The sequence below is a fragment of the Lagenorhynchus albirostris genome, chromosome 13 (genome assembly GCF_949774975.1).
Source record: "Lagenorhynchus albirostris chromosome 13, mLagAlb1.1, whole genome shotgun sequence".
Lineage (NCBI taxonomy): Eukaryota > Metazoa > Chordata > Mammalia > Artiodactyla > Delphinidae > Lagenorhynchus > Lagenorhynchus albirostris.
Window position 1 is genome coordinate 36,730,151 of NC_083107.1, and position 273,985 is coordinate 37,004,135.

General features: G+C 44.4%; 2 protein-coding genes, 1 long non-coding RNA gene and 1 pseudogene across 6 annotated transcripts; 1 reads left to right on the plus strand and 3 right to left on the minus strand.

The window, feature by feature from the left end:
* The first annotated feature begins 827 nt into the window (after positions 1 to 827).
* Positions 828 to 7,116, plus strand: TMEM17 (transmembrane protein 17). The gene is made up of 4 exons (XM_060168733.1): positions 828 to 1,103; positions 4,720 to 4,823; positions 4,983 to 5,096; positions 6,054 to 7,116. The coding sequence occupies exons 1-4, from the start codon at positions 1,004 to 1,006 to the stop codon at positions 6,330 to 6,332; spliced, it is 597 nt and encodes a 198-aa protein (XP_060024716.1). The 5' UTR covers positions 828 to 1,003; the 3' UTR covers positions 6,333 to 7,116.
* A 65,423-nt stretch (positions 7,117 to 72,539) lies between these two features.
* LOC132531146 (uncharacterized) lies at positions 72,540 to 78,580 on the minus strand. Its single transcript, XR_009544028.1, has 3 exons — positions 78,471 to 78,580; positions 78,021 to 78,173; positions 72,540 to 72,710 (listed from the first exon to the last, which is right to left on the minus strand). It is a non-coding gene; the product is annotated as an uncharacterized LOC132531146 (long non-coding RNA).
* A 528-nt stretch (positions 78,581 to 79,108) lies between these two features.
* On the minus strand, positions 79,109 to 239,547 carry B3GNT2 (UDP-GlcNAc:betaGal beta-1,3-N-acetylglucosaminyltransferase 2). 4 transcript variants are annotated; one of them, XR_009544125.1, is made up of 8 exons: positions 239,301 to 239,547; positions 211,266 to 211,322; positions 207,936 to 208,026; positions 134,082 to 134,232; positions 82,537 to 82,748; positions 80,765 to 80,869; positions 79,625 to 79,845; positions 79,109 to 79,381 (listed from the first exon to the last, which is right to left on the minus strand). XR_009544125.1 is itself a non-coding variant. In XM_060169379.1 (3 exons), exon 3 carries the CDS (start codon positions 211,311 to 211,313, stop codon positions 210,120 to 210,122), a length of 1,194 nt encoding a protein of 397 aa, XP_060025362.1. In that variant the 5' UTR covers positions 211,314 to 211,322; positions 225,015 to 225,130; positions 239,301 to 239,547; the 3' UTR covers positions 208,816 to 210,119. The 4 variants fall into 4 exon arrangements, 2 of the variants coding, with proteins under 2 accessions (XP_060025362.1, XP_060025361.1); XR_009544126.1 differs by lacking the exons at positions 134,082 to 134,232; positions 207,936 to 208,026; positions 211,266 to 211,322; positions 239,301 to 239,547 and adding an exon at positions 94,477 to 94,570; XM_060169379.1 differs by lacking the exons at positions 79,109 to 79,381; positions 79,625 to 79,845; positions 80,765 to 80,869; ... (1 more) ...; positions 134,082 to 134,232; positions 207,936 to 208,026 and adding an exon at positions 225,015 to 225,130 and having other exon boundaries at positions 208,816 to 211,322.
* Positions 239,548 to 260,855: 21,308 nt separating this feature from the next.
* Positions 260,856 to 261,248, minus strand: LOC132531740 (phosphatidylinositol N-acetylglucosaminyltransferase subunit P-like; annotated as a pseudogene).
* Between the last annotated feature and the right edge of the window lie 12,737 nt (positions 261,249 to 273,985).

Sequence of the window (273,985 nt, forward strand, 5' to 3'; positions counted from 1 at the left end):
TTCCCACATATTTACACACACATTTACTAAATTAGGTTCATTCCTATTTAGTTTTACTTCTGGTTTTTAATTTTACTTAAATTTAATCCATATTATCAAATATTCAGGGCTTCCCTGGTGGCGCAGTGGTTAAGAATCTGCCGGCCAATGCAGGGAACATGGGTTCTATCCCTGGTCCAGGAAGATCCCACATGCCTCGGAGCAACTAAGCCTGTGTGCCACAACTACTGAACTTGTGCTCTAAAGCCCGAGAGCCACAACTACTGAAGCCCGCGTGCCTAGAGCCCGTGCTCTGCAACAAGAGAAGCCACCGCAATAAGAAGCCCGCGTGCAGCAACGAAGACCCAACGCAGCCAAAAAAAAAAAAAAAAAAAAATTCGTTGCAAGCATGTTTTTAAACTGCTGCAATGTATTCCATCAAATATATATATGTAATATATGGTGTATATATATAAAATATTCCTAATATAATCATAAATTCCTGGGAGAGAGTTGTGTGTGTGGCATGTATATATATGAAATATTCCTAGTATATAATAACATATATTCCTAGAAGAGAGTATGTGTGTGTGTACACACACACACACACACACACACACACACACACACACACACGTATAAGCTACTGGGTCATGAACGTTCTCTAAGCTCTGCCTTCATTCTGCATTTCCTTCCAGAAAGGTTGCATCTCACTGGCAAGGTTATTAGAGCTCCTTGTATCACAGTCCAACCCCAGGTCATTTATTATTTTTTTTATTCGTTGTTAAAGTGGTGGAGCTTAAAATAGGACTAAGGAATCCGCGGTTTTGCACCTGGCTAGGCGCTCAGCAGGAATGGGTTCCCCCGCACTCCTCTCCCTTCCAGGGAGCCCCACGCCTCGGCCGTGCAGTGCGGCCGCGCGTGCGCCCGGGCCCCCAGCGCCCTCGCCTCCCGGTTGCCGTGGGAACCTCAGAGCACCACAGCGCCCGAAGACGCAGCAGTGAGCCAGTACCAAGGCCAGAGCATGGAGCTGCCAGATCCGGTCCGCCAGAGGCTGGGAAACTTCAGCCGGACCGTGTTCAGTGACTCCAGCCGGACCGGGCCGGAGTATAACGAGGGTCCGGGTGAGTGGCGGAGGCCCAGCGCAGGACGTGTGGCCCTCGGACGACCTGGCGCGGGTTTTGGAGCGGCCAGATTTTGCCCAGACCTAAGATGGCGGTTTCGCCTTCAGGTGGTTCTCCGCAGTGCGGGAAGCTCCTTGGAGGAGGGGCTAGGCCGAGGGATGGGACTGAGATGGGGACCAGATACCCCGGCCCCGTAACCCAGCGGATTCCGGGTTGATAGTGCTGTGACCTGGCCGGCTAATGGCAAGCGGGGCGGCTGAGGTGGCGCCGGCCTTCCTCAGAAAAGAATATAAAAGCCGCCTTCGCCTTCGCAGCCCGCGTCCGGTCCCTTGCCCTCCGAGAACGCTGAGAAGGCCGACTTTGCTTTTCCTCTATGGCATTCGCCCTGGCTTTTCTGGCCAGGGTGGAGTGGAAACAGCCCAGGCAATCCCTTCTTTCCACTTACTATCCCCTACCCCAGTAAAATATCTTTTCCTTTTCTCCTTTCCTAGCAGAACAAGTACTTTCCACCACAAGTCCATTTTCTGGCAGAAGACATGGAAAGAAATTTTATTTTAAACGCTATCCAATACAGAGTGGCACCTGCCACTCTAGCAACGCCTTCAACAAAACTCGCACTCTCCCTGCCTTCTCCTTCCCATCCCCTATTTATACTTCTTGTCCTAAATCAAGTAACAAAATACCACGATGCTACATCCAACATGACAAGTGACAACGCAGTTTTCTGCAAAACAGTTTCCCTCTCTTAAATCATGATAGACAACATACTGTCAACCAAACCCACGCAGCTTTTATCACTTAACTGTGCTGGGAAATAGAAATCTTTTCCTCTTGCTTGGTTTAGGGATTTTTTAAAGGGGGCAAAGAAAAGTCATTTCCCATCGTTTCAATTTTTCACCCTGATTACTTGCCTGTCCTCTCAATTTAGGCCTGGTCTTGATTTAGGATGTACAGAGAAAAACATAATGTGAAAAATTAGGTTATTATGTTTTTGATTCTAAAGCCAAGGCACTAAAATCTGATGATATAAAGTATCAGGGGTTTTCTGTAAAGGGCCAGATAGTAAATATTTTAGACCTTGCAGGCCGTAGGTCTCTGTGGCAGTCATAGGTAATGGTAATTGAATAGACATGGCAGTGTTCCAATAAAACTTTATTTGTGAACACTAAAGTTTGAATTTCATGATTTTCAGTGTCACAAAATATTATTATTCTTTGATATTTTTTCCTCAACCATTTAAAAATGTGAAAAAACATTTTTAGCTCACTTGCTGTACAAAAACAGGCAGCTGGCTGGTAGTTTGCCCACCCCTGATTTATATTACATAATGTTTTAATTTAAATTCCGTTTACAGAAGTCAACTTGTACTTTTGCAGAATTTAGTAAATTCATGTCTTGTGCTTTCAAGGTTAATTTACATATTAACTTGATTTTCAACTGCATGATGGTAAGTTTGATCTGCTGAAATATAGACATAACTCTTAAGATGCTCATGTACAAAATTCTTAACATAAAAACTTCTTCGCAAAATTTGACTACAGTGTTTGCTCTAAAGGTATTAAAATTTTCAGCTTAACTAATTTATCACTATTTTTCCACATTTTCTTCCTTGTGGATCTGAATTAGGTTTGATTATTTGTACTGTAATTGCAAGCGTGTATTATGACCACAGCTGACCAAGAGTTGTACTATTGTTATGAGAAAATCCTAGGCAAGTGAGTTACCTTCAGATTTAACAGACTGTAAGAATGCATTCCTTTATTAGTGGTAATTTAATAAATGGGTGCAAGCAAAAGTAGACATAATAATCAGGGATATTCTTGGAGCTAAAGGAAAAACCTGGCTGTGAGAGGCCATGACTATCTTATATTTTAAAACTGTTAAATGATAGATATAAAATACTCAGATGCGGAGAAAAAGACATAAAAATCTGTTTTTAAGAAATTTATTTTAGGGGCTTCCCTGGTGGTGCAGTGATTAAGAATCTGCCTGCCAATGCAGGGGACACAGGTTCGAGCCCTGGTCCAGGAAGATCCCACATGCCACGGAGCAGCTAAGCCTGTGTGCCACAACTACTGAGCCTGCGCTCTAAGCCCACGAGCCACAACTACTGAGCCTGTGTGCCACAGCTACTGAAGCCCACGCGCCTAGAGCGAGAGCTCTGCAACAAGAGAAGCCACCGCAATCAGAAGTCTACACACCACAACCAAGAGTAGCCCCCGCTAGCCACAACTAGAGAAAGCCCACGCACAGCAACGAAGACCCAACACAGCCAAAACTACATAAATAAATTAATTTAAAAAATATTTATTTTAGAGCCTTTGTAAATTCTTTCATTTAGAGCAGTGGATTTCAAAATATATATCTGCTCTTAAATTGTTGGAATTTAGTCAAATTGAGGATGCATTTGTAGGGCCCAATTTAAAAAATCAAATTCTTAATTTAGGACCCTTCTCCCTTATATGAAAGCAAAAGGTACTATGTAATCAGCCTTAGATAAATGAAACTCATGTATCAAGAATGGCTACACTGGTAATGCCCTTATAATAGTATGTTTTCATTCATTCATTAATGAATTCATTAATTCATTCTTTCTGCTTATGCATATTTGGTATTTTCCATGTGTAAAAGCAAGATGCTAGGTTCTGTGAGGGCCTCAAATTTGGGTAGAATGTGGTCTGTGCTTACAATGAGCCTGTGTATAAGTAAAAGAGAAGGAAAAAGGACTCATATTTATTGAGTGCCTACTAAGTGCCAGGCATAGTGCTAGGGTGAAGTAATTTATATTATCTTTAATCTTCACAAGCAACCTGTGAGGTAATTTTAATGTTACTGTTTTACAGGTGAATAAATTAAGGCTCAAAGAGGTTAAATAATTTATTCCAAGTCTGGCATCTAGAGTTCTGAGGGAGTTTGGGGGGCTCCGGGTTTACTTGGACTCCAGAGCTCATTGTCTCTTCAGTAACCAGATTGTGTCTCAAGTGAGGGGAGTGTGGCTCTTTGCTAGCACTTCTTACACATAGACTAGAGTGATAAGTACCTAGAGGGGAAAGAGATTTCTGCTGGAGTGGGGGAATGGGATCAAGAAAGGATTTATGGAAAAAGTGGCATTGAATTGGATATGAATGAACAGGTAGGATTAGGATATGCTGAAAAGGGGTGTCTGTTTAATTATAATTTGGGGAGATTAGATTTTGCATGAGATTAGTTTATATGTGAGCGATTAGTTGTTATGTATTTTATGTGTTCATTTCATAGGCTCTTTACACAGAACTCTACAAAGGAGATAATGATTATTATTGTTATCTGTTCAATAGGATTCGTATTGATATTCCACATTTAATTTATACCAGTAGTATGCAAAAAAGTCAGCAGACTGTAATGGGAAAATGATAAAGTAATTGAAAAATATGAAACATACCCCCAAGTAGCCAACATAGGAACTAAATAGTATTATGATGACTATTTCCTTTCACTGTCAATGATTATAAATAGGCTTAAAATTTTGAGTTTCGTTAAGCTGCTGCTATGGTTATTAATTCTAAGGAACTAAAGGACGTATAGGGCAGAGACCAGGGTTAAGAGTTTGTTCCTTTTCTCTCTCTTTCTTCCGTAGATAATGAAATGGTTTCCAGTTTGGCATTGCAGATGTCACTTTATTTTAACACTTATTTTTTCCCACTTTGGTGGGTGAGCAGCATTACGATGCTTCAGATGAAGGTAAATCTACACTTTACTACTTCTGCTGAGGTCTCTTCTGCCGTCCCTAGCATTGTTACATTGTCAATAAAATTAAAGTTCTTCATATTTTTTTTTAATCTCAGGTCAGTCTTACTATATGTGAGATTTTATGAACATGTTTTTTTTTGTTTTTTTTAGTATTCAATCTTGCCTGATTACTACAAATTCATTGTGGTCACCGTTATCATCCTGATAACCTTAATTGAAGCTATCAGGTTGTATCTGGGCTACATGGGGAACCTGCAGGAGAAGGTAGGCTCTTCTTTCCTTTCTCTCAGTGCTACACATAAATGCAGTAAGACTTTCCTAACAAGGAAAAGGCAGTGAGATGTGATGGAAGGAGCAAAGGCCTGTAGTTAAGGCCTAACTCCAACTTCACCACATCTGTCACTGTGGTCTGTTTGCTTAATCTCTTGAGCCTTGGTTTCTTCACATATAAAATTGGGGAAATATTTACTTCACAGATTTGTTAGGATTAAGTAATTTATATAAAGTACCTGAACATAGTAAACACTTAAGAAGTGATAGTTTTCCCTCTTCTCACCAGTCTTGAAAATACTTGGTCAATTAAACGTGATTATTTAGATCCTGAATAAGAGAATGGGGGGAAATGATAAACTCATTTCCTCTGCAAGGCTTATGTTTTCTGAATCATCATGCTGCCTAAGCATTTACAGTTACCAAAATTTAGGGATAATCCCTAAAGATTTCTGTGTTCTTTCAGGCCCTTCATAAGGGCCTGTCCCAGCCTGTCCCACTGTATACTGTCCCAAGTATTTCTTGCTTTTTCCTAATCCAAGCATCCATTCCAGGTGATGTGTTGTTTCCCAGTCATACTCATTCCACATCTTTGCTTACTTAAGTTCTTGCCTCTTCCTCCTCCTACCCAACTTTAAAAGCCTACCTCCTTGAATTCTGTCTTTTACCTACCCTACTTACCCTCTTATTTCTTGTAGCATTTAGTCTATAATGCTAAGTGGTGCATTTCATTATTCACTGTAGTATTCTAGGACTGTCCCATAAGTAAGTTTTCTCTTCCAGTCTAGACTGTAAGTTTTCTGAGGACAAGGACCATGTTGTATTCCTTTTGATTTACAGAGCTCAAAATGTACGTTCACCATAGTGCCATCAAGTAGTATCACTTGCTTATTGATGCAAACAGAAGCCTGTACTTCACTGGTCTGATACTCATCATGTGTGTCATTGCAGGTTCCTGAGCTGGCTGGCTTTTGGCTTTTGAGCCTTCTATTGCAGTTGCCTTTAATTCTATTCTTGCTCTTTAATGAAGGCCTAACGAATCTGCCCTTAGAAAAAGCAGTACATATCATCTTCACTATATTCCTTACTTTCCAAGTTGTTTCGGCATTTCTTACCCTAAGGAAAATGGTAAATCAGTTGGCAACTCGTTTCCACCTCCAAGACTTTGACCGGCTCTCTGTGAGCAGAGGAGACATGAGAAGAGTGAGATCCTGTATAGAAGAGATTTGACCCAGTGCTGTTGAGTGAAAATCTGAAAGATCATTCTAGAAAACTTCAGGAATTAGGAAAACACCAGAGGGCTAGCACGAGAAAAAGGATAAAGCAAGTGTTTTGAACTGTATGCTCTCTGGCTCTGAAATTCCAAGGTTGGGGGCAATGATAAGACTATTTGCACATCACATGAAAGCAGTAAATCAACCCTAAAGCCTACGTGTTGTCTACCTGATGTCAAATATCTGAAATTTTTTGTTGTTGTTGACTTTTTCAGGTGTGTAAAAACCTGTATTGGTGGCATTACATCTTTACTGTAATATTTCTAGTTAGTACCTATAACTAGAAATGTGTATATTTCTTTTAACCTTGTTGGCTATCTATGTGTTGGCAGTATGTCTGAAGCACGTGGAAATGCTAGTCAGTATTCCGATGTATTAGACTACATTTGTAAACTAAGACACCAAATTTTCATGTCTGCTAAGGGTCTTAGCTGTTATGCTGAGGTTAAGAAGAAAACAGGTGGATTATCATGCTATTTAAGAAATGTTTTTATTCTAAAATTGTTACTTTCATAAAACCGTGTTCAGGGACTTCCCTGGCAGTTTGGTGGTTAAGACTTCACCTTCCAGTGCAGGGGATGCAGGTTTGATCCCTGGTCGGGGAGCTAAGATCCCACATGCCTCACGGCCAAAAAACCAAAACATGAAACAGAAGCAATATTGTAACAAATTCAATAAAGACTTTAAAAATGGTCACATCAAAAAAACTTTCAAAAAAATAAATAAGTAGATAAATAAAACCGTGTTTGGTATTTATGGCGGTGGTGTGTAAAATGTCTTTACAATAAGGTATAAAATATTTATGTAAAGTATCTGTAGGAATCATTCCTGTCTTGTACAGTTCTTTTGGGCTGTGGGTTTGTTATTTTTATTACAGAGTTTGCTTGGATGTATCTGAACATTATTTTTAAGTGACTATTGGATTGTCTTAAGGGATATAATGTTTTCTGTCCTATAGGGAAATGTGCCTTTATAAGTAATGTATTTTACTGAGAGATAGTTGTAGCTACCTTAAAAATCATTCTTTCTAATCTTCCTGTTCTGTAATTCATGCTTATTTTAGGACTTCCATGCTGTGCCTTATACATTCTTATATTGCTTAATTTTTGAAAATTTTTTTATTTCCCACTCTTAATCACACCTGACCAGTCTATTTATGCTCTTTCTATTATTATATATAAAGTTCAGTCAAATTTTTCTACCCCCATGCACTGGCTGATTAGCCTTTCCCCTATACCAAAGCTGTCACTAGGTATATTCCAATAATTTGAAATTCAAAATAGAATTCTGTTTGGATAGTTTACTAAAACATATTTGTTGTGTTTGTTTCCAGATAGGAATAGATAGGTGAGTTTATAAGAAAATATAAAATAAGAACACTAAATCTACATAGCAGATAAATTAAGGGGATGATGAAGAAAGAATTTTCTATTTAATAGTTGTTTCCAGAGTTTTATTTTAAATATCAGAGCCTCTGAAACATTTAAACTTTAAGGTTAAAAGAGTAATCACTAAAATGTTAAGAGTGATAATCAAAAATTTTAACAACTATAAAAATTGGGGGAAAATGTATTCAATTTATTAAAATTTAAAAAAAATTTTGCCCTAATAGCCATATTGCTTAAAATACAGATATAATAAGGATGGGAAAAAAGAAACTAAGAAAATCCATTGAGAACATGACCAAGTTATTTGTTTTTTGTCTAAACAATAAAACCATGATTTTGTGTTAGGCTGAACCAATATTTTCTTTTGGAGTATAGCTGGTTCCCTATGTAAGCATACGAAAATCAAGATAGATATTTGATTTTGTGTGTCAGCACATTTGGAGTTTAGGCAGTCCTTATTTTTACTTTATTTGAATAAGTTTGCCCATCCTTAATTCCAGTTACATCTTCCTCTTCAGGGTTCACAGCACTGTTCTGAAGTTTTCTAGTTAGGACATTGAGCTTCACAAACACTTTGTCTTTCACATATTTTTTTTTCCCAGGGTTTTTTCCTCATTATAGACAAGGTGGATGTGAATTTCTGTAAATCGGAATGATTTTTAAAAATTGGATTTTAATCAACATATGTTTGAATGCCTAGTTTGTACAAGGAAGAGTGGAGAGTTCATAGACACATAAACTCCTGTGCTCCCTGTTCTCAGGGGTACAACGTTGGAAGTAAAGTCTAACTTCATCAGGGAGGTGCAGTGAATGAGTTTCTACCTAATAAGTACCTGACAGCTAACAGTCCTTGGCTTCCAGTGCATCTCCTCTCTTTTTTCCTAGCATTTGGTGTCCAGGATTAGCACACTAGCCCTTCATCAACACCATCTAGCAATCACTATTCCTCTCATTGTCAGAGCACAGGGAAGGGACATGGGGCGGGAGGGGCAGGGAGTGCTGTTAAACACACTTGCTCATACACACTCGCTTGCGCTTGCCCGTGCACACAATAACAAGACGTTTACTGTCTGGTGGAAAAAGCAGATGGGCAAATCAGGGATAGCACTGTAGGATTACAGAGAATACATAAAAGATGAGGAATCTGGGAAGGCTTCCCAAAGAAAGTAACACTTTGGGATTTGAAGACTGAGCTGGTATTAAGTGTTAGTTTCAGTATTAAAAGACAGAAGCAATAGTGACTCTGAGTACTGCTTCAGGTATTACATGTAGTTTGATAAAACTGGTGGGAAGGGTGCATGAGAAGAAAGGACACAGAATCAGATAGAGAAGCTTGGGAGGAGCTAGTAAGCTAAAAACTCTAATATTCTGAATCCCTGAATAGTTTAAACAGTGAAATATCACATACATTTAGGTTTCAGAAAGATTTCTCTGAAAACAGTGTGGGAAATGTACTATAAGGGTTGGGCTAGAGGTAGAACTTGATGAAGCAACTTTGGAGAGAACAAACTGGCCTGGATAAAGTCAGTGGCAGTAAAATAAACTTGAGTAGAACCTATTAAGATTTTTAAAAAATTATTTTATATTTTAAAATAGGTATTAAAATTTTTTTTCTAATGTATCTTTTTGGGGATTACACACAATGGTAAACAAAATGACGTACTCACTATCTTATCCACCCCCATCCCCTGGCCATTGTTAGATTATTATTAGACTTAAATAGAGCTCTATCTGAAATAGTCTTTTATAAATTTTATTTGACGTGGCATATCTGAATAGTTCTTAATTTGCATCTGTGAAGACTATAGTTTTCAAAAACTTAAATTTAAATTTTAAAAGAATTTGAATCAAGATTTTGAGAGTAAAGGAAAGAAAAATCATCTATAATTCCATACCCTAAAATAACAAGTATTAGTAAATGTCCTCTTTCCTTGCAGTTTTCCTGTTGTAAATGCTTTTTAAAACATAGCTGTGACCACCAGCACTTACAACTTTGCACCCTGCTTTTCTGAAAACATTATAAATTTTTACCTATCTTTCTACATAGTCAACATGACCATTATCTTAAATGATTGCACAATATTCCATCAAGTAGATAGACAGTAATTTATTAAACTTCTCTCCTATTGTTGGATATTTGGGTTGTTTTCTTCTTTTGCATGTATACTGTTGGGCCTCAGAGCAGGCTGCCCCAAGATATGCTACAATGACATATTGATTAGTTTGAATTTAAGCCAGTGGAGAAAAAATGATATAGAAAAACACTCTAACCCCCTCTTTCCCCATGAAAGCAGGAAATAACCTCCCATGTGAAAGTATCCTCCTTATACCAGGAGGATAGAAAGCATCCTTATCACCAGAGTTAGGAAATTCAAGGCTAAGAAAACTCTGTAGACAAACTTTGTTACCTCTTTATGAGTCTGCTACCCCAAGCACAAGCCCCTTTGTTAAATCTTCACAAATAGTTGTTTCCTTGTCTAAAAATAATATATAAACAGCCTGCTTTGTTCACCTCGAGGATTCCATTTTTATGAGACCTCTGTGCATATGAATTAAATTGGGGTTTTTTCCTTCCTATTAATCTGTTTGCATCAATTTAATTATTAGACCGAGCAAAAGAACTCCCCAACAATACATAACATTGTAATGAACATCTCATGTATACAGCTTTTTTCCATATCTTAGATGATTCTTTTTAATTAGTAAGCTAGAGTCTCAGAAGTGAAACTGCTGGATCATAGGGTATGAACATTTTTGAGGACTGTTGATGCATATTGCCAAATTATAATATCCACTTTCTGTAATTCTAAAGATATTGCGATGAAAATTTTGACAAGGAAAGACTTAAGAGACCTTAGTCACCCACTCATCTTTGTGTTTCTGAGTAGCTACCACAGTAACAGAGTCTCCTAAGGAGGAAAAAATCTAAAAGCTGTGAAAGGAGAAGTGCAAAGAATTTAAAAAAATAAATTTTTTTTTTGAATTAAGGGAAAACTGATAAGGGACAGGAAAAGGCTTAGGCAAGCTGGTCGCAGTCAGCACAGACAGGTGTGACACAATAAAAACTGGGTCATTGAGTTGGGACAGCCCTAGGACATAAAAAGACTGAAATGAAGTAAAGCTCTGGATTACTTTGTTCTTGAATATTGAATTTTTTCAGAAGCATGGAGCATGAAATATTACAGTGATAAGCCAAGATTGGAAACATAGCCAAGAAAAAGAGGTCTTTAAGGGATTGTTTAAAATGTTCTGAAGGAATAATTTGGTTTGGTCTTAAACGGCTCAAAAAGTAAATTGACATAAAGCTTTTGCATAGCAAAATAGGCATAGAGGCAGAAAACAATGAGGCAAGTGGAATGGTTTATCCTGTAAATTCGTTCCAATGTAAAACGTTAGATTTTTGGTCCTAGAAAAGGTTTGTCAGCAAACTTTAATGCTGTATTTTTTTAAGTGCAATTAACAGTAATTTGTTATGGGTATACATCTTATTCTAGTTTTAAGAGACTCTTAATTTGAGGGTTTTCAGTCAAGAAAAAAACAAAACTAAACAGCTAATCATTCTAAAAATCATTCTAAGAATCATCCTAAAAATCTCCTGTCCACTGCATACCGCACTCCCGCCACAGTGTTTAAGCATTAAGCATTTAAAAACATTCAGGCCCTAGAAAAATGTGTTTAAAATCAGGTTTAACCACAACGTTTAAATTTATCCTGGTACTTACACAGATGTACATCTTTCTGAAAATGAGGGTAAGAATCGGTGTGTAATCATTTCAACCAAACTCAAGAAAGAATAAAACTCTTAAAAAGGCACAGACCAGAAGATAAATAAAACATATATTCTATGAAAAATTAAGACACTTGGAAGTTTAGCTTATCAACATGCTCAATCTAAACAAGTTTCACAGCCACACCCTTGTCTGGAAAGGGCTTTCTGAGCCAGTGAGGTCTGTACAATCACAGTGTATATATCACAGCTACTTATTCGTCCTTCATTGTTCCACAGGCCTAAGTGTTTAGCACTTGGCTACATTAAAAATGTAGACTTTTAAAAACAATAATCAACCAACAATGGCCTTCTCTTTTAATTTTTCAGAACTCTAATAGCACTATATTTGCCTGATAGGAAAGTGGTATTATCGATTCATCTCTAAAGGGTTTTAGTTCCTGATCTTGAGTTATTTATATTCTAATCGAAAACACATTGGAGACACTGCTCAATATTATAGCTCAAAAGAGAAAAATGTTTGATATTCAAATTCAAAATGCAAATTCAAAAAATGTTTGATATGTACATTTAATAATTATTTTATAAATGCTTGATTCATTAGTACCTAGAAGAACTAAAATGATCACTAAAGAGAGTGGAAGTTTAGGACTTTGCTTCAATAGCTTTCCTAAAAAGAATAAAAGCTGGTAAGAGTTAAAGTTTTTGCTATCCTAAAAACTAGAGCTCCTGATGCCCAATAAGCCCTTGCTAAGGAAGGCAGGAGAGCAGTTCACTGTTGATTATTTGGTAATTTACTAAGCAGAGCAGCAAAGGATATATTCATGCCTTTTATTTTTAGTATGCTATAATTTTGTTTTGCAAAGTAAACTTAATTTACTTAGCTCCAACAGTATGCCATCCACGCTATGCTTTGGTACTCCAGGACAAAAAGATAAATAGGATTGAGTCCCTGCCCTTCCAGCCAAGGGCTCGCAGAGGAGACAAATTTAAGGTGATCATCATGGCTTATGAAAATATTGTAATAGAGCTATGTAAAATATGAAGAAAAGTGAGGAATCCTGACTAGGAGGCAAGATAGTCTTTCAGACAGATGGAACAGCATAGACAAAGGCACAGACATTTGAAAACATAAGGTCTGACCAGAACCAAAAGTAGTTTGATATGATTAAAATATAAGCTATGTTGAGAAGGGCCTGAGATGAGCTGGAAAGACTGGCATCAGGATGTTATCAGTGTTTCATATAATAAAGAGTTTGAACTTTGTACTGTAGGCAAGGAATGGTGTATCTATATTGAAACAGAAGACAATGCTGCCGTATTTGAAAATGATACAAAGCTGAGAGGGAGAGCTAATTTGATAGATAATGATCACATTTCAAAAGAATCTCATAAGAGGCTGAAATGCTGGCACAAATACATTTTACACACACATACACACACACATCTTCCAACCTACACCTCTCAAAAAATCAGTTCACTAATAATTAAGGAGCTCATTATGTGCTATTTTTCAAAGGAAAATATCTGAGTGGTCTTACGCGAGGACAAGCATATCTTAATAGAAGTATAATGACCAGATCATGGAAAGGAACAATCTCACTGTTCTCTTCCATGTTGCACTAGTAAATGTCTCGTCTTTATTGTACCTTCCCTACATTTATTGAGAAATCTAAAAATAAATCTAATCATGCCACTACTCTCCTTAAAATTCCACCAGACCCTCCACTTCCTACAGCAGAACACCCACAGTCCTTTGCGTGGCGCACCAGGCCTCTTCCCGCCTGTCTGGCTCATCTTGCCACCCCTCCAATCCTACACGTGCAGCTCCTCCAGTGCACCATTCTGGATTTTGCCTCCGGACCTTTCCCCTCCATTCAGCTCTCAGCCTGAAGTAACTTTATCCACGTGGTGAAATTCTGCTGGTCTTATAATTCTTGGCTCAACTGTCATGTCCTCCATGGAAATGTTCCATTGTCTCCTACCTACTTCCAGGTAACACTTGCACACTTTTCTTTGTATCTCCGCTGCTCATCTTTTATGACTGCATCTAAAATGATTAATTATATGTATTTTTATATATTAGATTCCTACTACTTAATTGTAAGGTCTTCATGGTAAATGTCTTATTCATCCTTGTATTTCCAGTGCTTACCACATTGTAAGTGTTCAATAAATATTTGGTGATGTTGGTGAGCAAAATTTGCTGCCCCCAAATGTCTCTGGCATGTAGATGATTTCAAGCTGAAAACAAACAAGGCCCAAAAGTCTCAGGAAGAAACTTTGACCTTCTCCCAACTGCCTAAAAAGAATTTAGATGGAGGGCCTGTTTCCAGAATGGAGCTATCGCCACAGACACCTGCAGCGGATACGGGCCAGGTGTGGTGAGGGAAACTCTTAGAGATCAGAGTCTACTCTGTGTCCCCTTGTCTCTGCATGGCCCAGCAAACATTTATTTAACAAACATTTGCCTTCCATCCTCATGTTAATTGCCTTCCTCCCCTATGAAGTCCCAGACCCTTAACCTCCAACATCCTCTTTTGTCTTTAACTGAAAATGGTATTTAAGGTGAGGGTTTCAGCCATTTTGGTGATTACTCAGTTTTCCTGGGTCTCTCCCATGTACACGTTATGTACACGTTAACTTTTGTTTGGATTTCTCCCGTTAATCTGTCTCATGTCAATTTAATTCTTAGACCAGCCAGAAGGAAGATTTCCTCCTCCATGACAGTGAACAAATGAATGAACGGACTTAGTTAAGGGGAATCAGTGTTGTACGGTGGTTAAAACCACAGGTTTTGGAAGCAGACTTATGCTCAAATCCTTGCTCTGTTTATCAGTTTGGTCAAGTTATTTAACTTAACCTAATCCTTAGTTTATTCATCTTTAAAATGAGTGCTTATAGGACTTTTGCAAGAATTAAATGAGATAAACATAGTAGAATAAGCATTAACATATGGAAAATATTCTTATAATTTTATATTCTGAATTTCCTGGGCACTTTAATTCCTTCTAGGTCTTTAAACTCACTTTATTGCTTTATGGGCCCAGCAACTTGACCCTCAGGCTTGATCAGGCAGGGGTTTTGATTACCTCAATCTAAACTGATAAGACACTTACTGATAATGTATAATAGGAGCTATATAGGCTCTGAGTTCCTGCACACTGAATGCAGGCATAAGGCTTGCCCTCCCTGAGGGTCCACGTCCATGTGGGGGGATCAAGTTATAACTGCAGAGACTGCTTGGAAAGCACAGTTTTAAAAGAAGGAAATCAGATATTATTACAAGGATGTTTTTAACAAGCTAGTGTATATCCATTGGGGACATTTCCACTACAATAGGGCACATGTAAGATTTTTTTTTGTTACACCTTTCTCTTGAGGCAGTATGATCTTAGAGTTGTAAAGGTCTTTAGAAGTCATTGCTGATGTAGGGAGGTGATATAGATACATTGTCTCAGGCGGCCAGCTAACTACTTTTGGTTGTCCATGTGGGTTTAGAAGTTTGATCCTTGGCTTTTCCAACCAGAAACTCGATTTTGTTAGTATATCCCAAATTAAACAGACTCAAAAGGAGCGACCACAGTAACTAAACTTATAAAAGATTGATGTACGGGGCTTCCCTGGTGGCGCAGTGGTTGAGAGTCCACCTGCCGATGCAGGGGACACGGGTTCGTACCCTGGTCCGGGAAGATCCCACATGCCGCGGAGCGGCTGGGCCCGTGAGCCATGGCCGCTGAGCCTGCGCGTCCGGAGCCTGTGCTCCGCAACGAGAGAGGCCACAACAATGAGAGGCCCGCGTACCGCAAAAAAAAAAAAAAAAAAAAAAAAAAGATTGATGTACAAACCAGGGTATGAATTTATTCATTTATAATGCAAAATACAACTGCCAGTATACTTTCTTCCTATAGGAAATCTATTTAAAAAGCCAAATTATAATCATTAAACTTGCTTGGTAATCATGAGATCAAATTGATGTTTGTGTCATCTAGCTATGATAACTTGAGGCACTCATCTCTGCTCTACAGATGTGTCTGCCAAGGAACTGACTACTTGAATCGAGGCTGATCAGGGCTCCCTCTCCCCAGGCCTGGGGGATGCCATGAGCAAAGTCAAGGAAGGCAAAAATTTCATTTCATGTTGTGTGTAGGGAATCCCATTCAGTGTATGTCATGTTCAAGCGTGAGCTGAGAGGAAGAAAGCAGAAAGATGAGGCTGAAGACACCAGATCATGGGATGTAGAAAATGGTAGAAGGATTGACCAGGGCAGGGCCAAGAATTATTAACTGGTATTGAGAGCTCACCTGGGGGTAGAAATGATGGATGTGTGCAGCTATTCCAACCTATGCAATTGCATCATTTTCTAGAGCTTTCTGGGTACTCTTGGGCAGAAGGTAGATGGTTAAGTTGATCCAAAGTTAGGAGTATATGGAGCAAATGCAGTGGAAAAACAACAGTAAGAAGATTTTCAGGTATTGTTTATAGTGGCAAGAGGAATGAACCCTGAGATTTCTACTATGTGAAACCATGAAGGATAATCAGCAGAAAAGAATGGGGCAGAGGTCCTGATGAGGTAGAAAGCAAGTTTGAATATATCTGTCTCCACTACAGTTAACGAGCATCTTGAGGACAGGGACTAGGTCTTATTCACTGTATCCCCAGTACCTAAGACCATGCTCAGCACATCATAGGCATTTAAGAACGTTAACTGAATGTACAGATGAATAAACAAACAAGCCATGTTAGAACTCAGAGCTCCTGCCTCCTGTTCTTAATATACAGTAATTTCTCTAATAGGTAATAGATAATTTCTACCCTAGAGGGTAGAAATGCCACATTTACTCATACCTAAATCTTTTTGGCATAAAAAAATCTTAATTTTAAAACCAATAACCACTCTTAACTAAGTATAAGCTTTCAAATTTTGACGAGACTCCCAAAACTAATACAAGTAATAGACACCACCATTTAACTGAAGGTCTGCCATGTACCAGATGCTGTGCTAGGACTTTATCTCATTTGATTTGCATGACAACTCTGTAAGGCAGGAATTATTCCCATTTTACAGAAGCTAAAATTGGGACTCAGGAGAGGTTAAAGAACTTATTCAGAGTCACACAAGTAAACAGAAGACAAGATTTAAACCTAAGCCTGGGACTTCCCTTGTGGTGCAGTGGTTAAGAATCTGCCTGCCAGCTCTATTTACAATAGCCAGGACATGGAAGCCACCTAAGTGTCCATTGACAGATGAATGGGTAAAGATGTGGCACATATATACAAAGGAATATTACCCAGCCATAAAAAAGAAACGAAACTGAGTTATTTGTAGTGAGGTGGATGGACCTAGAGACTGTCATACAGAGTGAAGTAAGTCAGAAAGAGAAAAATAAATACCGTATGCTAACACATATATATGGAATCTAAGAAAACAAAAAGTGGTCATGAAGAACATGGGGCAAGATGGGAATAAAGACACAGACCTACTAGAGAATGGACTTGAGGATATGGGGAGGGGGAAGGATAAGCTGTGACAAAGTGAGAGAGTGGCATGGACATATATACACTACCAAACGTAAAATAGATAGCTAGTGGGAAGCAGCTGCATAGCACAGGGAGATCAGCTAGGTGCTTTGTGACCACCTAGAGGGGTGGGATAGGGAGGGTGGGAGGGAGACACAAGAGGGAGGAGATATGGGGATACATGTATATGTATAGCTGATTCACTTTGTTATAAAGCAGAAACTAACACACCATTGTAAAGCAATTATACGCCAATAAAGATGTTAAAATAAAAAAAAAAAAGAATCCGCCTGCCAATGCAGGGGACACAGGTTCGAGCCCTAGTCCGGGAAGATACCACATGCCACGGAGCAACAAAGCCCGTGTGCCACAACTACTGAGCCTGCACTCTAGAGCCCGTGAGCCACAACCACTGAGCCCACGTGCCACAACTACCGAAGCCCACGCGCCTAGAGCTCGCGCTCTGCAACAAGAAAAAATACCACAACGAGAAGCCCACGCACCGCAAGAAAGAATAGCCCCTGCTCGCCACAACTAGAGAAAGCCTGTGCACAGCAATGAAGACCCAATGCAGCCCCAAATAAATAAATTTTAAATAAATAAACCTAAGCCTGCTGAGCTCTAAAGCCCATGCTTTTTCACTAAGCAGTGTTACTTGTCCCCAAACTTATGCTCCAAAAATATTTTTTTGAGTTGATTTAGACCTGTCCAATCTGGAAGCCAAAGCAGGAAAAATGACGCTATTTCTCCTCTTTGGACCCCAGACCTTCAGGGGTCAAGACAAATAGTAAAAAAGGGGTACACAAGCTCTTATCATTTTTTTAAATATAATAGTATGTTTACCTATGGAAAGGCCGAGCAATTTTTAGCAAACTAGAAATCTGGGGGGGGGGGGTTGCTTTTGGTTGGAATTATACTAACTCAGAGCATTGGCCTTGGTCATTTCAGGTTCATCCAAGCTGGCTGGCAGTTAAAGAGATATGTATTTGATTAATTTTTTAAATGGGAACCCTTTTGATAAACTAATTAAAAGGACTGCTATTTTCTGATGTAGTTCCTTGCAAAAAGCTAAATGTTTTTCCTGTATTATTTACTCCTCCAAGGAATTCTAATAATTGTATTATTATTATTTTACATTAGTATAATACAGATCTTCCTCTATTTACAATGGGGTTATGTCCCGATAACCCCATGATAAGTTGAAAATATCATAAATTGAGTATGCATTTAATGCACCTAACCTACTGAACACCATAGCTCAGCCTAGCCTATGTTAAACGTGCTCAGAACACTTCTATTAGCCTGCAGTTGGGAAAAATCATCTAACACAAAGCCTCTTTAAAATAAAGTATTGACTATCTCAGGTAACTTATTGGATACTATACTGAAAGTGAAAAGCAGGGTGGTTGTATGTGTATTTGTTGTTTTCCCTTGTGATCACGTGGCTGACTGAGTCACTGCTGCCCCTGCCCAGCATCACAAGAGAGCATAATGCAGCATATTGTTAGCCCAGGAAAAGGTCCAAATTCAAAATCTGAAGTATGATTTCTACTGAATGTGTATGAGTTTTGCACCATCATAAAGTCTAAAAGTTGTAAGTAAAACCGTCATAAGCCAGGGACATCTGTAATCATTATAATAGTACCATTTTCCATTTTGCCAGTGAGAAAAACCGAGCAACAGAGAGCTCTAGTAAGTTTATCAAGATCACATAGCCTGTAACTGGCAGAACTGGGATTCAAATTGAGGTCCATCCAAAGCTTTACCTCACAGTTCAGTTCTACGGATTAACGGAAGTCCTATTGTTTGGTGGGCACATGGGGTTCTCGGATGAGTTAAGATACTGTTCAAGAGACTTATAGTCTAGTAGCACCTTTCCAAACTTGGGGTGTCAGAGAGAGTAATAAAGGGGTGCTTGTGGGGGTCTCTGGGCCCCACTGGATGGGGTTCCGTCCCATTTCAAATAGCCAAGGTGTGCAGAGCACGAACCCACTGTTAGAGGTAGGAAGCAGCAGTGCTTTTAAAGCAGTTTGGCACATAGAGCTGATTCACTTTGTGATACAGCAGAAACGAACACACCACTGTAAAGCAAGTACACTCCCATAAAGATGTTAAAAATAAAATAAAATATATTTATTAGGACAGGAACATCCACTAGTTACCAATTAAAAGAATCAGGGCAGAAAAGGTGATTGAATGGGAAATTCAGGGTGTTTACCAAAGCTAAATGGCATTTTTGGGGATACTATTTTACCTCTGCATGGGAATATATTATTTTCAAAATATTTTGTAAATGCTAACTCAAGTAATTTCTAACATTCAGTTTTATAGAGAATATTTAATAATAAAAATATTAAAAGAAGAAAATAAATAAATAAAGCAGTTTGGCATGCACACTCACTTTCTTCTCTTGAAACAAAACCCAAAGCCACATTTTATTAAGCAAAATTCCTGCAAATGCAAATTAATGAAGTACAAACTGAGAGCTCACACAGAAGCTGACAAAGGAGAAAAACGATCAGTCATACGGGGTGGTCAGAAAAGGATTCTGAGAGGCAATTTAAGTCATGGGGGCTTCTGTGCCAGTTAAGATACCATGCTTTTCTGTTCCTTTTAGTAAAGGGCCTGGCATTAAAATTTAAAAATAAGAAAACCTTTCCACAAATGCATAACTTCTTGAGTCCTGTGAATCTATAACTCAGATGTTTCTAAACTGTATTCTTTAAAATATGAGTTGCCAGATCTTTCTCAATATTTATACCTCAGCATTTATAGTAAGTTTTTCTTTTCAATATCGAGTTAAATATTTTCTGAAATCCATTTTTGGTCCTACAGAAACAAAAAGGAACTGATTCTGGATTTCGTAGATGTAAGACCGTGGAGCTTAAATGTCCAAACTTACCTAATAACATTTTTTTTTTTTTTTTTGTCCGGTACTCGGGCCTCTCACTGTTGTGGCCTCTCCCGTTGCAGAGCACAGGCTCCGGACGCGCAGGCTCAGCAGCCATGGCTCACGGGCCCAGCCGCTCCGCGGCATGTGGGATCCTCCCGGACCGGGGCACAAACCCGTGTTCCCGGCATCGGCAGGCGGACTCTCAACCACTGCGCCACCAGGGAAGCCCACCTAATAACATTTTAATGGAAGGTTTTTATCTTGTTTTGCTTTGCTTTTTAAACTTTAAAAAAAAAAAATAGAGTTAAGGGTGATGCCCGTGTGCACTAGGGGTGTTATTGTGTGGCTCCCTATCACACAAAATCTTAATAACACACCTACGGCTCGCCAAATTTCTTTTGAAAACTTCAGTCTTCTAGGTTATAAAAACAACCCCCAGTAAGCTGCTGCCTTTACTGTATGAAATGGAATGAGCCAAACACTTCTTTCCTTTGCAAACAAGCCCAAATCAGCACATAGACTGAAGAGTGAAAAAGACACAACAAAAATACAAGAATCACCAAGCCCCTCACAAAAATGCCCACGCCGATCAATCACAGGGCAATCACAAGGCAACATGATCCTCACCAAAGACAAAAGCAATTCGCTTGTCGCAAACACAGCGGCAGTTAATAACATGAATGATATCAAGAGCAGATAGGAGTGCACACATGCCAGATTTTCATGATTTCAGTAGAGAAAACTCCACCTTCTACTTCATTCAGGGCCAAGAGTAAAGACAGGCAAATGGAAAATATGCTGGAAACTGTTGGGACTCTCCAATGAAAACATTCCTTCCCTTTTCTTTTTAGCTATCTGAGACAGCCAAGCTCCGGAGCTAGAAGAAGAATCAGTCACCACTTACCCCTGGGGTAAACCCACCCTAGGAGTGTTTTACTATAATGCTTTCTGAGATGCTGGGCCACTCCAGAATATGGTTACCCTTTCCAAAGCCTCAGGGTGTCCATGTGGTGTGCGCTGCCAACCTCAAGTCACCCGGTAAAGGTGTCCATTTGTAGAAGGCATGTTGTTTTCAAGTTTAATTCCTGGCTTAACAGTGTAAGCCCCTGTATTATTGACAAAAACATAGCCAAATACCCACACACAATAGTGTGTGTTTGTGTGGTTTTGTTGTTTTTAAATCTGGCTCCTGAGCAGAGAAATTGTGCTAAGGATGGGGAAGTCTTTAATTCCACCCAAAAAAGAACAGAATAAAACAGAGGAGTGTCAGCAAGCAGGATCTCAGTATAAGCCTTTTAAATCCAGCCTCTTAGTAGGTTAGGAACTTTCTGTTTCTTTCTTCATTGATTTCCCTAGATTCTGGATTCAATTCCTGACTTTCCCAGTCAAAATACAAACGAAATTTAGCTTTTAGGAGAACTGCATAAATGAGTCCCATGTGTTTGAATGGCAATCTTGGAATGGCAGTCAGAGTTGCTCCTTGCTAGTTGCTTTTAGGATTGCCCTAAATATCACAGGTTTTCTAATTCTTTTTCAAAAAGCTCATTCGTTATTTACAAAAAAAAAGTTTGTCCATATCTTGACTGATTGATAAAAATAGTCTATTCCTTCATGTAAAATTCAGCAAGGTCAGTACCAAGGCCGTGGCATTTATTGCCCACGTGGCATCTTTCTATGGCATTCACCTTAATAAATACAAATAGCTTTGCATTTGGGTCATACCTTTCCACAGTAAGTATCTGTGTTTAAACTATCATCTTTTTTAAAAAATGTATTTATTTATTTACTTACCTATTTGACTGCGCTGGGTCTTAGTTGCGGCACACGGGATCTTTGTTGCCACATACCGGATCTTTAGTTGCGGCATGCAGGATCTTTTAGTTACAGCATGTGGGCTCTTAGTTGTGGCATGCAGGCTCCAGTTCCCTGAACAGGGATCAAACCCGGGCCCCCTACACTGGGAGTGCAGAGTCTTAACCAGTGGGCCACTAGGGAAGTCCCTAAGCTATCATTTTGGTTACTTTCAAAGCCACTTGGGAAGGCAAAAACAGGGGATCACAGACTCTGGAAGAGGAAATGACATACTCAGATCAAGTTCATGTGAATACACAACTTGGATCCAGGTCTGACCACTGGTCCTGAGGCAGGAGATAGATGGGACCCAGGCTGAGCAGCTGGAGTTCATCCCCTGTGGACAGATACTCCAAAATAGCAGGAGGGAGGAGAAGCTAAGCCCTGCCCAGATAAAAGATAGAGACCACATATTCCTCATTCTCAAAGTCAAGGAGACCTTCCCAGCTACACACGCACAGAAAGGTTCCTTGAAGGTCAAAAAGGGAGGGAGTATCACCTCACAGTAAGCAATGTCAACCTACCCATAGGCCTCTTCACTAGAATCCATCTTAGCTGAGAGATCCACAGGCACACACACGGGAGGACCCTGAGATAAACCAAATACAGACTCAGAACCAGGCAAAGCAAGATGATTGGCCAAAGGAAACCCGGAAGAAACGCCCCATTAAAGTGATTCAAACTACCATGAGGGCGTGACTCTCTCTCTCTGAGCCCTCCTGTGTTTCTCTCCACATGTACCCTTTTCCTCCTAATAAACACTTTACTTGTTTCACTACTTTCCATCTCTCTGTGGAAATTCATTTCTATACAGCTGACGGGCCAGGGCCTTGTCACTGGCCACTGGTCCCTGGTGGTCTAGTGGGTAGGATTCAGCACTCTCACTGCCACAGCCTGACTTCAATCTCTGGCTGGGGAACCAAAATCCTGCTTCAAGCTGCTGCAGGCCAAGGCCAACGGAGATCAGTCCTACAAGGTCATACTTTCCCTATGCTCCTTCTCTTTTATATGCATTGCTACCTAGAGTTATAGCCTGGACATGCACTGAATACCATGACCTGTATCTTAACTATTCTCTATTTCAAAGTGAACTCAGGGTGAGATCTGTGCAAGTTTTGTTTGCTTACTTTCTTTTTTTTTTTAACTTCAGTTTTCTTATTATTAAAAAACATTAATCCCACCCACTCACCTATCTCAGAGGCATTTTAGAGTCAAATGAGGTGTATAAAAGGCTTGGGGAAAGGTAAGGGTTTATGATTAAGGTGAGCAGAACAACAGTCCCCCAAAGATGTCCACATCCTAATCTCTAGAACCTGTGAACATGTTAGGTTACATGGCAAAAGGGAATTAAGTTTGCAGATGGAATTTGGGTTGCTAGGCAACTGGTTTTGAAGGAGAGAAATGATCCTGGTTTATTCAGGTGGGTCCAATGTGATCACAAGGGTTTTTAAATGTGGAAGAGGAAAGCAGAAGAGTGAGATGCATTTGTGTGGTTTTAAGCCACTAAATTTGTAGTAATTTGCTACGTAGCCATAGGAAATTAATACAATTAATAAAATATTTGAACTTCCAAGGACTGAAATAAATAATCAATGGATTATAAGAGCTGAGTGAAATACAGTGAGTTGTTCCCCAGTGTCTGCCTGGTAGGTCACCAAACACTAGTAAGATCTCAGGGCTGGCAGGAGCACACAGCCAACCAGGAGTGGTTAAGCCCTAACTGGAGCTGTCCCCAGGATACCCTGAGTAGGGGCATGTGCTAAAAATGACAAGAGTTTGATATCCTTCCCCACTGTTAGGTGGGAACACCCTTTCCCATCTGCACCCCCCGCCTACCAACCCTGCTGTCACCAAGGTGTGGGCAGGTGATCCCCCTCTTGCTTGTTGTCCCTCCACTGGAGCTGCAACCACTTTGTCTCTCTCTTTCGGTCCCCCCACTATGCTTTTCAGTCCCTTCCAGACTGCTCTCAGCTCATTTCCCAGGCAGCAGGAGTCGGAGCTCTGTGATCCTCCCTGGGGCCAAATCCCCAGGGACACCTCTGCCATCAGGTTCCAGATTCAGGAAGGGGGCAGAGTAACTGAGCAACTTCATCCTTACTCTATTCTTTTTTTTTTCCTTACATCTTTATTGGAGTATAATTGCTTTACAATGTTATGTTAGTTTCTGCTGTATAACGAAGTGAATCAGCCATACGTATACATATATCCCCATATCTCCTCCCTCCCACCCTCCCTATCCCACCCCTCTAGGCGGTCACAAAGCACCAAGCTGATCTCCCTGTGCTATGCGGCTGCTTCTCACTAGCTATTTTACATTTGGTAGTATATATATGTCAATGCTGCTCTCTCACATCATCCCAGCTTCCCTGTCCCCCCGCTCCACCGTGTCCTCAAGTCCATTCTCTACGTCTGCATCTTTATTCCTGGCCTGCCCCAGGTTCATCAGAACCTTTTTTTTTTTTAATTCCCTACATATGTGTTAGCATACGGTATTTGTTTTTCTCTTTCTGACTTACTTCACTCTGTATGACAGACTCTAGGTCCATCCACCTCTACCTCAAGAAACAAGAAAAATCTCAAACAACCTAACCTTACATCTAAAGCAACCAGAGAAAGAAGAACAAAAAAACCCCCAAAGTTAGCAGAAGGAAAGAAATCATAAAGATCAGAGCAGAAATAAATGAAATAGAAACAAAGAAAACAATAGCAAAGATCAGTAAAACTAAAAGCTGGTTCTTTGAGAAGATAAACAAAATTGATAAACCAGTAGCCAGACTCATCAAGAAAAAAAGGGAGACGACTCAAATCAGCAGAATTAGAAATGAAAAAGGAGAAGTAACAACTGACACTGCAGAAATACAAAGGATCATGAGAGATTACTATAAGCAACTCTATGCCAATAAAATGGACAACCTGGAAGAAATGGACAAATTCTTAGAAAAGTACAATCTTCCAAGACTGAACTAGGAAGAAATAGAAAATATGAACAGACCAATCTCAAGCACTGAAATTGAAACTGTGATTAAAAATCTTGCAACAGGGGACACACTTTCGTGCCCCGGTCCGGGAAGATCCCACATGCTGCGGAGCGGCTAGGCCCATGAGCCATGGCCGCTGAGCCTGCGCATCCGGAGCCTGTGCTCCGCAACGGGAGAGGCCACAACAGTGAGAGGCCTGCGTACCGCAAAAAAAAAAAAATCTTGCAACAAACAGAAGCCCAGGACCAGATGGCTTCACAGGCGAATTCTACCAAACATTCAGAGAAGAGCTAACACCTATTCTTCTCAAACTCTTCCAAAATATAACAGAGGGAGGAACACGCCCAAACTCATTCTACGAGGCCACCATCATCCTGATACCAAAACCAGACAAAGATGTCATAAAAAAAGAAAACTACAGGCCAATATCACTGATGAACACAGTGATGCAAAAATCCTCAACAAAATACTAGCTTACTCTATTCTTGTTGGAAGATCACACCTGCTTCACATACATCTCATCAGAGGGCCTCCAGGGACAGAGGCAGAGCAAATGTCAGATTTGAAAATTATTTTCCTCCAGCTTTGCATTAATATTTTATTCCAATCTTGCCCCAAAGTCTGCTCAAGATGAAAAGCTTGAGGGGGTTCCAAAGGCGGATCAGAGCCAAACTGATTTCTGTCCATGTCTCCAGCCGCACCCGACCCCACCACCAGTAGCCTTATCATTAAAATGACAATCCTGCCCCGAAGAGTCCTCTATTCCTGCAGATTTACACACACCCGGCACCCCAGCCAGGCTTCTGAGGCTCTTTCCTGGTCAGTTCAGCTTCCACAGGAGTGTCCACTCTGACCCACATTCCTGGAACCGTTTCTTTTGCAAATCAGCAGGTTTTAAGCAAACAAGGGCACATTTCAGGACATGGAACTGCGCAATTAGCTGAGAGTAAATCTGGCAAAGCATCTGGTCTGCTCACCAAAATAGAAATACAAAAAAAAAGCAGCTTTTAAAATTAAACATTAACTGTGTAAGGTTAATTCTGTGCAAGTCTACTTGAAATGGAACAGAGTGGCACTGGCTCTGTACAGGGGGTGGAGGGCCTGGGGTTCCTGGGCCTGCTCAGGAGAATCATCGTTTGATTGGGGCAGATGCTGAACACAGAGACAAATATAATTCAGCAGTGCCAGAAAATGACAGTACATAGCTGGTCATCTGTTGCCATCTCCTAAAATCAGCTTTCAGTAGGTTTTAGCACTTTACTAACTGTAAAATTAGAATTGTGCATTAGAATTGCTAAAAGGACACACTGGATTAATCAAATTAAAGAAACACTCCCTGATCTCTTGGATCTTAGAACACATATCCTATGTAAAATCCTTATACCACTCTTCTCTTGCATAATGCAAGGTCAAAAGCGCAGGCCAGTGGAACAATAATAGGGCAATGAAGAGAAGAAAGTGGTGGCAAACATATTTACCATAAGACCCTTGGAGCTGAGAGACCCTTCCATTTCATGAATATTTTTCTTGAAGTTTTGTAACCTCCCCCCTCTGAGAATCAGAAAGACCAGTTTCACATAATATTTGCAAACATTAGAGTAAAATAACACAGGTAAAAAGCAAAAAGATCAGGCAAGGTTTTCAGGGGAAGAAGCAGGGAAGCATGGAAGTCAATATTGTCTTTTCCCCACTTCTGCAGCAATAGGAAGCCCCTATAATAGAAATTATGAAACAGTTAGGAAAGTCATGACTGCTCTTCTCCTATCCCTCATTCTGCTCATCTGAGGAATTCTTATATAATTATCCACCAGCTGACTTTACAGTATGACCATCCTTTTGGGTCAAAGCCAAACTATTCCAAACAATATGAGAAACAGGTAGAAACAGGTTTCAGTAGAGATAAATACAGACTTGGTGACATGAAAAAAATATCAAAGCACTCAAATGGAAGCTGGAAACTAAAAGGTCACACAGAGTAGAGGGTCCTAATGGACCACAAACTGAACAAAAGTCAGCAGGTCTTTAAAGGACAAGGATAATACTCGGGAGGCCAGAAACAAGATCAGAACATGTATGTGCTATATACAATGGGGCGAGTTAGCTACATGTGGCTTTTTAAATTCAAATAAATTAAAACTAAATAAAATTTGAAATTCAGTTCTCCAGTCAGCCTAGCCACATCTCAAGTGCTCAATAGCCTCACATGACCTCACATAAGGCTACTTATTGGACAACACAGATCTAGAACATTCCCATTAATGCAGAAAGTCCTATTGGATGCTGCTACCCTAGAGATAGAGGAGCCTAGAAATAGTCTGGACAAGTACCACCAAGGTCATTGAAAAATAGAACCTTTGAAAGAGGCATTAAGGCTAAATTAAGTTTCTTAAACTTTGAAAGGAAAAAGGTGAGGATTGACTGTGGGCTTTAAAACTATGTTAACTGCTGAGCAAAGCCCAGACATTTTCCACTTGTTTGAAGAGCTCCAACAGGAAGCTTGCAAATTAGTCATAAAGAACCTCTAATTGTGAGGTGACTGGACACTGGAAGTGAATAGGAAGGAACACTGTCAAATTTGTATCCAGGGAAAGATTTAAAAATAGAGTAGCAACACGACATCTGGAGTGACTAGAATGAACTTTGTCTTAATCACCAATTTGATCAGTTCAAGTCCAGGACACAGAACACTCAAGTGACAGGCATAGAGGTGGGTGGCTGCATGAATCCAGGAGGCTTTGGTTTTGTTTTGATCCCTTGTACATATGGGGACTGCAACCCCAAATCATGGCCTTAGATCTTGACCTCAAAGTCTGGCTACCTTTGTTTCACCCTACAGACTCCCTTTGTCTCCAAAGGGAATTAGAAAAGCTCAACTTGTGGTTCAAGGGTACAGCAAACTTTAGACAGTTGAATGTAGAGACTCAAATGATATTTCTCTCCATCCTCAGATAAGCTTGTTCTATATGGTAAGATGACTACCAGAAGCCAAGCCCCACACTTAATCTAACAAACCCCCAAGAGAAAAAGATCACATCTTCCCTAATAGAAAATTCCAAAGAAAGGTTCTGATTGGTCCATTCTGGGCCAATGCCCATTTATGGGTCAGTCACTGCCCAAGAGGATGGGGCTCTCTGATTGATCAGTTCTGGGTCACATGCTCATCCCTTTGCCTAAGGGTGGATTGTAAACCCAAACCCAAACTGCACAGGATGAGTTCCTCATGGGAAAGAAGAGTCTTGTGTACTGTATGGTCCATAAAAATGTGCTCACTGCAACTTCTCAGACTTGGTTTCCTCATCTGTGAAAAGGGGATAGAAAATCTGTCAGCTTGGCCAGTCTGAACTACATCTTCCAGAATTCCCTTTCCTGTGTGTCTCTGGTTAGACTGAGCTGCAAGAGAGATTCACAAGGTAGAAATGAGGTAGCAGCCATTTTGTAGCTCACACACATTGTCACTTAATCTGCTGGCTCACTTTGTCAAGCCTACAACAGTTCCACCTTCCCCTGGAACCTTCGTCAGCTTCTCTGACTCTTGGGCCAGGTGTGTGTTTGGTTCTGAGACAAAGGGCACCATCCTCTCCTGCAGGATACTCATACCGTCAAGTCAGAGGCAGTGAGGACTGACATGGGTTTCAATCCTTCTTGGGCTCCACCTCATGCTTGTGGGTTTCAGCTTGTCCTTGTTTTCTACTTCACACCCACCTTCCCTTCCCAACTATCTTCTCTGAAGACCAAACTCAAGCATTAGACATGAAAAAAAATAGCCTTACAGAAACTCTTTAACCAGCCGCATACTGTATAAGGTCAAATTCTCTCTCTCTCTCTCTCTCTCTCTCTCTCTCTCACACACACACACACACACACACACACACACACACACACACACATACACACATCTCTAAGTGGTTCTGCCCCTCTTATTGGACCCTGATTGATGATAGCAGAACCTATTTTTTTATAAACTCCCCATAATGTCCATTTGGGGCTTAAAGGAAAGAAGAATCTTTAGAAATTGTTTCAAAAGAAGCACAAATTAGGATAAAACTAGAGCTAACCGTTAAGGTAAACTTCAAAATACTAGTTAAAAAAAGAGAGAGAGCTAGGAAAAAAAAACTACCATAGCACCAACCACATTCTGACCCCCCCCACCCCTCCAGATGTACAGTAAATGAAATAAATGGGACCAGCACCCTTTGTTATTGATCCTGCATTGGCTCGTACTTGCCCGAGGTCAGTAGCAAAGCCCATGAAAGAGGCAATGGAGTGTAGGGCCAAGGGGATGAGTTCGATTACCTAAATCAAGCGGGAATTCTCTTCAGTCTACAGTTACATATAAGCTTAAGACCAATGAATGCGGGTATCCGTGACACCCGTGTATATGCACCATGGGAATTTCTTGCCATGTACCTTTCTGCACTTGGAGACTTGGCTGGGTCCCCAGTGGCAGCTGCCAGGACAGTGTTCTCTGGACTTCCTCATCCCTGCTCTCTCTATACAGGAAGCAACAAAGCAGTACATGCTGCTCCCTTCTCTGCTCTGCAGGGAACTCATAACAGGCAACACTGGCTAAGAAAGGAAGTATTCCCATCCCGTCACATGAATGCCTGAGGTGGATTTAGGAAAAAGTGATTTCACTTTGGATCTCCACCAAGGCATCTCTCAGGATAGGGAAGCTCATTGGCTTCTCAACGTTCCTCCCAACTCTGTCTTCAAATCTCTCTTGTTTAGATGCGCCCACCTGAAATTTACCACTAGTGTCATTTAGCGTGGACCCAAGTCACACCATATGAGAGAGCTTAATCATCTTTTTGCCTTGTAACAGTAAGTAGAGATGTTTCCAGCCAGGAGTGGGGAGGTTTAATGGCAGCTGATGGGGCTTTGCAGGGTGAGGTTATAGGGTCCAGGCAGTAGGGCACGGGAGCTCTGAGACAGGGGGCGATGAGAGGGAGTTCCAGGAGCTGCCACAGCACAAATGCCTTGCATTGCTCCGGTGGTGTGTGGGGCTGTCAGTCAGGGGGCCCATCAAGGTGGGAGAGGGCACATTAAGGAATGTAGAAGGGCCCTGAGCTTCCCTCTGCCACAGCGTGGCTTAAAGCCACATATCCTTCCTGCTTTGCATCTCAGTCATTTCATGGGTTATGTCAGGGGCGTGGCCCATGTCTCCTGTGATGGTAGGTCAGATGCCTCTGGCTTCCTGACCCCAGTCCTTGACCTCATCTCTGATTCTAACCACAGTCTGTGCTGGCCTCACCCTGATAGCATCTTGTCTCAAGAGCAGGCCCGTGTCTCTTGCTTCCTCTATTTGAGGATTTCTGTGACGCTGCGGACACTCGTGGGAGCCCCCTTGAACCCGTATATGCACAGCCTTGACACGCAGGGGAGCTAATGCCTCCAAAAGAACCCTCAAACAACGGGCAACGGGAGCTGATGATGAACGCCTCTCTGGCTGATCATCAGGTGGGCCATCCTGAGAGACAATCCCAGGTGGGATTAAGCTCCACTTACAGAGCGATGACCTTGATAACACACCTATATTGGCTTTTTTCCCCCTTCCCTCCCTTTCCCCAGTGCCTCGCTTCTGCTCCCTGGGATCACGTCCCATATAAACTACCTGCACACACAATCTCTTATCTTGGGCTCAGCCTTCTAGAGGGAGGGACCCAGGAGAGGAAACATAACATTTCTGTGTAATCTCAACAAACCCCAGGGCCACAAGAGGCTCAGTCTTGGCAGGAAGTCCAGCAAACAATAATGGCATCATGCAATAAAAGGAATTTGAACCTTCAGTATTTATAAAGATACATCGAAGAGGAGTCAGCACTTTCTAAATGCCCCCTGTCCGGGCCCCAGATCATCTCACAGCTACTCCATACCCCTTTGCATGCCATTCTTGCTCTTCTTTTCCATCTCTTTTACTGCATGAATGCATTTAGCTTCTCTGGCTTAAATCTCTCTCTCTCTCTCTCTCTCTCTCTCACACACAATCTCTGTCTCTCTCTCACACACACACACATACACACACACACACTGTAGTCCCATCTCTCTGCTGTCCTCCTGACTCAGTTTCCCTGAAGAGCCAGCAGCAATCTTTTTCACTGGTGGTGGCAGCATGGGGGACTCTTGCTCCCTCCCAATGTCCTCCTCCATTGGTTCTGGGATAAAAGTTACACCGCAGCCTTCTAGGGCACAAACACAGAGCCTGGCTTGCATAATCGCTACAGCAAACCTGCAGGGAGACCTTTTCCCTGTCACGACACACATAGAAACAGGCATTTTTGTACCACAGACTCACGTAAATAGCTAAAACTGCCATCCCAAGGGCCAAGGGGCTCCCTATCCTGCTTAGCAGAGTGTCCCTGTTTGCTGCACCCCGGCATGTCAGACCACCCCAGTTTGGAAGGCGGGGGGACGTGCAGGCAGGGACTAGGGCTCCCACGCTGTGGTAGGTCCTGAGAACACGTGGACAGCTGGCTCTCTCTCGGCTCCTAATGAACACGAGCCCCACTTGACATTTTCCTGCACGTTTTTATATTTCCCAGCTGCCTCCCTGCCCCCATCCACACGTTCCCCGACACGGCAATTAATTGTTCTCTGCTGTTCGGCGGTGCTGGTGTACACAGCCAGGCCTGCAGTCTTGCTTTGTTCCCAGTTTAATCAGTGGCGGTCCCTGGCTGTCCCTCAAAAAGCAGACAAAACCAGCCAGCTGCAGACCCAGCTGTCAGCGAACCCCGACACTGGCATTCAAGTGGCCACAAGAGAGCCTACAGAGCGCCCGGACAGGGCCCGTTCTTCGCCTTTCTCTTCCTCACAACCGACAGGCCCTGAGGACGGGAACGTGCACGCTGGGGCTTGGCAGTGGGCAGGAGGCTCTTGTTCACAGCTTGCCTTCCTGTTTACACGGGGTCTGGCAAAACTGTTAATTTCTTTCACAGAGGTGACAAATGGGAAAACCAGAAAGCCAGGGAGTAGCGGCCTGGAAAACAGCCTCAGAACGACTTCTTGAATCAAAGCAGGGGGCGGTGGGTCAGGGGGAGGACCACCTTGGGTTCCCAGGCCTGCCAAAGAGGACCTGGTGTGCTTAGCTGTCTCTCCAAGAAGACGCAGTGAGCCCCACCGTGCGGGCATGCCTCTCCTGCTGTTCTACTTCCCACCAAAGTGGCCCACGACAGAAACTGTAAAGTCCCTGTGGAGTGAGCATCTGCATTAGGACCTGCGGAGTCTGTCCCCATCGTCCATGAGTAACCCCTGATCTGGGTCTGAAGCTGAAACCACTCCAGGAAATATATCAGGGTTTGGTGGCCCCTGCCCACTGCTTGCCTCTGGCATCCTAAATCCTGGACAGCGTTCCTCACCCTAGCTATACATTGAAAGCACCTGGGGAGAGTCTGATTTATTATTCTGGGGAGAGACCTGGGTGCCGATCTGTTTTAAAAGCTCCTCAAGGGATTCTAATGAGCAGCCAAGGTTGAGAATGTCAGGGAGGAAAAACGTCTCCTCTACCCTCTTAGGTTCTATATTGAGGGGCTGCAAATTTAACTGACAAATACTGATTAGCGGGAGAAAAGGCATACAAACTTCTTAATATTTTGCATGCATGGGAGCTCACATAAAAGAAGTGACACTTAAAGAAGTGGTTAGATTTGGGAGCTCATATGCCCTTCCTAACAAAGGAAAGAGGGTTTGGGCTTCAAGGGACAATAAATTATGGGGAAGTGACAAGGAAATATATGTGGAAAACCAGTGGAAGATAAGGGTAATTTTAGTAAGGTTTGCTTATGCAGACTCATCTCACTGAGGACTCTTGGCGATAAGAGTTGCTCTCCTCTTCCTGGTATGGGAATGGGTATCTCTTCAAAAGAGAAATTTATGCCCCACTTTTAGGTAGATATGGAGAGGGCAGAGAACTCTTCTTGCAACTATTGCTTCTCAATTGCCTTCAACTTAAAATAATCCTTATTCCAAAATGGCATCTTTGGGGGTGGCATATCCTGATCGCCTTCAGGAACTACTAGTAAAGGATAAATTATTGTTGTTTTCATTATCAATTATTATTATTATGTTAAGTGCAATGGTAGCTTCTCTCAGAAGGCTGTTTGTAGAGGTGAGGATGGAGGCAAGGAATGAGTTGAGGAGGAAGTGAATTCCAACAGTCACAGCCCCCCGCTAGGGTGAACCACAGCCCTATTCGAGTGGGGTTGGGGCGTGGGTTTTCCTGGTATATGGGACTTTGGGTGCTAAAAGTGGAAAAGTCAGTCCGCACCCCACTAGCTCTGAGGGTGCCATGGGCTGTCTTTTACCATGTGGGTTCCCTGGGCCCCTGAGCCTCTTGAAGAAAGGAGTGGAGTTATTCATGCCTGTATTTCCCAGTATCTGCCATGCAGTAGGCGCTCAGTATCCATTTCCCAAATTTGCTGCCTCCTGTTTAATTCAACTAAGGTCCCTAATATTTTAGGTAGAAATGTTACCATGCTTTCATGGCCTGGAGAGAGACACAGTGTTGTTTGTTCCAGAGAGGGAAGCAGCTTCAGAGTGGGTGGGCAAGCAGGCTGCAGGCTGAGCTTTGGGAGAGCATTTGCAAGCCTGTGGATACAGAACACCATGGCTGCAAGCATCACAGAGGAATGGAGCTATTCTCACCACAGATATAGAGCTCATTTAAATACCCCTGTGCACACAATTCCTATCAAAGGAGCTGGATTGCAAAAAGTAGCTATTTTGGAAGTTTTGTCTCTTATGGAAGGAAAATCAAAATTTTCTCTCTTTCTCTCTCTCTCTCTCTGCTTCAGTTTTACATGGAGAGAGTGAATGAGGATTTGTGGAGAGCACTGCAGCTCTCTACTTGGGCTCTTGGAGGACTCTCAAAGCCTGACAGGGAGGCCCTCCCAAAGCTGACAATGAAGGTCTCCCCATACCCCCACACTGCCCCCTCCTATCCTCAGTGTGGCCACCCCAGGTCCCTGCACAGCCCTGGGCACCTGCCAGGATCCTGCCCATCACTTGTCTGGGAGGCTCCTACCCTGCCCCCTTACTTCTACTCCTTCTGCAATGGTCAACTCAAGCCTATGCTCCTCCAGCAAGTCCTACCTGCCTCTCTCTCTTCTGGAAGTTTCCAAGGGAAGCAGAGTCCATATCACACCACCCAGCATCCCTTTGTAATCCCTCCTGGAAGTAACCAGGTAATTCGTTCTGCCAACATTTGCTTTGCTGACATATTCTCTGCCCCGCCTCCACTACTCCCCACCCCCGACCATCAGTCCCGGTATCCCTGGAACTATGTGAAAACCTGGGTGGCAATGGTGTGCCAACCTGTTCACCATGATGTATAATCAGTAAGAAAGAAGTTGGGGGTGAGGGCGGGGGAGCATCGTGCTGGCTCTGCTGCTGTGAGGCCCTGCGTGTGAGTTCTCTGTGTTGGGCATCCCTCCAGAATGTCAAGGGCCACAGGCTATCTACCACCTCTGCTGCCATCCCACTATGTTCTCAACTCCCAAATCTTGGCCAGATCCTCAGCTCAGCCCCACAGGAAGCAGCAGAGCACATGATCAAGAGCCAGACTCTGGAGTCAGCTACCCAAGTTCTGGCCGTGTGGCTAGCTCCTCCCAGTGCCTTAAGTTTCCTCATCTATAAAATAGGGATAATAACAGTACCCACTTCACTCCGTTATTGGGAGGATCAAGTGACCTACTTTTGTTAAAGCAGAATGGTGTCTGAGACATAAGAAATGCTGGTTATTATTATTTAACATTCTTTGAATAGAAGGGAGAGAGGCCACCTGATTTGTATGAGTCCTGTTCCCTGAACTTTTCCCATCTCTGGGTTTGGTTCTTCTTCTTTTTTTTTTTTTTTTTTTTGCAGTATGTGGGCCTTTCACTGTTGTGGCCTCTCCCGTTGCGGAGCACAGGCTCCGGACGCGCAGGCTCAGCGGCCATGGCTCACGGGCCCAGCCACTCCGCGGCACGTGGGATCCTCCCGGATCGGGGCACGAACCCGCGTCCCCCGCATCGGCAGGCGGACTCTCAACCACTGCGCCTCCAGGGAAGCCCTGGGTTTGGCTCTTATTGTTAAGGCAGTTCTGACCTCTCTAGGAACTTTTTACCCTAGCTGCTCCTGGGTTTCCTCCTGTATCGTACTTTGCCTCCCCAAGAGGCCAGCCAGGGCCAAGTTCTAAAAGCTTGTCTTTAACTGCCACCCTGATATAGTCTATTTGTAATTGCTTTGAATGTGTTAGTCTTGATCTCCTAAACCTCTGTGTGCTTTCTTGAGGGAAGCAATTCCGTCGTGTGCATTTTCTTTATCTCCCAACTATGCCTAACATAGTTCTAGGCACTGGCTGAGGGACACGTGAGCACCTGGGAGAACCCAAAGGCAGTCTTTCACCCCACACTGCCTAACGTCCATAATACCAGAAGTAACACTGGAGGGACCCCCTTGACTTTGGCCATCTGGGTCTGGAACAGGCGGATTGGCAAATACACGTGCCTTGGATTTGGTAAGTTGGGGTTACCAAATAACCCATAGGACATACAGCCGTAGCCTCTGTCCACTTCCTGAGGTTTGGAGTAAGCTCGAATACCTTTATTGGGAGGCAGACAGGGGAGACGCCAGCCAGAGGCAATAAATAGATATCCTCTCTCCCTTGGCTTGATTTCCTCAGCAGTGTACCGAAATAAGGCTGAGCCTAAAGCCTGCAGTAATAAAATAGACACAGGCAATGAAGGAGCTATCATTTCAGGCTATAGGGAAAGTTCCCTGGCTCTGCTGTGGTTCTCCATGGCCACCCTTATTTTACTGGAAAGGGAGCTGTTTGTGGCATCTCTAGGGTCCTTCTGGCATTTTAGAGCCTTTGCTGGAAAATGCTTTTAGATCAGCATTAAGTCTGTGTTGCAAGACTGGCTGAGTAATAAGTGAGCTAACCTATCCTATTTTCCATAAAGAACTCCAAATTCCTCCTACTTCTCTGAACAAAATATCTGTATTCCCACCCACACTCCCAGTTACCTGCTGCGGAGGATGAAACCCCACCAAGTTCTATTTTAGCATTGCCGCTCCTGGGGCTGCGGGCCGGTCCTCCCTTCCAGCCAGGGTCCTCCACTCTGTGTCTGAGTTCTTGCTCTGCTCCAGTAGGGATAAAGGCATGTTAATGGGGCCAAGAGTCCCTCTGTCAGATGGGCTGAAACACCACAGCCTTACTGCAGTCAGCAGCCCTTGGAGAAGAGTCCAGACGTGAAATGCTTTGCTGTGCAGAAATTGTCAGCAAACAGCAAGATGGGCCCCCACCTGCCATGCACACCATATTCCTGCCTGGGCAGCCGGGCTCAGCCTGTCCCTTGCCTAAAAGGCCCTCTATTCTCCTAGGCACCTGTCAATCCTACTATCTTTCAACACTCAGCCCTAGCTCCTTCCTCTCTTGTATCTATTCTTTCAGAATGCATTTATTGAGAACCTGCTGAACTCCAGGGAGTGGACTAGGGATGAGGATACAAAGATGAAACTCACAGACCCTACCTGCAAGGAGCTTCCAATCTAGGAAGGCTTCTCTGACCACTGAAGCCCACTGCCTTTTTTGAACTCCTTTGAACATCACCTGGTTGGTCCAGCCTTGGCCTTCGTTAATATTATCCCCAACTTACAGATGAGGTAACTGAGCCCCTGAGAGGTTAAGAGCATTGTCCATGGTCACTCAGTCAGTTGGTAGCCCTTAAGTGCTCAATAAGTTGGTCTTACTTCCCCAACTCATCTCTAAGCTTCCTGGGAGGGGACCAGACACTTCAGCTCCTCTACCCACAGCTTTCCAGCCACTCCTTTGCAGACATTAAGTCCCCAGTAAAAGCTGATAACTTGCTGATTGCTCTTGGGCTGGCCCAAGGTCAGGGGGTTGCTCCGCTTGGGACCCCAGGCCATCCCTGCATCTTGAGAGGCTGAGTTTCTTCCCCAGTGCTCTGGCCTCACACTCACCTCAGTGTGGCCTCCTCTTGAGAAGCAGCAGCTTTCAGCCTCCAGAAGGAGACATACCCCTCCCTGTGGCAAATAGACTTTGCTTGCTCCAAAGGCCCTATTCTCAGGACAGGCCCAGGTGAGAAGCCCTTGGGGTGGGAGACCCTTACTTAAATAGGGGTCTTGGTTGCAGTCTTCTTCCTCAAAGAAAATCAAGTTACCCTGATTTCTTTTTTTTCCCCATGAACCATTTGTGGGGAACAGGAGATAATAAAGAAAGCCGACGTTTCCTCCAGAGGAAACTTCTCAGGCTGCTTCTTACGAATGACTGTGGTCTTGTCGGGAGGATGCAGTGTGAGGGGGGAGCCGGTAGAACTGTGCTGGGAGCTCAAGCGGACCCAGCCCCCAACGGTGATCTGGCCATAGGGAAGTCACCAAGGACCCTGGGTGCCTAGGCCTCTGGCCAAGAAGGTCAGGCCTGGTTGTCAGCCAGCCAAAAGCTTCTGTGCCCGTGAAAGAGTTCATCCATAGACACAGCCTCACCTGAAATGCCACAGTCCGAAGTCTACCTGTGGGTGTTTGTTCTGTAAGGACAGATGTACCAGGCAGGGGAATTTAGGAAGCAGGAAGTGAGGACTCTGCATGGGAACGTTTAGATCTCACGATTCAAGTCAGAACCTCATTGAGGATTTGTTTGCTGTCTCTGCGGCAATTTAAATGTCCATTTAAATCTCTCTCCAGAGCTGGCTGCAGTATCTGGTGAGTTGGGAGAGAAGCCTCAGGGCCTTGGAATTCAATCCTGGGGGTGGAGGAGCAGGGAGGGAAGTGCTCAGAATAGAGAGAGAAAAGGTGCCCCCCAACACACTCAGAGACGCACAGACAAGCAGAGGTGGTCAGCGCCCTGGGGGAAGCTGACTAATGAGGCCTAATCATGCCAAAGGGAAACCAGCCAACTGTCGGGCTATCTTCCCAGAGCTTGAAGACCTGAAGGAAGGAGCAGCTCGCTGGCCTCAGAGGTGACCTTGCTTTCAGGGGCCAGGGAAAGGAGAGGACACCCTCTGGAGGAGTACTCAAGGCCAGGAGGACGTCAGGATACGAAGGTGGAGGTCCTATGACTAGGGTGGGGATGGGCTTCCTCAAGGGCAGGGGAAGGGAGAGAGACAGGACAACTTAAGACAAACTGGCAGCCAGTCCACAGGACCCAGGCTGGCCGGGCGGTGACGGCCAGGAGACAGCCTGCTTCTGGGGCACCAGACACAGCCTCTTCCCGAACACCACAAAGCTCCAGCCAACAGAAGAGCCACCTGGGCCTCCTTGCACACTTTCCTGCTCAGGAGCCAGGAATGTGCTGCCTCCTTCCCTGACCTCACAGACTGTACTCGGCAAAACAGCCGGATGTTCTCCAGATGCTATTTGCCTGCCATCACCTGGCAGCAGGCAACAGGCAGAAGGAGTAACTCTCACCCTTATTTTCATTTCTGTTTTCTTGAAATAAAATTCCTTAGAAAGAACTCTGAAAGCGAGGAGAAGAAATCCTAACTTGGTAACACCATTGAATGTTTCCATTTTTCAGGGTAAACCAATGGATTTTTGATTTTAATTTTTTTAGTTAAAAAAATAAAAATTTTATTTTTAATTTATTTATTTTTGGCCTCGTGGCATGCAAAATCTTAGTTCCCTGACCAGAGGTTGAACCCGCACCCCCTGCAGTCAAAGCAGGGAGTCTTAGCCACTGGACCGCCAGGGAAGTCCCCCTCTGGATTTTTAATTTAAAAACAAAAAAAAGGGGGGGGGGGATAAAAAGAATTAACTAAGGAAACTATAAACAAAATGAAAAGATAACCTACAGAATGGGAGAAAATATTTGCAAACGATGTGATCAACAAGGGCTTAATTTCCAAAAAGCTCATACAATTCAACAACAAAAAAAACAAACAGCTCAATCGAAAAATGGGCAGAACAGACATTTCTCCAAATAAGAAATACAAATGGCCAACAGGCACACGAAAAGATGCTCAGTATTGTTAATTATTAGAGAAATGCAAATCAAAACTACAATGAGGTACCACCTCACACCAGTCAGAATGGCCATCATTAAAAAGTCTACAAATAACAAATGCTGGAGAGGGTGTGGAGAAAAGGGAACCCTCTTGCACTGCTGGTGGGAATGTAAATTGATACAGCCACTATGAAGAACAGTATGGAGGTTCCTCAGAAAACTAAAAATAGAATTACCATATGACCCAGCAATGCCACTCCTGGGCATATATCCAGAAAAAATTCTAATTCAAAACAATACATACACCCCTATGTTCATAGCAGCACTCTTCACAATAGCCAAGCCATGGAAACAACCTAAGTGTCCATTGACAGATGAATGGATAAATAAGACGTGATACATATATACAATGGAATACTACTCAGCCATAAAAAAGAATGAAATAATGCCATTTGCAGCAACATGGATGCAACTAGAGATTATCATATTAAGTGAAGTAAGCCAGAAAGATGTACCATATGATATCACTTATACGTGGAATCTAAAATATGACACAAATGAACTTATTTATGAAACAAAAACAGACTCACAGACATAAAGAACAGACTTGTGGTTGCCAAGGGGGAGGGGGTTGGGGGAGGGAGGGAGTGGGAGGTTGGGGTTAGCGGATGTAAGCTATTGTATATAGAATGGACAAACAACAAGGTCCTACCATACAGCACAAACAACTATATTCAATATCCAAGCATAAGCCATAATGGAAAAGAATATTTTAAAAAAAGAATGTATATACGTGTATAACTCAATCACTTTGCTATACAGCAGAAATTAACATAACACTGTAAATCAATTGTACTTCAATTTAAAAAAAAAAAGAATTAACTGAAAACGACAGTGGCAAGAAGCTAAATTAGCCCATACAGTTTGAAAATGAAGATAAAGGTCTTAGTGAAGTTCGTACTTCCCCCAGACGACACATGGGACAGGGCCAGGTGACCTCCCAGCCTTGCTCACCACATCACACCACCCTGGGCCCGTTTTGAGGGAAGAGCTTAGCCCAACCACTCCTACCAGGTCTAACCTGAGATGGGAATATGCCACTAGCCATTTTAGGGAAGTACATTCATGTATGCTAAGAGTTGCATAGATAGCATATAAATTTATACAATATAAAAATTACATGTGTGCCTGAAATAACATAAAGTGCATTTGCACATTTTCTGGAAAAATAAAGGTGGTGTTCAGCTTGGCCCTCTGGGGACGCCCTGACAGAAGGTAAAAGAGGTGGCTGCCTGCCATGGCTGGGCCTGACGTGACATAGAACTGAGCTGACCCCATCGTGCTCATTCGGTGATGGGGTGTGGGGCTCATAGGTTACCCACCCCGTTCCAAAGACAACACTCAGCTCTGTCAAGCTCTCCTCACTGCCTCTAGCGAGTCTCCCCACAACCCCTGAAGGCTCCTTTACTCAATTCTGCAGCAGAGATACTCTGTGAACACCCGTCTTTGAGGTCAGACCTGCTGCCACACAGAATCCAAGCATCTTTGGGGCTCTCCCATGTGCCTGCTCTGCTCTATTAGCTGGACCATACGGTCCTGGCAGTGAGGGGTCTTACTCTCCCTCTCGCCCGTGTTTCAGAGGTGTGTCTGTGATGAAGACCCAGTTTCCACTCTGACAGCCCCACTCCCCCCCAACACCCGCTAGTTCTCTCCAGTGGTCTGGAGATTCCAGGCACAGGTGATGACCACAGGAACAGCTCGAGTCAGGGCCCCAGTTGTAACTCGCCTGGCAGCTACTGCTTTTTTAAGGTGAGGAATATGACTGTCCCTAGGACTTCAGGCTAAACATCAGATGAAGATGTGGAGTCCCTGATCCTTTCATTCTGGGGTGTGGGCCAGTGAAGCAGTGTGCTGACATACCCCTCACCTCCTCGCCCCATGCACAGCCCTGGTCCCACAGTAGACTTTTTGGTAGAGCAGGAAGGAGGTAGTGCTGGCTGCTTCCACAGAGTGGTGTGGAAGACCGCCAGGATTAGGGCCCACCCCGGCCGGGGATGAAATGGAAGGGAACTGTAAAAGCAGGAGAGGAAACAACTCCAGCCTCTGCACATTGACCACAGCCGCTCCAAGCCCGGGCTCCCCCCAGCTCCGGGGCTGCCATACCACTGGGGACCCCCAGCTTTAGGATCCAGACCCACGCGACCATCACACTGAGGGTGCCGAGGATTCAACAGCACCTGTTGCATGGTGAGGACCTGCACTCTGACTAGAAAAGAAAGCAGACAGACATGGTGTGTGAGAGGCCAGCAGGCAAGCCCCTGGGGAAGCTCACCCACCGATGGGACCTGCCGCCTGGCCCTCAGAGAGCAGGAACCTCTGTGAACATTTGCCTCCATGCCTCTGGAGCTTGGAGGAGCCCCACAGACCACAGACTCCTGGCTGTCCCAGCCCTGAGTCATCACAGCCCCAGCTGGTCCTGCAGCCAGAAAACCAAACCACTGAATTTCAACCAAAGGGCCTGAGAGCTTGAGAGGATTCAAACAGGGCCACTAGTGGGCGGTCCTGCCACGAGCCTAAGCAGAACAAAGCAGGATAGAGCTTTGCCAGGAACCAGAAGAAAAGAAACCCTCCACTGGCACCTGGGCTGAGGCCCACTCTGCCTCCGGAGACCTTGGCTTGGCACCAGGGTGAGGCTTCCCAGAAGTGCTTGACAAAGATACTCCGGAAGTCTCTATGGTGCTTCCAAGTTCATAGAATGTTAAAGTAGGAAGGGACATTTTGTGGGATTTTCACAACTCCTTTCTCTTCTCTGGGCCACAGTTTGCATATCTGTGTGAAGAAGAGATTGCACCAGATCTGCAGACCTCAACCGTGTCTGCACATGGGAACCGCCTGTGGATGCCCCAGTCCACAGGTGAGCATCACGAGCTCCTGATCTTCAAAGTAATCCAGGAGGCAGGTGTGGGGAGCTGTGGAGGAAGTGCTGCCATCAGACTGGCCAAGAGTTGAAAATTGTTTAAATGGGATGATGGGCAAATGGACCGGGGGAGGAAGTATTGTTCTGTTCACTCTTGGTTTTTAGAATAAAAAGTTAAGAAACCAAAACTACTGATACTCTAAAACTAGCTGTGCCTGGGTGTCACCTGGAACCTATTAAACTGGAACGTCTAGGGGCGGGGGCCCTGGCACTGAGGTTTCCACAAAGGAGTCCCCAGGTGATCCGGCTGTGCAGCCAGGATTGAGAACCCTGGGCTAGACACTCTCCCTGGTCCCCACACGCACCTGAGCGGCTGGGCCGCCTGCACCTTCCACCAGACACAGCAAGTCACACTCTGGTCCCATTTGCTCTAACTTCCTGCTGCAGGAGCCCTTCCTCTCAGAGGGGAATGATGGGAGCTGCACTTGGAGCAGGGGGTCCCTGCCAGGCCTTCACCCGGGTCCTCTAGTCAGTCCAGTCTGCCCCACCCCCTGGTTATGGTGGCCCCTCAAATTGGCTGCTCCCCAAGGCCTCCAGGGGAGGGAGCTCAGCACAAGCTCAGGGAGGGTGCAGGCTGCTCCTCCAGGTGCATCAGGAAGCTCAGGGCAGGACCATTCCCTCTCACCCACACAGTGAACCTGAACTTGCGCCTCAATTTCAGTCTCCTCACGTGGCCAGGTGCTGTCAGGCCTCCCACCTCTCAGAACACAGTGAGTCACATTCCTATTGCATTTGGGTTGACCTCCCAGCAGACACTGAACGTTCCTGGACTGCTTCCCAGCATCCTTTTCCCAGTTGCATTTCAGCGTCTGGGACCAGGAAGGAGCAAACAGGCTCAGTTTGGATTTCCACACAGGATGCTCAGCTTGCTGGGGCCCCTGAGAGTTTCCACCTGCTTTCCCTGCCCCCTCAGCCCAGAACACCAACTGCTGCAGCACGTCCCCACCTGCAACATCACCCTCCGCGATCCTCGATATTGATACATGCCGGATTTCCCTGCTGTCTCCCCGACACTGGTGCAGCCGTTTGCATTCCACACTCCTGGCAAACTTCTCAGAACGTTCCCTCCCCATCCAACCCTTTGTCCTTTGTCAGTAACTAACCAGCTCTGCAAAGCAGTGTGGACCTTTCGGAAATTAAGGAACTACTTAGGTGATGTTGCCACTTTCTCACATAGGTACTTCCTACTGCCTTTCTGGAGCTGAAGTTGGTTCTCCAGTTTGGCATTGGAGGCCTTTCCTGTCTCATTTCCCATTACTTCCCTATTAAAAACAAAAACAGGGACTTCCCTGGTGGTGCAGTGGTTAAAAATCCACCTGCCAATGCAGGGGACACGGGTTTGTGCCCCGGTCCAGGAGGATCCCACGTGCCACGGAGCAGTTGGGCCCGTGAGCCATGGCCGCCGGGCCTGCGTGTCCGGAGCCTGTGCTCTGCAATGGGAGGGGCCACAACAGTGAGAGGCCCTCATACCGCAAAAAACAAAAACAAAAACAAGCCTTCTGCTTTAGTCAGTCTGGTCTGCTTATATCCCCACAATGTACCTTGAGGTCTCTGCTCAGGCTAATTCTCCTGCTTCGAAGAATAGATTGCCCTTCTCTCTACCTGCCATCCTCAGGACCTGTCAGACCACTTTAACAACACTAGTAGAGGGTAAACCTTCTTGAGCACTTACTGTGTCAGCAGTGCTAAGCGCCTCATTTGCATCATCTCATTTACTCCCCACAAAACCCTAAGTCACTTAAAAAAAAAAAAAAAGGACAACACTTTAGGTTTAGGTTACAGAGAAGTTGCAAAAACAGTACAGAGAGCTCTGTGTACCTCTCACCCTGCTTCCCCTAATGTTAACATCTTATACAACCACAGTACAATTATCTTTTTCTCTCAAATGTCCTTTTTCTGGTCAAGGATCCCACATTTGAGTTGTTGTGTCTCCTTAGTCTCCTCCAGTCTGTGAACAGTTCTTTTGTCTTTCATGATTTTGACTCTTTTGATGAGTTGCTTTGTAGAAAGTCTCTCAATCTGCGTTTGTCTGACGTTTTTCTCATGATTAGATTGAGATTATGTACTTTTGGCAAGAAGACCACCGAAGAGATGTGATGCCCTTCTCAGTGCATCGTACCAGGAGCACATGATGTTAATTTGTCCTATTTTTGTAAATTTGTCATGTTAACCTTGATCACTTAAGATAGAGTCTGCCAGGTTTCCCCACAGTAAAGGTACTTTTTCTCTTCATAATTTGTAAGTACCTTGGGGGAGACACTGAGATTCTACAATATCCTGTTTCCCTTCCAACTTCGGCCCCCTGAGTTTGGAACCATCCGTGGATCTTGCCTGCAGTAGTTATTACTGTGATACAGGCCTAAAGGTGATTTTGTATTTCACGAGGGTCCCTGTTTTCCCCACTTTGTGGACGAGGACACTGTGTCTCAGATCTGTGATGTAGCCCAAGGTCCTAATGCTAGTAAGTTAGAACTCGGGCACCAAAGCACTGCCTCTGATGCTAAGCTCTTTATTCTCCTCCTCAGGGAGTGAACCACATGCTGGTGGGTGGCACCTCTTGTAGTCACCTGATCTTCCACATGGTCTCCTCCCCCAGACACACAGTTGGTTTCTGGAGGGCAGGAACTGGATCTCCTATCTAATTGCCCCAGATGCTCAGGGCAGGGCCTGGTGTCCAGCATTTGTGGACTGAGTGGTCCTGGAGGATTGAAGAGGTCACGCATGACAAGGGGAGAGGGTGGAACCAAAAGAAAGTCCAGCTTCTTTCCTTTCCGCCAGCCCACAAGGTATTATGGCCACAGATACACCCAAGTCTGTGAACCAGGAGGGAATGGTGGGAAGGGGACTCAGAAGAGCAGACACCAGCAGGGGTGTGTGAGCCAGAGGCTGACCAGTGGGTGGAGGTGGGAGAAAGTTCGAAAGAAAAGGCAGAGGGAGGAAGAGGGACCATCTTACCCAGCCCATCATTTTGCTAATGAGATGGCCAAAGCCATTGTTTCAGGGCGTTATTGATTATAATCAGATCCTCAAGAGCAAAGCGGGGCTTACTGAAAGGATTCAGAGGAGGAGTTTACTGAACTCATTGGCAGGAAGTACAGCCTGGAGGAGGCTTTTCTACTGAAGTTCTCCCGCTGATTACTAGCATCTCTGCGCCTCTACATTCACATGTACCTGTAGTTCCACAAATACTTACTGAGCACCTTTATGTGGCAGCAGCGTGCTGACTATGGGGAAGAAAACTGTGAGCAAAACCAGGGGTCCCCTTGGCACATTGGAGAGGGGCTGGTTTTGTCTGACTTGTCTTCTCAGGTCGTGGGTGGGGCGATCTAAGCCAGAAGGAAAAGCCAAAGTGACAAACATACTGAGTGACATTCTGCATGGGCCAGCAAGGGCTGGTGACGTGCTCAAGGTGGCACGGGGCTGCAACTTGGGTCCTTCAATGCTGATTTCAGGGCACATTCCTATTTGCTCACTTTCTGATGCAGGGGGCACACAGTGGAGGGGCTTGAGTGTGAAGCGGGGGTTTATGAAGATGTGCATGCATGTAGGACCAGGGCTGAGGGCAGGTAGCTGGGCGTGTGGGAGGACTGGGGGCTGGATAGAGGAGGGGACTGTTCATAAGGAAACCACAGGCTGAAAACACCGAGGATCAGCCTTCGGGGGCCAGTTTCAGGCTTCAGTTTCCAGCTCCTGGCTTCTCTGCTCCTACGGCAACCGTCAGCCCTCTGAGCTGGCAGCCAAGGCTGAACACTCACCACCTGAACTCCAGGTTTGCCCAGTGAGAGGAAGGTGGAAGTGAAGAACAGGCGTGCTGAGTGCGGTGACCAGCACTGGACTAGACGCGGCCTTGGGCTCTCGTCCTAGTACTCAGGACAAATCCCTTCACCCATCAGACCCCAGTCCACTCACTGGATGCAAAATGAGGGCTGGCTCAGAGTTTTCCAGTCTGAATCACCCGGAGACCTTGTGACCTGGTAGATCCCAGACCCACCCCAGAGATGGGGTGCCGGGAGCCTGGAAGGAGATTCAGGGACATGCCTGGCTAACCGGTGCTCTCAGGTGGCCCTGGGCCATCCTCAATCCTGGACCACACTTTGACCAACAGTGGACTTGGTCATCTCTGGGGTCCTTCACAGCATTTCCCTGAAAAAGCCAAGTTTCTTTGGGCCACATAGAGGGAAGGCCACTATCTTCCAGATGCCCCTGCCTGTTGGTGTGGGGTGGCCCAGCAGAAGTGGCCAAGCAAGATGCCTGCCTACAGGGAGCCAGCAGTCACGCCTGGGGGAGCTGAAGTGGAGCCACGGAACCTCCATGCTGTCTGCTCAGGACCCTGAGGTCACGCTGGCCTCCATCCCCCATTCCCCGGGCTGGCCTAGCCACTTCAGATCCTTATCAGGCCAAAGCTCATTTGAACATATTTGTATGCCAGAGAGCAGAGTTCAGGGCCCAGTCCTGGAAGCACTTTGTGTTTTCCCAAATTCCGGGAGATCAACATGTTGATGAGACCTAACAGGAGCCCAAGGGGCTGGCCGGAGACCCCAGGACCCAGTTCCTCAGTGGAAAATCCACACTCACCAGTTTATACCTTTGAATCTCAATTTGCCCACTCTGTATGCATCATCAAAAGCTCCATCTTCAAAGCTTCCTTATGCCATAAAGCTGTCCCCAGCCCCCCAGCCAAAATTACCTGCTTTTCCTTCTACAACTTTGTTAACCATTTTAATGCTCATCTCCTACCCCAGCTGAAAGTAGGCATTGTCCCATTTTTGTTTTCCTGGGAGTCTGGCACATAGCAGGTGTTCATCAAATTAAAAAACAGAATTGAATGAGACAAGGGGGTTAGTCTTCCAGTTCAAAAAATGAAGAAATTACTGTGGTTTGTTATTATATTAGATCAATCATTGATCTAACGTTATAGGTGACAGAGTTTATTAAAATAACCATTTTGCAAAGAATATGCTACATTTCCTGGCAATACTAACTATTCATAATTTATATTAGGGGTATCTACAGGAGCCCCAAAGATGAACTGCACAAAGTAGGAATGGCAAGTGACAATACTTAGCATCTATTTTTTTTTCTGAGCTTCACGTTGAGTGAATGGTATTCTACCTTATAAAACCAAAAAGGACGATAAACGGGGAAGGAATTTTTCCCAGGAAGACACACAAGCCCACAAGAACTGCACGCACAGCTAGCAATTATGTTGGAAGCATGGTCTAAGAATGAGAGAGTTCCTCTTGACTCTATGGACTCATATGTATCCCACAAAAGACACGGAGACAGGATCCTTGGTGCAGGAATACTGGCAGAAGGGCAAAACCTATTTCACATCTGGGTCTGAGGTGGGCCCGGTAAGGGAGGTTTGGGACACCAAGTTCTCCAGGTTAATGGTAGTGCCTGGAGTCAACAGGGCTGTGGAGGAGGCATCTGCAGCTCATACTGAAAGAACTATTTCTCCTCAGAGAAAGCACTATTCACAGAAATAACTGAAAAAAAAAAAATGCAACCTTTGAGGGCTTCCCTGGTGGCACAGTGGTTGAGAGTCCGCCTGCCGATGCAGGGGACACGGGTTCATGCCCTGGTCTGGGAAGATCCCACGTGCCACGGAGCGGCTGGGCCCGTGAGCCATGGCCGCTGAGCCTGCGCGTCCGGAGCCTATGCTCCGCAACGGGAGAGGCCACAACAGTGAGAGGCCCGCGTACTGCAAAAAAAAAAAAAAAAAAAAGCAACCTTTGGGACAATAGTTGCTTTGGGGTCTGTCTGATAGGCTCTGAGCAACTACTTCTGCGGAAAGTGGATGAAAATGAAAGAAGATGCTGATGTGGTCTAGGACTCAGGTGGGATACCCAGGCCTGATAACCAACTTCCAGAAGAGGGGATGTGAAGGTGAAATCTCTTATTTTTTTTAAAAAAAGTAGGGTAAGGGGTTTGTAAGAGAACCAATGGCCCAGAGACATTTATGACAAAAATGTGGGAACAGTGTGGCAGAAAGAAACCCTGAAGCTCAATGACTGAGTCACACTCCGGGGGCATCCTGCCCGATGGTTCCCCATGATCAGCTCAACCACTAAATTGCAGCAAAGGGAGGAAGGACAGCTAGTCTACTTCATGGAGCCTCAATTTTGTCACATGTGTACAACAATCATTTCTACCCACAGGTTTGTTTACAAGGATTAAATAAGATCACAGCAGGACTAGTAGATGCTTTTCCTGAGACCAGGGCCAATAGTACCTTGGCCTGGCTAAATAACGTGTAATGGTTTGCATTCTAGTATAGAAAACACATGTGCTCTGCAGCTATTCCTGTAACTGAATGGGACGTGAGCTCCATGCCCCCGCCTATTTTTAGCATTTTTTTGGTTTTATGATTTGTCCTCATTGCTTGCTTACTTAAGGAAACCCATTTCATCACGGCCTGAGAAAAATGTAGTACTCAAAAATGTTTATGGCAATACAATACTTTTTATAATGCTACAATGACATTTGGGCTGATTGTGAATGTCCTCTTTTCCCCTCTGGTTAGGAACACATGAAAAGCCAATTAAGCAGCACAGTTTGTTTTGTAAGTTAAGTTAGTGTGTAAGGCAGTTTGGGCACTGTTTATGGAAATGAAAAGTCTTCGCCCGGTTTTGACTCCTTTACAGAAGTCTCTTGCTGTGACAGGCTGGAAAATGAACTAGAGGAGAATGTGGGTGCTCCACGTAGGGACTTGGTCAAGAAACTTGGCCAGGAAGCAGAAACACGGCGCTGCATAAGCGCCATGTGCCTGGGGCCGAGGGCCAGCCTTCAGTAGAAGGTCTCTTAATTCTGAGTGACTTTGCCTTGAACCAAGCTGACAATAAAGAAATTCCAAAGAAACAGCCCCTTAAGCCCAAATGAATGCAGATTTCAGTGACATACAAGAATGGACCACTGAGGGACCAGGCCAAGGCCCTTCCTCTCTGCAGCTTCAGTAGAAGCCCTAAAAGCAGGTATGCCCTGGCTTCCCCGAGACAGCGTAGAAGGCAACATCCCGGCTGCCCCTAGCAAGCGCATGTGCACACACACGCACACGTGCGCACGCACGCACGTGCGCACACACGTGCTGCTTGTTATTCACAAAAACAGCCCACTGACTCCCGATAATATCTGTGGTATTCTCCCTACTGTCACATCTGATTGAAATTTCTCCCACGAGGGCAGCAATTCTCCAACTATCTCACAATTTTCAATCAGAAGTTCTACAAGCATAGAAACCACATGACCCCCAAATCGTACTTCTAAATATTCGCCCAAGAGAAGTGAAGTTGTACATGAACGTTCATAGCAGCTTTATTCATAACAGATTGTAAATCCTCTTTAAAAACTGAAGCTAATTTACTTCAAAACCAGAATTAAGTTTTTCTTCGAACTGTCTATGGGAATACATATTGGCAGAGTGTCTGGGGTCAGCTGTCATGCTCACAAATGTCCAGGAACCCTAAAGCACTGCCCTGGCCTGGGTTTGCTGTAGAAACAAGCAAGTGGACGAGCAGTTGCAAGAGCCTCTCCAGAAGGCCCAACTTCTCTTTGGTTTTCTACTCAAAATATTCTTCTGCCTTTAGTATCAAAATCCATGTGTTCACCATCTGGGTCCTCAGTGCCAGGTTGCTGAGGGGCAGGTGCCCAGCTCAGCAGCATCACGTGTATTACCTCTTGATCTCTGTGATGTAACCAGACAGTGGGTTATGTTATACGGATTTTGCGGATGAGAAAACCAATCCCCACAAAGGAGAAGTAACTAGCTCAAGGCCACACAGCTGGTGAGTCTTGGGCTGGGATTGAACCCACGTGGTCCAATTTCTGTAGTTGCTACAGTTGCTGCCTCACAGGCGGAATGAACCACTGAGGATGATCTCCGAGCTGCACCGAAGGGGAGCATGAAGGCCTCCTCCCAAGAGGGTATACACTGCAGAGTACTGCTCTGCCAGGTTGGCCAGGCTGTATTTCCTGCCCTGCAGTGTGTGTGTCACCCGGCCTCCACACACAGGAACGGCCTCACCCATCAGCTGGCCTTAGTGCCCTCCTGGGATGCCCACACCAAGAGACGGGGTTTTAAAAGCCTGGAGCTCTAACCTTTACAAGTACCGGGTAATTCCTCATAATAGCCCTATGTAGTAGGTTCTGTTAGCAGCCCTCACGTAACAGGCAAGATGATGGAGACATAAAGGGGTAAAGAAACTTCCCCATCATCTCCAGCTAGTAAGGGGCAAAATCAGATCTAACATCCAGACCTTCTTCTGACACCAGAGCTAAGCTCTAATCTCTGTCTTCTCAGAAGTTAGAGAAATAAACCATGGGGGAAATGCTGGTGCAAGAAAATAAGGTCTTAGCTCCTTTGCAGTAGAATAGCCACTTCCAGGTTCAGTGGCAAAGCAGTGGTGGGACCAGAGGCTGCTGGCAGCAACCCCTCAGGTCAGGCCACAAACAAGAGGGGGAACAGCCAATTGGAGGAAGGCTTTAATCACAGTCCTGGCTCCGAGCCTATAGCAAAGCCAGCAGCAGGTCCCTACTCTGCCCCAGGGCTAAGAAATTCCCACTGGGCTAGCCCAGCCCTCTGCATCCCAGCAGCACATCTCCACCCCCATCTTCTGGAGATGGGCACTCTCCCACTGGGAACCATGGGGACTTCCTAATCAGATTAATTTTGGTCAATAATCTGGTTGGGAAGCTCTGATGAGCTTAGTGAGAAACTCATTCCAAATCTAATACAGATCTTCCTCCACTTACGATGGGGTTAGGTCCTGATAAACCCGTCCTAAGCTGAAAATATCTTAAGTGGAAAATGCATTTAATACACCTAACCTACCCAACATCACAGCTTAGCCTAGACTACCTTGCCTTACACTTACATTAGCCTGCAGTTGGCCAAAATCATCTACTATGAAGCCTATTTTATAACAAAATGTTAATTATCTCATGTAATTTATTGAATATTGTATTAAAGGTGAAAAGCAAATGGTTATCCGGGTCCAGAATGAGTTGTAAAACTGATGGGTTGTTCACCCTCCATGATGGGGCAGCTGACAGCGAGCTGGGGCTGCACTGCCCGTGCCCAGCATCACAAAGGAATACCGGCACATCCCTAGTCCGGGGAAAAGGCCCAAAGTCAAAATGCAAGGTCCAGTTTCTACTGAACGAATATCACTTCTGCACCATCATAAGGTCAAAACATCCTAAGTTGCACCATCCTACCTCAGTTAGAACCATCTGCGGTTCATCGCTAACAAGAAGTCCTCCCCTGCGCTTTCAGCGCACAGTCAAACTGCTGCCTCCCATCCTTGCGCGCATTATTCCTCACAGCACGACCACACCCAGCACACACTCCTTCCTCTTGCCTTTGGGGACAAGGCCGCTTTTCCTCCAGGCCCAGGGGAGGAGGAAGCCCCCTCCCCCAGCCCACTCACTGGCTGCTGTCTGATGAGACAACCAGGCGGTTGTCGGCCTGGTCTAGCGTGAGAGGCCGAGCGGGCCGGGAGAGGCCCGTTAGGGTAATAAATTAAAAAGACGCAAAAAAAAAAAAAAAAAAAGACGCAAAAAGCCTTCTGGCTAAGACGGTGACGCAGCAACAGAAACAAAACTGACGGCGGCTAGAAGAAAGGCGGCGAAGAGTCCCACCCCTCGGAGGCAGCCTTTTGCGCGGAGGATGCTGACCCCTGCTGGCCGCGCGCGGGGACGCAGCGTGGCTGCCGCCGAGACTGTAACAGTGAGTCACCTCGTGAGGTGCTGAGTGGGGGAGCACCCTGCCTGGGGGCAGGGGGCCTGGAGGGGAGGGGAGGGAAAGGCAGGGACGCGGGCAGAGGCCCTGAGTTCTAGTCCTGCCCCCCACACCATCATCCAGTAACAGGGCTGGCAGCCCCTCCCAGCTCTCAGATGCCATCAACTCCTCGTGTTTTAAGATATAAGCAAGGAGGAAAAGGTAAGAGATATGCAGTATAAATGGCGCTAGCAACCCTCCAGGGCCTACCTGTGCCTCCAAAAGGCGTCCCGCGTTAGGGTCTTCCCCGGACCAGCCAATTCCAAGTCCAGAGCGAGTGAAGCCGCGTTGGCTTAACGGATGGTTACTGACTGGTGGGCTGCATAATGGCTGCCAGAGCTAATCAGGTCCTAATCCCTGGAACCTGTGAATGTTACCGTATAAAGCAAAAGGGACTTGACAGGTGTGATTAAGTTAAGGTTGTTGAGATGGGGAGAGTACCCTGGATTTCTCAGGTGGGTCTTAAATGTTATCACAAGCATCCTTTAAGGAGGGAGAAGGAGATTTTTCTACAGCAGAGAAAGAAAACCATATTACAAAGGAAGCAGAGAGAGAGATTTAAGATGGTACTCAGCTCATTTTGAAGATGGAGTCATGGACCACAGAATGCAAAAAAGGCAGCTCTAAAAACTGGAAAAGACAAGGAAATGGATTCTTCCCCGGAGGCTCTGCTGACACTTCGTTTGGCTCCATGAAACTGATGGCAGATTTCTGGTCTCCAGAACTGTAAGAGAATAAATGTGTGTTGTTTTTAAGCCACGGAGTTTGTGGTAATTGGTTACAGCAGCCATCAGAAACGAATACATGACCTTCTCCTCTCAAACTCTTGTGCTGGGTGCTTGGGATAAAGCAGTTAATGAGCAGGACAGAAAATCCACTTCCACCCCTAGAAATGTTTATAATCTCCCTCTCTTGGGATTTGAAAAAGCAACAGCCAAAAAGTCATTAATCTTCTGTGGTGCAATATATAACCAATAAGCACATGGAAGATGCTCAAGATCATTAGCATTAGGGAGGGCAGGGATCATTAAAACCATGGTGAGATACCACTGCTATGATGGTAGGAGAGCTATGATGGGAGAGACAGATAATAATAAGCTTTGGCAAGGATGTGGAAAAACTGGAATCCTCATGTGTTACTGATGGGATTGTAAAATGGTGTAACCACTTTGGAAGATAGCTTGCCAGTTTCTTAAAAAGTTAGACATAAATTACCAGTTGACCCAGCAATTCCACTCCCAGAAATCAAATTACCAGTTGACCCAGCAATTCCAGTCCCAGAAATCTGCCCAGGAAAAATGAACATTCGTATCCAGAGACATGGACATGAATGTTCACAGCTGCATTACTGATAATAGCCAAAACCTGGAAATAACTGAGAAGTTCAACAGTGAATGAAAATGTGGTATACACGATGAACTATTATTCTGTAAGTGCCAACCAACTCTGTTGACACATCTGCTCCATCACCACAGCACTCCAGGCCAGTTTTACACTTGTTCACATCAAAAACCAGGAGAAATAGACTGTTCTGGTTAGCCTCACTATCTAGTCCCTCTTGCCACACTATCTTCCAGACTATTCCAATGACTCTTCCTCTGTCCTTCCCTCTCTTGCTGGTCTCCATGCTGCTCTCTGAACACATCAAGCACAACCCTGCCTCAGGGCCTCAATGCCATCTGGAATCCTCTTACCCCGATGGCTAGCTTCATGGCTCACTCCTCTCAATGAGGCTTTCCTTTACCACCTTTTAAAGACCATAATAACACCACCCCTTTTCTATCCTCCTTTCCCTGATTTTTCTCCACGGAACTTATCAATTTATAAAGTCCATAGTTTTGACTGTCTCCTGGCTAGACCATAAAGTCCGTAAGGAAAGGGATCAGTCTTTTAGGTTCCCCAGGACCCAGGACAATGCCTGATCCACAGAGGGAATGTGATAAAATATATGACATAAATGGATGAATTCATAGCCAACTCTTCCTTGGGCTTGGGTACAAGCATAACTTTTCCATGATGAAGACTGAGAGGGGGCCTGCTCTCCACAGTAAATGACATAGACTAGCACTAGGGACTTGCAGTTCACTTGATTCTGGCTGAAGCACGCCTAATCCTCCAAGCACAGTAAGTACCGACGGCCACCAATAGCCAAAAGACCCATCCACACCTTTGAGGAAGGGCCATCTTTTCTCTGCCTCGTGGGTTCCTAGAGCATCCTGGATGAGGGTCCTTAGCTGGTAAGACAGGAAATTAGTCACACCTACCGTCTGAGACTGTAAGTGTCGCCAGAAAACCTATGTGACGTTCACAGCATCTCTTCTAGGAATATTTTAGAAGGGAGAAAAAGAAAACACAACCTAAATACCTCTTGGTAGAGAAATGTTAGCTTTTAAAGAGTCTAAGGCTAAACAATTTAGTTATGAAACTATATTGTAGACTGTTGAATTCATTTAGTTTCTTATTTAAACTCACATCTTTTCCATCAAGTAAGAAGTGTTGGTTCATGTCTGTATGAAAATTCCTCTCTCTCATGAAAATTTAGCAAAGGAGGTGGTTTTTAACCACACTCTTCCTGGGACATTAGTGATATCAGTGGTTCTGGCCATAGTTCATTGTGTTTTACCAGGTTGTTCTCCCGTTTACTACAAGGGAAGGGAAAGCTTCGTGAAGATCTCGGTTGACACTCTGGTTTTAACCCTTGATGGGGTTTTTCCCTTTAATTTGGGCACTTGGACATAATAGAAATGAATTAGGCTTTTTCCCTTGCAAATGGAGTAACCACACATTAACATATCTTGAATAAAACAACTACATTTACAGAACATGTACTGTTCCATTCCAGTCAGCCTGCCTTCATTTGGGGCTGAATAGAGTCTTTTCTTCCTAAGAGCTGTAAACAAAAGTAGAGATTGTGTGAGACCACCTTTGCTCTTTATTACAGCTGGTCAAGACTCAACACATTCCTATGATTATGGAGGCTGCCTTCAGCCCTGGAACATAAGGGAATGATGCCCCCAAAAATGACCCGGTGCACCGCAGCATTAGGTAGATAGCTGTTGCTTATCTCTAACAGGATTGTCCTTTTCTGAACGAACTTTCTTCAAAAATAAAAATGAGGGCTTCCCTGGTGGCGCAGTGGTTGGGAGTCCGCCTGCCGATGCAGGGGACACGGGTTCGTACCCCAGTCTGGGAGGATCCCACATGCCGCGGAGCGGCTGGGCCCGTGAGCCATGGCCGCTGAGCCTGAGCGTCCGGAGCCTGTGCTCCGCGACGGGAGAGGCCACAACAGTGAGAGGCCCGCGTACCGCAAAAAAAAAAAAAAAAAAAAATGAAAGGCAACTAGTTTCAGGAAAAACTGCTAAGTGACAATTATCATTAAAGTCAAGTCTTCCTGAAAAAAAGTAAAAAAACTCATTGTCTTCTGTTCCCACTTTTGGTTTGATTTGACTATCTTTAGCATGTGCTGCAGATCTCCTCTTTCGTTATGAAAGAAAAAAGGAAAACTCACAAGGCCACGGCCCACACCCTCCTGTGTGCGCACCCATTTTTCACATGGAGTGTTCATCACTATACTTATGTGCACACAGGTTTGTAGATTGTTTTTAACTTGTATTGCTATAGTCTTTTAGCAGCTATAAAGGAGTCCATCATGTACAGGGTACCATGATTTATTTGACCCATATGATTTCAACATTCATATTTCTAACTTTTATTATAATAATCCTGTGAGAAATATATTGGTATATGAGTTTAACAAGTAATATCTTTCTGAGATTTCTAGAAGTTGGATATGTGGGTTTGAGAGCCATTTGTTTTGGGTTCTTGATATGTCTGTTACCCTGTTTTCCAGCAGGTACATGGCAATTTATAGCCCTATAAGTAAAGTCTTACAACCACTAACACTCTGTAACATGTATTACATGCCATGCCCTGTTCTAAGCTCTTCATAGAAACTCATTTAATCTTTATAACAATCTTATGAGGTAGGTGCTATTATTGTTCCCATTTTATAGAAGAGGAAACTGAGGCACAGAAGTTATGCCAGATCTTTTAACAAGAGGAAAATTCGTTTGAGAAGCATAAGTTTTGTCAACTGAAGGTGAACAATGAGGGGCACCAGAGTTGCCACAATCACTGATGTCTGTTACAGCAAAAGACTGTATCCACCTGAACTGTGAGGAGATAAGGAGTGTGGGATGGGTCGGGGGGGGGTCCTTTGTACTGTCTAAGTAGCTATGGTCCTTCCCCAAACCAGCTCAGAGATTTGGCAATAATGCAGGTAGTAGTAGTATTCCTGGTCAATTAGGTCTCAGCAAGTGAGTAACATTTAGAACTAGAACCTTTGTTAAACTCACATGTGGATTTTACAGAGCTAAGAAAGCAGATTTGGAATGGACACTTTGTCCAAAAACCTAGGAGGGACTCATCTGGGACTAGAGCCTAATCACCTAAATGGTCTGACACCTCCCCGTCATGCCTGGTGCCCCTCAGTTGTGTTCCCTGATCCCAGCCAGAAGGTGGGCCAGCAAGTCAGGATGTAGGAGAAGGTTTCCCACCTGGGTAACAGCCAAAAGCCAGGAGTAGGGGAGAAGGGGGGGAGTAAAGGGGGGGGAGGGGGAGAAAATGAGAATGTGCAGGGGGTGGAGATTCCTACCAGGGACTGTTGACCTTGTCACCAGAACAAGAAGGGTCGACGGGCACACGGCCACTTAGTTCAATCCTCAGCTTACCTCCGGCTTAATTTCTCTCCCCACAGATTTTAATACGTTGGAAGAGTCCCCACTCAAAGGCTCTTTCAGGTGCTCTGACTTAACCATCACCTTAACCAAGACATCTTCCTGAGTGGGGAGGGAGGGAACATATCAACAAAACATACCAACAATGCTTCAACCTCACAAGCCCCTTGGGGACTTTTACCTCCCGAACTGACATAAAGCACATTCTCATTGCTTGCATTGATGTTTGAGTTTACACTAGACTTGGGAATGAATTCTGAGACAATGGCCCTGGGTGATGTTGCTATTCAGGTTAAGCCTGTTAAACAAAACCTTAGACATTATGCTAAATATACTAAATATATTTAAAATATATATATTATAAATACTAAAATATACTTTTAAAAAATGTATTGTTTAGGGGCTTCCCTGGTGGTGCAGTGGTTGAGAGTCCGCCTGCCAATGCAGGGGATGCGGGTTCGTGCCCCGGTCCGGGAAGATCCCACATGCCGCGGAGTGGCTAGGCCCGTGAGCCATGGCCGCTGAGCCTGCGCGTCCAGAGCCTGTGCTCCGCAGCAGGAGACGCCAAAATAGTGAGAGGCCCGCGTACCGCAAACAAAAAAAATAGCCACACCTGTGATACCAGATCTCATCTCCTAATCCAATTACCTTCCATCCTCCAAAGCTGCCTCTTCATACTGACTACAAAGCGGCGTGAAAATAAACACCGTGATAGCTCTCAAGGCCAGAGCAGGAGAACAAGGTCATGAGACCAAGTTTTTGTGGCCCTCAAGCCCACTAAATGGTTAAAACAATCTGGAGTCAAAGTCTTGGAGCTCCGCAGTGTGAACCATTCCGAAGCCTGAAAGGCCAACTCAGTCAACTCCCGTTACTGACTTTGGGGCGGCTCTCTGTTTCCAGCTCTTCCCCCTCCAGACACTGTAGGATTATCCTTCCTGACCCTCTTGTTTTGGGGCATGCTTGTGTGACTACTCCCAGCCTATGAGTTCACTGCTGGGCCACAGCATTCAACTGCCAGTGCAAAGACAGACCCTGCGGCGCTCTTCCCCTCTGGCGAGGCATCCAAAGACCACCAGCTGGGTCCCCCAGGGCCTCCTGTGAGCAGAGCCCACCTGCCAAATGGGATGGACTGTAGCCTGAGAGAGAAAAAAAAGTCTTCCTTTGTTTCTAAGCCACTGGGATGGTGGTGGCGTTTGTTACCGCAGTGTAACTTCGTGTACTCTGATACAACTCCATTATTAAATTCCTGAAAAGAATGGAGTTTCCCCCTCAACATTTCCTAGATCCTTCTCACACCACCTGGCATTGCCTAAGAGCTGACACCATCCCAACCCTTTTTCTTCCCTCTTTTTTTCTGATTGGGCTTAACAGCTTTATTTGAAATGAAAATGCCATAGAAGCCCAGCAGTTACTGAGAAACCAGCAAGAAGACCTCCTCCCGAGGTCTTAGACAACAGCTATTCCAGCAGCTGTAGCAAGAATCCAGTCTATGACTACCCTCAGTGAGCCACTGCCCTCTACCTTCAGAGGTGCAGGGGGCCACCCGCCCCGTGAGCCCAGAGCGGGGAAGAGCAGTTGAAGGGAGGGAGAAAGATATCATCAAGAACAAACTGAGATTTTTGTGCAGCCCTGTAGTTCAGTTCAATGTCTCCCTAGGAACGGCCCTCTGCTTGGTGAAACTGGTTCATTCCAGGCAGAGCAGACGCGGGGAATGAAATTCCGTAAACAGCCTCCTGGAACAAGCACCTCTAGCTACAGATGTGCAGTCACTGTTCCCGACAGGTCCCGACGGGAAATAAACGGTGCTGTCTTATCTTAAAGGTTAACAAGTTGCTGCAATTTTGTTTTTTGCTCTGTGAGTCATGGGGAAGTGACACTCTGCAGAGCACCCAGCAGATCCAGAATGTCTAAGTCATAGGGCTGTCGGGCAGTTGCCAGGCTTCCTTTCCATATGCTACACAATCACTTCACTGGAGGGAACCCGCCTATGCCCCTGTACTCGGGGGGCCCCAGGGTACCCAGCACTTGCTCTTTTAGAGTAGAATCAGCTTCCCGGGCTCGGCACCAGGAACCCACCAACTTCAGACCGTGGGCTTTGGGGGAAGTAACTTAAATCTGATAGGATTCTAAAACCTAATGATTTGGAAGAGTTGGGTAGAGGGGATTCAAAAGATGGAATAAATACCATCTATCTTCCTGTAAGGTATTTGAGAAGGAATAACTGGTACTCATTCAACTCACTGGATCCCCATTGATGTAAATAAACAAGGCCCCCCAGAACTGAGAAAATGCCTCTAGAGCATTCATTAAGACCCTTCCCCTCACTCAAAGCCCTCCCTCATTAGGATTCCATAAAGTCTAAAAGCATTGAGTTTATCATTGTATTTCCTGAGGTTCCTAAACATACTGAAAGGAGAGGTAGCATTCATCCACCAGTTATAAGCTATGTGCCAAGAGCTTGCTGGGCCCTGGGGATACACGAGTGAACAAGTCAGGGGACGTGCCTTCGTGACACTGGCATTCCAGTGAGAGAGGCAGACGGTACACAAGAAAACTGCCGACAGCAATAAGTGCTCTGAAAGAACTGAATGGGGTGACGTGACAGTAACTGTTGATGGCATCTGAGCTGAGACCTAGAGGATGAAAAGGAGTTGGACAAGTAAGGAGCTATAGCCAGTGACAGAAGGCAGGTGATCTGGGAAGCTGGACTTGGTGAGGGACAGAGGACAGGTAAGTTTTGACCAACAGGACGAACCTCAGGCCCAGTTCTCTTAGGCCTGCCTCGCTGCAGGACAGCACTTAAAACCACCCCACAGCTCAAGGTGTTGGTCCCTGGGTCACCCTCCCACGTGTATGTGCACAGGATGCCAGCCCCTTGTGGCCCGTCCTCCCCACCGGCCTCTGTCCACACCCAAGGTTGAGATGGACAAGCCATCGATGGTCAAGTTCTTCACCCTGGCAGGGGAGGAAGCCTGTGGGTTTGTGCCTTGTGTCCTGGCTTTTGTGGAGCTCTGGGTGGGACAAGGGTATGGTCTCCAGCAGTACCTGCTGAGCGATTAGCCGTGAACCTACTGAGCAGGCCGCGGCCAGGTGACAACCTTGTGTTCTGCACTCTTGCCCTTCAAACCCGAAGGCTTGGACAGCAGGGGCTATTGAGAACATGAAATGTGGCTCGTGTGACTGAGGAACTAAATTTCTAACTTCACATTTTAATTAACTTTAATTTAGGTAGCCACACATGGCTAGCAGTTACCATATTAGATAATGCAACATAGATTAAGATCAAGTACTTTTAGCAAAAGACAACAAAAGCCAATTGACACCCAAAGAATTACTGGAATTGTCAGATAAGCATAGTTGTGTGGGAAAATGGTAAAAGAAATAACATAATCAAAGCAAAAAGACACTATTAGGAATAAATGGGCAGATTAGAAAATAAGCGAACTTCTAGAAATGAAGAATTGAAATAAAACTCCATGGCTACTGATACATTTCAAGTAAATTGCAGATATCAAAAAATAAGATGGGACTTCCCTGGTGGCGCAGTGGTTGTGAGTCCGCCTGCCGATGCAGGGGACACGGGTTCGTGCCCCGGTCCGGGAAGATCCCACATACCGTGGAGCGGCTGGGCCCGTAAGCCATGGCCGCTGAGCCTGTGCGTTCGGAGCCTGTGCTCTGCAACAGGAGAGGCCACAACAGTGAGAAGCCCGAGTACTGCAAAAAAAATAAAATAAAAATAAGATGGATAGACAAACAGATATGATAAACTGAATAAAATGTCACGAGTAGAATATTAAAAAAAGAGTAGAATATAGGTAGTAGGTATATGGACATTTATTGTAAAGGTCTTTTAACTTGGTCATGTTTGAATATTTATAATAAATGTCAGAAGAAAAAAAAACCTTCATGAACCAAATAAATGCCCCATGAATGCAGCACAGAGACAAGGAGATGAAACTATGAGAGAAGAGATTTGGAGGATTGAATAAGAAAGTCTTAGCTTTATAATTGGAGTCCCAGAAGAAATGAGTGGAAAATTGAGTTAAAGAAATACCTGAGGAAGAAATGCCTGCAAGTTTTCTCAAACGGATAAAAAACATGCATCCACAAGTCCAAGATGCACAAAGTAGTAATTAAAGGTGGCCATAAAAACTCTGCTACTCCACCCACTGAAAGGGAAAGTCTTGCTCGTCTCCCCTTGAGTCTGCACTGGCTTGATCCATAGGCCACAGCAGAAGTCACACTGCATGACACCCGAGGCACCGTCAAGACCATTCAGCTTCTATCTTGGTTTCTTGGAAAGTTGTTCCGGGGAAATCCAGCCACCTTGTAGAAATGTGACTAAAGAGTTCTCAAAACTATATAAAGAGGGACACACAGTGCCCAGCCTTCCAGCTGTCCCCAACAACATTCGTATTATGAACGCCTATGAGCAAAGCCATCCTGGACCCTCCAGACCAGCCCAAGTTTCAGCTAAATACCAGCAGGAAACTCCAGTCAATCCCACGTGGAATGGGAGAATCACTCTGCTGAGACCTGCCTAAATTTCTGACCCACAAAAGAGAGATGAAAAAATGGCTGTTTCTTTAAGCCACTAAGTTTTGGAGCAGTTTGCCATGCAACAAAACCAGGAAATTAACTCAGAAGCAAAAGGACACACAGCACCATCTAGTGTTCTTCCTTTAAGCAGTCCTGCTACTTCTGTGCTCTCTCTTCGAGGGTGTAGTTGGAAGCAAGTTCCCACTCCTCAAATAGTGAGGATAAGCCATTGCCCCACTAGGAACTGCTTCCTTGGGCTCAGGCCATGGAAGCACTCACTAAAGTTCTAGATGCCATCTCTGCTCAGGCCAGACTTGCAGAGGGAACTGGAAAAACCAGTGAGCTCTGCAGAAGGAAAGCGTTAATCACAGAAAGCTTGAATTGCAGCTCCCAGGGAGCACAGCAGAGAGGCCAGCAGCCACTGTGTTCTTTCCTTGACTGGACAAGCCCTGGGGCATGGCTGGCCTTAGGGAGCTGAGGGGGAGGTATCACTGTCTGAGACCTGCCCTCCAGTCTCAGACAGGGCATCCGAAGGCAACTGTAAACCTGACACCAGCCGTGAAGGGGGTGTAGACGTCCCTGTGGCCCCCTCTGGTATCCCAGGACCTCTGTGGTAGGCGAGGGCGGGAATACCAGTGAGGGTTGGGGAGCATACTCAGGGGCAGCGGTGGCTGAGGAACTCAGCGGGAGGCCACTGTCAGCGTCACTCTGGCCAGGCTCCCCCGTGGCTCTGTGGCCAGCCCCTCTGGACTCCAGGAAGTGTATATTGGGTCTCTTTCCGGAAGATGCCCATGATACCATGAGGAGACACACTCAGAGGTCACTCTCCGGGGCAGGCTCTCTGTCCTGGCTCTGGAAGTGCTGAGGACAAGCCCATCCAAGGGACAAGCTACGCCTCTGCCTTGGAGGGAGCCACTTGAAGGCCACGGAGAGAGTAGGTGGTGACAACACTTCACCACCCAGAGGTGCAGCCACCACGGTGACCCCTGCCTCACTGGAGATGAGCCCAGTGCTTAGCCAAGCACACCCTCGATGCAGAAGTTAGGGTGTCCGCAGGAGCAGCAAGAATTCCCCAAAGAGAGCTCTCAGCCTGGGACACAAGGAAAAAGGACTTGGAGATGTGAGAAAGCTGTGTGATGACAGGGAAAGGATACAGCCTGCCCTCCAGGGACAGCTGGGCCTCAGTGGCCAAGCCTGCCCTTCATCCCATAGCAGCACGGTGTTTCACCAGGCAAGACTCTTGTCTGGACAGGCGTTTGCTGGCCTCCTCCAGGAATGCTCTCCACCACCTGAGAAGGAATGGGAGAAAGCAGCTCGCCTTCCTGGGGTGCAGTCCTTTCCCATAATCCCAAATCTGAGCGGTTGGCTGACCTCAGCGAGTCCACAGGGGTGGGCCTCGTGGCTGGTACATCCTCTAAAGTGCCCTCCAGCCTTCGCCATTCTACAGGCGGGGACCAAGCTGCCAGTGAATGGCTGCCGCAGAGCTTGTTACAGGAATCACAGCGCTGGAAGGGGCTTCTCCACTGGCTGAGGGCCCTGCAAAGATACTTTTTTCTGGGATCTCTGGCCACCTGGGATCAGAGACTGCTGTTCCCCTGGGGCTGGAGAAGAGGCTATTTTTCAAAGATCCTTCCCACTTATTTCCGGATTTAGTGGCCAGGCTGCCGTCTGCTGCAGGCTTGGTGAGGAACATGAGGAAGCCTGGCTGAACCAGATGGGGCATAGAAGTTCCAGAGACCCCAAGTTTCTTCTCTGCTTGAGTCTTTGGCCCAGTGGTGCTAGCAGTGGGTTTGGAGAAAGGTCTTTGAAATTAGATGGGAGCCTGTGTAACCTGGGGCTTCATGATCTTTTCTCCTGAATCTGCTCTGGGATCTCGGAAGACATAACACTTCCCCCTGAAAGGCCTGTATCTCCCACCTCGAGCATAGTTCTGAGATAGCAGGACCACTTGCACAGCCAGAGCTTGGGTGGCATAAACATGCACCCTTTCCTTTCAATAGGCATGGACCATACTGCTTTCTGCCAGAGGGGAGACCCCCTGGAACACAGTCTCGTCAGGGTTTGGCCCACAGTCATCATTTCCTATGACCTTAAACACACTGACATAGACAACAGCATGGTTTTGGGGGCCAGCCCGGATGGTCCAGCTGCACCAGAAGTTCTGAGGAAACTGACTTTGCATCATTGGGATGGAGAATTCACCCATCTTGCCTTTCAGGATGACACGGCGTTTCATGAGGATGTAGATTTCTGTCCAAGAAGGTCTGAGTCCTGCAGGAGAAGAACCGGGTAGAGGCTTTGGGAAGAAACCCTGTTCAGATGCGGGCTCTAAAGAGCAAAGCTCATATATTTTTTTCACGCCTTTCCTGTGCCTGGCCCAGGAGACTAGCGCCTTCAAGCTGTTGAGGGGAAGGTGTGGGGAGAGCTTGTTTAAGAAATAAGAGCAAAAAAAAATCACATCCAACTTGTAGGAGATGGTGTTCCCCTCAGCTGGCATTTAAGACTGATTTCCTCCAAGGGGAGGGATGTGGGGAGACGAGGGATGAAGTCACTCACAGAGGAAAAGCATCTTCATAGAAGACATTGCAAAGGCAGCTCTGGCACCTGCTGAGACTAGATGGGTGGGGACAGGGGACAGTGATGCTCAGCATGAAGACGACCTGAGAAGTTGTAAGGCCTACACCTAGCTCAGCCATTTGCCACCTGTGAGACTGTGATTTATAATTGTATATTTGGTTTTTGCCGCTCCTGGCAGAGCTCCTAAAACCCTGGAATTTCCTAAGTGAGGAGACTGACTGATACATGCTGATACATGTGTCTTTTATGTTAATGAGGTGGCTTTTGGAAAGCACCTAGTTCACCTAAGGATGTTTCTAGGGGAAACAACCAGGTGATTAGAAGGTTGGAAATTTCAGTCCCTCCACAGGACCTCTGGGGCGGAAAAAGGGGGCTGGAAATTGAGTTCAGTCACCAATGGCCAGTGACTGAATCATTCATGCCTATGTAAAGAAGCACTCAGAAGCACGGGATGCAGAGAGCTTCCAGGTGGGGAACACATGGAGGTGCTGGGAGAGTGGTACCCTCAGAGCTGCAAGCTCTGTGCCCCTTCCCCATACCTTGCCCTGTGCATGTCTCCCTTCTGGCTGTTCCTGAGTTACCTATAACCAGCAATCTAATAAGTAAACTGTTCTTCTGAGTTCTGAAAGTCACTCCAGCAAATTAATCAAACCTGAGGAGGGGGTCATGGGAACCTCCGATTTACAGCCAGTGAGTCAGAGGCACAAGTAACAACCTGGACTTGTGACCGGCATCTGAAGTGAGGGCAGACCTGTGGGACTGAGCCCTTAACCAGTGGAATCTGATGCTATCTCTAGGTAGTTTCAGAACTGAGTTGAATTGTAGGACACCTAGCTGGTGTTGGATAATTGCTTGGTGGTGGTGAGAAAACACACACACACATACACACACACACGACCATCCAAACCTCCCTAGCAAGAAGGAAGCTCTCTTAATGGGTAGCTGTTATCAGGCTAGTAGCTTTACTCCCTGAATCTCAGTTTTCTTGTCTTTAAGACTGCCATTTCTACTTCAAAGGGTTCTAGCCAACGTTTCATCCATGGCATGCTTTTCTATGTTCTCACAACTGGTTTTATTCTACTGGGAATGGATGGGGTGGGGAGATTCAGGGAAGCTTAGCTATAGCCCTTGAGAACACAGTTCAGTTATGGGAAAAGAATGACATTTATAAGGAGAAAAAAGCTTACGAGGCAGCCTCCGATGGCCAGTGCAGAGTTTAGAGGAAGGGAGAGATCCTCTGAATGCCTCCAGGTTGCCCCCATCCCTCCTGCGGGTGTAGAACTGTGGGAAGACAGAGGCCTTTATTTTGTTAATAGGATTTTATTTTATTTATTTACTTTTTTGGGCCACACCACGTGTCTTGTGGGATCTTAGTTTCCTGACCAGGAAACAAATCTGGGCCCATCGCAGTGAAAGCGCAGAGTCCTAACCACTGGACCGCCAGGGAAATCCTCAGGGGCCTTTAGACCAGAGAAAAAGGTAGGTCCAGTCACCTAAACCCAGAAGCCACTGTCCAGTCTTCTCTGCCCCAAAGGAATACATCCGCATGGACTTCGGGCTCCTCCTTCAAAATACCTAGACTCCAACTACTTTTCATTCCCATCTCTATACCACATCTCTCACTTGGGTTATTCTAGCCTTCCTAACTCACCTCCCTGCTTCTACTCTTACGGAATGGTCCATTCTTCAGCATGAGTTTTGTTCAGAGAGATACCACATCATTCACACCCTCAACACCCTCCAGTAGCCTGCCCTCACTTATAGGGAAGTCACCTGAACAGGATCACTAAGTTTCTTTCGTGATCTAGCCATTGCCTCCCGGGCCTGTCTCTCTCCACCTTGTACTGACTTCCTCTCTCATCTTAGAACATTCTGTTCCTACCTCAGGGACTCGGCACTTCTGTTCCCCGTGCCTGGGCACTCTCCCTCAAATTCATGTGGTTTCTCCCTCATTTCAACCAGGTTTCTGCTTGAATATCACCTCAGATAAATATTCTCTAACCACAGTCGAGAAAACACCCCTCCCCATCACTTATATTTTTCTTCTCCAAATCTAGAACTTATAGATATTTTTATGTTTAATTGATGGATCATCCCCTGACTAGAACATAAGCTGCATGGAAGAACACACTTTGATTTGTGCACTGTTGCATTCCCAGGGCTTAGCATAGAATAGCACCTAGCAAATGGCATCTGTTCCATAAAGGCTGGCTGAGTTATGTGAATAAGGGTCTGTCGACTATTTGACTCTGTGTCACTTGGACAGGACAAAAGGTCAGTAATAATATGACCATCGACCAGTGGGAGGGCAGTGACATATCCCAGAATAAACAGGTCCCTTGTCTCTGACAATAATAACCAGAGTCCACTTAGCAGATAAGGGTGCAGAGTAGGACAGTGGCCTTCAAACAAATGAGCTTCAGGAGGGCTTGGAAAGGGAGAGATTATTGGACCCCACCTCCAGAGTCTGATTCAGTAGGTTGGGGCCTGAGAGTTTGCAGATCTAATAAGCTCTCAGGTGATGCTAATGATTCTGGTCTGGGGATCTCATTTTGAGAACTATAAAAAAAAAAAAATGAAAAACTTTTTCATTTCTGACCAAAGAATCCCAGGGTGAGACTTATTTGAAGAAAGCCAACCTGCTTGCCCCTCCTTATACCACATGGATCCTAATAGCTGATCTTTGTTTATAATTTTGTCATCTCCTCTTTCAACATCTTCACTCACCTTTGCTAAAAGTTTCCCTCCCCTGATCCTCATAACTAAGTTCTTCCAGACTCCAGTCTCACCTCCTCTGCGGAGCCTTCCGTGACTGCACGGGTCCCCGATGCCCTCCCCCTTCTTCATACCTGTGGGACTGCTCCCACAGTTTAGACTCTAGATCATCCTTCTAATCACTAGTTTTCCTAGTCACTCCACAGGCTTGTTTCACCTCATCTCAGACCAGAAGAAGAAGAGCAAGTCCAAGTTGTGAGTATCCACTTTAAGGGCTCAGAACTATGGCAGGAACAAGAGTCCACAGAGCCCGCCATGTGCCCCTACCACCTGGAGATGACCCCCAGCCTCGGGAACTCACCACCCACTGGGCGATCTTTAGGGGTATCTAGTGACCACCAGGACATGACCTCATCCTGGGTCATTAAGACCCCCCGATACAGCTGGAGACAGAAGAAGGCAGCAGAAAATTCATTCTTCACCCAAAGCTTCTAAATTCTGGCCTGCCAGAAATACACCACCCAGAAACATACCAAGAGCAGCATTCTCCTTTGTACTTTCTCCTCGGACCAACACAACAGACGTCAAAGACAGAGCGTGCACCAGAAGCCGTGCGGATGGGCTTCAGCCCCGACAGAGACGCCAGTTGGCCAGCCAGGTGTTAACGTGGCTCTCAGTGCTGATGGCGGCATATTAGAGTCACCTGGCCCAACTCGAAACCAACTTAGAATCTCTGGGGGTGGGACCTGGGTCTTGATATTTTTTAAGCTGCCCAGGTAATTCCCATATTTCAGCCAAAACTGAGAAAAGCTGCTGTACTCCCTCCTAACTCAGGAATGTCAGTGCCGACGTGGCGAGTTCTCTGTTTTACTTGGATCATTCACTTGGGCCCTCTCATGGCCCTGGTGCTTGGCAGTCCCGTGTGGCTCAGCTCTGAGAAATGACTCCATACAGGGACAAGGAACACTTAAGCAGGGGTCAAATACCAGAGGCCAATGGGCTTCTCCCAGGCCTGACCTCAGGATTTTACTGCTATACCAAATGGTGTCAGCTTTGAGTTCCTAAGGTCACGAGCCATCCCGCGGCCCTAACTCTAAAGCCAGTGTTTGGTTACAGGCAACACTGTGTAGAGGCTGGTGGGAGCTCCTTCAGGGAAGGATCAACCAGCCTCAGCTGCTTGTGGGCAGTCTTGGCCCCAGGGCTGACTCTGATCTTATTTCCTCTTGATTTTCTGGAGTTTGGGAGTAAAGACAGAGGTAGATACCAGAAAAAAAGAATTCGTCCTGGTCTTAAGGGTCACGATTTGATGGCCACCTCGCTCATTTCCTCGAAGACCAAAGTTCCCAAATGTTGATGACGAAGGAGACTTTATACCCATTTTGGGAACCTACCTGACTTGTGTCATCCACCTCTTCTATGAGAGTTTTTCCACCTGGGTCACTATTGTTTCTCTGCCTGAGGTGATGGCCTAGCCTCCCTCACAGATGACAGGTGTCCTGAGGTCAGCAGCTAAGCCTTACCGTGCAGGGTCGTAACCATGCAGGGTCTCTGAGGCATTGATGTTTTGGCAGAAATGTTGGAAGAGAAGGGTGTTCTTCCCCCCTGCAGGGCTCTTTCAAGACTTCAACATGATTAAAGGCACAGGGGCAGCCTGTAGCAACAGCAGGCAGTAGATGTCACAAGTGTCACTCTCTACCGTCCAGGGGCCTGAATCCAGCAGGAGATGTGCTTGCTGGTAGGAACAGGAAGCACCTGTTTTCCAGAGGCCTTTCTCACCCCCTTACTTCCTCCTCACCTTCCCCGCTTATTCATCTAGCAAATGGCCCCATGAACCTAACCCCCTGCTTCATTTCCTTGTCCGGGAGCCCCCAAAGGGCTCTGAAAAAGATGCTGGTGTGCAATGTGTGGGGATGAGGCCGGCCCCATCCCCACAGGGGTACAGCCATGTGCCACCCACTCCTGGGTGGACCCCTCAACCTGGGGCTCCCTGACAGCAAGAGGGTGGCAGACCCGGTTCTCCCTGCACGAGGAGCTGGACAGTCCCTCCACACTCACCACCTTGTCCCAGGGCCTGGGAGCCAGGCCAGACGTGGAGTTGGACCTGAGACCTGATTGTGGACAAGGGCTGGGGCCTGGCCTCTGAGGAGCTTCTATTCCAGCCATCAAGCAAGAGAGGGAGACCAAGAGGAAGAAAGGCCGTGTGGAGGCCCATTCCGACCGGGGCTGCCTTCCCTTTCCAAGTAGCAGAGGTCTGAGGCCAGACAAAGCCTCCACTGATGCCTCCTTTAGGGCAGCCCTGGCCTGAGGGCTGATTCACCAATAAGGCACCTGTTCTGTGTCATCCAATGAAGGGCAGGATGCCTCAGCACAGCTGGGATGTGATCAATACTGGGAGAATGGAAATCAAGAACTCCTGAGGAGAATAGGCATTCTTTCCAAAGAAGACATACAGATGGCTAACAGGCACATGAAGAGATGCTCATCAGGAAAGTGCAAACCCAAACCACAATGAGACATGACCTCACACCTGTCAGAATGGCTAGCATCAAAAATATAACCAAGTGTTGTCGAGGTCATGGAGAAACGAGAACTCTCGTGCACTGTTGGTGGGAAGACAGCATGGAGGTTTCTCAAAAAACTAAAAATAGAACTACCATATGACCTGGCAATGCCACTCTTTGGGTTTTTTTTTTTGCGGTACATGGGCCTCTCACCGTTGTGGCCTCTCCCGTTGTGGAGCACAGGCTCCGGTCGTGCAGGCTCAGCGACCATGACTCACAGGCCCAGCCGCTCCGCGGCATGAGGGATCTTCCCGGACCGGGGCATGAACCCATGTCCCCTGCATCGGCAGGCGGACTCTCAACCACTGTGCCACCAGGGAAGCCCTACTCCTTGGTTTTTATCTGAAGAAAACGAAAACACTGATTTGAAAATATCTGTGCACTCCTATGTTCATTGCATTGTTTATCCATTCATCTGTTAAAAATCTTCCTTTAGCTTTTAAGTTCTTAAAATATTTTTCCCTATGTATAAATTTAGTAAACAAAACTATAACAAACATCTTTAAGGATTTCTTTGGCTAGTAGTTACTTGGTTAATATTTGGTCCACTTTATAAGCATCATTAATTTAACACATTCAAACATTTATAAATTTAACACATGCAATTTTTTCTTAAGTTCCTCAATTGTCTGCGCAAACAAAATCTTACCAAGAACTTTTGAAAAACATATAAATCTAGTAAGTTAAATGGATAAATATAGTAACAATTTAGGTTTTCCTAACTTTCAACACCACACATAAATTTATTAAACTTTCAACTCAAAATCGTAAGTCTAACTCATTTACTCAATTACACTTTAAAATCTGAACTATAAGTCTCACCCTTCCCCTAATAGAGCAAATTCTCTTCGACATTACAAGTACTTAAAATGCCAAATATGCATAGGGTATTCTTAGAACAAAAGAATCAATACTATAGGTTTACCTTTAAATCATTTCTATACTTGGTTATAAATCTTCCTGGGCCGAAAGAAGTTTTCCCAGACAGTGGGATTTTCCAGACTTCCCAGAAAATGAGAACCATGTGGGGCATTTCTTAAATATACAGATTCCTAGGCTCCAACCCAGATCCAATGAATCTGCATTTCCATGGAGAAGACTAGGTAATCTGCATGATCATAAAAGCCCCAGGTTTATCTTAGAAGTTTGGAAACACTTTACTTCGGGAAAAATTGCTTCTCAGACATCTATAGACCAGATTTCGGCCAGGCTCTGACTAGAGTCTTGTGAGTAACTGAAAGGACACCTCAACCCTATGTATCTTCCTCTGCAGGGTCACTGTAAGCTAGGAGAGGTGGCCTTCCTGCCTTAGAGGTGTGTCACCGCTGCTTAGGAGTTCAAGTTAGATTACAGCCAGTGGGCTTTGTCACTGGATTGGACTTTGCATTTCCCTGGCTCTCTAGATAGTATAAATGTCTTCTCCTATCTCTAGAACTTTGAGTGTCATTCCTAACATATTTCTCCAGGTTCTCAGGACCATACATCCTTATAGACACTAAAATGCTGCCCCATTGAACCCTGGTGTCTCCCTCAGCTTTGTCTGACTTGTCAGTCATGACTTCAAGGTCATTTTCCGGACAGGTTCCTAACTGGTGCCCTGATTCCAGCCCTAACCCCTCCACACAGCAACTAGATGATCTTCCCAAGATGCAGGATCAGGGCACACGCTGCTAAACCCTCCCTTGGCGTGGCGTGAAAGGCCTGGCTCACGAACACCTGCCTGCCTCTCCGTGGGTGCATCTCAGGCTGCTCCCAGCAGGCCCCAGGCCCACAGAACGCCCCCCGCAGGACTAGTCAAGCTCCCCTGATTCTGGCTGGCACAGGGGCCAGTGTTTGCCAAAGGAGTGGCCAAAGATAGTCTGCATCAGAATTGCTGGGCAGAGAGAGGCATGTTTACTAACATGCAGATTCCTGGGCCCCACCCCAGACAATCGGGCTCTGAACCTCTAGGGAACGGGGTCCAGAAATACTCCTCGTTAACAAGCTCCCATCCCCACCCCCAGGTAATTCTTGTGCTCGCTAATATTTGCAAAGCATGGCCTGCCTAGTCCAAGAGCAGTAAAAGCAAGCTTCACTTTCCTAAAATAGGAAGAAAAACATATTTCTGTTGCCAGGGTCCAGACTTCAGCAAAGTAAAAGAGCCACAATCATTAAACCCCCTCCACGTGAGCGTTACGGCTGTGGATTTGTCACAAAGGCACAAAAACCCTGTGCGTGGGTGCATACGCCTGGGTGTGTGGTGGGGATGGTCTTTGCACTTGAAGGAGGTTACAGTGGAAGGTGGCAAGGAGGAAGCAAGAGGAGCATAATTAGAAAGAAAGGGGGGTCTCCAACGGGACTACTGGGCAAAGACAAACCCAAAGCCCACGGCCCTTCAGGCTGCAGGGTCACGGGAAAGATGAAGGCTAAGGAGGGACTGCCTGAGAGGTAAGACAACACACCACAGCAGGGCTGCGTACCAAACACACAATACTGAGGGAAAAGAAAGCATCACAGAAGGAGAATACAGTGCATTCCATTTACATGAATTTTTTAAAACTAGCAAAAGCAAATAGCATGTTGTATAGGCACGCATACTAAGGTGGTAACACTGTAAAGAAAACCGAAGAATGACGCACTGAAATTCAAGACTGTGATCCCCGGGGCTACCTCTGGGAGAGAGGGGACCACAGGGGACTTCAAAGGTACCAGTAAGTTTCCTAAGAGGTCGGGGGGTGGGGGTGGGTATTCAAGCGTGGTTATATATACGTAACACGTATCATTTTGCATGTATGATATATTAAGGTTTTTAAACATATATATGAAATAGTGAACAGCATGAATAAAATAAACCACTTGCTCATCAAATTCTGAAATACTAGGAAAAGGCGTCACCTTCTGGAATTTGTGGCAGGTATGGCTTGAGCAAATAAAATGAAGCCCCACTGACCAAGTGGATCATGAATGTTCAGCACCTGTGCTGGCTGACCGAGCCTCCGGGACAGCGAAGGGCAGGTGAAGAAGGCCTGGGGGCCCGACTCGGAGAGGAAGTACCACGTCCCATGTCCAGGGCTGAGGCAGTGTCCTGTGGAGCGTGTGAGCCCAGCTTGGCACCCACCTGCACGGAGTCCTATCTGTTCCAGAAAGGGAGGTGGTTTTGGACCCCCTAACAAAGAAAAACAAAATGCTGTTTCCATTTACAGATGCCTTCTTCACTGCAGCCTTTACTAAGGGTCTGGCGTTTCCTTAAAAGTTCCTTTAAAGCAAACAGGGAAGGATTTTATCTAAGAGAGAATCCTCTGCAACTCCCCACCGTGAGCGTGCTTCAGTGAACAGTCCAGAATGGGCAAGACTGCAAACACGCGCCCCTGGGTGGGGCTGGAAAACCTCCCCATGAGCCGTGCCCATCACGTCTCTTCTGTCCCTTGGTGCCAGAATGGGATTTGCCAGCACACACCAGCAGAACCACCTGGCAGTTTCCACTCACTTGAAAAGGGTTTCCTTTCAAGTCTGGTTTCCTTGCTTAGTCCCAGAGTTCTCCCTCTCTGGACCCCTAGTACTTGTTGCTCTTGCCTGATTTTGTGCAATTCACTGTGCCCTGCTGTAGGACAATTCTCAGGCTGCTGGCCCTTTGGGTTATCTAGTTATATCCCTTGCATTATTATTTTCTACTAATAACAAAACAACAGCCAGCTGTGCCTATGGGCACCTCCTGCAGATTTTTTGTAGGAAGAAGACTGTGCCAGGCCTCCTCCTAGCTCCTCCTTGGATGGCTGTTGGGTTAAATTACAAGGAGCGATTTCTAATCCTTTCTTCTAAAATGACTTTTATTATCATCATCTCTTTTTTTCTGACTAAAAGAGAAATTTGTTTTATTAAAATCCTATTGCTGCTGTAACCAACTTCCACAAACCTAGCAGATTAAAACAACACAAGTTTATCACCTTAAAGTTTTGGGTGTCAGAAGTCCAAAATGAGACTCACTGGGCTCAAAGCAAGGTGTTAGCAGGGCCAAGTTCCTTTTCTGGAGGCTCTAGGAGAGAACCGGTTCTCTTGCCTTTTCCAGCTTCTAGGGGTCGCCGGCTTTTCTGGGCTTCTGGCTCCCTCCCGTCTTCAATAGCTGGTGGAGACTTTCTCCCAGGGCATCAATGTTCTGCCTCCCTCTTCCACATGTAAAGACCCCTGTGATGACATTGGGCCCACCTGGGTTATCCCAGCTGCTCTCACCTTCTCCAGGTCAGCTGATTAGCAGTGACAGTTCCATATGCAAACTTAATTCCCTTTTGTCATGTAACCTAACATAGTCACAGACTCCCAGCATTAGGATGTAGACATCTCTGGTCATTATTCTGCTACAACATATATGCTCATTGTAGAAAATTTAGAAGCACAGGAAAAGCATAAGGGAGAATATAGAAGCCACTTCTAACCCCACTTCCCAGACATAACCACCACCAATTTATTGTGTATTCATCCAGTCCTTATTTTATTTTTTAACATCATTATTGGAGTATAATTGCTTTACAGTGTTGTGTATCCAGTCCTTTTAAGTGCATATGTTTCCTTTTCTTTGTAAACTAGGTTTGAATAATACCATATATGTTTATATAGACATATATATAGTGTTTAGTAATTTTCCTTAATAGTATGCATGTATTTCTATGCTATTTACTATTTTGTTACATTTCATTTTTTAATGGCTACCTAGCATTCCACTATGTGGATGTACTATAATTTATTTAACTAATTTAGTTAATCCTTTATTGTAGGATTATTGTAGATACATAACGTATCTCTAACTTTTCTTCGTGCCTAGTAGCCCTGTATTAACATCTCTGGAAGCTACATCTTTGTACACATTCTTAGGATACATTCCCCAAAGGTACCCCAAATATTGGGTGGCCACATCATTTATCCCCCAAAGCAGGACATTTTTAAGAATGAAAAAGGGTAATCTTAAAATTTAACAGTAACTGATAACTAACAATAAGCCAGGACGGACCTGGGCACGATACGTTCGGCAAACTGGCCTCGTGAAATGTTGCCGTGGTTTAGTCCTGTGGGCAGCACCCAAGAATCCTGCTGTAAGTCCTTGTCAAAATTGTCAGGCCTCCCCGTGCCCCCAGCTCCCAAACTCCATCTTCCTAAAACTGAAAACCACACAGAGGCAAATGTCACCCTCACTCTCACTGGAGAGGTAGCAACGGCAGGCCTGTTTCTTGTGGCAGGGAGAAGACAGCTAAGTCCTGCTTTGCCCTGGTAGCCAGTGATTTTACTCTAAGTGAGTCTATTATAGCTTCTGATCCAGGTAAGGCTGGGTTAGCTTCGAGGCAGCAGTGACCAACCTGCCTTCCCTACACACAGGCCGAGGTACAGGCTCAGAGAGGAAGCATCTCCCAGGGCCTTTCCCCAGACCCAGTCAGGTGCCCCCTGTAACAAGACAGTATTACCTGAACAAACTTACCTGCCAAACTTACCTGAGCAGAAGACACTGACCCTGAAGAGCCCAGAGCAAGAGCTTGGAGCTGCAGTCAGCCCAAGTTCCCTAACATGGGGAATGTTACAAGGAACAACTTACACTTTCTCGTCAGAGGACTTCCACTTGGATAGAACCCTCTGAAACCATCAACCATCAAGAACATACCCAAATAAAGCAGTCGCCAAAACCACAAAAATGAAAAGACTAGATTCACTGTTTTGTAACATTCCCGTGGATCTTGTTTTGTTTTTTTATTTTGGTAGCAGTCATTTGACCTGGCCACCCAGGCTACTGAATGCTCTCAGGGAAAAGACTGGGGCCCCTGCACAGGATTGTGAATGCAAACACTGAAAAAAAGCTATCAAGTCCTAGGGTTTCTTGTTGCGGGCATTTCTGACCTTCTGAGTCAAGTAACCTGACGAAACAGTCACCTCATCTACCCAGAGGCCACTCAGGAAGCATCTGACTCATTCTTGTTGACTCATATGCTGGAAAAGCAAAACCAAATGGGCTCTGATAGCAATCTAGTTTGGAGCAGTTTTACTTGTAAGCAACTGGCTCCCTGCCTACAGAGAATATAAACCTACAGAAATAAATTAAAAAGCTTAGCAACCCACGCCCTACCCCCAAATAATGTTCCAGGTGATATTTTGTAAGCACAGCTGCAAACTGTGCTCTATTAACCTGGAAATGGAGCAAAACACACCTGGACACTGTGCACCATTTGTGAAATGAGCAAGGGGCAGAGCAGGCCAGCCCGGAACACGAACTGGCCAGTAGGCAGGTCTCGAACACTTGGGCGTTCTCTCTCTCAGAAAGAGCTGCTCTTCTTTTATTTCACCTTTGCGTTCTTAGTGGACATGTCATTCAGCTGGAGATTTGGACTGTTTGATATAAGCAAAGGCAGAGTCGTGGGATCACCACTGGCCACATAAGGGAGTCCAACAATTTGGGGAAAGAAAACACCGGCCCAGACAGTGAAGCGTGTTGGATTTCTCACATCAAAAGTCAGCTTCTCAAATAGGGGAAGACTAGACGTGCTTGCCTCTGGAGAAAGGGACTGAGAGGTAGAAAGGATGCTCTTTTTTATTACAAACATCGTAATACTATTGACTTTTAAACTATGAATATATATTACTTTGTTTTTTAAAAATTAAATGTTTCTTAAAAAAAGGAAGCAGAACTGAAGCCCTAAGAAATGGGGTCAGTTCCATTTTTATGGAGTTTTAGGGGCATCTTTTATTTGAGGCTCTAGAAATTGTAATTTTCTTGTTGTATGTTAATTAAGCTTCTCCATCTGGCGGGAGAAAGTCAGCTTCTGGATTTGGAAGGATGGGAGCCAGAAAAGATCCTGACTGTGGACCTAGAGCATGGCCATCCCACGTGCTCTGTGGGTGGGCCCTGGGCAGGTGGATTTCTCTAAAGGTATCTTTGGATGCTGACAACAGGGCTGGCCAGAGAAGGGATACATGTCAGATCTATTCTTAGTCCCTAGACTCTAGACCCCTAGATCATTTCGTGCGTCATCTCCTACAGCTGCTTCTGCTAGAACCACAGCCCTGAGGAGATGCACACATAAGCTTCAGGCCTTTGCATCCTTTACACTTGGCGATTCCTTCTTCCCTCGGATATGCACTCGGCCTGCTCCGTCGCCCCCTTCAGGCCTCTGAGCAAATGTCAGCCGCTTAATAATAGTTGTGCCTGGTCAATTACTACCTGAAATGGCCTTACAATTCTCCTGCTAGATTTCTCTTCCTTACACTTATTAGTACTTCCCATTATGTGATCTATTTATGTACCCAGTAGAGAGAGACAGAGGTGGGGGTGGATAAAGGGATGGAGGGAAGGAGGGAGGGAGGGATGTGGGGGGAGGGAGAGACTGGTTGTAATTCCTCCTCATGACCACAAGATGGCACCATTGCTCAGAGTCTTTACTCTGAAAAGCAAATCAGGTAAGCAAAATCTACCTGGGATTTTGCTTTGGGATTTGGGATTCCGGGCTTTGGGATTCCGGGCTTCCCTCCCTCCCTGTCTGTCCGTCTATCTGTTTCAGTCTTTCTTCTTCCTTCACTCCCCCTCCCTCTGCCCCACCCCCCTTCTTCAATACCAGCTTACAGACCTTCTGGTGGGGTTGGGCAATATGATAGCAGAGGCCCTTTTGTGACGCTCAGAGCAACACAGATTCCTGAGACTGATGTTTGTCTACACAAAGTGCAGTGGTTGGCTCATGGGGTACGACTGGAAAAGCTCAGTCCACCTGCTTTTTCTTCTCTTTGGACCCTGCTGGTACTGCCCTGGCCCTTGGCAGCTTCAGGGACAATCTGTTCTCTCACCCTTCCTCTTACCACGTTCGCCCCACCTCCCAGCACACACATCTTGGAAGCTTTTGCCCCGAGATCCGGTTCTAGGGGGTCATCGGAATGACTCTAGAGAAACTATAAACACGTACAAAATGTCTCCTGGTGGCGGTTCTGAGGGCTCCTTTGTATTTTAGCCTGAGGAAAAAGCAGCCAGTGGCTTGGGGATGCTGGGTGGAGCTTGCAGTATTTTTCTAAGATTTTTGTAGCTGGGGAATAAATCTCCAGGGATGGGCAGGGCTGCAGGCTAATTCCAGTACAGCAGGATCAGGGCTATGAAAACATGCACACAAAGGAAACTTCAAAGCTCTTCCTTGAATCTGAATGGGAAGGGGCCTGCGGAAGGTCGTGTTAACTTTCCACCAAACTACCTCTTGCTTTCAGATGGCCCTGGAGCTCTGCACACACTTCTGGTCCAACCCTCTCAGTGGGGTCAGGGTTCAACAGGGCCCTGAAGGCAAAGAAGAAGGCAGAGCCCAGAAGCTGGGGTCTGGGTCGAACTGTTCTCTGGCCTGAAGAGCTGAGGCTGATTTCCTCTTTGCAAACTGAGCCCAGTCACCAAAGGAACTCTCCCCACTTCGGTCCGGCCTCTTCCCCAACCCTGGTCAAACCCCGACACAGCTACTTTGCAGGGAGTGGTGAGAATTACTACTGCTGGAAGGTCACTTAAGGTAATAATTAGAACAGTCATTAATTCCTGAGGCCTAAGTGACTCATTTATCTCTGATAGGCACAGGGATCAAAGGACGGCATTTATGGCTTAGAAAGAAGCTTCCCATTCTTTCCCCTGCTACAGTAACTAATAAAGAGCTCCCAAGCCTGGCTTCTTCGCCCATCTCTTCCCGGTGGGTTTTCTGTCTTTACCGTCCCTGTACAGAACAAACCCACCTCTGCCTTCTCTCCACTCCTCCCTCTTTAAGAACCATGGCAGGTCAAGCTGCTCTCTGCCCAGCTCGGAGAGTCTTTGTCGCAGCTGTGCAGTGGAGTGGTGCTGGATCCCTCCGTCCCAGGGGAGGGCGCCAAACCCCTGACCTCCGGCAGGCCCAGGGTGGGCATCAGGCGGGCTCTCCCTGGAAACTTGCTATCTTTACTTTGCCTGGGTATGTACATCTGTGCCATCGGTCTGCATGGGTCAGCTGGAAACCTGGCCCTGTCACCTATTAGCTGTGTGACCTTGGGTGAGTTCCTTAACCTTTTTCAGCCTCAGTTTCCCAATCTTTGAAATAGGGATAATAATAGCATCTAAGACTGGTTTATGAAGATTTCCTAAGATAAAATATGTGAAATGCTTACTTAGCACAGAGCCTGATACAAAAGAACATCAGCTATATTTGTCAGTGCCTCAAAATTCTTATTTCCAAAAACTTGTAGCTGCAGCGCAAACTGAGTCTTTCATGTTCTGAGGTGGCCTCCAAGAGATGCTGAGGTGAGGATGCATGTTGCCCCCACCCCCAGGACCCTGGACCACCACTGTAACAGAAATCAGATCGTGTGTGTGTGGTGGAGGGTCCTCAGCCTCAAGGAGGCTGTGAGATGGGCCCCGGTCAGTTTCTCAACCTCGGCATTGCTGACCTTTTGGACCAGGTAATCCCTTTGTTGTGAGGCCTCATGCTGTGCATTTCAGAACGTTTAGCACCATTTTTGGCCTCTACTTACTAGGTGCCAGTAGCAGCCTTCTCGTCACAACAATCAAAAACGTCTCTAGACATCACCACATGTCCTTCGGGGGGCAAAATTGCTCTTGGTTGAGAACCACTGGTATAGGCAGATGGGGAAGTGTGAGGGTCTCTCCGCAGGTGCCTGGCTGAGCTAAGGGGAGAAGGCAAGAATGAGCGTGGTCAGAGAGGATATCCTCCTGCCCCAGGCAGGCCTCAGGCAGACCCTCAGGACTGAGTACAGAGGTTGACCTCAGAAGGTAAACCCCTGTGGTTTTCCCTAGTAAGGATGTAACCTGGCTTCCTCAGGAGGCCATGCCCAGCTGGGATGTGGACCTCTGGATTCCCTATAGCCAGAACTCAAACACATAACCCTGTCCAGCCCCAGGAGCCCTGGCCGAGAAACAGTGCCCCAGTGGCACAGAATGATCACCGAATGGACAATTCTTACCTCAGGACAGAGTGCACAGCCAGGCTGCCCATGTGCGAATTCCTATGCTGCTACTACTCGCTGTGTGACCTTGAGCAAATTGCTTAACCTCTCTGTGCCTTAGGATTCTTATCTGTAAAATGAAGACAATAGCATTGACCTCATAGGGTTGTTATGAGGATTAAATGACTTAATGTACTTAAAACAGAGCCTAGCACAGAGCAAGCACTAAGTGTTTGCTAAATAAGCCAAAATCTGAAAAGAAGCTGCTACAGACCAGGAGATGCAGCTTCTGTAAGTCAGAGTTTGCCCTTGCCGTGACCTCAGGTCCAGCAGTTGTGTTTCTGGGGGCCCCTGGCCACCCGTGCTGGGGTGTGGGGTTGAGACTCCCTGGGGCAGCTGCCCTGCAGAGATGGCTGTTCTTAAGGAAAGTGCACGTGACCAGAGAGCAAACTCAGTGCAAAGGGCTCCAGAACTTCCCAGCTGATAGCCCCTGGGGATTCCTTTGATTAGAGAGTATCGGGAGGAAAACCTTTTTTCTCTACCAATTTAGGTTCGAGGGTTGGGGGTAGGGGCTAGATTAACAGGAGAAAAGACAAAGTTTATGCACACACTGAGTGCAGGAGCACTGTGTAATGAGTAACTCACTGAGGAACCAGAGGCAAAGGTTCATATACCAACTTAACAAAAGCGGGCAGGGGAGGGGGAGGGCTTCAAAGGATGGAAGGCTCTGATGAGGCTTGTTTACACAATTTCTTTGGGAATGTCCTGGTGCCCAAGGTCGGTGCCTCCCTGACTGGAGACCAGCTGGAGGGTGGAGGTGGGGGGGTGGCTGCTGATTCTCCATGCTCTGTGCCAGGCAGATAAGGAAAGTTCAGAGGAGAGTTCTTCTGCATCTGCTGCTGGGCTATTGGTCCCATCAAGGGAAGCACCTGTGGAAGGAAGGAACGGGGTGAGTGGCTGTGACCTTTGGGAGCCCTCATATTTCTGCCGTCAGAGGAGGCAAAACCCCAGCCAGGAAACCCCCAAACCCATAGCAGGAAAAGCCACACAGTATTGCCAAGTGTTTTGTGTTAGTTATCTATCACTATGTAACAAATTACCCCAAACTTCATGACTTAAATGATAAACACTTATCATCTCTAACAGTCTAAGAGTCAGGAATTTGGAAGCACCTGAGCTGGGTTGTTCTGGCTCAAGGTCTCAAGATGTTGAACGGGGCTGCTGTCATCTGAAGGCTTGATTGGAGCTGGGGGTCCACATGCAAGATGGCTCCTCTCATGGCTGTTGGCAGGAGGCCTCGGTTCTGTACCACATGGACCTTTGATAGGGCTGCTTGTGTGTCCTGACAACATGGCAGCTGGCTTCTTCCAGAGTGAGCAGTCCAAGACAGAAACTAATGCAGAAGTCATAGTGTCTTTTATTGAGCTAGCCTCAAAGGCATATGCCATCAATCTGCTGTATTTTGTTGGTCATACCGATCAATCCTGACACAATGTGGGAGGAGACTGCACAAGACCATGAAAACCGGGAGGTGGGGCTCACTGGGCACCATCTGAGAGGCTGAATACCAGGGCTTTCAGGTCTCCCTCTGAGAAGAACATTCACCTGGGCATTGGCCCAGATGACAGCCCGGTCAGACATATCCCTACAGAAGCCGCTCAGGTTGAAAACCCAACGCACTATGTGGGATTTGGTGCTGCTACCCACCGCCTCAGTCTGCTTCCCCACTGAACAGTACACCCACTTGGAACTGGGTGAGCCACCCTCTCGGTGGGGTGAAGGCTGGATGCAAGGCACTGGGTGGGAGAAACCCTGGGCTTGTGGGCCCCTCTCCAAGTTGAGACTGGGAAACAAAACCTTCACACACACACACACACACACACACACACACACACACACACACACACACACACACACACACCATAACAGTAGGGGAACATGCAATTATAAAAGGTTGGTCCAAGATTTCAGAAGAGGGGGATCTGGCAGGACTGGGGCAGTTCTGCAGGCTTCAGGGAGGAGATAGAACATGAGCGAAGTCCTAGCACCCAAGGCTCTTCCGGAGCCCCAAATCCAGACATGATGAACTGCTGACAGCTCCCTCTGTGTCCTGCTGTTTCATGCCTCCCAGCCATTGCAATAGAATACCTTTCCCCCATTATTTCCCTTCTTGTTACCTCTATTTACCCTTTCAGACTCAGCTCAAGGAGGACCACCTCCAAGAAGCCTCCCATGTGATATAGCTGCCCGCCTCTGTGGTCTCATAGCTCCCTCGCCCCTCACAAATCCCTACCATGCTTGACCACACTCACCGCTTGCTCCCCCCCGGACTTGACTCTCCTTGAGGGCAGGGACAATGCCAGATTCAATGGGGGCTGCCACGTGCCTTGTGCACACTCAGCACTGAATATATGTTTCTAAGGAAAGGAGGGAGGGGAAGAGGAAGAGAGAGAAGGATGGATTAGGGAGACAGCAAATAGCTCCTCGTCCCTCTTTCTCCCCTTCGCTCCCCAAGAGTGGGGCTTCAAGCGGAAACAGAGCTGCTGGCCAGAACCGCTCACCTCTGTCCTCCACACCCCAAGCAAAAAAAGCTGGACCTCATATAACACTCTGTCTGAGAAAGTTTTGGGTACTGAAGGCGCATTAAAAAGGAGGCTTCAGGGGCTGGAGGAGTACTTGTTCCCAGGATATCCTGACTTTGCTGGAGGAACTCGAGGCTAATACAGGTTGAAAATACCCCATGGTGACGATCTCTGTGGGAAAATCTCGTGATCCAACAGTTTTCCTGAGAGCAGTCAGCGGTGCTGGGAGGCTGAAAGTCTGTGGATAAAAGCAACTCAAGGCCAAGCTATGGAGTGACCCCAGCAGGAGATCAGGTGGAGGGAATCACAGGGACTGCAGGACTGCTCGGTCACCTCTGGGCACTCATCAGACCTCTGGTTATTCACAGAGTTCTCTTTCCACAGGCATCAGGTTAATATTTTAAACATTAACTGATGTTTTGTTTTGCTGTAGTTTTCTGTTTGCCGAGACCTCCTTTGCTCAGGATCAATTAGCCACATGCATACCATCTTTATTAGCATACGCAGGGCTCACTTTTATTTTACTTTATTTTCTTGACCCCTTCACCCCATCCCCAATCTCATTTTTCTCCTCTTACGTCCTTGTGATTCTTTGTGTCTGGCCAATCTATATTTCTATGTGTATCTAGGCCCAATATTGGTATCATTTTGTGCATATTTTTAAAAATATGCTTAAGTAGTCTTTGGTAAACATGTCATTCTTTTCTCACTTTTTTCCAGTCAAGACTATGAGATTTTGAGATGGCTCCAAGTTAATATAAGTAAATATGGACCAGAGCATTCCTTTTACCTGCTGAATGGTACTCAGCATTTTCATATAACCTTTTATGTAACTACTTTCCTATGAATAAACTTCTAGGTGTTTCCAAATCTTCATTATTACAAACAATTCTACAAGAACAAATCCACACATGTTTCTTTGGGGGCCTGGGCAAGAATGTCTCTGGGCTCAGCGTCCCCAAGTACTGGGTTGTAGGAGTGGCCCATATTCCACATCACTTAACACTTTCAATCTGCTTCCCAGAAAGATTAGTTAACATTCCTATGAGATATTCTGCTTTCCTTCACCTTTTGTGGCACTTGATATTATCCAACGTTTTAATAGTTGCAAATCTGATATGTCTAAGACCCATATCTCCTTCTTAACCAAATTTCCCCCCTGGTTTCCTTCCCATCCTGGTCTGCTGTTTCCCCTTTTAAAGCCTCAGGCTGTTCTTTCGCACTCCCTCAGGGAAGGGATGTGATATGAAGCACTGCCCCGGAGGGGATGGAGGAGGGAGAAGTGTCTCCTTCTGGCTTTTGAGTTTCAAAATCCTCCACTCTTGGGGGACCACAAAGGTTTCAGAGCACAGAAAAACGATTTGGTAGAAAAACATCATGAAAAGGAAGGAAAGTCAAGCACCCACTTTGGCCCAGCCCGACCTGACCCGTGATGGCTGGGCCCAGTGAAGGAGAGTGAAGGCCCAGAAGGAAGGAAAGGAAAGTTCTTATGGATTGCAAACCAGAGGCTGATGTTGAGGCTGAAGCACCGATACAGGAAGTGGGCTTTAAGGGCACCAGGGAGTGGTGGGGTCTGTGGTTCCCTGGACGGCATGTTCCTGTAACACTTCTCAATTCCGCTGGTTGTTACACGATGGAGGTCTGGGCTAGTGTTACCAGGTATTTCCATTTTTCCAAAAGAATCCAAAATCAGAATTTTTATGTGGAAGGTCTCCTTCAAAAAAAAGAAAAAGAAAAAAGAAAGTCACTACGGCAAATTTCAAAACATATGCAAAATTAGGCAAACTAGTATAATGAACTTCCTTGTACCCATGACTGAGTTTCAACAATTGTCAACTCATGGCTAATTTCGTTTCTTCTATAACCCCACCCTTTCCCAGTCCTGAATGATTTTGAAGTAAATCCCAGACTCATCATTTTCTCTGTAAAGATAAGAACTCATGTTTTTTTAAACCATAACACAATATCATCACTAAATAAACGCCAATAACTTCCGATCAAATAGCCTGTCAGTGTTAAAATTTACAGTTTTCTCGTGGTGGTCATAAGTGTTTACTTTATATAATTTTATTTTTATAGTTTGTTTGAAATAGGACCCAAAGTCCACACAGTGCAAGTGATTGATGTTTTTAAGTTTCCTTTCATCTCTAGGTTTGCTCCCCACCCTTGGGACTCTTGCGATGTATCTGTTAATGAAGCCAGGTCCTTTATCATGTAGAGTGTTCCACAGTCTGGATTTTGTTGGTGTCATTTAACATACTTCCTCTGTCTTCTGCATTTCCTGTAATTGGTAGCTGGATCTAAAAGCCAAAACTCTCATTTTAAAAGATGTTCATAATCTTTTCAAAAGAATCTTTAAATACTGTCTGAGCCAGATAAAAACCTCCTGAACTGGATCTAGACTGTTTGCTACCCCCATCTTAGATGTTAGTGGATCATGGACAAGAGGGTTCGGGGACCTGTGTCCTGAGCAGAGCCCCAGGGAGAGAGCAAAATCCTGAATGAACATGTAGGATCTGAGACCAGGGGGCCTGTGCCTCATTTTCCACATAGAATCCCATTCAGAGAGGTGCCAAGACCCCATAGAAGGGAGGGGGTGTGCAGTGTGTCAAGGCAGACAGAGCCTGGCATGCACTCAAGAGCAGCACAGCAGTGGAGGGGTGCCCAGTCCCCAGCGACCCTGCATCCCCATAGCAACCAAGGAGCACCTGCTGTGCCATCCTCATGCCACAGGAAGTCCTCCAGAACTAGACACCCGGAGGAAAAGGGGTGGACCGTATATGGCTGGGATGAATCGGGACACCTTGATGGCCTGGCAGACTATACTAGAAGTTCAGCTGCATCAAGGAAAACAGAGAAGCTTCTGTTTCTTCTTCACTTGAGTTGGTGGACTGAGGTTTGTACCCACTACAAGGGGAGCCTCCAGGGACCCCTGACAGCACACCTTAGAGCCGAGGCATTTGGGGGCAGTGGCCCCCTCTCCGTGGGAGAACCGGATTGAGGAGATGAGGGGCCCTCAGAGGCCACTCATGATTCTAGAAACCCTCCTTTCCCTTCTTTCTGTTTGATTTTGATAGAAATAGTCATCTAACTTTCCAGGTTTTTTCTTTTAAAAAAACCTTTGAGTGTACCTCATAATTTACTAACGGATTTTGTTTTTCGATCTGAACTGGGGTGCTTTGTATGCAGTAGAAGAATTTTGATTGTATTCACTTACTCTCTTGTTTAGTCATTTCCTGGGTTCATATTTTATTTTAATTTTTATATTTCCTTATCTCTTTTCCATTATGTCTTTTGCTTATTTGTATCTTGCAAGTAAGTACGTGTGGTAAGTCATTTTTTTTTTTTTAGCAGTAATGGGCAATTACTTAAAACAAACAATAAACATTTCCTTTTCTACATTTGGTCCTAACTAACGACAATCAGAACTTTTAACTCTCTTCTATGAGAAAATTTTTTTTTGCTTTTCACTGCCTACCAAATAAAAGGAAAAAGTATTCAAAAGAATGAAAAGATCATCATATAATAGAAAAGACATATTTAATAATAAAATATTAAGAACATTGAATATATATGACCCTAAAATATAGTTATAAAATGCAGAAAGCAAAAATGGGCATAAATACAAGAAAATTTCATTTTAGAAAAACAATTATAGTAAGAAATTTTACTGTCCTATCCTCAGTGAGGCTTGAATTCAACTGCATAATAATAGAAATGCAAATATGGCAGATTAATCAAATGGAGTATTTTTCCTAAGTAAGGTAAAGTCTGGCAGGCCTCCAGGGCCAGTGCAGAGGTTGTGGAAGTTAACAAGTGTTCCGGCTCCTCCTAACTTCAGGCTCTCCTACAGTGTGCTGTTCTTGACCTTGAAGGGTAGCAGAAAATGCCACCCCAAAATATGCCAGAGAGATCCACCGCTCACTCTTTATCTCCTCTTTGACGTCTTTGCTTGTCTACTGTTGGACCTGCCTCACTGTGCATGTGACACCTTATTATTTCTCCACCTCTCTGGCCTGTCGTACCAGCTATTCTCTTAACTATTCCCCCTCTATTTCAGCAACACACTCCTGCCCTTCCCAGCTCAGCCTGGAACCAGAGTCCCCCTGCTAATACAGTTTTAGATATTCCTCAACTCTCACTTTAGTTCCTGAGACTGTCCCAGCCCTTGAGAAAAAAATCTCTTAGAGATAGAATTAATGGATATCTTGTACTATGTATAATTTCCAACTGTCCATGGCAGTTGCCCATATGGTGTCATACACCACATGCTAGACCACAGACATAATCTCTACTAGTTCAAAAAGAACAGAAAAGAAATGTGCTATGTTCTCTGGCCAAAATAGAATGAAATATAAAGTAACAACCAAAACAAATAAAAATAAACCAACTACTTGGAAATGTAAAAATACTTACTGAGTCAACAGTTGAATTGGAAAGGAAATAAAGAACACAAAAGGAGTTTATTCAGAAAACAATGTTGGTTAAAACATGCCACAGTAATCTCTGTGGAATGTAGTCAAAGCAGTACTTTTAGGAAATTTTATGATTTAAAATTTTCTCTTTTTTGGTGGTTGATAAAAGGGAATATTTTAGAAAGAATTCAATTGACAATATGAGAAAAGGAAGGAAAAGACAAGCCAGACTAAAGAGGAAGAAGAAAATACAACCATAAAAGCAGAAGGAAATCATTTTGAAAGTAAAAAATAATTTCTCTGGACGCAGTAAATAAAACCAAAAGCTAAGTATTTGAAAAGTAAAGGCATTTCAATAAAATCTGAATTGAGAAAGGAGATACCAACCAATATACAAAATTTAAAAATAAGAATAGAACACAAAAGCATTTGCTAATAAGATTTGAACATATGAGTGAAAAGAACAATTTTTTTCTTTTTTTTTTTACAATATGGAAGTCCATACTTAACCTAGTAAATATTAAACCAATAACTTGGAGGGAGAAAGAAATTTAGAAAGCTACTCAACAAGAAGTGTCCAGGTATATAGATATAGATCGATCATATATATATACACACACACACACACACACATATATACACACACACACACACATATATGGCAACAGTGTTCTGTTGCTGCATAACAAATTACCACAAATCCAGCGGCTTAAAATAATACGTATTTATTATCTTACAGTTTCGCTGGCTTAGAAGTCCAGGTACAGCTTAGCTGGGTTCCTGGCTCAGAGTTTCACAGGTGGTAATCAAGGTGTTAACTGTACAGTGTTCTTATCTGGTACCTTGATGGGAAAAATCTGCTTCCAAGCTTATTGGCTGTTGGCAGAATCCATTTCCTTATGGCTGTTTGCCTAAGGCCCCAGCTTCTTACTAACTGTTGGCTATCCTCAGGTCCTAAGGCCACCTGCTGCTCCTTGCCACGTGACCCTCCCCATAGGCAGTTCACAACATGGCATTTTGCTTCTTCAAGGTCAACAGAAGAATCTCTCCAGTCTGTCTGTCTGTCTAGCTAGCTAGCTAGCTATATCTGTATCTATCATATGTAATTAAGGAATGACACCCCATCACCTTTGCCATGATACACTAGTTAGAAGCAAGTCACAAGGTTCCACTTACATCTAACGGGAGGGGATTACTATACAGGAGTGTTATTTATTGGAGGTCACCTTAGGGTGTGTCCACCACAATATGGGTGAATACTAAATCCTCCCAAACTTTCCCAGACTAATCACCTCCCTTGAAAAATGGAAATTAAGGAGTTCTAGCCCTTTAAGACAGGACTGAAGCTACAAAAGAGGCATGTGCTACAGGCAATATAAGCCTTTGAGAACAGAGCCTGGGGCTCTCACCCTTGTGTACTTTAATACCTATTGCAACATCCCAATCTACAGCTCAGCTGGTGACTCCAACCTCTGCCCTCCACTTCTTCTCTCTGGGTTCAAACCCAGCTACTGTACTGTCAATCCTTGGCTTCACTTCTTGGCTTTACAAGCAGCTGCCCCAATGGAGTCTTGTTCTCCATGGCTGCCATGTTCTCCTGCTAAGCAATGCATACAGCTTTAGGGGTCTAATGACATTCTAGGCCCTCACCCCTTGGTTTCCTCTCCTGTCCTATAACCTGTCTTATCCACTAAGTATTGCAAATACTTTGATCCACATGCTGAAGGGCCTGAGATTGATGCTGTGAAGAAAAGAGCTTGTGGGCTACAATTTACAAAGTCTTGCTTGGCAAAGTCTCTCTAGGAACGGACTGAACTGGAATTGGAAGGCCCTGGGGCTAACTTTGTTAGTGATGACAAAGGTCAAATGTATTTCTTGGTCTGTTTTTATTAGGATGGTCAGAGAGGAGCTGATGAATAGACTTGGTCTTTACTTAAAGCAGCTCTTACTATTCCATACATTGTTTCTGAACCTTGAAAAGTGTGACCTATTGCATAGTTCATTCCAAGATGGGAAGATACACAGGGCTTGATCCTGAAATCTAATAAAGGTAATGTACAAACAAAGAATACTATAGGCCATGTATTCACAATGGGGTGACAGCTCCATGCATTCCAATGGAGCAATTTGGTTCTTGAAGGGGCTAAAGAATCTTACTCTCTTTTATGTAGGAAGTGCAGATATACAAAGAGTACAAATACAGATAGATAGTGTATCTGTGGAATTAAAATTACATGGGGGGACAATTAAGGAAAAAAATTCTTATTAGGGGGACAATAGTGATAAAAAGAGTAAGAAGCACGGTCTAGGGAATCTTCACCTATAGATCAAAGCCACCCACAAATCTCACATTAAAATATACATAAATTTCATTAATATTTATTTATGGCCAAAGAGGCTCCCAAGAATGACTGAAGGATTTGACACAAAGGCAACTATTATTAATAATAACAATAAAATATCATCCAATTCACTGGATTAAATAATGAAAATGTGATGATTTCAACAGATGCTGAAACAGCACTTGATAAAATTCAATAGTCACTTTTCATTTTAAAAAAGAGGAATAGAAATATATGACAATAACATAATACAGAGCTATTTAAAACAGAGCTTGTTTTATCTTTAATGCAAAGCAGACATTGTTATTAAAAATAGTAGCAAAACAGGAAGCCCTATGAGTCCCACCTTCACCCCAGCCACCTAAAATGATCGTCTGGCCACTGTAGCCATGCGGAGGCTTTATATGAATTAATAAAACAGTTGAGTAAAGTGGATGAATATAAGATTCAGTGTATATTCAAAACACAGCTTAATTCCTTTGAACTGATTAGAAATATTAAAAATGAGATCCTATTCACAATAATAACAAAGAAGAAAATACCGAATTTAGAATTTCAGTCGTATTCAGTATAATCTAATTCATGTTTTCAAAAATTATGTATGTTCCATGTGTTTATAAATGTATGTAAGTGAATAACAGAGAGAGACCTGAAGTCTAAGACAAGTGCTTTTCCCAAGAGAGGGGAAGAGGATGGAGAGAGTAAGGAGGGGCTCTCTGCTTCCTTTGAATTTCTTCCATTGATAATGTATTAACACAGAACTTTTAAAATCTTAAAACTTTACAAAACAGCATTTATGACCTCATTTTGTCAAATTACAGAAACATTTATGCACACTTAGAAAATGTCTCAAAAGATGATTACACAAATTTTATAGTAGTTATGTATAGATGGTGGGATTTTAGGTGATTTTCACTGTGATTTTTCTTTTTACACTTGATCTTAGCCAAAAGGCCGAGAAGCGATGATTTTTCTTTTTAATATTGTTTAATATTTTTACAATGAGCATGTGCTATTTTTTAAATAAAAAGTCATAAAGATATCTTCATTTTGAAAACAAAGAGAATCTAAGGAGTGCTATTCATGATATAAACAAGGACACTTTTAAAACTAAGATAGCAGAAGAATATAAACAAATGGAAAAATAGATTATGTTCCTATTTATAATCACATATAGATATAATACAGATAAATCTTCCCAAGCTATAGAGTCTATTATCAATTAGCATTTCAAGACCAGAAGCTTCCTGTAAAATATTTATTCCACTCTCCTCTTATGAAACCAAATGAACAAAGCAAAAGAAATGAAAAATAAAGCGAGGAGGCCTCTGTTTTCAATGAGACAAGGAAGGACCAAAACTGTCAATGAAAAACCATGAGTAAACCTGCTGATTACTGTGGGATCAGAATTGGAATAGGGAAGAGAGATGCCAGGTGCCTCCTTGGACCCACGGTAGGACCCATATCTTTCCAAAGGTCCATGGTGGAAGGTTGGCTGATGACATCTTTATTCCATCTTTGAGATGTGGTAGCACAGGCTGCCTCCAGAGACTGGGAAATGTCCTGTAGAGAGTGGGATTCATCCTGCAGAGTGGCAGGGGAGGTAGGCTGCAGGAATCACCTTGCTGACCTCGCCTCCAGAGAGAGAGACGTGTGACAACAGTGCGTGGGGTGATGCAAGGGGATGGTGCAAGTGAGGCAGGGACCACTGGATTGCACCACAGGAAGCTTATGAGACTAAGTCACATGGCTTTCCAGAACACTAAAAGCTAAGAGGAGATGGTCCCCAAGGAAAAGGAAATAACTGAAAGGGTGTGTGAGACAATAAGACCTGTTAAAGTTGAAGGACTTTAATTCCTCCACCAACTTCTCTACCTGTCATACTATTATTCAGCCAGTAGTAGACCTCATTCAATGATAAGTAATAATCAAAAAGAAACCATAATAGGATTTACACATAGAAATTGTAGAGAAAGGGAATATACACAAAAGCTGCTTTAAAAATAAATATCACAAGGAGAATTACCCAAGGAAACAGAACAGATGTTCAGATAAATTTTCTATATTCTCAAAGAAATTTCAGATAACACTATCTTTCTAGAAAAAGACCCTAAAGAAAAGACATAAGAATTCAAAGAAGTGATTTTAAAAATGAAAGAAAAAGATAAAAAGCAAGCTAGTATATTCAGGATAAAAATGGAAGAGTAAACCTTGATAAAGATGGAATCTACATTAGATGCAACAGAAAATAGGATACAAATAACTGCCTGTAGTTTGAACCATAGTGGAAAGAATCTGGGAAATCACACAAAATGAACAGCAACAACAAAACCAAGATTTGTTAATGTTTCTAGAAAAACTGCCATTGTTATAGAAGACCAATGGGATCCTTGGCATTTCTGAAGGAGCATATGCATTTCTGAAGAAGGAGAATACAAGGAATTAAGTATAAATTATTTTCAAAAATAAAATTGAAGAGAACTTTCTTAAAACAAAGATGACTTGAACCTACAAAGGACATATACATTCCAAGAAAAACTGATATAGACTCTTCAATGTCAGAATATATCCTACTGAAGTTATAAAACATCAAGGATAAAGAAAATCTCACATGGATAGTCAGATAGTTAATAAACCATATAAAGAGAGAAAAATCAAGTTTCTTCAGGCTTCTTCTCAATGCCAAAAGACAGAGGACCAACATCTAAAAAGGTCTGAAGGAAAGTAAATTCAAGGGTTGTGTACATGCCAAGTTATCCTTCAAGTACAAAGACAAACATTCTCAGGCATGCACAACCTTAGGGAATAAAGCATCCAGGAGCCTTATCAAAAAACAACTTTTGAATGAAATCTATCCAACCAAGGAAGGAGTCAAAATAAATTCTAGAATAGAGAACCTAGGTGCATTAGTTTCCTAGGGCTGCCATAACAAAGCACCACAAATTGGATGGCTTAGAAAAATATTGTATCACAGTTCTGGAGTCTAGAATTCTGAAATCAAGGTGAGGGCAAGTCCATGCTCCCTCTGAAGGAGCTAAGGAAGGATCCTTCCTTGCCTCTTCCAGCTTTTGTAGCCCCAGACGTTCTTTGGTTTGTGGCAGCATAACTCCAATCTTCACCTGGTGGTCTCCCTATGTCTCTATATATGGTCTTCCCTCTGTGCATATCTGTGTCCAAATTTCCCCTTTTATAAGAACACCAGTCATACTGGATTAGGGCCCACTCTAATGACGTCATTTTAACTTGATCACCCTTGTAAACACTCAATTTTCAAATAAGGCCATGCTGAGGTACTTGGGAATTAGAACTCCAACATACCTTTTTTGGGGAGAATACAACTGAACCTGTAACACTGAGGTAACATGAAGGGGTGAGCACTGAGTTCATTAAATACAGAGCTAAAACTAAACAACAGAAAGAAGTACAGTCAGAGAACAAAATGAAGTGAGAGAAACAGTAACAGTGGAATATAATAAAAGTCAAGAGACAGAGTTGGGCATGGGATAAAATGTAAGAGTGGGTAATTCCTCATCATTTACAGCAGAAGATCAATAAATATTACTTAAAATTGAAAATTGTCTTTTTTTTAAAGCATAGAAAATTCAATCTTCTAATGTTTTTCATTCTTTTTTTTAATTCTAAAAGACTCTTTTAAGAACTTGTGGTGAAGAAACAACCAATTTAGGGCTTTCCTGGTGGCGCAGTGGTTGGGGGTCCGCCTGCCGATGCAGAGGACACAGGTTCGTGCCCCGGTCCGGGAAGATCCCACATGCCGCAGAGCGGCTGGGCCCGTAAGCCATGGGCGCTGAGCCTGCGCGTCCGGAGCGTGTGCTCCGCAACGGGAGAGGCCACAACAGTGAGAGGCTCGCATACCGCAAAAAAAAAAAAAAAAAAAAGAAAGAAAGAAACAACCAATTTAGTCATTTCTAAGTTTTGCTTCAATTCTTCTGACATTAAATTCAAGTAAAACAATATTAAATTTTTTTTCATCTAAAATGGTGTGCAGAGTATAATCCTATTTTTATAAAATTTTTTCATTATATTTATTCACATACCAACAGAGTCTCTAATGATGCTTTATAAATGTTGGGAATGTTTGGGCAGTAGGATTCATAGTGAGTTGTTTTTTTTACTCCTTTTACTGTACTTTTCTATATTACTTGAACTTTTATAATAAATATGTTATTTTAAACAAAAACAATAAAATCATTGTTTCACATTATTTTCCCAAAAACTTTCTTGGTAGGCATTAGGGGTGGGGCTCCACTTCAGGTCCCAGGAGGTGGTGGGTCTAGAAGGCAGGAGATAGGATCTCAGGGTCCTGTGACAGCCGACACAAGGTGACCGGGTTGTTAGGAGGCCCCTTCCCAACTGGGGGTCCGGTTTCACAGCCACTGTGGCAGAAAACTCCTCAACGGCAAATGCCACTACAGGCATTAAGGACTTTCCACAGTCAGACCCAGTCCCCAAAGAAGCCACATGGCTTTAGGTTCAGCAAAGTGAGTCAGGCCTGCCTTCTAATTTTTGACAAAGTCCAACATTTGCTTTATTGTGACATCAAAGAAGCCAACGCTCCCAGAAGTCAACCCGGAGGCTGGCTCTGTTCTTCTGGACCCCCAAGCAAGAGAGCTGCCCCTGGGACTGTCCTGCGCTCACAGCTGTGTGACCAAGTTCCCCACTCCACCCTCCAAGCTGGACTTTTTCGACAGGAAGGGCATCTGGGAGCATAACGGTCGTCATCATTTTCATATTTTATTGTTCCTCTCCTTATACCTGGTCGTCACCAAACGTTCGACAGGAAAATTTTCTTTGATTACTTCCCTTCTTGTATTTTAATGGAGGTGGTGGAGCTTTCTGTGGACACAGCAGGCAGTCAGCTGAGGTTTTGTGAGGCTGAGCACATCACAAAAAAGTTGCGGGCTTCCAGCCTTACTTCCTGCAAGTTGGTGCTGGCCCTCACATTCGATCTTTCTAGCCTGCATAACACAGCTGGTGTCCCAACAGGAGACACCAGCTCAGGAGCAGCAGTGGGTGCAGGAACAAGCTTGGGAGCAGCGGCAAGGGAGTCTGCAGTAGGAACAGGGTCCCGACCTAGGCCAGCAAGTCCTGTGGGGCCTGAAGCCCCAGGAATGTTACCTAAACCTGAACGCAGGCCGAGAGTGTGGCCCGGAGGACCTGCAGACTGGGCTCTGCCAAAGGGCTGGGGATCACATGCAACCGGTGTCTCCAAGGGACAGAACCACTGGACACGTTGTCATAGTAACACAGTCACAGAGGGAGGGATAGGCCTTCAGGGAACACAGAGAAACACAGCAAGAGTTTCTGCTGTGTAGGGTAGCAGCCCCTACCAGCGGTCTGGGAAAACTTCTTAGAAAATGTTGTCTGTACTCAATTTTTAAAACAGAAAGATTATAAAATAATTGATATTTGTTAAAGCACACAGAAAATCAATGTATTTGAAATAAAATAATACTACAAGTCCCATGTTCTCTGTGTTCTGAATCTAAGTCCTAGGATTGTCTGTTGCAATTTGTTCATCTCCTCTTTGCTCTCTAGATCATCTAAGACCGGGGCTGATTTTTCAGAGGCCAAGTGTCTCAGAGGTTATTGCATTTAGACAAGGCAGCAGAGACCATCTTATCTCCCTCCCTGACCTATGGATTACTTGCACGTCCCTCACCACATTTTACCCTTTAGTTCTTTGATTCTTGATCAGCTTCTTGTGTGTCACCGTGCCTGGCAAGACTTTTTTCTTCTGATAGTTCTAATTTGGGCGGATGGCTTTTGCTCACTTAGCTGCATCTTCTCCATACCAAAGTTTATATCTGTAGAGAGCTCCCTCAGTTTATTAAAGATATGATTTTATTCATTCAGCGAAAGTAGGTTATGAACAAACAGCAAAGTGAGAATGGTCCTTTCGCCACAGCCTTCCAGCTGCCTCTTACACTCCTGCCCACGATATGGTTGAGAGAAGTCTCTACCTCATCTGGTTTCAAATCTTGGGTGACTCTGTTTAGCCATATACCCGTGAGCCACTTCCTCAGCTCATTCACTCCTCAGCCTGCTCGAATTGGCTTCTGTCTCCTCTATGCCACTGATATATGCTCTTTCCAAGACCATCAGTGAACCTTACTCATGCTAAATACAATCGACATGCTTCAACTGTCACTTCCCTAATCCATCTGCTCACATTTGAAACTACTTTCTCTCCATCTTTAAACTCCCTTGGCCATTGATTTCTCTCACATCCTTCTCTCTCTTAGTTCTTCTCACCAGCTTCCCGACCATTCCTCCCACACTTCAATGGGCTTCTCTTCCTCCTCTACCCACAAGCTTTCAGGGTTCCATTCTCTGCGAGCAAGCTCTTTTATCCTCGTGTTTTAACTACTCAAAATCTCCCAACCCAGACCTCTCCAGAATTCCAGTCACATATATCCAACCCCTATAGGATGTCTTAATTTGCCCCAAATTAACACACCATGGTGCCCCCAAAGCTCTCTCTCTCTCTCTTCCTGGGTTACATTTCCTGCATTGCATTACATACATTTCTGCAGCCCAGAGAAACCGGGGAGTGCCCATGAATAGAACTGAAAACCATGCTGGGTCCCTAAAGCAGAAGTAACTCAGAGCCGCAATTACTGTTTGATCAGAAATCATGGCCTCCAGGGATTCAGGAGATACTGACCTCAGAGAGGAAGTTTCATTGCTTTTCCTCCTGTGTCTGTGTCCCTTTTGACATCTTTATCTTCCCAAGTAGAAAACGGAGAGGAATAACTATGCTTCTCCTTTGCACCAGTGATGTCAGCCTGGAGATGGGTATATGTGAAAACATGGTCTGGGGGGCTCAAGGGGATGAAAAGCGAGCTCAGTAGGATTTTCCCCAAAGCGCCAATGTTTCCCGAGAATACAAACCAGGCCAACTCATTCAGCTCTGAACTCTGGAGCTTTAATCTTTCAAGAACATACTTCCTTCCTGTATTTCTAGTAATTACTGTTTGACTTTTCTGGAAGTCCCACCAGTTACCCTCTCTCTTCCAAAAGAATGGAGTCACAAAAATAGAACCATGAGAAAAGTGAGTTTGACCCCTTTGCTCTTTGAAATGTGCTGGGTGGAAAGAGCCTGGGGGAACTGGGTGGGGGCGAGGGGTAGAGGTGTGGGGCAGGGAGAGTTCTTCTTTAACAGATTCTTCTATCTCAAAGAAAAATAAACTGAGGGAAAGAATTTTTAAAAAATGCTTTAAATTAGTCATCCACAGGAAAAGGATTCTGTGGGAAACAATTTATACTTGGACTATTCTAGTTTTAGAGAAGGCATTTTAAACCTGAGATCCATGAATGGGCTTTATCAGAATACATGATCCTCGAGAAACTGTGAGCTACATGTTTTTGTGTCTGTGCATTTTTCTAAGAGGGTTCATAGCTCTTATGGGATTCTTAACGGGGTTCCTGATACTTCACCACATGTTAAGAACTGCTTAGAGGTTAACTTAGTTGCATTGGTTATCTATTGGTGTATAACAAATTACCCCAAACTTAGCAGTGTAATACAGCTGACATTTATTATCTCACAGGTTGAATGGGTAAGGAATTGAGCAGTGGTTTAGCCAAGTGACTTGGCTCAGGGTCTCTTGTGACATTGCAGTCAAGAAGTCAGCTGGGCAGAGGGAGGAAACTCATTCTATGAGGCCACCATCACCCTGATACCAAAACCAGACAAGGATGTCACAAAAAAAAGAAAACTACAGGCCAATATCACTGATGAATATAGATGCAAAAATCCTCAACAAAATACTAGCAAACAGAATCCAACAGCACATTAAAAGGATCATATACCACGATCAAGTGGGGTTTTTTCCGGGAATGCAAGGATTCTTCAATATATGCACATCAATCAATGTGATAGAGCATATTAACAAATTGAAGGAGAAAAACCATATGGTCATCTCAATAGATGCAGAGAAAGCTTTCAACAAAATTCAACACCCATTTATGATAAAAACCCTCCAGAAAGTAGGCATAGAGGGGACTTTCCTCAACATAATAAAGCCCATATGTGACAAACCCACAGCCAACATCGTCCTCAATGGTGAAAAACTGAAACTATTTCCACTAAGATCAGGAACAAGACAAGGTTGCCTACTCTCACCACTCTTATTCAACATAGTTTTGGAAGTTTTAGCCACAGCAATCAGAGAAGAAAAGGAAATAAAAGGAATCCAAATTGGAAAAGAAGAAGTAAAGCTCTCACTGTTTGCAGATGACATGATACTATACATAGAGAATCCTAAAGATGCTACCAGAAAACTGCTAGAGCTAATCAATGAATTTGGTAAAGTAGCAGGATACAAAATTAATGCACAGAAATCTCTGGCATTCCTATACACTAATGATGAACAATCTGAAAGTGAAATCAAGAAAACACTCCCATTTACCACTGCAACAAAAAGAATAAAATATCTAGGAATAAACCTACCTAAGGAGACAAAAGACCTGTATGCAGAAAATTATAAGACAGTGATGAAAGAAATTAAAGATGATACAAATAGATGGAGAGATATACCATGTTCTTGGATTAGAAGAATCAACATTGTGAGAATGACTCTACTACCCAAAGCAATCTACAGATTCAATGCAATCCCTATCAAACTACCACTGGCATTTTTCACAGAACTAGAACAAAAAATTTCACAATTTGTATGGAAACACAAAAGACCCCGAATAGCCAAAGCAATCTTGAGAACTGGAGAAATCAGGCTCCCTGACTTCAGACCATACTACAGAGCTACAGTAATCAAGACAGTATGGTACTGGCACAAAAACAGAAAGATAGATCAATGGAACAGGATAGAAAGCCCAGAGTTAAACCCACGCACATATGGTCACCTTATCTTTGATAAAGGAGGCAAGAATGTACAGTGGAGAAAGGACAGCCTCTTCAATAAGTGGTGCTGGGAAAACTGGACAGGTACATGTAAAAGTATGAGATTAGATCACTCCCTAAAACCATATACAAAAATAAGCTCAAAATGGATTAAAGACCTAAATGTAAGGCCAGAAACTATCAAACTCTTAGAGGAAAACATAGGCAGAACACTCAATGACATAAATCACAGCAAGATCCTTTTTGACCCACCTCCTAGAGAAATGGAAATAAAAACAAAAATAAACAAATGGGACCTAATGAAACTTCAAAGCTTTTGCACAGCAAAGGAAACCATAAACAAGACTAAAAGACAACCCTCAGAATGGGAGAAAATATTTGCAAATGAAGCAACGACAGAGGATTAATCTCCAAAATTTACAAGCAGCTCATGCAGCTCAATAACAAAAAAACAAACAACCCAATCCAAAAATGGGCAGAAGACCTAAATAGACATGTCTCCAAAGAAGATATACAGACTGCCAACAAACACATGAAAAAATGCTCAACATCATTAATCATTAGAGAAATACAAATCAAAACTACAATGAGATCTCATCTCACACCAGTCAGAATAGCCATCATCAAAAAATTTAGAAACAATAAATGCTGGAGAGGGTGTGGAGAAAAGGGAACACTCTTGCACTGCTGGTGGGAATGTGAATTGGTACAGCCACTATGGAGAACAGTATGGAGGATCCTTAAGAAACTACAAATAGGGCTTCCCTGGTGGCACAGTGGTTGAGAGTCCACCTGCCGATGCAGGGGACACGGGTTTGTGCCCCGGTCCGGGAAGATCTCACATGCCGCAGAGCGGCTAGGCCCGTGAGCCATGGCTGCTGAGCCTGCGTGTCTGGAGCCTGTGCTCCGCAACAGGAGAGGCCACAACAGTGAGAGGCCTGCGTACCGCAAAAAAACAAAACAAAAAAACTACAAATAGAACTACCATATGACCTAGCAATCTCACTACTGGGTATATACCCTGAGAAAACCATAATTCAAAAAGAGTCATGTACCAAAATGTTCATTGCAGCTCTATTTACAATAGCCAGGAGATGGCAACAACCTAAGTGTCCATCATCGGATGAATGGATAAAGAAGATGTGGCACGTATATACAATGGAATATTACTCAGCCATAAAAAGGAACGAAATTGAGCTATTTGTAATGAGGTGGATGGACCTAGAGTCTGTCATACAGAGTGAAGTAAGTCAGAAAGAGAAAGACAAATACTGTATGCTAACACATATATATGGAACTTAAGAAGGAAAAAAAAATGTCATGAAGAACCTAGGGGTAAGACAGGAATAAAGACTCAGACCTACTAGAGAATGCACTTGAGGATATGGGGAGGGGGAAGGGTAAGCTGTGACAAAGTGAGAGAGTGGCATGGACATATATACACTACCAAATGTAAAACAGATAGCTAGTGGGAAGCAGCCGCACAGCAGAGGGAGATCAGCTGGGTGCTTTGTGACCACCTAGAGGGGTGGGATAGGGAGGGAGATGCAAGAGGGAAGAGATATGGGAACATATGTATATGTATAACTGATTGACTTTGTTATAAAGCAGAAACTAACACACCATTGTAAAGCAATTATACTCCAATAAAGATGTAAAAAAAAAAAAAAGAGAGAGAGAGAAAAGCCTGTAAATAAATTTTAAACTCCAGCTAAAAAAAAAAAGAAGTCAGCTGGGGTTGCTATCATCTGAAGGGTCGACCAGGGCTGGAGAATCTGCTTCCAAGATGGTTTGCTCACATGGCTGTTGGCAGAAGGCCTCAGCTCCTTCTTGGCTGTTGGCAGGAGGCCTCCATTCCTTGCTACATGGACCTCTCCACTGGGCTGCTTGAGTGAGTATCCTCACAACATGGCAGTTGGCTTCGCCCCGAGTGAGTGACCAGGATAGAAAGCAAGGAGGAAGCCACAGTGCCTTTTATAACCTAGTCTCAGGAGTCAAACACTGTTACTCCTGCCACATGCTATCCTATAAGCAAGCCAGCCCACACTCAAGGGGAGGTAATTCGGCTCCACTTCTTGAAGGGAGAATTATCAAAGAATTTGTGAATATATGTTTGAACTACCAAAATAGCTAAGAGGCCTTACTTGATAGTCTTGCTGAGAGGCAAATCTGCGCCCCCGTACAACTCTTCCCCTTCTTCTACCAGATCATTTTGCAGTGTTTGGGACTCCCCTCAGTTAGGGTTCCCCCATGACCTTGGACAAATTACTGAACTTTATGGTGTTGCAATTTTTTCATTGGTTACTGGGGAAAATAATAGTTCCTACTTCATAGGATTGTTCCATGACGATGAAGTGAAATGCTAGATTAATAGATGTTAAAAAATGTTAGTTATAATAATGGTGCCCACCACTCAAATCTAGAGCTTTCCATTTCCATTACTTAGAACTGTACACTTATGGATTATCAGTCTTCCAGATGGGGTAAGAAGTGATTGTTTTCTGAGGATTTATTTGTAGAGTAGGTGCTATAAGGCAGGGAGATACAAAAGAAGCTAAAAATAGACGCTGCCCTTGAGAGGTCTAAAATGAAGTTGGGGAGAAAAGATATCTATACATGAAGCAGAGGAATGCTTTGGAAATCCATTGACACTCATCTCTGTTGAGAACAGGGGAAAGTCCCTGCTTTGAGTGTAATTTTGAAGGTTAATATTCAGGCCAGAGGGACTTCCCTGGTGGTCCAGTGGATAAGGCTCTGCAGTCCCAGTGCCAGGGGCCTGGGTTCTAGATGCTGCATGCCACAACTAAGAGTTCGCATGTCACAAATAAGAAGCTTGCATGCCACAATCGAGACCCAGCACAGCCAAAATCAATCAATAAGTATTTTTTTTAATGATTAAAAAAAAAAAAAGATTCATGCCAGGGAATGTGAGTAAAACTTTAAGGAACAATGGATGCTGAAGTTTGAAGGGGGACCACAGAAAGCTTTTTAGAGACCATAGCAGGCAAAAATAAAGGGGACAAGAGAAAGATTTGTGAAGTCAAGATTCCACAAAGAAAGGAATGGACTTAAAGAAAAGGGAAAACCACAGGGGTTTCTCCGAGGGAAGAACTAGTTTGTGCTGTGGTAATCCCTGAAGGAAAGCTTTATTATATTTATCAATCTATTTATTGAAACAGAAAGATATCCTGTTAATCTTTTAAGGGCAAGGAACATGTCTGTAGGTTTCTGTAATCTAGCACAGTGTGGAGGATACTTTCCCAAAATACACACACTGAAAAACTACTTCTTTGACTAATTCCGAATTTAGATTAAAATGTTTGCTGGCGAGCATTCCACTGGGCTGGTTCTCTGCAGCCCAGCTTTTCTGTGTGTTTCCTATTGTGGGAGGGGCCAGACTTACAGGAGCTGCCTGATTCTACTGGGCACGTGCACATTTTCAGACCTCACAAGCAACCTCCAAGGCTGGAGGAGGGAAGAGAAGAGAGGGGTCTCGAGTCTGGTCTCAAAGGCCCATCTGCAGCGTGGAGGGCACGGGAAGCGAGGATGATGGCGTGCAGACTCCTGAGGCCTGCAGTTACCACCTCTCATTTTCTTGTGGTTGGGAACTGGCCTAAGATCATTTTCGTCTATAAGTAGCCCAAACATTTTGAAGTGGGTGAGAGTCAGCTGCTCACTCACTCACCACCTGGCTATTAAGTTATAATGAAAGTAAATCTCAGACCAAAATGTTCCCCCTATATAGACATTTTTTTTTTTTTTGGCCACACCATGTAGCATGCAGGATCTTAATTCCCTGACCAGGGATCGAACCCACGCACCCTGCAATGGAAGCATGGAGTCTTAACCACTGGACCGCCGGGGAAGGCCCCCCTATATAGACATTTTTTTAAAATTAGTTATCTATTTTATACATATTAGTGCATAAATGTCAATCCCAATCTCCCAATTCATCCCACTACCACCACCCACCCCCACTTTCCCCCCTTGGTGTCCATATGTTTGTTCTCCATATCTGTCTCTATTTCTGCCCTGCAAACCGTTTCAGCTGTAACATTTTTCTAGATTCCACATATATGCATTAATAGATGATATTTGTTTTTCTCTTTGTGACTTACTTCACTCTGTATGACAGTCTCTAGGTCCATCCACATATATAGACATTTTTTAAACAAATATTAACGAGCAATTAGGCACAGAACATTTCATGCAACTGGCTCCATAGGTTCCATGAAGTCCCAGCTCTTGTCCTTTTAAGGGATCCAACCACTACCTGGCATGAACAGTCCACTGGAGGCATAACCAACAACATTTCAGAGGCAGGATTTCATTATCCTTGTGGTAGCAACATCAGACAACCAGAACCCTCCTAAAGCTACGTCTGGAGACAGGAGTGGCTCAGGATCAAGTGTCTGGCACCGTCCTCACAGGTTCATGTTAAGGTCTTGCTAGGCTCTGATACTCTGTCCAAACAAACGTGAGGAGTGCCTCTACAATATTTTAGCCTATTCACATACTTGACTACCTTTAACTTTGTCAGTGAGAACCCTTTTCTATCATTCCTCATGCTAATTACCAAGCCACTAATTCCATCACATAAAGTCCGTTTAGGATATTCATTGTGCTGATTGGCAGTGTCTGCTGTGGATCAAAATATAAATTAATTTATATTACTTTCTTTCTGATACAATGCTAGCTGATGCCCTGGGGTGTAGACTGCTCCTAGAATTGAAGTTTAATCTAACTAGCAAGTACGCAGCATTACACCATCTATGCTGCAGTATTTTCAAGTAAATTACTGACATCAAGACACTTGCTTTGGCCTGGGAGGAAAAAAACAATCATTTTCATAAGTTTCAGTAAAAAGCTAGTCAATACCAGGACCACCAGTCCCAAGTTCTATGACTATTTCATCAGTTATAATTTCTGTCTAGTTAGAAGATGATGAATACGAGATACGACTGAAGTCTGTGAGACTGTATTGGGGACTCCAAATTCCTAAGCATTATAATTCAGGAAGATACTTGTTATTTCAAAGAGGTTATTTTAGTACAAGTAGGAGGAAATATTATTTCATATGATTCTTATGAAACTGGTTACTCCCAAAGGTAGTTCAGGCTGTAAACAAATAATTTATTCTGGGCTAAATCAAAGGTCTTAGAGTGGCAGCCCACAAAAATATTTTATTTGTTCCGAGCAATATTGTAAAAGTATTGAATTTGATAGCCAGTACTTAAAAATTAGTTGCCATTCCCATAAAAATCTAGATTTCCAGGGCTTCCCTGGTGGCGCAGTGGTTGGGAGTCTGCCTGTCAATGCAGGGGACGCGGGTTCACGCCCTGGTCTGGGAAGATCCCACACGCCGCAGAGCAACTGGGCCCGTGAGCCACAATTACTGAGCCTGCGCGTCTAGAGCCTATGCTCCGCAACAAGAGAGGTCGCGATAGTGAGAGGTCCGCGCACCGCGATGAAGAGTGGCCCCCGCTTGCCACAACTAGAGAAAGCCCTCGCACAGAAACGAAGACCCAACACAGCCATAAATTAATTAATTAATTAATTAATTAATTAATTTAAGAAATCTAGATTTCCAGGTTTTCTTGGGAAAAAAAAATCTGGCAACACTTGATCTGCATTCCCTGCTGACATCAGGAAGCTGGAATTGATGACCCATGTAACAGGCATTTTCTCTCCAGCTTCCTACAGTCCTCACTGTGCCCTAATATTTCACAACACCATTTGCCACTTATACTCTCACCTGCACTGCCGTGTTTCTTATCATAGAGTTAAGAGAAACATGAACTATTTCTTATACCCAGAGCAGCATTTAGCATCATAGTTAAGAATATGGGCCCTAAAGGCAGACAGCCCTAAGGTTCTTTTGAATCTTGGTTCTTTTACTTTCTAGTTATGTGACTTTGGGCAAGCTGCTTAACTTCTCCAAGCCTAAAATTTCCTTATCTGTAAGATGAGCTTAATTCTGGAATCTACTTCATAGATTAAACCGCTTAGGGCAGCCTCAAATAAGTGCCTCTGAGAGGGCTACACATCCTACCCAGCCTACTTTAATCTTTTATGTCACCCACCTGGCCCCCTGCAGGCGTTGAGTTCGTAACCTCTGGTTTGAATAAATATGTGTGTATCATTTCATAATGAATTATGTTAATAATTCAAAGCATGTCCGGAAGATTCTCTTCACCTTTGAAAATTATTTTATGGAGCACCCCTTAATGATCTGCACCAGCTGAGCCTTGAAACTAAGTAATAGACCAGGATCCTAAGGGGATTGTGGAACTTAATTTCTGCTCAAATGCTGCCTTGGAGTAAGATGATATCCCTGCCTCAATAGACAGAATGTCTTCATGAAAAGCAAACCACAAAGTGTGAGAAGATATTTACAACATATGTTGCTGCAGAGGATTTAGTATCCAAAATAATAATAAGGAATTTCTATGTACTAATACTAAAAAGCTCTATAGAAAAATGGGCAAAAAGATGAACAGGCAATTCACAGAGGAAGAAACAGGGCCGATCTATAAACATAGGAAAAGATACTCAATTCCATAAGAATCCAGAAAATAAATGTTAAAACCAGAAATAAAATATCATTTTATACTGATCATATCAGCAAAAATTTTACAGTCTACCAATACTACCATCACTACCAAGTCTATGCAGTGCCAGTTGAGTATAGATTGGCCTGGCCTCTTTGAAGAGCATTTGGAACTCTCTGGAAAATCCATTTATCTAAGATCCCAGGGGTTTCACTCCTAGGAATCAACCCTAGAGAAATCCTTGCAGAGGCGTACCAAAAGGCAGGCACAAAAATGTTTACAGCCCCATTGTTTGCAATAGCTAAAATTGATAACAACTTAAATGTTTATCAGCAGAATAAATTATGACATATTTATACAACAGGGTAATATGCAGTCACTACATCCATCAACAAAAATGATTCTCAAAACATGTTAGATACAAAAAGTTGCATAAGAATACATACATTATGATGTCATGTATATGAAACAGCATGCAAACCAGTACTACATAGTGGTTGGGGACACAGGTATAAAAATGTATGGGAATAGGGACTTCCCTGGTGGCGCAGCGGTTAAGAATCTGCCTGCCAATGCAGGGGACACGGGTTCAAGCCCTGGTCCGGGAAGATCCCACATGCCATGGAGCCACTAAGCCTGTGCGCCACAACTACTGAGCCTGTGCTCTAGAGCCTGCGAGCCACAACTACTGAAGCCCTTGCGCCTATAGCCCATGCTCCGCAACAAGAGAAGCCACCGCAATGAGAAGCCCGTGCACCGCAACGAAGAGTAGCTCCCACTCGCCACAACTAGAGAAAGCCCGCGCGTGGCAACGAAGACCCAACACAGCCAAAAGTAAATAAATAAATAATTTTTTTTAAAAAATGTACGGGAATAATAAATACCAAATTTAGGATATTGATTACCTCTGGAAAGAAGAGAGGGAAATGAGATCCGGGGTGGGTCTGCAAGGGGCTTCGGCTGTATGAGAACTGCTTGATTTCTTGAGTCAGGTGAGTACATCTGGCTGTGTGTTGAATTCATCTTTGTACCTTTTTGTATATGTTAAATATTATAAAACAAATTTTTAAATAAATGACATTTCTTAATTTCTATAGTGCAGTTTTCCTTTTTTATTTCAGAATTAATTAAAACTTTTTCCAGGCTGTATTAGTTTCCTGTTGCTGTTCTAACAAATCGCTAGAAATTTAGTGGCGCACGCATTCATTATTTTAGAGCAATGGCCCCTTCCTCCATCTTCAAGGCCAGCAGCATAGCCCCTTCAGATCTCTTTCTGGCCTCTGTCTCTGTTACCACATGTCTGAATCTGACTCTCTTGCTCCCTTTTTAAGGACCCTTGTATTACACTGGTCCACTCAGATAATCCAGGATAATCCTCCCATTACAAGTGCCTTAACTTTATCACATCTGCAAAACCCCTTTTGCCATGTACAGTGACATATTCACAGGTTTGGGAGTTAGAACACAAACACCTCTGGGGACATTTTCTGTCCGCCACACGGGCCTTAAACATTTTATAAGCTCTAGTGCAGGGCCTATTATGCCCAGTGGAAAGCCCCTGGCCTGCTCAGCATCTAAATATCTGAATCGGTTTCCTTGCCCTGGTAGAGACCCTGATAGCCACAAAGCAATTAAAGGGTAAGCCCCCAAGGCAAGGAATCACAGAGGCTGGAAATTCCCAAGCTGGAGAATGAATGGGTCCAGAACTACCTTCCTAGGAGCAGCCCAAGCGATCACTTTAATACATAAACTTGATCATGTCCTTCTCCCATGCGAAACCCCATCATGGCTTCCCCTCGGCTTTAGAATAAGGAACAAAGCCCTTAAAGTGGGGTCCCACACAAAGGTTTCTCAACCTCAGCACGACTGACATTTGGGGCTGGGTCATTCTTTGTTGCCGGGGCGTCCTGGGCACTGTGGTTTGTTTAGCAGCATCCGGGCCTCCACCCACTAGATGCCAGAGGCTCCCCCACCCCGGGCCCCTGCCACACACACTTGTGATAAGCAAGTTGTGACAACCGTGTTAAATGTCCCTGGGGCACAAAGTCGCCCTGTCCCCCACTCCTGTCCAAAGAGATCCTATAGGATCTGGGCCCTGCCCCTCTCCCCACCCTGGTCTCTCTTCTTTAGCCACCTAAAGGGCATCTCCCAGCTTAACACAGCAGGGTCCAGCTTTCTGCATACACTGTTCCCTCTTCCTGGATCGCCCCTTCCCACATCTCCTCACCTGGCAAGCTCTGTCTATATGTCTCAGTCTAACCGTCTCCTGCTCAGACACCCCTGCATCCCCTTCTCAAATGACTGCTGAGTTCCACGGCAGCCCACCGCCTCTCCTGCAAACCCTCTTCACACCTGCCATCATTCGCCTGCCTTCTCCAACAGACTGCCACCTTCAGGAGGACAGGGCCTGTGACTGTCTGGTCCCACTGACTACAGTGCTTATTGATTAGTGACCACATGGTCTGTCCCATAATCAGAGGCCCAGGAATCAGACCCTGAAGCCAGATAAATCCTCAAGGAAGAGCTGGGATTAATTACCTGCTCTGGGTTGTGTCTGGACTCTGCTGACCCCATTAAAGATTAAACAGTAACTCGGGGTGTGATCTGGAAAAGAGCCTTTTCCTAAGGGCAGTGAACTGAGGATTCAGAGGGCTACGCATCAGGAATCCTTTGCCCCAGGGGCTCCTGTTAAATTATGCCCCCACCCACCACCGGGGAAGGGCCGGCACCGTGAACTGGCACCAGCTGCCAGGACTCTTTGGGAAGAGAGCCAGACAGCGGTCACCTGCAGACGGGGAACAGCCCGGCAGGGAGAAAGCTGCCACTTGTCAGCTCTGGGACGACAGACCTCTGAAAGAACAGCACTCTCAAATAAGAGATATCTAGACCCCAGCCAGGTTCCCTTTGTGCGCCCCAACCTGGGGCATGTAAATGCAGGCAAGGCAAAGATCTAACACACCACAGAAACTTGGCCACATCTCGCCAAAGGATCCATGCTTTACCTGATTCAAAACGTGTAACTGAGACTCTAAAACAGAATCGGCTGAACAATGCTGAAGGGACAAAGCCCAGTCTCTGGGCAGTAGGTGCCTGAATTTCCCACGACAGGAAAGCTGTCCTTGCCCTTTGCCTGGGTTCAGCCTGCTCTTCCCCCTTCCTCAGTCTCCCAGAGGCAGCCCTACCCCTGGCTGTCAACTATGTCACCAAAGCCATAGTCCTTGTGTTATTCTATACTTAATATGTTCCTTTAAACATACTTCATGTAAACATACATCCTCTCTCCTTAACAAAAATAGTTATTTTCTGATTATGTAAATAACGTATGCTCATTGTAAAAAAAAAAAAGCAAACAACACAACAAAATATAAGGAAGACAAAAAACCATGAGATCACCACCATCAACATACCTCTCTTTATCCAAATGCACACATAAATGTGATTTTACATACATAAAGTGAACTTCTTTGCTCAAATATCAAAAAGGGAACTTCCCATGAGCATCACTAACAGCAAACTGCCATCACTTGCCAGAATAGAAGGCAACTCCCCCAAAATAAATACAGTGAAAGCAAAACAATGTGATTGACTATCTAGTCAGATACCATAGCTCCCAAGGGCGCAAAGCCTGAGGTCCAATCTCTAGGAGTTAAAAGAGGGGATTAGCAAGTGTTAGACAAGTCAGACCAAAGGGAGACTCTCTCCCAGATACAATTAGAAGGATTGAAAGAGAATTAAAAGAAAAAAAACCTTACTCTACTCTGTTATCTGTTCCAAGTCTATGCAGTAGCTTAAACTTCTGGGGTGCCCTCAAGACCTCCCACATTCTGTGGAGAAGGCAGGGGCAGAACCCACCAGTACCAGACCCTGCAGGGTTTGCGCAAGGCCTCGTGGAGGGGAAAGGCCCCCTAGGCACCAGCCACTTGCCCCCAGAAGCCTCAGAAAATAGCACTTCAGGGGCACCAGTCCCAGTCTGCCCTTCTCCCCCAACCCAGTCCCAGGCACCCCTCCTTCCCTAGCCCAAGCCGGGGCTGACAGGAGATTCCAGGCTTCCTTTTCCTTCTTCTTCACAAAGATTCTTCTCTCTCGGGAGCCAACGTTGCTGGGCAGGAGACCCAAAGTCCATGTGTGTCGTTTATCAGGACAAGCCTTCCTGCCACAGTCTGGGTCCCCTGAAGGGAAGGGGACAGCGAGCTCAGGGCCCAAATAGGATGAGGCAAGCAAGGCACCCAGGGCGCAAAATTAAAGAAAGCGCTCACTCTCTGCTGCAGACCCTCATGCCCCGGAGAGTGGGCACCTCGCTTATCTCACCCTCTCCTGGGCCCTGGGCACCAGAGCCGAGCCTTGAACCACTCAATATGTGGTGCTGGGACAATTGGGTATCCGTGTGAAAAAGATAAAATCAGAGCCAATCTGATCCTTCCTTATCCTACACCATACCCCAAAATAAATTCAGTGTGCAAAGGCCTAAAGATGAAAAAGAAAACATGAAAACTTTTAGACAATATAGGAGAAATCAAACATACCTTGATGATTTGAGAGCAAGAAGAATTTCTTAAAGAGATATCAAAGAACAAACCATAAGTTAAAATGTTGATAAATTCAACTATGTTAACGATTATCTGATTGCTTTTCTAAAGCCACCATTAACAAAGTTAAAAGATCAACTACAAGCTGGGAAAATACATGTGTACTGCATGTAACTGACAAAAGATTAGTAACCAGAATCTATGGGTTATTTAATTTTTTTAACAACATAAGAAAAAATAGACAAAAGACTGAACAGCAAACTCACAGAAGAGGGAACATCCAATAAATATACAAAGAGATGTTCAACCACACTACTAACCAGGGAAATGCAAGTTAAAATTGCAGTGAGGGCTTCTCTGGTGGTGCAGTGGTTGAGAGTCCGCCTGCTGATGCAGGGGACACGGGTTCATGCCCCAGTCCAGGATGGTCCCACATGCCGCGGAGCGGCTAGGCCCGTGAGCCATGGCCGCTGAGCCTGCGCGTCCGGAGCCTGTGCTCCGCAATGGGAGAGGCCACAACAGTGAGAGGCCCGCATACTGCAAAAAAAAAAAAAAAAAAAAATTGCAGTGAAATGCCAATTCACACCCATTTGGTTGGCAAAAATGCAGACATCTGATAATGCCAAGTAATAGTGAGATTATGAGGAAACAAGAACTCAGCCTGCTGGTGGGCGTGTGAATTAGGACCATCCTTAGGAAGGCAGTGGTGCTGTCCTGTAAGGGCAAAGATGTGTGTGCGTAGCCCCTTAACTGGCTTCTTTTGTCCTCAGTTCTTCTGAAACTTGGCATCCTACTTCACCTTTCTAGGGTCCAGCTCTGAACATAACCCTTTCCTCTTGAGATGCCTTCAGTGATCCCCCGTGGCCTACAAACAAGCAACAAATTCTTTTTTTTAAAATAAATTTATTTATTTTATTTATTTATTATTTTTGGCTGTGTTGGGTCTTCATTGCAGCACGTGAGCTTTCTCTAGTTGCAGCGAGCAGGGGCTACTCTTTGTTGCAGTGCACGGGCTTCTTGTTGCGGTGGCCTCTCTCATTGCAGAGCACAGGCTCTAGGCACGCGAGCTTTAGTAGTTGTGGTGCACGGGCTTCAGTAGTTGTGGTGCGTAGGCTCTAGAGCGCAGGCTCAGTAGTTGTGGCACACAGGCTTAGTTGCTCCGTGGCATGTGGGATCTTCCTGGACCAGGGCTCGAACCCGTGTCCTCTGCATTGGCAGATGGATTCTTAACCACTGCGCCACCAGGGAAGCCCAAATTCTTTAATGACATTTTTGTGATGTAACCAACTCACCATCCGGTTTATATCCCACTCTGCCCTACGTTCTTAATGTTCCTCCTGTAAAACTAACTGCACAGGCTGAAATATCTCTTAATCCTTAATCATATGAATCATATGAAATGTATAAATATGGGAGAGGTGGAGCTGGGAGATAATCTCATTGAATACCTTTATGTTACAGATGGGAACACTGAGGCCAGGCAGGCTGAATGTCTACCCAAGGCCACCCCGTGAGACAGAGAATCAGAAGAGACCCCAGCTTTTCCGAGTCCCTGATCAGGCGTCTTATCACTGTACATCTCCTCCCGGCCTGACACATCGCAGGCCTGGCTATGGGGGTACGAGGATCCCAATCCCCTTGGCTCTCTCCACATCACCCTACTTGACACAGCCGAGCAGTGACAGCCACCATTTGTCACGAAGTAAAAATATGCCAGAGAGCTGGACAGGCAAGTACTTTCTGTGCTGGCAGCTCGCCGGTCCTGAAGCATTATATCTCTGAACTGAGATGCCCTTGTGTTCCCTTTGTCAGCAGGGAGCAGCCAGATTTCTCTTTTGCTGTAACTGGGTTAGTCTTGTGGGTTTGCCCTCCTCTCAGCTGTCAAAAGAGATTATACAGAAAGGTACTGCTGCATCGACCACAGTTCAGGTGCTGGCTGAGGCTGAAGCAGGAGGAAATTTCCAAACGCATTCATTAATCACCCTAAGTACCCGGTGGCTGCTGGCTGCACTGCTTTCTTCCAGCTGCAATCACTTTTGCTCCAGCCAGAGCTCAGAGGTCTCCCTGTCAGCTGCAGCGCCCTCAGCATGGGCCTGGGCACAAGCTCAGGAAGGGTGGGGATTGGGGCAGAACCCCAGAAGCCTGTGAGGGTCTGTACTCACCCCGCAAGTATCCCCTGCCTGAGAGGGCGTAACATTCAATAGCAAATTTTAAAGCAACAAGACATGAGGGAAACCACAGAGAAAAGAAAAAGGCTCTCCTCCTGCTTTTTGAACAAGGCGCCCTGCATTTTCATTTTGCACTGGGTGGCCCTGCTCCTAGCCCAGCAGTATCTTAGTCCATTCAGGCTGCTATAACAAAATAGCACACAGTGGGCTGCTTAAGAACAATAGAAATTTATATCTCACAGTTCTGGAGGCTGGAAGCCAGAGATCAGGGTACCGGCATGGGCGGGTGAGGGTCACAGACTTCTCATTGTAGCTTCTCCAGGTGAAGAGGGCAGGGAGCTCTCCGGAGCCTCTTGTAACCACTAATCTAACTCACGAGGGCTCCACCCTCAAGATTTAAGCAGTTCACCAAAGCCCCACCTCCTAATACCATCACGTTGGAGGGGTTAGGATTTCAACATACAGATTTGGGGAGACACAAACATTCAGACCATAACAAGCAGTTTCTAAACTCTAACAGGTAGAAGCGGAACATCTGATTCCTCCAAACCCCATCAGTGCCTATACAAGTGGAGCTGCTCTGGTGAGGCCCAGCCCTTAGGCCTCCTGCATCAGTACCTGGGAGGGGGTCTGTGGAGCCAGGTCTGTGAAGACCTCTGGCAGTCCACACCGGTGATCCTCAAACTTCAGTGGGCAAAAAATCACCTAGAGAATGTGTTAGAAAGGCAAATTCTCAGGCCCCAGACCCAGAGATTCTGACTCAGTAGGTCTGGGGCGGGGCCTGAGATTTTGCCCTTCAAACAGGCTCCAGGTGATGCCGAGGCTGCAGCCCCCGTGGTCCACACTTGGAGGGACACCGGTAACCGCTCCACTTCACAGAGGAAGCAGCAGAGACTGGGTGTCTTGCCCGACAGCACACCCGTTAAGGGCAGGCACCACGGAACCCAGATATCCACACTCCCGACACCTCTTCGTGGCTCTCGTAGTTTGAGGAAGGAGGGCATAACTTAGCACCAGACTGAAAGTTTCCCTCAATGCTTGTTAAGCAAATGAGTATTTTAGCAATTGTATAAACAGCTCCTCACTTCTCCCTCCGATCTATCTATGAGACAAGGCAAGTAGCACTGGGGAGCAGAGAGATCACCCTTCATCTGCTCTAAGCCTCAGTTTCCTTAGTGATAGCCAGTATTCATGAAGCACTTCCCAGGCATTTTACATACGTTGATCCTCTCCAAGAACCTAGGGAGTAGGTGCCATTATTGCCTCTATTTTACAGGTGACGGAACTGGTACTCAGGAATGTGGTAATTTGATTAAAGTCACACAACCAGGGTGCACAGGCAGGATTTTAACAGATGCACTCTGACTCCATAGCCCAAACTTCTCACCACCCTGCCCTAAAGAAACTACCTTGTTGGGAACCCACAACTCAGTGCTGGCTGCCTTGCTGGAGGCCTTCCCATTTCCCTGCTCTCTAAGCCCTCCCACCTTTAGGGTCCAGCTCAACCCACAGCTTGCTTTGAAGACTGTGCTCAGATGTGGGGCAGCTCTGCTCATTTACGCTCCTCGGGTAGCTCTCTGGGTCTGATCCAATCCACCTGGCCCTCAACCAGCACTTCTCATGAGGGCAGTGCTGGCCTTAGAGTGGGTGAGAGGAGTCCCTGGCCTTGGCCCTCTGCTTTGGAGGGCCTTGCTCTGCCCCGTCTCTAGCCATGTCCTTTCCAGTGGGGTGGGAGTTGGGAGGGAGGGGGCAAGGACTTGAATCCCCTCTTCTAAAATGTTCTCAGTACCCGGGACCCTGGAATTCCCTGCATGAATGGCCGTGAAATCATCCCCTAGCCCACTCTTCCAAGGGCAGCATTGTTCTTAAGCTGGTTACACCAGCTTAAGATGTGCCCCCTCTAGGCCTGAAGGGCATCTAGGAGTAGGGAGTGGGGGAGGCAGAACTCACATGGAAGCTGGGGTGTCTATAAAGATGAGCATGAAGCCCCTTAAGATTCCAGATGAAGAGGGGTTCAGAACAGAAAGTGAGTAGCTAACTGGGGGCCGTGACTGAAGTACAACTCTTCCAGCAGTGCCATTATATTAGTTTCCTATTGTTGTGTAACAAATTACTGCAAACTTAATGACTTAAAACAACACATATTTATTGTCTCACAGTTTCTGTGAGTCAGGAATCTAGGCAGGGAATAGCTGGGTCCTCTGTTTCATGGCCTCTCACAAGGTGTTGTCCAGGGCTGAGGTCTCACCTGAAGGCTTGTTTGGGGAAGCATCTGCTTCTAAACTCATGTAGCTATTGGCAGAATTTCAGTTCCTCAAGGGTCATTGGACTGCAGGGCTCAGTTCCTTGCTGGGTGTTGGACAGAGACCACCCTCATGTACTTGCCACAGAGGCCTCTCCAACGTGGCAACTTGCTTCATCAAAACCAGGCAGGGAAGGAGTTGGCTAGCAAGAGAGAAATCACTATCCTGTATAACCTAGACATAGATGTGACATCCCAACCCATTTAACACATTCTACTGGTTAGAAGCAAGTCATGGAAAACAACTATACTTAAATTTAAAAAGAAAGAAGGAAAGAAGCAAGTTGTGGGTCACGTCCACACTCAAGAGGAGAGGATTCCACAAGAGTATAAGAGGTGGAGATCAGTGGACACCATCTTAGAAGCTGCCTGACACAGCCTTACCCAAGCAGAGAACTCCAAAGAATCACAGAGGGAATTCTACATTCAAACCTGGCCTTCTCTGGTGCTTTAAAGTTATATTTATTAAGGGAGGAAAATAAATATTTTAGTCAACAGTATGTTAGCTTGAGTTACAGCTTTTAAGTATTTGACATATGGGATGTAGGCCACTTTTGATACTCTCATCCTGGTCCCATAAATATTAGGACAGTCCTGCTTCTGTGCATTTGTCCTGGCTGCCACTTCAGACAGGCAAGGCCTTGTTGGAAGGGTCCTGTCTCCTGATTGTTTGCCCTACACACAGCCTAGCATGCCGTCATGTGAGAAGCAATCAGTAAAGTCTGCCTGGCCATATGCTGGCAGCTGCCCGGCTCCAGTGGTGGCCCTCTTCCAGCCGCTGCCATGAGGCAGCTGTGCTGATTTGAAACCTCAGTAGTTTGGTTTCCTCATGAGCAAGAAAAGAGGATCCCACATGGTACAGAAAGAAAATGAGAGGAGCAAAATCTACCACATCAGCAAGGCAAAGATGACTCCTGGGCTTCCCTGGTGGTGCAGTGGTTGAGAGTCCACCTGACGATGCAGGGGACGTGGGTTTGTGCCCCGGTCCGGGAGGATCCCACATGCCATGGAGCGGCTGGGCCCGTGAGCCATGGCTGCTGGGCATGTGCGTCCGGAGCCCATGCTCTGCAACAGGAGAGGCCACAATAGTGAGAGGCACGTGTACCGCTAAAAAAAAAAAAAAAAAGACTCCTTCCAGGGGAGCAAAACTCTGCCTCTAGATAGGGTTTCCCTGGTGACTCAGTAGTTAAGAATCCACCTACCAAAAAAAAAAAAAAGAATCCGCCTACCAATGCAGGGGACACGGGTTCAAGCCCTGGTCCGGGAAGATCCCACATGCCACAGAGCAACTAACCCCGTGCACCACAACTACTGAGACTGCGCTCTAGAGCCCGTGAGCCACAACTACTGAGCCTGCACCACAACTACTGAAGCCCGTGCGCCTAGAGCCCATGCTCCACAATAAGAGAAGACACCACAATGAGAAGCCCGCAACGAAGAGTAGCCCCCACTTGCCGCAACTAGAGAAGCCCGCATGAAGCAACGAAGACCCAACATAGCCAAAAAAAACTCTGCCTTTAGATGAAAACATAATTATTAGGTTTCTTTCTATTTTTTATTTTATATTTATTATAAAAATAATGAATATGGTTTATTTTTTTCATCTATAGGAAACAAAAGAGCTACAGTTTCACCATTAAACTCCCTTTGTCATGTGTGTGTGTACACAGCATATACATATATGTACATGTATACTCATATATACTTATATATGTATTTTAATTTTGTAATGTAATATATTACATTAACATAATTTTGTATGTAGTATATTTTAAATTTCCTTCCCCAGAAAATGTTTTTTATGCATAGCTGCTGCTGGTGGTATTGTTGTTAAATTTGTGTGATTTGGGGGCTTTAAAAAAAATAAAAGATCATACTGTCTATTCAGTTATATATCTACTTTTTCAGGACAGTGAATATTTTTTCTAGATTAAAGAGGTAGAATTTAAAAATAACTTAAAAATAGATGATAGATTCACAAAGTCAAAAAGTACTCAGTGAAAAGTCTCCCTCCCTATCCCCAGTTCACATCTCTGGCAATGTTAACAGATCCTTCTATGTTCTTCCAAAAATAATTTTATATACATAAGCAAATATATAAATAACTTCTCTTCTTTTCCACCTTCTACATAGTGGTAGTATCTTATGCACACCATTCTGCACTCAATATATCTTGGAGATAGTTCCATATCTTTATATACCAATGGTTCTCCACCTTGGCTGAATATTAGAATTATCTGAGTAGCTTTAAAAAATTCCGGATGCCCAAGCCACACCCCAAACCAATTAAATTAGAATCTACGGGGGTGGGAGGCACACACATCGGGATTTTTTAATCTCCTTTAGGTACAGCCAAGGTTGTGTACTACTTATATAAAGAGCTTCCTGAGAAAGGAAATGAAAGGAAGAGGAAATATGATACTTCCATTATTGCTTATAAAAGAAAATTAGGGTGACCAACTGTCCTGGTTTTCCAGGCACTGAGGGGTTTCCAAGGAAAGGTGAGCTGCTTACCTTACAAAGAAAATTTGTAAAACTTCAATTTAATATAGTACTAGATGTCTTTAGCCAGAGCAATTAGTCAAGAAAAAGAAATAAAATGAATTCAAACCAAATTGGAAAAAAGGAAGTGAAGTTATCTCTGATTACAGATGACATGATCTTATATATAGAAAAGGCTGGTGAGGGGTATGGTAAATAAGACTCTTTTGTACCCTGGTGGTGCAGTGGTTGAGAGTCCACCTGCCGATGCAGGCAACACGGGTTTGTGCCCCGGTCCGGGAAGATCCCACATGCCGCGGAATGGCTGGGCCCATGAGCCATGGCCGCTGAGCCTGCGTGTCCGGAGCCTGTGCTCCGCCATGGGAGAGGCCACAACGGTGAGAAAAAAAAAAAAGACTCTTTTGTTATGTGGTCAAGCGTCTCTCAGGTGATAAGCATTGTCTCCAAAGTAGCTCTCTTCTTGGTATGGAGACATCTTTGCAAATGGAAATTTCCTTCATAAATGTAAATTTCCTTTACAAAAGGGGAAATCCTTTATTTTTAGACAAGTGGAGGAGGTAAAGAGCTTTTCCTGAGTCTTCTGGTCCTCAATTGCTTTTAAATTAGCTCAAAATAATCCGTATGTGCTAAAGTGGCATATTTTGGGGTGATATTCTGGTACCCTCCATAATTCTTCAATAAGAATTTATTTATAAATTCCAAAAAGAACTATAGATACCATTCTCTAATCATAATGTAACAAAACTAGAAATTGATTATAGAACCAGAAAATAAAAAGACCTTACTGCTTGGATATCTATAAGCATCCCTCAACCCAAAAGCCCAAAACCCTCTTTCCTTTGTGTATATATTTGTGTACATCTGTGTAAATTCCTAAAATGGAATATATGAGCCTCATCATCTGGCCTCCTTCTTGAGTCTCATATCTTTGTGAAACGCCTCCTGCATATCGAACCTAGGAGGGTAAAAGAAAAATTTTTTTTTTCTACTACAATTACCCTACTTTTGAGTTCACTGAAGTTTTTTGGTGAACTAATTACTGTAAAGTCAATTTAATTTCATGTAACCAGAGATACATGAAAATAAAATAAATATTTAGTTTTCAGATTATGTTTAATATATATCAAGCAGCTCTATTTAAAAAATTATATTATTTAGGTCTTACCTTAGCATGGCCTAAAAGAGAGGTAAATGATCTCCCTTACTGATGTTTCCATTTTTCCTTGTATTTCCTCTAGCTTTTGCTTTATTAATGTGTATTATTTGTTACATAGATGTTAAATGTTATATATCACGTAGATTAAAAAGAGTTATATCACGAATTTCACAACTTTATTATCCTAGAACTCATCCAAGTCTAGTATTAAGATAATGATCTCTGCTAAACTTTTACACTTACTTGGTAAAAACACATTTTCTCATCCTTTTATTTTCAATCTTTCTTAATCATTTTATCATTAGGTTTTACTTTGTGATCTAATATTGAGAGTCTCTTTTAACAGGTCAGTTGGGCCTAATTACACTTATTGCTATGACAATTACGTTTGGTTCTATAGGTTTTGTTTCATTATTGTGTTTGCATTTTCAGTGATAATTTGGAAAGTTGGTGTTTCTTATGTGGTAATTACCTTTAGGGGCTTGTTAAAAAATAACTATCCCAGAGAGAGGGGGAAGATGGCGGAAGAGTAAGACGCGGAGATCACCTTCCTCACCACAGATACATCAGAAATACACCTACACGTGGAACAACTACAGAACACTGACTGAACGCTGGCAGAAGACCTCAGACCTCCCAAAACGCAAGAAACTCCCCACGTACCTGGGTAGGGCAAAAGAAAAAAGAATAAACAGAGACAATAGAATAGGGACGGGACCCGCACCAGTGGGAGGGAGCCGTGAAGGAGGAAAGGTTTCCACACACTAGAAGCCCCTTCACGGGCGGAGACTGTGGGTGGCGGAGAGGGGGGAGCTTTGGAGTGGCAGAGGAGAGCGCAGCAACAGGGGTGCGGAGGGCAAAGCGGAGAGATTCCAGCACAGAGGATCGGTGCCGACCAGCACTCACCAGCCCGAGAGGCTTGTCTGCTTACCCGCTGGGGCAGAGGGGCTGGGGGCTGAGGCTCGGGTTTCGGTCGGAGCGCAGGGAGAGGACTGGCAGTGTGAACACAGCCTAAAGGGGTTTGTGCACCACGGCTAGCCGGGAGGGAGTCCGGGGAAAAGTCTGGACCTGCCGAAGAGGCGAGAGACTTTTTCTTCCCACTTTGTTTCCTGGTGCACAAGGAGAGGGGATTAAGAGCGCTGCTTAAAGGAGCTCCAGAGACGGGCGCGAGCCTCGGCTATCAGCGCGGACCCCAGAGACGGGCATGAGACGCTAAGGCTGCTGCTGCCGCCACCAATAAGCCTGTGTGCGAGCACAGGTCACTCTCCACACCTCCCTTCCGGGTAGCCTGTGCAGCCTGCCACTGCCAGGGTCCCAGGATCCAGGGACAACTTCCCTGGGAGAACGCACCGTGCGCCTCAGGCTGGTGCAACGTCACGCCGGCCTCTGCCGCCTCAGGCTTGCCCCGCACTCCGTACCCCTCCCTCACCCCGAACCTGCAGCCTGCAAAAAGGAGACCCCAAACAGAGTAAGATAAGCAAAATGAGAAGACAGAAAAACACACAGCAGATGAAGGATAAGATAAAAACCCACCAGACCTAACAAATGAAGAGGAAATAGGCAGTCTACCTGAAAAAGAATTCAGAATAATGATAGTAAAGATGATCCAAACTCTTGGAAATATAATAGAGAAAATGCAAGAAACATTTAACGAGGACCTAGAAGAACTAAAGATGAAACAAGCAACAATGAACAACATAATAAATGAAATTTAAAATACTCTAGAAAGGGGCTTCCCTGGTGGTGCAGTGGTTGAGAGTCCACCTGCCAATGCAGGGGACACGGCTTCGTGTCCCGGTCTGGGAGAATCCCACATGCCACGGAGCGGCTGGGCCCGTGGGCCATGGCTGCTGAGCCTGCGCGTCCGGAGCCTGTGCTCCGCAACGGGAGAGGCCACAACAGTGAGAGGCCCCCATACCGCAAAAAACAAAAAACAAAAAACAAAATACTATATATCAAAACCCATAAGATATAGCTAAAACAGTTCTCAGAGGAAAAATATATACTAAAAAATACTTTAGTTATATAAATAAATAAATTAAGCATAAAACTCAAGAAAGTCGTGGGGAAAAAGAAAATTATCCCAAAGGAAAGTAAAAGGAAGAAATTAATAAAGGAAAAGTGAATTAGAAAATATAAAAATTATAGCACTAATAGATAAATTTATTAGCTGGTTCTTTGAAAAATCCAAGAAAGAAAGAAAACAAAAGAAAGAAAAACAACATCCCCAAAGAAAAGCAAACAAAGGACATAAACAATTCATAGAAAAGAACATATGAAGGGTTCTTAAACATATATAAAGATGCCTAACCTTACTCATAAAAAAGTGATATGTAATTTAAAACTATACTAAGATAAATAGGCACATGAAAGGATGCTCAACATCATTAGTCATCAGAGAAATGCCAATCAAAACCACAATGAGATCCAGCTTCATGTCCACTAGGATAGCTGTAAAAAAAAAAACAAGTGTTGGCAAGGCTGTGGAGAAATTGGAACCCTCCTACATTGTTGGTAGGGATGTAAAAATGGTGCAACCACTGTGGAAAACATTTTGGCAGTTCTGCAAAAGATTAAACATAAAGTTACCAGCAGACCCAGCAATTCCACTCTTAGGTATAGAGCCGAAAGAATTGAAAACATATGCTCACACAAATACTTGTACCCAAATGTTCATAGCAGCATTATTCATAATAGCCAAAAAATGGAAACAACCTAAACGATTAATGGGTAAATAAAATGTGTTATACAATTGAATATTATCAGGCAATAAAAAGAAATGAAGTACTAATGCATGCTACAACATGAACCTGAAAACATTACGCTAAATGAAAGAAGCCAGTCACAAATGACCACATATTGTATGATTCCATTTATATGAAATTTCCAGAATAGGCAAATCTATAGAGGCAGGAAGTAAATTAATGGTTGCCTAGGACTGGGCAGTCGGAAATGGGGTGTGACTGCTAATGGGTACAGGGTTTCTTTTTGGAGTGATGAAAATGTTCTAAAATTGATTGTGATGATGGCTGCACAACTTTGCTAATATACCAAAAACCAGTGAACTGTACACTGGAAGTGACGGTACAGTTCCAAGATAAGAGCTGCCTCTGCTCTTCCTCAATGACTCCTTTGTTTTAGAAAACTGAAAGTTTTCTTCCCCTTCTTTGAGACCTCTCTCATTCATGAATGTTTCCCCTATTGGCCTAGCCTGAAAAAAATGATCTCCTTGGGGCTTCCCTGGTGGCGCAGTGGTTGAGAGTCCGCCTGCCGATGCAGGGGACACGGGTTCGTGCCCCAGTCCGGGAAGATCCCACATGCCGCGGAGCGGCTGGGCCCGTGAGCCATGGCCGCTGAGCCTGCGCGTCCGGAGCCTGTGCTCCACAACGGGAGAGGCCGCAACAGTGAGAGGCCCGCGTACCGCAGAAAAAAAGATCTCCCTAATTGCCAGGTGCACTTTGCCCTAGATGGCATTTAGTCATAGGGTGCTCTTTGCAAGGATCGGTTAGATTTTGTAAACTAGAGAATTAGTGGAAGTGCCAGTGGTTTTATGTTGGAATTCTAGGTCTGAACAAACTGGTGTTGCAGATCTGAGTTTCGATAGTATGTGAAGCATACCATGGCTCGGTCTGGCACAGTATATCTGTTCTGTGAGTCAGGATATGTTTGACAAGTTGGAGTTTCTGTTTCAATTCTCAGTCCTTTACATTTACTTGGTCCCTGGTAGGTGCTCAATAAATATTTGTTGAATGACTAAAAAAATCAATATGTTGTTGGCAGTGGCACAAAAATAGTACAACTTCTTTGTTGGTTACAGTTTGGCAAAATCTATAAAAAATACAAATACACACCCCCTTGACCTCCTAGTAGTTCCACTTCTAGGAATTAATCCTGCAGATAACTTCAACATGTGCAAAGGGCCACCTGATAAGGTTATTCATTGCAATCACAAGAGACCAAAGTCTCCGAAATTTCCATAATAGGAGACTGCTTAATTAAACTATGATACACACACACAATGGAATAAAACACAGATATAAAAAATAATGAGAAAGTTCTCATGATACAGAATATCTGAGATGTATTCACTCAGTTCCAACTACAATGGCTGTCTTGTTGATCCTCACAGCAAGTCTTTTCCTCCCTCAGGGCCTCAGCATGGGAAGTTCCCTCTGCTTTGACTGTTCAACTCCAGATACATGCATGGCTCACTCCCTCATTTTCTTCAGGCCTTGGCTCAAATACCACTTAACCTGCAAGGCTTCTGCTGACCACACCATGTAAAATAGCAACAATTCCTCTACAAACACACACACACACACACACACACACACACACACACACTACCTATCCCCCTATCCTGCTTTTTTCCACAGCACTTACCACATATCACTATATATTTACTTGTTTATTTATGTCCCACAAAAATGCAAGCTTCATGAAGGGAAGAAATGTTTTGGTCACTACCAAATTCCAAATGACTAAAAGAGTGCTTGGCACATAGCAGGTACTCAGTAAATATTTATTGAATAAATGAATGTATTATGTGAAAAGAAAAGATGCTGGGTAGTGTTTTTCAATATGCTTCTATTTGTGTTTTTTAAAAGACTATCCATGTAAATGCTTCTATGTGCATGAAATATCTTTTAAAGTGTTACAGAAGAAGTAGGACATGCTGGTCGCCTGCAGGAAAGAGAACTTGATGGCTGGGAGACAGAGTGGGAAGCCGGCTTTTCACCATACTCTATTTGCAGATTATTAATTAGCCAAAGACTTTCAAAGTAAAAAGGAAAGCTCTCGTGTCATTTCTTTCTCTTTATGCCTCCACAGTAGGCTGCTATGTGTTTGTAGGATAAGCCATTTCATCAGTCCTCTTCTGATGGACAATTATTTCCAAACTTCTGCTATCAAAAATCAGGGAGTCTAGATATTTACTTTTCACATGTCATAACAAAAAGGATGCTGAGGTCTTTTTATGACTCCCTAACTTTGGTTCTAAATCCATGCAGTTGAAAGTATAACCCACACCCCAGACTAAACAAAAGTCTCCTACAGGATTTGATGGCTGGAAGCGGGGCTGCCTCAGCAAGCAGCGGGTCCTAGAAAAGGGAGAATGTCATTATCTTTATTTAAGATTTTTATAATCTCATTCGTAAATTCACCCAATCCCTGAGCCTGTGGACATTTACTAATTACCAGGATAGTAGGGCTGTCTTACAAAAGGGGGAAAAACCAAAACAACAAGCTTCTATCAAGATGTGAAGACAGCTCAGTAGTCCTAATTCTCACAACGAAAGAGTCTGAACTGGACATTGAGAGTCTTGGTTCTGCTACTGAGGAGCTGTGTGATCTTGAAGAAATCACTTCCCCTCTCTGGGCCTCCACTGCCTCAATCCAGGGATGAGGAACCTGTTCTACTTCCTTCCATTCTACACTGAGTGACTTGTGGCAGCTACTAGATGTACAGATCTGACGGGGCTGTCACTTTGCAGTGGTTCCTGTAGGTAAAGAGGGCTCTGGGCTGTGTTGGGAGGGAAGTGGAAACAGAAAAGCAGCTGCCTTCATTTCCAGAAGTGACACCTGTACCTACTCAGGGGGATGGGCGAGCAAAGGCCCAGGTGACTCCAGGGGTGCAGAGTAGTGGGCAAGAGCATCAGCCACAGGGGCATCAGGGCCCAGGCCCCACGGAGTCGCTCTGGCAGGAGTCTGTGTGGCTCTTTCTCCAGCCCCATCAGGGGCCCAGAGTGTCCCAGGGGTCTCACCCCCGTGAAGAGTCTGACAAGCACAGACTTCTGGAAATGACTCTGCACTGTTCTGCTGCCTAATCTGAAAACAGACGCTGGAGAGAGGCTGACAGGCACATTTTCACCACCCCTAAGTCTCTCAAGTGCAAATGAAGGCCACGTACATTCTTATTCTTTGGATCTGTAATTAAATCTTGATTTAGTAAAAAAATATAAAGTTGCAGGGATTCCATTGAACCTGTTCAAGTCATGAATTTGATGAGAATACTTTTCTTGCTCATTTTCAGTTTTTAATCAGCAATTAAATGTTCATTAGATAATTTCTGAAGTTCTCTGCTCACATATTCTATGAGAAACCTACTCAACAGAAGATTGCACTTTCAGTGTTTCTGGTTTTTAAAAATTTAAGCAGATCATCTTTTTGAATACCTTTCCTTTCTGGCTTTTTTCTTTTCTGGGCTACACAGTCATATTTTCTAAACCAATCCCAATGCAACTTGTACTCATTCCCAATGATCTAAGAGTTTACAAAATAAAGTCGTTCTTCTAAAACATTCAAACTTATTGATATTACAAAGCAAAACACAAGAACTTTAATTAATAAATATAAAATTTAAAAATCAAAAGTATTTAAATAAAGCTGAATTTTTTATTTATATGTTTTACTTTTCTTTTTTTTTTTTAAATGTGGGGCAATGCCTCTTCCCCTGCTTTTTTTTTTTTATATTTATTGATTGATTGATTGATTGATTGATTGCTGTGTTGGGTCTTCTTTTCTGTACGAGGGCTTTCTCTAGTTGCGGCAAGTGGGGGCCACTCTTCATCGCGTTGCACGGGCCTCTCACTATCGCGGCCTCTCTTGTTGTGGAGCACAGGCTCCAGACGCGCAGGCTCAGTAATTGTGGCTCACGGGCCCAGTTGCTCTGCAGCATGTGGGATCTTCCCAGACCAGGGCTCGAACCCGTGTCCCCTGCACTGGCAGGCAGGCTCTCAACCACTGCGCCACCAGGGAAGCCCTGTTTTACTTTTCAATATTGCTTCTGTTTTATGTTTTGGTTTTTTGACCCAGAGGCATGGGGGAATCTTAGCTCCCTGACCAGGGATCAAACCCACACCCTCTGTATTGGAAGGCGAAGCCTTAACCACTGGACTGCCAGGGAAGTCCCTTACTTTTCAATTAAATCTTATTAAATATTATTATAAAAATAAAACTTCGGGGCTTCCCTGGTGGCACAGTGGTTGAGAGTCCGCTTGCCGATGCAGGGGACACGGGTTCGTGCCCCGGTCCGGGAGGATCCCACGTGCCGTGGAGCAGCTGGGCCCGTGAGCCATGGCCGCTGAGCCTGCGCGTCCGGAGCCTGTGCTCCGCAACGGGAGAGGCCGCAACAGTGAGAGGCCTGTGTACTGCAAAATAAATAAATAAATAAATAAAACTTCGGAATTCTCCGGCGGCAGCTGATTGAGCAGGATGAGATAGGCCTGATGGGGCTCATCGGGAAACTCGGTCATCAGCTGGCCGAGATCAGGGAGCGCACTCTCAAGAATATTCTCTGCAAGACTGAGCACAACTTAATCTGCTGTGCTGATCTGTTTCAGGAGAGGCTACTTTTTCTCCATTTGCTGGAATGGTTCAGTTTTCTGTCTGTTCCAATGAAAGAAGAGGCTCTGAGTCTGTCGAACAGATTGGTTAAGTATCCCCAGCAGTCCAGCATTTGGTTGGTCTTGGTGCAGCCGAATTCTTATCTAAACTTCATTCTAATGTGGAGCCAAATCTACAGGCCGAAATTGATGGCATTTTGGATGGACTTTTTATTCGTCCTTCAGAAGTTCCTGAACTATATTCTGCATCTTACCAAACCAGTCAGACTGGTAACTCTTTGAAATCAATCAATCAAGCTGTTAAAATATAAATATATGGGTTCTACTGGTTAATTCTAAGGAAAGGGACCTTAGATTTAAAAAAAAAACACACACAAAAAAACCTCCCCCCTGCCCCCCACAACTTGTGTCAATTTACATGAATTTGACCTTAATTTCCCCTCCTCTAATGTTATACAGAGGAGGATACTTGTGTATTTTTGATTTTTTAGTCAAGGAGCATAAAAGATGCAAGTGACTTTCTTTTTTGTGAGATTAGTCTGACAGATTTTTTTTTTTTAACAATAACAGCAAATTTTTATCGAGCACTCATTACTCTGTGTGGGATGTTGTTTTAAATGTTTTATACTTGCATTTTGGAGCTGTGTTCTTCATATAGTGACCATGTTGGCCCTGCTCATGCTTTTGTTATGGGGTCCAATCAAAATGTGCTACACAAGGTATACTGGCTAAAATCAGAGTCAAAGAGACATGGATTTAAGTCCCAGTTCTACCACTAGTTGTGTGACCTTGGCTAAGGCACTTAATCCCTCCAGGCTTTAGTTTTCTCATCCAAAAACTGGTACAATAAGCGAGAATGTCTTATAGGATTTTTGTGAGGATTAAGTGAGACAGCGTCTGGACAGTGCTCAGCATAGGGCCCAGCGTATATTAAGCACAGAAGCCTTGTCTGCTATGGTTACTTGTTGCTCTTGTTATTTGATGTCCAGTATAGTGCCTTGCTCATAGAAAGCATTTAAATTGATTTGAAGAAGAGAAAATGCTCTTGAAATGTATGTGATTGAGTAGTAAAAGTATTAAAAAATATGTTTTTGCTCATTTAATCTGTTAGACCCTGTTTTTTTCCATGCCAGTGCTGTACTGCTCCTGCTGTGACCTTCGGTCCTCCTGCTGTTAACAAGAACAATAGCAGCTGCCACTTAATGAATTCTGTGATTGTGATTTTTCACAATGTATTTTACAATTTCTGTCTAAGCCATAACAAATAAAGTAGAATCTCAAATCATGAAAAAACCACTTCACAATTCTGGGGTTTTAATGTGCACTTAATAAACAAAGCAAGGAATCTGTATTACACTTCAAATACCTTACCACTACAACTACATGTATACAAATATAAGAAAAATATAATTCTCTAATATGGCAAAATGTTCCTCAGACACCATGGTATATTTTTACGTAATGGTACCCAACACATCACACCTCCCTGCATCCAGCTCCTTTGCAATAAGATCAGGAGATAGAGTTTATTACCGCTGCTACCTCCTACCTTGGATCTGGGTGTTCCTTAAGGCTTCATTTGGTCAACAGAATGAGACAGAAGTAACACTGTACAACTCCCAAGGCCAGGCCTTAAGAAGCTTTTGCTTTTGCTCTCTTGGAACATTTCTACCATTATGTGAAAAAGCCCATTCTAGCCCAGAGGATGAAAGGCCATTTGGAGAACTGAGGTATCCCAGTCAACAGCCAGCATAACTGCCAAACATGTGAACAAAGCCATCCTGGACCATCCAGTTCCAGTAGAGCTGAGCAGCTGCCTAAGTGACCTCAATGGAGATCAGAAGAAAAATTGCCCAGCTGCTCCCAGCCCAGAATTGCGAGCAAATAAATTGCTATTGCTTTAATCCACCAAGTTTCAGTGTGGTTTGTTACACAGCAATAGATAACTGACATAGACACCATGTACAACAGTTTTGAATATTCAGCTTACTTGTGACTGCCTCCAGAATCACAACTTAGACCAAAAAAAGAAGAAAATAGACCCTTGGCACTATTGAAAAATAATATTTCGTTATGCCAGGACCTGCTGAACTCATGCTCTCTGAGAGGAGGGATGCAACAAAGGAGTATTTTATCTACAAATATCAGCCCAATAAATTCTTTCTCCCTCCAAAGCAGTGACTGTCTCCTAGGTCAGCAGGGGGTCAGCCCACAAGGCTTCACAGCATTTGGACTCAGCTGTTTTCTGTTTCAAGAAAATAGGAGGGGGCTTCCCTGGTGGCGCAGTGGTTGAGAGTCCGCCTGCTGATGCAGGGGACACGGGTTCGTGCCCCGGTCCGGGAAGATCCCACATGCCGCGTGGTGCAGCTGGGCCCGTGAGCCATGGCCGCTGAGCCTGCGCGTCCGGAGCCTGTGCTCCGCAACAGGAGAGGCCACAACAGTGGGAGGCCCGCGTACCTCAAAAAAAAAAAAAAAAGAAAATAGGAGGAAAGGTGGAGACAGTGTTAATCACGAGCTTCCACGTTCAGGGTTGCAGGTCACACTGTGCCAGCCCAGTGCTGAATGCAAGATCCCAAGCGAGAAAAAGTCCCGTGTGGCCTTTAATAAATTTAAAGTACAAGGGCCCAGGACAGAGGCCTCCTTGTCTGACCTAAGGGTAATCTTACCCTGCCCTCAGTTTGGGGAAATGATTGAGACCTTGTTTCAGGATTTGCCTGTGAACTGTGACTAGGAAAATTTGGTAATGGCCATTAAATGTAAAATATGCCTATCTCTTGATACATCAACCCAGCTTTAGGGAAAACATCCTATAGAAATAAAAGAACCAACATATTAAAGTAGCTATGCAAAAATGTTTATCACAAATATTGTTTAAAGTAAGAAAAAGTAGAAACAACATCATTAATAGGGGCTGGTTAAGTCAATCATGGTCCATCCATATTAGCAAATGTTAGGCAACCTGTTAAAAGGTTGTTACATCTGTTGACTTGGAGAGATTTATTTATGTTTTCACTTACTAAACATTTACCAAGCATCAGTTATGAACCTGGCAGTCTCCTAAGTACTAGGGATACAGCAGGGAAGAGGACAAGGTTTGTTGCTTATGAAATTCACATCTTAATGGGGAAAGACAGACCATAAATAAACAAATAAATAGGTAGTATGTCAGATGGTGTTAAGTGCTATGAAGAATAATGAAGGTGGGTGGGGAGATAGAGTCTGGAAGGAAGTGAGGGAAGGAGCTCTGTGGCTACCAGGAGGAAGGGCAGTTGAGGCTAAGGAGACAGCAAGCGCGAAGGCCCTGATTTGGGAGTGTGCTTGGTAGGATTAGAAACCTCAAGGAGGCCAGGGTGGTGGAGGGCAGGGCTCAGAGGTGAGATGAGAGAGGAGAGTGGTAGACTGGGTGTGTGTGTGTGGGTGTGTGTGTGTGTGTGTGTGTGTGTGTGTGTGTGTGTGTGTGTGTGTGTACATGTGCACGTCCACGCGCAGATCATGTAGGGTCTTGTAGCCCCTGGTGAGGACTTTGGTTTTACTCTGCATAGGGTGAGAAGCCACTGGGGGAGTTTTGAGCTGAGGAACAACACGACCTGACTTAGGTTTTTAAAGGATCCCAGCAACTGCCATTTTTTTGATTGGGTTGTTTTTGCTTTGTTTGTTTTTTTTGATATTGGCTGCATGAGCTGTTTGTATATTTTGGAGATTAGTCCGTTGGTCTCATCATTTGCAAATATTTTCTCCCATTCTGTGAGTTGTCTTTTCATTTTGTTTATGGTTTCCTTTGCTGTGCAAAAGCTTTTAAGTTTAATTAGGTCCCATTTGTTTATTTTTGTTTTTATTTTCATTACTCTAGGAGGTGGATTCAAAAAGATATTGTTGCAATTTATGTCAAAGAGTGTTCTGCCTATGTTTTCCTCTAAGAATTTTATAGTATCTGGTCTTACATTTAGGTTTTTAACCCATTTTCAGTTTATTTTTTGTGTATCATGTTAGAGTATGTTCCAATTTCATTCTTTTACATGTGGCTGTCCAGTTTCTCCAGAACCACTTACTGAAGTGACTGTCTTTTCTCCATTGTATATTCTTGCCTCCTTTGTCATAGATTAACTGACCACAGATGTGTGGCTTTATTTCTGGGCTTTCTATCCTGTTCCACTGATCTATAAGTCTGTCTTTGTGCCAGTACCATACTGTTTTGATTATTGTTGTAGCTTTATAGTATAATCTGAAGTCAGGGAGCCTGATTCCTCTAGCTCTGTTTTTCTTTCTGAAGGTTGCTTTGGCTATTCAGGGTCTTTTGTGTTTCCATACACATTTAAAAAATTTTTTGTTCTAGATCTGCAAAAAATGCCATTGGTGATTTGATAGGGATTGCATTGAATCTGTAGATTGCCTTGGGTAATATAGTCATTTTGACAATATTGATTCTTCCTAAAACTTCTATAACTTTTAATGCCTATTTTAGTTTGTCAGTTGTTCTTTTTCCCATTCAGAAATAATCAACTTTACTTTAGGACAAAATTACTTCCTTTTCCTTCAACAAAACTGTATCTCCATCCCTCATACCTTTTTTTTTTTAACCAAAAACACATATCCTACTTTCCTTCCATATAGAGTTGTTTCCCTTATTATTTTTAGAAGCTTTAATTACATATACAGGCCTACCTCATTTTATTGTACTTCACAGATATTGCATTTTTTTTATAAATTGAAGGTTTGTGGCAACTCCACATCAAGCCAATCTATCAGTGCCATTTTTCCAACAGAAATTGCTCACTTCATGACTTCATGTCTCTGTGTCACATTTTGGTGATTCTCACATTTCAAACTTTTTTATTTAATAAATATTTCTTAATGATGATCTGTGATCAGCAATCTTGGATGTTACTATTGTAATTGTTTTGGGGCACCACAAACCATGCCCATATAAGACATGAACTTAGTTGATAAATATGGCGTGTGTTCTGACTGCTCCACTAACCAGCTGTTCCCCTATCTCTCTCCTTCTCCTCAGGCCTCCCTATTCTCCAAGACAAAACAATATTGAAATTCGGCCAATTAATAACCCTACAATGGCCTCTGAGTGTTCAAGGGAAAAGAAGAATCACAAGTCTCTCACTTTAAATCAAAAGCTAGAAATGATTAAACTTAGTGAGGAAGGCATATTGAAAGCCAAGATAAGCTGAAAGTGAGACCTCTTGTGCCAGTTAACCAAGTTGTGAATGCAAAAGAAAAGTTTTTGAAGGAAATTAACAGTACTACTCCAGTGAACACATGAATGATAAGAAAGATAATCAGCCTCATTGCTGCTATGGAGAAAGTTTTAGTGGTCTGGATAAAAGATCATACCAGCCACAATGTTCCCTTAAGCCAGAGCCTAATACAGAGAAAAACCCCAATTCTCTTCAATTCTGTGAAGGCTGAAAGGAGCGAGAAAGATGCAGAAGAAAAGTTTGAAGTTAGCAGAGGTTGTTCATGAGGTTTAATGAAAGAATCCATCTCCATAACATAAAAGTGCAGGGTGAAAAAGCAAGTGATGATGTGGAAGCTGCAGCAAGTTATCCAGAAGATCTAGCAAAGATCATTAATGAAGGTGGCTATGTAAACCACGGATTTTCAATGCAGATGAAACACCTCTCTATTGGAAGAAGGTGCCATCTAGGACTTTCATAGCTAGAGAGAAGCCAGCGCCTGCTTCAAAGCTTCAAAGGATAGGCTGACCCTCTCGTTAGGAGCTAATGCAGCTGGTGACTTTAAATTTGAAGTCAATTCTCATTCACCATTCAAAAAATCCTAGGGCCCTTAAAGATTCTGCTAAGTCTACTTTGCCTATGGTCTATAAATGGAACAACAAAGCCTGGATAACAGCACATCTGTTTACCACATAGTTCACTGAATATTTTAAGACTACTGTTGAGACCTACTGCTCAGAAAAAGAAATTCCTTTTTAAATGCTACCCTGGCAATGTACCTGGTCACCCAAGAGCTCTGAAGGAGATGTACAATGAGGTTAATGTTGTTTTCATGCCTGCTAACACAACATCCATTCCGCAGCCCATGGATCAAGGAGTCATTTCAACTTTCACGTCTTATTACTTAAGTAATACACTTCATAAAATGATAGCTGCCATAGATAGTAATTCCTCTGATGGATCTGGGCAAAGTAAACTGAAAAACTTCTGAAAAGGATTCACCACTCTTGATGTCATTAAAAACACTCATGATTCATGGGAAGAGCCAAAGTATCAACATTAACAGGAGTTTGGAAGAAGTTTGTTCCAACTCTTGAGGGGGTTCAAGACTTCAGTGGAGGAAGGAAGGACAGATGTGGTAGAAACAGCAGGAGAACTAGAATTAGAAGTGGAGCCTAAAGACACGACTGAATTGCTGTAAGCTCATGATAGAACTTTAAAAGTTGAAGGGTTGCTTCTTATGGATAGCAAAGAAAGTGGTTTCTTGAGATGGAATCTACTCCTGGTGAAGATGCTGTGAAAATTGCTGAAATCATTTGAAGGCAAATGTTGCAAACATTTGAAGGCAACAAAGGATTGAGAAAATTACATACACAGTGACAGGGTTTGAGAGGTTCGACTCCAATTTTGAAAGAAGTTCTACTCTGGGTAAAGTGCTATCAAACAGCATTGTGTGCTACAGAGAAATGGTTTGTGAAAAGAAGAGTCCATCAATGTGGCAAGCTTTATTGCTGTCTTATTTTAAGAAACTGCCACAGGCACCCCAGCCTTCAGCAGCCACCTCCCTGATCAGTCAGCAGCATCAACACTGAGGCAAGACCCTCCACCAGTAAAAAGATTATAACTCGCTAAAGGCTCAGATGATAGTTAGCATTTTTTAGCAATAAATTATTTTTAACTAAGGTATATACATTTTTCTTTAGACATAATGCTATTGCATACCTAATAGACTACAGTATAGTGTAACTATAACTTTTATATGCCCTGAGAAACCAAAAAATTCTTGTGACTCACTTTATTGCAATATTTGCTCTATTGCAGTGGTCTGGAACCAAACTCCGAGGTACGCCTGTACTAATTAGAATTCTCAATCCTTAAAAACCTTAAATTCTAGTGAAAAATAAGAAGTAAGCAATTGTGAATTGTCTGTTATACCAAGATACTATAGTTAGGCAAATTTATGAATACATTTCATAATTTCTTAAAATATGCATTTCCTCATAGCTCAGTTTTTCAATGTGGCACAAAACATGTTTACTAAGAGACTCAAGTATCTTTAGCCTCCAAAATAAAAGGTCAAAAGTAGGTAAACTTTGGGCTTTCCTGGTGGCACAGTGGTTAAGAATCCACCTGCCAATGCAGCGGACACGGGTTCGAGCCCTGCTCTGGGAAGATCCCACATGCTGCAGAGCAGCTAAGCCCGTGCGTCACAACTACTGAGCCTGTGCTCTAGAGCCTGCAAGCCACAACTACTGAGCCCATGTGCCACAACTATTGAAGCCCACGTGCCTAGAGCCTGTGCTTCACAACAAGAGAAGCCACAGCAATGAGAAGCCTGTGCACCACAAGGAAGAGTAGCCCCCGCTCACTGCAATTAGAGAAAAGCCTGCACACAGCAATGAAGACCCAATGCAGCCAAAAATAAAAATAAATAAAAAATAAAGTAGGTAAACTTAGATTGGTTTTGCAATTAATGTTTCAGTATTTTATCTTATTTGGAAATGATATAGACATTCAATGAATTCCCATCATTTAATTTAACTTAGCAAAATTCTAAGGGTAGAAGTTACCAAAGAGACTTGGGAAACTAAGTAGACTTATCATAAAACAGCCATGGCTAAAAAGTTTACCTGAAACATCTCATTTACATCTATTTAATTCATTTGTTCTTAACAATCATACTCATGAAAATCTCATGATACATTAAAACAGGTAATCATTACGTTGTTATTTTTCTTGCTGAAAAATTTTGTAACTGAGATAACATGGTCTTATTTGACCTAGGTAAATTAAAAGTATTATACTTAATGCTGATTACTCTAACAACATGCCTGTATTAATTAAACCAACAAACTTAAACTACCTTTTACTTACTGAAAATTATCCTAGATCATGTAGATTTGAAAAATATTTGAGTTAGTTTCTATTATATTTCTGAGACTTAGAAATAATTACTAAGCACATATTTTAAGCCAATTAAATAGAGCTCTTTTACAAATTAAGTTTGGCAATGCCATCCAAAAGTAGAAAAATACTATACCTATAACACACATACATAGACATACATAAAAACAAACGGAGAGAGCTTTCCTGGTGGCGCAGTGGTTGAGAGTCCGCCTGCCAATGCAGGGGACACGGGTTCATGCCCCGGTCTGGGAAGATCCCACATGCCGCAGCGGTTAGGCCCGTGAGCCATGGCCGCTGAGCCTTCGCGTCTGGAGCCTGTGCTCCGCAACGTGAGAGGCCCGCATACCGCAAGAACAAACAAATAGAGATCTTCATTTTAAAATTTTAGTCATGAATCAAGTATACTGATTCAGATAACAACAGTATATTCTAGTGAGTTTATAAATAATAGTTGGAAAAAGTTGAGTTTATCCGTCAGATGGCTAAAGCTTTTTACTATTTGTGGAGATAACTTTTAATATTTGTATTTGTCTTTGACAAGTAATCTTAAAGAGGCTGTGGTCTAGAGTTTGGGCAAGAGAGCTCTTTTATCAGTTTGTATTTTTAAAAGACCTCTTTCCTCCTTTTATTTTTTCCTTCAGTCTCGGGCAATTGAGGGCTGTATTTACTTTTCAAAGACATGATAAGATTTACAACTTTAAGAGCCAGAGAAAGAATGTAAATTTTCTCCTAGGAATTTTGGGTTTATTTTTCTATTACCAGAAGTTTAGAGTATTTACTATTTAAAAATTTCCTTCCTTTTCTTAAGTGCAAAACAATTGTACTTCCAATGTCATGGAATATCTGCTATATATATATATATATATATATATATATATATATATATATAGCATATATATATAGTAGATATATATGTATTTTTAATATATATAAAATAAAAATATATATATATTTTACAATATCTGCAAATATTTGAAGGCAATTAGGACGAGGTATGAGTGGATTTTGAGTTGCTTTTTGAGTTATGCTTTTGTTTTTGTAAAGAGTCAAGTTGTAAATTAAGAATTGTTGATTTTAACTCTTTTTTTCATCTGTGTTCCTGCAAGGTACCTTCAAAGAATTGGGTAGACTTTTCCATTATAATGTTTAGAGGTTGGTTTGCTCACTCAATCACACTATTTTGAGTTTGCCTTTTTTATACCATGGAGAAATTTTCCGACTAAATGGAAATCAAAAGATCTCTATGTTTCGTGGCCCAGGAGAAATAAATTCTCTGGGTGGAGATCTAGGATATATCTGCAAAGGACGTTGCATAGGAAGGCCTGAAGCTGGCAAAGCCTGATTATAGAGCCCAGCAAAACGAGACTTACTGTCCATTCCAGACGCTTCTGCTAAATTTATTTCCTGGCTTTTAGCATTTATATGAGTTACTTGTAAACCCTGGGCCTAGAGATTAGGCTGGAGTGCTCTCTGTAAATCTTGTAAGGAAAGGGAAGTTAAAACAAGCAGCTGAGTGTTTAAGGGATTTTCTGAGGAAGGTGGAGGAGTTTTGGGATTTAAGGGAATTTGCTGAGGAGATGGGGTCAGATTTTTAAGAAGGGGAATTTAAGTTGAATGGGACAATTTTTTTCTACGTTTAATTTCTATTCTTTCATCTTGTTATGGAAGTCCCTAAACTAGGTGTTATATTTCTTTGTATCCACTTTTTAATTTGGTCTTTTTTAAAATAGGTACAAAGAAGACAATTGTTTAAGATAGGAGTTCTCCCCACCACCAAATTTTTTTCAAATATAGAAGCTTTTCCACTTTAAAAAGGTTCATCATCCTGGTCATTGATGAGTAGGATCTATTAATCTTAATAGCGACTCAGTCTGACAAGCCTTTTTATAGCTTAACCAAGAACGCAAGAGACCTCCACAAAAGACTGCAAGAGATGCAACCCTCACAAGATCCAGAAAGTTCACTCCCAGATAGCCTAAGAAAGCAAAGGCCTTTTTTGCACAGGGTAAGGATGGTGTAGTGAAAATGGTGTCTCTGGTCTCTTACAGGAATGTGAGACACCTCCAGTGACAGACCCACTAGTCTGTGACACCAGGCAGGCACTACTGGAATGGGACTTTTCCAGCACTAACAAAGCAAGGAAGGTTGAGAAGACAAAGGCCCCTTATGGATCGGGACCCTTTATACAAAGTTCCCTGAATGCTAGCACGGCTGCTTGTGAGTTCGTGTTTTGGAACCCCAGTCTATTCAAATGGCCACCAAGGGGCACCCCAGACCGAATGGCAAAGACCAGACAGAATATTCTCACTGGTTACAAAGCCAAGCTCTCAGAACATAGAACAAAACAAAAGGAAAAACCTCATCTGGTTTTTACATAAGGGACCCGCAGCATGGTTGGTCTAAACAGGCACCAGTCTGGTGAGAACCATGAACTTAGCAGTCTTTGAGGTCCGCTCAAACAGCAGGCTTATAAGGCCTCTGCCTGTGTTCTGCCCTAAGGCTTTTTTTTTCTCCTTATAACACACAACACAGCAGAGACGAAGAAAAACGGTGACCATCTCCGGGAGGAAAAGGATCAGTTAAACCAAGAGTACCCATGTACCAAATCTTTACCAGGGTCACTGTACACAAGGAACTAATTCCACAAATATTTTCTCCTGCTAATTTAAGTTTAGAAAAGGAGAGAAAAGGACTCTTACTACTTTCACTTCCATCAGACCCCCAGAGTCAGAGATCCAGGAGGCTGACATGGCAAGAATTCTTACCTTCTGCCAGGTTTTTTTCGGAAGTTCCAGGATCTCTTTATCTGCAACAGTCCCAGGAGCAAGCAGTAGCCAAGCAGTATCCAGCCAGCAACACCAAAACTGTCGAGGAGGGGAAAATTTCCCCCTAGCCCTCCTGGTTCTTTTGGCTGATCTAAAAATTAAATTGACACAAAACAGATTAACAGGAGGGGAAAAAAATTCAATTTTGAACATGCAGAGGTCTCATAGCTATAGGACCCAAGAAGTAGCCAAAGCAGGCTGTTTATATACCTTTTAGATAAAGAAACAATAAATCTGTGAAGAAGTGACAAGACAAACAAACTTAAGGTTTATGTACTAATTAGTGAAGAAACTAAGCAAAGTTTGTTTATAAGCCATCTTGGCCCTGAATTCCCTGTCTCTTGTAATAAGGATGTCTCTCTACCTCCTGGTACAAGGAGGATACCTTTCACATGCGAGATTTATTTTCTGCTTTCAAGGGGATAGAGGAAGGTCAGAGTGTGCTCCTTGCACAGGCTGTTTCTCAAGTAACTTTAATTCTAAATAACCAATATGCCAAAGTGGAATATTTTGAGGTGGCCTGCCCTGAGCCCTATTACCTACAAACACAGAGCCCATGTGTTTGAAATGCTGGTAAACCCCTCCCAACTGCTGCCCTAAGAAAACCCAAGGAAGCAGAATTGTCAAAGAGAGAAAGAGAGAGAGGCAGTATTTAAACTTGGCAACCAGTATCCACGTCTTCTACCCACAGATTTTCTTTCATTTACCCAGGCCTGCTCAGCATTTCCTGGATATGTGATGTCTGGTTTCTTTTATTTGTCTGTTGAGTCGACATTTCCTGAGGTGCCCTTCCACCCAAAGCACCTTGTCCTCAGGGTCAGCTCACCCCTCCTCTGGGGTTGTCTTTTCTGGTATCATTTCCCAGCTTCCTGGGCTAAGCCACTTCCACCTCAGCCCAGGGCAAGGACTGCCCTCCTGCTCTGCTAGGAGGCCACGTGAAGGCCTGAGGCAGGTGCTGGGGCCTCGTGCCCTGGGGGCAGGTGAACCTGCACCCTGCAAAGGCCTTGCTAGCTCTGCCTAGCCACCTGGGAAGGTATGGACCGCTACGCCAACTCCAGGCTGACAAAGGGGGAGAAGTGTGAGATTTTTGTGAGCACTAAGAATCCAGCATATGCAAAAAGGCTTACATTGTCTAGCTTAACCTAAACCATACCATAAGAGTTGAAAGTGTTGTACATAGTGGGAGTAATGTTAGGGAACCATTGACTGAAACTGCCCGCCCTGGCCAGGCACGATAAGAACCACTCACATGAGTTGTCTCACTACAGGAGGTCCCTCCAGTAAGGAACACGGTGCTGCCACCAAAAACTAACCAGGAGAATTCAGGAGGGACCAAAAGAGGGAGGAGACACCGGCGCGTAATATGTCCTGCCAACCTCCCAGAAACCCTCACACTAGAATCCATCTTTGCTGAGAGTGTGCCTGCCACCAGGAAGGACCCTGAGTCAGACCAAATATGGGCACAAGCAAGATGACTGGCCAGAGATGACCCGGAAACTAACTCCATTACCATAAAACCTGAGACAGAGAGCCACGTGGCAGAGCAGTTCTCCTGGGTTCCCTTACCCTACTGCTCTCCCCTTGGGCGCCCCTTCCCAATAAAGCCTCTTGCTTTGTCAGTACGTGTGTCTCCTTGGACAATTCATTTCTGAGCGTTAGACAGCAGCCGACTCACAAGCCCTGGAAGGGGTCCCCCTTCTGGTAACACTAGGAGTCTGGTGTGGGTGAAAAGAACACTAGGTTTAGATTCAGGGCTTTGCATCCAAAATCTTCCCTTTCTGGTCGCGTGACTTTGGGCAAAGCTGCTTCAACAATATAGACCTCGGTTCCCGCATTTGTGAAAAGGGAGTTATTATTTCCAGTTTGGGGTCGTGTGAGGATTAAATGGGATAACCTATGCTTTAAAACCTGCTTTGTAGGCATTAAAGCATTACACAAATACTTATGCCTGGGAGGGAAGAGAAGGGGCTATTCTGTTAGTACAGTGTTTTTCAAAGAGCAGGTTGTGAGTCATCAGCAGGTCACAGAAAAAAATTCGGTGGGTCCTGATCACCATTCGAAAATGTTAATAGAGTAGAAAATATCAACGTGTGTCCCAAGTAGGAAGAGTAGGTATTGTTTCTTTTATTTAAGTTGTGTGAGGGTGTGTATTAATTAGTATGTGTTGTGATGAAAAGTCTATGTCTTTTACAAAACAACACACATACTAGCACTTTCCTTCAGTGGTAAATAATGGAAGTAGAAATAAAGGGAGCTGTTTGTGCTTTGTTGTATTTTTTTAACTGCAGCGTTTCCACATTCCAAGAGTGGGAGAAGAATTCCTCTTGGCAAAGAATCTTATCTTTTGTTTGGGAAACACTTTAATGGGCCCTTCGGTTATGCAAAGGTAGGGCCCTGAGGCCAGGTTGAAGTGAACCGTGTCTAAACTGCTCTCCACAATAAAAGTCAATATTCCACAGCTTCTTTTTTCTTCGGTGGTCCTAGAAGCAGCAGTTTGGAGCCTCGGGTCTCAGAGAAAAGGGGGGTTTAGCTGGGCCCAAGAGAAGCCCTGAATAAAGGCCTCAACACAGTGTGACCGAGGATGTGGGGACTCTCCGCCCAGATTACTAGATGGAGTTCACCTGGCCTGTGTCATTAAGCCCTAACAAGGGTGATTAAGCATCCTAACCTGGTTCTCTCCAGACAGCTCTGCCTCCGGAATGATGGGTAGAGGGCAGTGTGTAGAGCCTGTGACGGGGGAGTTAGGAGGATTCAGGAGCAGCATGGAGTGAGAAAAGACAGGCCATGAGTGTGGACGCACATCCGAGGATACTTAGCAATATTTGGGAGGGGACTGGAATTCCTCTGGCCTCAGAGCATGAGTTATTTTCTTTGAATATTTAAGTGAAAGGTAATTCTGAAAGGCTGGAAAATGTGGGAACACCAACCACATTAAGGGCTGATGAGGCTCAAACACAGCTGAAAATTAGGAAGGTACTGACCTTCAGCTTCAAGCAAGAGGCAGCCGGACTGTGATCTTCACGACCGCTATTAGTATGATTATTACCACCCTCTCTTACCGCAGGGCATAGGCTCATGACCCTGGTAGGCAGAATAATGGCCCTCCCAAAGATGTCTGCATCCTATCCCCAGAACCTGTGAATATGTTAGCATAGGCAACAAGGGGGAATTAAGGTTGCAGGTGAAATTAAGGTTGGTGATCAGCTGACCTCAAAATGGGGGAGAGAATCCTGGATTATCCAGGTGGGCCCAATGCAATCACTAGAGTCCTTAAAGGTGGATGAGAGAGGCAGAAGTGATGTGACTTGAAAAAACTCAACCAGCCATTGCCGGTTTTGAGGATGGCCTTGACTCAAGGAATTTGGGCAGCGTCTAGAAGCTGCAAAAGTCAGGAAAACGTATTCTGTTCTGGAGCTCCCAGAAAAGAACGCAGCCCTGCTGACATCTTGATTTTAGTCCACTGAGGTTCTGATCTCCAGAAATGTTAGATTTAAAAAAAAAAAAAAAGTATTGACTTCATTTTTTAAAGAACAGTTTTAGGTTCACAGCAAAATTGTCAGGAAGGTACAAGGAGTTCCCATATACCCCCTGCCCTCAGACAGGAATATCCTCCCCCATTTCCACTTCTTCCGGCAGAGTAGCGAGTTTGTTACAGTTGATGAACCTACACTGACACATCATCACCCCAAGTCCGTAGTTTACATTAGGCTTCACCCTTGGTGTTGTACATTCTTTGGGTTTTGACAAACGTATAATGACATGATCCATCGTTATAGTCCCACACAGGGTATTTTCACTACCCTAAAAATCCTCTGTGCTCTGCCTATTCATGTCCCTGCCCAACCCCCTGGGAACCAATTTATCTTTTTAGTGTCTCCATAATTTTTCCTTTTCCTTTTCCAGAACGTCATATCGTTGGAATTTCACAGTATGTGGCTGTATCTGATTGGCTTCTTTCACTTAGTAATACGCATTTAAGGTCCCTCCCTTGCTTTTTATGGCTTGATAGCTCATTTCTTTTTAGTGCTTAAAAATATTCCATTGTCTAGCTGTATCACATTTTATTCATCCATTCATATACTGAGGACATCTTGGTTGCTTCCAAGTTTGGGCAATTATGAATAAAGCTTCTATAAACATCTGTGTGCAGGTTTTTGTGTAGACATAAGTTTTCAAGTCCTTTGGGTGAATACCAAGGAGTATGATTGCTGGATCGTATGGTAAGTGTATGTTTAGCTTTATAAGAAACTGCCGAACTATCTTCAAAAGTGGCTGTACCATTTTGCATTCCTGCCAGCAATGAATGAGTTCCTGTTGCTCCCTATCCTCACCTGCATTTGGTGCTGTCAGTGTTTTCAGATTTTGGTAGTGGTATCTCATTATCTCATGGCTGTTTTAATTAATTTGTGTTGTTTTGAGCTACTAAATTTGTGGTAATGTGTTACAACAGCAATAGAAAACTAATACATTGACACTGTGCAAGGAGGTGACAAGGGACCAGGAGATAGGAGGCCCGACTCAGTGCTGCCACAAGCTCATTGTGTTTCCTTGTGTAGGTCACCTTACTCTTCTGGACTTCAGGTACCTCTAGACTCAACTAGGAGCAGCAATTCCTGCCCTAGCTACAGCAGGAAGTGGTGAGTCAATCTGGGGTATGATGCCTGGAGTAGCAGTAACATGGGAAGCTGCCAGTGAAGAAAGCTGGAAAGGCCAAGGGGATGGTTTTGTGGCTCCATCAGTAATTGGTGCTTTTGGTGGGTTCAGCCTCCTGCAGAGGCCATCAGCCCATGTCATGACTTAGCCCATGATGACTCAGTGCCTGCCAAGAGGAGCGAGCAGGGGCAGGAGCTGGCCCTGCTGGGGAGCCCAGGCCAGGCATGAGTCAGGCATGGATGAGGTTGGGCAAGGCTTGCACCCAGACTTCCTTTCTATAGTAGGAACTGCCTTAGGGCAAGGCCTTGCCGACGTCTGGATTTGGTACAACTAGAATTCCTGGCAGACCATGCTTATTCACTGAAAACATGCAGTGCTCAGCAGGACTTGAGCCAGACGCAGACTCATAGGAAGCATCATTTAATAATAATGGCCAGGTGTTCTCCACTCACGGTCCCTAATCCCCCAAGAAGCCTGCACAGGTTTTCACCTTTGACGGATGCGTGAACAGGTTCTAGAACTGGCACAAGGGCATGCAATCCTTAAGAGGTAGAGCCAGATGTAAATTCAGATCTGCTTGGCCACAAAGTATCCTGCATCTTGTGTTCCTAGCTGACAGAGAGTGTGATATCAGTGAGTCCTGGCCCTCATTTTACAAATGAAGAAGAGAAACGACTTGTCCAAGCTTCCTCAGCTAGTTAGAGCCAGCCAGGGTTAGGACTCAGTTCTTGACTCCTGTGCCATTGTGCTTTCCATTAACCTTTGGGGGTCATGGACTTCTTTGAGAAGCTAGTACAAACTGGACACATCCTCTCCCAAAATGAACATCTACACAGATTATTTAGGCTACAATTTTGGGATGAGTTTGAGACTCCTCTCCCTCTATCTATGGACCCCAAGTTAAGAGCCCCTGCATTGTCCCCTCTGTGTCTCTTGAGTACAGGGCTGTGAATGGGGTGGGAACTCTAGGGTGCCTGTATATTATCCAACCTCGTAAAAGAGAGGCTTTATTTTCCCTGTAAGTTGTATACCACCACCTCCCTTCTTTCATCAACCTTTAATTTTTTTATAACAGCTTCGTGAGATGTTATTCACATACTATATTGTAACCGAGCAGGACCCTACGGGGCCTTCCCAGGACAGGCCTTCCCCCCATCCTCTGCTTTAGCTTCTCTCTGAAGTACCTAGATAACTGTTTTGATGCACATTTCCTGAGTTGTTTTACAGATGTGAAAACCCCCCACCAAAGGGAAGATGTTAACTACTTGATGACCATGAGCACATAGCCCCAGGCCTCCTGGAGCCTAAGGACTGATAATGTTAACCCCTGTGACACCACCCTGTTACCTCACCATCAGCCAATCAGAGATTTGAGCGCAAGCTGATCATATACCCTGTGACTCCCTCCCTCACCTGACCTTTGAAAATGCTTTGCCAAAGCTCGAAACTTAGGGATTTTGGGGGCCTGAGCCACCCGTCTCCTTGCATGGCCCTGCAATAAACCTTTCTCTGCTCCAAACTCTGACATTTCGGTTTGTTTGGCCTCACTGTGCGTCGGGCACACAGACTTGTGCTAACAACATAACAAGCTCTTCTGCCATTGCTGCCTCCTCAATGCATCTGGAAAATGAGGATAATTCCACAACTCCTTGCATCATTGAATAGCTAAGAAAACCTTTAAGGTCATATTTATCTGTAGTAATCATTAGTGCTTTTTCCAAATAGTCATTTCAGTTTTTTTCCCTTCTGGGCACATTTTAGGATTATACTTCTTGATGCCCTTGTGGCCAGTTCCAGCCAATGATTTCCTTTGGCCAATGAATTTTGAGCAGAAGGGACACATGTCATGTGGGGGCCAAAGGTTTAACTTCTGAGTGAGACCTCCTGTGACATTACCGTGACCACCAGCAATGTTCTGGATAGTGGCTGCCCCATTGCCCTGGGTCTTAGAGTGAGAAGGCAAAAGGCGAGGGAACAAAGTACCTAATGCGTCTGTAGTAAACATGTGCTGTGAGTGAGAAATGAACCTTTGTTGTTTTAATGTACGGGGATTTTTTTTTTCTTTTTTTGACGTATAACCCAGTCTATCCTGACTGATAAAATACATAACTGTGCTTTAAAAGCTACAGGACACTTACAAATATAAGGGATGCTTATTACCTCTAATTGTACTCTCACTGCAGCTTTTCCTGACATTGCCAAAGTCCTCACATTGGGACAACGTACATTCTGTCTAAATGGATGACTGCTCAGCAGCGTCCTAAGGATCAAGGGGCTGTTTGCCACAGTCCCCAGAGTCCAGCTAAAAGGGAGACATTTTAGACTCCTTTGGAGAGGGCAGCAGTACTGACCAGTCACTAAACAAACATCCTCTGATTTAAAGAACACTTGGGTGATTTCATCCTACAAAGACAGCCGAAAAAGGAGTTTGGGGTAGCTGTGCTACTCATTTGACCTGGTTTCTTCCCTGTAAACTCAGCCAAGACACTGTTGATGCTGTCAGCAGCCTGGCAAAAATTAACACAGGTCATCCTAGGGATAGTATTTGAGATGCTATACTAAAGAACCAAAATAACCAATCATGAGAAATAGAATGAGAAGGTGGGGAGGGGAATTAAAAAGAAAAAGGAATAGAATGATACAGAAAAATAAGTTTTGGGGTCAGATGGACCCCTTCCATTCAGATCTCAATTCTGTCACTTACTGGCAGTATAATCTTGGACACATTACATAACCCATCAAAGCCTTGATTTCCTAGTCTGCACAGACGTCCCCCACCTCACAGTGAACCCTGCCTCCTCACAGTATCACATTCTTCTGTGGTTCTCATCTTGGAGAGGCAGCAGTGAGTGGTGGCGTGAAGCGAGACCTTAGTTCCCTGCCCAGGAATTGAACCTGGGTAGCCTGGATGAAAACCAGGAATCCTGGGCACCATACCCCCTGGCTCTTGCCCCCAGTGAAAAATGCATTTCTCACGGAGGCAAAAACTGTAAAAAGAGGTACAAAGTTTATTATTAGAGACCTAGCACAACAACAACTGGGAGAGCACCCAGAGCAACAGTTTGTATAGTTAAGACAGAAGCAAGGCAGAGATGCACACCTGGAGAGAAAGTGTGTGTGCGTCCCCCCAGTGAGGAGGAGCGCAGTAAAGAGGCGGTGGGCTTCCCTGGTGGCGCAGTGGTTGAGAGTCCGCCTGCTGATGCAGGGGACGCGGGTTCGTGCCCTGGTCCGGGAAGATCCCACATGCTGCGGAGCGGCTGGGCCTGTGAGCCATGGCCGCTGAGCCTGCGCGTCCGGAGCCTGTGCTCCGCAACGGGAGAGGCCACAACAGTGAGAGGCTCGCGTACCGCAAAAAAAAAAAAAAAAAAAAAAAAAAAATCATTTATCTAGGGCAGGTCTTCTGGGTCTTTGTTTACCTCTGGCCAATTATCTGGCTTCTTTTTCCACACCTGCCCTGCCCTAGGACCCGCCCCAACTTGTGTGGGCAACTTTTTTCCAAGATGGATTTCAGCCCAGAGGCCTATGGGATGGCCTTAGCATCACATATTATGGGGTAGTACCCCCTCCTTTTTGACCCCCAAGGAGCCTTTCTGCGCATGTTCAATGTCTCCCTTGCCCCAAGAATGGGAAATATGTGACCTGTTGATCCTTTACTCAAACAAGGGTTAGCCCCTCTCTGTTCCTGCCATGACTGTTATCTTAAGGTGCCCACAGGAGACAAAGCCTGGCTATCTGCCCTGTTTCTGTTGTTACTTCCATTTCGGAGAGCAAACAGGAGGCTGATTTTTAAATGTCTAACCTGAAGCCCATCTATCTCCTGTCTCAGGAAATGTAAACAGGAGGCTAGTTGTAAGTGTCCAGCCTGAAGCCCACTTTTTCCTGCTCCGTGAAATGTAAACGGGAGGGCAGTTGTAAATGCCTAACTTGAGGCCCATCTACCTCCTGCCTCAGTTCCCTCCCACATTGAACTGGACTGCATATAATGAGCAATGGGATGCAGCAGAAGTGATGCTGGGTCATAAGAAGCCTGGGTCTCTTGGAACACTAGCTCTGGGGAAGCCAGTGGTCATGTAAGTCCGACTACCTGGACACTAAGATACTGGGAGAAAGCCCAACAAGGAGAGACTGTGTAGAGACAAAGATGCTCAGCCAGCCTCCCGCTCTGCTCCCATCATCCCAGCTGAGGCATCAGACAGGTGAGTGAAGAAGCCACATTAGATGTCCAGCCTCATTGACTCCAGGTCGGGACACACAGTCTTGAGGGCATTAGGTCCTCTGTGACCCCCTTCACCTGGCAAAGCAGTAAAGCTGTTCTTTTCTCCTTCACCCAAAACTCTGTCTCCAAGATTCAATTTAGTACCTATGTACAGAGGCTGAATTTCGGGTACAGTCGCAACCATGTGTGAGAGTCCAAGAGAGAACCACCCAGCTGAACCCAGCCGACCGACACAAGTGTAAGCATATGATTATAAATAGTTTTAATCCATCAGATTTTGGGATGACTGTTATAGATAACCAGAATGTCATCTGAGAAATGGGAATAATAATCCCAAACTTATTGGGTGAGAATAGAGAAAATGTGTCTAAAATGCCTAACATAATGCTTTTGCACTTTATAGTAGCTATTTGTAATAAAAATGGTATGTCTGCGTAAACACAACCAAATGGAGCAATTTTTATAACTGAAAACCACTGATACCCACAGTGAGGCCATTCTTGTAATACATACACATGTGGCAGGGGAAGAAGCTAGAAATGGGTAAGCTGGGTAAAGACTGAGGCTGTTTGCTGTCACGGCAGAGCAGAGGAGCCACGGGACAAGATATATTTGGAGATGGAGAGTCAGGCACCTGAGGGAACTCTGAGTCTCAGGCTTATATTCCCTTCATATCAATAATAACAAGAGGAAACTAACATAAGAAAAAAATGCAATATTTATTTTACTATATTCTGTGTAGAACATGGCCATTTAAACTTAAAGTTGGGGCTCCCCTGTTGGCTCAGTGTTTAAGAATCCACCTGCCAATGCAGGGGACACAGGTTTGATCCCTGGTCCGGGAAGATCCCACATGCCACGGAGCAACTAAGCCTGTGAGCCACAACTACTGAGCCTGCGCTCTAGAGCCCATGAGCCACAACTACTGAGCCCACGTGCCACAACTACTGAAGCCTGCATGCTTGGAGCCTGTGCTCCACAATAAGAGAAGCCACCACAATGAGAAGCAGGCACCACAATGAAGAGTAGCCCCTGCTCACCACAGCTAAAGAAAGCCCGTGCACAGCAATGAACACCCAACGCAGCCAAAAATAAATAAATAAATTTTAAAAAATAAAATAAAATAAATAAACTTAAAGTAGGCTCTCTGGATTAATTAAAAAAGCTTTTATATTCTAAGTGAACCTTCTGCTGCTGTGTAATTGAAGAATAGAAATGAGAACTAACCCTACAATGGGTTCTAAATGGCTCAAGTTCAACAAGGTCCCTCAGCCTCCAAGAGCTGCTCCAGATAAGGTTCATGCTTTCAAATGTCAAGGACACTGCTCACCCAGGAGCTCCCCAGTTAAAATTCAGATTGTTTTTCGGGGCTAAAAGTCACATTTCACTGCGCTCTGAGCTTGAGAAATGTCATCAGAGGCAGCTGCTTGTCTCAGGAGTTAGGCTGAAAGAAAAAGGAATGCTTTGTCCCATCACCCATGATACCACAACTTAAATGTAGGTGTGGAGACAGGATGGGAGAGGATGGGCGGAAAGGAGGGGAAGAGATGCTGGGGGTGAGGCCGACAAGTGGGCTTGAGGAGTAGCAGAACTACCCCGCTGAATACCTCCCAAGTCCTTCCTCCACCTCTCTTACTCCCTCCTGCACCCTTCCTTTGAATTCATGCTCTGCCCTGTGCTTTCCCTATTAAAGCTCTTCTCAGGATGGAATTTAACAAGCAAACTTGTACTCAGGGGAAATGATCGCCATAGTTTAAAATAAAGATTTTTTCAAGACCTAGGAGACCTTTGAGCAGAGAACAAAGCCTCAAAGCAAAGCACTCATTTCTCATCTTGATTTAAAGGTCAGTGAGCAGACAGAAGAAGAATGTTTTCAGAGGGGCCTTCGGTGTCCCTGAAAGGGTGGCTTCCATTCTACCCACTAAGAGCTGGTCTTATTCTCACTCGCTCTCTCTATTCATAGGTTGCCTAGTTACATTGCTGTAATTGGGTTTGTTAATAAAATCATCCATTCCTCTAGGATTTTACTTTTTTTTTTTTTTTGGCCTGCTAGATCTTAGTATTAAGGAGTGTTTTTAAATCTCCCACCAAAATTGTAAATCCAAACTTAGAGGATAAATTCCTGGTCACTCTATCATTATTCATTTAGATTTAGGTATACAAAGGCATAGTAGGCTTATTTCTCACTATTACTATTTCCTCTCTTCTTCATCTTCCCCTATCCTGAGAGTTTTGCTTGATTCATTTGTTGCTTGGAAAGGGGTTCTTCGTTTGAATAAATTCCTCAAATGGTGTGTGTGGATGATATACTCTCTGCAGCCCATCATATCCATCCTGATAGGTGAGATCCTCAGGTGAGGTTATAAAATTCTTAGGTCAAGGTCCTCTTCTTTCATTAGATGTTATTCATAGCCTTCTGACATCCAGTGTTGCAGATGAAAAGCCTGATGACAGTCTGATTCTCCTTTATAAGTTATTTGTTCTTTCTGTCTAGAAGCTTATAGAAATTTCTTTTTATCCTGGGAGTTGAGGAATTTCACAGGATATTACTAGATGTGTGCCTTTTTCCTCAATCCCAGCCTGGAATCCACTGAGCTCTTTTAAATTGCAAGTCTTTCTTAAACTCAGAGGTGTTTTCTTGCATCACTTATTTAATTCCTACAGCTCCTCCAACAATTACTTTCCTCCTTCTTGAATTTCTGTTCCTCACATTAGGTGTCCTGGCTCTGTCTCCCTACTTGTTTATCACGGCAGAATAGCATGGGCATTAAGAAGCAGAAAATGTGATTAAGAACAGTACTGAATACCTGGGACTGAATACCAGCCCTGCCACAGCTGAGTGACCTTGGGATAGCTCCTTAACCTTTCTGGGCCTCTGTGTCTTCAGCTGTACAATGGGTTGAAGAACAACAGTAGCCAACGCACTCTTTTTCCACTTTGCCCATGCACTCTTTGAATTAATCCACTGAGTTTTTAATGAGAGAATCATGGTTTTAGTTCCAGAAAAAAAATATTAATGCCTCTTAAGTCTTAAATGCTCTGAGGTAGATCTTATCACTGTTCCCAATCATTCTGCTTCCTCTGCGAGATGCTTGTTATTTTCTACCCCGTTGACAGGGCGTTTGGAAGGCGACTTGCTTTAACTTCTGAAAAGAAGTTTTAAGAGACTTCATATGGTTCTGTCATCTCTCTTTCTCTCCTCCACAAGCTGGCACATTCTAGATAGGGGCTGTTCCTTTACCTTGAGTCCAAAATGAAAAAGGCATGGGGCCTAGCCAAAGCCAACTCACGGAGGAGAGGTATTATGACTGAGAAGTAAACCTTTGTTTTTGTATGCCGTGGAGCTTCTGGAGTTGGTTGTTATCACAGCATCACCCAGCAAAAGCCTACAAATACAGTGAAGGTTAATTTTTTCTTCAAATCGTTCCATGTTTCCTACAGCAGTTATGCTTTGCTCAGAGCCACTTATTCTGAGTCATCTCCTAGTTTTCCTTTGCCTGATTGCTGGGTCTCCCTGCATGCATTACTTTCATTTGCTTACATGGCTCTAGTCACCTTTAGGGCTCAGGTCCAGTTGGCTAGGATTCCTTAGGTGTAGCAGACCCGCAGTCTCCACCCATAAACTAGTAATATAACCACCAGCAAGTGGTAGTCCCCTGTCCAGGTAACAGGTTCAGACATTAGGAGGTAGATTTTCTCCCCCTTTCTTTTTATATACTTATTTTATTTATTTAATTTTGGCTGCGTTGGGTCTTCGTTGCTGTGCACGGGCTTTCTCTAGTTGAGGCGAGCGGGGGCCACTCTTGTTCGTGGTGCTCAGGCTTCCCATTGTGGTGGCTTCTCCTATTGCAGAGCATGGGCTCTAGGCTGGCGGGCTTCAGTAGCTGTGGCGCACGGGCTTAGCTGCTCCGCGGCACGTGGGATCTTCCCAGACCAGGGCTCGAATCCGTGTCCTCTGCATCGGCAGGTGGATTCTTAACCACTGTGCCACCAGAGATGCCCCCCTTTTTCTTTTCTACTACAAAGCCCAGCCTCACAGGCAAGGAGGATTCAGCCTATTTAGCTTCACTCATACAGTCTGGTACCACAATCTCTTTTCCTCTGGATTCCAGTCATTTGCATATTAGACCATTTGATATTGTCCTACAACTCTTTATTCACTCTTTATTCTGTGTTTCATTTTGGATAATTTCTACTGACCTATATTCAAGTTCACTGTTTTCTATCCTCAGCTATGTCCAGTTTACTTCTCAGAGGGGTTTGTCACTCTTTGGAATTTAGTTCATTTTGGTTGCCTTGTGACCTTCGTTTTCTCATGGATTCAGGAAAAGTTATGACTTACAGACTTTCTTCTCACTGTTTGGGTGGGAGCTATGTTCTTAATTCTCTCACAGCTTTCTACATCCTAAGTAGAAACATAACTTTTTCTGTTAGAATTTATTTGGGGCCTCGAAGGGAGGTAAGAATGCTGTTGGGCTACAGATTCCCTGCCATTGGGTAAGCTGGTGGTGGACAAGTGATTATCTCTGGATGGTGTGACTCTTTTGTCCTCCTTTTAATTTGACTATAATTTCCCAAATTATTTTTACAATGAGCCTATTTGATAAAAACAACCAGAACACCAAATTTTGCACCATTTCTTTCAAACAATTGTTTTAAATGACAGTGAAACAATTCCTGAGAGCTCCTTCTCTGGACTCACCAGAGAAAACAGCATATTTAGAGGCACCAAGGGATGCTGTGCAGGAGGTACAGGCACCAAATGAACAGAGGTCTGCTGCTCTAGGACGAGGCTCCCTCAGTCCCCGCCTTGGCTCAGGTGGCAGGAAAGCCACTGTCTGCATATTTGCTTTCAGAGCCACCACTTCCCCGCAGCTGGGGAGGGCCAGGATGCCACCCCTGTTCCTTTGCTCCCATTCTGCCCTGGTGGGAAAGGGCCGGATGCTAGCCCAGGGGGTAGGTGGTCGTTCCATGCTTTCGTAGCACCCCTCTGGGAACTGCCAAGATCTTAGTGAAAAATAAACAGCATGGTGTAAGAACACTGGTCAGGGAGTCGGAAGTCTTACTGCCAGCTCTGCTACTGAGTCTATGACCTTAGACACGACACAGCCAATATAAGCATCAGTTTCCTCACTTGTAAAATAAAGGTCATAATCACAACTACCTCAAAGAACATTTTTAGGAGGACAAAATGATTATGTTATACAGAACATTTTATAAACTGTAATGAAACATCATCATTCATCTTGTTAAGTAAATTAGGCCTGGGAGCGGAATAGGATGGGGGAAAATAGGCCCCAGAGTCACTTGCAAACCTCATAGTTTGGGGCAAAGTTTGGAGATGAAAACAATATCTCTCTGTTCTCTTGTCTCTTAACCACCCTGCTCCCCACCCTCCTGTGGAATCTCAGCGTGTGTGTGTGGTTGCAGGTGCAGGTGCCCCTGTAATCACAATACTCAGGGGGCCTCCTTCCTTCCTGTCACCTTCTACCCTGCCTTAGTGGGCATGTGTGTTGCAGGGCATGTATGTAAGATCAAGAGGAAATGATTAAGTTCCTGGCAAGTGCTTCTCTGCTGGCCCATCACTAATCCTTTCATTGAAAAGGAGGGCCCCCTTAGTAACAATGGCCGTGACATCTCCTCTGTCCCTGCCATTGTGTTCAATGAAGATGCAGTGAAGATGCTGCCTAGATGATCTCTCTGGAAGGGAGGGAGCTCCTCCCTCGAACAGGAGGTATGCTCCAGTCTCCGGGCCACAGAAACACACCTCCCTCAGCAGCTGGACTCCCAGATGCCGTATGGACTCCCAGATGGCACTACCCAAGACTGGGAGGAAGCATAGCCAGGTTTCCCATGATGGGAGCTGTCTAGGGGAGGATTGGGCCAGAGATGGATTTGGCACTACCAGCTGGTGGGTGATAGAGCACATTTTAAAAGGTGCTTCCCTTTGATTAATTGTTCTTGGTGTCATAGAGCCTGACCACCTGACCATTGACAGCTATTTCCTTTTTTTTTTTTTTAGCATGAGAAAAGGCTTTCTTTTATCTTAATTTATTAATTCATTTCAAAACTACATGTATTTGAACATCTCTGAACATGTCTCAACCCAAGACCTAAAATATTAACAGGGACTTCCCTGGTGGCACAGTGGTTAAGAATCCGCCTGCCAATGCAGGGGATGTGGGTTCGAGCCCTGGTCTGGGAAGATCACACATGCTGCAGAGCAACTAAGCCTGTGCGCCAAACTACTGAGTCTGTGCTCTAGAGCCCGTGAGCCACAACTAGTGAGCCCACGTGCTGCAACTACTGAAGCCTGCGCACCTAGAGCCCGTGCTCTGAGACAAGAGAAGCCATCGTAGTGAGAAGCCTGTGCACCACAACGAAGACCCAATACAGCCAAAAATATATATATATATTAATAAGTTATTTTACCTATGTTTCTCTCCACTCCTTTGCCTTCATTTTGTATTTAGAATTTCCTTCCTTTTCAAAATAGTTTAATGCTATGCTTAATTAATTTTTCATTAACGTTAACTTATATTTAATTAGTGTAAGGCTGATTTAATGTTTAGTTTTCACTGTTTTTAAACTTTATAGAAAAGTTATGTTATATGTAGTCTTCTGGGTTTGCTTTTGTCACTCAGCATATATAATAAATTATACTGTAAGAACTATGTTGCATGCAGTTGTATATAGTTCATTGTTTTCATTGTTGTATAATATCCCACTGTGTGAATATATCAGTTTATTTATCCATTTACCTGTCAGTGGGCATTTTAGATATTTCTGGGGTTTTTATTTTTATTATTATGTAAGGAGCTGCTGAGAATATTCTCATATGTGTATCCTGATGTAAATGTTGAATCATGGAGAATGTGAATATTCAATTTTACAATATATTTAACATGATCAAATTTATCAATCTTTTCTCTTTTTGGCTGGTGCTTCTTTGCACTTTATTAAGGAAATTCCTCGCTTCTCTAGTGCAAGAAAGATAGTCATTTATCTTTTCTACTAAGATTAACTGATGAAGGCATGCTTTGACACTGTCCGTAATCCATTTAGGGTTGATTTCATGTGTGGTGTTAGATGGGTTTCCTGTTTCATTTTTATCCATGTGGATGTTTTTCTAGCTTCAGTTATTGAATAGTTACTCTTTTTCCCACTGATATGACATAACTATTAATATTGTATTTCACCCTGATTCTTCATAGGAGAAACATTTTTTACTCATAGTCTTAGGAAAACATTATATTGACATATAACCTTTAAAACATTATGTCAACATATTACCATTTTAAAAAACTGTTGAAAAGTTATCACTTCCGGAAAATGTATTCGCACTGGCTATGCTTCCAGTCCTTCCCTCACAGCATCAGGCGAGTACCTGCTTGGTCCATTGCTCTTCACTGAGGCTCTGAAGGCATGAAGCCAGAGGGAGTTTCTGCTATCTGTTGGCAGGGGACTCACAGGTTCTTCTGTACTAAAGTCAGAGACAACTTTACAGGCCTGAGGGAACCAGGTCTGGGGATAGGAATGGGCTAGCTCAGAATAAGGCACTCTTATGGGCTGGACACATCCCAGAAAGATATGTCCTAGCCTCTGAACCTGAGAATATGAACCTATTTAGAAATAGGGTCTTTGCAGATGTAATCAAATTAAGACGAGGTCATACTGGATCAGGGTGGACCCTAATCCAGTGACTGGTGTCCTTATAAGAAGGAAGTCTGAGCACAGACACACATGGGAGAAGGCCATGTGAAGACAGAGTTTGACATTGGAGTGCTGCATCTACTAGCCAAGAAATGCCAAAGGTTGCCAGCCACCATAAGAAGTTGGGAAGAGGCAGGGAAGGATACTCCCCTACAGCCTTCAGACAGAACATGGCCCTGCCAACACCTTGATTTCTGACTTCTAGCCTCCAGAACCGTGAGAGAATACATTTCTGCTGTTTTAAGCCACCCAGTTTGTGGTATTTTGTTAGAGCAGCCCTAGGAAACGAACACAGGCACCTTGTCGCTTACCAAACAATGGCCAGGATTGGTGTGAGGGGATAAAAATGGCTGGCGACTGGCGAGTTCCCAGCCTTTCCCATCCCCAGAGTGTCCTGGCTCCGCACTCCTCCATCTCTCCTGGACCTCAACCTCCAAGGGAAGGAGACCTGCTTTGCCAGCCATTCTTAAGATAAAAAATCAGGGGAAGGAAGGAAATAGCCAGGGGAGGAAGGATCTGAGAGCCGGGAAGAGGGCAGGGGCACCTGCAGTGAGATCAACGGGGGAGAGGCCAGGAGGGAAATGGGAGAAGCACTGAGGGTCTCCCAATCGCGGGGAGAAATCAGAAGTACTGCTAAAGGCCATGTGTTCACTTGGCGGTATGGGAGAAATGCACGTAAGTGAAAAACAAGTTATTTTTAAATGACTTTTGGTTTCATGGTCTCCTGGCTGCGCTGGGGCTCCTAGCATAGAGCTAAGCCCTGTGGCAGAGGCCACGAGAGCTTTGGGGCTGAGAGCTCAACAGATGCATCTCCTCTCTTGCTCCAGCAGCCCTCTGAGGAGAGCACTGAACTCAGAGATAAAACTGAGGCTGGGGCTTCCCTGGTGGCGCAGTGGTTGAGAGTCCGCCTGCTGATGCAGGGGACACAGGTTTGTGCCCCGGTCCGGGAAGATCCCACATGCCGCGGAGCGGCTGGGCCCGTGAGCCATGGCCGCTGAGCCTGCACGTCCGGAGCCTGTGCTCCGCAACGGGAGAGGCTACAACAGTGAGAGGTCCGCGTACCGCAAAAACAACAACAACAACAACAACAAAAAACTGAGTCTGGTGAGCATCTGTTCAACGGCCAAGTTCAAACAGCTCAGATTGCCTTGTGCCTAGCTCAGACCTAGAAGTGGTCTGGAGTCTCAGGGCAGCTCCTGGAAGCTGGCTGCCAGTCCTACAACTGGTTTGCACCCTCAGGACCGCCTTGTCTCCTAGGATGATGGCAGCTTTGTTTCCCTCGAGGAGACTGAACGAGGGTGTTTCTGGCACTGAGGCCTGACCAGGCAAGGCAGGCAGAGGTGGAGGCCACAGGCTCTGGAGCCAAATTGCCAGGGTTCCGCCCAGCTCTGCCTCTTTCTAGCTGTTTGAGCATGGTATCCAACTGCCGGGGCCTCTGTTTCCTTATCTATAAAATGGACGTGATAATAGTTCTCACTTCAGGAAATACTTGTGATGATTGAGTTAATACAGCAAATGATGCACTGGAACTAGCACTGACACAGAGTAAACATTCAATAAAAATTAGCTCTCATAATTGCTAAAAACACGATGCGCTCATCAGATCTGACCACACCTTAGCTACAAATAATATATATCATCAAGGAGACTCTGATAGGTAGATTACATTCAGTGTAAGAATAAATTTCACTCTAATTATATATTGTACCTTAAAATATTAGTTAATTATAACGTTACATGTATATTTTAACATACGAGTATTGACAAATCTCTCCATGCAGGAGAATTCCAAATAATTTATGTAGATACACCACCCTGGAGGGGAGTATAACTCCTCAGTCTTTAAAGCATGGGCTGCGCATAGCGACTTCCTTCCAAAGAATACAGTATGGAAGGGGGTGGGGGTAATTTCACAGGGGAAAAACCTGCCTAGCACTACCTCAACCAGAGGTCAACCCAAGGTCAACATCAACAGCAATAAGTCACATTGACGGAATGTACCCTTGATGTATGCGATGAGGTAACACTTTACCTCTGTGTTTTTCCTCCCCAGAACCCAAAATGTCAGTTTACAATAAGAAAAACCTCAGGCAAATCCCAGTTGAGGAAAGGGATCGTTCTACAAAATACCTGACCAGTATTCCTCAAAACTGCCAAGGCCATCAAAACAAAGTCTGAGAAACAGGCACAGCCAAGAGAAGCCTAAGGAGACACAACTAAATGTATGAAATGTATGAAATGTATGAAATGTATGAAAAAAAAAAAATGTAATATGGTGTCCAGATGGGATCCCAGAACAGAGAAAGGACATTTGGTAAAAATCAAGGAACTATGAATAAAGTATGGACTGTAGTTAATAGTAATGTATCAATATTGGCTCGTTAATTGGGACAAATGTATCATACTAATGTAAGATGCTAGTAAAAAGGGAAACTGGGTATGGGCTATATGGGAACTGTGCTGTGTTCACAATAATTCTGTAAATCTAAAACTGCTCTAAAAGCCAAAGTTTATTTAATAAAAATATTGAGAACACATGCTTTTGATGATTGATAGGATGTTCAAAAGTCTACACCACTCATTTGTAACCCATACTGCCGCACGGTCTTTCTTATGGTTTCATCATGTGACCATTTAAGATGGGAAAGCAGGCACGGAATTGGCTATTTGGCGCTGACAGTGCCACTCTCTAGCTGTGTGACCTTGGCCATGTTTCTAATCCTGAGCCTCCCCTTCCACCTGTGTGAAGTAAAGGAGGTATGCAAGACAACAATGGTAATATTAACAATAGCTAATAACATTTACTCGGCACTTCTTATGTGCCAGGCACTGTTGAAAATGCTTCACCTTAATTAACACATGGAAGCCTCACAATGACCCTATGACGAAGGTACTAGCATGATTCCCATTTTTCAGAGGAGGAAATAGTTCATATCTAAGTCCTTCCAGCTCCTAAGTGTATGAACCACAAGGCTTCTGTCCCCTTCTCTGAAGGCATCTCTCAAGGTGAATCACATGAGTTCTGGAGTCCGGCCAGCACCAGCTGTGGGACAATCAGCACAATCTCGACCCCTCCAATCTCAGTTCCTGCTTCCATTTCCACCTACAATCTACAGAGATTTTGTGAGCATGAGACTACAACATAGGACTCACAGCAGGTGATGAATAAGTTTACCTCCTTGGTTTAAAATGGCCAAGCTCATATACCCTCAAAATAGGTTCAGGGGTGAGGAGACTACTAGTAAATATGGTGGCCTGGGTCAGGGGCCAGTCAGGAGAGGGTTATGGCCCTCCAACAGCATGATGGTCTGGGATGGTCATGGGGACCGTGTGGCTGATTCCTAACCAGCTTTCTAACCAGTCAAAGAGCTGGAGCAACCCCAGCTCTACTGCAGCAGCAGAATGGTACAGTGGGGTCAGACAGACAGATGCACTCACATCCTGGGCTCGTTCCTTTCTGGGGAACTAAATGATTCTGGTCACCAATTCCTATGTGTGTGTGTTGGCGTGGGGGGTTTTCTCCACATTAACAAGCAATTTTCTGACATCAGCTGGTTTGTCCTACAATTCAACTCCGTTCTGGCGCTATCTACCTGAAGATGGCGTCAGATCCCACAGGTTAAGGGCTCAGTCTCACAAGACTACCCGCACCACAACCCCCCAAATTCAGAGGCCAAACGCAAGTCCAGGTTGTCACCTGTGCTTCTGACCAACAGGCCATAGATTAGAGGTTCAGTGACAGTCCCTTGGGTTTGATTAATTTGATAGAGTGATTCACAGAACTCAGGAAATCCATTTACTCACTAGATTACAGGTTTATTTTAAGAGGACATAACTCAGGAACAGCCAGATGGAAGAGATGCATAGGCCCACTCTCCTCAAATCTCCACACGTTCACCAGAAGCTCTCAGGTCATTTTTGTTGTATAAGTTTCACAGCTAATAAATACAGGAAGCATGAGATGGTAAAAATAGCAAACCTGGGGAAGTTACAAAGTCCTCCCAGGCTAGACCTTGACTTTCTGGGAATAGGAATTGTCACTTCTGCAGACCATGGGAACTCTCAGGAACTTTGCATTGAACACGGGACCAGACACAGAGGAGCAGGTCACCGACAGAAACTTCATCCAGTGCCAACTGCCTGCAAGGAAAGGCAGAGGGGAGGCAAGTGGCCTCCACTCTTCACGAAGGACACAGAATGAATTCCACTAGTATAGAAATGCCCAAACCCTCTCAGGTCCTGGCTGAAGACAGCCCAGGCAACTGGTGATCTCAGGCACCCCAGCCTGTTCCCTGGGGATGTTGGGCTGGACAAAGAAGGAAGACTCGTCAGTCTGGTGCAGAGAAAATGGGGGAGGAGAAAACTAAGCCAAGAAGTATCTTCCCCAAAAGTTTTTACTTGAAATATTCACAAAAATGAGTCACAAAAAGAAAACAGAGAAAGCAGCGAGATGTGTGACCAGGTTCTCTTTTCTGTTCCACAGAGCAGGGCAAAGTGATGGCAAGCAGTACCAGCGAAGAGAGCATGCTCTGAGGAGGGCCCCTGCTTGAGATGTCCACGCGCCGCCTCACTTCCGGCCTTGGACTGAGATTAAGAGAGGAAACCGAAACTGCACAAGCAGAAAAGCCCCTGCAGGAAGCCAGCCATTGTTCCAGGTTACCACAGCCACCAGCCGGCAGATGCTCTCGTCCCTTGAGAGCGGATGGGCCTGTGGAGGCTAGGATATGTCCTGCCCCCAAATAAGTGGCCTTTACCCTTTGACAGCATCAAATAACAGCACTTCCTGTGCATTCCCATCTCATTTAATCCACCTCTTGAGGGAGTTAGGTCCAGGGTGTTTATACCTATTTGACAGGTGAGGAAACGGAGGCCTTGAGACATTAAGTACTTTGCCTAAAGTTACATGACCAAGAAGTAGCTCAGATCCAACCTGAGTCTTTAAACACCGAGTCCAGGGTGTATTCCCCTAGGCAGCCTGCCTGTTAAATCAATAGCCAGTGGTTTTTTCAAGTGCTCTTACATCCATGAGCGCACGCATTCTAGGTGAGAAATACCAGGCATGGATCACTTCCATCTCCCACATCAAAGCTGAGAAACAGCTGTGCAGGGAGGCGGGGCTGCCAGCAGCTGCAGTCTGTGTGGTTAGCCAGCCTCTGACCAAGACTCGAATCCAGGTTTTTTCCATGATACCAGCGGGCTGCCTCCCTCCAGCCCCCAACACCACATCTGGAAAAAATGACTCAGGTGACAGTGGGCTGCTCATGTCATCCCCGTGTACAGAAGATGCCATGTCATTTATGAGGCATTTCAAAGTGGGAACACTTGCCCTGGCCTTCCCCCAGGCCTGTATTAAGTAAAGGTCATGATGTTTGTTAAAATGTGAGTACACGGGTGCCTGGCTCACAGGAAAGGGTTTCAGAGGCTGTGCCCGAGATAAGGCTGACTTCTGGAAGCCTCTCCGCAGACAGGCACGACTCCCCTGGGCTCCCACCCCTCGCTGGATAGTAAGCCTCAGAAGCTCCAGCTCGGCCCTTCCTGCCCCGCCTTGGTGAGCCCTGTGTCTGACGGGACTGCCCCTTTTCTCACCTGCCTGAGGTCTGTGCTGCAGAACATTCCAACCACTCAAGAAAGGCAGGACCGAAGAGGGGTTCAGGCCCAAAGACAACCTCCAGTCTCCTCTGGAATAGCAATTTTTCTGGCTGTGAAGAAAAGTTTTCAGTCTTTCTCCACAGAGGGCCCCTGTTCCTCATTCTCTGCGGCTCTTGATTCCAGATTCAGGACCCCAAGGAGGCCTGAAGCCCTCATGTGGTCATTGCACTAAGATGGGGCTCGTGTATTTGGCCTCCTTCTCTGCCCAGCACAGAGGTCAGGACAGCCGCAGCAGCCTCTCCAAGGCAGTAACAGGAAATAATCCTTCTAGCAACTCCCTTCCTCCACCCCGGTCCCGTCAGGTGAAAATTGTAGAGGTGGTTAACATGTAAGGCGGTGGGGAGCTGGGCTGAAACTTCAATTGGCCTTGAATCACCCATTGGTCCTGCCTTTCTTTTTTTCTTTTTTTTTTTTTTGCGGTACACGGGCCTCTCACTGTTGTGGCCTCTCCCGTTGCGGAGCACAGGCTCCGGACGCGCAGGCTCAACGGCCATGGCTCACAGGCCCAGCCGCTCCGCAGCATGTGGGATCTTTCCGCACCGGGGCACGAACCCGTGTCCCCTGCATTGGCAGGTGGACTCTCAACCACTGTGCCACCAGGGAGGCCCGGTCCTGCCTTTCTTGAGTGGTTGGAATGTTCTGCAACACAGACCTCAGGCAGGTGAGAAAAGGGGCAGTCCCGTCAGACACAGGGCTCGCCAAAGCCGGGCAGGAAGGGCCGAGCTGGAGCTTCTGAGGCTTACTATCCAGCAAGGGGTGGGAGCCCGAGGCGAGTCCTGCCTGTCTGCGGAGAGGCTTCCAGAAGTCAGCCTTATCTCGGGCACAGCCTCTGAAACTCTTTCCTGTGAGCCAGGCACCAGTATGCTCAAAAATAAATGTTTTAAATTAAGACAATTTTTAAGAGTAGTTTTAGGTTCAGAGTAAAATTGAGGGGCAGATATAGAGATGTGCCATATACCTCCTGCCTCCACACGTGCATGACCTCCCCGATTATCGACATCTGCCACCAGAGGGGTACGTTTGTTACAAGTAATGAACCTACTCTGATCTATCATAATTACCCAAAGTCCATAGTTTACTTTAGGGCTCATTCTTGGTGTTGTCAAGTTTTAATCATGTCAAACAGCACTTGCAATCAATCAGATGTGAGGCAAGCAGCCAGCATTGTTCTGGAGGAAGCCCAGATAGGGTGCTTCTGATCTAAGAAGTGATACGTCCTGTCTGGGAACACAAATTGAGTATAGGAGCAGAACTGGCCCCCCCAAAATTAGACACATGTTTTAGGTGTTCTCTTTCCTTACATCTGGGTGTAGGATGCTCTATGGCTATAAATAATTGTTGGTTCCTGGGAGATGTAGGTATTGAATTGTTCAAGATTCGTTCATGGGAGATGAGGTGATCAGATGATGGCAGACTGACCCTCTCTTCATTCCCGGTTAGAGGAAAGGCTGTGACAATGCACTGGGCACAGAATATTGCTACTTGGACTGGCCCCTGGCTGAGACCGAAACCTTCAGACTGGAGACCATGATGGTTCCCTTCTCTGAGCCAAGGGGATGAGGCCACACCTTTGGGTATGTGGTGGGAGGGGTGTTGGGGGGCATGGGGAGACACTCCTTAACATAAAGGGTGTTCTCACTGTCAGTCATCCTGTGGCAGGCAAGGGAGAATGCCTTGGGCTGGGGGAGGAAAGGATCTCTCCTCTCCGTGCAGTAAGTGGGCCTGGAGACTGCTATTGGTAGGGGTTGAAGTGGCCCTTGCCGGATGGAGGCCTGTGGGTACCAGACACGTCTCTTCTAAGGCAGGTGGAAATTACTCTCAGGAGCCTGTTGTCATAGGGGCGATGGGGCTGGGAGCAGGGCAGTGTCCTCTCCCCCAGGCCTGGCAGAGTCACCGTGGGACCAGTCTCATGAGCTACAGAGGCATAATCATGGCAGCAAGGTGAGAAGGCTGGATGGAAGAGGCTCTCTGGAGCTCACATCAGGCTGTGCCTCAGGAAACGCTCAGAAATCATCGAGAAGGAAACTCTACACTTTGGGTGTAGGAAAGAAGTATAATTTCATTTTAGACACAGTGAAGTTTCAACATAAGTTACTTGCATATACAACACACTCATTTCACAGATGAGGAAACCAGGGGTCGGAGGGCCTGAGAAAGAGACTGAGAGGGTCTGCTGTCTGAGGACCATGAACCAGCCCCTGGAGGTAGCGATAACCCAGGAGTCCCTGGGATCCTATGAGGCGTTCTCGACGGCTACATCTGCTTAGACTTTGGGTAAAGGTGGTACAGTGATGCCAGATCACACAACCGTCTTCTATTGGGTTGGCCAAAAAGTTCGTTCGGTTTTTTCCGTAAGCTGGCTCTAGTAGCACTTAGTTGTCTTTAACTTCATTCAAAACAACTTTGTTAGATTGTATGTGACAGCTGTCATAGCAGCATGCATTTAAAAAAAAAGACATCAAATTTGGTGACTTTTTGTGTAGTCATTTTAATATTGAAGGTGGAAGAAAAAAGCAACATTTTCGGCATATTATGCTTTATAATTTCAAGAAAGGTAAAAACGCAACTGAAATTAAAAAAAAAAAGTTGTGCAGTGTATGGAGAAGGTGCTGTGACTGACAAATGCGTCAAAAGTGGTTTGCAAAGTTTCGTGCTGGAGATTTCTCGCTGGACAATGCTCCACGGTTGGGTAGACCAGTTGAAGTTGATAGCGATCAAATCAAGACATTAATTGAGGGCTTCCCTGGTGGTGCAGTGGTTAAGAATCCGCCTGCCAACGCAGGGGATACGGGTTCAATCCCTGGTCAAGGAAGATCCCACATGCCGTGGAGAAACTAAACCCATGAGCCACAACTACTGAGCCTGTGCTCTAGGGCCCATGTGTCACAACTACTGAGGCTGTGTGCTGCAACTACTGAAGCTTGTGTGCCTAGAACCCATGCTCCGCAGCAAGAGAAGCCACCACAATGAGAAGTATGCGCACCACAACGAAGAGTAGCTCCCGCTCGCCACAACTAGAGAAAGCCCGCATGCAGCAACGGGCTAAACTAATTAATTAATTAATTAATGCAGTCTAAATTAATTAATTAAATTTTTTTAAAAAGGACATTAATTGAGACCAATCAACGTTATACCACGTGGGAGATAGCCGACATACTCAAAATATCCAAATCAAGAGTTGAAAATCATTAGCACAAGCTTGGTTATGTTAATCACTGATGTTTGGGTGCCACATAATTTAAGGGAACAAAATCTTCTTGACCATATTTCCGCATACGATTCTCTACTTATACGTTTTTAAAACGTTCCATTTTTAAAACAGATTGTGACGGGCAATGAAAAGTGGATTCTGTACAATAATGTGGAACAGAAGAGATTATGGGGCAAGTGAAATGAATCACCACCAACCACACCAAAGGCCGGTCTTCATCCAAAAAAGGTGATGTTGTGCATATGGTGGGATTGGAAGGGAGTCCTCTATTATGAGCTCCTTCTGGAAAACCAAACGATTAATTCCAACAAGTACGGCTCCCAATTAGACCAACTGAAAGCAGCACTCAACAAAAAGCGTCCAGAATTAGTCAACAGAAAATGCATAATATTCCATCTGGATGATGCAAGACTGCATGTTTCTTTGATGACCAGGCATAAACTGTTACAGCTTGGCTAGGAAGTTCTGATTCATCTGCTGTATTCACCAAACATTGCACCTTTGGATTTCCATTTATTTTGGTCTTTACAAAATTCTATTAATGGAAAACATTTCAATTCCTGAAAGACTGTAAAAGGCACCTGGAACAGTTCTTTGCTCAAAAAGATAAAAAGTTTTGGGAAGGTGGAATTATGAAGTTGCCTGAAAAAATGGCAGAAGGTAGTGGAACAAAAGGGTGAATACATTGTTCAATGAAGTTCTTGATGAAAATGAAAAATGTGTCTTTTATTTTTACTTAAAAACCAAAGGCACTTTTTGGCCAACCCAATATTTTACTCATCTTTAAGTGATTGAAAAGTAACTTTTTTAGAAAAAAGCCAAAGGTTAACCAGAGTCAACCAAATATGGAAAATAGATCAACCTCATAAGACTGAAAATGTGTCAAGAGAAAAGAAACAAAGAATTCCAGAATGGAATGTTAGTTGTCTCTCCCCCTCCACACACCTGGAGCTGAATGAGAAGAGAAGGTTAGAGAATAAGACCCCAAGGAGTATCATCAGTTCCTCACAATTTGGCAGAGAGAGGGCTGAGGGGTTGAATAGGCAGCCTGGGGAAAGTCGAGGAGAAATCCCAGGGAGAAACCCATCAGGGAGGCCAACAGGGGCTGGAGGAGAAGCTGCACTTGTTTTTTCAGGGCTCTAAGGTGCCTTCCAGGAACAAGCCAAAGCTCCAGGAGGAGGTCACATCCCTGTTAGGTAAAGAGGATCCTGGTGTGGGGCACTGAATGGATTTCAGGAGAGACAGCAGAGCCCAGATCTGTCCTTCATCTGTCCCTGTAACACTCAGACCTCAGTGAAGCAGGAAGTACTCCCATCCCCCAAACTCTAGTGTCAAGGGAATGACAGGTAGGTAGAAAGGGTGTCAAGGGGAACTCGCTCTCACACTTTCAGAGCATTGGATCATCTGGCCAGACCTACCCATGCAAAATTAAAAGAAATGTTAGGGAAGCTAAGCCAACATGCTAGATTTTTAAAAAGAAGAACAAGGAGAAAGCAGAGGAGGGGAAGAGAAGGAAAATAAACAAGAAACAGAATATGAAAAAGATAAACAAAGCCAGTCTAGAAGTAATCACTGTCCCGGTTACAGAAGAAAACTCCTGAGTGCTTCACACTATAGAACCAATATGAATATTTAATATTTAATTAATTATATTAATTTAATAGTTAATTATATTAATTTAACATTTAGTAAATTATATCCATTTAGTGTATAATTAATTTAAACATATTTAGTACGCTTATGAAACAATAAAAAAGAGCCCAAGGATGAGCTGATAAATCAACTAAATAAAATAAAAAGGAAATCTAGAGTGAAGGCAAAAAAATTAAGAACAAAAACAAGAGATTTATAGATCTATTAGATAAGTTAGAAACATCAAGGAAGCTAACAAATTTTCTGGCTCAGAGGAAAAACTTGAGATAATTATAGTGAACATGGAGGAAAATGACAAAACAATTAAAGCAATTAAGAACAGGTTGCTCTACGGAAGACAAGCGCAAATCACCCAACATAGGGATAACTGGTATTGAATTTCAGGTCGAGATGATGAATGCTAGGTGAACCTCCCCGACTGCCCTAACTTCCTATTGCAAATACACAGAAAAGCTTGATAAAATATGAAAACACATTTTAAAATGTCATCTCCAAGCGCCAAACAAAAAAGGCAAATCTCTAGGGACAGAGTAGGAATATTACCAAACGGAACTTGGGTCTGCTTGCCTGACACACAGCAAAGCCAATCCACTGACACCGGGTTGTGGTGAAAGAAAGTATAGCTTTTATTATAGGGCATCAAACAAAGAGAAGTGGCAGCTCACGCGCAAAAGACCCCAACTCCTCGATGGCTTTCCAGGGAAGGGTTTTTAAAAACAGTATGAAGGAGAGGGTTGTGGGGCGTATGATCAGCCTGCGTACAATTCTCTGACTGGCTGATGGTGAGGTCAACGGGTGAATGTTTGGGGAATCTCAATCATCAGTTTTCTGGCTCCAACCAGTCTGGGGGTCCTTGGCTGGTGGTCAGCATACAGTTAACTTCTTCCACCTGGTGGGGGTTTTAGTACCTACAGAAACACTCAAAGATATGGCTTAAGATATTATCTATAGCTCTTGAGGAGGAACTGAAGGTCCTTGACTTTGTTTTATGGCTAAACTATTATTATTTCGTCTTGCTTGACTGTTTTTATTTTTTTCTGCATTTTCTCACTTCTCTAGTTAAATTTGCTCTTTGGAACTCAGGGGAGGCCTAGGAGACTAACAGCTTTCTACAAACAACAGACAGGGGACACAGGGGAAGGGGGTGTCCTGTCCCTGGGAAGGCCCCACAGGGTCCTGCTCAGTTTCAGGAATAAAGATTTAAATGAGAACTGAAGTTGCGAGACCCACAGGGGACTCAGACTGGGTGACTGGGGTTGGGGTTTCAGTGAGCCATGAGCCCCCCCATGCAGCAGAGAGTCATGAAGTCAGGAGACAAGGACCATGCTGCCCCTCACTGGAGAGGACCAGGCAAAGATTATACTGAACACAGCCATCTGTCCAGCTACGGATGAAAACAGTCAACAGTCCTGGTCCACTAGCCTACGGTTTGGTCTGGCCGTGCTATATCCTAAAGGACAACACTGAAACCTCCCTTGTGGGACTCCTCCCTCCATAACCCAGAGAACACAGGGGAGACATCCTTGGAAAGATGGCTTCTGTGGAAGATGAGCTCATAGACAAGAATTACAAAATCTATAAGGAAGACCAACAACACTAAAGTCTCTAGACCCCCAAAACAAGAAAATTTACACATAAGGACCTGGAGATGATACGCAATCTTGAAGAGATTTTAACTCAAAATGTATATAAAACTTCAGAGAACTAAATGAATAAATAGCCACCACCATAAATAAGAACAGGTGGTTATGAAATAAAAGAGGCAAATATTTTACAAAGTTGAAGTATTAGAAACAAATAATGTAGTTATTGAGATAACTGGACATAGCCTTCTTTGCGTCCTATAGGCATGTGAGTGCTTTTTATACACAAGCATTCATGTATCCTTTCATAGAAGATTTGGAAGAATATACATCAAGTTGTGAATAGTGGTTAAGTCTGAGAATGGAACTGGGGTGTTTTTTATTTTCTTCTTTTGCCCAACTGTATCTTTTAACTTTTTTTACAGTGAATGTGTAATGTTTTATCAAAAGAAAAATCAATAAGGGACATATTTTAATCTTAAAAGGATGGGGTGGGAGGGTTGGCAGGGCTTCTGGCTCAGCCCACGTAGAATAATCATGAATTAAACTGTGAGAAGTTAATGAAATTGTATTATCACATGAAAATAGTTGAATAATTTTTGAGCAAATGTTTAGAGTATATTCAGTATTGCCTAACTTTATATAGACTAAGTGTCATGCCCAAAATAATTCACTTCAAAGAGAGATAGGCAGGCATCCTCTAGAGTGGCTACAACTGAGGTCCAGGGAGAGGCTGGTATGACTGCAGAGAAGGGAGACACGCCCTGTATAATCAGGCCCTGTGGACAAAGAAAGCAAGTAGTAGTTCTGAGTATGAGCCACACATCTAAAGTCACAAGGGCAGGTGCTCGAAATTCCAAGCGCTGATTGGGGCTCAGCTTGCTTCTCACATGGTAAACTGTATCTTCTGGGTGAGGAAAAGCAAAGGTTATTTATTTAATGATAGCTGATGATTCTGCCTGCAACACCAGGTAAGGCCACTTACAAATTTTAATGATTTAAAGAACATGGCCTTTAAAACAGTTTTTCCAGCCCCAGTGTAATAAGTTCTCCCCCAGACAGAGTGTCCTAAGGGAATGGGTCACAACTGCAGTGTGGCAGAAATATCTTCAACTCCAGTCCACTGCCCTGTCCTTTCCCAGATAGGACTTCGGTATCTTATCAACACCACCTCAGCTGATAAAGCCTTCCTGTACTTCTCTTTGGTGCCATTCTCCTCTTTGCTTCAACGGGATTGCTGTGGGTTTTGACATGAAATGCAACCTAGCTGTCACCAAGGTCAATGTTGTTGACTCCATACGTCACGGCTGGTGTTGGCCATTAACAACACAGCTCCCAGGTTTTTGTTGTCAGTGTCGCTGCCCAGTGGGGACATCGCCCTGTTCTCTGACCTTGGCCACCACTACTCTTATTGTGCCCCTGTGCCACTTAGACCAAAGGGTGCCCTTCCTCAAGACACTGGACTCCCTCTAACAGAAGCCATCATGATAGCCTGATTTTGTTGGGATGCAACACTTGGCTGCCATTTGCTGGAAAGATCTGTCTCTAGTGTCTGTTGTGTGAGTGCGCTTCCTTCGACGTGGCAGAACACAGTCTGCACGGCCTTCTGACCATGCTTGGGAGAGGTGTCTCTCCTCACCAGTATTCACAACTTCTTTATAAGGCTCCAAAAGGAATACACAGCTATTTCCATTTTCTTTTTAAAATTAATTAATTAATTAATTAATTTTTGGCTGTGTTGGGGCCTCGTTGCTGCATGTGGGCTTTCTCCAGCTGCGGCGAGCGGGGCACACTCCTCACTGCGGCACGCAGGCTTCTTATTGTGGTGGCCTCTCTGGTTGCGGAGCACAGGCTCTAGGCACATGGGCTCTGGAGCGCAGGCTCAGCAGTTGTGGCACACGGGCCCAGTTGCTCTGCAGCATGTGGGATCCTCCCGGACCAGGGCTCAAACCCGTGTCCGCTGCATTGGCAGGTGGATTCCCAACCACTGAGCCACCAGGGAAGTCCTATTTCCATTTACTTGTGGCCTCCTGGCTTCTTCCACCCACAGCGGGGCAGAACTCATCTACCATCAACCACCATCAACCAGCCAGGGGTACATTCAAGAGACTCCTCCCCATCAATTTCAAGCCACAGCCTTCTACGTTGGAGTGAACTCTTTGCCCGCCTAGGCTTACTCTTCAGAGGTCAAGGTCACCTTTTATTTTTTTTTCCTAGAGATGTCAACCTGCTTTCCTAGGATCCAGCAGTTAATTCTTTTTGGTTTTGTTTTTTGTTGTTGTTTGTTTTGTGGTACGCGGGGCTCTCACTGTTGCGGCCTCTCCCGTTGCGGAGCACAGGCTCCAGACGCGCAGGCTCAGCGGCCATGGCTCACGGGCCCAGCCACTCCGCGGCATGTGGGATCCTCCCGGACCGGGGCATGAACCCGTGTCCCCTGCATCAGCAGGCGGACTCTCAACCACTGAGCCACCAGGGAAGCCCCCAGCAGTTAATTCTTAAAGTTCTTTTCATTTCTTCCAGCAGTCCTAGCAGGTTCTCATGCAAAGCAGAGACTTGAAATCCCACCTGGGTATGCCAACACATACTCCTTCCCTTACAAACAACTGTGGTCCCAGGAGATTCTGCCACATCGATTGTGATGTGTCAGACAAACACTATGCTCGGCAGCCCAATCCTAGGCTGCTCTGAAAGGGTCCACTTCCCAACATGGGTCACGTGCTGTCTCTTAGTGTTTATTCTCAACTCGTTAACAACCAAAGCCAACCCAGCCTACATTAAGGTGTTTGAACTAAACTGAGAAGCCTCTCCCCCTAAATTTGCCCTGGGCTAGATTTCTTGGGAAAAGAGCATCTTAAGGAGGCAGACATCAGCCAGTGTTCACTGAGCATCTCTGTGAACAAAGCTCCAGGATGGATACAAAGGGGCCTCTAAGATGGATAGACAAGGCCTCTTCGTGGAGGAAGCTCCCAGTTGGTTGCCACAGTCCCAGTTTACACATATTGTCCCAGTGTAATCAGTATTTGCACCCCCTTTCACTCTTAAAAATGTCACAGTTTGGGGCTTCCCTGTTGGCGTAGTGGTTGAGAATCTGCCTGCCAATGCAGGGGACATGGGTTCGAGCCCTGGTCTGGGAGGATCCCACATGCCGCGGAGCAACTAGGCCCGTGAGCCACAACTACTGAGCCTGCGTGTCTGGAGCCGTGCTCCGCAACAATAGAGGACACGACAGTGAGAGGCTCGCGCACCGTGATGAAGAGTGGCTCCCGCTTGCCACAACTAGAGAAAGCCCTCGCACAGAAACGAAGACCCAACACAGCAATAATTAATTAATTAATTAATAAACTCCTACCCCCAAAATCTTCTTAAAAAAAAAAAAGTCACAGTTTACTCTGTGACGACCTAGAGGGGTGGGAAAGGGAGGGTGGGAGGGAGGCTCAAGAGGGAGGGGATATGGGGATATATGTATACATATAGCTGATTCACTTCGTTGTACAGCAGAAACTAACACACCATTGTAAAGCAATTATACTCCAATAAAGATATAAAAAAAAGAAAAAAAAAAAGAAAAAGCTTCCAAAACAAATGTCACAGTTTAGAGGCTAAAGTTATAGTCACCTTAGCGATAAGGCATATTCATATGAAGAGGACTTAACAAATCCAGGGTGGAACGCACCATCAAGTGTTAGGTAAAGTGCTGTCATAGTTTCTCAGAGGGGAAACTGAGGCTCCAGGTGTTTAAATGGCTTCACAGGATGATGAGGCCTTTGGGCATTGCTGGAACCAGTATCTAAGGCTCCTTTCTTTACCAGCCCCATCACATACCTCTCCCAGGAGGGGAAAATGAGGCTTTCAGAGAGGGAAACAGATGCCTGGGGGTAGACACAGCACACCCCAAGAAAGTCTGCTTCCATTGCTCATAAAGCCAAAGAAAAGGTTCAAAAAAATTTTAAGGGGGCACTAGAGAGAGTTATGAATTTTAGACCTGTGAAAACTACTTGGCACTTAACATACACCACAGATTCTGAATGCTGAGTGGAAGAGTTTAGGGTCTGTGTGTGTGCATTGCATGAGGGGAGGGGGCAGGAATGTGTCTAGCTGACTGCATTTTAGAGGCCCAAGTAAATCATTTAGGGGTTTTGTCTGCGCCCCTGGCCCTGCGCTGGTCCTAAGTCTCCTGCCGCTCACTCCCCAGGTTTGCCGAGCTCCTCCTACAGGCCACGCTCCTGATTCTCCTGTTGCGGAGGAAAAGGTGAAGGCTCTCATCACCAACGTCTTCTGCCTTTGTCTGAAGTAAGGAGCTAATCGGGGGACATCTGGCTTGGGTGTCCACGTTCAGTTTAATTATTTACCCTTCGTGTGGTTAACCCCGCCACTCGCACCCCAAGATGTCCCGAAGCACCCTGCTGATTGAGGGGTTTTCTTCTGTTGAGTTCATTGCATCCTGGGAGCCTTGCAAGGGAGGGCAAGCAGTGGGGCAAGCAGGACAGAGGCACACTCTGAAACCCCAAGGCTTTCCCCGGGCTTGACAGAGGGGGCAGATAGGGAGTTCCCTCAGGCTGGGGGGACTGATAAAGACAGGCCAGCAACACCCCAGTCACGGACATCTTTCTGCATTCTGTCAAAGAATGATTTTCAAAACGTCGAAAACATGGTGCAACATGGATGACCCCTGAGGACATTATGCTAAGTGAAATAAGCCAGTCATAAAAGGACAAACACTGTATGATTCCATTTAGGTGATGTATCTTAACTAGTCAAATTCACAGATCTAGAAAATAGAATGGTGGTTGCCAGGGGCTGCAGAGAGGGAACACAGAGGAGTCACAGTTTAATAGGTACAAAGTTTCAGTTCTGCAAGATGATAAGGTTCCGGAAATCTGTCTTACGACAATGTAGGTTTATTTTTCTTTCTTTTTTTACTTTTCGGTCACACCACGTGGCACATGGGATCTTAGTTCCCCAAGCAGGTATCGAACCTGTGTCCCCTGCAGTGAAAGTGCAGAGTCTTAACCACTGGACCACCAGGGAAGTCCCACAGTGTAGATATTCTTAATGCTATTGAACTGTATACTTAAAAATGCTTAAATTTTATGATGTGTGGGTTTTGTTTTGTTTTTTTTTTACTATACACACACAACATCAAAAACATGATTCTGCAGGGATGGCACAGGGAGTGTTTTGTGGGGGATGAAACTGTTCTGTATCCTGATTGTGGCAGTGGCTGCACTCTTTAAATGGGTTAAAATTCATAGGACTATGTATGAAAAAAGTCCATTTTGCTATACGGTGATTTTTTAATTAAAAATTTTAAAACATGGCTTTTGTACAAATGTAGAATGAACATGTAACAAAAATGTATTTCATTAATTAATGAGAGAACCAACAGGGTGGTTCAAAAAAGTACAGGAGATACTGAAATATTTATAATAACTGAAAGGAAGAATATTGAAAGGATTGCTAAATTACATTATATAAAATAAAACCTTAGCCGTTTGACTAAAATATTTTTATTTGCATCACTATATAACAGTCCTGTATTGCTATTAGTTTTCTACGCCTTCCTTATAAAGTTGTAAAATACCCTAATCAATAGTAAACAGCAAGTTAGACAAAGGTCTACTCGCCTAGAAAACCAGATAATCTGCCCAGGGCAGGCCTGTCAGGGGTCCCCAGCTCCGGGGCCTCAGACCGCGTATCGGTCTGTGGCCTGTTAGGAACCGGGCCGCGCAGCAGGAGGTGAGCGGCAGGCCAGTGAGTGAAGCTTCATCTGCCGCTCCCCATCGCTCCCCATTGCCCCCTTACCGCCTGAACCATTCCCCCACCCCACCCCCGGTCCATGGAAAAACTGTTTTCCACGAAACCGGTCCTTGGTGCCAAAAAGATTGGGGACTACTGTGCTGGATGACTCCCAAGCCCGGAATGACTCCAGGGCTTTTTGGAACTCCTTTGGTCCCATCTGCTACTCTTGGACAATTTTTCCTAACTGTCGAGATGAAGGGAAGCAGGGGGATATCAGGCCCAAAGCTGGGCCAGGGAGGAAAGAGTAAGTGGTGCTATCAAAGAAGTGAGGGCCCAGAGATGCCCTGCCGCCCCAGCTGGTCCTCATCTTAGTAGCATATCAGTTTTCAGGAATATGGGCATTTAGAGAAAGGACAGTAGGAAAGAAAACCAGGAAGGGGTTGCTGGTTCCAAGAACCGCCAGATCATCCTTGGGCCCTCCAGGCTCATTCTGGCCCGGGACTCTAGACCCGTGACAGAGCAGCACCGGCACGGGCCTGGCCTCTCTCTTTCCAGGCTTCACAGGCACCATCTTATCTCCTTGACTTCAGGTGGATCCCTCTGCCTTTCTTCCCCAGGCACTGGAAGTGGGGCTCTTATGGGGGTTCCTTAACCCTAGCTGCTCAGAGGGGAACCCCAAAGCCCAGAACAGATCTGGGAGGAGGTCCGGCCTCCTCGGTACACCTCCAGCTGAATGGGGGTTGGGGGGCTCTTGCCAGCCAGCCCCAGGCTGACATCTGAGTGCAGGTGGACCCCTGGGCTCTGGAGACCATGGCTCCTGGGCGGCTGCAGGGCCTTCCTTTGCGGGGAAGGGAAGAAGCCAAGCTGCTTTGCGGGAAGGGGAATGTGGAAAATGTGTGTGGCAGAGGTGAGCTGGAACCGGTAAACAAAAGGCCCTGAGAAACCTGGGGCATGGGGACAGGAACAGCCTAGGCCAGGGTCCCTCCAAGACCAGCCAGATGTACTTTTACAGCTCTGGTCACACTGGGGCAGCCAGCACTGGAAGTAGCTGAATTCTTCACCTCCTGGGCAACTGTGAAGACAGGGTGATCAGTTCCCCCTGACGCTGGTGCCAGCCGGCCTCTCTCCCAGGGCTTAATAATTCAGGCCTCTCAACCTAGTGGGCCCCAGGCCCGCACCCAGGCTGCGAGCTGAGGACGTGGTGTCTGTTTCCTTGGCTGCCTCTTGCACAAGATCCCGAAGGCTGCTTCCCCCAACTCTAAGCTTATGGGGGGCGGGTAGGTCTCAGGCCAACACTGTCACTGATAAGACCCTCCTGATAAGACCCACCCACCAGCCCGAGTTGTCCTGACTGACCTTCAGCCTTTGTCTCAGCTGCTGCCCTGCTGGCCCCTGGGGGCTGTCCCAGAGCTCTGGTTACCGGTCTCAGGCAGCCACTCAACCCCTCCCCGGGGAGGCTGGAATCACACCCCACTGGACACAGTTCAGAGAAGTGATGTTCTCATTACCCTCCCTCCTCCCTGCCCATCTCCTCAGCTTCCCCACCCCCCTTACTCCCCTGCGCCAGCCTCAATCCCAGCCCCTCCATTACCAGACCCGAACTCACTGCTGTGCGGGGGGACCTGCATGGCAGATGGCAGGACTCTGGCCCTCCCCTTACTTGAGACCCCAGACTCTGTTCTGCAACTGTCGAGAAAGACCACACACCACTGATGTGAGGGTGAGGGGTGATGGTTCTGTGGCCTGAGCCTGTGGGCCAGTAGGGAGGGACCCTGCAGACATCAATCCCTCCGCAGAGGGGTGAGGAAGGGGTGGGTTCCTGGCATTCCTGTCAGATGCCTGAGGCAGGAAAAGTGGCCACTGAAAGAGCTTCCACCCCAGACACAGGCTGGGGCAGAGGGTCCATTACCGACCCGGCTTCTGGGCCTCCCACCATGCACTAAGGACAAGCAGGGGTCTGAACAGAACAGAGGGGGAGGATTCCTGGGGGTGGAACTTTTCACAGGGAGCTGAAATGGGGCTGTTGCTATAGCAGCAACAAAAACAACCAGCTCACGTGGACCGGGTAAGAAGCCTTCTGCCTCGGGCGGTGTAGTCACCAGCAGAGGTCCTGGCAGGGGCAGTTCAGGGCTTGCAGAGAAACCAGGAAAGGCCTAGAAGACAGCCAGGAGGAATGTGGGAATGCAGAGGAGACGGGGGTCCAGAGCGGACCCCAGAGAGCCTCGTCTCTCTCTCAGACAGCAGGAGCCATCTCAGTGGGGCTGAAAGTAGAAACTCTTTGGTGAGGGACAGCAGAGCACTGCTTTGCTGACTTCGGCATCCAGACAGAACCTGCTGGCTGAGAGGCAGGGAAAACACCTCTTGCACAACCTTAGTTCGTGGCTGAAGTTTTGGAACGCCACAGCAGGCCACTGATTCTTAATAAGATCACTTTGATCTGAGGCTGCTCCACAGTTGATCTTATCACTAAGCCTCCTTTGCACGGAGCAGCAGCGGGGTGCCAGGCCTGGGCTGGTCCTTCACATCCTCACCATAACCTTGTGACCTGGGAATTAGCACCCTGAGACAACGGAGACTCCAAGGTCAAGTTACAATTCCCAAAATATCTGTGCCCATCTTGTGTTTCTGCCAAGCATGTTTTGGACCCAAATGTAGGTTGTCACATTTCCATTCCATTCATATGAAAGGTCCAGAAAAGGCAAATCTATAGAGACAGAAAGTAGATTGGTGTTTGCGTAGGGCTGGGGGAGGACTGAAAGGATGGGGACCTAAAAGGTTCAGGATTTCTTTTTTGGATGAAAATTGTCTAAAATTGACTGTGAAGATGGTTGCACAACTCTGTGAATATAATAAAAGCCATGAATTGTATAGTTTAGATGGGTGAGTTGTATGGTATGTGAATCATACCTCCATAAGCTGTCAGAAAAATATAATTTTGGCATATTTTGACTCACAAGATGATCTGTGATTTGGCAAATGGGGTCTGCATCCAGCCTCAGGTCAGCTGTCCCTCTGACCAGCACCCCTCCTCAAATGCATTTCAAAAGCTCCTGGTACAAAGGGCTGTTGTCACTCATCCTCTCCCTTCCTCCCTGTATTCATGGCTGTCACACGAGCCTCAGCTGTAGCAGGGCCCCACTGAGCTCCATCTGACGCTGCCGCTGTGTTTACTCAGGTGGAGGTTACAAAGGCCCGACTGGCATCCGACCTGCCTGCGGCTGCCTGTGAGCCTGGAAGGGGAGTGAGCTGTTTGGGCCATCAAGAACATGACAGGAAGAGAGGAGCAGAGGCTCCAGATGGAGGGAGGACAAAACTGTGGAAGACTCCCTTGCACCCCACCCCAGACTCGACACCCAGAGCTGTGGGCTTGCGCTAGGCTGGTGGTAAAATAAGGCCTTCGTTTCCAAAGAAAAGTCAACAGAGGATCTCTTAACGCTGTACATGCTGCCATCTCAGGGTTGGTGCCAAGGCCTTTGCATGGTCTCCCAAGAGGATAGTGTGCCTTAAGATATTGATTCCCTTCACTGGCGGGGGCCTGGGATGGCCGCAGCTCCTGGGCAGGTGACTTCAGGTTGTCAACAATCTGGGCCAGGGCTCCAAATTTCCTCCAGTTCACGAGAGCGAGCCGGGTTGTACCAAGAGGTAAAGATGGTTGGGTGAAATGGTTGCCTAGATGGGGGATTCTCAAAGGCTGGTCCCAGGACCAGGCAGCATCAGCATCACCTGGGAACTTGTTAGGAATGCAAATTCTCAGGCCATCCCAGCCCTATCGAATTGGAAACTCCAGGAATGGGGCCTGGCAATCTGTGTTTTAACATGCCATCCAGGGGAGTCTGATGTGCATTAAAGTTTGAGAACCATGGTATAGATTCCAAGGTCCATGAGGCAGAGGCTGTGCCTTATTCTGGTGTGTATCTTCAGCTCCTAGCCAAGTCTGCTGGTATATAGTAAACAATCATGGACAGTTTATTGAATGAATGGTTTAGCTCCACTTGTCACTAACTGCTTCTCTCCAACCAGGTGCCAACCAGGACATTTGCATGCTGATAAAAAGAGAAGGGTGTGGGTATATCTGATAATTTGCTCCAGCTTCTTGTTGGCTCAGTTTGGTCTCTGAATTATTAAGCAGGATTCTCAGCCCATTTCACGTTTTCTTTTTACAGATAAGGCCTTGGCTCTTTGACAATTTTTTTTTCTAATCTCAAGAAACAAAAACACTTTCCATTTGATTTCAGAACCAAGCTCTCCCGCTACATTATCCTGACTCTGAAAGAAAAGGAGGATGCAGCTGGAAGGATGTTTTTACCTTTTCAAGTTAAAATGTACCCATATTATTATACATCTGGTCCCAGGAGAACCAAGAAATAGAGGCCAAGCATTTCTTAGAAATCCTGGAGTGGGCAGGTTACATACAAGGAACAGATCTGCTTCCCCTTAGTGCTCAGTTGGTGGCCAGAGGCCGGGTGGGGTTCCATGCCTTCCCTCATCTGATTCTGAATCACCAGCCGACTTTCCAATTCTCTGGTCCTGCTACCTCCCTCTAATGCTCCAAAGCCCAGATTTCTCTGGGTGCAGACCTCCTGAAACCACCCATTTTGTTACCCAACCCAGTTCCCTTTCTCCTAAACCACATGTATTTCAGCTGGAAAGATGCTGGCCTCAGACAGGTTGGGCACAGTGCCAGGACGCTGAGATGCTGTCTATTTCCAGAGCTGTGGCTACCTGCCATTGGCCCTACCCTTACGAGGTTGCCACACTCAACTGACATACACTGACCACTGTCTGGGGCCATCTAACCTCCACCAGACATCCAGCACCTTCCCTTCTGTGTAGACAGGACCCCTGCAGCAGTGTGTAACAGAGCAACCAAGTTGAGAAACTAACTTGCCCTTGTTTTCTGTCGGCCAAAGGCTCATAATGAAAAAATAAAGCATCCCCCTTCCTCCTAATGGATAACCAGGGCTGAAGTCCTGGGCCTTGAGTTCCCCTTGCCCAGGGAGGTGAGCCTTTGTTCTTATCAAGTAGTTAAAGAGCTGGTGGGAGGACTTGGCAGGTAGCTGGGGAGGGGAACAGCCCAGAGTGCAGGAAAGGAAGAGGGGCCTGAGTCATCCACCCTCAAAGGTCTCCTGACTCATAGAGATCAGCACCCCAGGAGTGGTGGTGCCTTGAAGATGAGAGAGAGTGGCACTGGGGGTGGTGGCCTGAGACTAAGAGGAGGAGCCATAAGCCTAGAAGAGATGGTGACAGCTGTGGTAAGAGGGCACTAGGAGAAGCCACCAATGCTGGACTGAAGACAGGGACTCTTCCCAAGCCTGTGCAAGCCTACAGTTCCTCTGCATGCCCACAGGCTGTGGGGACTTGAGGGCAGTGGGATGCAGTAGGAGAAGAAGGAGGGAACCCCAACAAAGAAGAGAGTCTGTCTTGCCTACCAAGCCTAGTGGGCAGGGGCCGGGTGAGATATATTTGTCTTTCCTCACACTTTGGGGATCTTGAAGAGTATTTCATCTCTCCAACAGATAGTAAGCTCCTCGAGACAGAGGGCTGGTCTTGCAATTTTATATTCCCACCCCAGCACTTAACAGTGACAGGCACACATATGATCCAGCAATCCCACTCCTGGGCATATACCCAGACAAAACTATAATTCAAATAGTTACATGCACCCCTATGTTCACAACAGCACTATTTACAATTGCCAAGACATGGAAACAACATAAATGTCCATCGACTGATGAATAGATAAAGATGTGGTGTGTGTATGTATATATATATATACACACATATATATATATATATATACACACAGACACACACACAGACACACACACAGACACACACACAGACACACACACAGACACACACACACACAGTGGAATATTACTCAGCCACCAAAACGAATGAAATAATGCCATTTGCAGCAACATGGATGGACCTAGAGATTATCATACTAAGTGAAGTAAGACAGAAAGAGAGAGACAAATACCATATGATATCACTTATATGTGGAATGTAAAATACTACATGAAAAGAATCTAAAAATAAAGAGTGGATATATGTATATGAATAACTGATACTTTGCTGTACACCTGAAGCTAACACAACATTGGAAATCAGCTATACTCCAATAAAAATTAAAAGAAAACTATGACACAAATGAACAAATCTACAAAACAGAAACAGACTCACAGACATAGAGAACAGACTTGTGGTTGCCAAGGGGGAGGGGTATAGGGGAGGGGAGGATTGGGAGTCTGGGATTAGCAGAGGCAAAGTATTATATGTAGAATGGATAAGCAACAAGGTCCTACTGTATAGCACAGGGAACAATATTCAATATCCTGTGACAAACCATAATGGAAAAAAATATGAAAAAGAATATATATGTATAACTGAGTCACTTTGCTGTACAGAAGAAATTAATACAACATTGTAAATCAACTATACTTCCGTAAAATTAAAGAAACAAAACAAAACAGTGACAGGCACAAGGTAGGTGATGAGTGAGCTGGGAGTATGATCATTTCTATGTGCTAATTTTCTTCCTCCACCTCCTCCCTCTCCTCTCCATCTTCCTCATCCCCCTTCCCTCTTCCTTTTTTCCTTTTCCTTCTTCTTTTTCCTATTCCTCTTCTTCCTCCTCTTCTTCTACTTCTCTTTAAAGCAACTTGTTCAGGTGTAATTTATACACATTGGAATGCACCCTTTTTAGTGTACCATTCTATTCCTTTTTATAGACCCATCACGATCAAGTTATAGAACATTTCCATCATCCCTAAACGTTCCCTTGTGCCCCTTCACAGTCAGTGCCTTCCCAAACATGCAGTATCGCTGTTTCTGCGACTGTTTGCTGGAAAACATTCGTGTATTTGGTGTACTTTGGTTTCAGACCTGTTTCTAGCAGAGCCAACAGCCTGGTAGGAGGTTGGTGTGAACTTTGAAGGATCCCAAACGAACCACAAGAACCTGAGGATTGCTGAATGGTCAAATCAGCTTCTCTGGGTTTCCACTGGAAGGAAAAGAAAGGAACCATTCCAGGCAAACTCTACAGAATTATTGTGTGGATGTCTTCAAAATGAGAATTCTAACTGAAGGAAGGATGCCTTCTCTGTTTTGGACAGTGTGACCCACATCAGGCCCCCAGGTTAGGCAGGAGCTCCGCATAGTTGGGACGGGGACCCTGAGCCTCAGAACAACTTCTCCTCCGTGGCCGTGCCCAGCCCAGCTGCTGAGACGCTCTCAGACCTGACTCTACTCCACCTGCCACCAAGAGCCCTGTCTCAGATTCAAATTCTCTCTCTATGTTCAGGACCCACCTCTGATTATTGTCTTTTCCTCGTGATAATGTGCCCCTCAGCCAGGGCCAGAAGGGTCTCTGCCACTCCAGGAGAATCATACCTGGCCAAGTGGGTGAATCCTGCCGGGAAGCCAGTGCCCAAGATAGTGGCTCTGCCTTCAAGGGGCTCTGAAGTGGCTGCTGTGCAGCCACATCCAGCCTTTATCTTGATTCTTTCATTCATTATTACACGAGCAGCCCTTGTCATTGCAGACAAATCAGAAATGTGGAAAAACAAAAAGAAAACAACCAAACTCCCACCAACTGGCAAAGGATGTGAACAGACATTTCTCCAAAGAAGATGCATAAATGACCAATAAGTATGTGAAAAGATGTTCAACATCATTAGTCATTCAGGAAATGCAATACAAAGCCACAGTGAGACACCACTTCACACCCATCAGGATGGTTATTAACAAAAAAAACCCCAGAAATTAATGTGTTGGTGAGGATGTGGAGAAACTGGGAAATCTCATATATTGCTGGTAGAAATGTAAAATAGTACAGCCGCTATGGAAAATAGTTTTGGCAGTTACTCAAAAAATTAAATATAGGAGCTTCCCTGGTGGCGCAGTGGTTGAGAGTCTGCCTGCCGATGCAGGGGACACGGGTTCGTGCCCTGGTCCGGGAGGATCCCACATGCCACGGAGCGGCTGGGCCCGTGAGCCATGGCCGCTGAGCCTGCGCGTCCAGAGCCTGTGCTCCGCAACGGGAGAGGCCACAACAGTGAGAGGCCCACGTACCGCAAAAAAAAAAAAAAAAAAAATTGAATATAGAATTACCATATGACCCAGCAATTCCACTCCTAAGTACATAACCAACAGAATTGAAAATATATGTTCACAGAAGAATTGTACTCAAGTATTCATAGCATCAATATTCATGATAGCCAAAATGTGGAAACAACCCAAATTTCCATCAAGTGTCCAATAAACAAAATGTGGCATATCCACACAGCATAATCTTATTTGGCAATAAAACGGAATGAAGTATTGACACATGCTACAATGTGGCTGAAACTTGAAGACATTACGCTAAGAAGCCAGACATAAAAGGTCACCTATTGTATGATTCCATTTATAAGAAATGTCCAAAATAGGCAAATCCATAGAGACAGAAGAGATGAGTTGTTGCCAAGGACTGGGGAGAGGAGTGACTGCTAGTAGATATAGGGTTTCTTTTTCAGGTAATGAAAATGTTCTGGAATTAGATAGTGGTGATGGTTGCACAACTCTGTGAATATACTAAAACCCACTGAATTTTACACTTTAAAATGGTGAAGTTTTAGGGCTTCCCTGGTGGCGCAGTGGTTGAGAGTCCGCCTGCCGATGCAGGGGACACAGGTTCGTGCCCCGGTCCGGGAAGATTCCACATGCCGCGGAGCAGCTGGGCCCGTGAGCCATGGCCGCTGAGCCTGCGCGTCCGGAGCCTGTGCTCCGCAACGGGAGAGGCCCGTGTACCGCAAAAAATAAAATATAAAAATAATTTAAAAATTAAAAAAAAATAAAATGGTGAAGTTTTAAAGTGAATACTGAAGTTGATGGTATGTGAATTATATCTCAAACGAAAGCAATCATAAGCTTTCGTTTGAGATATAATAAGCAATCATAAGCACTGAATATTTAGATAGATATTTTTCCAGGTCTATATCACATATATATGTACTTTTTGCAGAGAGACTATATAATATTTACATTATTTGTTAACCTGCTTTTGTCACATAACATTTTTGGAATATCTGTATGTCAATAAATTGTCTACTTTTATGACAACATATATGTTGTCATATGGTTACAACAATCTCTTATTGTTAGATATTTAGGCTGTTTCCAGTTTTTTACAATTTATTGACAGCATCCTTGAATACACATCGTGATTTATATTTTTAGTTATTCTCTTAAGATAAATTTCTAGAGGGAGGACCACTGGATATTTAAGATGTTGAGAAAATAACCTGCCACCCAGAATTTTGTGAGATTTACATGCCCACCCAGAAAGCTCCCAAATCTTCAACACTAGGCACTTATATCCATTTTCATCTTTGCTTATCTGTACGTGGGAAAGTGGTACCACATTCCTATTGGATTTCTAACCACTTTTGCTGCCTGCTCTTTCCTTTTGCACCAAGACAATTTGCTGCTAAGTTGTCACATTTCATTTTCTAGAGCCCTAACCCTCCTAAGCCATCTTCTCTGTGGTGGGATATCTGTATTTATCAAATATCTATTTATTGATTGAATACCTTTTTATTGGATATGTATTTGCTTTATTTTCTTAGTTATTGAATATTTTGATATTCACTTTAATATTAAATGTGTCTTTTGTTGTGTCCTAGTTTACTCTTCACAACACCCTGGGTGGTAAGTGTACACCTCCTTCATAGATGACTGAATCTCAGAGATCACTGACCCTACAAGTGGCAGAGCCAAGATTCAAACCCACCACTGTCTCATTCATCCACAAGTGTCCACGACTCAGGACATGGGATCATGCCCATCCTTCCCTGAACTTCTTTGAAATCTCTCTTCCTCAGGTCTAGGGTGCACTGACTATGTACATGTCACATGCTCTTCCCGAGATTTCATGCATAAGCTTGCTGCTCCTTTTTGGCCAGAATTCAATTCCCAGCAACAATTCGCTTGATGTCCCTACATCTGAGAGAGCAGGAGACTCACCCTCAGATGCCCAGGCTCTGAAGCGAGGCCTTATACCCCAAGTCCCTCTGGATGATCATCATTGGAAATCAGCTTCAGCAAAGTATGAAGCTCAGAGCTAAAGGCCCCACAGAAACCGAGCCCCAGGATACCCAGAAAAACAAGAAAGTTTTTGTAAGAGTGAGGTTTCATCTAAATTGTGCCAAAAATGTTGACTCTTCCTGGTGCAGTGGGCAGTTTTCCAGAGCAACTCAATTCAAGACCAATGTGTATCTAATAAGAACTTGGCTCCTAAAACACAGAGTTCCTGTAAGTGAAACGAGAGCCGCTGCAGTCTGCAAAGCTCTGCAGAGCAGAGGACTGAGCAGGTAGATGAGGAATCCAGCTCAGCGTGAGGAGCGAACCATGTGCCTGATCCATTTGATCCTCCGACAACATGCTAAGCCAACCACAGTAGGTCATTTTAGTCCCACTTTACAGATTAAGAAATCGAGGCTCCCAAGTTAAAAGTGACTTGGGATGTCAGGTAGAGCCTGGACAATGCACATCTTCAGTCCCTAGGCCTCATGCATTTCTGGGACACCAGGAACTGAAGGACACTATTTAACTACGGATTGCTAATCCCTTGCCCTGTTCCTGGGCCTTGGCTACAGTCCCTGGGCTGTTCTCTTCATTGACTAACTTCTGGGCACTGGGGCCTTTGGGTTTGGAACCCTACTCTAGCCTCCTCTTAGTATATTTCACTTTCTTCTGATTATCTATTGCTGCATAACAAACCACCCCAACTTCGCAACATAAAACAACCTTTTTATTATGCTTCTGGATTCTGTGGGTTAGGATTGTGGATTTGGTTAGAGCACTGTTAGGGTGTCTTTTCTACGTAATACCTGGGGCCTTAGCTAGGAAGACTCGAACAGTTAGGGGTGACTCCAAGAGCTGAAATCATCTGGAACTGCAGAGTCCAATAGTAGTCCCATGTGACCACTTAAATGTACATTTAAATTAATTAAAGTCCAATAAAATTTAAAATTCAGTTACTCAGTGGCACGAGCCACATTTTAAGGCTCAAAAGCTACATGTGGCTGGTGGCTACCATATTGGACAGCATAGATATAGAACATTTCCATCATCATAGAAAGTTCTACTGGAAAGCCTGCTCTGGAGGCACCTTTCCTCATATGCTTGGCGCCTGGATTGGGATCTTTGAGTAGAGCATCTACCTACATGAGGCTTAGGCTTCCCACAGTATGGCTGCTGGTCTCCAAGAAGGTGCACCCTGAGGGACAGCATCTGCAGACCAAGTATTCTAAGAGCCCAAAGCAGAAGCTGCAAAGCTTCCTTCAACCTAGCCTTGGAAGTCACATGCATCCCTGCTGTCACATTCTGTTGGTCACATGAGAGTAGCGTTGCCAGATAAAATACAAATATTGCATGGGACATACTTATAAAAAAAAATTCACTGTTTATCTGAAATTCAAATTTAATGGGCATCCTGCACTTTGATGTGCTAAACCTGGCAACCTTACATGGGAGTCACTAAGGCCAGCCAAGTTCAAGGGGAGGAGAGTTAGACCCACTTTTTGATGAGGGAGTGGCAAGGTCACGTTGCAGAGAGCATGTGGGTTGGGAGATATTGTCATGGCTTTCAGAAAATGCATTCTGCCACATGCTTCCAGGTGGGTCCTCATAGAGTTCAGTTCAGAGACGTTCATGGCTCTCCATCACCTAAAAGATGACATTCAAGTTTCGTGGCCTGGGTGGCTAGAATTGGGAGAAAGGATCCTCTTTTATCTATTTTCCCTTTTACTCTGAGCTTTGAGGCCAGCTATCTTCAGATGGTAGCTCTAAGCCCTATTGACAATAGGCATTCGTCTCTGCTGACACCATGACCAAAGTTATAAATAATAACAGATACTCCATAGCACCACTGTAGATGATGTTTTTGCTAAAGTGAGGCCACCTGAGGTGACAATGTACTGTGGACACACTGAGTAATCAGGGAACTTTGTTAGAGACAAACGGCTTTCCATCTGGAGCTCCCAAAGGTCCAGCTCAGCAGGAGAGAGTCTCCTGTCCTCACTTCCCTAGAGCCAACATAATGACACACTTGGGCACGTTCTGGACATCCTCAGAATAAAGACAAGGCTGGAGCCTAATTTGTGTCCACCAGCTGTGCTTATTCCTTACACAACAGTTGGTGCTATCAGGTCCTATAGAAATACAAGTGTCCTGTGGAGGCCTGCAAGGGTGAGGCTGGGACTTTCCAGGAGAGGAAGGGCACTCCCAGTGTGAAGCCCTAGTCAGTCTGAAGAATGTATTCTCTCTCTCTCTCTCTCTCTCTCTCTCTCTCTCTCTCTCTCTCTCTCTCACCCTAAGTGTCCTGATGTCCTGGGAGTCTGAAAGGGAGCCCCATGTGGAGAACAGTTAGGAGCTAGGAAGTCAGGACCTTCCCAAATCAAAAGTGACTTTTATCTCATTAATCAATTCACGGAGACTCATCATGTATTCTGTGCTTCTTTGCCTTTCACTTGGACATGTGTAGGACCAAGAGGGGAACAGCAAGTTCAGCATAAAATGGTAAGTGAAGACAGGATTCTAAACTAAATTATATATAATACAGTCTCAATTCTGTGTAATATCTATATATGTACATATATATATATATATACATCTATTGATTTTTATTTTCTTCTATGTATCCTATAGTCTCTCCAGTGAGCAATCAGTGTATATTACTTTTATAATAAGAAACACATAGACATTATTTTTAAACAAGAAAAAAGAGGAACCGACTATAGACAGAATTCCAATTTTAAAAGAACGCCAACAAAAGAACTATGAGTGGCAGTCATAGCTGACTGCTTACTCAGCTGCCATTTCCTCTTCTTTTCTATTAACAAAAACCCCTTTTGATTCAGAGTAGGTATGCCCAATTGAAGAAGATTAATTATAATTTGTCCAAAGCTCTTCCTCTTTGTCAGCAATTGGCCTAAGGGTGGGTACAAAACCCAGTTCTGGCCAATAGAACATAAGTGGAAGTCTGCTGGTGGCTGTTAAGGAAGATTTTACTCTTTGTTTAAAAATAAGAGAGAGAGAGAATCACAAGAGGAAAAAAAACCCTATGTCCTCCTCCTTAGCCTTCCTGTTAGGATGCTATCATATGAAGGCAATACTTGGTGCTACAGCAGCTATCTTGTGACCTAGAGGGGAGACACTGATGACATGCTGAGAAGGCAGAAAGAAAAGATCAGAAGACTCCAGGTCTTCAATGACGTCACTGAGCCACCAAATTCACCCTTAAACTACCTACTACCAGACTTGTTATATAAAATAATTTCTGTATTGTCAAAGCTATTTTAGTTGATATTCTGTTATCTGCTGCTAACTAAATCCTAAATAATATTCACTATCAGGAGATAAGGTTAGAAACCAGGAGTTGAGGATATATTCAGATGGTTAAAGCTACTAGAAGAGCTAGGGTAAAGCCATGTTGAGTGGGGCAGGTCAGAGATGATATTCAAAATATTTGATAACTGGTCCATTATGGACACAAAACGAAAGAACACTGGCCCAGTCAGAATGGATGCCAGCCATAAATAATGATATGCCCATGCCAACGTGTCCCAGCTGAACATCAGCCTCAGCACAGTTACAAAAGGCAAATCAGGAGACTCAATCAAATCTATGTTTAGTGTTGAATTTGCTTAGACCGGACTCTGCCCACAATGTGCCTCTTTTGAAAGTCCTAGCTCTACCTTCTGAAGCTATGCCTTCTATCAGCTTAAACTGAATCAGTGGCTGGTTCAAGTCCAAAGACAGTGCCCGGAGTTGTCAGCTTATACACTGAAGTGCTATTAATGTGGCTGAGCTGGTGGTGGTTTTGAACTGTTCATTGTTTTTTTTTTTAATTGAAAAAGTAATACATGATCTTGGTATAAAAATACAAACTCTTAATAATAATAAAAAGTGTGTTTCCCTTCCATCCTGCCACCCCCAGAGATACATTATTAACATTTTTTGCATACATTTGTATAAATTACACAAACACATATCTGTACTTATATATCTATGTCCATATATTTTTATTTTTAATTTTTATTTTTTTGCGGTACGTGGGCCTCTCACTGTTGTGGCCTCTCCCGTTGTGGAACACGGGCTCGGGACGCGCAGGCTCAGCGGCCATGGCCCACGGGCCCAGCCGCTCCGCGGCATGTGGGATCTTCCCGGACCGGGGCACAAACCCGCGTCCCCTGCATCGGCAGGCGGACTCCCAACCACTGCGCCACCAGGGAAGCCCTATGTCCATACATTTTTTTAACACAGACATGCATTTGGACTTTGTTATTCCCACTATCTCTTAGAGCTTGTTCCATATCTGCATATAAATCTACTTCCTTTTTACAACTGTGTAGCATTCCATTGTATGGATGCTTTGTAACTTATTTAATGAATGCTCAATTGATTAACATTTAGGGTGTCTGCTATTACAAACAATGCTGCAATCCACACTGTATCAGAGTGTTTTAGGATGCAAGTAACCGAATACAGAACTAAAAGTAGTTTAAACCATAAGGATTTATTATTTTACATAGCAAGAGATCTAGAGCTAGGTGGTCCCAGGGTGGGTTAATTCAGAGGCCCAACAATGCCATTAAGGGACCAGATGCCTTCCGTATTCCTCTTGCCAACCTCAGAGTGTGGCATTTTGTGCCCTGGGTTTGGAAGTAAGAGGCCTGCCACGGGTCCAGACATCATATCATCTTCCAACTCTGTTCAAAGAGAAGAAGTCAATTTCGCCTTATACAACTCATTTTCTCCGGGAGGAAAACTTGTCCCAAAAGCCCTTCTGCAGACTCCTCCTCACCCGTCATTGGCTGGAACATGCCCATCCAGAAACAATCATTGGCAAAGGGGAATAGAATGACTATTACTGGCTCATATCAATCGAGATTCATCCCCCAGTGCTGGGGAAGGACATGCCTTCCCTGAGTACAGTGCATCCTGGTACTTGAACCAACTCAAGGTCCTATTGGGAAACTAAAAGGCTGAAATGTTTACTGGGTAGCAAACCAGAGGGTTCTCCACTAACACTCTGATATATACATCTATGTGTATATATGCAAGTATAGTCACAGGTCAAAGTCCTTGCAATAGACTTGTTGGGTCAAAAAAGTTTGCTGAAAATGCTGATAGACATCAGTGGATAAGTAGATAAACAAAATGTGGTATATACAGAAAATGGAATATTATTCAGCCTTGAAAGGGAGTGAAATTCCAACACATGATATGACACAGACAGACCTTAAAGACATTATGCTAAGTGAAATAAGCCAGATACAAAAAGACAAATATTGTACAATTCCACTTACATGAGGCACCTAGAGTAGTCAAACTTAATAGAGACAGAAATGAGAATGGTGATTACCAGGAGCGGGGGGAGGGGGAACAGGAAGTTATTGTTAAAATTTCAGTTTTGGAAGATTAAAAGAATGCTGGAGTTGGATAGTGGTAATGGTTGCACAGCAATGTGAATGGACTTAATAGCATTGAACTGTACACTTAAAAATGGCTAAAATGGTAAGTTACGTATATTTTATCACAATTAAAAAAAAATGTTGATAGATAGATACTGCCAAATTGTCCTCAAAGAGGCTTTAGCATTTAAATCCCCCACCCCTAGTACGTAGGGCAGTGCTTGGGTTACCCATAACGTGTTGAACCCAGTGCTAGGTCAAGGGTTCCCAAGTGGTGGCACAGAGGGTCTTGGTGGATATAAAGACCAGCGGTACTTTTATAGGATCAGTAGCAGAAAGGTCCAGTTTTAGAAATAAAAGAAGAATCCCCAGGAGGGGAGGGCTAAATAGTCATTTCCTCATCTTCCTGGAGTTTCAGCCACCTCTGGACTTCCTTTCCTGAATCACTTCAACCCCATCATCATGGCACCAAGACTCTGCGGCTCCTCTTTAGTCATCTAAGTGAGGACAATGGTCTAGGGCCCTGCTTCCCCTAAAGAAAAATTATCCAAAAATTGGAAATTCAGCAGAATGATTACTGTATGACCTTTCAAAACCACATGACTCTGTGTAACAACCTGCCTGTGAGTCATCTGATTTTCTAAGGGATGTTTGACCCACAACTTACAACTGATTAGGCCAGGCTCTGAAGTTACGCTTAATGTGTAAAAGAGTGATATGTTTTGCAAATGACTTTTTCCCCTGTAAAGATGTAAATGACATCTGTCTGGTAGAAAAGATAGGCCCAAAGGTGACAGTTTGATTGCCCTATAAGGACATTAACCTCTTTCATATCTAACTCAGCCATCTTATTTTAGCATTCTTCTTTTCACTGGCTGTATATACTTCAGTTTATTCTCCTTTGAACTAGCTTTGTCATCATGCTGGTTCCCTCCTTCGTGAGCTAGATAAATATTTGACAAGGCTGCTCACTGTATGCTTGTATGAGAGCTATGTTTTTAACTTCTTGAAAATTATACTTTGACATTCTTAGCCCAGCTGTATCAGGCTTTCATAATGATTTTGCTAAACATGAAAGAAAGAGAATAAACAGAAGAAACTTAAGAAGTATCAAAACAGTCTGGCTTCTGATCTTATCACAGTTAAGATTTTATCTACTTCACGCCTTGCCTTGTCCCCAAAGATAACAAGTAGTTGCTGCAGAAGACCCCAGTGACCCACCTGTGTTTCCTTCCTACCTCCTCACCATCCACACAGACGGGATCATGTGACCAGCTGCCAACTCCAGGCTCTCTGGTACTTCCAATGTTAGACCACGAGAGTGTCAAAGTCTACCACTCAGGTTGGGACCCTGCTTTGAGATTTGGGGCTCGACTCTTCCTCAGACGGTGAGCAGGACTGTAAAAACTGGTCCTGGCTGTGTCCTCCCTCCTCTGGACTCTGGCTGGGATGCTCCCAGGGCCCAACAGTAAAACCACATCCTCACTACGCCTGACTCAGATGTGGGCTGGGAAGTCCTCCACCTCAGGGAGTGGCCCTGTCCTTAACCTTTGCACCTCAATGGTTCAATCTGTCCCTTCCTAGAGTTTTCCCTCTCGTGGCCACCTCATTCTAGTTTCCTATTGCCACTGAATGCCTATGTCATGCACTGCGGCTGTCCCCTTCTCTGGGTCTTACACCTGGAACCCAGCTCCCTGCTGATTTTGCAGAGCCATCACTTGCCCAAGGCAGCTGTGCGTGGCACACCTTTATAAAGGCTGGAGAGGGGGCCACTTTGTAGCACTGCCAGCCACTATGTTCACATCTGCTATTTGAACCGTTGAGTATTCCTACCCTTTCGAGTGTTTCACTGGCTTCCCCTTCTCAGGCCTCACTCTGTGCTATCTGGACATTAAGTCCTCCATTTCCCTTTCTCTAAACCTCTCCGCCTTCCCTCCCTTCTCTTCCCTGCCCCTCAGCCCCTGCTCCAGGTCTGCCTCTAGGAACTCAAAATTCTTCCCGCCTCACTGGGGAAGACATAGCCCCGTGCATTTGGCCTGGATCTGAGTGAGTGCCCACCTTCAACACCGAGACCAGCCAGGGACTCACCCAGTCTGAGAACCATTTCCCCTCAGACAAAATAAGACATTTCTCTAGAACGGGAAGGTGGCAGCAGTTGGTTCTTGTTCTAAAAAGCAAAATTTTCATCTCCCACCACACAAATAAATAGTAAAATGGAAGAAGGGAAGGGGAAATTTTTTCTGTCACATGGCTCTCAGGGAAATTACTCTTTAATTTACCATATTTATTATATATTCTCCCTCTCAGAGCCCAAAAAAGAGCTGAGTTAAGAATTGCCTTTAGGGGACTTCCCTAGTGGTCCAGTGGTTAAGACTCCACACTCCCAATGCAGGGGGCCCAGGTTCAATCCCTGGTCAGGGAACTAGATCCCGCATGCTGCAACTAAGACCCGGCACAGCCAAATAAATATTTTTAAAACAATAAATTAAAGGGAAAAAAAAGAATTGCCTTCAGGGAAGAACCTAGTTGTCCTCAAGGCTGAGGAAATCCTCAGGGCATAGGTCATTTGTGTCCTACCCCAGGCACATGGTCTAAGGGCTCTTAGCTGAAACATAAAATGACAGGGCCCTCAGGAGAAGCTCTGAGCAGCTGCTGAAGTGGTCAGTATCCAAACAGCAGCGTGAAACCTGCTGAGACAGCAGTATGTCCTGTGCTGGGTATGAACTCATCATCTCCATCCTTTAGCCAGCAAAGAAATCAAGGAACATTTGAGCAGCCTATTGCAATTTCTTAAAATAAAACTAATTTTGAGTTTCATCAAGGCTTCATTTGCAATACAGGCACACCTCGTTTTTTTGTGTTTTTCTTTATTGCACTTCGCAGATAATGCGTTTTTTACAAATTGAAGGTTTGTGGCAACCCTGCATCAGGCAAGCCTGTCTGTGCCATTTTTCCAACAGCATTGGCTCACTTTGGGTCTCTATGTCACAGTTTGGTAATTCTCTCAATCTTTCAAACTTTTTCATTATTATTACGTTTGTTATGGTGATCTGTGATCAGTCATCTCTGATGTTACTACTACGACTCCCTGAAGGCTCAGATGATAGTCAACATTTATTAGTAATAAGAATTTCTAAATTAAGGTATGTACTTTTTAAAGACATAATGCTACTGCATGGTTAACAGACCACAGTATAGCTTAAACATAATTTTTTTATGCACTGGGAAACACAAAAAAATTCATGTGACTCACTTTATTGTGGTGGTTTATAGCCCAACCTGCAATATCTCTGAGATATGCCTGTATTACATATATGTTCTTTAGTTCTTACATTGTCTCAACTTTCACAAAGAGACTTAATTCCCTTTGCTTGAAGAGACTGGCCTAAGAAAGCTCAGCGTTAACCTTTATGCTGACTTTGACTATGGGAGGATACCAGACTGTATTAGTTTACTTGGGCTGCCATAACAGAATACCACAGGATGGGTGGCTTAAACAAACAGAATTTTTCTCACAGTTCTGGAGGCTGGGAAGCTCAAGATCAAGGTGTTGGCAAGGTAGGGTTCATTCTGAGCTCCTTCTCTTGGCCTGTCGGCAGCCACCACCTCACTATGTGCTCTCTTGTTTTTGTGCACACAGGGAAAGAGAGCTCTCTGGTGTCTCTTACAAGAGCACTAATCCCATGATGAGGGTCCCACCCTCATGACCTCATCTAACCCTAATCACCTCCCAAAGGCCCCATCTCCAAATACCATTACACTGGGGGTTAGGGCTTTAACCTATGAATTTGGTGGGGGGCACAATTCAGTCTGTAGCAGGGTCTCAGCCTTTGAGGCAGTCTCTTCAATTCCCAATCACATGATGTGAAATGACAACCAAGACCACGGGTTGCATTTTAAACTCCATGACTAGAAATAGGAAAACATCTTAAAAATTATTACCCTAGTTTCTAAAGTTTTTTATAGACCTCTTCAGGTACTTCATTAGAACAGTAGGTAGTAGGGACTTCCCTGGTGGAACAGTGGTTAAGACTCCGCGTTCCCAACGCAGGACCTGGGGTTCAATCCCTGGTCAGGGAACTAAATCCCACATGCATGCCACAACTGAGAGTTTGCATGCCACATCTAAGGAGCCTGCCTGCCACAACTAAGAAGCCTGAGAGCCACAAGTAAAGGAGCCCTTGAGCCACAACTAAGACCCAGCACAACCAAATAAATAAATAAGTTTTTAAAAAAGAACAGTAGGTAGTAGTATTCCTTTGAATTTCAAAAGTGTCTGCCAAATGGCCTTCTTCTGAGAAAAAGAAACTCATGCTAGTCACAGGAAGATGACAGTAAGTTCCTCTCTGTGGTGATCTAAAAATATCATAGGATGCTACATGTTAAAATGCATTAAAAATGCAAAATCACTTTCTTTCTACCCTATTATATCTCCATGTATAGACTGTGATCCATAAGAATGCTCTGTCACTAGAAAAGCATAAAAGTCAAATTTCAGCATGGCATTTTTATGATCACTACCAGGAAAATATGTAATGGTAAGATAATGGGTGATTCTTTATCCTTTGGTCTTTTTTTCTTTTGTGTGTGGTTACAATGTTGATTATACAAGCATTTATAGAACAAGAGTAAATAATGATAGCTAACAATGATTGAATTATTAACACGTGCCAGCAACTTGCCAAGTGTTTACATTCTCTACCTCTTCTAATCCTCACAAAGCCTCATGAGGTAGATAGTATTATTATCTATGAAACCACACACCAAAAATTAAATGTTAAGTATTCATAATTGCCTCCTTGCTCTTCGCCTTCCAAGTAGGTAGATTACTTGGAGGACTCTTTCTTTTCCTTGATGAGGTGCTGTTGGGGATAGGAAATGGAGAAGCCAAGAGAGAGGGCTAAACTGGAATAAAGTGATGGAGACTCTGAGGGACTGTAGGGAGCTGGAGATTAAGGGGGGAAGGAGAGGGGAAGGAGAAAGTAAGGACAGGGATGAGGGGCTAGGAGAAGCCTGGGAGGGGCTGGTCGGTGGGAGAGATGGCTATAGCGATAAAAGAGGAAAGTGTCAGGTCACTACAGAGGGGAGGAGAATTTGGGGGAAAGAATAGGATATTTGGAGAGGATTTTTCAAAGTTCTGGTACATGAAATACAACCTATTCCTTTTTCCATAGCTCCAGGAAAACCTCAGTACAAAATCTGCGAGGTTTCTTCTAATCTAAGATACCACTGACTATAAGATGCAATCAATGGCAAGATACATCATTTATGTGCAAGGAATGAAGGAAGGAAAGCTATCAATTACAAGTTCCCATGGGTTGAAAATACGTCCTACTTTCAAAGAAACACAGTAGATTATTCTTTAATCCCTTTGTAGTCAGATTTATGGGGTTTTTTCCCCGTCTTTTTCTAATGTGTCATTATTTGGTGAGGCCAGATCTGAGCTGCCCGGGAAGGCTTGGTTATATTTTAGTTAGACCCATTTCTCAGATGAGAAAACTGAGCCTCAGAGAAGGTAAATTACATAACCCTGGGTTCACAACTAATAAATGGACAGCCAAGATTCCAACCCAAGTCAGCTTGATTCTGAAACCTGTGCTCTCTACTTTTTAAGATACACAGTCAATAGTTGGCCAGTATTTCATTAAATGTGTAGTTGGTAACAAAAATAACTCTTGAATGAAAAAATAATGGCTCTATATAACACCTTTTATATGTTGCTGTGATTCAGAACCTCCTGCCCTATCTGGAGCAAATTGTGAGAAACCATGATTTGGGTTTTGTGGCTCAAGAATTCCTTTCTCTTCTTTTCAAATTATCTTGAAACAAATAAGAGTAGAATGGTCAAATGTCCAAACAGCCATCAGGAGGGTCTAAAATCAAAGCAGATTCTGCACCTCTACTGAGCAAGCATTTTCTTTCCAAGACAATGAAAGGAAAGCCTTTTTGTGATTCACGGAAACAGAAGAACATTAGGCTCCGGGGCTAAGATCTAAGGACAAGTTCTAAATCCAAGACCAAATATATAAAATGTAAACAGATGAGCAGACCATGAACGTGGGAAAATCTGTTCAACCACACCAATAATTACAAAAATCCTGGAATCTCCAGTTCCATAGCAGGCACCTACAACGTGGTTTTCCAACGCTACCTGTTGCTTTTAATAATCTGTGGATCAAAAAAACAATCATCTGGGCTTCCCTGGTGGCGCAGTGGTTGAGAGTCCACCTGCCGATGCAGGGGACACGGGTTCGTGCCCCGGATCCGGGAAGATCCCACATGACGTGGAGCGGCTAGGCCCGTGAGCCATGGCTGCTGGGCCTGCGTGTCCGGAACCTGTGCTCCGCAGCGGGAGAGGCCACAACAGTGAGAGGCCCACGTACCGAAAAAATATATATATATATCATCTGTGAATCACTGCTCCCCCTCATCCTCCATCCAAGCATGCTGTACACCGGGCTTATCAAAATCCTTCAAGGTGGGATCAAAAGCTGCCTTTTTTGTCAATCCCTCCCAAATCCTCTGACAGGACTAATGGCTCTTTTTAGAATCTGCTGTCATAATTCTGATATTCTTCCTCTTTGTTTTATAGGGAGTTGAGGAAAGACCCGTCTCTCAGATAGATTACTGGCTCTCTCAAGGCAGGTCTGAGGCATCATTTGCTTGTTTGTTGGCTTTTTTTTAACGAAGTCATGTTTGTAAAGCTTGAGCACAGTGACTAGTGTATAATAGGGGAACTGACTGAGGTCCAGAACAAGGGCTACTGTGAGAGAGTAGAATATGCCACCCCAAATATGCCTCTTTGGTTTAAGGATTATTTTGAGCTCATTATTTTGAGAAAAAGCAGACAGAGGAGAAGCACTGAAAACAGAGTAGAAGTTACCCTTTCATAAGGGAAATTTACGTTTATAAAGGAACTCTCCATTTGTACGGGTGTCTCCCTCTCTGTACCAGGAAAGAGGGTGGACTACAGATCACAGGAGACTTATCAGTGACGAAGGAACAGACTTAAATCTGCATAATAAATCTTACCCTTATTTACTGTACCTTTCCTGGTCACTTCCCCATAACTTGCTTCTCCCACACTTTTCTTCCTTTGTTTTAGCTGAAAATGGTCCTTAAGCTCAAGTTCTAGCCACCTCTTTGAGGTACTCTTTCCTGAGTTACTCTTCCTATACATATAAGGTACATGTTAAGAAACTTCTGGTATGTTCTATCTTCATGTCCTATCAATTATTGAAGGAAGAGTATTGAAACCTCCAACCATAATGGTGGATTTGTCTGTTTCTCTTTGCTGTTCTACCTGCTTTTGCTTCATGTGTTTTGAAGATCTGTTAAGTACATAAATATTTAGGATTTTTACATCTTCTTGATGAATTGACCCCTTTGTCATTATGAAGTGACTTTATTTCTATGAAATCAACTTTGTCTAATATTAATTTAGCCACCCCAGCTTTCTTTTTTTTTGCAGTACGCGGGCCTCTCACTGTTGTGGCCTCTCCCGTTGCGGAGCACAGGCTCGGGACACGCAGGCTCAGCGGCCATGGCTCACGGGCCTAGCTGCTCCGCAGCATGTGGGATCTTCCCGGACCGGGGCACGAACCCGTGTCCCCTGCATCGGCAGGTGGACTCTCAACCACTGCGCCACCAGGGAAGCCCCCCAGCTTTCTTTTGACTAGTGCTTGCATGTACATTTTTTTCCATCCATTTTTACTTTTACCCTATTATCTTGATATTTAAGAATGTTTCATGCAGGCAGCATATAGTTCGGTCTTGTTTTGATAATCAATCTGACATCCTTTATCTTTCAATTGGGGGCGTTTAGGCCATTTTCATTTAATGTGATTACTGATGTAATGAGGCCTTGAGTCTATCATTTTGCTATTTGTTTTCTATTGGTCCTATAAGTCCTTTGTTTCCTTTTTCTGCCTACCTGTAGATTAATTGAGCATATTTTATGATTCTATTTTATCTCCTTTATTGGCTTATTAGCTATAACTCTATTTCTTTACTTTAATGGTTGCTAACTTATGACTATCTACCTTCAAGTGATATTATACCATTTCATGTATCATATAAGTACTTTACAGTAGTATACTCCCATTTCCCCGCCCCCAGCCTTTATGCAATTGTTTTCATGCATTTTACTTTTACATATGTTATAAACCCCACAAAACATTGTTATTGTCTTTGTTTAGTCGATTTTCTTTTGAGATGTTAAGAAATACAGTCCTGCTAAGAGAGGCTTTCTCAACCTGTGATCTGCAATCTATGTTGGGCTGAGAGTCAGGAAATGACTGAGGACCCAAGCCTTTCTCAAGAGCTTCCTTTTGATATTTCTCAGCCAGCATAAAAAGCCTGAGAGGCAGCATAGTGACAAGGATCAGATTAAGGACATTGTCTTCCTCTTAAGTCTATTGTTTCTGATGGTCTCAAGTAGCTACCTTTACGTTAAGGAAGAGAGAACTGTAGAGCAGATCAACCAGTAAATGAGATTTCAGAATTTTGAGCAATATTTAAACGACGTATTATGAGATATTTCACTGTGGTTACTCGCTCGTGCAGCTGACAGGAGGCAAAGAGCTGGAAAGACTCCTAAGTGTCAGCAGATACTCCTATTGCCAACAAGACAAGTCAGGCCTGTGAGCTGATCTCGAACCAGGGGGTTCCATCTGATTCCCCCAGAGTCTGGCGTTTGATTTTGCTTCCTTCAGTTACTATCCCCTCCCCCGGGCTGGCCTTCTGATTTGCCTGGAGCCCCAGGTCTGTCATAGTGACCTGCTCAGCCCTCCCCACATTCCCATACCAGATTCCTGTTCCAAAGCTCCAAACACCCCTCCACCACTCCTAATAAGGTCTCCTTGACACCATTCATGGGCCCAGAGGTCTACCTGCTGGACTAGACTTACAATAGGGCCTGTGCCCCAAGGTGCACCCTGCCCCAAAGCCAAGTCCAGTCTCCAGATACCAGCTCCCTTTGTCAGGCCTGAACTGCCACCCTCAGCATCCAGGTATTGAATGAGGAGACTTCAGGTGTCATGGAATCCACCTGCCTGTCCAGGTAGGGCCCTCAGTATATGGTCAACTATTAGAAAGGTGTTTCTCACAATTAACTGAAGTGTCCCTGAATATAACTTCCACCTGAGATTCTGATTCTGCCATCTTCTCAGTTTATAGAGAACTTCCCTACTTCCTGTTCCACCCGAGCACCTTTCGGACAGAAGACCCATTTAATCACGTGTTCCTTTTGCCTGCTCTCCTCAAAACAAAAGCATTTTTAGCTGAATTAAATTTAGAAAAAAAATATTGCTCTTCTAAGGATATGTAAGATATAGCTGGTCTCAGAGTGGGGGAAAGTAGGAAGAAGAAATCCCAATCTTTTTTTTTTTTTTTGGCTGCATTGGGTCTTCGGTGCTGCGTGCAAGCTTTCTCTAGTTGTGGTGAGCGGGGGCTACTCTTCATTGCAGTGTGCAGGCTTCTCATTGAGGTGGCTTCCCTTTGTTGCAGAGCACGGGCTCTAGGCACGCGGGCTTCAGTAGTTGTGGCACGTGGGCTCAGTAGTTGTGGCTCGTGGGCTCAGTAGTTGTGGCTCTCAGGCTCTAGAGCACAGGCTCAGTAGTTGTGGTGCATGGGCTTAGTTGCTCCATGGCATGTGGGATCTTCCCAGAGCAGGGCTCAAATCCATGTCCCCTGCATTGGCAGGCGGATTCTTAACCACTGCACCGCCACCAGGGAAGTCCCTCACAATCTTTGCATCAAGCAATTTTCTCTCCTACTTGATAGGAACAGGAGTAGTCCCAGGCTTTCTGGACCCTGAAGCTGGTGCAATTTTGTGACCCTCTTAAAAGAAAGAACACAAAACACCAAATACACACAAAAAAATTTGTCTTGAAATAAGGAAGCAAATTGCAACAAATTAAAAATTTGTGTATAGCTTAGAAATAAAAGAATCATAAACCCCCCAAATTAACATATTTTTATAAACTGCCTGAGACACCTCTATTGTACTTTTTCCCTATATTTTTTGGTCTGCACACTCTGATCGTAGTTCACAGAACAATTTTGTAAAATGATTTTTTACAGAGAGAACAGAAGGATCACTCAGGCTTTCTTCTAGCATGTTTGATCAAAACCGGCTTTTCACTGATGGTTTAGAAAAGTCTTTCAGCTTCACAATTCATTATTTGTAATACCATGTATATTGTTAGGATTTTTCCCAAATTTGGGGAAAACTATCAAGTTCCCTTTATATAGGAGCTGTATCTAATTTCAGGGACTTTCAAGTTTTCTTGTTCGGTGACTCAACTTATTCTTGGAATTGACTACACTCAACACCCATTTTGCCACCAATATCCTCACAGTGGCTTAATATGAGTTTTATGTTATGTCAGTATTTCATGTCAAGACAGCAAAAACTTAGGAAGACTCTATATAGGCGTGCTTGCAAGAAGCCATTTCAGACTGAGGGAGAAGTATGAGCACAGGCAGCCCCAGCAAAAAGAGAAGTTCCATGGATCAAGCAAAGGGCACGGGGATGGTGCCAATGGGTGATAAGACTAGGGTGTTAGACCAGGTGAGAAGGTGGAAAAAGTGTCAAATGTAGCACATATCTGAAGGCAGAGTCTCATGCCTTTAAGTTAAGAAATCAAAGCCACTAATGAATCACTGAGAAGATGAAAGTCAACCTAGTCTAGTGCTAAGTCCATGACATGAACCTTGGATTGAATCCTAACTCTGCCAAGTACCAGCATGTGAAACTTTGCTAGCAACATGACTTGACACAGAAGCGACTGCAAGCCACACACATGGACAACCTCAAGTCCCACTAAATGTATCTCAAATCAACTTCCCCTTAGTCAAATCCTCAAAATGTCCTCCCCCATTGCCACACCACCAGACTCAAGAGGAAGGCTGAAGTAGCAAGAAGCACCAACCCTAACTAATTGCAGTTAAAATATTTCCTATAAACTTTACAAAAACATATGACCATGTGAACACATTGCTAAGGGCTCTCCCAGGGCTGCACAAAGGGATGATGCAAGTGAGGGGCCCAGAAATTTAAATTTCACTAGCTTCATAGTAAATTTATTTCTTGGTGGAGAGCATAAAACAAAACAGACACAATGTATTAGTTATCTCCAACTGAGTTACAAATTATACCAAATCTTAGTGCTTTCACATACACTTATTATCTCACAGTTTCTGAGGGTGAGGAGTCCATGCTGCCACCAAGGTGTGTTGGCCTCAGGTCTGCAGTCTCATCTGGAGGCTCAACCGGGGAATGAGCCAGTTCTAAGCCCATTCGTGCGGTTGTTGGCAGGATTCACTTCCTTCAGGGCTGATATACTTAAGGCCTCATTTCCCAGTTGGCAGATGGCCACAGGCCACTCTCAGTTTCTTGCCACATAGGCCTGTCCAACTTGCTCCATTAAAACTACCAAAAGAGAGAGTTTGCTAACAGGAAATCATTTATAACCTAATCATGAAAGTGACACTCAGTATCTTTGCCGTATTCTACTGATTAGAAGCAAGTCACTAAGTTTAGACACTTGGAGTCTCCTCCAAGAAGAAGCTCATCTCCAGATTAATTTTCTATCTTCCTCCACTGGCAGGGACACTGGACAGGATACAACCTGGCTGGTTGGCCTACAGGGTAGGGCAGAAATTAGGAGTGTCTCATCCACTGTGACCATAGGCAGGGCTGGAGATTAAATGCCAGACTCCAGTCAGATGTCTCAGGCTGAGATTCAGGTCTCAAAATGAGTCATTAAATGCAGGACTGGGACAGATATCAAAGCTAAGAGCAGAGGCAAATGGGAGTTGGAGGACTGGACAAGAAGTGATCCAGGTAGTCCTTGAGGTAAGTGACTGCCACCTGTGGCCAGGTATTTACTATCTTCAGGTTATCCTTGTGTAGGCAGTCTGAGTCCACGAAAGGGGCCAGGATAGGACAGAGAGAAAGGACATAATAAAGAGTTAGCCAAGAGGGGAGAGGAGTGAAATAGGTGAGGGAGATCAAGAAGTACAAACTTTCAATTACAAAAAAAATGAGTCATGGGGATGAAATGTACGGTGAGGGGAATACAGTCAATAATAATATAATAACTTTATATGGTGAAAGATGGTAACTAGACTTATGTAATGTATAGAAATAGTGAATCACTATGTTGTGCACCAGGAACAAATATGGTGCTGTACGTCAATTACACTTCAAAAAACAAACACACAAATAAACTCATAGAAAAAGAGATCAGATTTGTAGTTACCAGAGGCAGAGGATGGGGGAAGATGGAATTGGATAAAGGTGTCAAAAGACATAAACTTCCAGGTATAAGATAAATAAGTACTAGGGATGTCACGTACAACATGATTTTTATAATTAACATTGCTGTATGTTACATATGAAAATTGTTGAGAGTAAATCCTAAGAGTTTTCATCACAAGGAACAAATATGTTTTTTCTTTTTCTTTTATTTTGTATACATATGAGGTGATGGATGTTGACTAAACTTATTGTGGTAATCATTTCATGATGTATGTAAATCAAATCATTATGCTGTACACCTTAAACTTATACAGTGCTGTACATCAATTATATTTCAACAAAACTGGGGAAAAAATCAGGTGACACCCCCCCATCAAAATAAAATAAAATAAAAAATAGACTTAGCAACTGTGTGGAAAGAGAACAAATACCACCTGATATCACTTATAATGTGGAATCTAAAATATGATACAAATGAACTTATTTACAAAACAGAAACAGACTCACAGACATAGAAAACAAATTTATGGTTACCAAAGGGGAAAGAGGGTGAGGGAGGGATAAATTAGGAGTTTGGGATTAGCAGATACAAACTACTATATATAAAACAGAGAAACAAAAGGTTTCTAACAGCACAGGGAACTATATTCAGTATCGTGTAATGGAACTCATGGAAAAGAATATGAAAAAGAATATATATATATATATATATATATATATAAAAAACTGAATCATTTTGCTGTACACCAGAAACTAACACAACATTGTAAATCAATTACGCTTCAATTAAAAAAATAAAAAAAAGAGTCAGCAACTGTGTGGAACAAACACTCCCCTGCTCTTTCTCCCTTTCCTCTCTGGGGACATTTTGCTTGTTATACTACCTTTGCTTCCTTCAACAAATATTACCTTGTTCATCTATTCATTCATTCAACAACTGTCTATTAAGCTCCTATTATGGACAAGATACAGAGGTAAACACAACAGATACCTGCCCTCAGAGGACTTTTCACCTACTTTCATGTGAAAACTGAGTGGAAGAGAACAAAGATTAAACTCAAATTAAATCAGTCAATCTGGTTAGTAAAAAAATCTTAGGAAAAACACTTGGGAAACTTATCTATTCACTCACATACATCTTCTATGGACAAATATTACTATGTTTCACATATTCATTCATTCAACACCCACCCCTTGAGCTCCTGTCATGGGCAGGTACAGAGGTGAACAGGACAGACACACCTCTGCCCTGTGGGTGTGGATGGCAGACTACGTGCAAAGAAACCAGTGCTCTGGGCTTCCCTGGTGGTGCAGTGGTTAGGAATCCGCCTGCCAGTGCAGGGGACACGGGTTCGTGCCCCGGTCCGGGAAGATGCCATATGCCGCAGAACGGCTAGGCCCGTGAGCTACAACTACTGAGCCTGCGCGTCTGGAGCTTGTGCTCTCCAACAGGAGAGGCCGTGACAGTGAGAGGCCCGCGCACCGCGATGAAGAGTGGCCCCCGCTCGCCGCAACTGGAGAAAGCCCTCGCACAGAAATGAAGAACCAACACAGCCAAAAATAAATATTTAATTAATTAATTAATTAAAAAATAAAAAGAAACCAGTGCTCTGAAGCCAATAAAGTGGAGGAACAGGACAGCAGGCACCAGGGACTCAGGGACGGACAAGACAGAACCGGCCTCATCCAGGGTGCACACCTAGTCTAACAGGGTGACTGATGGGAAAGCAGCAAAGTGACTGAGCCCAGAGACCACCAGCCCTTTGCCCTGACTGCACCCCTGATTCCAAGCAACCAGCTCACGGCCAGGCAGGGGTCTCACAGCATCATGGAATCACAATTACAGAATTTCAACATTGGAAGAGGCCTTAGGCCTCTGTCTCCAGAACTGGGAAGGAGTATATGGACAACTGGGGGGAAACATTAAAAGGACACGTCTAGTGGGCAGTAACCGTCGTAGAGCCCAACGTGTCCGTTACTGGTATTGGGGGAACAATGTGAGTCAATTGATTTGGTCTGTTTTGTGCAAGACTTGGAATTGAGGCCCTGCCTTACCCTTTTTCCCCCTTAAAATTTGGTGAAATTTATTTTTTTTAGTAGCAACTTTATTGAGATATAACTCACATACCACACAATTCACCTTTTTGAAGTGTACAATTCAATGGTTTTCATTATATTCACAGAGTTGTACAACCATCACCACAATGAATTTTAGACCATTTTCATCTAAAGAAACCACATACTCCTTAATAGTCACTCCCCATTTCCCTCCTCCATCACCTCCAAGCCCTAGGCAATCACTAACCTGCCTTACCTTTTACTGCCTATTTGAAATGAAAAGGTCACATGCTCTGTGAGCCTCAGTTTTTTTCACCGACTAACACATCTTCTCGGTGGCCACACACCTTCATCAACAAACACTGTGGGTCTGTGAGTAGAACCCCAGGCTCTGCACAGTGGGGCACCAGGGTGGGGCTGGGGTCAGACTCTCGGAAGACAAAACCTGAGTTAGGTGGCCCATGGAGGGAAAAATATCTCTGGACAGTGGAGTCAGAGGCCAAAGGGCAAATACAAGTTCAGGGCCGGGGACCTGGGCAGAGATGCCACAGCGCTAGTGGCATTTCCTGGGACAGTGATGGCCTTGCACGTCCTCCTCTGGCAGGCCCAGGGAGACAGTCCCACAGCGAGGTAAAGCCCTTACACTTTGGAGTCAGACGCCCCAAGTATAAGTTCTGGGTCCTGACTTGCTGGTTGTGTGAACTTGAGTTGACATAACTTCTTAAGCCTCGCCTGCCTCATCTGTGAACTGAAGGAGGAAACCGGGACTGGGCTCAATGGATCACATCTCACAGACGCACTGAACTCCCCTCCCAGCAGCCAGAGCACTTTGCACCCAGCGGCAACGCAGTCACACCCTCCAACAGGCCCAGAGGTCTCGCCTCCCCACGCCTGCCAACACCAAGCACACTTTCAGGAATGGTCACATCGATTATGAAAGCAGGGGATGGTTCCAACCTCCACAGCTGTATGCTGCCCAGCCCCAGCTCGCTCAGGCCCCGGAGAGCCCTGTGCAGCTTGGAGCACAGAACCTTCTAATGAGCACCCACCCACCTTCCCCTCACAGCTGGTACCAGCTGCTCGTTACCCCACTGCAGCTGCCAGGGTCTCCCTCACCTGACTGTGAGGCCCCTTGGGGGTACCCTCACCCCACACACTGGCTGTAGACGCAGCTAAGCACCTCCCCCTCCCCAATCTTCTCCCAGCCCACCAGCATCTTCTTCTCCCAAGGAACTGGATTTTACACACGCACACACTCACGTGAGCGTACACATGCCTCTTCCTTTTCTTTTTTTGGCTCTTCACATGTCAACCAGAGCTAACACTTATAAACTGAGCCTATAAACTTGACCCTGAAAGAGAAGCTGTAAACTCTCTCATCCGGGGATCTCCAGACCGGCGCTGAACACACGCTGGGAGAAAGGAGATTACTTCCTACTCCCTGCTGCCTACTTTCTAGATCTTTCCACCCAGATTCTTTGGCCTAAGACAAGTACATCAACTCCCATCCCCAGCTGCCTCCTGGGAGAAATCGACCTGAAATTGGGTGCCTTGGTGTAGGAATCTGGAGGCATCCACAGCTGGGCTCAACCTAGAACTCAGGGAAGGAACGAGGCTTCTTGGCATCAGCCAGGACCAAGAAACCCAACCCCGGCGAGCTTGAGAGGAAAGGAAAGCATTGACTCACATAGCTGGGAAGGGCAGACGGGGGACGTGGACCCAGGGCTCAAACGCTACCATGTGTCACCATCGCCCTCTCCACCCCCGCTTCCTGCTTCCACACGAGTCGCCCCTGTTTGTTTCCTCTGCCGATGGGAAGCTTCATGAAGAGAGTCAGGGAGCTGGCCGGGCAATTCCATCAGCCCCGAAGAAGAGCACCCCTCTCCCAGCGCTGGGAGGACTCCCACGGGTCCTGATTGGTCACATGCCCAACCCTCCAGTCCCAGGGCTCAGTCTGCTTCCAGAAGGAGGATAGAGAAAAGTGTGCTGCAGGCAAAAACAGTAGCTACAACAGTCCTCTGCATGGCAGCTATTTTCAAACATGCAAAACTTCATCTCTGTGTCAAAATAGAGCCCGAGTGCTCTAAAGTACGGGAAGAGTCTGGGAGGCTGAGAAGGCTGCCAAGAAAAGCCATTCTGCAAACAAAACTGTGTGTGCTAGAAGGACAAGGAACCTCCTGGAAAGCAGTTTGTAGCAGGCTTCCTTGAGAGCACTGGCATCTCCTGACCTTGGCTGAGGAGCCCCTGCTCTCATCTAGCTGGAGCCAGGGTTGCTTCACTTGGGCATTGTGCAGGAAGGGAGGGGTCAGGGCTCCCTCCACCCCGACCCTCCCCCTTAGAATGACCCCTGAAGGTGGCTCAGAGCAGCAACCCACCGCCTCGCTGGAGAAAACTCCACCACCTTCTATAGAAGGAGGTCTGCCTCTGGCTCATTCCTGCTTCAAGGTCTCAGCCAGGTGGGCTCTCCTTCATCCTGTCCCTGCAGGTCCACAAGGAGTGTGACCGTGGGTCCTTGGGTTCTGGTCCAGACTTCCACCGTGAATGATATGGGCCAGCCGGCCTCCCCAGCCAAGGCCCCCTCTAAAGTAAGCACATCCCACAGAGACATGAGCACTCCTCCTGTTAGCAGGCTTCCCCCTCACCCTGGAGTAACAATAGGCTCTTGCCCCGCCCTGCCCCCCATGTGCCAAGACGCCTCCAGCTCTTCTGTGCCCTTCCTGAGGCCACAGACAGGAATGAATGTCTTTTGAATGAGAAAGCCAACCCCAATGTGAGGAAGTGACCAGTGCAGGTTGGATCAGCAGGGTATGCAGAGGATAATGACGGGAACAGTAAACGTAGCCAACACCAGAGGAAAACCAGGGACAGAACTGGGATGGAGGCAGCAATAAAAGTGATGACGAAAAAAACAACAGCTATATTCCTTGAGCACTTACTACACGCCAGGCCTTAAGTGCTTTAGATGCATTAACTCAGTCATTTGTTAGTTTTAAATGTACAAATGCCCTCCAAGATATTTCTTAACTACAAAGAGAAAGTACCTTACAGAGGAGAAACCAGGTTAAACAAAGGTTAAAATTGCCAGGAATGGGACATATTGACACCAGGAGCCCCCAAGAGAATGCACTGAGGACAAAACACCACCTCTGTGGTATTCTTGCCAAAAATACAAAACCTCCAACAGGCCCAGAGGTCTGCAAATCGTGAGAAAACATCAGACAAGCCCAAGTTGAAGGACATTGTACAAATAACGAGTACACTTCAAAAAGATTAAAGTCAGGAAAGGCAAGGAAAGGTTTAGAAACTAATAGATTGCAGAAGGCCAAGGAAAAATAACTACATGTAATGTGGGACCTTGAACAGGAGCCTAATGGACATTAGTGGAAAAAACTAGTAAAATCCCCGTAAGGTCTATAGTGTAGGTAATAGAATTAGAGCAGTACTGATTTCCTGTTGTTGGTTGGTTGATATTCATTTTGATCGTGATGTGGTTATGTAAGACGTTAACGTTAGGGAAAGTTGGGTGGACATATATGGATACTCTCTGCTCTACAACTTTTCTGGAAACAAAAAATTAATTCAAAATTAAAATTTAAAAATTATTTTTGAATTTCAAGTTTTCTAAGTGCAAGATTCCCCAAACAAATCAATCCCATCTCAGAAGAATAACTTACAGGGTTGGTCTACCAGCAATGAAAAGTGCCCAGACTTTGAGTAAAGCAGAAAACATTTTGTTTGCCATATTATTAAAACTCTGCCACAGCCGAGTTTTTTAAATTGTTATAATAGCTCCTATTTGTTGAGCAGGTACTCAGTTGCAGGGATCGTGCCAGCTCATTCCGATAAGCACCTCCGCAATTTCTGGAAGTGTGACCAGCAAGACAGGCCATGAAACGCCCCTCCCCCACCTCATGGGCCAGCGGGCTCTCCATGGGGTTGTGCTGCATCTTCTGTTCATCTTGTTCTCCAATCCAGCAGGACGCCATGAGTGAGAAGTTTCTCTAGCTTTTCTGACCATGCATCACAGCCCCTCCCCTCTTCTTCATTCCTTCCACAGTGACTCACTCTGGGAGGCTTTCTGAAATCAAATAAATAAAGGCATTTCCCACCAACTCTAAGCCCGACAACTTTGGCCCTCAATACTCATTTCTTACATCCCACAAGAGGAAAAATACATGTGAGATTACTGCTATTTAAGAGGTTCGGGATTGCCCAGGTCTGATCATTTTCTTGGTTCTTTTCTCCTTGTGCCTCTCTGGGGTTCTCCCATCTCACCAGCCAGGAGGATAAGAGCAGACCAGAGGCCACACAATTTGCAATTCTGGCTCCTGACTGACTGTCGCTCCGGTGTGCTGGGCCTCAAGGTTCTGACGGGCAGAACAGACGGGACTTGAACCTTGTTGCCATTCTGGACCGTGGCACATGTTGCCTGACCCTGGGTCTCTGCACAGTGAGGTTTCCTGCTAGGCCCCTCCAAGCCTGTCCCTTGGCTAACTTTGCGATGTGCCAACAAAATTCTGTTTCCATCCTCTTCTCTACCCACAGACTGGAAATAAATCATCCGATGATTGGTATACATGTCATGACTGTATCCCATTTTGCAATGAGGTGGGGCAAGTGGGAAAAGGCATTCTGAGCCCAGTGCCTTGAACCCTTGAACGAGAGGAGAAGAATCCAGAGGGCCACTGATTCAAAGGAGGCGAGCGCCAGGCCTTTGTCCAGGGAGAGCTTGGGTAGGACCAGACCGAGGCGAGGAAGGCCTGGCCACTCAGGAATTTTGGGCAGCTGAAGGGGTGCTGCCTGGGCGGGACTGGGTGTCTGTGAACAAGCCCCAGAGCCCCCTTCCCTGGGCCGGCCCTCACTCCCACCCCACCCGTCAGTAGCTGCTGCACAGGGGACAGCGTGGAGGACAGGGCAGGGGGAGAGAGCTCTGGCCCAGGCCCTTTCAGGCCAGTTCCCGTTGTCACCACCAGGATAATAAAGACAAACAAGGGAGGGAAGGAGAGGCCTCGTGCCAAGGCAGTCAGAGGAGGGTTGAGGGTGCTTTGAGGGGGAGCTCAGGGCAGATATCAACAAGGACAAGGCAAGGTAGCAAGTGCTCTGCCGCGACAGCAAAGGAACTGACCTTGAATACTAATCTTCTTCCTTGATCAGAGGGGCATTCACACATCCACCACGCTCCTGGGCAACCCAGAGCCACTTGGAGGGGAACTGAAGGTCTGCACCCGACCCCTACCTGCCCCAGAGGTAAAAGCATTCAAAGAGACCAGGAGCCAAGGGACAGTCCTTTTAAGTCAGGGGAAAATTTACCGTAGAAACCATAAAATGGAACCCCTCCCATTTCGTAAGGCCTCCCCCAGACCTGGGGCCTCAGAGACCCATTTCCCCAGGATGGGGGGTGGGGGCAGGGGGGACATCTGAGGGGTCTGACTGTGACCCTAAGTCTGTAAAGTGGACAAGTGTGACCCCGAGTGTGCTCGGCTTCAAGGCAGATCTGTCCCTACAGGGAGAAGCCAGGTAGGCAGGTCCTGCAGAGGAGGAACTGAGTGAAGGGCAGGAGGGTGGCAGAGGAGGAGAGGTGGGCAAGAAATGAACTTGAAAGGTTTCCCACTGGTTTCTTCACTGGAGGTAGACTGAAGAGTGGGGTTCAGTGGTGGGAATACTGGGTGCAGCAGGAGGACCCTAAGGGAGAGGCCCGGCAGGAGGCTGTGGGAGCAGCGTGGGCAGCTCAGAACCAGGGAGCTGACAGAGAGCTGACAGGATGACAGGATGAAGGGAGCTGACAGGATGAAGGAGCAGTGGATTTTGCGGTGGCGCATATGGGTGAGGAGTGCCTGTCGCACAGGGTGGGCAGGAGAGCGTGGGGTGAAATGCCGCAGAGGTCAGGGGCTAGGAGGAACAGCCTGGGGACCCCAGTTCAGAATAGAAGCGCTGGCCTCCTCCCACTACTAAAATCACCTTGAAATGACAATAAGGGAGACAAAAATGAAGAAACCCAAGGCAGCGCTGGCAACGAACATGGTACCAGCAACAGAAAGATTTCCTCTCAGAAAGATGGAAAACACACGGAATTGTATTAATGGACAAACAAGAAGGAAAGCACAGTCCAGAACATGAATGAGAAAATGCTGCAGGGGATACGCGGCCGGCCTTCCCATGGGAGCCCCACAGAAGCTCCCAGGTTCGAGGAAGCAATGGGGGTGATTTGACTGAGGGCCTGGCTGCACACCATCTGGACCAGTACTGCCCCCCACCAAACACACACACACACACACACGCACGCACGTGCACACACATATATACACAAGTTGGGTGAGCATGAGCTCAGATGCTTACATGCTTACATGGTAGTTTAGTTTCCCTAAACTGAGCAGAGAGATGCAGTATGTGGGTTGGGAGAAGCTAAGCAGAACACCCCAAACAAGCCCAGAGCAAAAAAGGGAAAGGCAGCTCCAGCTTTTGGGGTCAAATCTACCTGTTCCCCACCTGCTCAGCCCCTGAAAGGACATCGGCCTAAACCAAGACACACACACATACAAACCCTCACTCCAAATGCAGGGAAGTGGCCTTTTGGGTGAATAGCCTTGAAAAAGAAATCTTTCTCAGGAACTTATAAAGTCAGTTCAATCCTTCGTTCACAAAAATGGCAAATAATCACTTAATATTCTCTTCATAACCAAGCCCTTAGAAAATCTGTGGATTATCAAAATAAAAGTCTAATTTATTTTCTTATAGGAAGTCATTGCATCCATAAAGAACAGGCGGCTATGGAAAGAGAAGCATTCAGAGAACAAGATATTGCTTTGGAAATTTTTTTAAAAAGTAAAAGACATAGCCAAAAATAAATAATTTCTGTAAAGGGCTAAGTAATAGAACAGTTATGACTGAAAACTAAATTGTTTCTGTCATGGACTGTAATGATAGTTACAGCACAGCCCTAATCTACTCAAAATCGTAGCACACTTGAATGTCTCAATAGAACTGTTACAAAAAATAGCCCAGCCCCTCTACCCCCCGCCAGGGATGGAGGAGGGGTCCTTCTGACGCAAGTTTTCTGGACTGTTCTTCAGAGATGCCCCAGGGGCTGAGCTCCAGTTCCATGGTGCCCATTGGCTTAACACACACTCCTATTGGCTGTCTGCCTTCCCAACACCACTTCACCATGGACCATGCACCTGCATTTCCCAAAACACTAACTTGACCTAGAATCCTCCTCTTTACGATCTGTTTCTGGAAGAACCCCAACCAAGGGTAGGATAATATCTTTTTATTTTGATATAATTATTTTAAAAGAAGAGGTGGTTGAAGTTGGTACCAAGATCAGAGTTACTGATGGCCTTTCAATAGAATGGTTAGGAAAGCCAATTTGGGGAAGGGCTTGGATGATGAGCTAGAAGAGAGTGTTAGTTGAAGACAGGCTAGCGATGGGCTGTATACAGGATGGTAGGATTCCAGAGCAATGAGTGAGCCCATGCTGACACTGAGGATGCAAGTTCTTCATGTGGCCGGCTTACTGCTTGCGTAGGATGAAAGAGCATTTCCCTGATACAGGGCAGCTGTCGGGAAGCTGCAAGCACCATTGTTCAACCGCCTGGCCCCTGACTTCGAAATAAGCCCTTGGATTACAATCAAATTAAAAACTCTACTTCTGCTGCTTCAGCACAATCAATACATTCCCTTTCACAATGCACAACAGACAGGAAGAAAACAACTGCCAAAGCTCAGAAGCCACTACTATGGTTGCTTGGGTGAAAATTCCTAAACACAGATTAAAGTGAGAGAAGCAGGAAATAAACCCAAACAGGGCTCCATCTTTCAAATAAACCTAAATGAGGCTTCATCTTTCAATTTAAGGGCATACACACACACACACACACATATACACACACTAATGCAGTACTTCAATTATTCTAAGATGTAATATTTCATTTTTTAACACCCCCACAATTGAGGCATATTGTACAATTGATACAAATCATATTGGGCTTTTTAGTGGTATATAAAAAGTACTGAATCTTACAATTAATAAATATGGAATTTCATATGTGATGTGAACAAACAAGATTTCAGGGCCTCCTTAAAGACAAAAGTGCCTCATTCTTGGCCTCTACCTTTCAAGATATTAAGGGCGGGCTTCCCTGGTGGCGCAGTGGTTAAGAATCCACCTGCCAATGCAGTGGACACGGGTTCGAGCCCTGGTCCGGGAAGATCCCACATGCCATGGAGCAACTAAGCTCGTGCACCACAACTACTGAGCCTGCGCTCTAGATCCTGCGAGCCACAACTACGGAGCCTGCGAGCTACAACTACTGAAGCCCGCGCGCCTAGAGCTTGTGCTCCACAACAAGAGAAGCCACCACAATGAGAAGCCCGTGCAGCGCAGTGAAGAGTAGCCCCCACTCGCCGCAACCAGAGAAAGCCCACGCACAGCAATGAAGACCCAACGCAGCCAAAAATAAATAAATAAATACATTTATAAAAAAAAAAAGATACTAAGGGCAAAAAAACTTTCAAGTGTATTGAGACTTAAATAAATCATGATAAATATTTTAATTTTTCAGATTGTTAACCCTAATTAGGTAAAGCTCAGTTTCAAAATTACTTGGCAGATGACCCTAGCATTTAAAAAATAAAACTAATATAGAATTAACATAAAGGAAAAATGAATTTATCCTATAATCTAGACAGCCCAGCACATGAAGTATTTACTTTCCTGTTCTAAACAAGAATTTTTACTTCATCTGACATTTTTCTTAAGGCAAATCACAGAAAAGTTAACTTTTGGCCCAAGTAAAGGCTTCTTTCATTTCAGCTTTCCTGGAAGTGAAAATAAGCCATCCTTTACCTTCATAAATGCTTTCTTCCTTCCTGCATCTAAGGGAAACAAGATAACCCAAAACATCAGACTTCCAGACCATACCAATCAGGAGTAGAAAAGTAGTAGGTGGTCACCCTTTGGGTGCCTTTAATTCTGGATTCAACTTCAAGTGAGACTCAAACTTCCTGCCCTTCTTTTCCATTCTCTCTCAACCAACTCAAGAAAGGAAAGCAGGGTCAGGGATGGAAATGAGCCATTCTGGTCTCTTTCATCCTTTTCCTCTTAAGGTGTGGTTGGGTTTATGAAAAGTCCAAACTCTGGCAATGCTCATTTAGCCTTTTTGACCCTCAAACTCAAAAACCCTCAAACTCAAAAACAACATGACTTGGGAGTAACCATGAAAAAAGGTCCAAAAAGCAGTTTCCACTGAGGCCTCAGTTATTGAACAGTTCTCCAAGAATGAATTAGGCTGTGATGCTTACATCCAAGAGATGGAAGCTCAGGTGAGAATCCAGCTCATGGGCACCAAAAGCCCTTGCACGGGATCAGTCAGTACCAACACTGAGCCCAAGCATGTGGAAAGCTGTAACATCTAGTATCCCTTTGCTGAAAAGGGTCATCCCATGAGGTCGATGACCAGTGCTGTGGGCTCAGGTGACAACTGCATGAGAGCTTCTGTCAAATAAAGAAGAGCCAGAGAGCATCTCACCCACCAGACATTGTCAGCACCAAGGACTGATGTTCGAATAATGGCACATGTCAAGAAGAGGCTCACCAAAGGCCCTCGGTGGTCCTCCAAACATGTTTCAAAACCTGCTACATCTCTTCTTTCTCTGTAGACTTGAAATCTCAGTGAAGGAGACTCCCTAAAAGAAAAAAATTAAATCTTCCTCAGAGGAGAAATCTATTACTTAAGAACACATGGTCAAGTTACATGGACACAAGCAATTTGTGAACCAAATGCCTATGAATGCTCTGAGAGCTTCATTACTCGTCTCTAAACCTGAGGTGGTGATGTGGCCACCACCCTCTACTCACAACCACTGGAGCAGAGAGATCAGATGCAGGCACATGAACCCTTTAGAAGGACCAAGCTTACAAATCTTCAAACCCATATCACGTATCTGTGCCCTCATACTCGCTCACATGTATGGCCTCAACATTCCCACTAGGAGAGGACAGTGTGCTACATGTTCTCACAACACTAATCCTTCTGTTTTTGGAGTTTCATCCAATGCCTACTTGTTTTTAATTGAGCTTTAGCAGTTTCTTCTCAACAAAAGTCTAGGAAAGAAACTTGAGTGGTCAAAGCTGCTCCATGTTTCATCACCGTGGATACAAACCCCAAAATGGACATGGCTTAGGATGATAGAATCTTTAAGACGCTGCTCCATTCCACTCACTCCATTTTCAGTGAGTATAAAGAGTTAAATCCTTTATACTCACTGAAAGTGGAAGCGTAAATAAGTATTCATACTCCTCCCTAAAGACTCTACATGGGAAAGCACTTTTAAGAATTTTAAATACAAAGACAGATGAAAAGGTATAGTTCAATATTACTGTAATAGTTTCTGGGGGAAAAAAATGGCCTATTTGGGGAAAATGTAATTAAATGCTGGAAACAGAGATTATAGGTTACACATTACACGTGACAATTAAAAATATGGTGACTTTATTTCCATCTTCTTACAGTCCCCAGTATCACATGTGGTAAGAATCTTCATATCTATAACACAAAAATGTCTCAAGAAAGCATGTTACAAGACAGTATATATAAGCAACAGTTTGGCAGAATTCTAGTTCATATCCCCCCCAAAATTTTTTAATTCAAAAATAACAATTAACTTTATTTAACATATGTTATACTTACTACTTAAAATACCATGCTCTAGTTAAATAATTAATCAACAACACTGTATACAAATAAAATATTACACAAAATATATTTAAGAAAATGTTTTGGTATTTGATCTGAACAATAAATAAAAACACAGGCACTTCTACACTGAAACAGGAAAGCAGTCACTACTCAGGATAATAATTTTGTATAAGCAACACGTAATCATGTGGCAAGAACAGAATTCTGCAGTTTTAAACTGACAAACCACTGATAAAACGGTCTGCAACTTCAATCTTTTCACTTAAAGTTCAAAAGTTACATACGCTTTCCTGGTCCACAATGAAAAATCATAAACACAATATGGTTACCAGGGTCAATTCAATCTTCAGTTTGAAGATTATGGAATCATACTCATTATTTTCAAATACTAAAAAAGAGAGAACTATCACGATACCACCCAGCAAATGAAATACAAGATAGTTAAGCTTCCTCCTTATTATGACCAAAAGACCATAACAAGATAAACTGGATGAATGTCACACGGTGATTCCCATTTTGCAAAACTGATTAGATTAACCCAAGGAAATGTTGGGGCAGCAGGACATTTCAACAGAAGTTAACTTTTCCAGACTATTTAAAAAATTCATCCAAATTTCATGAAAATAAATGTAATTCCATTTCACAAAAAGCATTGAGTCATATATAACAGTGTCTTTGTAGCCAGTAGGTTTATGAATACCTAAATTGCAGATAATTCACTCATTATAATGGGAAATAGGATTACCATCATATGAGGGCAAAACAAAAATAACTTAACACGATCAGATTCCAGAAACATGATTTCAGATGACAAGGGGGACAAGTTAGAAAATAATGACCACTAGCCAGCAGGAAGGGTCAGAACCATTCGTCCTGTCATATCCTACATAAAAATTAGGATCTTCTGCTTTCCCTCTTCAGAAAGTACTACACTGAAAGGTTTAGAGGCCCTCATATGGATACTACTCATAAAGGCAGTTTTGATGGTTTTACATAGAAATTACCTCTAATGTGAGAGAACACAACATGGGAACTATTCGAGATACATCTTTCTATGCAAAATTTAGTTTTGTACATAATTTAGCAACTTAAATGAGCATTTTGCAACCGAGACCAAATATCAATCATCTCTTGAGGTTTTCTACTATGTACCAACATCAAACCTACATAGGAACAAATGTTATTCCTGTTTTTCTCTTCTATATCAAATGTCCTGAAGCCTTTGTGTTTCTCTGGAACGAGGCCAAGTTTCTGAAGGCACATTCCAGTATAAACGTCATCGATGGGGTAGAGAAGGACCTGGTCAGTTACATTGTATAGCCTCAGGGCCAGGTGGCCGGAGTACAGGAATCCACCTCCCCCTGCATAAGGTGGGTAGACGCCAGTGTAAACAACTTCCGGGATATAGTACTTGAGTTTCTTATCCCGATGAGGTCCAGCATTGTGAATCACATCACCTATAAACAAGTCTTTGGCTTTGTTCTTGGATAAGCTATTCAAGTAATTCAGGATGTGATGGGTGTTCACAAAAACATCATCATCACCCTTGAACACGAACTCAGCATTTGGGCAGGAAGTGCTCACCCACCTGAGAAAGAGTACTTCTTTCAGAGATAAGTTGAAGAAGGTGTCTCTGTAGTTCCACATAAGAATGTCTTGGTGTTTCTCACTCTCAAATTTCAGCATATCTGAAAGGTCAGGATGGTTGTCCTCTGGGGAGGTCTGGCCCAGTAAGAAGACTCGCACCACTGTTTGGTTCCCCATATTGGTTTCTTTGCCCCAAGATTCCCGAATTGCTTGCCTTCTGTCGAAATGTGAAGTAAGGGACTTAATCGCCAGCAATAAGAAGGGCTTCTTTGCACACTTATCAGGTTGATCTATAAGCAGTGAATAATTTCGACATCTCAAATACAACAGAAAGTCTTTAAATCTGTCTGGCAAACTGTCGAAACCTGAAACTACTGATGTGACCCTCAGGTCAGGTTCACAATAATTCAGATGGCTTATGTTGGAAAATCCGTATGCTTCCCCTGTCTGGTTGGCTAACATGTTCAAAATGGGATTGTACTTCCTGTTCAGCTTTTCTTGTTCCCTGTTCCAATATGCCTTGGGAGGGTCAGATATCTTCCAGAACTTGTCTTTGGGTATTATTACTTCCCCTTTTCCATTTTTTTCTTGGCTACTGCTTTTGGAGACTTCCACAATCAAATAAATGAAGACATTTACCATCATCAGGATTCCCAACAACTTTATTCTTCGACGTCCAACACTCATTTCTCATATCTGAAATAAAAGAGAGGAGCATTGTATTGATTAGATTATTATTAATTGCATTTGCTCACATGCCACTTGCCTCTTTTATGTCCCCCCGAATAGCGGTTTAGAGCACAGATTCTAGACTTGCACTGCCTGGGTTCAAATCATGGCCCTATCATCCTAGACTCAAGCTCTGTGACCTTGGGCAAGTTGTATAACCAATGTCTCAGCTTCTCCATCTGTAAAATGGGGATACATAACCCATTTCATAGGACGGTTTTGAGAGCTATATGCCTTTATATGTAAGCTTTTAAAACAGTGGCTGGCCTATAGCTAGCTGTGTATAAATGACCCTTAACGCTGTGGCTGTTTTGGACACTGGAGGGCAAAGATATGCATTAACTAGATAATTCACAGGTGCTTCAACTTCCTTGCTTACACAAGGACATATACAAATCAGTGTGCTGCAAACGGATGTGCTCACAATTCATAATAACAAATACAGTTTATATTTGTTATTATGGACATACCTGCACACACACATAACTGTATTTATGTGAGCTGCAACATGTGCAGTTCCATGTCATTTACTTTGATCCCCTATTTTACTCTATTTTTTTTTAAATGGTGGCCACAACCTTGAATTGTTTCCTGACCTTCCATTTTACAGATGAGGAAACCAAGGCAGAAAGATTAAGACACTTGCCCAGGGCTGCAGGGTTAGGAGGTGGAGGAGACACTAACCACACTGAATGTTCAGAGAGATGAAACCAGCTTCATACCAGCTTCATCCAAATCGCCCACAACTGAGACCAACCAAAATGTCATCAACAGAAGTTTGGATTATGAAACTGTGCTATATTCATACACTGGAACAACCCCTAACAATAAAGAGGAAAACTACTGCTACAAGCAACAACAGTGTAGTGAGGGAGAGAGAGACCTCAAACTCCATTTATGTTAGGTTCAAGAAGGCAAAATTAATCTAGGCCCTAGAAATCTGAAAGTGATAGGGGTAGGGGTTTTGAATGGAGAGAGTCAGGAGGGGCCTTCTTGGGTATAGAAATATACTGTGTATGTCTTGATCTGGATGAGGTTTCATGGGTGTATACATTTGTCAAAAGTCAAACTGTATTCTTAAGATCCCTGCTGTTTATAGCAAAGAAGGAAAAGAGAAATGAAAATGACATTTTAGTGAAATATCAAAGGCCAAGAATAGATTTTAGGCTGTAGGCAACAGAACAAAGAAAGAGTAATGAGATGGTCTGCTGGGGTTGTAACTGCAGAGTTCTAACACTAGTGAGACAGATGGCCCAAGAACAACCAGTTAGATAAGCTTGACATTAAAAGACAACCCCAAAAAGTGGAATGGCAATACTCGGTAAAGAATTTTCTTATCAGGCTGGGACCTCCCTGGTGGCACAGTTGTTAAGAATCCGCCTGCCAATGCAGGGGACACGGGTTTGAGCCCTGGTCCGGGAAGATCCCACATGCCACAGAGCAACTATGCCTGGGCACCACAACTACTGAGCCCACGTGCTGCAACTACTGAAGCCCAGGCGCCTAGAGCCCGTGCTCCACAGCAAGAGAAGCCACCGCACTGCAACGAAGAGTAGCCCCCGCTCGCCACAACTAGAGAAAAACCCGTGCACAGCAACGAAGACCCAATGCAGCCAAAAACAAATTAAAAAAAAAAAAAGAATTTTCTTATCAGGTTAATTCTACAGCTGAGAATTCATCCTCAGAAAAGAATCCCAAAGAAGTATTGCTTCTCAGGCAGGGTGCATTATCTTGATACAGGGAGCCTCTGAAGAAGGTATTGTTACTTTTATTCCCATTTTATACCTGAGGAAACAGATTTAAAGAAGTAACTGTGATAAGGGCAGAGCTGGAATCCTAGCCAAGGTGATGGGGGTTCTACGACCACCATGTCAAATGGTAGCCACTCTTCTCTGACCTCTAGAACAAAATGGGTTTCTTTATTGGGGGGGAGGGCTGCAGTTAATAAACATTGATTCTTCTAAAATTTCAATACAAAATGTGAAAGTTCAAAAAGGATGGTGTGAAGGAAACAGTTTGGTATCACTGGAGAAGCATAGGATTTTTTTTTTTAATTTATTTATTTTTGGCTGCGTTGGGTCTTCGTTGCGTTGCTGCGCGTGGGCTTTCTCTAGTTGCAGTGAGCAGGGGCCACTCTTTGTTGTGGTGCGCAGGCTTCTCATTGCAGTGGCTTCTCCTGCCGCGCAGCACGGGCTCTAGGCACGTGGGCCTCAGTAGTTGCGGAACATGGGCTCAGCAGTTGTGGCTCGCAGGCTCTAGAGCGCAGGCTCAGTAGTTGTGGCACACGGGCTTAGCTGCTCTGCAGCATGTGGGATCCTCCCAGATCAGGGCTTGAACCCGCGTCCCCCGCATTGGCAGGCGGACTCCCAACCACTGCGCCACCAGGGAAGCCCTGTTTGTTTTTTTAAAATTGAAGCATAGTTGACTTACAACATTATATTAGTTTCAGGTATACAATATTGTGATATGCTACTTATATAGATTATACTCCATACAAAGTTATGATAAAATATTGACTATATTCCCTGTGCTGTCCATTACATCCTTGTAACTTATTGATTATGTATTTTAATCAAGGGTAGTGTTTATTTATTTATTTGTTACTATAAGATTTAAAAATTCACTGGGTTCTAACAAATAGTCTCAAGGCAGAAGTATTTGCCACGCTGAGAATGCTGTGAAGTTATCACTATGTTGAACAGCCCAGATTAGATCAATGGGAATTCACAAACTGTTTTGCGTCTCTTAAAATCTGTCCAGTAGATCCAAATCTAGTTGCTTGTATTTATCACTGCTAAATAGTTTCGGTTAAGGACATATAAGTAAAAGATGTTTTTATAAAACCAGTCCCTACACCATACCTTCCACTCCCCAAAGCCTCTACACAGCTAGAGAACATGGCAGATGATAAAGTTATGTGGGTGCTCTCAGCTCACCCAGGTAAGCAGCCTCCCATCACCACTCCATTCTCCCCTCACTTCTCAACCACTACCCACCCTCCAACCCTCAAGAATCCCACTACTGAGGTACCAAGAAAGGGCCTTCTTAAACTTCCTCCAAAGAAGGCGGTAAAAAAAAAAAAAAACCCACAAGATATTCCCTACTCCTTAATTATAGGTTTAAAGGGCCCCAAGTCACACACAACCTGAATAATCCATAAGTCTATGGTCCATGCCCTCCTTAGGTCAGCTCCTTTCAAGTGAGCCTCTGAGCACACCTTTTATGCAAACTGAAGGCCAGTACATCTTCGGCACCCTAAACTTCTTTGTTATGGGTCTGACTTGCCAGGACAGGAGAGCTCAAGTGGACACTTGGAATGTATTTGTGTGGGTATCTGATACAATTAAAGAATTAGTCATCTTATTAGCAAATAAATCATGGATAGTTTTAAGTTGGTTTTTTTTTGGCCTCCAGATTCGAGACAAAACACTTTCCAAAAACAAACCATTCTCTCTAAATTAGGATAACTTTCCTAAAGCTGAAGTAGCACTTGACCCAGTATCACTGGTCTTGCCCTTCATGTGAACAGGCTGAAAAGAGGACAAGGAAAAGTATGAGGGTGAACAGAGAAAGACTACAATGAGCAAGAAGATCTGGAAGGAAAAACAGCACACGCTATGAACAGCTAACTACTTGGCAGAAATTTTCAATTCAGAAAAGGAGTATGGATCAGTAGACTATTCCTGAAATTTCTACAGTAAAACAGGACAGCTTAAGGGAGAAAAAAAGAGAGGCACAGTACTTTTACATAACGGGTCGTGAAACTGTAAGTTAATTTTCCTAGGAAAAGATTCAGGGTGAATAATATAATTCCAGATAAATGAGCCAGTTATGCATCCAGACCTATGGATACCTGCAATCCAGACAGAACCATCTGAAATGACGGTGTGACGTTTCGTATCATGAAAAGCAACAATCCTTCTTTCAGGAATATTTTGAAGAGTGCATTAAGCTTGCTGACCCTGGCCAAGGTTTCCAGCTTTATCACGGCAATTCAGGCTTTTATTTCTGCCATCAAGACCCAGCCAGGACCTCCCATATTCTCGGCCAAGATAGGGCTTTGTGGCTCTCAAAGGGACACCATCCTCACCTTGTTTCAAGGATTCAAGTCCTTGATTCAAGGATTCCAGAACATTTCCTGTCCATTTCTCATTTGTGCCCCCTCAGGGAAGCTGAGAGGATACCACTTTACCAGGGAGAAAAAGAAAGGCTCCAAGAGGGTTATAACTGGGCTGCCTAAATGTCACCACAGAGTTAAGAGGTAAGGGCAAGATGACAGAGTCTTCTGGCTCCTAATCCAGGGCTTTTGGGATCTCCTCCTTTTTCTACAAGCCGTGGCCACATTCTTTTAACCTGGTCCAGGTCAACAGTGAAGTCTCAAGGGCTGGCTCAAGGCTGAAAAGACCCAAAGCACTGGGTCATGGTACATTTGGTTGTTACAAAGACTTTCCAAAGAAAGGGAAATTGGAGCCTAGAAGCTCCCAGCCCCACTTCTGACAAGGGGCCAGCCTTCCTTTTCTAAATTCCCAAACGTGCAGCTTGGGCTAAACTCTTACCACTATTTCTAAAGGGCATTTCTTCCAAACCAACCTGAGAAGGAAGGGTGGGAAAACCACCCAGATTCTCAATTATACATTTCCATCGAGTATAAATGTCAACTTTCATTTGTGACCGAGGCACAGTCCCTCGCATGAGAACTAGACTCTTAACAATAAACCAAAGTTCATGGAAAGGAGGATAAAGCAGTGACCTCCATAAAAATATCTGTGGGAAAAAGCTCTCTGAATATTTGACTAAATATTCCCATTACAGACATAAAACCAATTCCGTGTCCTTTTTTGAGCAGGAAGTTACATTGCTCAAAAAGAATTTTGAGTAAGAAAACCTACCCTGAAGCTAGAGAAGATGTTATACAACCCTCACTGTGAAACACAGAATTTTTTTGTAACAGAAATAGAAAATCCCATATGCAGACAAAGAACAACCTTAGCTTTCACTTTGTACTTGGAAGTAGACTCTCCCCAACAGAGACTGAACAGTCTTAAAATTTCTAAAACACTTCAGTTAATTTTGTTTAACAACAACTTCCTTCTTTATTTTGCAATTAAAATATTTAGAAAGGTAGACACACACACAAAAAAATTTGTGTTAGCTGAAAATGGATAATAAAATAGAACAGATGCCATGCTTAAACTATGTGAAAATCCAGATAAGATACCACACAAAAACAAAACCGGGTTAATCAGGGTGGTAGGATTATAGGTTATTTTCATATTCTTTAGTGCTGCCACACCATCTTCCCCCTTCAGCAGCCTCTACCACTCACATCTAGACTGGCTGGGACGGGGGCTGGGGCACGTCACACACAAATCCTAATGCCAGGTCCCCATTTCTAGAACCCACATCCCTAGTCTGGGCCATGGCCCCCCAGTCCCAGACACTCCAGCCCTGTACTGGACCCTGCGGTGTTCAGCACAGGCTCTGTCACAACATCCATCCCTAGATCACTGCACACCTTTCCGTGGGCCCATGCTCTCTGCCTGAAGCCATCTATCAAGAGGACTCCTCAAAATAATAGTAAAATATGAACACTTAGGCTGTATTTTAATAAATACTTAGGTACCACTGGCTATGTGCCAGGCACCAGTGATGCTATGAGGCAGATACTCAGAGAGGAGATTTAACTTGTCCAAGGTCACACAGCTGGCAGATGGCAGAGCCAGGATTCAAACCTAAGCGGCTCCTCCTAAAACTCCAGCATCTGAGTTTTAAACCATGATACAAGTGAACACTGCAGCACAGGCTTAGGACGTAAGGAACTAAAAGGATGATGGTCTGATTTTCAATGGTTAATCTTCTTAAAAGATTATTTTAAAAACTGTTTTTATTTAAAATTTTAAAATATTTATACATCTGAACCCTCAAAACTACCATCAGTCAAAGTCAGATATGAGAGGTAGGGCAGGGTCATAAGTAACATTTACTGAATGGCTCTTCTGTAGTCATTTCGTTTCCCAATACGCAATCTAAACAATCCCAATGTTTCATTCCTGGACACTAGACTGGGAACCACTAAAGAGGATGGTCCTAAAAGGTTCCCTCCAGTTCTGAAAGTGAAGCGCTGGCCAGAAGACATTTGAATGTGGCCACTGACAGCCACAAAGACCCATTCTCACAAAGCTCTGAGTCAGAGCCTGACTCCTCCACCCCAAGGGACTCCGGCATGCTAGGCAGACAGCCACGAGTAGCTGGTCAGGGACAGAACAGCAACCACACCCGGACCCAGTCCAAAACCTGTGCCCAGGACTGCCTTTGCCGCCCACACCCCCAGTACCAAAGTGAAAGATAAAAGAAAGGCAGCACCTTCCTGTAATCAGGAAATGAAATGACCAGCCACCCCATCTAGTCACGCTGAGGCTTGGAGGCGAGAAATCCAAGTTCCTGATTCGGTCACGGGAGTCTGAGCAGGCGGCCTCCGTGTCTAGGGGTGTCCTGCTTCCTGCTCACTCTCCTGCACAAACGGGACCCACAAATCCTCCAGGAGACAAAGAGCCCAAGCCCACTGCCATACCACGGGAGCAGGGGACGTGTACGTCATTCTGCCTGCCCAACCTCCCCCATCCTCCCTCCAGAAGCCTGGTGAGAGTGGCTAAATCCTTACTTCCCAGGCTTTTAACATCTGTTGCCTGGTCCTTGCCAGACTTTTCCAGATTCTGCTCAGATAAAGAGACAGGGAGAGCTTGCAGCTAAGTGGGGCCACCTCCCAGCGCTCAGGGCAGACAGTGGGGTGGTGACAAGGGTGTGAGTGCAGCAGCTCAGTGGGACCAGAAGAGCTGGGCCATACCTAGAGCTCGTTCCTTAATGGGAGCAAGAAGCCTGGCCTCGGTTCTTGCCTGGGCTGGTGCCGGGGAACCCCAGGATTCCCCCCACAAGCTCACCTAGAAGCTGGCATGAAGCGAGAACATGCGTCTGACTGCTTTCTGGTCTGTAAGTCCTAGAACAACTATCAGCTAAATTCAAGGAATTTGTTTCATAGTCATTAGCAGTACCCTTCATGTTCAAAATTTAAAGGGAAAAGTACATATGATGAATCTATTTACCTACATTCCCCCACAGGTGACATTATACATCAAAGTGTCTATAGGACGTGTTTTGGTCCCCATTGATTATAGTTCCCCCAAAACCCAATGTGGCTGATTTTCTCAAATGGTATTTATCATTTAAAATAAAATCAATCACTAAGTTCATCCTTTAAATAAACATGCATAGAATTTTCAGAAAAGGAGAAAGGAAAATTTAGTAAACAATGACAGGGAATTAACCCTCCCAGAGGCCATCCTGCCCCTGCCTTTAGTAAAACTGGTAAGAATTTCAGATCTTCAGTGTATAAGATTATGTCATTATAAAACAAGGCTCGTAGATGTTTTGAGGATGGAAATGTTCCAGATCCATAGTTAGTCTGGTACCCGGAGTCAGAGAGCCCAGAATTAAATTCTGGTTATGCTACCTACTACTAGCTGTGTGACCTTATGCAAGTTGCTTGACTTCTCTGAGCTCCAGTTCCCTCATTTGTAAAATGGGGATGATATAACCTACCACACCAGGTGCTGTCTACTGTGCACTGGGCTTTCAATAGTTTTCCTTCACAGGTTCTGATTCCTCCTCCAAACACTAAGCATACTTCTCAAGTTTTATCATTCATTGCCTCTTTTACAAATATTCTCTCTCTAGAAACCCATCTATCCATTGTCTTAAACATTACCTCCAGAAGAAGTATCACAAGTTGACCCAGCTAACTCCAGATAGTAAATGCCGTGTGGAGTTTCTCTTCCTGGGACCCCCATCTGCAATGGATCAACTTCCCATGTGCACTCCCCAGCAGGACCTTGAATTGCTTCTTCCCCCTGCTTTACACATCCAGCACATCTGTGTTCCCACCTCTGTAACATCACTTGCACCTCCTCCTCACCTGTCCTCTATCCCATTCAGGCTCTGCCACTGGCTACTGCAGGAGCCCAATGCCTTACTTCCCACAGCTCCCAAATATGCCCTGTTCCCCAGCTACTCAGTCTTCAGCCACTGTACATACATTCCCTTCTCACGCTGTTCCCTGGTTTGGTCACCACCACCAACATGGCACCGCTCCCTCATAGCCTACTGTAACTGTGTTGTCTTCTAAAACTCCTCTCTGCTCCATTCTTGGAGCTTAGGGCCTCATGGCCTCTTCCCCTCTTCTGTGAGTTCTCCTGCCCAAGGATAGGCCCCAGCCTAAATACCAGCCTCATTCCTCCAATCTTCTCACTCACATGCCCTTCTGGTCCCTTTATGATGATTTGTGCTTCCTTTCACACCACCTCCTGCCAACATCCTCCATCTCTATACCATATACACTTGAACCTCCACCAGAGCAAACACATTTCTCTTCCAGAAAAATCGCAGCTTCACTCTGCCACCTGAGGAGTGCCCTCTGTCTGCCATGCCTTCCTGAAGAGCTTCTACTCCTAAATTAGGTCAAGTGTCACTCCTGAAGAGCCCACCTCCCAGGAGTTAGGGCATCCTCTGTGATCAAGGTCTTCACCCTGTACCACCATTACCCCAGTACATGGCATCTGAGAGTCATTCAGCATTTGCTGAATAGAAAGGTATTTGGGTCATCTGGTCAAGTTCACTGAATACAGATGTTCAGTAGAAATTAGATTACATATACATGCCCTTTCTCCAAAGAGATGACATAGGAAAAATCACTTATATGTGTGCTAGTCAACGACACATATGTATTTATAGAAATCTGTCTCACCTGGGCGGGTGCAGGCAGGATTTGAAGAGGTAAACTATGGTGAAAAGCCCAGTCCAGCCCCTCATTTCCCACAGGCAGCCCAGGCCCTCCAGTGTGGGAATGCAGGAGCGTGGATTCAGCAGTGCTTCTAGGTGAGGGCTCCATCCCTCCTCTGGCAGCACACCCAAGCCAACTCTCCTTCATCCCATCCCCACAGAGAGGAGCCTCCACATTCCTTCCTGGTGAGGGGAGGACCTCCAGCAAGTGTTACCCCCACCAAGGCCATGATAGCAGAGGGACAGGGTGAACGTGCGTAAAGGGAGGCAGGCCCCAGTACAGACTGGAAGCTTGGAGGCATCTATTTACCTAGGTGGGAAACCATTTTAGAAAAGAAATGCTGCAATGCAGGCAGTCACTTCTTGGGGAGCTTCATGTGCTTTGGAAGCCCTTGTTAAGACCCTGTACATGGCTATGGTTTGGTAAGTGTTTCCCCTCCAAGCTCCAGGACCTATGTACAAACCAGTATAGTCTGGCAGGCTCTCAACAAGCCCTCAGAGAAATCCCTAGAAGATTTCTCTTTGATTCATCCTTCCGTTTGCTTAGTTGGGTTACATGGAATGTATTTCAGTCTGGGTCCAATCAGGAGGCAGAAACCACACAGTAATTCAACCAGGGGAAGTTTAAAAATATAATAATTGAGTAACTATAAAGATGGAATAGAACTCTAATGCCCTGCACCAGACAAAAAGTACCCAAGAAAGGACAAGCGTGGAAGAAAAGTTCAGAGCTTGTTGAAGTAGGTATAGGGGGCAGTTCCTGGGTGCCCAGGCCAGAGATGGTCCAGTCACCAGGAGAGCAGGAACAACCCTCTGGGATGCAGGCACAAAGCCTGGAACACGCAAGAGTCCCCACCAGGAGGGTTTCAGGAAACAAACCTTGCAGACTGCTGGGACGGTGTGCAGAGAGAACGAGGGTGCGGAAGGAGTCATGCACACACAGGGAGTCCAGCTGCCGCTGGAACAGGAACTGGAGAGGCCTCCCTCTGCACGAGCTTAGCACGTCAATGCATGGCTCGGACAGGAACAGCTCAGGGCCACTGCTCAGGACAAAGATCAGGTGGCCAGCTCACTAGACAGCCAGGATCACAGGGCTCCCAGTGTGTATACATGTGGGGGCTGAAGAGAAGCAGCGACCTGGGCTGGGCACAGGCTCCCCCTTCTACCACGGCTGCCAGAGCCAGAGAGAGGGCACAGCAGCCACATGCTAGAGAGCTGTGGCCTGCAGACCCACAGGAAAAACAGCAGGCTCTACAGGAAGCCTGGCTCTAGACTCTGGGAACCAGGAAGGAAAAGCTCTTTCTCCTGCAACATCCTCTTCAGAGCCCTCAACTTAGAGAAGGCAAAGGAAAAATATTTGAAGGCTCTGATCCATTTTCACAGATCAGGCAACAAAGGGTGAATTTGGAGCTGACAAGCAATAGTTAAAAACTGATACAAGTTAGAGATCTCTATATCACCAACCTGAAGTCATATTCCAACCATGAACACCGTTACTCAAGTCTGGAGTTAGGGGAAACGTGTATAAAACATGGGTCCTGTACAGTGAATTGATAGACAAGCAATAAATACGAGACAGTCCATTTGTCAACAGCAGAGGACAAGGCAGGGACCTGAGTGGGGCTTGAAATAGGGTAGATTTCAGATATGTGAGGAGAAGCAAGGCAGGCAAGAGGTGGGGGGCTGGGTGGGTAGAGGGTGTCTGCATGCAGAGACCAACACAACCAGTTTGTGGCAGATGGGTGCTGAGACCACTAGAGAGAATAGATAAGCGCTGTTGAGCCCAAGGGCTCTCCACGGGATGGGAGTGTACCATGCCTACAACTAACGTTAACAAATGCTGCTGCCAGAGGGATTGTAGGAATGTGTTTTCTTTCACAGCCCCTCTATTAAAAACAAACAAACAGAAGACTGACTAAATCACACAAGAATATGAAATAGGGAAAAATGAAGAACTTCCAAATTGGATGTCCATGTTGATTACAAATACAGTTGTATACTGTGTTCAGAGATTTAACTTCTATAAAGCAGATTAGGTTCACAAGCGGAAGACAGCATGATCTGAGGGGTCCATCTTCTATCATCAGATCTCTAATGCACCTCTGACAGAGTACAGGCATTTGGCCTGGCTTACTAATCACTAACCCACGAGTCGGGGACTTCCCTGGTGGTCCAGTGGGTAAGACTCCACACTCCCAATGCAGCGGGCCTGGGTTGATCCCTGGTTGGGGAACTAGATTCCGCGTGTCACAACTAAGAGTTTGCATGCAACTAAGAGTTCGTGTGCTGCAACTAAGAGCCCACGTGCCTCAACTAAGACCCAGCACAGCCTAATACTAAAAAAAAAAAAAAAAAAAAAAAAAAAACCAAACACAAGTTGTTTCTGATTTTCCCTATAATCGAAAAAGAAAAACTGATGAACAACCTCATATGTGCATCTTTGTCCATTGTCTTATTATTTCCTTTGGAAAAATTACAAAGAGAACATACATTTTTAAAGTCATTTAGAATATAATCAAATTATTCCCCGTCCCACCCATCCCCCACCAAAAACCATCCCCCACCAAAAACAAAAGCCAGATTGATTTATCCTTTCACTGTACACACCCAAGAGCACAGCACTCTCCATGTTGACTGTGGACACTGTCCTTCTTTTTAATCTTCACAAAAAAAGGACTTCTGCTTGTTTTAACTGACCCATCGTCATTCATGTGCTTCCTTCCTGACTTCCCACTCCTCATGCCCTTTGCCCATTTTCCACACCGGGATATTCTCACCTCATTTAATCTTTTTTTTTTTTTTTTAATTTATTTCTGGCCGCATTGGGTCTTCATTGCTGTGCACGGGCTTTCTCTAGTTGTGGTGAGGGGGGGCTACTCTTTGTTGCAGTGCACGGGCTTCTCAATGCAGTGGTTTCTGTTGCAAGGCACAGGCTCTAGGCACGCAGGCTTCAGTAGTTGTGGCACACAGGCTCAGTAGCTCCGCAGCATGTGGGATCTTCCCAAACCAGGGCTCGAACCCGTGTCCCCTGCATTGGCAGGCGGATTCTTAACCACTGCGCCACCAGGGAAGTCCTCATTTAATCTTTACAAACTCAAATATGTGAAGCAGTTACTCTGAGGTCACAAAGCTAATCTGGGTGGAGCCAGAACTTGGACCCTGGACCCTGCCCCCAAGTCTAAACTCTTTCTACCACACAACCTCGTTGCTCAAAGAAGATTTCAAGAATCCTCAAATAAAGTTGCACTTTAAAAAAAAATTACTTAGGAAGTGAAATCATTGCATCTGTGGATACCCAGAAGATGTAGGCCGTTTCAAAGAAAGCCAGGCAGTTGCGTTTTGTTTTTAAGCAACATGAGAAAGGAATAATGTAGACAGAATCTCCAGAAGGGAACCAGTCGGTAGTCTTAAGGTGCCCAGAGGTCCTGGTCTGGTAAGGCGGTCCCCGTCCCTGCTTTGGGCGGAGTCCCTGCAGGTCTGTGGTAGGTGTTAATCCACACTGAGGAATGAGAGATCAGCAGCAGTTTCAACCAGCCCAATCTAACAAACCTGTTGGGCAAACCCTTTTGGCAAGAGCTTTTACACAGAAAAAGCCCCGCCTCTCCTCTCCCCCTCCCTTCCCGGGGGCACCACAGCCTGAGGCTGAAGGGATCCCAGGACGATCCTCCCACCTGCTAGAGGTTAGATCCGAGTGGGCCTGCAGCCCAGCTCTCCAGGCTCTGAGAGGAAGGGACACTGGCCGTGTCAGAAAAGGTGATGGAAGAGCAAGTGTTGGCCACAAACTGTACCCTCTCACCCTTTTACTTGTTTTCTCCAGAACATGCACATGCATTCCACACACAGACCATATCCCGAGTTCATTACCAAAAAGAAGCTACAAGAATTTCTTTTCCAGGGCCTTATAGCTCAGCTACTCCAACCACCTCCTGTACGGAAGAAGAAACCAAGATGCAGAGAGGCACAGAGGCTTGCCCAGGGTCAGCATAGGTAGGAGTCACACAGTGAGAATCATCATCACGGACAAAGTCGCATTCTCATAGCTTCTTGTGAGCCATCAACATAAAATACAAGGCCAGCAAGGCGGACTGCAGCAGCACCACCGTGAACCCGCCCCGCCCCCAGACAGTGGTTTTATTACTTCCTTTTTGCTGTCTTTAACACTTCACACACATTTATCTGACTTGCCACACCTCTTCGGTAACAAGTCTTACACAACCCACAGGGCACATGGCCATCAAGACCAGGGGCTGGGCCATTTCATTTCAGTCTCTCTAGCGTCTGCCACTCTGACAACATATTGACAGTCAATACATTTGAGGACAAGAAGGACATAAATGGGGAGGGACAGTAAAGGAACGAGGATTAAATAAAGGAAAAATTTCTATTCCTTGACCTTCTTCAACTTTTGCCCCACACAAATCATTGTTGAATAATTACACACACAGGCCCTGCATTTCCAGGCCCCCCAGAGACCCTCCCTGGCCCCTGGCTGTCTATGTGTCAGGCCAGGACACTCCTCTTCACAACTGTCATAAGCCTTTTCCAATTCCTGTCCTTTCCCCTCCATGCCTCACCCTCAACCATCAGGACAGCATCACTGGGTGTCATCTCAATGCAGGACATCACCTAAAAAAATCCCAGGAAACAGTCTCATATGATTAAACAAATCTGTAAACAAACTAAGGCCCAAGGGATGGGAGGAGTGGAGGAAGAAGGCAATTAAAAATTAATAAAACTGCTCAAGCATAAATTACAGTACTGGACTAGAAACTAAGTTATCATTATATAATATAAACTATATTACATAAACTAAGTTATCAAACTGACCTTGTATAAGTGCTTCTGGAAACAAGCAGGCCATCAGCCATGGCTTGGCAATCTTGGTGGACAGAGATGGGGCGGGGAGGAGGTAACTTGGGGCTTGCTATGTGGGCTACTTCTGCCTACAGTCACACATAGAGAAAAGCTGGTGAAACCAATTAAGAAAGAATATTTTCACATAGGTACTGGAAAAGAGATTATTGTCATTTTACACAGTAAATGCATGAAATACTCAATTAAAGACTAATTTAACGGGACTTCCCTGGTGGCACAGTGGTTAAGAATCCACCTGCCAATGCAGGGGACATGGGTTCAAGCCCTGATCTGGGAAGATCCCACGTGCCGTGGAGAAACGAAGCCCGTGCACCACAACTACTGAACCTGCGCTCTAGAGCCCGCGAGCCACAACTACCGAGCCCGTGTGCTGCAACCACTGAAGCCCACACGGCGCAACAAGAGAAGCCACTGCAATGAGAAGCCCGCGCACGGCAACAAAGACTAGCCCCCACTCACCGCAACTAGAGAAAGTCCGTGAGCAGCAGTGAAGACCCAATGCAGCCAAAAATAAATAAATAAATCTATTTAAGAAAAAGACTAATTTAACAAAATCAAAAGTTGACTCTCCTCAAAGTTTTAGGATTGACTTTCAGAATCACATCACTCCTCACCACTTAATTCCATGGGCTATAATAAATGACCATAAAGAGAAGTAAAATTTTTTAGATTTTAAAACAATCACTTTAATGTTAAGCACTTGGGCAGCCAAATTCAATCTGCCATTTTCCCCGACAGAGATTCACCTATGTCACTTCCGAAAGGTACTCTACAAACTCTTTCAAATCACCAATGCCCTTCCCAATTCTATTAAATTTGGTAATCCTTGTCCCCATGAAATGTAGGGTTTGAGAGCACCTCCATCAACTCTTGCAAAATAAAAGTTTACATTTGTTTACATTTATTTCCAAAATAAAAATATATCTCCCCAAATAAACATTGTTTGAACATGCTACAAGCTGGGATTGCATTAATACCCGTGACATTCACTGTGTTTTTCTTAAATAATTTAATAAATTGCCTTGGGAAGTCTCAATTTCTTGGCTATTTGGATGAAGGTTTCCAGTGACAAATTTCCTTAAAGAGCATTTGCCCTTGGGTACAACAAAGGGTACAACAAAGGGGACACAAGGGGACACCAAGGAGCATAAAGTGCCATGCCTCGGGCTCCAGGACTCCCTCCTTAGCCATTTGGAGTCTCTTAGAGAAGCAGCTCTGAGATAACTGCCTGACTCACTCTTTCAAAAACATGCATGAAAATCACAGAGTTGTACAGAATTGGCATGTGCAGAAATGTAAATAATGCTGTATTAAAATAAAAGGAATCAACAGGTGTGACTTCTTGAGAGAGGAGGAAAAAAGAAATGAAATGAAGAAATGGGGTGGAGGTACCAAGGACACTCCTTACAACAAGAAAAATTAACAACTGCACACCAGCCTCTACCCACTCACCAGCGGCTTTTGTAATAGGGAAGAAGAAACATGACTCCATATTGAATCTGTTTCTTTTACTTTAAACTTTGCGTTCTATTGCTTTTGCTACAAGTTAAGAACGTTGCCTATAAGCCTCCAATATACAGGACAGTCCATTCTCAAGGCTCTGACCTTTAAAGGTACAACACTTTCCCATTCATATAAAAAGCTGCAGAACAGAGAAAAACGTTTGTCTTGTTGGAGGTTTACAGGAGCATCATGACCTTTAGACACCTACATGGACAGCTGCAAGAACAAAGGATTCTGACACCAAGAAGTCTGCAACAACCAGCCACATCCCCTCCCCTTCTAGCATAAAAGCAGCCTGAATCCTAACCCAGGTAAGATGGTTCTTTTGGACTCCAGTCCACCATCTTCTCAGTCTGCTGGCTTTCCGAATATAGCCCCTACTCCTTGCCAACAATTCATCTCTCGATTTACTGGCCTGTAATGCAGTGAGCTGTCCAAGCTTGAACTCGGTAACATTTGTCCATGTGCCAGGAATTGTGCCAAAGGTCCAAGGGCATACACAGTGGTTACTGAGGTATCCTCATTTTACAGATAAGTGAACTGCTTCCAGAAACTTGTCTGAGGTTCCCAAGATGGAGAGTGGAGGGAGGGGGCAGGAACTGGGAACCCAAATGGGCAGCTCCCGGCCTGCAAGTCCATCTCAGCTGCTGCCAAACTTGAAGACAGGCAGAGGGCTGCATGGATGGCACAGCTGGGATGGAGGAGCACTTGGCACCCTGTCCTCATTAAGTGCTCTCACAAAGACCCCATCCTAGATCCAAGTATGCCACCCTCATAACCCCCTCCTGGGACCCAACAGCCCTTAAGAACAACTGCTGTCCTCACTCACACCATCGCTCATGCTGGCTCTCCCAGCCTGAGACATCCATTCTCTTGCTTCTCAATCCTGCCCCCACGCTTTAAGGTACAGGTTCAAATCCCACTGCCTTCTCCATAAGGACACCCTTGGTTCCCCTAGTGCACTGTATCTAATCCTCTCCTCCTAGCAGCTGGGACTCCCCAAACTGAAGCCCCTCAAAAGGACTGCCAAGAGCTAGTTACCCAGAACCTCCCTACCCCCAGCAATGCTTCCCAGCCTGAACAGTTCCAGGTGAGCTAAGATCCACTCTCCTCACCCTGGAGGGAGGCAGGACCAAGAGGCTCCCCAGCCCACAGGCTGTAACTGTGAGGTGAAAGCACCCCAACTGCTGAGCGCCAGGCTCTGCTCTTCACACACAGAGTATCCAATGAAAATACGTGCCCCTGGGAGACCACCTCTTCTTCAGAGTCAGAGGCCATCCTCCTCCCAGAAGACAACCTCTCTAGTGACAAGTGACCCTGGGGTGGCAACTTCAGGACAGGGTACCAAGCAAGCAGAGTGGCTCCCCTCTCTCCCAGCCTCCATCTCCCAGATTCCTTTCCTGCCCCTTCTCCCTTTCTCAAATGTTGTTAAATTTCACCAAGTTACCGATGGGTGCTTGAGGACTATTCTTAGATTTTTTTTAATATCAAAATTAATCACATGGATTTAAAATATACATCCTCAAAACAGTGACCTTTTGGCTTTTTGTCCAAATGTTCTATTAAAGGGGAAGCTGTTCAACCAAGACTTATGTCTACATATTTAAAGAAGGGATGAAATAGTAACATCGCTTTCTCTGGCCACCTGCCAAGAAAAATTTATGTTGTCAAAATAAAAGAGAACATGTTGTTTGCTCAATATATGAGCACACTGCTGAGTAGCTTAGAAATTGGGCCTCTTTTACAAAGCAGTTTAAATCACCTAATTTTATTTACTTTTAAAATTTTTTATCGGAGTATAGTTGATTTACAATGTTGTGTTACGTTTCAGGTGTACAGCAAAGAGAATCAATTATACGTATACATATATCCGCTCTTTTTTTAGATTCTTTTCCCATATAGGCCATTACAGAGTACTGAGTAGAGTTCCCTGTGCTATATGGTAGGCCCTTATTTGTTATCTATTTTATATATAGTAGTGTGCATATGTCAATCCCAATCTCCCAATTTATCCCTCCTCCCCCTTACCCCCTGGTAACCCTAAATTTGTTTTCTTAAATCACCTAATTTTAAGTGTCTCTGTGAATGTCACCTTCATATATCATAGATTATCACCTCCTTGGAAATATCGGGGACCACAGCAATCTGTGTCTCTCAGTGTCATTTGCAGGCTGTGCCCACTCCTTCCTCCCTCGGGGGGTCCAATCACTCCCAGAACTTCTGTCACCTCTACACTGATGACTCCCACACCCACACCTGGAGGTCCAGCATGAGCTTGCCCTCCCACTCTGGGTGGTGCTCACATAGCATCTTAGTCACGTGTGGGGCAGGGACAAAAAAAAAAAAAAAAAAAAAAGAGAGGCCATCATGCTGAAACCAGAGATGGCTGCCTGAGGCTTCATTATATCACTCTCTGTTATCTGCACTTGTTTAAAAATTTCCATTATAAAGAGGCTTTTTTTTCTAACGAGGATCCATCAGAACCTTGAGGAAAAAAAATTCAAAAGAGAGAAACAGTCAGTTAAAAATAGGAGTATTCATGAGAGATATTTTAAGTTCATCTGAAGGAAATAATTCCTTTTGTGGTGAAGGGAGAAGAAAAATAAAAGGGTTGCATCTCATTTACTTAAAGAATAAAAGCTACATAAGTTCCTTATAAACAAGCATTAAATTTAGCCATAAAATAATAAATGTAAAATACATGTCATGAGTCCCAAAGGTTAAATGTTTATAGAGGATGGTATTTGTAACAAACCCACTTTGACCCTTTCACTGTTAAGACAAATAGATTTGATTCTGAAAACATCACCAGGCTTTTCACTGAACAATCTATACCCAGACTTGAAGTTGGTTTTTGTTTTTTTTAAACAACTGTGTTACTCCCTGATCAGGACTCAAAAAAACAAGAAACACTTCAAGAAGCACTTGGATGTTAAGTGCTTTTCAAAGAAAATAAACAACAACAGAATTCTAAAGCACAAATTATAAGCCTTAGCAAGTTAATGGTCCATGGACCATAAATATGGTCCATATTCATGACTGCAGTGGATTCAAACAATCAACATATGAGCCTGGCTGTGCAGGTTTTTTCCTATTATGCAGGGGGTGGGGATGAGGAGGGAACAAGCTAAGTGGGTTGCCATGGTTACAAAGATATTTAATGTCAGCTCAGGGACCAAAATCTACTTCAAGTTCTCCACATGGACCAGGCTCCCTTTTCAGTAAGTCAATCCCCAGCCCCCACAAGATTACTGTCCCCTGGGACAGTCCTTGCTGCTGCTCCCCTGGGGTCCTGTATCAATGTCATCGTCCACCTCAAAGCTCTCCCTCTCCAGTAGCTCCAGGCACAGGCTGCTCTTTCCCTATCCGACAACTTCCTGAAAAGGTTCCATGTCTTGTTACGGCCCTTTGTTGTGCCTTGACCTTCCCAATCCCCTTCACCCCTCTAGAATCTTCACAGTCCGCTGCCTCTGCTGACTTCCCAGAGCACCTAACACTGCTGGCCACCATCCCTACTCCCACCCCAAGTTCAAGACCATCCATCCCCTAACCCCAATTCTCTACTGGTTCTCTTGCATCTTGGCAGCCTTTGCTCCTGGCCCCATCCCCCAAAATGGGCACTCTCCACAGTTCTGGGTTCAAGCCTATGGTGGGTCTTCCTTCACCCTACACTCCTGTCCTCTGGACCCTCCTTCCACACCACTACAGCCTTCGAGTCCCAAGGTTATGAAATGTCCCAACGTACCCCTATCTGTAGCTCATTTACTTCACACCTCCCTGGATTGGTTTCCAAATCTCATCCCATCCACTATCTTTTTCTCTCTCACTCCCTTTCAAATAAATAACACACACAGGCACACATACACTTTATTTTTTTATGTACCACATCCTCTTTATTTTTTTTAACATCTTTATTGGAGTATAATTGCTTTACAATGGTGTGTTAGTTTCTGCTGTATAACAAAGTGAATCGCTATACATATACATATATCCCCAATCTCCTCCCTCTTGCATCTCCCTCCCTCCCACCCTCCCTATCCCACGCCTCTAGGTGGTCACAAAGCACCCAGCTAATCTCCCTCTGCTATGCGGCTGCTTCCCACTACCTATCTATTTTACGTTTGGTAGTGTATATATATCCATGCCACTCTCTTTGTCCCAGCTTACCCTTCCCACTCCCCGTGTCCTCAAGTCCATTCTCTACGTCTGCATTTTTATTCCTGTACTGCCCCTAGGTTCTTCAGAACCTTTTTTTTTTTTTTTAAGATTCCATTTTAATCCTGTACCGTCCTTGACCTGGTTTGGGCCCTCAGTTTTCCCCCAGCAAGACTGATGAAGTGACCTAATTCAACAAATATCAAGCACCTACTTAAACCAAGCAATGTTTCAAACAGACCACAAATAAAGAAGTTATATGGTCAATTATCATAAGGTTGATAAGGGCTTAGACGAAATATAAAGCACAGTACAGGGGATAAGGATGGGGACAGTCAGAGAAAGCCTCTCTTCTCAGAAGGAAGGTGGAGGGAAAGGGGCAAGACAATTCCAGGAAGGGGGAACAGCCAGTGTAAAGGCCAAAGGCTGGATAAGGTCAAAGGCCATGTGGCTGCAGAGACTTGAGCTAGGGGCGAGGCAGGAGAGCCAGTGAACTGAGCCAAGGGCCTGACAGGTGACAGAGAACTTTGGCTTTACCATGAGGGAGACTAGGGGCCAGTGGAGGATTCTAAGTAGAAAAGTATGTAAAGCAATTTCAGTTTTTAAATATCCCCCCAGCTTCCTTCTGAGAATAGACTGCTGTGGGGCAAATAGGAAGCAGAGAGCCCCGTTAGGAGGCCGTAAAATGACCTGGAGCCATGATTACACCTACCTCACGTCCACCTCTCTGGCTCAAGTCATCCTCCTCAACACAAGCCTGACCATGATATGTCACCACATCCTCTCCACAAGAACTTTCCATGGCTCCCCATCACCTCCGTAACTATCAAGTGTCACTTCTTCACATGGTCATCAAGGCTGCTCTGTGCCCTATTACCCCTCCCTAAGCAGCATGCCCTCCAAACCCACAGGATCACCTGCTGTTCCCCTGACACATCGCTACAAGCCTGCAATCCGCAATTGCCTCTGCCCTCCTTTCTCTACCCCTAAGTTACTTATTCATCCATCAGGGCTAAGCCCAAACACAACTTCCTCAGGAGCCTTTCCTAGCTGACCCCAACACTGCACTCTTCTTGGACCTCTACCAGACCGCTGTTTCATCAGTTCCTGGTTAGAGTTCCCACCAGATTGCTAACTCCTTGACAGCAAGAACTGTGCCTGACTCATCTAGGAATACACAAGGGGCCAAGCACAGTGCAAGGCTTCCACTAAGCGCTCAATCAACGCATGCTGGCTAAATGAACAAATTGGCCGTTTTGTTACATATCTTTTTGAGGTCTTGGGGGGTGGAGGGGTGGGCGGAGTTGTCCAAGGACAGGTTTTCCTGCTTGGCTACTGTAATCTGGAGGACAGGGGTCCCTCTGATGGAGCCCCTGGGGACTCCATGGTACAGTCACAAGTAGGGATGTGGGGATGGATCTGAACCCAGACCTTCAAAGTCTTCTGTCCTCTCAGCCAGGTATCTCTAGGAAGGCCCGTACAATTTGCTTTACATTTGCCCAAAGCGTTGGCAACATGTTTTTCCTAGTCTCATTCTAGAAGTATACAGATGTGCACAAAAGCACCTAGAAGGATCTCAACCCAGTTAACAGTAATTACAGTATTAAGAGATGGAATTAACTTTATTTTCTTTTACTTTATCTTGATTTTTCCCTAAATAAACATAAGAAAAAAATCTCTTAGAAAGAATGCCATAGTAACATCAAGTTACATTTAAAAAATGGTTCCAAAGGGCTTCCCTGGTGGTGCAGTGGTTGAGAGTCCTCCTGCCAATGCAGGGGACACGGGTTTGTGCCCCGGTCCAGGAAGACCCCACATGCCGCGGAGCGGCTGGGCCTGTGAGCCATGGCCGCTGAGCCTGCGCGTCCGGAGCCTGTGCTCCGCAACGGGAGAGGCCACAACAGTGAGAGGTCCACATACCGTAAAAAAAAAAAAAAAATGCTTCCAAAAATAAAAAGTATTAAAAAAAATGAAAACAAAAACCACATACACTGGAGACATGAGACCACTGAATATACAATACCAGTTACAGAGGAAGACTGTAAAAACTGAAAACATTTTAAATGGGTTGTATGAAGCATGCAATTAACAACTGACCCTGTGTTTTCACTTCTGAAATAATTATTTTACAAAACATAAAATAGTAAAACATTGTTCTGGGCATCCTGGGCACTTACTGATGCCGCTTATCTAAATTAAACTCTTCCATGGGTTTCATAAACACGTGTAAACTAGCTGTCATCACTGCACCTTAGCTCACATCACACAGGTGACCAATCAGCTCTAAATGGAACATTTCAATGACTGTCATTTTATGACTTACAGAGGAAATGTCAATTAAAAATAATAGGGGATCGAGCTTCCCTGGTGGCACTGTGGTTGAGAGTCCGCCTGCCGATGTAGGGGACACGGGTTCGTGCCCTCGTCCGGGAAGATTCCACATGCCGCGGAGCGGCTGAGCCCGTGAGCCATGGCTGCTGAGCCTTCGCATCTGGAGCCTGTGCTCCACAACGGAAGAGGCCACAACAGTAAGAGGCCCGTGTACCGAAAACAAAAACAGGGGATCAACTATCAACAAATAATATGTCTTATTTAAGCTGATGCTACATCAACAAAGCATTGACTCAACAAAGATTTGGCTTCTAACTTTCAATAAAACACCTACACAACTTTTATAGTGAAACAGCATATTAAAACACAGAAGATACATTTGCTTTAGTTACCATCTTTTTAAAGAAATAAAAGGGGGACAAAGGCACTGTGTGTATGTCAGGCACAGTGCTAGGTATTTTAGGTGCATGATCAAATTAATTTTCTTAGCAAATCTGAGCTAGATTATCTCCCCTATTTCACTAATGAGGAAACGGGCTTAGAGTAATTTATCACACAGTAGCCACCGTCACACAGTAAGTGGCCAAAATGGAACTCAAATCCAGGTCTGTTTCACAAAAGATTACACATTCTATGATTCTGGAAATGCCACTTACATGAAGTTCAAGAACAAGCAAAACCAATCTATGACGATATGCAGCACATCTAAGATGATATACCAAGTCAGAATAATGGTTCCCTTCAGGGGCTGGAGACTGACTGGAAAGGGGCACAGGGACCTTCTGAGGTACTGAAAACGTTTTCTTCTTGATTTGGTGCTGGACACATATTCATGAGCTGCACGCTTAATATTAGTGCACTTTACACACTTTACTGTATGCTATGCCTCAAGTTTTAAAAAAAAATCCTCATTTGATTGACTCCAAGTTCATGTTCTTTAACCACTAAACCATCATACCACTATTTGACAGAACCTGACCACACTCTAGAATTGATTCTCTTAGATAATCAGTTTTTTTAAAACATTCTGATTAAGTGAAGTACACCCTAATCACATCAGAGTGAAGGCATCTGAACAATAAGCTTATTTTTAAATGCCACAGAATGAAAAGTAGAAAGTATCAATTTCCTTGCTACTGGGAATTTCCTGTCTGTAGCCACATCAGAATAAAAATAATTTTAAACCTTGCTCTAAAGGAATGTTCATAGATGTACAGAAAATAATTTGTAACAAAATTCTTAATGGGCTTCCCTGGTGGCGCAGTGGTTGAGAGTCCGCCTGCCGATGCAGGGGACACGGGTTCGTGCCCTGGTCCGGGAAGATCCCACATGCCGCGGAGCGGCTGGGCCCGTGAGCCATGGCCGCTGAGCCTGCATGTCCAGAGCCTGTGCTCCACAACGGGAGAGACCACAACAGTGAGAGGCCCGCGTACCGGGAAAAAAAAAAAAAATTCTTAAGAGTTATCTATGGAAGTACCTAAATAAAACTACACAAAATATTTCAAGACATACATTATAATTTTATCAACAATGTTGACCCTCAAAGGAAGTTTGAATTTTGTTACAAAAACTAAGAAAAGGCAAGACAAAACTGGTGGGCAAAGTGCATAAATCTCACAGTAGAGGCAACACAGTGAGTGTAAAAATCTCAAAGCAGAGTTATAACAAACCGAAAACTCAAGTAACTTTTCCCAGCAGTAAGGTGATTGTGCCACATATGCCCTAATAACAAATTCTCCATCGAGTAGAAAGTTCTTCCCATCAAAGCTTTGTTCAGACTAGCAAAAACTCATCATCAGCTGGTGATGATGAAATCATTACATCAATTCGCTCAAAGCCTCACCCCACACATACATATACCTCTTAGTCAAGCGGTAATTGCCTCTCCTGAGAGAGGAATTTATTCATCCACAATTTGGAGACATATTTGGCAATCACCTAGTTACAGTTTTACCACCTTTGGAGAAGTGGGGAGGGACAGCTGGATCCACACCTGTTGGGTGTATGGTCTTTACTGGGTGCTTTTGAGTATGCAAGCCAAGAAATCCAACCTTCAAACTCAGAGCCCAGTTTAATTCATGTTTTAACATTCTGTACACACCAAAAGTGCCAGGCAGGGCTTCCCTGGTGGCGCAGTGGTTGAGAGTCTGCCTGCTAATGCAGGGGACACGGGTTCGACCCCTGGTCTGGGAGGATCCCACATGCCGCGGAGCAACTAGGCCCGTGAGCCACAACTACTGAGCCTGCGCGTCTGGAGCCTGTGCTCCGCAACGAGAGGCGATAGTGAAAGGCCCGCACACCGCGATGAAGAGTGGCCCCCGCTTGCCACAACTGGAGATAGCCCTCGCACAGAAACGAACACCCAACACAGCAAAAATAAATTAATTAATTAATAAACGCCTACTCCCAACAACAACAACAAAAAAGTGCCAGGCAATTGACCGAAATGATTTTAGTTTCTCCTGAGCATTTGCATATAAGACCAAAAGGCCTTTATGAGAATTTTTCAGTATCGACAACTTATGCACCACTATGGGGCATGCGCAAGATTACATAACCAAATATTATCCCAGATGCAAGAATTTCAATGTTTATAAAAGTAACCATTTATATTTATTAATTTTTAAAGTCCTTAACAAACTGCTCAATAAAACTGTCAAAAAAAAAAAAAACCTGAGTCAAATATTGTAGCTATTAAGCAAGCTAGAATGAATGAAAAGCACTGACCCGGTATGTTAAGAACAGAGTGTGTTTTAAGTACATTCACAGTCCTGGTTCAGCATTCCTAAATTATGGTTGGAGGGGAAAACAAAACAAAACAAAAACAAAAAAAAACAGCATTGTCAGAAAACATTAAAAGGGGAGCAGAATATGCCACCCCAAGATATGTCACTTTGACACAATGATTATTTTGAATTAAAGTTACTTGAGAAAACAGCCAGTGTAAGGACATTTTGATTCCCCTTTGTCCCCCTGAAAACAGGAGATAAATCTTCCGTAGGAAGGTACCCTCCCCTGCACCAGGAGGGTAGAAGGCATTCTTATCACCAGAGATAGGGAATTCAGGGCTGAGAAGCCTGCACAAACCTTGTTACTTCTTCACTCATCAGTCACCCTAAACCCAAACCCCTTTGTTTTGTCAATTCTTCACAAATGTATTTGTTTCCTTGTCTCTTTAAAAGGTACGAAAGCTGCCTGCTTTGGTCACTTCTTTGAGTCACATATTTTTATCCTTGTACATATGAAATTTGTTTTTCTCCAATTAATCTGTCTTATGTCAACTTAATTATTAGATCAGCCAAAGAACTTGGAGGGGAAAAAGAGAAAAGTTTTCCTCTCCTACAGTTTCAAAGTTTGAGAAACAAAGGATTCACTTATCCCTGCATCAGCTGAAAAAGCCCCACACATTTGTATCCAGAACATCTTAGCTTTATACCAACAATGCACTGGGTAAAGCAAAACGATTTTAACTTTTTTGGGTTCTCATTCATTTCCTAATGTAACTTTTTTTTTTTTTAAGCCATGCATCTGGGCAAACTGTACAGTGAAAAATCCACCACGAATTATCAGTTCCACTTTCCTATTTTTAGCAAACCTTTAGTATCTTAGAATTAGAGAAATCTAAATTGTGGGTTTTTTTTAAAACAAGGAAATTTTCAAAATTATAAGCCACCTATATATACTCAACTCTCCATCCAGCAAACCCAGGAAAAAAAACCAATTCATAATTTTTACAAGCATATTATGTTTATTTTCCTCAAAAGATTACCTCATTCCCTGGATTTTAAAAACTATCTGCCATCTGCCAAATTTGGCTGATTTCAGTCTCCAACAAATCTAAATGGTTACTGTTGTTGGTAAGGGGAAGTTGGTGCCTGGAGGAACTTCTATATTGATTACACAACGACCATCACTTATTAAGCACTTCTTAAACCCCACCCCCCATGATGCACAGCTAGGAGTTTGGCAAACATTATCCTATTTGTCCTCAAAAACAATCCTGTAGACCAGACACTACCATCCCAAAACCAGACATGGAAAATGAGGCAGGGATGATAAACAACTTGTCCAAGGTCATGGAACAGTATGTGGCGGAATCAAGACCAGTGAACAGTGAAGGTGGGAACTCAGAACTCTTACGGAGAATTAGGCCTGCATCATACACATGCCATCTGCACAAAAACTAAATGAAGAGCAGTGAGCCCCTATTGCAGGAAGATTCCCAAGGGAAAAAGCAGTATCCCAAACTGAAAAAGTACTTCCTAATGGCAGATCTAAAGATAAAGACATTTGTAAAGGCTTGGCAGTAGGAAAAGGTTTACTCAAGTATAGGGCTCCCTAACTTCCCTGGTCTTAAAATCCAATCTGGTTTAAGAGCACAGGGACTCTGTGTAACATTCTCCCAAATTCCACCAGTCTTAATAACCTCTATTTAAAAGAAACAGAAAGGACTTCCCTGGTGGCGCAGTGGTTGGGAATCCACCTGCCAGTGAGGGGAACCTGGGTTCGAACCCTGGTCCGGAAGGATCCCACATGCCGCGGAGCAACTAAGCCCCTGCGCCACAACTACTGAGCCTGCGCTCTAGAGCCTGCAAGCCACAGCTACGGAGCGCACGTGCCACAACTACTGAGCCTGCGAGCCTAGAGCTCGTGCTCCGAAAGAGGAGAAGTCACCTCAATGTGAAGCCGGCGCACCCCAACAAAAACCCAACGCAGCCAAAAGTATAAATAAAAATTTTAAATAAAGAAACAGAAGAGGGAACTAGGGCAGTGGGAAGAAGGGACTGCCCAGCCCTATCCTCCTTCTGGGGCAGCTGTCAGATAACACCTGGGGGAGACCACGCAATGGCTTGGGTTGAGAGCCCTAGGATTGGGCTGGGTCCCCGCCTTCCCAGTCCCATTCTTGGCCCTGTCGGCCACCTCTTTAACCAACCCATTACCTCCCCGGAGCAAAATTACACTGGAAGGATCTGTTTTAACAAGTAGAAGCCCATATTCACCAACCGGCTTTGCAATCTGAAATCTACAGCAAGGCTCCAACAGGGGAGCGGCAAGAGAATATGGTATAATTGTTCCAAACTACCGTTCTACGAAGTTGGGGAAGTTCAGGAGGCCATGGGGGGGCAGGAGAGAAAAGACAAACATACCACCCCTACGTTTTAAGAAGGAGAGGGAGCCTCCTCAACAAACCAGGTTTAAAACGTATATATTATTTTCAGAGATGAGCTTTCACGCTCTGACACTTGTGGGGAGTATCTCGGCTGCTCCTCCCCACTTGATGGGGAGCCAGTAGGTTCTGCGGCTCCCCAGCCCTAAGTGGAAAGCACTGTGGCCTAGAAATTAAGGTGACTTAGTTTTATTGCCTCCAGAAGGGTCCGCCTGCCGTCCCGGGGCAGCCGTCAGGACCCGCGCCCGCAGCCCTAGAGGAGTCCGCCCCGAGCAGCCCCCCACGTCCACCCTCCACTCCAGGTGTTTCGCAGAGGCCGGCTAGGCACGCTCCCGCAGCACCCACCCTTCCCCCTCCCCAGGTTTCGGTCAAGTAGCCGGGTTAATCATTCAACGCGGGCGGTGTGGAATATTTTTGTAGAGGTCAAAGCAAAAGGTTCTTTCTAAGTTTCACAGAAATCAGCCTTTAGGGACCCTGAGGTGGCATTGGCAGGCGGATGGGGCTGGGGAGCGACTGCTGGCGGCCCTGTAGCTCACAGAACACCTGATCTCCCCATGCGGCACGGCAGGCAGCGCAGTGCGAGGGTGGGGTGCGGGGGTGTAACGCGAAATCCAGCAGGGCCCCCTCCCCAAAACGTCTGTGCAACCCAGATGAGGACGCCAGGCCTCAGACGCCCCTTCCCAACGCCTGCATCACCCCGACGCGCGCTCCCCCGGAAGTTGGGGTGCAGCGGGGAGGCGGAGATGTTCCCAGTTCCCGGGTCCCGGGGGGGGAATGTGGAGTGGGGCAGGAAGCTCAAAAGACAGGCTGCCGCGGGTTGCGTTATCCTCTTCCTCTAGGGTAAGGAAGGTGGCGGGGGGGCCGAGGGGGAGGACCGGGACGCCTAAACGCCGCAAGAGCCACCTAGAGACTGTTTCCTGCTCTGGGGCGCCAGTACGAAGCCGGAACCGGCGAGGAACGGGGCTGTGGAGGGAAAGAGGATGGGCCAGTGGAGGGGGAGCCGGGGACCAGAGAGGTAAGAGGGCGCAGAGCCTGCCTGGGGAGGAGGGAGGCGGCGGGAGTGCACACCCGCCCGGCCCTACCTTGTCCGGGAGCAGCTCCTGCTCAGCGGGGCGGGGGCGGGAGATCGCGGCTGCATCCACGTCCCGGCCGCTCCGCGCGGCTCAGCCCGGCGACCGCCGCCGCTCTCGCTCCATGCGTTGCGCCCGCGATGGGCGACCGGGTGGTGTCCGCGGCAGGACGGCTCCGCCTCCGCTTGGCCCCGGCTCGGCTCAGCTCCGGCACTTGTTGCCGCCTCAGCCGCTGCGCCTCACTCCCGGCTCCGGCTCCGGCTCCGGCTCCCGGCGCCGCCGTCGCCGTCGCCGCCTCAGGGCTCCCCGGCCCGGGCCCGGGCCCGCCCCCGCCCCCGCCCCACGGGCCAATCAGGCCCGGCACCGCCCCTTACGTCACCGCCCCGCCCGGCCCGCCGCCTCGCGCCCCAAGTTCGGGGCAAGCACAGCTCCAGTTTGTCGGGCGGTGGACGCGCGGGACCGGCGCAGGCTGGTGCTCCTCTTGGCATCCGGGGACCCTCCGGGCCCTCACCTGGAAAGCAAAGGCTTAAACTGGGGGAAGGGAACCCCGAGAACTAGACCGTCGGGGGAAAAGGGCGGCTTGAAGTTCAAAAGAACTATTTTCCAACTCCAGTCTAACCTTAATCCCTCTTGTCGCCCCTCCTGCAGTACATCTGATGTTGGGAAACTAAGCACATGGCCTGGTGAGGACTCCAGTGGCGTCTTCTGGCCGGAGTCAGTTTGTGACGGGTCCTAGACCGAACCCCGGCCGCCAAGTGCTTGGGCAGATGTGTCTCCGCAAAACCCAGGGTTGCACCATGGAAGATGGGGGTAGCTAGGGGGAACCGGAGCCAAAATGGGACTTGACCATTGCTCTCTGCCCATCCAGTAGCTGCCGCCACCTCTTAGGTGCCCAAATGACACCTACTTGACACTGCCACGCCATCTTCGGTTTTATGAAGCCTCCCAGAACATGGGGAGAGGTTTTAGTTCTCATTGTGGTGTCCTGTAGAGGGTTTCCTCGAGGTTCCAGGCGAGTCTCGGGAAGCCAGAAACGCAAGATGCCCAGACGCTCGGCCTCGAACCCGCGCCGCGGCCCAAGGGACAGGGCGGATACCTAGGTGCAGCCTTAATGGCTGAACTGTGACATACATTCCCACCGCAGGATGGGGGCTTGGCGCTAACCACACCCAGCCGCGGGAATTCCGGGGACCACGACGCACCCTCCTATCCCAGCGCCCCCGCCGGCTCGCCAGAGCACTGCATTCTTAGGTGAGTCCAAGTTGCTGTTGACACAGCTTTGAGGGCCCCAGGTAAGCCTCGCACGACCGGATGGAGAGGTTGCCCTGGCCTGAAAGGCCCAGTGCAGTGCAGTCAGCTCGTTTCCCTTGCGCTCCGCCAGGAGGTAAGCCTGGCCAGAGGCGCACTTGAAAGCTCCCCCCGTCTCTTGGTATTTATCTCTACACGAAGAAAGCAAGCCCCTTTAGATAATCAGACTAAGGAATTAAGAACACCACACCCTCAATTATTTGCATTTTTCAGAAGGCTTTCTGAGGCGGAATTAGTTGAAAGAGAAGGAATTGCTAAAGTAGTCATTTCAGGCACCTTTGAGCTCAGCCTACTCAACTATGGGCACTTAATCCAAACTCAGAGCGAAAAGGAAGAGCAGGTGGATGCACTGCTGGATGCACTGAGCCACGTGGGTGCGGTCCTCTAGAAACGAATTCTGAGTCAGATCTGGGAAAGTTTTGATTTGCAGCCTTCAGTCCTTTTTGCTTTTATGTTGATCACATGATTCTCCTAAGACTGGGATGTAAAGTCCAAACAGTCAGATTTTTGTGTACTCATAGAAAAACATCTGGAAGATACAGACAGGCTGTTAACCACCATTACCCCAGATGTGGGATTGGGGTTTCAGAAGGAGGGGAGATGAGTTTTATACCCTTATTGACTTTGAGGTTTTTTTCCAGTTATATTAACTCTCATAATTTAGAAAACTAATGAAACAGATTTAAAGAAATAAAAATATTAGAAATTCTTTTAAGAACTCTTCAGAGTGTATAAATTAATAAACAAATGAAGCCTGAGTCTTTCATTCTGTGTCAACATAATTAATCCTGAGTCCGTGTTCCTTGGTTTAAATAAAAATATCTCTGGCAGCTCTTCTGATCTTTAAACGCTGTGAGGGGACAAGACTGACATCTGAAGATTTTTTTCTGCCATCAGATCAGTATATTGTTTCTACACATATGCCTTCCCTTTAAATGCACTCGCACTAGCCACAGACATACTTTCAGGGACTGCCAGCCAAGGGGTTTTAGTAAAGGAACTGCTACAATGTCAGCTGGCAACCAACAAGGAAATTAAGCTGTATCCTCTGCAGCTGCCAAAAGCTGCCCAGGCCCTGAAATTAAAAAATAAGGGCATTCTCTTCATAGTGCCATTAATTAATGCAGCTGGGAGTGTATCTGTAAATGTTACACTGTGTCTTTGGGGGAATTACTCAATGCTGAATTCCACTATTCCGCTAAATTACTCCATGCTAAATGCACATTTGGCTGCAGTCTCTGCTCTTGGTCCATCATGAGTAGGTAAAGATGTACTGTTCATTTATTTAACAAATATGTGTTGACCACCTACTAGGTGCATGGCACAGGGCTAGGCACTGAAGTGGTGAAGAGTGTGTAGCAGACACACTCTTCCCTCTTGGAGCTCACAGTTTAGCTGGAGAGAAAGGAACTTAGCAATTAAATGCACTATCAATTGTATAATTACAGTTGTGATATTGGCCAAAGGGAGTGCAAGGTAGAGGGACCATTTGTCTGGGGAGTCCAAGGGGAGGTGACATTGAGCTCTGAAGGGTGAGCAGGATTTACTCAGGCAAAGAGGAGAGGCGAGTGGAAAAGAGTTCCTGGCAGGTTCACACTACGAAGGGGGGTGTGGTTGAGGAGGATGTTGGAGAGGTAGGCAGAGACTAGATCATCCAGGGTGTACTGTACCATTTTCAGTAAGATCACCCTGATTGCAATGTGAAGAATGAATAGGGAAGGGGGAGGAGGGGGTGGAGGGACAGTTAGGAAGCTGCTGCTGTAATATAAGGGAAAGGGCTGTTTGTCTAAGCAGTTGAGCAAATGGAGAGAAGTAGATACCAACAAGACCTGGTGATTGTTTGGCTAGGGAGGAATCAAGGAGAAGTCCCAGGTCTCTGCTTCTTCAACCAGATGGATGGTGGTGCCGTTTTCTGAGTTGGGGGACCCTCAGGGAAAGAGGATTGAGAAAACCTTGCCAAGGTTCACATTTAGTCAAGGTGGGTTTGAGATGCCTGTAAGATGTCCAAGTGGAGATGCTGAGTAGATGTTTGGCTGTAGGGTCTGGTTCTCTGTGGAGAGGCTGGGGATGAAGTAGCTGGTGTAAAGGCAGCAATAAAGTCCCGAGAGTGAGATGGTATCCTAGGAGAGTATAGAGTTCTATCAGAAGAGGGCCTAGGACTGAGCCTGATGAGCCCTTATCTAAAGGCTGGCCAGAGGCAAACTATCTGGCAGAGGTGAAGGAGCAGCCAGAAAGGCAGGAAAAAAACAAAACCTAGGAGTTTGGGAAGTGGGGTCATGGAGCCAGGGAAAGGATATGTTGTAAAGAGGCAGTAGCCAACAACACTCAAAATGGCGGAGAGACCCAAGGGTGGAGTGAAGGGATGAAAGATAAACTGGAGTGGATTGAAAAGTGCGTGAGAAGTGGAGAAATGGAGAAAGGTACTGACTACAGGCAAATCTTGAAAGGGTTGACTGTGAAGGGTCAGGGATAGAAATAGCTGGAAAAGAATGTTTTGTCACCAGTGGGTTTATCTTAGTTTATATTTATTAATTTTAGGGTGGAATAAATTGAATGTGTTTAAATGCCGATGGGGAAGACCTTATAGAGAAGAGGAAGAGAAAGGTACAGCAGGGGAAGGATAATGGACAATAAACGTGGTTCCTGTGACCATGGGAGAGGATGGAACCAGAATCTGGGTGGAAAGGCTGACCTCATGCAGGAGGCCACCTCCTCTATTATAACAGCCAGGGCGCAGTTGGAGGTCAACTGAACCAGGCAGGTTTGGTATGGGACGTTGAATCCCTCCACCTGATGCCTTCCTCTTACTCTGGGGAGGAGACTGGGAGTAGGGCAAGAGAGATGAGGGATTTGAAGAGAATGGAGAACGTTTGACACAGTCATTGCAGAAGGTGAGAAGGTTGAGATGACCAGAGGTACGGCAGGATGGCAAGGCAGCATGGCAACCCTCCTAAGGTTGGTGGCTTGCACTTGTAAGGTGCCCTTTGGTCCTCCTCTGTGATTTCCTCCAGCAGAGCTCAGCTGTCTCTGCTCTGGTCCAGGCTCAGATGAAGGAATTGCTGGGCAGAGGAGCAAATTCCTTTTGCCAAGGAATTGAGAACCTCGGCAAAAGTGGGGTTGATATGATGCATGATCAGAGAGAAAGGACAGAAGTCAGTGGGCTGGAAGGGTCAAAGGGGTCAAAGCTCAGTCATGCTGGAAGGAGAGGGGGTTGAGTCAGAGATTTTGGATGCTTAAGTTTGTGGTTCAGGAGGTGGAGAAATTTAGGACAATGACAAAGCCAGGTTGTGATGGGGGAGAGTAGAGGAGAAAGTCACTGGAGAATATAAGGTCAAGAGACTGAGAGGCAGGGTACTGCGTGGGTCATCTGTGTGGTTAGTGAAGCCATCCAGGAGCATGTGGGCAAGAATTGGGGTCAGGGTCATGGTGTGAAGGCCACGGCACCAGGAGCTAAAGTCTTAAGAGAGTGAGGAAGAGGGAGTGACCAGGAGTTCAGAAGATAGGAACTCCCAGTAAGGGGTGGGCACTGTGGGCTGATGGCAGGATAGAGGATGCGTGAGGGAATGACACTGAAAGCAGAAACAAGTGGCCCAGTCGGTTTTGCCCCAGTTGTCTCTATGAAGCCTGACCCAGGAGCTCTGCAAGCCAGGGCCACATCCCCCTGACTAACTTCTCCTCCCCAAGATTCCCATCAGGGAGAAAGGCATGTGGAGGCCTCCCTTCCTCCTCTCCCTCTTTTCCACCGGGGGCTTTTTTGTCCACCAAATGAACCCCTACGGGGCACTGGCTGATTGGCAGTCAATCAGGAATCTCAGGCTTGTCTCACCTCTGCTACATACCTTCTGTCTTCCTCAGGTGGGTTGTTGACCCCTTCTGTCTCGGCTTCATTGTCTGTAAAATGAGGACGCTAAAATACACACCCCTCTCAGGGCAATTGTAAGGAATAGAGGAGATAACTTAAGTAAAAACACTTTCTAATCTGCAAAGCACTGTAGGAATGTGAGTGATTTACCTGTTCAGAAGCCCCTCATATACACCCACATCTCTCCCAGGAGCCCTTCCCAAAAGATTGTGAGTCCCTGCTCCAGAGGAAGCTGTAATCTTGCCCCGGAGACAGGACAAACACACACAAAACAATTAGAGAGGAATGCACAGCTGTGTCTGATTAAGTGCTAAATTGTAAGGTGCAGACAATAAGAGCTCTGAGCTCAGACAAGGGAACAATTAGCCAGAGTTGGAAAAGGCTGGGAGGCTTCCTGGAGAAGGTGGGGTGGAAGGGGCCCAGACTGATCACTTATCCTGAGGAGAATATTTGCAAATATGCCCATTCCTTTGTGGCTGCAAAGATGTCAGTCTGACATGGGTCTACGAAAAGTTCCCAGGTCAAGCGTTTTGTCTTGGTTTCCCTGCTTCTGTTGTCACTCCTATAGCCTTGCTCCCCTCTCAGTCACAGACCTGTGCTCCACCTAGCTGGTTGGGCAGCCTGGGCTACACAAATGGATCCTATGTGCTTTGCCCTGGCCTTTCATGTTTGGGTCTCTCATGTCACCACCCATTTCCTGGTGAAACAGAGGTTGATCTTCAGCAAGTTTCCTGTGCCCTGTTTGGTGCCAGCACACACCTGGTATTTTTGCCCAGCCAGACTGTGGGCTTTTGAGCAAGGAGTCCTGGATGCCCCTCCTTCTGCCATCTGCCTCATGGCACCTGGTCAGCCTAGGGCACCTGCATGTCCATAGAACAAAAGCCCTGAGCCAGTTCCCACACCTGCCTCCTTTGCTTTTTACTGCCTTTGCCTCATTGTCCAGAAGCACCCAGCAACCTGCCATTCAGATACAGGCCCCACAGAGCTGCCCCCCGAGAGCCCAAGACCTGCAATGCCAGAGCTGACTTCCACCTCCTTTGTTATTTTGAACCCAACTCCTGCAGCCCTCTGGACACTGTTCAGAATGAGGGCCTTCCTCCTCAGTGGCTAGCCCCCATGGCCTGGTTGGTGCCTCTGCCCTGGACTTCCCTCCTCCCTTTACCACAGGCCTGGAAAAGATCCCAGCATGCCACAGAGCCAAGTGCACATGGGTAGCATCAGAAGCAAAAATCCCCAAATCTTATATATGCTGTGGACGAAGGTTTCTTCAAAAGGATAGCAGTGACTGGCTAGTCTGTTAATCAGTTCCAGTTGGGGCCATGAAAACAATAGCCACCTTCTTTCAATAGCTAAAATATTAATTTCTGATGGAAAGGGTGAAATTCTTAGAATTCTAGTCCAAATCCCTTGGAACTTACAACTGAGAAAAAGAAGGCCCCAAAAGTAGTTTTCTGGAGGCCAAACACCTGAAACTAGAGATAATATCTTAAATGTTGACAATTAAGTCACATGTTAAAAATCACCTGACTCCTAAAGCAGACCCTTTCTCCCAAGGTTACTTTGACTTTGCAACAGCAGAAAAACATAAAACCTCATTATCAGATGCAGATGCTAGAAACCAATGTCATGATTCCCAGGGGATTTGTTCCATAGCCCACAGAGTCCTGATGCAGGAAAAACTCAGAATTCCCAGGTGAGTAAAGTCTAGCTTGTTCATGCCATTGTAGTGATGTATAAGGTCAGCAATTTGAAGGGGCACAAGAGTCATCTCTATTAAGGGCATCATGTTGTTTAGGGAATGGAACTCTTGTTAAAGAGAAATGCAAAATCATATTCTCAATTATTATCAAACTCCAAAATTACATTCAAGAGGAGAGGCCCATAATTGCAGCATCAAGCATGAGACAGTGCCATTAATACGATTATCAGGGCATAAGCCTATTAGAGAACTTAATGCCTCTTTGCTGGCATCATCCTTTGTAAAGCTTCCCCGGGTCTGGAAGCTCTCTCAGTTGTAAACACAATTGTTACACAACAGTAATTTCCAAGGGTCATAACAAAGATCTGCTGGCCTTTACCAAAAGTCAAAGTTGCCTGGCTAAGAAGAATAGAGAACATTTCTGAAAATGAAAACTCACCTGCCAACTCTAGTGGGAGTTATTGAGAAAGGAAATACATCTAGCCCTGAGTCCTCTCCAGCCCTGCAGCAATTCAGTCATGGGTGTACCTGTCACCTGGAGATATGCATGTGCCACCTTAAATGGACATAGGAGCTTAAATTTGGGCTGCTGCTGGTAAAAAATCATGGTATGGAAGCCAACAAACCCAGGTTCAAATCCTACTTTCAGATCAAGCCCTGTGTGTCCTCATGGGTATAGTAACACCTCTCTCAAAGCGTTTCCAGGAAGGGAAATTAAGTCACTTATGACCAAGTGCCTGCAGACACTTTGTACTTAATAACTGTTTGTTTCTCCCTTGGCCTTGGCAGTGAGACCAAGTCCTCACCAGGACGAAGTTCAGGTAGTATCTTGGCATAGAATCCTGGGGATTATCAATCTTTGTCCTGGGAGCCCATAGGAGAAATTACTGTCTGTCTTCACTCCAAAAAGTTCAGACATCATCAATCATTATCACCATGTAGAATGGAGAGATCAATTGGCTGTCCCTGAAAGGAGCCACCTGATTTGTCTTTAGGAATCAGTGACTTATGAAGCTCATGTGGCAAATTGTCTCACAGTAAAACCACCACCAGGAGGGGCAGGGCCTCCTCCTTAAACATGACAGAGAAATCTGAGAGCAATGGACCCCATGGATAGTCTTAAAAGGGAAGCAGGCTACATGTAACAATGTGGGTGAATCTCAAAACCACATCTTTCATGTTGAATGAAAGAATTCATACACCAAAGAATATATATGACGTTCAAGAAGACATGAAAACTAATCTATGGTGGTAGAAATCAGAACACTAGTTGCCTTGGAGATGAGGAGAGAATTAACTGGAAAGAGGCTTGAAGGAACTTTCTGAGATGAGAGAAATGTTCCATCTGTTGACTGGAATGATGATTTCATGGGAGCATACCACTGTCAAAACTCATCACACTGAACACTTTGCATTTGTGAATTTTATTGGTTATAAATTAGACCTCAACTAGCAAAACAAAACAAAAAGGGCAGCAGCAGTGTTTAGGCAGAGGGGAGTACAGGCAAGTGAGAGAAAGAAGAGGGCTCCCCACCATCAGTCCAACTACGGTGCTGGGCAATTTCTCCAGCACCAAACTCTGGGGAAGCTATGAACTGACTTGTCAAAATAAACTACGGAGAGGATGCACTTTTCTAAAAATGAATACCCTATTCTGGGCCAAACATTAGGTTCAAGCCCTTATTCCTCTACAATTTGAAAACCTTTCCGTCACCATTTCCTTCTTTTCTCATCTAAAGCCATCCCAGAACGTGGTTTTCTAGAATCAGCCTCCTTTAGAAGTCACCCTCCCTCCACCCCCAGCTGCACATGCACATTATTGCATAACATTAACTCTATAAACTCCATGCCCATAATGCCATAGAAGAAGGAAACAGAGTTTAATTGATCAACAAAAGTCAAATTAATGATCATCAGAAGTCAGAAAAAAGAGAGTTTGGGTCATCAAGAAACTTCCAAGAGAAAGAATCCTGACAAACATTTCAAAAAGCAGAGGCCCCCAAAAGGTGGGAAAATGGAATGGGCAGTTGGAACCGGAACAAAACTCACAGATTGTAGAGCCAACTCCATCATCAAGTCCTTGTGTGACAAATCCCTAGTGTGATGTCAAAGGGGATTTATCGCAGATGACAAAAAGATCATAAGCAGGGTGGCTTCTGCTTCAGTTTGATTTCTCTGCTGTTCTCTTGGCTCTACCTTCTTCCCAGCTCTGTTCCTTTCTAAAAGCATCTCATTCAGATAGAAAAGGGTCTCTTCTTCCCCTTGTCTCTTTTTATGATTCAGGAAAATTTTCCTATGAGATTCCCCTTTGCAACACATTTGCTGGGATGGAGTCACATGACCCTTCCTAAGCCAATCACTGGCTAAGTCAATGGAACCACCTTGACTAGTTTAGACTAATTAAGGTTTACTCCTGAATCTTCACATGAAGAAGGTATGGACCCCAAAACACAGTGCTACCAGCCAGGACAAAGGGGGTGTTACAGGTAGGGTTTCCCTGGCCCTGCGTGTAGGAAGTTTATTGGGGAGTACTCTCAGCATCAACACCTGAAAGAAGTGAAGTAAGCAGGAGTGGACAAAGGGAGAAGTTGAGCTGCAATGAAATCACAGTAAAAACCTTAGCTGATCTTTCAGGGAGCTCTGGTGCTGGGCTGGCTCAGAGTTGTCCCAAATTGAGGTGAGAGAGCTAGGTCTTTTTACTCCTGTATCAATCAGACATTAGATGTGGGCTGCCCCTGGGAAGGGAGCATTACCTGGGGCAAGGCGGCTCTTTTCGGCTGAGGAAAAATCTCAGAGAGGGACTCAGCTGATGACTGCGGCTGTCAACCTTCCCAGGAGATGGGGAAATGAGTGCTTCAGTCTTGGAGGGGGGATCTGGGTGGCTCAACATGTCATCCACTGTAGGAGTGATGGATGTTGCATGGGCAATCCCTCAGATCTCCTAGAAACCAACTAGGAGTCCACGCTCATGTCTAGAGAAAGCATTATATGTCAGCCTTTACCGGAACCATCTCTGGAACCCAATTACCTCATTACCCTTCCACTTCCTTAGGAAGAGATGACAGGAGAGCCTCCAAGTGTCAGCTACCATCCTGGCTTTTAAAAGTGGGACAGCTGGGAGATGGCTATGTGGACTGAGTTTGGGTGGGACCCAAACCCTCAGACTTAAGAAACGTGATGCCCACAAGAATGAAAATCCACAGGAACAGTCTTGAACAAGCCAGGAGCCTGCTAAGCTCTGGCATCTGCTGAACTTCCCAAATTACACACATTAAGCTGTTCAGTTCCACATTTCTATAGTGTGCTTCCTGCCAAGCTTCCTAGCACAGTCTACACAATGGGAAAATCAAAACGAGCAGTTAGACCAATTACGGATACGACAGGTCAAACAAATAAGCCTTTATCTAGGACTTAAGCAGACACAGTCAACAAGGGTCTAATCCAAAAATTGAGATTTGGACAAAGAAAGGCTTTATAAAACAAAAAGGGGGGGTGGGGTGGGAGTAGAGATATTTGCATGAATTTTTTCTCTGTCTCACTGAAAATACTAAAATAACATTTTATCCAGCCTCTCCATGCTGCCCTGTCCCCCCACCCCTAGCCTCTTGAACATTCTCTAGGTCTGTTACTAATCAGGCTGTAGAGCCAACTCACAGAGAAGTGTTAAGCTAGGGTATGAAAACAGTTGTCATTGAAAGAGCTGGATAGTTTACTTTGTTAATTGTTATGTATCTAGTTGAATGCCCAAGAATTAAAGCTATACACAGGAGTGTTTGTGTGTATATTCAGGAAGTACAGAGACTATGTGTTACAGAAACCCCAAGCATTTCAGCTAAGTGAGAAATTCTAGGTAGAGTAAGGGACTTGAATCTAATAATGCCATTGTTGTAGTCAGAAGCCAGATACGATAGGACTTTATTATCTTATTATTACTTTTAACAAGAAAAACTGTTTACAAGTTTCTGGTCACTCTCATTCCAGCAGGAGAGACCTCAAGTCTTGTGGATACTCATTGTTCTGTGGAAAGGGAAATGCAGAGAAGTTTTTGTTATCCTTTTTCCCCCTCTGGACTAACAAAGGCCACGCCTCTTCATACAGGTCCATAATCTCTGCAATTCTGAAGTCCATAAGTCTCTGGAAAATGAAAACTTTTTTTCATAGTGGCACTATAACTAACTTGGTTATTTTGGCAGTAAAACCTGATTGGAATTTATGGGGGGGTAGTTACAGTTTTCATTTATCCCATATTTCACTATAAATATGTTAATGTGTTTGATCACAGGTGCTGCTCCAGGCATATTAATATATCTGAATGAAGATATATATTTCAGGGAATTATCAGCATATAGATGGTATCTGAAGTCATGGGAATGGTTGACATGGTCCAGGGAATGAAGAGACTGAGAAGAGAAGAGGGCCGAGGACCAAATTTAGTGAATGGGCCTGAGGGAGGATCAGAAAGCCAGGAAGAAGTGAGAGAGGAAATGGAATCAGCTCTTTTGCCCTTTTTTTTATCCATTTCTGTTTCCCTCAAACTTTAAAAACTTAATTACAGATGTGAGATTACTAGGCAATAGTTAACCTAACCCCTGTAGCTTGTGCCCCATGCTTCACTAATTGGATAGCTTTTGCAAGTCCCTGATCACACAATGCCTGGCTTAACATGTAGATTCTTTTCTTAAATTAAAGAAGTAGAAATGAACAATAAGTAATTAATGGATGACTAGATCTTTTCCCCAGCTTCCCCTTCGGTAATCCTGCGAGCCAAATGTGTGAACAAGATAGCATCTAAAGAAAGATCACAAGGAGTCAGCAAGTCTGCACCCGGTGAAAGATGACGAAGACAGTGACCCCCTCCCCAAATGATTAAGTGAGACTAGCTTCCCTTTTTTCCCTTTAAAAACTTTCATGGCCAAGCAGAATCTTGAGAGTTGGTTCTGGGTCATGAGTCCGCCTTCTCCGTAGGTTGCCAGCCTCCTGAATAAACCATCTTTCCTTTTCCAACCAACACTCTTCTCTTGAGTATTGGCTTTTGAGCAGCCAGCAGCCGCACCTGCGTTCAGTAACAGAAGGTGGAAAACAGGGTGTGGAGATGCAGCAGCCCAGGGAAGAGAAGGTTTCAGCGTGACAGATGGTTATCAGTGTTGGCTGCATGGAAGTCAGTGGAGGACTAGAAGGTAGCAAGGGGGTTTGCAGCCTTAGAGGTCTTGTCTCCTAGGAGGCTAAGAACACATCCTAAACGTATTTTATGTTTTTAAGAGTGCTGAACTCTGCTTTGTTTATTGTCGGTGCACATTAAAGACTTGTTAATTAATTGAATGTGTCAATTAAAGCCCTTGATCAGAGGGGCAAACCTGCTTTTGTGAGGTCTCATTTGGGATAAAAGGCTGGGAACACAATAGAAAGAGCATAGAGAAAGAGAATGGAAATGACTAAGAAGTGAGATGAGTTTGCTCACTGACATGAAGAGCTGGAAAGGAGAACATTTCGCTCCTTACTACATGGAAGAGCGGTGGGGCTGGGTAGCAGGAAACAGTAAAATTGGTAGGTCTTTGAAATGAAAGGAGTGAGAACCATGGTGGAAAGAGAAAGTAGATTAACCAAATAAACGTTTATTCTTAAACTATGGGTCAGGGCAATTTATAGAACCTTAGCGATAACCAAATCAACTATTATTTTACAAATGATAAACACTCAGAGAGGCTGAGAGACTCTCTTAAGGAAATAGCTAGTTACCCGCAAAGCCTGGATTCAAACTGAGGGCTCAGCCCCAGTCCAGTGCTAATTCCGCTATAAACATAAAATCTCACCTCTGGGCCCCTCTTTCCATTTCCTGCCTGTCTTCCCACACTTTTATTAGTAAAAATCTGGGTAAAATGAACATCTGGGCAGCTACGATCATCTGCATAAAATCACAGGCACTGGGGCTAAAGCACTCTCAATGGGCAACAGGTACCATGATGGATTCAAAGGCCAGAGATGGAGGGATTTACTCATCTGCCTCTTCCAGAAAACTCTGGGAGGGAAGAGCCAAGCATGGCTTCAGAAATTCACCCTGGAAAATCATTTTTTAAATGTATTGGGTGTGTAGAAGAGTTTATTCTCTTTTCCAAATGGTATTTATTACTTTCATAATCAGAAAACATTCATTAAAAAAAAAACAACTTTTTTTTAAATGAGAGAGTAGGCAGTGGGGAGAAAGAGTTAGGGTGAAACAGGCTTTTTGCCAGTGTGACCAGCAACCTCTTAGAATCAGGTTGTGCCAGATGAAAACCAGGCAAGGCTCAAGGGAAACCAATTTTACTTTACTTTCCTTTCCCTCTTTTTCTCTTCTGGTTTGGTTTGTAAGGTGAACTGTTGTGCAAGTCAGCAACTTGCATAGGGAAGACTATGAATGTATTTTCTTGACTTGGTGAGATAGGAGATCAGTTAAAGGGGGGAAAGGGAAAGAAAATGGACACTGGTGAATGGGAGAAGCTGTGACTTTGGGGGAACCATTTCAGTGAAATACTATGTGAATGTCTGTTATAAGCAAGACCGGGGAGGATGAAACATGGTCCTTGCCCTTAAAACGTGTGACTGTTTACTGCTCTGTCCTTCAACCACCAGCACTGACAGTACCTGATGGGCAAAAGGGGTTCAATCAACACCCCCTGAATGAAAGAATCAGATGTCCACTCATGAAAAGATGCAGCACATCCTTTTAGGTAGAAAAAAACAAATCCCATACCATTTTCCTTGACTTTTTTGGATCCACCAGTCCCAACAGGTACCCTCTCTTTCAAGATGTCAGGAAAACCAGGCCTCAGGGTACTGATGGGCCAACATTTCTCTTCTCTTGGAATTCAACACTGCCTGGCTGGCCATTAATTTTGCCAGCTGCCCCTCAGAGTCACAGATATTGGGAGAAGACCCAGACCTTAGCAGAGTCTGCTCCAAGACTGCCAAGTCCTCATGTCTAAGGTCAAACATGCCATTCTGTCCCTAAGGAAACCCCAGAGACAGTTTCTCACCATTTAGTGGCAAGATCCAGGCTTGGCTGATGTACTATGATATTGGGGTCTAAAAGCTATTCTTATTTTGCTTCCAAAAGTCACTTTTGAATGCCAGAAAGGGAAGTTTTAACCTCTAAAGCCTGGAACACAACATTCCAAAACAGCTGGAAAGGCCTTGGAAACTTCTCAGATGAAGTTAATTAAAACCTTCCTCTGCCCCAAGGGTCAAATCCTGTGTTCATGGATAACTCTCAAGTTGTTGTCTAGCTTAATCTCCGGATAAGCAGGTCTCCCGAGGACTTGAGAGTTTGGTCTGGAAAGCTGTGTCCTGCAGAACAGGCCAGCTGTTCCTGCAAGGAGAACAGTTGTTTTCTGCCTCAGAGATTCTAGGCCAGAAATGTAAGGAGAGCCCACAGACGTTTCTGCTAGCAGCTTTTACTATGGTTCATACCCCCATTTTTCAGCCAAAGGAATTCTACTCCTCGAATCCACCCAGGAAGAAAACACCTCCATGATACATAGCTTTGAGTCCTATGCTTATCATCAGAAAGGCCAACTTCGCTCTGGGAAGAATCGATGGTGTCAGTCTCTCTGCACAATGTCAATAACTTGTATCACTGAAACGAAATAAGAGGGTTACCATAGCAGGAAGGCAGTGCCTCACTTGCTCTCCTGCTAATGTGAGACACTCCTTAGTGCAAGGATCTGAGCCTAGCCCTGGCTTGGCCACACACAGCTGGGAGGCATTTCAGGAGAAAGGGAGCCATTGTTCCCAACAGGATGCATGCTTTGCCAGCATGTCTCTTCATCAGCCTAACACAGGTCATCTTCTCTGCCTGTGGATCAGCAAAGTCCTTCTCAACAAATGTCAAATGTCTTTGTGTGTTAAAAGATCCCCAAGAACGGATGTGGTTGAGGTATCCAATTGTAACTTAAGGGTTATTTGCCCAGTCTGATTCAGTAAATATTGACTAAGTGGCTGACTTAAAAGAAACAATGCCTTTGCTACTGGAAAACCAATGTAAGACCAGGTCCCTGACCTCTGACCTCCAGGAGCTTATCGTGTGGTAGTAAGGGGCCCTGAGCATGTCAGCTGTGGGCTCTGCCACACCCAATGTCTCCTACAAAGGGGGATCCTCCCTTATCCAGAGCCCCCTGCTCAGAGAAATAGCACCAAGCTGTTCTATGTCCAGGAATGGCCACTAATTGTCCAGGACCAGGGGCCTACCCCACATGCCACCCCCAATAGGAAATGTAGTGGCCTTGAGTGGACTGGCATGGAAAAATGGCAAAACCTATGGGAGCTGGGTATATGTGGAGGAAGCAGAGCGCATATGCTTAGGTAGAAGCTGGGTCCTTAAAGGCCACGCCCTGGAGTGAAGAGCCTTTGACTTGGCTTTACCACTGTTCCTGCCTTTCCTAATGTCCAACTGTTTTCTTTTTTCTGGGCTCCTCTGTGTATGTAGCTTTCATGCCTTAGCACACACACCTACACATACACACCCCCATTGCCACCACTACTTATAGTAACAAGAGAAATTCTATTCCTGACCAAGAGGGAAGAGGAGTAAGAGAAGTCATGCGATCACCATGCTAGGAGGTGGAGGGCTTGTGTGATCTTAAACCTTCAGTCGAGCTGTAGTTTGAGCCTCACCCAGCTGACACAGCCACAGGGATTGTAAGCTCCAGGAGGGCTGCCTTATTTGCTGCTGTATCTCCTGGCACAGTGCCTGCACAGATGGTGATCAGTAATGCTGGCTGAATGAATGACTGAATAGACTGGGAACCAGAGAGATTAACGGAGGTTTAGCATTGGCTGTCTTTCGTGTGTCACAATCTCTCTCCCCGATGCTCCATGCCTGGGAGGCTCACCTACACTGACTACGTTCAAAGGCTTCCTTATCCCCTGACTTCCAGTGGGGTTCAGCCAAATGGGGAACCCTAGCCAGAGATCAGAGACAAGGAGGCAAGTGATACCAGGGTATACATGCCCCCATGAAGGCTACATTCTTACAAGGAGGCCCCCTCCGTACTACCCCTCTGCCTCCCAATTCTCTCACTTCTTCAGGCCTTAGACATATAATGACTCCCAATCCAATGTTACCTGCCCAAGAAAACATCAATCCTTTATGGTTCCCCCACCAACCCTTGTAAATAATGCCTTTATTAAATGCTCCTCAAAGCACACAGTTTGAATGTAGCATCTGTTTCCTGCTGAGACCGCAAATGACAGAGGTTCCAAAAATCAAGTGTACATGCTTTTTGCTATCTGGTTTTCTCCATGTTCTAGTACATTCTGCTCAGCTCTATCAGCAAGCACTCATTGCTTCACAGAGGCAAGCTGGTTGGGAGGGTATTTGCCCAAACTGGACCAGTTTGAGGTGAGGGGGTGGGTGGCAGAAGGGAAGCAACAGAGTGTCCTGCCTCAATGCTAATAATAAATATACTGCATAAACAGTGAGGAAGACACCTAATTTGGTTCCTACCTTCCCAGCATGAATTTAGGGTCAGACCTCCCATTCAGGAAGAAAGTTTTCCTTCTCTGATAAAATTAGTTTCTTTAGCTAAAAATTCTTTTTTTGAGTTATGTTTTATTGTACAACCACAAAATAATAATCAAAAAGGTTCTTTTGGTAAGAAGGCCATTGCTCTGCTCTAACCACACATTTAATTTACCCAAATTAATGCAGCAGAAGTTGAGTGGGGGTGGAATCTTCTTTTCTATGTCATTTATGTCTTTTTAATATTGATAAGCTCTCAAAAAGCAAGAGTTACTAAGCATATCAAGCTGTGCTCTTCCTTCAGCCTTTAGTGTGGAGTTAGGGAGAGTGGGTGGAAGCAGTAGGGATATTTTATTTTTATGGTAATTTATCCTCTCTGAACATACTAATAGGGAAAAGTACATTTTAAATTTTCTGAAAAGGAGATTAAAATGGTCTCAAGTGATCTGAAGCTTTCTCTCGCCTCTAAAAAAAATCTTTCCACAGCTCTCTGGTGCATATTATCTTGTCAACTTGGGATCTACTATTAATGCAGGTTTCCCACCAGGCAGATTCAACAGCAGTCTAAGATAGAAATGCCTGATTTCCTACCTAAGACTCAAATGGAAAAACACAGCATCTGAATTTACTTGTTCTGTTTTTTTTTCCCTCCCCCTCACTCCTTTTAAAAAAGGACTGGTTTCTTCAGTTCTCAGCCTTTTGGCAGCAGCCATTTAAAAGAAAGAATCACACGGTAATTATTAATTTTGCATGGGATCAACTCTGGCCTCAGCTTTCATCTGAGATGCAGTTACATGAAAAGCAGACTGCGTTAATTTCATCCCCTCTGGGGTTGCTTGGCAACAAGGCCTTGTTCCATATCATCTTTTATTCTTGGCCCAGAGTGATCTCTTTGGGGCGTTGCTCATGCTAAGGCAATCATCATCCTGTTGCTGTCCCTTCTGAATGTGTCCCTATGGTCCTGATGGCACAGGGGGTTGGTGGCTTTGCTCCAGTCATACTAGCTGGGGTCTGTAAAAGCTCTGAGCTTGTCAGCACAGAGAATGAACTATGCTTGGGGAATTGGGGATTTAAACAATAGAGGTTAGACAGGAAAGAGAGTGAGGAAGCATGAGCTATGTCTAAAGCGATGCTGGAGGACGGTGGGGCAGAGATGGGGTAAATACTAATGGGATAAATACCGAAGTCTTTTTTTTAAAAATATTTATTTATTTACTTTTGGCTGCGTTGGGTCTTTGTTGCTGCGCGCGGGCTTTCTCTAGTTGTGGCGAGTGGGGGCTACTCTTCGCTGTGGTGAGAGGGCTTCTCATTATGGTGGCTTCTCTTGTTGCAGAGCACCGGCTCTAGATGAGCGGGCTTCAGTAGTTGTGGCACGTGGACTCAGTAGTTGTGGCACATGGGCTTGGTTGCTCCACGGCATGTGGGATCTTCCGGGACCAGGGCTCGAACCCATGTCCCCTGCATTGGCAGGCGGATTCTTAACCACTGCGCCACGAGGGAAGTCCCTCAAGTCTTTTTTAAATTTAAAAAAAAAAAAAAAAAGCATTACTATGTTCTGGTTGGGAAATCTTTCTAAGCTCTATTGTCAAATGATGAATGTGAGGTCCAGAACAGTTTTTTGGGTGGGAAAGAGAAGAAGGGGAGGTATAAAAATATTTTGTTTATTTTTGCATAAAGAAAAATATATGGATGGGCATTCCCTGGTGGCCGAGTGGTTGGAACTCCACGCTTTCACTGCTGAGGGCCTGGGTTCAATCCCTGATAGGGGAACTAAGACCCAACAAGCTGCATGGTGCAGCCAAAAAAACCCGGATGATTACGAGTGTTTGTGAGGGGAGAGAATGATGAGGTAGAAGGGCAGAGGCGAAAACAAGAGTTTTCACCTGTGTACCTCTTTATATTGTTTTGCTTTATAAACTAAAATAATGTTACTTAGTCCAAAAAAAATTTTTTTAATAAATATTAAAAAGTGTTAGCAATTCAGTGCAAGCTGTTAATGTTTGGAAGAGTTGGGAAAGTTGGGTGAAGAGTATTCGGAGTTCTTTGTACTATTTTTGCAACTTTCTGGTAAGTCTGGAATTATTTCAAAATTAAACTTAAAAGAAATTTTAAACAATATTAGCAACTCCAACGAATTTTCTAGCCTTTCCTTCCTGTTCAAACATCATTCTTGCTATCCTTCAGAGGCAGTCAATCTGCAATATATTGAACATTCTGAGTGACTTGGTAGGAGATGGGGATATCTTTGAGCATGAGCTGCAGAGAAGAGACCTCAGCTAGGAACATTAGCCTTAATCAGAGTGTGGTTCCATCCCTGTCCCAAATGGCTTTAGCTGTGGTCCCTAAAAATCTCAGAAATCTCAACCTCCTTAGGGACTGGTCTCTCTGAGTATGGAACTCCCATGATGAAAGCATCACTCTTCAATTCATGTAAGCCCTCAATTGTGCCTTCATGGCTTCACTGGACATCCTTCAGTATTTTTTCCTCTCTGCAGCCATCTCCTCATCTTTCAAATCACTCTGTATCTATCTTTCTCCACTAGACTAAGCTCCTTGAGGGTATGTGCAATCACTGAGCCATCACTACACACAGCTCCCCTGGCATAGCATAAGTACATACTTTTTTTAATGTTTTTATTTAAAATAAAAACTTGAAATAATTATAGATTCACATGAAGTTGCAAAAGAATATAAAGAGAAGCTATAAATGCCTATATTTAAAAAGAAAGAAAAATCTTAAATCAATAACCTAACTTTTCACCTGAAGTAACTAGAAAAAGAAGAGCAAACTAGAACCAAAGCAAGTAAAGGAAGGGAGGAAAAAAAGATTAGAAAGGAAATAAATGAAATAGAGACTAGAAAAACAATAGAGAAAATCAATAAAACCAAAAGTTGGTTCTTTGTAAAGATCAACAAAATTGACAAACTTTTAGCTAGATTGAAAAAGATAAAAGGAGAAAAGACTCAAATGAGTAAAATCAGCAACGAAAGACAGAACATGACTATCAACCTTACAAAAATAAAAAGGGCTATGGGGAAAACTATGAATAATTATATGCCAACAAATTAGAAAACAGAGATGAAACAGACAAATTCCTGGAAAGACAAAAGCTACTAAAACTGAGTCCATAAGAAATAGAAAATCGAAACCACGATAAGATATCACTTTACACCCACTTCTATGGCAATAATCAAAAAGACAGACAGGGCTTCCCTGGTGGCGCAGTGGTTGAGAATCCACCTGCCAGTGCAGGTGACACGGGTTCGGGCCCTAGTCTGGGAAGATCCCACGTGCCACAGAGTGCTGTGCCCGTGCGCCACAGCTACTGGGGCTGCGCTCAGGAGCCCACGAGCCATGACTGCCGAGCCCGTGTGGCGCAACTGCTGAGGCCCATGTGCCTGGAGCCTGTGCTCCACAACAGGAGAGGCCACCGCAGTGAGAGGCCTGCGCACTGCGGCGAGGGGTGGCCCCTACTGGCCACAACCAGATAAGAGCCCGTGCGCAGAAGCAAAGACCCAACGCAGCCAAAAATAAAATAAAATAAATAAATTTTTAAAAAAAGACAGGGACTTCCCTGGCAGTCCAGTGGTTGAGGCTTCGACTTCCAATGCAGGGGTTGTGGGTTCGATCCCTTGGTCAGGGGGCTGGGATCCCACATGCCTCCCGGCTAAAACCCAAAAAACCAGAAGGTAGGACAGAAGCAATATTGTAACATTCAATGAAGACTTTAAAAATGATGCACATCAAAAAAATTTCAAAAAAAAAAAAAAAGACAGACAATAACGTGTTAGTGAGGATGTGGAGAAATTGGAACTTTCATACACTGATGGCGGGAATGTAAAATGGCACAGCATCTTGGAAAACTGTTTCAGTCCCTCAAAAAATTAAACATAGAGTTACCACATGGCCCCAAAATTCCGCTTGTAGGTATGTCCCCAAGAAAATTGAAAACCTACTTTCAAACCCTTGCACATAAATATTCTTAGCAGCATTATTCATAACAGTCAAAAAGTAGAAACAATCTAGATGTCTATCAATTACGAATGAATAAACAAAATGTGGCATATCTATATCATGGAATATTATTCAACCACAGAAAGGCATAAAGTACTGATACATGCTACAAGTTGCATGAATCTTGAAAACATGCTAGATGAAAGAAGCCAGACACAAAAGAACACATATTGTATGATTCCACTTATATGAAACATCAAGAATAGGCAAATCCACAGATACAGAAAGTAGGTTAACAGTTTCTAGAGGAAGGGGGAGGGGAGAATGGGGAGTGACTACTAATGCATACAGGGTTTCTTCTGGAGGGATGAAAATGTTCTGGAATTAATGGTGATAGCTGCATAACTGTGAATATACTAAAAATGACAGAATTACAAGCTTTAAAGCGTGAATTTTATGGCATAAAAATTATATGTCAATTTTTTAAAAAGAATGAGTAAAAGCAATAGCTAATGCCTTTAAAAATGTAATGAGAGATTCCATTTACCCTTTACTCATTTACTCTTTACTCATTTACCCCAATGGTAACATCTTGCATAACCATAGTACCATATTACAACCAGGCAGATGACTTTAGTACAATCCACAAAGCTTATTCCAATTTCACCAGCTTTACATGCCCTTGTGTGTATGTGTGTGCATGTGTGTGCATGTAGTTCTATGCAACTTTATCACGTGTATGTTCATGTAACCACCACCACAGTCAAGACACAGAATTGTTTCATCATCACAAGGATCCTTCCTGCTTTGTTTGTACTCATGCCCTCCTTCTCTCTCTATCTCTAACTCCTAGCAAACACTAATCTATTCTTATCTCTGTAATTTTGTTATTTAAAATTTTTAATATAAATTGCTATACGTCAAAGTGTTATACAAATGTAATATTTTGTGTTTGACTTTTTTCACTCAACATAATTTGAGATCCATCCAAGTTGTTGTATCAATAGTTCACTCCTTTTATTTATTTTTAAATTTTTTGGTAATGCAGGATTTTACTTATTCTATTCATAATAACTAATATTTAAGAACATTTACATTATTAATAGAACTTAATCTAAAAGAAGTTCAACTTACTTTTTTTTAACATCTGAATACTGGGTATTAATAAGAGAAGAGGTAATATAATTGTGGTCAAAATTACTATTTCAAAAACATAAATGCTTTGTGTTACTAAGTCTACATATAACTCAGTTTGGAGTATAAAGTTCTTTGGCTGCAAGAAAGAACACTTGATTTACTTCACCAGGAGGAATATCTGGGATGACTTCTCTCGGTATTTCTTCTGTTGATTTTTAGCATAGTTATCTGTGACTGTATGAACTCCAAATAAGAGTACATAGCTGGTTATTGTAGCCACTTACTATAGAAATAGGAGATGGACAGGAAAAAAAAGAAATAGGAGGTGGACAGATAATGTAACTGTCCAATATTTTTGAGGCCAAAAGCTTAAGCCTGAGGAGTTAAGCCAAGATTCAGGAATAAAGACACACAGGAGATGGAGTGTGAAGCCAAACTGGGAGCTTAAGAACAAAGGCATAAATCGCTTTTTCTGGCAATGATGATGGTGAATTTTCCACCATTTTCCCAATGGCTTTAGACAGTCTCAGAACTGAGCCCTCTGCACAAACAAGCACAGCAGAGGGAGATGGGTAGAGAGGAAAAATGGAAGGAAAGACCAAGGGGCGATGGTGCCCCCAGCCTGGGCACAGGTGCAGTAGGACCCCCTTCAGGTGGCACAGGGACCATGCCCATTCCTTTTATTTCAAAATAATTTTTTTTAGAACAGTTTTATTTTTCTTTTTTATCTTATTTTTTTTAAACATCTTTATTGGAGTATAATTGCTTTACAATGTTGTGTTAGTTTCTGCTGTATAACAAAGTGAATCAGCTATATGTATACATATATCCCCATATCCCCTCCCTCTTGTGTCTCCCTCCCACCCTCCCTATCCCACCCCTCTAGGTGGTCACAAAGCACCGAACTGATCTCCCTGTGCTATGTGGCTGCTTCCCACTAGCTATTTTACATTTGGTAGTATATATAAGTCCATGCCACTCTCTCACTTTGTCCCAGCTTACCCTTCCCCCTCCCCATGTCCTCAAGTCCATTCTCTATGTCTGCATCTTTATTCCTGTCCTGCCCCTAGGTTCTTAGAACAGTTTTAGATTTACAGAATTATTGTAAAGATAGTACAGAGAGTTCTCATATACTCCACATCCTGTTTCCCCTATCATTCGCATTTCACAATTAATGGGTCAATCTTGATACATTCTTGTTAACTAAAGCTAATACTTGAGATTTCCTCAGTTTTCCCTTAATGTCTTTTTTCTGCATCAAGATCCCATCCAGGATACAATACTACATTCGCAGTTATATCTCCTTAGCTCCTCTTGGCTGTGACTGTTTCTTGGACTTTTCTTGGTGGTTTTTTTTGGTGTTTTTTTTTTTATGACCCTTAAGAGTTTTGAGGGGTCCTGGTCTAATATTTTGTAGAATATCTGTCAGTTGTGATTTGTCTGACGTTTTTCTCACGGTTAGACTGGGGTAATGTGTTTTGGGGAGGACAACCACAGAGGTAAAGTGCCATCCTCATCACATCAAATCAAGGGAACATATTAACAATATGACATCACTGCTGATGTTACCCTTGATCACCTGGCTGATAGTGTTTGTCAGGCTTCTCTACTGTAAACTTACTCTTTTTTTCCTCTCTCTTTCCATACTGTACTCTTTGGAAGAAAGTCACCACATACAACCCACATTTAAGGAGTGGAAAATAATGTTCCATCCTTTTAAGGGCAGAATATCTACATCAATTACTTGTATGAGAGATATATCTAGTCTCCCCAATTTACTTATTTATTCAGTCATTTATTTATACCAGTATGGAATCATGAATTTTATACTTAGAGTTATAATACAATACTACTTTATTAATTTTGTTGCTCAAATTGTTCCAGCTTTGGCCATTAAGAGCTCTATTCCATTGGCTCTGATATCCCTTTGACATATGGCCATCACTGTAGGGGTTTTTGATTTTTGTTTTTGTGAACATTTTTTTTTTTAACTTCCTGGCACTACAAAATGTTCTAGGCTCAAATTGTAGCTAGCCTGCCCCATTCCTAGAATCAGCTTTTTCTCCAAGGAGCCTTGGTTCCTTTTGTTGGAGAATGGTATTAGAAACCAAGATCTGGGCTCTAGGTGTGTTCATTGTTACTGGGGTGTCATATCTTTTAGGTGCTCTCAGTTGACAGAACAAGTAAACATAGATGTGTACCCATATATATATATATATATATATATATATACACGTCTTAAATATTTCTATTTGTAACCACTTGTACCTATATTAAGCTAAACATGCGTTCATACTGATATTTCCGAATCTAATCCATTAGGACATGTATTATTCTAGCTTCTTCTGCTTGCTTATCTATAACCTCCCACTCTAACAACCTTGCTCCCATCACCCATCATTCATTTATTTAATTCTTCAATTCCAATATACATGTATAGTAGTTTCAGAATTCCTAACCCACACCCCCATGGAAAATGGTACTTATATACAATTCTTTTTGCTTTTAATCATATAGACTCCTCTCATTTCCAAAGTACTTAGGTCAGCATGTTATTTCCCTTCCTATTTCAGTGAGGTTGTTTCACACATTTGGAATATATTTATATTCTTTAGTCACATCTTGTATTCCATCATGGGATCTCTGACCCTTTAAATTACTTCTTTTAATTTGCGTACATCAAGATTTTTTCTTTATAATGCAAAGCTCAATGGCTTTGAAAAATGCTTAATGCTGTATTCACCATTACAGTATCATACAGAATAGTTTCATTGCCCTAAAAAAATCCCCTGGGTTTCACCTTTTCAAGCCTCTCCAACCCTGAACCCCTGGCAGCCACTGATCTGCTCACCATCTCTATAGTTTGCTCACCATCTCTATAGAATGTCTTGTAATTGGACTCATACATCTGTTGTTTTTTTTCAGACTGGCTTCCTTCACTTAGTGGTATGCATTTAAGATTCATCCATGTCTTGAACAGCTTCTTTTTACTGCTGTATAACATTCTACTGTATGGATGTATACTTTGTTTAGTCGTTCACCTATTGATGGAGATTATGAATCAAGTTGTTATACACATTCACATGCAGGTTTTTGTGTTGCCAGTTGGGACATCAGTTTTCAAATCAGGAGCATGATTGCTGGATTATATGGTAAGATTACGTTTAGTTTTGTAAGAAACTACTAAACTGTTTCCAAAGTGGCTCTACCACTTTGGATTTCCAACAGCAATGAATGAGAGTTCTTGTTGTTCCTTGTCCTCTCCAGCGGTTTTGTTTTTTTTTTTTTGAGCCATTCTCATAGGTATATAGTGGTATCACATTGTTGTAATCTGCGATTCCCTAATGACAAATGATACTGAGCATCTCTTCATATGCTTGTTAACCATTTATAGATCTTCTTTGGTGAGGTATCTGTTCAGCTCTAACATCATACTTAGTTGTGAGAAACTGGATGCTTTCCCCTATTATTAGGAGCAAGGCAACGATGTCCTCTCACACCACTCTTATTCAACATTGTACTGGAATTCCTAGCTAGTGCTTTAAGGCAAAAAAAGGAAATAAACGCTATATGGATTAGAAAGGAAGAAACACAACTCTATTCACAGATGACATGAAAATCCCAAAGAATTGACAAGAAACACTCCTGGAACTAAAAAGTGAGTATAGCAAAGTCTCAGGATACAATGTTAATACACAAGTCAATTACTTTCCTATAGAATAACAATAAACTATTAGAATCTAAAATTTCAAAAAGCAATTCCACTTAAGATAGTATTCAATAGGGACTTCCCTGGTGGCACAGTGGTTAAGAATCCGCCTGCCAATGCAGGGGACACAGGTTTGATCCTTGGCCCGGGAAGATCCCATATGCTGTGGAGCAACTAAGCCTGTGCGCCACAGCTACTGAGCCCACATACCACAACTACTGAAGCCTGTGTGCCTAGAGCCCATGCTCCACAACAAGAGAAACCACCGCAATGAGAAGCCCCCGCTTGCCACAACTAGAGAAAGTCCTCATGCAGCAACGAGGACCCAACACAGCCAAAAATAAAAAAATTTAATTTAATTTAATTTAATTTAAAAAATAGCACTCAATAAATGAAAAATTTAGGAATAAGGCTAATAAAATATGTGCAGGACTCTATGGGGAAAATTAGAAAACACTGATGCAAAGAAGGTTTAAATAAATAAAACTATTTCATCTTCATGGATTGGAAGACTCAATATTGTTAAGATGTCAATTCTTCCCAACTTAATCTGTAGATTCAATATAATCAAAATCAAAATCTCAGCAAGCTATTTTGTAGATAATAACAAGCTGATTCTAAAGTTTATATGTAAAGGCAAAGGACCTAGAATAGCCAACACAATACTGAAGAAAAAGAACAAACTTTCCAGACTCACACTACCTAATTTCAAGACTTACTACAGTATGTCTTCAATAATCAAGACAACATGGTACTTGTGAAGAAACAGACATGTAGATCAATGAAACAGAAGAGAGAGTCCAAAAATAGACCCACACAAGTATAACCAACTGATCTTTGGCAAAGGGGCAGAAGTGACTCAATGGAGAAAGGATAGTCTTGTCAATAAATGGTGATTGAACAAATGGTGATGGATGTCCACATGCAAAAAAATGAACCTAGACACAGACCTTACACCTTATATATTGATAAAAAGTAATTCAAAATGGACCATAGACCTAAATGTAAAACGCAAAACTACAAAACTTCTTGAAGGGGGCTTCCCTGGTGGCGCAGTGGTTGGGAGTCCGCCTGCCAATGCAGGGGACGCGGGTTCGTGCCCCGGTCCAGGAAGATCCCACATGCCGCGGAGCGGCTGGGCCCGTGAGCCATGGCCGCTGAGCCTGTGCGTCCGGAGCCTGTGCTCCGCAACGGGAGAGGCCACAACAGTGACAGGCCCGCATACCGCAAAAAAAAAAAAAAACTCCTTGAAGAAAACAAAGGAGAAAATCTGCAAGACCTTGGGTCTGGTAACGAATTTTTAAATATAACACCAATAGCATGATCCAGGAAAGAAACATTAATAAGTTTGACCTTATTAAAATTAAATTTGTTTGCAAGAGATGCCATTAAAATAATGAAAAGACAAGTGAAAGACTTGGAGAAAATATTTGCAAAACATATATCTGGTACAGGACTTGTATATAAATTATACAAACTCTTAGAACTCAACGATAAGATAATAAACAACCCAATTAAAAAATGAACAAAAGATCTGAACAGATACCTCACCAAAGAAGATCCATAAATGATTATTAAGCATATGAAAAGATGCTCTGTATTATTTGTCATTAGGGAATTGCAAATTACAACAACATGATACCACTATATACCTATGAGAATGGCTTAAAAAAAAAAAGCCTGCTGCTGGGGAGGACAAGGATTTTTGTGGGTGCTCTTTGTCATACTGAGGAAGTTCCCCTCTATTTCCAGTTTGCTGAGTTTTTTTTTTTTAATCATGAACGGCTGTTGAAATTTTATTAAGTGTGGATTCACATGCAGTTGTAAGAAAGAATACAGAGAGATCTGTATACTGTTTACCCAGTTTACCCCCAATGCTAATAGCTCTCAAAACACTATTACAACCAGAATACTGGCATTAGTATAATCCACCAATTTTATTTAGATTTCTTTAACTTAACTTGTACTCATGCGTGTGTTCATACAATTTAATCACATGAATAGGTTTGTATATCAACTACCCCAGTCAAAATACAGGACAATTACATAACCACAGGAGCTCTCTTGTTGCCTTTCATAACCACACCCACCTTCATCCTGCTCCTTCTCCTTACAACCCTAATCCCAGGCAACCACTAATCTGTTCTCCATTTCTAAAATTTTATTATTTTATGAATGTTCTATAAATGGAATCATATAGTATCTTTTTCGATGGGCTTTTTAATCAATAGTTCATTCCTTTTTATTGCTGTACAGTATTCTATGGTATAAAAGTACCAAAGTTTGGGGGATTCCCTAGTGGTCCAGTGGTAGGACTCTGGGCTTCCACTGCAGGGGGCATGGGTTCGATCCCTGGTCGAGGAACTGAGATCTCGCATGCCGTGAGGCGCGGGCAATAAATAAATAAATAAATAAATAAATAAATAAATAAATAGAAGTACCAAAGTTTGTTTAACCATTCACCTGCTGTTGAAGGACATCTGGTTATTTCTGCTTTTTGGCTATTATGAATAAAACTGCTATAAACATTCGTGAATAGGTTTTTGTGTGAGCACAGGATTTTATTACTCTAGGATAAATATGCAAGGAATGAAATTGCTGGGTCATATGGTAAGTGAGTGTTAGGTTTGTAAGAAACTGCCAAACTGTTTTCCAGACTGGCTGTACCATTTTACAATGTATGAGTGATTCAGTTTTTCTGCATCCTTGCTAGCATTTGGTGTTATTTCTAATTTTGCTTCAGCCATTCTAATAGATGTGTACATACTTTCTTTTAGAGAGCCATAAACGTCTTGAAACAATTGAGCCAATACTAACTAGCCATGTCTGTATGCCTGGCTCCAAGTTAGGCTCTTTGAGGGTGGAGGAGACTCAGCTCCTGCATATGAGGGACTGTAAAGGCAAGATCAGAGCACGAGAGGAAGCCAGTTCCTCCGAAGTCATCCCTATGAACCATCAGTAATGGGCTCACTAGTAATTACGTGTGAACACAGGAAACTGTGTCAGGGAAATCTCTGTGGTGCTCAGAGGCAAAAAAAACCCCCAAAACTCCACAACTCTGTGGAAGGGTTAAAGAAGGAAATCACTGCCTGGATCCAGCAGAGCCTCAAAGTTGGCTGTTTGAAACTCCAGGTAAAAGAAATGGCATTTACTCTCTGGATCTCCAAAAAGGGGTTCAGATTCTGCCTGTGCTTTGCAAAGATATAGGACAAAGCTAACAAAGTTCACCTATGACAAAATGGGACTGATTTTCAACCTGAGAGAGCACCCTATCCTTTTCTAGTGGATTCTGTTAAGAAAGATTCCCAGATTATCATCCAAGTTCAAGTCTCTCATTTTCTTCAACTTCTGTTCATTGTATCAAGCTTGCAAACATGGATAAAACCATGTTACTGTACAGTTACTGGATCTCAGTTATCTAAGGAGTAGAGGACCTTGATGTACCAAAAATATTTGGCTTTAAAAAAATAACTCTTTAGACAAAGGTCAGTTTTGTCTGGAATGACACAGAACTGTGCTCAGGACCTCATAGAGGCATAATGCTATCAGGGGACTTTCCATCCTTCCTAGTATACCTGTTTCCACCCCTGCCTTTCCTGACCTTCAACTCAGGGGACATCTATTGTCCGCATTCCGGTCTGATTTTTCAAAAAAGTATTTATTTATACTCCACCCCATGACAAAAAAGCTTTGAAGAAATTTTAAAATTAAAATATTTTATGTAAAACAGAATAACAAAAAGGAAAACAGAACTAAGATCAGTTAAAAGGAAAAATAGATGTGGCCAAATTAGTATTTATCATCCACAATGATTATATTTCGCTTTAAAGAATGCTCTTAACTTTTAATACTCAAATGCAGTAACTTTTTTTTTTTTTTTTTTTTTTTTTTTTTTTTTTGCGGTACGCGGGCCTCTCACTGTTGTGGCCTCTCCCGTTGCGGAGCACAGGCTCCGGACGCGCAGGCTCAGCGGCCATGGCTCACAGGCCTAGCCGCTCCGCGGCATGTGGGATCCTCCCGGACCGGGCACAAACCCGTGTCCCCTGCATCGACAGGTGGACTCTCAACCACTGCACCACCAGGGAAGTCCCAGTAACATTTTTTTAAAAAGCCATCATTCAGCTTTTCCCATATGATGTCTTCAAAGTTTTAGGTTCACTTTATATGCCTGTATTTTCCATTTCACTATAAATACCTTAAGAAGGATTTTCAAGTAGTCTCATACTCCAGCTGATGATTATTAACCCTTCTAGAAAACTCAACAGATGGCCCCTATGTCGCTCTCATGGACAAGGATTATTCATCTTGAAAACTTTCTGATGATAACTAGCAAAGATGTGATAAAGCCAGTTTCTCAACAGAGAAAAATCAACTGATGAATAAATATATATTACTTTTAATATATGCTGTCTGAGGTTAGGGGTCTAGTCTCTCTTGTCCACTAGTATGCCTCATACAGTGCCTGAGACACAGGAGAGACTCAAATATTTACTGAAAATTTTTGAGTGCCCTCTCTGAGCAGGATGCTCTCTTCAGACATTCTGGGAATATGCAGAAATAAAGGATTCAGGGGTTCATGACCAGCACCCTCCCACATACCCACCCTAGGCCCATCATGGCGTATATATGAAATGGTGGATAAAAGCTTCAACTTCCTATGCAATGGCCTTTCAGAAGACCCAAGATTCCCTTTGTGGTTCCCATCTTCTCTAGAGGCCATGCAAAACCCCACAGAGGCCCATCATATGGCACTGGGAGGGGCATATCCACTGAAAAGACTTGGGTAGCTGAATGTAGAGATATCCTAGCATATAGTCACCCCCACGGCAATCAACCTCTGGGAATGGCCACAGTGACACCATTTCATGAGGGAAACACAGTAGCACAATGTCATGTGTGAAATGACCTCTTGGATCCTTGAAGTTCTATAGCTGTGGTTTATCCCAGTGCCATGACAAGGCTGCCTCAAACTAGGACCAGACCTCCCAATCCACAGGATTTACTGTCCCCCTGGGCCCTGTTAATGCTGCCACCTGACTTCCCAGTTGCTGCCCTATCATCTTTTCCAAATACTTAAGTGGCTATTAGTTTATAGTGTTGCTCAGATGCTGCAGCACTTTCTGTCTGGCTCCTACCCTCCTAGGCAACAGGCAAATGTTTAGGGTGAGAGAACCAACTGAAAGACCAACTGATAAATCATATGAGATACACATATTCCACACTCCAAAGCTCTCATCTGAGAATAAAATCCCCACTCTGTTTAACCAGACCATAATATTTCTCTTTTTGATAAATACACTGAGTACAACAGGTTTCTCAATCTTGGCACTATTAGCATTTTGGTCCAGATAGGTTTTTGTTGGGAGAGCTGCCCTGTGCTGTCGGATGTTTAGCAGCCTCCCTGGCCTCTGTGCACTAGATGCCGGTAGCAGCTGCCTCCAAAATGTCTCCAAACATCGCCAAATGGCCCTACTGAAAACCACTGGAGTAGAGTAAGCAACACAACCTGAAACCCAGGCCTACAGAAAAAACTAATGAATAGATCAGCCTGAAGCCAATGAAATTTGACCTTAAAAATAGGCAAAATGTCAGTGATTGGTAAATCTTGCAACTTTTTGTGACTTTAAATTTTTTCCAAATAAAACTTTTTAAAAAGAGCGTGAAAGAGACAGCTTGAGGGACTTCCCTGGTGGCGCAGTGGTTAAGAATTCGCCTGCCAATGCAGGGGACACGGGTTTGATCCCTGGTTCGGGATGATCCCACATGACATGGAGCAACTAAGCACGTGTGCCACAACTACTGAGCCTGTGCTCTACAACCCTCGAGCCACAACTACTGAGCCCAAGCGCCACAGCTACTGAAGCCCACATGCCTAGAGCCCGTGCTCCACAACAAGAGAAGCCACCGCAATGAGAAGCCCGCACACCGCAACGAAGAGTAGCCCCCGCTCGCCACAACTTAGAGAAAGCCCACGCATAGCACCGAAGACCCAACACAGCCAAAATAAATAATTTATTTATTTATTTATTGAAAAAAAAAAGATAGCTTGAATTCAAGCTTTTTTTTTTTTTTTTTAGCGTTATTGAGATATAATTCACATGCCATACTACTGGGTTGGCCAAAAATTTCATTCCAGTTTTTCTGTAAGCACCTATGGAAAACCCGAATGAACTTTTTGGCCAACCCAGTATTTGCCCATCTAGAGGGTAAAAGGCAATGTTCTTACCTGTAAGTTCACAGGTTTGAGCAACCATCACCATAATCTAATTTTAGACATTTTCATTCTCCCCCAGGGAAATCCTATACCCATTAGCAGTCACACAGGTTGCCCCCAGGCAACCATTAACCTACTTTGTCTCTATAGATTTGCCTATTCTGGACATTTGATATAAATATAACTGTAAATATAATAAGTGTAAATGTAATATGTGGTCTTTGTGATTGACTTCTTTCACTTAAAATGTTTTCAAGGATCATCCATGTGGTACAAAAGTGTTTTCAAAAGTGACTGCACGGGGCTTCCCTGGTGGCGCAGTGGTTGAGCGTCTGCCTGCCGATGCAGGGGACACGGGTTCGTGCCCCGGTCCGGGAAAATCCCACATGCCGCGGAGCGGCTGGGCCTGTGAGCCATGGCCGCTGAGTCTGCGCGTCCGGAGCCTGTGCTCTGCAACGGGAGAGGCCACGACAGTGAGAGGCCCGCGTACCGCAAAAAAAAAAAAAAAAAAAAAAAGTGACTGCACCATTTTACATTCCCACTAGCAATGTATAAGGGTTTTAATTTCTCTACATCTTCCCCAACACTTGTTATTGTCTGGCTTTTGGTTATAGCTGTACTATCTCATTGTGATTTCGATTTGCATTTCTCTAATGACTCATAATGTTGAGCATCTTTGCATGTACTTATTAGCCATCTGTACATCTTTGGACAAATGTCTATTCAAATCCTTTCCAATTTTTTTAAAAATTAAGCTTTTTATTTTGATTTAATTGTAGATTTACATATACCTGTAAGAAATAATATAGAGATATACAAAAATCCTTTACTCGGTTTTTCCCATGTAACATCTTGCGAAACTACAGTACAACATCACAGTCAGGATATTGACACTGATACCGTCAAGATACAGAACATTTCTATCACCACTAAGATCCCTTATGTTATCCTTTTATAGCCACACCCAATTTCCTCCTGCCCCCACCCCTCCTTATCCCTGGCAACCACTAATCTCTTCCTCATTTCTATAATTTTTCCATTTAGAGAATGTTATGTAAATAAAATTATATGGTATATAACCTTTTGGGATTTTTTTTCCACTCAGCATAATTCTCTGGAGATTCATGCAGGTTATTTCATGATCAATAGTTTCTTTTTATTGCTGAGGAGTATTCCATTGTATGGATGTATCAGTTTGTTTAACCATTCACCTGTTGAAGGACATTTGGGTTGTTTCCAGTTCTGAGCTATTATAAATAAAGCTGCTATAAACATATGTGTACAGGTTTTGGTCTGAACATATGTCTTCATTTCTCTGGGATAAATGCCCAGGATTGCAATTGCTATGTTGTATGGTAGTTGTATGTTTAGGTTTTTAAGAAACTGCCAAACTGATTTCCAGAGTGGCTGTACCATTTGACATTCCTTCCAGCAATGTATGAGTGATCCAGTTTCTATGAGTGAAGCCTGGATGGGGGAAAGGAGACCTGGTCCTCTCTGCTGTGCTTGCCTGCTATAGAGCTTTTGCAACAAGGGGCTATGGTAGAGGTGTGAGAAAACTAGCAGCCTGTCCCTCCTGGGGTTAAACTGTAATCCCAGATTGGGGGATTCTGGGGAGGAGCCCCTGTCTTCTTGGCTGTACTTGTATAATATGTAGAACTTCTGGGGTAGAACTTCCAGAACATGAAGCATGGAGCAGGGGTAAAGGAGCTTGTCCGTGTCTCAAATGCCAGAGCCCCTCCCTGTTCTTACTGAAAGACTGTTTCTTCATTTGCAGTATGCCCTTAGGACAATTCTCAGAGACTAATTTTTCACCAAATTGTTGTTTGCCAGAGAGAAGTTCTGCCAAGCTCTAAGAATCTGACAGAGGGAAAAATCCCCCATCCTGTCCTCAAATTCTGAATTACCAGAACAGTGGATCATCCCAGATCCTCCCCTGGCTGATGACACTGGAAGTGCTGTTACCTCCCTGCAGTCTCAGACACTTAATAGGCTGGCTGAGATGCACTGCCCAGATAACAGGTCAGGCCTGCCTTGACAAGGAAAATAGAGCTTTCTTTTTTTTCCTAAATGAGATTGGGTATGTCTTCACACATTACATTAATGTAATGTAAAATGGATTCATGCTGGAAAACTGAAGCTATACACGAATTTTACACCAAAAATACTGCCAGTTCCAGGAGCATGATGCCTTAATGCATTCAGCTGAGTGGTTTTTAAGCTGGTCACCGATAGAGGAATCAGCAGATCAGGCCAAAGAAGTAAGGCAGGGACAAGATTTTTTTTTTTTTTTTAAATGGATAATACGGTAACATGGTTCACAGAATGGTACACATAGTGGGAAACCTTTCTGCCATTCCTGTCCCTCTGCCACCCAGTTCTCTTTTTCCAATAGGTCATCCATGAAAATAGTTTCTTATATATATTTCCAAGGATATTTTATAAAAGCAACTACAGACATATATTTTATTTTTCTCAGAAGACCTGGGTTTGAATCCCAGTTTTGTCCCTCTCAAAACAAGCTGTGTAACCATGGATAAGTGACTTTATCTCTTTGAGCCTCAGATTCCTCACCTGAAAAATGGGAGTAAGAGTACCTACTTCACAAGGTTGGGGTAAGCATGAAGTAAGACTGTGTTTAACTGTGCTTTCTAAATAGAAAAGTGCTATAGTAACATCAGCTGTTGTTCTATTGGGAGCAGCAACCACGTACTAATAGTGCCGTGGAGATTGGCTGTACTTAGCAGGTGCTCTGGGATAAGGAGTTGGTGGTGCTGGGGAAGCACCTGAAGCTGATTGGGGGAGTGAGAACACAGGGAAACTCCAATATGGCTGAATCAAGCATGAAATAGGGTCTGGCTGGTTTGCAAGGTATGAACTTCGAGAAGTCAGTGACACACAAAAACCACCATATCACCCATGTACTGAAGGCAGCCAGCAGGGTTCAAAGTTAGCTGTGGCCCTAATAAAGAGAGGTGCCTTCTCCTGAGAAGAAGCCTATTTTTGAAAAAGTGACAATGCTGGGTTTAACCCAAAACAGACTCGGGCAGGTTAGCGTATTCCAAAGACCATCCAGAAGGACCTGTTCCAAAGATCATCCAGAATATAATTTAAAACAGGGCTAACTCAGGTCATCTGACACAGGCTCAGGCCAGGAATCAGAAAATTAGGACCCAAATTGAGTCAAGCTTCCATCTGTTTTCAACTTTTTCCTTTTTGGCAGAATGAGTGCAACAGCAGGGAAAGCAAGGGAAACCAGAGGGTCATGACAAGGAGTTCAAAAAATGTCTTAGGTCTTCCTCTATCTGGGTTACCAC

What these genes read in the sequence shown, in the direction of transcription:
- TMEM17 (XM_060168733.1), top strand. Translation starts at nt 1,004, where the DNA reads ATGGAGCTGCCAGATCCGGTCCGCCAGAGGCTGGGAAACTTCAGCCGG. An exon ending in TTACGATGCTTCAGATGAAG is followed by an intron (nt 4,824 to 4,982) that starts GTAAATCTACAC and finishes TGTTTTTTTTAG; the next exon opens with TATTCAATCTTGCCTGATTA. An exon ending in TGGGGAACCTGCAGGAGAAG is followed by an intron (nt 5,097 to 6,053) that starts GTAGGCTCTTCT and finishes GTGTCATTGCAG; the next exon opens with GTTCCTGAGCTGGCTGGCTT.
- B3GNT2 (XM_060169378.1), bottom strand. Translation starts at nt 211,313, where the DNA reads ATGAGTGTTGGACGTCGAAGAATAAAGTTGTTGGGAATCCTGATGATG.